This window comes from Prionailurus viverrinus, chromosome C2 (assembly GCF_022837055.1).
Source record: "Prionailurus viverrinus isolate Anna chromosome C2, UM_Priviv_1.0, whole genome shotgun sequence".
NCBI lineage: Eukaryota > Metazoa > Chordata > Mammalia > Carnivora > Felidae > Prionailurus > Prionailurus viverrinus.
The window spans coordinates 103628855-103912357 of NC_062569.1; the positions used below are offsets into that span (position 1 = coordinate 103628855).

General features: G+C 38.8%; 3 protein-coding genes and 2 pseudogenes across 7 annotated transcripts; 4 read left to right on the forward strand and 1 right to left on the reverse strand.

Moving 5' to 3' along the window:
* Window positions 1–10819: 10819 nt before the first annotated feature.
* CC2H3orf85 (chromosome C2 C3orf85 homolog) lies at window positions 10820–41768 on the reverse strand. Its single transcript, XM_047874017.1, has 3 exons — window positions 41582–41768; window positions 12333–12466; window positions 10820–10909 (listed from the first exon to the last, which is right to left on the reverse strand). The coding sequence occupies exons 1-3, from the start codon at window positions 41766–41768 to the stop codon at window positions 10820–10822; spliced, it is 411 nt and encodes a 136-aa protein (XP_047729973.1).
* Window positions 41709–206864, forward strand: MORC1 (MORC family CW-type zinc finger 1). 4 transcript variants are annotated; one of them, XM_047875488.1, is made up of 27 exons: window positions 41709–41831; window positions 45713–45766; window positions 48431–48465; window positions 55431–55499; window positions 59181–59271; window positions 60440–60548; window positions 64729–64888; window positions 67069–67174; window positions 83841–83966; window positions 101508–101587; window positions 102315–102385; window positions 104515–104579; window positions 107575–107718; window positions 110000–110154; window positions 129558–129686; window positions 132845–132950; window positions 138138–138276; window positions 162143–162208; window positions 163952–164197; window positions 166817–166921; window positions 181470–181539; window positions 183652–183718; window positions 187290–187436; window positions 195391–195478; window positions 197231–197284; window positions 203577–203771; window positions 206460–206864. In XM_047875488.1, exons 1-27 carry the CDS (start codon window positions 41767–41769, stop codon window positions 206595–206597), a joined length of 2880 nt encoding a protein of 959 aa, XP_047731444.1. In that variant the 5' UTR covers window positions 41709–41766; the 3' UTR covers window positions 206598–206864. The 4 variants fall into 4 exon arrangements, with proteins under 4 accessions (XP_047731444.1, XP_047731445.1, XP_047731443.1 ...); XM_047875489.1 differs by lacking the exon at window positions 181470–181539 and having other exon boundaries at window positions 183660–183718; XM_047875487.1 differs by lacking the exon at window positions 206460–206864 and having other exon boundaries at window positions 203577–203936.
* On the forward strand, window positions 112822–117713 carry LOC125175075 (ERI1 exoribonuclease 3-like; annotated as a pseudogene).
* Window positions 206865–210282: 3418 nt separating the features above from the next.
* On the forward strand, window positions 210283–242338 carry GUCA1C (guanylate cyclase activator 1C). 2 transcript variants are annotated; one of them, XM_047876458.1, is made up of 5 exons: window positions 210283–210486; window positions 229576–229725; window positions 233880–233972; window positions 234902–234917; window positions 235638–235654. In XM_047876458.1, exons 1-5 carry the CDS (start codon window positions 210283–210285, stop codon window positions 235652–235654), a joined length of 480 nt encoding a protein of 159 aa, XP_047732414.1. The 2 variants fall into 2 exon arrangements, with proteins under 2 accessions (XP_047732414.1, XP_047732413.1); XM_047876457.1 differs by lacking the exons at window positions 234902–234917; window positions 235638–235654 and adding an exon at window positions 242169–242338 and having other exon boundaries at window positions 233880–233967.
* Window positions 242339–256579: 14241 nt separating this feature from the next.
* Window positions 256580–256873, forward strand: LOC125175476 (60S ribosomal protein L37-like; annotated as a pseudogene).
* Window positions 256874–283503: the final 26630 nt, after the last annotated feature.

Consider the following 283503-nt stretch of genomic DNA (forward strand, 5'->3'; position numbering starts at 1 on the left):
CTTCTATTGTCTCCATTTCCAACATGAGGAAACTGAGGAACAGAAAAATACATAATATTAAGGTATTATTGGCAGAATTAAAAGTGGCAGAGCTAGTACTCAGTCTAGGGGTGGCTGGTTCCAGAGATGATGCTTGGATCCATTATACAACCTGCTTCCTAAAGTATCACACAAAGAGCACAATTCATTACCTACTTCTAAAAAGTTTGAGCTAGATAAGAAAGTTCAATCATTTTTGAAGAGATCCTTTGTAAAACAGCTTCTAATCCAGTAGCTGGTATTATCATTTTGTCACAATTGAAAATATTATCCCAAGACAGGCCTTTTTGTTTTGTTTTGTTTTGTTTTAAGGATGGCAAGTGGCTGGGATGGTTGATGTACTCTGAGAATTTGGAAGTGAAGGAGAAGAATGTGCAGGGAAACCGACCAGGAAACTGCAGTCTTTGAAATGAGCTCTGCTATATTCAAATTAAAGAAGGGAAAGGTTGGTTTGGTGTTTCCAGTCAGTCAGAATAGTGAGATGCCATGGCCCACAGGGTTCTCTATTCCCCAAGGATTCCTTCCTGACTGCAGAGGTGTGGTGGCACAAGTTAATAGCTTTTCTTTACTGAGGCCAGACAATAGACCTGGGTACTAATTATCACCATAGTTATGGGAAAAAATGGATTACAGATGTCATTATTGTCAGATGACCCAGGGATGGAATAGACAATAACTCTGACATCCTCATAGTCTTTGGAAAAAAATTCTCAGGAGTTTTGTAAATAAAGCTCTCTTTACATATAATCTCTACTTTCTACTACCTTAGTACTATTATTATGCTCGTTAGGTATAGTTGCCACAGAATTCTTTCAAGAATCACAAGGTCTGGAAAGAATGTTCAACGATCATCCCGAAAAAAACCCCAGAATTCAAAGCATGAGCTTTGGGGTCATAGAAATGAAGGGGTAATTACAGGATCTGCCAATGATGAATAGTATGGTCTTGGGTAAATGAGCTTCTGAGCTTCAGCTTTTCCATCTGCAAATTGGGGAAGACAAAAATCATCCTCCTGGGAATATTGTGAGGCTTAAATGAGACACTAAGGAAAGGGCATAGCCCAGTTCCTCACATTCAAAGACAGATGTTAAAAAGACATTACTTCCCATTTTCCTTCTGTGTACAGTGACCATGTCATTTATCATTCCAAATGAAATGTTTCTGAGAACAAAGAGAGTCTCAGGAACATCCTGGGCAATCCAGGTGCATGACCACCCTTTCTTCGTGTAAAATATTCTGGAAGGCAGGGGGGCATTGGTACTGACATAGTTTTGTAATGTCAGAGTAGTGCTTTTTTTCCTCTTTCGTTGGTAAAAAATTAATAGACTCTTTTTAGAATAGTTGTATATTTACAGAAAATTAAGGAGATCGTACATAGTTCCCATATACCACCCCCTACACACACAATTTCCCTATTAATATCTTGCAACAGTGTAGTATATTTGTTACAAGTACTGAGCCAATGGTGTTATGTTATTGTTCACTAAAGTACATGGTTTACGCTAAAGTTCACTCTGTTGAATAGTTCTATAGGTTTTGACAAATGCACAGTGTCATGTATGTATCTAATATTACAATATTATACAGAATGGTTCCAATGTCTAAAAATCTCCTGTGCATCACCTATTTATCCCATACTTTCCCCAAACCTCTGATCACTATGGATCTTTCCATGTCGTATAGTTAGAATTATGCAGCATGTAGTCCTTTCACACCCCATTCTTTAACTCAGCTATATGCACTTAAAATCTGTCCGTGTCTTTTCATGGCTTGCTAGCTCATATCTTCTTATTGCTGAATAATATTCTACTTTATGGATGTGTCACAGTTAGTTTATCCATTTACCCTTTAAAGATATCTTGGTTGCTTCCAGTTCGGGGATATTATGAATAGTGCTGCTGCAAACGTTCATATGCAGATTTTCATGTGGATGTAAGTTTTTAATTTGGGAAAATACTGAGGAGTGTGATTGCTGGACCACATAATAAGACTATGTGTAAACTTTGTAAGAAACTGCCAAACTGTCTTCCAATGTGGTTGTACCATTTTGTCTTCCCATCAGCAATGAATGAATCTGTTGTTCCACATCCTCGCCAGCATTCAATTGGAGCAGTCCTTTCAATCTTTTTGTTTCTCTCATTAATTCATATAGTCCTCAATGTACAACTAGCAATTCTTTAATTATAGAAATCATTTTGTGCTTAAGTAGTTGAATCCTCTTCCCTAACCCTGGCCCCCTAAAATGAATCAATCATGATTAATCTAAAGAGCCAGATTTAAACATCAACAATAAGGAAGGTCATGATTATTTTTGTTCAGATAAAGATTTGCATACAAATTTAGTGTTTTCTATTATTTAAGTAGTGTCTACACCCAACCTGGGGCTCAAACTCACAACCCCGAGATCAAGAGTTGCATGCTCTTATGACTGAGCCAGCCAGGTGCCCCAACAATATTTTTCCTTTAAACTGGAAAGTAATAGAATCCAAAATTATTAATATTTGAATTTTCACAGATGTTGTTAAATTTTCAAAATTAATCACTGGAGAAATGAGAGACGAAAGGAGAAAAGTGAGGAAAAGATTTTGCTACTTATCAAATACCATGGGTTTTTAAATTTATTTACTCATTTGATATCTTGCCTGTTTTGCTTTTCCCAGAGTAGCACTAGCCAATTGTGTTTTTCATATAAAAATCTTCAATTAGAAAAGTAGTCTGTACCTTCCCAAATCTAACACCTGTGTTTGTGCCTAATATGATTTGAACAGATAGTAGCATAAAGTAAGAATGGAGCACAAAATCAAATGCTAAAACCAAACACCTTGTCTCCTGACTTCACAAACCTATCAGAGTTTCCTGCTCTCATCTCTCTGTTCTGTTTTTGAAAATCTCATTACCCATGTCATCCACATTTGAAACTGTGATGTCATCTTTGACTCTCTTCTCTCTCCCTTACTACTTAGTTATAAACCATCTGTATATGGCAGTGTTGTTTTGTTTTGTTATACCATTGAGCAGTTGAGCAAATGAGAAAAAGACAGCTGGCACATCTTGCCAAATGTAACTTTGGATGACACTGCTAGACAGGAACATATAAAACTGAATCTTTTAGTTATTTTATTTTATTTTATTTTATTTTATTTTATTTTATTTTATTATAGTAGTGGGCTCTTATATAACCTGTTCTCTTTAAGATTTCAAGAAAACCTTAAGAAGGCAGCCCAATATGCTTCTCAAAACCTTGCCCACTTGCTATGGGAAAGAAGGAAATGATCTCTAATGGTCAACTATAATGCTCAATGGTTATAACACACATTACCTAGAAGAAGAGATGTATTTTCTACTAATGATTTTCTGTTAGCCCTTCGGCATCATTCATTTATCAGATTAATCAACGAAAACCTTGGAAGATAGGACAAAATTCCCTTCCCAGCCTCCCATTTGGCCTTCCTCCAAATAATCCTCTTTGACAATGACACCAGTGGCAGAGTATCTTTCTAAATGCAGAGCTAATGAAATTACTCCTCCATATAAAATCCTTCAATGGCTCTCATTACATGCAAGATGAAGTCTGAAAAGATTTTGGTGATTTGCCTCTGACTCATTTTTTCCAGCCTCTCATCCTTGGCCACTCCTTCAAGAGCAGTGTTGTCATTCTGTGGTGATTCTGCTCTGTCCTGCTTTTGCTATAAAGTCCACTCCCTGATTTTCACTTGATAATCTCCTTACTTATCTTCAGGACTTAAATTAGGCAGCATGTCCTTTCTAAAGCTTACACCAATTATCGAGGCTGAGTTTATTTATTCACTTAACAAGAATTCACTGAGTGCCTACACCATGCCAGCTACCACTCCAGGGTTTGGGGATGCTGCTGTGATCAAGGTAGATCAAATTCTTATTCTCAAGATCATACAATAGTATAGAGGAAGTGGGTGGAGGGGGATTTTCACATATTAAAGAAATACATGATAATAAATAAGTTACAGGTAAATAAATGAGAATTTCATGTAGTGGTATAAAAAATAACAAGAAAGAAAAAGGCAACGTAACAGATAGACTGATAGAGGTTTATGTATGGTAGGCAGAATAATGAGCCCCCAAAGATGTCCGTCTCCTAATCCTGGGTTATGGGTATCTTATCTTACATGGCAAAAAGGATTTTGCAGCTGTTACTAAGGTTAAGGACCCTGAGATGGGGAGAGAAGGTGGTTTCAATCAAATCATAAGTTCTTAAATGAGGAGAAGCTTTCCCAGCCCTGATCAGATAGGGAGAGAGAGAGAGAGAGAGAGAGAGAGAGAGAGAGATGGAAGGAAGGAAGGAAGGAAGGAAGGAGAAAGAAAGAAAGAAAGAAAGAAAGAAAGAAAGAAAGAAAGAAAAAGAAAGATGAAAGGAAGAGAGGAAGGAAGGAGAAAGAAAGAGAAAGAAAGAAAGAAAGAAAGAAAGAAAGAAAGAAAGAAAGAAAGAAAGAAAATGATGGAAGGGGCAGAAGATGCAACATTTCTGGGTTTGAAGATGAAGGAAAGGGACCATGACCACAGAATGAACTGTCCTAGTGCTGGAAAAGGCAAAGAAACAGATTCTGCCCAAGAAAATCCTGCGAGGACAGCAGCGCTGCTGACATCTTGCACCTGTAAGGCCAGGGCCAGCCTCTCACCAACAGGAATGTAAGATTATAAAGGCAAGTTGCTGAAGCCACTAAATTAAACTACATAAAACTAGTTAGTCAGGGATGCATTCTCTGAGGAGGAACTCCTGATCTGAGACCTGAATGATCACAAGAAGCCAATTCATGAACTTCACAGGAAGCGTAGTGCACTCAGAGGGAAGCAAAAGTCGCTGAGGTTGGAGTAAACTTGGCAAGCCTTACAACCATGTGAAGCCCACGATGACTGGCACATGTTAGTGAGAGGGAGAGCGGTCCAGGATGAGATCAGAGCTCCAGGCAGGTGCCAGGCCAGCCAGAACCTTTTGCTGTTTTAACTTCCATCATGGCCCTGCCATCATTAGAGCGTACGCATATGGAGACTCCTCATTTCCCTGTGAGTCCCTTGGCAGCCTGAAGAGCGGGGACTGATCCCGCTCATCTTGGGCCTCCTAGCACAAAGTAGTTGTAGTGCCTCAAACATACAAGCTCACAAATGTGTAGCTGCAGTATAGATGTTTGAGATTCTTTAGAAATGCAGAACAATAGTAAGATTAATCTGCTTGGAAATACCAACTACTGAGAGCTCCCTGAATTTTAATTTCTTGCTTGTCATCATTTGGATAACTGTTTTATGGCATATTAAGGGAAAATGATTTGTGGTAGTATGTTAATCAAAAAGCAGCAATTTAGATGATAAAACAAAATTGTTGTCTGGGATCCTTAGTGGGATTTTCTTTAACACTGCTATCATAATCAGGTTTATTTCTAGCTTAAAAAAAAAACACACACACACACACACACACACACAAAACAGTAGCCCTTGGGTGTTTATTGGGTGAAAATTTTTCCTAATAGTTAAAACTATTTTGAAAACCAAAGTGGAGATAATGTGCATTCTATTACCACAAGCAAGAGCTTGTGGAGGGCTTATGTGCTAGAGGCTTATCTCCTGCAAAAGCCCCACTCCACCTGACTGAGGATGTGTTTTTTTATCATTTCCATTTCACAGATAGGAAACTGAGCCAAAGGAGGGGAGTATGACCCCAGGCCTATGGCTCCAGAGGCTACATTCTTAAACACCAGGTTACATCCCTCCCTTCCCCAAGGAAGGGGTAGAGCCAGGAATTAAACATAAAGTCTCTCAGGAAAATGTTGGAGAGTCCGTGTACTGAAAGGTATTTCAAATTTCAACTCTGTAAGTCCTGTTAATTTTTTTCTGTCTGTAGTTACTGCCTGATTAAAGCTAATCAAAGAACCCCTTTTAAGACATACTTTTGATAGAGCAAAAGTGGGTAGGGCTATGAAGTCATACCTTTCCTGAAAAGGTTAAAAAAATAATTAGCTTGGTTTCTAACATTATGATCAGAAGAAGAAATGCAGCTGCTTTTGTCACTGATGGATAGGATATTTTGAATTTAGATAATTTCTTTCTTTTATTTTCTTTTTTTTTTTTTACATTTGAACTGTCTTTCAAGACAGTTCCAGTTTGTGATGTAATCTCCAAACATTTATCTTTTTGGTCTCTAATTTGAAGGAGTCTGCCAATGTCTCTGGTTCAGACTGGTAGTCTGTAGTTTTAACCAGTCAATGCTAAATTACTTTCAATAAAATTAATTCAGACTGTCACTATCATTGAAGATAACACTATGAGATATATATATGCTTTGTCTGGTTCAGTTTCCTGGATGTTTTAAGTCAATTCGAGGAAAACAAATGGAATAAGTAAAATCAACACATGAAAATAAATACCTTCATGTTTAATTTGTTCTGTATGTACAGTACTCCCTCCATTAGTTATTCTATTTAAATTACAATGAATTGGCACAGGAGGATGGCTATCTTCTGAGATTGGGTCTGATGTATTGGTGAAACTGAAGCCCAGAAATGAAAAATATTATTGAGTTCTTATTCGGTTCTCTTATCGATTCACTGGACAGCATGTGGATAAATTATATTGCATCTTATTTGTTTTTCCTGATACTGATAAAAGAAAGTATCTTAGTCTGTTCAGTCTGTAGGCTGGGAAGTCCAAAATCAAAGTTCCAGGAGATTTGATGTCTGGTGAGAGCCAGCTTTCTGGTTTATAGATGTCTTTTTGCTGTGTCCTCACATTGTGGAAGGGGCTAGAGAATTCTCCGGGTTTTTAATTTTTATCTCTAAAATGGGATCTGTAAGACCTGCCTTAGCTTGCTTCCCTTTGGACCTTAGAATGGAAACTTCAGAAGAATTGAGGGGGCGCCTGGGTGGCTCAGTTGGTTAAGCGGCCAACTTCAGCTCAGGTCATTATCTCGCGGTCCATGAGTTCGAACCCTGCGTTGGGCTCTTTGCTGATAGCTCAGAGCCTGGAGCCTGCTTTGGATTCTGTGTACACCCCTCTCTCTGCCCCTCCCCTACTCATGCTCTGTCTCCTATGTCTCTCAAAAATAAATACATGTTAAAAAAAATTTTTTTTAAAGAAGAACTGAGAGCCATCAGAGCATTTATGTTCTTACTGCTGCAGTGGAACCCATGAATACCCCAACTGCAGAGGATACATAGAGTCTCAGGAAGTGAGGAAAAGGGTTGTTTCCTTTGTTAAAGTTTATTTATATACTTTGAGAGACAGAGAGAGAGAGAGAGGGAAAACACATGTTGCATGTGAGTGGGGAGGGGCAGAGAGAGGGAGAGAGAGAATCCCAAGCAGGCTCTGCACCCTCAGCTCAGAGCCCAACTCAGAGCTTAAACTCATGAACCAGGAGATCATGACCTGATCAGAAATCAATAGTCAGACACTTAACTAATTGAGCCACTCAGGCACCTCAGAAAAGGGTAGTTTCTGATCCTTTCTATTTTTCATACTATTGTGCAATTCGTGTCTTTTGTTCTGGACTCTTAAAAATGTTGAATAAGACTTTTGTCTTCAAACAAGTAGATTTTACACAGGGTTTATAAATTAGATACAGACTTAAATCAGAGGACACCCTCCCCCACCACATACACACACAAATCACTTACCATTTTGAAAAAATTCAGTTAAATTGAGTCAGCCCCATAATTGGTCCCTCAATACAATCAATTTCTTTCAATGCTGAATTAAGAGTTCTTCTGATCGAAACTAATTTTGCATGTAGACACCAAAAATGTGGTACTTAGGTTTTCTTAAATCCTAAAAAAAAAACCCTAAATACTCTGAAAAACTGAATACTCACCACTTCCTGCTCAGCTGTGTAGAAGTTAACTGCTGGATTTCCAGAAACATTATTTTACATAGACCCGGTTGTTTTCATTGGTTTTCTGATATCCTATAAATTTCCGATAATTTCTCATGAAAATTATTTCTTGTAGAAGAAACCTCCTTTTCATGCTTGTTTGATCAGATAACAACCTACCTGGAGAACTGCCTTTTAGTGCTCCCTAAATCAAAATTAAGTTGGCAGCTGACTTACAATTTCACATTATTGATGGCCCACAATTCACCCAGCTTCTTCCTTGTATTATACTGAACAGAAGAAATGAATTGAAATCCTTTTCTTTTTTTACTCCATATGTTGCTTCCATCACAGCTGTGTGAGTGTGTGTGTGTGTGTGTGTGTGCACGTGTATACAATCTAAATAACTTCAAATGGGTTGTAATGGTTAACTTATGTGTCAACTTGATTGAGCTACTGTGCCCAATATGAGGTCAAACATTGTTCTGGATGTCTCTGTGATGTTGTTGTTGGATGAGATTAACATTTATTATTTTTTTTTTAATTTTTTTTTTTTTAAGTTTTTTTTTCAACGTTTATTTATTTTTGGGACAGAGAGAGACAGAGCATGAACGGGGGAGGGGAAGAGAGAGAGGGAGACACAGAATCGGAAACAGGCTCCAGGCTCTGAGCCATCAGCCCAGAGCCTGACGCGGGGCTCGAACTCACGGACCATGAGATCGTGACCTGGCTGAAGTCGGACGCTTAACCGACTGCGCCACCCAGGTGCCCCGAGATTAACATTTAAATTGGTGGACTTTACGTATATTGTCCTCCATGTTGTGAATGGGCCCTGTCCAATAAGTTGAAGGCCTAAATAGAATAAAGAACTAACCTTCCATGAACAAGAGGGAATTCCGCCAACAGATGGCCTTAGGATTCAAACTGTAAGATCAGCTCTTTCTTGGTGTTCTGGCCTGATGACCTTCAGCCTTGAGCTGCAACATTGGTTCTTCTCTGGTTTCCAACCAGTTAGCCTGCCCTGTGGGTTTTATTCTTGCCAGCCTCCATAATCACATGAGCCAATTCGTTAAAATAAATCTTTTTTTCTGTGAATACACATTTTATTGATTCTGATTCTCTGGAGAACCCTGATCAATACACAGATGTTCTCTAATTTTATATTAAATGATCAAAGAATGGAACTTTGTGGTAGCAAAAAATCTGTATTATTGTTGAAACTCTGAGATGTATTCATGTACAATCTCAACTTCATTTCTTACTGCAACCCCAAATGATATATCTTCTTTCTTTTGTCCATTCAGTTGTGTTTTGATTTAAAAATATATGTTTGTAGTGGGCCTGTGTGGTTCAGTTGGTTAAGCGACCAACTTCAGGTCAGGTCATGATCTCAGGGTTGGTGGGTTAGAGTCCCAAGTCAGGCTCTGTGCTGACAGCTCAGAGCCTGGAGCCTGGTTCAGATTCTGTGTCCCCCTCTCTCTTTCTGTCTGCACCTCCCCCACTCACTCTCTGTCTCTCTCTCTCTCTCCCCAAAATAAATAAAAAACATTAAAAATTAAAAAAATATGTTTATATATAGAAAATAGAAAGCAGTTAAATGGATAAATTATGCATAAGCTTCAAATTTCTCACTGAAAATGCCTCTAGGATATTGGATAGGAAATGGGAAATTCCAAGTGTTGGGCCAAAGTCTTCCTATTGTAGCTTCTTGACATTTGATTTTCCCGACATACCCGCTATTGAAAAAGTGCTGAGGACTACTGTAAGACCACATAAAACCCACTCTGGTCTTGAGGGGATGCTTCCATTTACCAAATGAAATCCCCCAGAGAACAACTGACCTAGGTATGTAGACAGAAATAGACTCTGGGAAACAAAATTTCCACTTATCTGTGATTTTGGGGAGTGGGGCAATCCAGGTGATTGGTTCTATCATGTCCTCACTACTTCTCAAAGTAGGGTACTGAAATGGTATTTTGTGGGTATATGGAAAACTATAGCATGAATGTAGTCCACTTTTCTTTAGAGTCAATTTTTCAGTTTTATTGAAAAGCAGTAGTAAGTATTTTTGGTCGGTAAGTTAAAAATGTTTCAAATTGAAATAAATATCAACATATTATGGACTTAAATGCAAAGCTTGCATAAATTTTGCAAAATTCCTAAGGAGGTTTGCACTTACAGGTGAACATTTCCAGTGGGTTCATCTGCCCCCAGATAAGAGTTAAGATTGTATTCTCTACTGCCCTCAGCAGCACACCTTTGATGGAAAAAGTTTCAAAAGCACGATCTTAAAATAGACTGGCTTTAGAAAGTGAAAAGTACTGAAAAGATAGGACCAACTCCATTTGAGAGATCCCTATTCCTTTTTTTTTTTTATAAAGCTGATTTATTTATTTAGAGAGAGAGAGAGCACATGCACATACACAGGAGCAGGAGGTGGGCAGAGAGAATCCCAAGCAGGCTCTGTGCTCTCAGTGCAGAGCCCAACACAAACCATGGGATCATGACCTGAGCCAAAATCAAGAGTTGGATGCTCAACCAACTGAGCCACCCAGGCACCCCTCCTCTTCCTTTAATTAAAAAGCAAATTAACTCTCTCAAAAAGGAAGCAAAAGAAAGTAAGCTATCAATAGTGAGTTTTAATGGCACTACTTTTTTGCTTTTGGTTTCCTTTTCCAGAAGAGCCCTTTTTTAATCAATGTTAGTACTATTGTCTTTATTTTAGTTCTCATCTTAAGATCTAGAATTTACTGAGAACTTCTAATTCTAGGTCTCTAGATGGATTTTTATATTTACTCCTTTCAACAGTTCCATGAGACAGACATATTAAGTAATCTTGTAAGTGGCAGAGATTTGCCTCCATGTCTCCAAAGCCCACAGTTTGGTCGCATTGCCATGTTGACTCCCATCGTTTTTTTCTCTCCTGGTTTAACCATCAAAGCACATTTACTGGGAAGTGGACATGTCAAAAGTGAAGGTATTCACATTCAGATAATATTGTGCTATTGTTTTCAAAGCAGTCCATGTTTCATGAGCCTGTAACAAAAGAAACTTTAAGTCATGATCTCTGAGTATGGAGAACACATGTTACATCAATTATTCAGGTAATCATACAGATAATCCTAAAAGACTGAGAGAAATAGAGTGGAAGAATAATACAAAAAAAGGTTTGGTGAACATACTTTTAGTGACCTATATTCTTCAATGCTTAAATGTTTTACAGTATTTCTGGGGCTACCGCATGAACCAGTGTGGCAGAGTCTTGTTACATTATAGTATCTGTCAGTTGATCACAGTGCTAGTCTACAATTATAGGCAGGAGTGTACTTGAAAATTTCAGTATTCCATAAAGAAGACACAGTCTACTCGCTTATGTAATATTTAATTTGCCAAATAAACAAATGTCTGGCTTTAATACCTCTAAATGATGCCTGTTGGAGAAAAACAGGCACAAAACTAGATGCATTATTCAAGCCGGTGGTTTTCATCAGCAAATGCTAACCAGAAATGAGCCATTCCTGGTAGACCAGTTAAAACTCAACTGTGCAGAGTAAGGATAGGACCAAGGCCCCAGAAAAACAAGGACATTCAAATTTTTTATGACTTTATACAACCCTTTAGCCTGGTAATAGAGCTTGATACACATGTAAAGAGAAAAAGAACAAACAAATGAAGGGATTAATTAATTTGTTATACATTTTTGTTTGCTGAATTGCTAAATTTTAAGAGAGAAATCATGAATAATTGAAATCCTCAGACAATTCAACAATTTCATTTGGCCTGGAGTTTCAATGTTTTTTTTGTTTTGTTTTGTTTTCCATCAAAAGAGTAAACATGGAATAAAACAGGCTAAAGCACGTTTCTTCTTTATTTCTCTTGGAGTGAGACTTCCAAATGAGTAAAAAGTGTATGGAAGGCAAGCAAATGAAGGAATGACATTAAATGCTTGGATGATTATTAAAGGTTTGGAAAATAAGCTGCTGAACAACTAAAAGGGAACTAAATGTGACTGCGGTCCATTTATCCGCCTACTCAAATATGCAATAATCTACTGAGATTTGACTGAGTAACAATCATTTTCATAGGTTCTGAGAAAAATGACCTTGATGGATAAGACATAACATGCACCTCACCTCTGTAGCCTAGGTAAGGGAGGTTGGGTGCACAAAGAAACAATTCCAGTGTGCCATTCACATGTGAACGGCACGCAATGGGGAGAAAAGAAAGAATGTTACCCAGGAAAGAAGGGAAAGTCTTCAGAAAGAAGGGGACTTTTGATTTTAGTCTTGAAGGAAGAGGTGAAGTTTACTAGACAAAAGCCATTTTATGGGAAGGAAGGAGCAGTTACAGCTCAGGGCAGATAGAAAAAATCAGGGCTGATGGTGTGTTAACGCCTGCTGATGCAATGCCTATTTAACAAGATAGATGGTGGGAAGCCATTTGCTTCTAATGCAAATACCTTATCAGCCAGCGTGTTTCCCCACATATTTGGATTGCCATCTGGGTCCCAGTAATCCTGCAAATATATGTGTCTTTTGAGATGTAGGAACTGGTTTGCGGGGTCCTCCAACAAAAATGGTGCTCCCAACGCTCCTGTAATTTAGAGTCCAAGAGCACAGCATCTTTTAGGGCAATAGTTTACATCTCACTGTTTATCCTCTTAAAGAGACATAGCTGTGGCCTTTGGGAGTTTGGGTGCCTGACAAGGAGATCCCGAAAAAGCTATGCTTCGTGGGAGATGACTGCTCCTCAGCCTTTTGCCATGACTGCACTATCATCACCCTGTGTCCTGAATATAGTACAGCATGAAAGCCAGTGCCATGTGATGAACGGAAAAGACTTTTAGAACCTTCTTTACATGCATGGGAGCCCATAGATCTGAATTCAAATTCCAGCTCTATCACTTTTTTAGACAAGTTTCTTTATTCTTCTAAGCTGTAGTTTTCTTGTATGTAAAGACATAGAATAATAACACAGTAACACAATAATATAGGATTGCCGTAAGGATTGGATATATTCATGACTGTAAACCACCTGGCTCAAGCCAGGCAGTCAACAATCTTTTATTCTTCCCTTCCAAGCCTTTTCTTTCAGTTTGAAGTAGACTGCTTCCAAATCTGGCACTGTGGTTTCAATTGTTAGTATTGATAGATCTATCACTGAATTGAAGAGGTTTGTATTTTAGATTGCTTTCCACTCCAGGATTAAGAGAAAAAAAAAGATGACTGTTTTTAAAATCCAGACTTTTTTATATCTTGAAATTTTAACACTCTATATTGTGTTTTTATTCCCAAATAAAACACAATTGTGTTCAGAGTTCTAATTTGAATCTGTATAAAGGAAGAGCACACTGCCCACCTATTTGTGGTAACAATACAATCTGTTCATTGCTTGTGATAAAGAGTCATTTATTATGAATGTTACATTAGGTACTCTATAGCTTCATCATTAACAGGATTCTACCTACCAGGATTACAGTGGACTATAAGATACAAAACCTCCCCACTGTAAGGGATGGGAAGGAAGGGTCCAAGATTCAAAATAAAACAAGGAAACATAGGATTTGATTGCACTAAGGGAGTTTAGGAGAAGGTGGTGTTATTAAGCTTTGGGGCTCTGGGGCACAAGCAGACATTTTCGTGATCAGGAAAATTGCTGAAACTCTTCCTTGAAGAAAAGATTAAATTTAGCAGGATGGGAGAAGGAGCAAGACTTTAAATTTTAAGCTAGAGGAATGATGTGAGCAAAAATGTGTGGCACTGGGAATCTGTAAAATGGATGTCTGAAGACAATGGTTAGAGGTGGCTAGGTTATTTGTGCATGACATGTGTGTGTATGCATCAATGTCATTTATATATGTATATACACACACACACACACACACACACACACATATATATATATATATATATACACACACACAAATAATGATAGTTGACATTTATTAAGCATTGTGCTAAGTACTTTACCTGAATTACCTTATTTAATACAACAAACCTAAGAAGTAGCACTATCAATCATTTCATTTTGCGGACAAGGAAACTACATCACAGAAAACTTAAATAATATATTCATGGCTAGTAGGAAGGGGAGATGGAATTCTCCCTTTAAAGCCACTGTACAATATTATGACTAAGAAACAGGAATTCTTGGGGCCAAAGGAAAGTAATAATAATGATAATGATAATAATAATAATAGTCTTATGCATTTATAGAAAAAAAGGAACCAATCATTACTTAAACATTCTGTATGATCTGCTTTTCCAAGCTTGACCTTAGCACTAAGCAGGGTTCTAGTTATTAGTTCTATTACCTCTAGATTAATTTGTTAACCCACTAAGCTCTTGTTCTAAATGCCTACCTATTGAAAATGATGTGGATATTATGCATAGATCAGGCTGTCTGTGGGTGCAAAACACTACTAGTGATGGAAAATAGAAAAATGACTCAGACACATTCTTTATCAATAGAAAGTTAGCAATTTATGTTATTCAGTAATTTAAAAAGAAAAGGTAAAAGTCAAATTTTTAGAAGATATTAGCAACAGACGATAGAAGTAATACTAGCCTGCTGGTAGGTAATCAAATTCAATACAATCAAACCAGCACGCCTGTGGAAGCCATCCTCCAAAATGTCCCCCAAAGATCACGGCCTCCTTGGTACTCATATCCTCTGTGGTCTTCTTTCTCTTAGTAGAGTGGCCCTGTGTAACCACAGGATAGTGCAGAAGTGACTGTGTGTGATTTCTATGGCTAGCACATAAAAGATGTTATAGTTTCTGCCTTGTCCCATTCTTGAATCACTTGCTCTAATGGAAGACAGCTGCCATGTTGTGAGGACACTCAAACAGCCCTGAAGAGAGACCCATGTGTCAAGGAATTGAAGCCTCCCACCAACAGCCATACAAACGGAGCACCTGGGAACCTGATGTTTTTGCTCCAGTCAAGCCTTCAGATCACAACAGTCCTCAGATCACAGTAGCCCTCACTGACATCTTTACTGTACCCTCACGAGAGATCCTGGGTCAGAATCACTGACTTAATCCATTCCCAAATTCCTGACCTTCAGAAAGTGTACAATAATAAATGTTTATTGTTTTAAGCTGCTATAGTTTGGGGAAAATAGTTATGTCATAGTAGACAACTAATACAGTGCTTTATAAGTGCCTACTGATGTCAAGATAACCTGCTAATCACCGGAGCTGAGACCCAGATGAAACAAGTGAGGCCACTAGGGCATAAAACAGAAGACGAAACTTGCTCTCAAGCTCACAGATTTTGTGCCATGAGATCTCCACTTGCCTCATCCTAGTCTCTGCTCTGATCATCATTGCAGAGAAAGATAAACAAAGAATAACTCTGCCCCTAAGGAATTCACATTATATTCAGAGCTCATAAGTAATTACAAGGAAACATATTGTGGCCAGACCAATTGAAGGGGGAATGATTAATTCTGATATTGGCATGGAGGCATCACAGAGAAATCGGTTTTGAGTTGGGCTTCAAAGGTTATGGAATGTTTCCACAGTTAGGAAGAAGGGAGTGGAAACAAAGCACATGTATTCCAGGCTGAAGAAGATTCGAGAGCCAAGGAACAGAGGAACAAAGAAGGCTCAGGTTCGGTGACCATCACTTTGCGAATGTGACTGCAGGGTAGGGTTGAGGTATAGATGTGGTCAAAATGAACATTGGAAAGATCAGCCGGGGCCTGATTTTGAGGGATAATTACTCTCATACCAAGGGGTTTGGACTTTATTCTTCAAACAATTAATTATTATTTCTGAACAAGAAAATGATAGGACCACGTTTGCTTAAAAAATTTTTGTTTGATTGTGATAAAATATGCTAACAGAAAAATTACCATTTTAACCATTTTTATTTGTACAATTCAGTGGCATCAACCACATTCACAATGTTCTAAAACCATCACCACTATCTCAAGAACTTTTTTATCCCTTCAAATAGAAACTCAGTATCCTTTAACAATTCTCATCACTCTCTCCTCCAGCCCCTGGCAACCATCATTAGCTTTCTGTCTCTATGAATTTGCTAATTGTAGGTACCTCATTGTAAGAGGAATCATGCACTATTTGTCCCTTTGTGTCTGATTTATCTCAGTTGAGTATCTTCAAGGTTTACATGTTGTAACATAGATCAGCATTTCATTCCTTTTTATTTTATTTTATTTATTTTAAGTTTTATTTATTTTGAGAGAGAGTGAGAGAGCATGGCTGAGCATGAGTGGGTGAGGGACAGAGAGAGAGGGAGAGAGAAAGAATCCCAAGCAGGATCTGCACTGTCAGCACAGAGCCCAATGTGGGGCTCAAATTCATGAACTGCGAGATCATGACCTGAGCCGAAATCGAGAGCCAGATACTTAACTGACTGAGTCACCCAGGTGCCCCAGTTACTCATTCCTTTTTAAGACTGAATAATATTTTGTATGTATATGCCAACATTTTGCTTATCCATTCACAGATACTTTTGGAAACTCCTTTGTCAGTGTGAAAGGCAGATGGTAAAAGGAAGAGAGAGTGAGAGGAACAGGTTGGGGCCTCTTCTAATGGCCCAGAGGAGAGATAAGTGGGACCTGAATCAGGTGACTGACACCATGGATGGGAAGACAGGACTGAGTGGAACAGAGCAGGGAACTCATTCGTTTGGGCTCACTAGTGAGGACTGCCCAGCATTGAAGTTCTAGTTTTAACTGAGATGTGTTCATAGACCACTTCTCAGATTTCTCTTCATTCTCTTTGAAGAAAAGGTGTTACAGTATTAGACATTTAATGTGTTATTCTGTTAAAAAAAAATGAGAGGGGGAGGTTTTCAAAATAGAGTATCTAGGCAAAGAAGATTCAATATCAATATCTAATAAATGTTTGTACATACATTAGGCTCAGGATATAATTTACAGCTAGATAAAGAAAATACAGTAACCACTTAAGATAGTGTTACTTGGAATCATCCAAAAGTAAAACCAATATCTGCACTATAATTGTCATGGTGTATTGTACAATTGCTAAGGGAAAAAAAATGTATTACATAAATCTTAGCAGAGAAGCATGGTTTAAAATATAAACCATAGCTATTTTAAGCTCTAATAATTCTGTCTTTTGAAAATCTTCTATCTTTTTGCTCATGGAAAATATTTCACTGATGCAATCTCCCCCTTATCCCCCACCCTCGCCCCTGAACATTCAAAGCACCTATTTCAGCATTATGTGCCCAACAGGCATCCAATAAATATTAATTGGCAGTGATAATAACATCACCCAGGAGAGAGACAGAAAGTAGTATTTATTATCCTACTTTACAAATGAGAAAATTGACACACGGAGATGAAATGACTCACTCAAGGTCACATAGTAAGTCATTGGCAGGGCTGGAAATAAAATGCAAGTTATACAGAAGGGCATGCTATTATCCTCTCTGCTTGAGAAATTTCTCCTCCCTTTTTCATTCTGCCTGATCAACCTTGAAAGTTAGTGAGAGCAAGATCAGAGTTTGTGTTTGTAAGCCTATATAATACTGCTGGGGTTTGAAAACTGAACCCTGAGTTTTATTACTTTGTTGGTTTTTAATTTTTTTTTAATGTAGGCAGTATCAGCCAGGTTAATGCCTTTTTTAAACTTTAACATCATAAGCTATAAAAAAAATCTTCCTTTTTTTTCTTCCCAACTCCCTACACACCCTCCTTCCTTTCATCCTGTATCATAGTAGTTTTAATAAGATCTGTCAAGCTTAGTTCTGCTATCTAAACATATCTTGAATATAGTCTGCAGAAAATTCTGTACAGTTCAAGTAAGGCAGCCACTTCAGAGTATGGAGATATTCGAGATCACAGTTCTTGCCACACAAGCCAAGAAGGATCAGAGATTGAGAGTCTTATCCTGGCCCTGCCAGTGATTTGTTGGGTCATTAGCTGGTTACTCCTGCCTTTCCATTTCCTGTTCTTTAAAAGGAGGCTGGATCAAGGGCACCTGATCCTTGACTCAGTTGGTTAGGCATCCGTCCAGCTCTCGATTTCGGCTCAGGTCATGATCTCATGGTTTGTGCTTTAGAAGCCCATGTGGGGCTCTGCGCTGACAGCGTGGAGACTGCTTAGGATTCTGTCTGTCTCTCTCGTTGCCCCTCCCCTGCTCGCATGTGTGCACACTTGCGCTCTCACTTTCTCTCTCTCAAAACTAAATAAATAAAAATTTAAAAAAAAAAAAGTAAAATGAGGCTAGATCATATGAAGCTAACTAAGGTCTCTTCTAGCTCTAGTATTTTTTTTTTTTTTTTAGCTCTAGTATTTTTAATTGGAATATATTCATAACAAATAGGTCATTAACTGAAAATTACTTTCTCTGCATGGTGTTAGGGCATCAAAAACATATAGAATATACTGAATGGGTACCGCTCCTACTACCATCAAGGAGTTCACCTGCTGAGAAATTCAGCACTGAGATAGATAGAAATAAGTGAAGGAGAAGTCAAAATAGTCCTAGCCAATAATTAAAAGAATACAAATAAAAATGTATTCACATTATGCACAGAGTAGGGTGCCCATCGTGGGCTGCGGAGCAGTATGTTGGTAATGAAAACTGTACAATTGGAAATGGAACGATTCCCTATTTTTTATCACCCAGGGAAGGTTGAAAAAGAGTCTTTAAATTTGATATTGGAGAAATAACTGAATAGTCTTTATACTGTGCACCTGACTGTGAAGATGATTCCTCGTACCTACGCAAGAAGAGGAACCTATACACGAAAAAAGACCAGAAAGCCTGATGTGAAATATAAGATACAGAATCAAAGGACAGAGTCTGATGGCGGAGTCCTATTTTCTTTCCTGTAGAAGAAACTCATTTAGAGTAACCTCAGCTCATCCTTCTCCCCTTTGTAGATAGACTCTGCCCCTCGGAAGGGGTGGTGCCCCATTTAACTGTCCAAAAGGCATAACTTGGCATGTTCAGCTAGCTCTTCCTTCTTTCTCTTGAGAGTTAGCTGCCCTCAGAGATCATACTTTCTCTTCTGGTTCTGCAACCTGCAACTAGATATGAAATTTACCAAATTCTGGGGTCCAGTCATCAGGTCCTTTATATCTTATACTATGTTATGTCTTCCAAATTAGCCACTCTCAGGATTAAAGGGAATTGATTGCCTTCCATGATCATCTTTGGTTTATCTCTCCTCTTGATCAAGTAAGCAGGCAAAGAAGGGAAGTGGGGAGTTCTATGTGTCAGAAGGTGGTACAGAGAACCCAACATGTCTGTTGTCTCTAAGCCTCACTAAGAAACAGAGAAAAAAAGAAACAAACAGGGGCACGTGGGTGGCTCAGTCGGTTGAGGGTCCGACTTCTGCTCAGGTCATGATCTCATGGTTTGTGAGTTTGAGCCCCGAGTCAAGCTCTGTCTGTGCTGACAGCTCGGAGCCTGGAGACCGTTTCAGATTCTGTGTCTCCCTCTCTCTCTGCCCCTCCCCTGCTCACACTCTGTGTCTCTCTCTCTCAAAAATAAATAAACATTAAAAAGAAAAGAAACAAACAAGCAAACAAATTAAAAAAAACCACCAAAAACAAAAACAGAATAGACCAGGGCCCTCCAACCAGCAGGAACTAACTCATCATCCCTGGAAAGCCAGGGCTGTGAATTCTGTGAATATTCATAAACAGTTACAATGAGGGAAGGAATTCTTTGTCTGTGAATAAACATGGTGGAATTTAGTGGGGGCAGAAGACACAACAATGTCTGACAAATCCACAGGATGGGACACAGCTAGCTATTTCCCTTAAGGGCTGGGTGATACTGCTATTTGAAGTGTTACATGATGCCTGGTGCTGGAGATGGAGAATAAGCACTACAGTCCTGGCACAAGTTCAAAAATGCTCAGGTACCGGATGCTGAAAGCAAAGCACTTAGCATTCAGTATAAGCAATTAAAGAATTACATTTATTATTTACTATTTTTATTGGATTGAGTCCTAGTCTCATCCCTTAAAATGTTTGCCTTAAAAAAAAAAAAAAAAAAAAAAAGAAAGAAATGCCCAGGCACATAAATTAAGTATCAAAATAAAGTATAAATAGTCACTTGGAATTAAGTACAAAAGAGGATCAGGAGAAAAGGATATACGGACATCTTGGCCATATGGTAAAATTTTCAAAGATCTAAGTGTAGGAGAAATTTTCTAATTTTGTGAATAATTAAAATACTCATGTTTAGGTTCATATATTTAAAGTTGAATATTAAAAAAATTGAATATTTAAAAAATAAAGTTGAATATTTTATTCTCTGTGTTAATAATTTTTGTTAGAAATTATGAAATAGTTATTTTTTGATTCCCACTGTAAATTTTGATCACTGATCGAAAAATTTATGATGGAAAAGAGAAGAGTTGTATTTCATGTAATAGACTGTCACTTTGCTACAATTCAGATAAAAGTTAATGAGAGAGAGAATGAGAGAGAAAACATTTTGGGTTTTGGAGGAAAAATATGAAGAAGAAAAAGAAGGAGAAGGGAGAAATCAAGAAAAGAAATGAAGGGAAATAGAGAGAAAATAAGGGAGGTTATAAAAATGAAAGGTTCAAGAGGTGAAAAGTCGTAGAAAAAAGGAACAGGACAAATAGGGAAGTAAAAAGACAGAGGGCAAAAGAGTCAATGGAAATTAGTTAGGAAAAAAAAAAGACACTGAACTTCAGGACTAGCTCTTTAATTCCATCATTTTACTAACCTGTTAAAGAAATGCTTTCATAAATGAACTTTTACCTTGGGAGCTTCGGCTTTACTGATGTTACAATTGCTAGTGTGTTGACTTTGTTGCAAACTAAATAGAAACTAGTATTACTTGAGTTTAAGCTCAGTCTGTTCTAACCTGCTCTGAACACATTAACATACACAAACATACATGCTCACATGCATGGCCATGTAATTCCTGGGCTCATGTTTTGGACCTGGCAGATCTTTTATTTGCTTTTAATTTTGTGGACAGAGAAATTTGTAACTCACAAAAGGCAGCATTTAATATGATTCAATAGTAACCCTTGTGGGTCATTGCCTGTGTGAATTGATGGGATTACCAACTCTAGGGCCCTGACAAATGGTGCCACATGGACAGGAAAATAGATGGTTTTTCTGTAACAACCAGAGTGCTCAAAGAATCCAGTCACAGGCAATGATATTTTTCTCTGAGTTATTTCCCAGTTTATTCTCACTACTCACTTTCTTGAGAGCATTGATCAACCTTAAGCCAAAGTGAGTAGATAAAATTAAGAGCAAATTCTTATAAAACACACTAAAACTATATACAGAAAATAGACTCCCAAGGAATGGGAGGGTAGGGAGGGCAGCTGGATGACTGAGAAGGGCCGTTCCTCATTCCTTCTACGATGGCACAAAGGAAGGCAAAAAACGGAGCCACTGGAGTGTGGGGGTGGGGGGGTGGGGGGGGAGGGGCTGACTGGGTCAAAGGGAAGAATGTGAGCTTAAAAGCTCTTATCAGAAAAACCCAACCCAACCCAACCCAACCAACCAAACAAAAACCTTCAAGACAAACTGCTGTTGGTTGCTAGCCATGGAGTAAAAATAGGACCTGGATGTCTGCTAGAGAAACAGGCTAAAGGCAGTTTGCTTCCACTGTCTAAAACCAGAAGACATACTTGCACTTCATGTGAGCTTATCACAGGTTGACAATACGGGCAGCAAGAACCTCCAGCTTGTTTCACATATGGGTCAACCTCCAGGACTGGCTTACTTACTCTGTGAAACACTTTCCACATATGCGTATTTTCCATATTTCTCCTTTGTGTGAAATGGGGCTGTTGGATTTTAACAAGTGCCCTCTTGAGGTGGAACATACTGAGTTAGGACTTCTCTTTACCCTCACTACAACTAGCCACAGCTGGAGAAAGCTTCCGGTTATATCTTAGTTGGCTCTATCTGTTCCCATAAAGTCATCCAGCTCCCTCACTCCAGGCCTGTTCTTGGAGAACCACTGGCCGCAATAGTGGATTTATTCCTCTTTTAGCAGGTGGGCTTGCTGTGTGCTCTGTTGCCTGTCCTGTAGCTGCATATCCCATATCTAGCAACAGGGCCAGAGGAGACAGTTTGTGTAGCAGAAAGAAGGGTTTTGTTCTCAGAAGACCTAAATGGAGGATTTGCGTGTGAATCCAGCATCACCATTGATGAACTGTGTAGTTTAGTCATTTAACTTCTCTAAGCCTAAATTCCCTTTGTAGAAGGAAAATCGTAACACTTATTTTCAGAGTGATTGTGAGAGTGGACTTAAGGTAACCTATGGAAGGCCCCTGCCACAGAATAAAGACTTCAGGCAGTAATATTAGTATTTGCTGCTTTTATTATAGGAGAAGGCAATTCTTGACCTAAATGCTGAAGAGAGGGTTTTTCTTTTGTTTTTTGATCAAATCATGACACTTGGACTTCTAATTCTCTGACCAGGGAACCAGTTCCAATGTGCATAAATTACTATTTTAAGAAAGTCAATAAAATGATTTGAGGACTATGCTCATGAATGTAATTACTTGGGGAAGCTTCTTCATCATTTTTAGCTTCTGCATTCCCATTTGGAAAATAGATAATGACATCTTTTCCCTTTTGACTTCAAATTAAGTTCTAGACAAAAGCAATTTGTTAGACAACTAATCTGTAACAGAGAAAACTTTTTTTTTTTTAAATAATAAACACACACTTTTTTAAGATGGTTGTTTTCTTATGAGTAGAGGGCTCCAAGGAAGTGCAGATGAATAAGCTGCATTCTTAAATGAAAGATGGGAGGAGAGAGGGAACAAGTGACTGAAGTTGATTCAAGCTACAATCTCCTACTTGAGAGCTGAATGATTTAGAAAATGTCAGTTAAACGAATCATTTGTGTAAGAAATGAATCTGGTCCCAAAGACTTATGTGTACCCAGCCTAGAGGTGGTAAAGTCTTCTTTTCTGAAATCTGAAGGGCTGAACCCAGCTCTGTCAACATTTCTCTCTCCTTGGTTTCCAATTCTCAACTTGTTATTTCATGAACTTTAGCCACATAATTTTATTTATTTATTTATGAAGTGAAATCAGTCAAACCAGTTGTCTTTCTAGGTAGACACATTCGTATCTCAGCTGGAGTTAAAGTGAATTCCAACTGGTTTCCTGAGAAAGTCTGTAAAAGTCATTTTGCAGGACCACTTTCCTTTTGCCAGATATTTTTGACCCTGCCTGTTCATAGGTGAATGTTGACTAGCAGTAGTGCTTTTAGCCTTGCTCTAATCCACCGTCACCCACTCTAAAGCCAACTGCATGGATCAGCAGTCAAAGCAAAGCAGTACACTGATGGATTGTAACTAGCCCATGACTTCAATTTGCAGTGTGCTCCCGAAACACTCACTTAAACTGAGCCAGCCTCACTTTCTTCATCTGGAGAAGTGGGCTGTAACCACTATGATTATACATGCCTTGATGATAATTGCCTAATAATAACTTGGCTAAAAATGTTTAAATCAGTTATTTAAACATGTCCCAAACATAAATATAACTCTGATGATTAAAACTCTTTATTAAAATTATTTATATGCTTAAGAATGAAAAGCTATTTATATACACATACATATATGTGCACATATATCTAGAATCATATTCTAAGTATGATTCTAAGTACACATATACTTAGAATCATATTCTAAGTATATCCTTTTATCTGTGTGTGTATATGTGTGTGTGTATGTGTGTGTGTGCCTCAAGAAAAATATGTAATTTCTTTTGTGGGTCTTAAGTTTATCATAAAAGTAGAAATTTATTCTTATTTAAGCATTTCACCAAAAGTATTTGTAAGTTGTAAAGATTTAACTGCGAAAATAATTTATACCTTTGTAGGTATTTTCAGTTTTGGTTACAAGAAAAACAAATGACCTCTCAGTTCCATTCAGATATCAGCCACTGAATTATTGGGTCAATTTGGCAGCAAATCATCTGACCTTCAGTGCCTTCCTTGATCTGTCTTTAAAACACCACTTCTCTGAGCTACAGCTTGCTCTAAAGGTTAATGAATTCACACTCTCACAGTACCTTGAGGTCTCCACATAATGGTACCATGTAAGTATTACAGTTTCTAAAAGCCATTTAAAATTTTTCTTTGTTCAAGGACACAAGAGCATTTCTTTGGAAGCAGCACTTAAAAGGACTTCTTAGCATTAGTGACATGCTAATATGTTAATACATAACTAGGAACAGAATGATCACACACAATTAACACTAACATGTTCAAAACCATGGCATGACATGATAGTTTGGTTTTCCCAATGCTCTAGAATTGATCTGTGGATAAAACATGTTTGTTCATTTCTTTAAAAAAAGTCGAAAGTGGTTATCTATCAGCATGATTTTGTAAAAGGCATGATAAATAAAAAAGAAATAGATTCTTACCTATAAGCAATGTTGAACACAGGGCTACTTGAAGCATCTTATATGCCATAATCCTGTTTTGGAAAGAAAAGATTTATTTATTTTAATTGAGACCCAGCAAAGTTCACACCGTCTACTTTCCAGGAGCGTGAAGCATTTGCTGCATACCTGGCAGCCCTGTGGAGCTGACACAAGTCAGAGAGGCCGTTGCCTAAGATGTGGCTTATTTATATGACTCCTGCCTTTTTACCCTTTGGACTTTTTGGACTGACTTTTTACAAGCTGTTCTTATATGAGCCACGTATTTATTTACTAATTTTATCATCTGTACAGACTAATGTAATAAGATGTTAAAAAAAAAAAGGTTGGAAAAACTGAATCACTCATACATTGCTGGTAGGAGCATAAAAGGGTACAGCCACTTTGGAAAACAATTTGGCAGTTGCTTATAAATCTGAGCATGCAATTACCACACAACCCAACAATTGTACTATTGGACATTTGTCTCTGAGAAATGAAAACTTATGCTCATACAAAAACCTGTATAAGAATGTTCCATAGCAGCTTTATTGTAATAGGAAAGAACTGGAAACAACCCAGGTATCCTTCAAGAGCTGAACATTAAACATATTGAAGTACGCTTATGAGTTACTACTTAGCAATAGCGATACTGTAAACGTTATTGATAGACACAACAGCCTAAAGGAATCTCAAGGGAATTATGATGAGTGGCCAGTCCCAAGTGGTCAAGTACTGCATGATTCCATGTATGTAACCTTGAAAAGATGAAATGGTAGAAATAAACACATTAGTAGTTGCAAGGGACTAGCTATGGAAGGGTGAGGTGGGTGTGGTTATAAAAGGGCAATATGAGAATCCTCTATAGTGATAGAACTGGTTTGTATTTTGACTGTGGTAGACATGTGAACATAAACATGTGCTAAAACTGCACAGAACTAAATACAGATATCTCATACACAGACACACCCATGAACACACTTAAAACTGGGGAAATCTGAACAGATCAATAGATTACAGCAACATTAATATCTTGGCTATGATATTGCACTGTAGTTTTGCAAGATGTTACCACTGGGGGAAACTGGGTGAGGGGACACAAGATCTTCTTACAAGTGCGTGCGGTTCTATCTCAAAACAAAACATTTATTTTTTTTTAAATTTTTTTGTGTTTTCAACGTTTATTTATTTTTGGGACAGAGAGAGACAGAGCATGAACGGGGGAGGGGCAGAGAGAGAGAGGGAGACACAGAATCGGAAACAGGCTCCAGGCTCTGAGCCATCAGCCCAGAGCCTGATGCGGGGCTCGAACACACGTACCACGAGATCATGACCTGGTTGAAGTCGGACGCTTAACCGACTGCACCACCCAGGCGCCCCGACAAAACAGAACATTTAAAGACAAAGGAATGTTTAACTGCATTATAAAATGTGTTTGTTTCCAACGAAAGTACACAACGAATAAAACCAGGACATTTCTTTACTTTTTATTTTTTTAGGCAATTACCCTTCTCTATGGCATGATTAATAGCTAATTAAATAAACTCATCATTATGCAATTTATTCTTTTTTTTATACAATTTATTCTTAAAAGCAAATCACGCATCTGTTAGCCAGTCTCATCAAAATTATGCAACCGGAAACAAGCAGATACAGAGACATAACAGTGGTAGAAAACAACTTTCTTGTCTATCTTTGAATTGTAAAGAGTGTTTAGAGACCTGGATCTACCTAGTGCAGTTATGCCTCTAATTGCTGATGGAAGCCTGGCAAAGACAGATGTTTGGGAATCGGCACAGTAAAATCTTGGCAGTCTATCCCATGTATCCATCTATGTGTCCAGCAGTTGCTCATTTCTGTGACTCTTCCTTGTCTTTTATTTGATGGAGAGGTATAAATGTGTAATTATGGGATGGACTAGAAAAATCTCAAAAAAATCAAAAGAAAATACTTTTTGTTATGAGAAGCACACACAATCAAAGGAGAAATTCGTCTTCCTCTCTTCTCTTCCCTTCATCATTCTTCAACTTTTGAACCTAAAGTCAGGCTTGCCTGGTGTGGGGCTGTAGGCACGGCTGTCTCCCATCTCTTTCACTCTTTCATTCTCTTCTCACAGAATAGCTCATTAGTTGGTGATTTGGGTTGTGATATAGAATGCAAATATGAAATAATAATAGTCATTCTGTGAATTAAAAAAATTTTTAATGTTTATTTTTGAGAGAGCGAGAGACAGAGTGTAAGCAGGGGAGGGGCAGAGATAGAGGGAGACACAGAATCTGAAGAAAGCTCCAGGCTCTGAGCTGTCAGCACAGAGCCTGATGTGGGGCTCAAAGCCATAGTCCACGAGATCATGACCTGAGCCAAAGTCAGACACTTAACCGACTGAGGCACCCAGGTGCCTCTCTGTGAATTTTCTATATGTTGTCTCATTTAATTCTCATGGCAACTCAATGGCGAAGATATTATTATCATTTTATAGATGAGTACGCTGAGGCTCAGAGAGATTTCATAACTTGTCCAAGGAGCGTGTCAAGGTGAAACTTTGTAGCAGCAGAAGAGCGACCGCTGTGCTGAGAGGCACAGCCAGTGAGATGAAACGGATTAGGTGAATGTGACCCCAATTTGGTCCACAGGTAAAGGTGGCCTTGGCAACTCAGTTCCGCAGGGGTGGTGTATGTATAATCCAAGATCCTTTATGGGCCAAAAATTGTTGTCCTTCCTGGTGAATGAAGCCTCCTCTGATCCCCCAAATCGAATCTGGCTTCTCTTTCTCACATCTGCATACCTTTGGCACTTAGGCCCTGTCTCCCTGTATTATGTATGGTTTCATATGTACATTTCAGTGTTCCCAAGTGTATTACAAGCTTTCTGAAGGCTGGTTCTGCATCTTACTCTTATTTGTATGCTTTCAATGCCTAGCAGCATGCTTACCATGTAACAACCCTCAATAAACACAATTAATCTCATGGAATCAGCTGATTCATATTAAACTGAACTACATAAAGTTGAATCAGTACTTTCCTGTACTGGTCTATCAGCATTACAGCCTTATCCTACTGGCTACAAAATCCAAGTATAATGTAGCAGCTTTGTTTTTATATTAGGGCTTGGGTTTTAAACAGTGTTTCCCAGAGCTTGTCTCTTCTTATGATCTCTAAGAGAAAAAAAGTTGGAGGCATGAAAATTGGCAATATTTAATTATAAAGACGTAGAAATGCTCTTTGAAATAAAATTGGAATATCTATCTTTGAAAAATACAAAGATCAAGTGGCATGGATTAATGAAACTCATCAAGGAAGTCTGTTTACAACTTTGATGCGTTGTACTTAGAAATTATTACTTTAATATAATATGATGGACCTTGGTAAGCTCCCATGGTCTCTTTCATATCAATGAAATATAAATGTTAAAAAAATGAGAGATCAGATCTAATATTATAAAAACAATTTACAGAAGAAAAAAGAAAAGAAAGAAAACTTTATTCTACCAAGAAGCAAGCTGAATTTAGTTACTGCTCTGTCATCCCAGCAATGCAATCAGACCCAATAAACTGCAAAGGTCTGGAAAATGCAATGCTCATTTAGAAAATTCTGATAAGAAGTGATGAAGGGCATGGTGCAGCCGGGCATGATTTAATGACATCACCAGCATCAGTAAAAGATGAGGAGTCAGCCAACATGTTGGAGGAGAGGATACTAGCCCTTATAAACATTGTACTAAACTTTCAACTGCATTCGACCTATTGAAAATAAGCTGGTGACAGTACTTATTTATTTATTTATTTATTTATTTAGAGGGCACACGCGCACACACATGCAAGCAGGAAGGGACAGAGAGAGAGGAAGAGAGAGAATCTGAAGCAGACTCCATGCCCAGTGTGAGTCTCACGACTGTGAGATCATTACCTGAGTCAAAATCAAGAGTGGGATGCTTAACTGAGCCACCCAGGTGCTGCAATATAGCACCTATTTTTATGCAGTTACTTGAGATTTTTGCAGAATTGCTATGTGGGAACAAAATGTGACCATAACATGCTGTAAAGGACTCAGTTTTCTACTGATTTGACCACAGATGGGTTTGTTGCCCTTGACAGCTTAAGATAGAGTGTAACATGCCATCATTATCAGGTCGAACCTCAATTTAAGAGTGCACTTTCCCTCCTAGGACTGATGGAATATCCCATCACCCCTGGGGTAGTGACTATTTAGGCAGAGAATGGCACAGCAACTACATTCCAAGAAGGAGTAAGGGTTTCCATAAAGTCTTGTGCTACATGCAGAAAGTAGCTCTTTAATGAAGCTCAACATGACTCAGTTGCTCTAAGGCAGAAACTACTTTTAAACTACTTCATAGAATATTGTTTTGCCTTGAAAGCTAGAGCTTTTGGTTTTATTATTATCTCAATTTGTGAATAAAATAAAGCCTTGCTGAGAGCACACAGAATATGGTCTCATCTCTCCTTATCCTGTCCCCTCCACTTAAGTACATTGTCCTCCCTCCCATCATGACTATTGAGCCCTTAGGGCTTCTGTCACCAGGTCGTGGGAGAATGTACTTATCATATGTTAACAGTAGGAGCTGGATTAACTTGGAGAAATTAGCTAAAATGTTGGAGAAACACATTCTGTTTTTGTATTCATTTTTAGTGTGACCATTGCAGGTTTAAAAACTTGCTACCACTTGAGACACCTTAGGTTTAATGTGGCTTGGAAATGTAGCTTGAAGACTTATATAATAGACTTCTTTTTTACTAGATGTAGTAAAACTGATCCTATCTGGTTTGAGGTGAAGGGGTCTTCCAGTTACATGGGTGCTTATTATCATCTTGAGATCTAGGTCATTTGTATTACCCAGGCTTCTCTTCTGCTCCCTCTTTCCCATTTATTTGCTAATTGAAACATCCACCAAGGAGTGGTATATAAAGACAGACCATGAGGGGTTTATAGACTTATCCTTCAGGTATTATTCATTCATTCAACAACTATTTTAGTGGGTACTTCATACGTTCTAGGCACTTTTCAAAATCTATTTTAAGCACATTTTCATAAACATTGTTCCCAGTACTAGAGTTACAAAGCTATATCAACCATTTTATTAATGTTTTTTTTTAATTTTTTAAAATTTATTTACTTTTGAGGGAAAGAGAGACGGAGTGTGAGCAGGGGAGGGACAGAGAGAGAAAGGGATACAGAGTCTGAAGCAGGCTCCAGGCTCTGAGCTGTCAGCTGTCATGGGGCTCGAAATCATGCACTGTGAGATCATGACCTGAGCTGAAGTCAGACGCTTAACCGACTGAGCCACTCAGGCGCCCCTCAACCATTGTTTCTTGTGTGGGAGAAGACAACTTCAGGGGAAGTTTCCAGTGAGATGAGTTGCAGTTTTCCATGAAGACAAATTTAATTGCGGGAGAAGAAAAATTCCAGGAAAGGAAAGAGCATGGCTAAAGATCATGAGGCTTGAGTGGAGAGGATGCATTAATCAGTCACATTTGAGGCTATCACAATGGCATTCGTGAATACTATACTGGCCTTCTCTAAAAATTCTCTGTATTATTGATGTTTAATAATTTCTATTGGTTATCACTGTAGACAAATCAGAGTAATTGAAAGATATGCCATTAATACAAATGTATACAGTCTAGCAGTTTAAAGATGTCAATCTGTTTTATGATATGGTGTTGGAATCACAGACTTCTTGATGAAGCTTTGAGGTAATGCATGCCAAGGTGTTTTCCTCATTATACACTGAATAATTGATAGTTGACAATATGTGACATTTATTGAACATCTGCAATTCACTAGCTAGTTTACAGAGCACAGAATCATCAAGGGACCCTGCCCAATCAGCTCACTATCAAAACTCAGTCTGTCACTTGCAAAGTCTTCCATGCTTCACTAAACTAAAAGCAAAGAAAGCATTTCTAGGGACTCGCCACAGAAGTGAGTGGGGCTGTATTTTCTCTACAGGTAGCTCTGTGGGCATTATTATTAGTTCCACAGGGAAGCAGTCTTTTCCCATGGTTCTGGTAATCTCAAAAGATAAATTTGATGACCTAGTATAGATTTGAAGTAGCCTGTTCTATCATGATCATGATGCTTTCATGATGCTTTTTCTGCTATAACCTACAGTTGAGCTCTCAGCAGTGTGACTTTCTCAGGCTCAAAATCTAAGTGCATGTGTTTTAGTCTGGTACATATAAAAACAACATTGGTGTAGCATTAAGAGATTTAAAGTATTGCTCGAAATTCTTGCTTCCTTGGGGAAAAAGGAGGGGACTTAAGATAAAGGAGAGGAATATGGAAAATAAAAATGAAATACCATGGGTATGTAGGGGGACTAGGGAGAGTAAACTGAGAATTTTGTGTTCTGGGTTGGATGTGGCAAGAGAGTCAAAAGAGGCTGGATAAGAATGGCAGAAATGGCATCCCATTAATTGTTTTTGGGTTGCTGTGTTAGTTTGCTAGGGCCGCCAGAGTAAACACCACAGATTGGGTGGCTTAAACAATAAAAATTTCCCACTGTCCTGGAGACTAGGAATCCAAGAGAGGGTGTTGGCAGTTTTGGTTTCCCGAGGCCTCTCTTTTGGGTTGTTTACTGCTGTCCTTCTGCTGCCTCTTCACAAGGACATCCCTCTGTGCATGCATACATTCCCCGTATCTCTGTATGTCCTAATTCCTCTTCTTATAAATACAGTAGTCAGCTCAGATGAGAGCACTAACAGCCGCATTTGAACTTAATTATCCCTTCAAAGACCATATCTTCAAATTCAGTCGCATTCTGAAGTATGGGTGTGTGTGTGTGTGTGTGTGTGTGTGTGTGAAGGGGAGGGCTGTTAAAGATTCAACATATGAATTTGGGAGGGACACAATTCAGCCACTAACAAGTAGCAAAGAGAAAAACCCTTCAAATGTGTGTAGTTCTGCTTCTTCTAATCCTTGTTTCTGCTTAAGGAATAGGAGTGTTTGGAAGGTCAGTAGAAGATATCCAAGGGAGGAAAAGAGGCTCCATGAGGATTTATCAGCTGGTGATGTCTTTCCTTGGGGAGACTGCCTTTCTCTCTTGGATGGAGGAAAGTTCTGAGCAAGATAAGGACCGCTCCTCTATATTCCCTCTCTCCATCTCCACTGAGCCAGTTTCCATCCTGGGAAATTCCAATATTGTTAAATGATTTGCATCTCTGGCTCATGTGTTGAGGCCAATGTAAAATGTTAGTTCTCCTTCCTACTGACAGTGACCAACAAATTGATGGATTCATTTTTTTTTTTTCTCTCATGGAAGGAAGATCTATCAGGGCAGGTATGTATGGGCAAGAGTGACTTGGCAGAAGGGAGCTTGACAGGAGGACTTATATACTGCAGCAACATTGGTTTCATTTTTAGGAGTCTATTCAGATAGAATTCACAAATTTCTCATGAGCCCCAAAACTAGATTATTTGGTTTATTCCAGGTTACATAGTAGACATTAAATGTATTATTATGGTCTTTTTTTCTTTGTTATCCATTTTCTCAAGGAAACCTGAGACTATTATCCTTTGAAACTAGAAAATCAAGCTTAGTGCATGTTTTCAAGGCTCTTGAAATTCTGATTATCCTCATATAGAGGGTTCCTATGAGGAATAGACATTTAACTTTTAATAGAGGTGTAATGGTTCCCGAATCTCAGCCTCTTTTGATGCCCCTGTCCTCTTTATGTTAGAGAAATGCTATATTCTCCACAATCACCATCAGACTTTCTGCTCAGGATGGATACTCTTTGGGTTATTCTAGATGAGCATTTATTTATTTATTTATTTATTTATATTTTTATTTTAATGTTTATTTATTTTTGAGAGAGGGACAGAGTGTAAGTGGGGGAGCGGCAGGACAGAGGAAGACACAGAATCCGAAGCAGGCTCCAGGCTCTGAGCTGTCAGCATAGAGCCCAACGCGGGACTTGAACTCGTGAACTGTGAGATCATGACCTGAGCCGAAGTCGGACACCCAACCAACTGAGCCACCCAGCGCCCCTCTAGATGAGAATTTAATGCTAGAAAGAAGAGAACTTTAGGTGGGGGCAAGAATGGAGGGGTAGTCCTAAAAAGGAAGATGAGAAAAAGAAGAGACTACAAACCCAGAAACAATAAGCAGCATTAGGATTCAGCCCAAGATAATTAAACAAAGATATTTCATGTTCTGATTGAGATATAGTTACAAAGATGAGACCATGATAGAGATTGGGGGTATGTTTCTGTACCAGGAGAAGGTGAAACACAAAAGAAACGGTAGATATATGACCAACTATATAGTATTCTATCATGCACCCAGTTCTCTTGAAAAATAGTTCTGAACTCCTAAATTGATAAAATAATGGGAAGAAAATTAGTAAATCCAGTCAGGTCTAATGAGCCTGGTTGCCTGAACTCCTTAGCATATGATGACATGCCCCTTTCTAGGGAAAAGTCCTGCTAGTGGGACGTTGATAATAATAATTATGAATATTAGTTATTCATCCCCTCTGGTATTTATGGGGAATTTTATTTAGGAGAGTTAGATAACAGGAGGAAAGGAGACGTCACTATGGAGTGGTGATATCCACTCTAAATACCACTGTTCAGTGGTGAGAGGCTACGTAGTTATGGGGGTCCCTTAAAAGATGGAGTGATTAGCTTTGTCAGGAAATGATGTTCTGAATAAGGCAACAACCAAATTTACCAATTCAGTGGCTACTGGTCACAGGGTAGAGAGTGCTTCTTCTAGGAATGGAGAGGGACAAGTGGGAGAATGAAGGAGGAAGAGATTGCCCTCAAAAGAAAGACTGAGAGAAATGTGTTACAGAGACTAATACAAAGTCAGGAGGCTACTGTGGAAAAGACTCAGGCTCTAAAAGAACAATTCACCTCCAACCTCCCTGTGCCACACCAAAACTGAATGATTTGGTTGAAAAAGGTATGGAATTTGGAAGCCTGAATGATGTGGATTCTCAATCCCCATATGCACATTTTACATCAAAGCCTGTTGGCATTTTTTGTTGATTAGTTGTTTTCCAACAGCATTATATATTATCACTCACCAGACCCAGGAGGATACTCCATCATTTACCACACCACCAGGATAAGGTCTAAGAGCAAGCCGTCTACTCTGGACACTGTTCAGTCCCCATCCAAGGTAGAAACATATAGCAAATGCCTCTGAGCCAGAAGAGCAGGATAACATCAGTGTTTCAACATGGAACCTTGCAAGTAGTTTCTTCTCCCTTCAGCTCACAGTAATTTTCCACCACACCCTATTATTTCTTCCAGCAGGATTCATGAAATGAAAGTCTTTATGCCTCATTGAAGAAATTTCAGGCTACGAATAAAAAGAAGGTGGAGCGTTGAGCCGATGGTGGAAGATCCCTGACATCACATCACAGGCTCATTTCTTTTACATGTTGGATTTTTTTATTCCTTTATTGTTATATTGCATTTATGGTGCAATGAAGATAATTCACACTCAGCAATAAAATGAAACCAAAAACTATTTTAAAACTGTTGTGTGGCTTTGGTTATAGACAAAACCGTGCCTGCTCTAAAACAATTTTTTTACAAGATTCTTGGAGCTTACCTCAAATAATAGACTTGTGGCAATTTGATATAGGAGGGGTATGGTAATAGTAAAAAAAAAAAAAAGAATATATATATAGGAAACCTGGGTGGCTCAGTGTGTTGAGTGTCCAACTTTGACTCAGATCATGATCTCATGGTTGGTGAGTTTGAGCCCCACATTGGGCTTGCTGATGTCAGCCTGTCAGCACAGAGCCCTCTTCAAATCCTCTGTTCCCCTCCTTCTGCTCCTCCCCTGCTTGTGTGTTCTCTCTCTCTCTCTCTCTCTCTATATATATATCTCCCAATATATATACATATATATGTAGTCAGCAAATTTTACATTAGAAACAAAAGTTTATTTGAGTGTCTAAAACATATCAGGCATCCTCTGAATGTTGTTGTGTTATGATATAAGGGAAAGACAATGCAATTATGTGCAAGAAAGATCCCTAGACTGAAAATTGAAAATTGTCGGAGAATATCTAGGACAATCTGTTCCATTTCAAAGGTCTGCAGTTTGAGTTAGCTAAGTAATTTTAAGAGGTTGTTTTTTTTCCCCCAGAGGAGGAAAAATGTGCTTACCTCTTTCTTTGAATTGCCAGTTATTCATTGCACGTCTGTAAGTACTAAGAGCAAAGGTCAAGGTACGAGCCTTCCTTACATGTGTGAGGTTTTTTCCACCTTTGAACTTTTAAAAAGGCTTTTATTACGGAGTGCCCCGAAGATCAAAGTGTCTTGTTTCATTACTTTGCATTCTAATAACGTGCTAAACTGGGCTATTTGCAATGGTTTTTAAAGGGGTTTTGTTGAAAGAAAATGGAACCAGCATGAGAGGAATCTGGATGCATTATCTTCCTTTCATTTTCTATGAATGAATCGCAGAAAATACAAATACAGAAAACTGTCTGGTCTTCTCAGGTCAAGGCTGGCGTATAATAATTTTCGGCAGCCTATTGAGTGGATATATAGCCTCAAATCAGAAATTAGATATTAGTATCTAAATGGAATTTTTGTACAGAAAGTTTTCTTTGCAGATTTTTGTTTTCTGGTCAGTCTTGACAATATTAACTTATATCCACAAAACGTACACTTCCCATTACGGTTACCTATGTGTGTATCTTTCTTTCCTGGTACCTCTAACTGGCTTCTTCTGTTCCCATGGGTTCCTCAGCCTCTGATTTCAGAGGCATGCAATACTCAATAAGTTCATTAATATTTTCCATAACACAAAACTATATTTTATTGGAAAATGACAACCTGTTGGTAGCTAACTCCACCGAAGACAGAAAAACCGTGTGTGCGTGTGTGTGTGTGTGTGTGTGTGTGTGTGTGTGTTTATTTTTTTTAGGGAAACCACATATTTATTTAAAGCATATTAACAGTTCTCTGCTAGGATATGCTAAATCTTTTTATTTTATTTTATTAGAAGTTTTTTTTAATGTTTATTTATTTTTGAGAGAGAGAGACAGAGAGAGACAGAGAGCAAGCAGGGGAGGGGCAGAGAGAGAGAGAAGGTGAGAGAGGATCCTAAGCAGGTTCTGTGCTGTCAGCCTGATGACCATGAGATCATGACCTGAGCTAAAATCATGAGTTGGAGGCTTAACCCACTGAGCCACTAAGGGCCCCTAATTCTACATCTTAACGTGACAACAATGAACTCACTGACTTCTGCCTTCCAGACTGGTCATTTTTTGTGACTTGCCCATACTATTAATGGCAATGTCATTTCTCCAGGACTTCAAGCTTAAACACATGGAGCAACTTTTGCTCTCTCTTTCTTTTCTACCTCCCTCAGACCCTTGAAGAACTAAATGCAGCCACCCACACTTGTATTTCCCCCCTGCTTTTACTATTACCTGTTGATTCCATTTAGAAATACCTACTCCCAAGTTTTCCTAATCAAGACTTTTTATGTGCACCTTTCTCTCCATTGGCACCACTCCAGTCCTCATCTCCATTGTCTCCTCTCCACTTTACTGCAAGTCTTCTGAAGATGACCTTTCCTGCCAAATAAGCCAGCAGATCATCCAGTGTATCTCTTTCCCCTTAACAGCAAGACTCCCCTGCTCAAGAATCTATTCCTCACTTTCTATTGCAATGCTATTCCAACTGCACTCCCTGCTTCTGGTCTTGAACCCCCCTAGTCTAGTATTCACATGCATCCAGAGTGATCTTTATGAAGCATGAATTTATTCATGGGATTCCATTTAAGACCTAACCCTGGCTTCCCACTCCTTATGGGATACATTCCAAATTCTTCAGCATAGCATTCAGGGATTTGCCTGCCTAAACTTGCACCCCCACCCCTCTGCCCCACTTTGCTTGCCACACTCTAGACACGATGAGCTACTTAACTGAATGTCCACGCAGGTTCAACTCAGCACTCCACCTAGAATGTCAGTCCTGACTCTGTCCACCTGGCAAATGTAGCCTCATCTTTCAAGTGCCATCGCTTCTTTGGGATCTTTCCTAACCCACCTCTCCGGAGCCTGACTTCTCTCAAAGCACTGTAGCACCTTAATGCACTGATTGGTGCTTTAAAGTCCATTAAGGTGGTAGAAACTGTATATTGTCTCTCGTTGTCTCCATGTGCCTTCTCTCCTCACTCTCTAGTTAGAGACGTTGGAAAACTAGACACCACACTGAGACACCTTAGCAGCCCAGGCTCTGGGTATGAAAAACGTTGCTTTCCTTTGCTTTGCTGCTACCGTGCAGGCCATGGGGTGTGAGTGCACAGAGGCGGTGGCCAACTCAGCATTCCTGCACATGGAAGCCGTCCTTGTGGTGATTGGGGGCAGTTGTGGTGGCAGTGCTGTCATAAGACTGATGCCCTCTCCTCCGCAGCTTCAGGGTGGGAGCCGGAATTCAATTGTCAGTGGCAGGCCCCTGATTTTGGCCCTTCTGTCTCTTCCAGAGGTTTTATATCTACTCATTTTCCCATGTTATATTCCTCTGGGTCTGACATACCTGGAATGGTCTCTGTTTCCTGCATTGAAACCTGATACTGTTGGCCTGTATTAAACTGTAACCCCTCGAAGGCAGAATATGCTTACATTCTTAGAACCCACCGCAGAGCTGGCTCTCACCAAACAGATGTCTGATGCACTGGGTGAGCTAATAATGGCCCGAAATCATGTGTCACACCAAACATTTAAACCTCAGGTAACACTCTTCTTTGGTGCTCTCCTTCCTTATCTGGCCAACCTCGTCGCTTCCTGAACTGTAGCCTGATGATTTCAGTTATTATATTCTGTACACCTACGTATGTCTTGCCCCTTTCCCGTCTCTGTGTTCTGATGGCTGTGTCTGTCTAGAGTGTCTTCCTTCCTATCAGCTCACATTTACCATCCCCGGCAGGAAAAGACTTATAAATCACAGCGCACAATGAACAATTCTCCGCTGATGCTCAATGATGGAAAGAAAGTATGTTTCTGGGGCTTTCTGGTATTATTTTTTGTCTCTATTGGTTAGGAACAGTTTTGGCTACTAAGTAAAAGGAAAACCAATTACAATTACTTAAATTAATAAAGATTAATGTTAAGTTTCGTTTCACCAGGAAATCTGAAGATGAATGACTGCTGGCTTTGGGACAGCTTTATGTATTCTCTTGACTTTTCTCTCAAGGAAGCAAATGACACCCCACATCCAGGCATTGTGCTTGTATTTAAGACAGAGATGAGGAAGACAGGAAATGGAGCCAGCCCTGCCTCTGCCTTTTATCAGGAGAGCAAAAGCCTTCCTAGAGCCACTAAGCCGACTTCTGCTTCTGTCTCAGTTATGAGGACTTGGTCAAATGGCCACCCCTTGCTACAGAAGAGTCTGGGAAAGCAAGTTTTCAGTTTTAAAAGTGGAAAGAGGTGGGGCGCCTGAGTGGCTCAGTCGGTTAAACGTCCAACTTCAGCTCAAGTCATGATCGCATGGGTTGTGAGTTCGAGCTTGGCGTCGGGCTGTGTGCTGATGGCTCAGACCGTGGAGCCTGCTTCGGATTCCATGTCTCCCTTTCTCTGACCCTCCCCCACTCATGCTCTGTCTCTGTCTCTCAAAAATGAATAAACGTTAAAAATAATTTTAAAATAAGGTGGAAAGAGGAAAGTTGGGGAAATGGCTAATGAGTTAGCCAACCCAAGATGACTACTATATTTGCTAACTCATATGTAACCATCATTATTTTGGGGGCAAGTTGTTGGTCTCATACCTTCAACAGTTTCCAGAGATGCTTACCACAGTGTCGCACACATGGAGTATAAAGACTGTCAGTTATATGGGTAACTGAAAATCAATGTAATTAAAACCCTACCATTGTCTAACATGGAGTTGACTGAGATGAAAATATACCAGCCAGGTTCAGAATTGCACAAAAGCAAGAAAATAAGTAAGTAGGGTGTGAGTTCCTTTCAGAGATATTTCACTATTATCCATAGAGGGTCACTGGCATCTTTCAACATTATTACCTCAATAGTATTTGCCTTCTGTATTTATTATAATATGTCAATGTCACTTCTTAATTATAATTCTTAGAAATTGCATACCATTGTGCATGGTTGGTAGGTATAAGCATCTTATTTTTATGTTTATAAATTGTCACGTTTGTGAAGAGTAATAAGATGTTGATTCATACAAAGTTATTTAAATGAAAGGGGGAGAGTGTAGTTTGAAAGATTTGAGCCATTGTTTGTGACTAGCAAATGAATGTTGTAATGCTGAAATGTCTACTTAGGAAGAGCTGAAGAGTCTCTTATCCCAAATAGACTCTTCTTAAATGAATTCTTTTTTAAAGTTTTTTTTTTTTTTTTTTTTTTTTTTTTTGAGAGAAAGGGAGAGAGAGAGAGAGAGCGCGCGCAAGGGAGAGGCAGAGAGAGGGAGAGAAAATTTCCAGCAGGCTCCACACTGTCAGTGCAGAACCCGATGTGGGTTTGAACTCATGAACTCTGAGATTATGACCTGAGCCAAAACCAAGAGTCAGATGCTCAACCAACTGAACAACCCAGGAGCCCCATTTGAAAAAATTTTTTTTAAACCTTTATTTTTGAGAGAGAGGGAGACAGAGCATGAGCACGGAAGGAACAGAAGGAGACACAGAATCCGAAGCAGGCTCTAGGCTGTGAGCTGTCAGTACAGAGCCCGATGCGGGGCTCCAACCCACAAACTGTGAGATCATGACCTGAGCCAAAGTCAGACGCTTAACCACTGAGCCACCCAGGTGCCCCACCCCATTAAAAAAAATGTATTTTGACTCCCCTTAAAATCAGGATCAATCATAAGATGAGTAGATGATGTTCTCATTTTTAAATGTCCCCTCCCTATTACTTCTCCAGTGTTTTTGTATCATAAACTACAGTAATGTTAAAATGAATCTTGAGGCAGGGTCCAGGGAGGTGGCTAAGACAAAGAATCCTGAAGGTATACTTTGAAAAGGAACAAGATTTACCTTTCAGACCAGAGCGTGGCCAAGTGGGGTTGACATGGGGAAGGGGAAAGACTTTTGGGGGTTGTGTGCGATGACTCTCGGGCCTCTGTTTTAGCGTAGCTAATGGAGCCTCCTGAGCGCCTGTTATCCAGGCCAACCAGTACCGTCTGGTGCTTTGAGGCTGGCCACTTAATGCAGGAGGGCTCCGCTCAGATTATTAGAAGACCTGCTTCTATGATAATCACGCTCTTCCCCCCTGTAGAAATTAGATATTACAGCATTTACTAATTACAGGCGAGTGGCCCTGGTGCCCTCCCAATGGTAGATTGCTTTGAGATGGCAGCCGGAAATTGAGGTAGTAAAATAAATCCAGAAGAGGCTTGTCAAGCTTTTCTTGCCCATAAAATCAAAATAAATATCATATTTCTGAAGTTCTATGGAAGGAAAAATTGGAAAGATAGCTCAAGTTGCTTAGTAAAGAGAATTTTTGCGATCAAAACACCACCACATCAGCCACTGTTAAAACAAAAATGCAATCAGGAAAATTACTTGAAATGTTTATGTTTACTTCCAGTTTTCAAATTAAAGTAGAGCATCATGTTCCTTTGGGTTGTCATTCAACTTCTCTCTTCCTCTCCTGATTCCTATAAATGTAGTAGCGGATAAACTACTTTTTTTTTTTAGAAGTAAAATGACTATCTCAAAACTGACAGTTTTTTTTTTTTCTGAGAGCCTCATTGCTTGCATGATGCCCAGAAATCACAAACACATCTAGTTCAAGTTTTTTATTCAGTAGACACTCATTTTTAATTTAAATTTTTTTTAAGTTTATTTGTTTATTTTGAGAGAGACAGAGACAATGTGAGTTGGGGAGGGGCAGAGAGACAGAGAGAATCCCAAGCTGGCCCCACACTGTCAGTGCAGAGCCTGATGCAGGGCTCTCACTCATGATCTGTGAGATCATGACCTGAGCTGAAACCCAGAGTTGGACACTCAACTGACTGAGCCACCCAAGCACCCGTCATTTTTTATTAAACAATTTTTTAATGTTTTTATTTTTATTTTTGAGAGACAGAGCATGAGCAAGAGGGAAGGGGCAGAGAGAGAGGGAGAACACAATCTGAAGCAGCCTCCAGGCTCCAAGCTGTCAGCACAGACCCTGACAAGGGGTTTGAACCCCCGAAACATGAGATGATGACTTGAGCCGAAGTTGGATGTGTAACTGACTGAGCCACCCAGGTGCCCTTTGGTGTCCTCATTTTTTTTTTTATGCTTATTTATTTTTGAGAGAGAGAGACAGAGCATGAACAGGGGAGGGGCAGAGAGAGAGGGAGACACAGAATACCAAGCAGGCTCCAGGCTCTGAGCTGTCAGCACAGAGCCCAATGTGGGGCTTGAACTCACAAACTGTGAGATCATGACCTGAGCTGAAGTCAGATTCTTAACAGACTGAGCCTGGGTGACCTCATTTCTGATTTTAAAACTATCATGTAAAATCTTTGCTGAGTGTTATTGAACTACCTTAGTCTGTAAGTCCTATAGCCCTAGGTTGAATGAGTTTGAACACTTTTTAGAGGTAACTAGGTCAACTAATTTCTCATCACCACCAGGACCTTTCCATACAGCCTCTTGGACAACTCCTGTTTCACCTTACGTTTTAGTGACTTGGCATTCAGTGCTTTGTGAGCGACAGCAGTTGCAAAGCTGGTGTTCACGGTCCTTCCTTACATTTACCCTCAACCTCCCTTTCCCCTGAACCTGTACCTGCCCAGTTCTGTCTTTTGGAACAGAACAGAATGTGTATTTCTTGAGCTGGGCCAGCACAGCAAATAGTTGACTGATGGCTGGCAGGTGAAAAAGTTTCTCCTGGAACACAAGCCTAACATTACAGTGAAGTCCAAATTCTGTTCTGACTGCCTTTAGTTCCTCCCTCCTTTTTCTTTCTGGCTGATCTCTTTTCTTCTTTCTCCTCTTCAATCGGAGAAAACATTATCAACCCAAGAAACACAGGAAGTCAGTGCTGGGCTTAGAACACAAAATGCCTTCATCTCTGGTGCTGTGTAATAAACTATGCAAGTGAAGGAAAACTACCTACTTTCCTTCCCTGTACTCCCGACCTCCTGACTCAGATTCTTCATGTTCTTTGTGTGTGTGTGTGTGTGCATGCAATCATTTCTGATCAAATTCTGATCCGAACCTTGGGCTCCATTTACCATATGGGGAATGATAGGAACAACTGTGCAAGAAGGTTAAATAAATCTCAGCGTGGAAAGAGGAGCCTAGCAAAGATGCCTCATGCTTAAAGTGTGGATCCAAGACCAGGAACAAAGACTTTTCTTGCCTGACAGGGCAGGATGAGCTTCGCCCTCCGACCAGCAGGGGGAGCGCGTGCTTGCAGAACTGGTGCTTGTCCGTGGCCTTGAGCGTGGGCGTTGGCGCGGACGAAGGCGTGGAGGAGGGCTTGAGCCAACAGCTGACCATCGGGGCTCCCTGTCTCCAAAGGCCGCGCGGGACGCGTTGGAGGACATGGGCGACAAGTATGCTACTCTCCAGCGGGCCCAGCTGCATCTGGATTTCATCCACGCCAACTCGTGAGTGCGCAGTGGAGCCTGAACAAGGGAGGGTCCCCATATAGTGAAGAAGAATTTGGTCCTTCTAGCGAAATACCCAATTTGAAAAAAAAAAAAAATGAACTTGGGTATTTGCTTTATGGAGATATTATTTATTTAAACTTGTTTGCATAAAAAATAAAAAGGTGGTAACGGTACATATTCTGAGCTAGACTAAAACTTTTTTTAATTTTTTAATTATTTTTTTATTTTGAGAGACAGCGAGTGCGTGCATGCACAGGGGAAGGGCAGAAAGAGAAAGAATACCAAGCAAGCTCCGTGCTGTCAGCATAGAGACCTGAGGCTGTATCTCACCAACTGTGAGATCATGACCTGAGTCGAAATCAGGAGTCCGGGGCTTAACCCACTGAGCCACCCAGGACCCCCTAGATTATAAATCTTTTTGTTGTTCTAAAATTAACACCAAGTGGTAACAAGGCCCAGCATTTAACCAAGTATTTAATTGTGGGTTAGCAGAACCACAATCCTACCAACCTGGCCTATCTCTTGTGAATTCTCTGCCCAGCACACTGACATTTTAAAGATTAAAGTTGCTCTCCAGAGAGGAATTTGTATTTATTGATTCCAGCCCCTGTGGCCTGAGTCCTTCCAAAAATGTAACCTCTCCCAGGATGGAATCCTCACATTCTAGTTATTGCTTAGAGCACCCTGCTTCTCTGTCGGGCCCAGATGCCTTTCTGGTACTCATCGGGTGTTATTTCACATACTCAGATTGCAAAGGCAGATGACAGAGGTTTTCTGTTCCATCCATCATTTCTAACCCAGCACAGTGTAGCAGTGACTGCTGTGTGATTCATAGTGGTAGGTCAGTTTTGGGGAATCTTACAGTAATTTTGGATTTACCAAAAGTACCATCTGATGCAAGTGATGTACCAGGTTTGAAACCACAGAAATGGAAGTGTAAAGAATGTCAGGCAAGGATAGCCTAGCTGCTTGGGACAAACATATAATTTAAAAAAAAAAAAAAAAAGTAAAACAGGAAAATTTTCGGCAGGTGTTTAGTTTTGTGTGTGTGTGTGTGTGTGTGTGTGTGTGTGTGTGTGTGTGTGTGTTTAAATCTCCCTGGAGAAGAATTGCAAGTTGGAAAGGATGGAACACCTAGTTAAAAGTTAACTGAAGCAGAAGACGAGTGACAAAATAGCAATTTTTAGTTTAAGAAAAATGCTGGAAGGACTGTGAATTTTATCTTGAGAAATTTCCTCAGCTTCAGTTTTGTGTAGTTACCCCAGCTGTTCCCCAGCCCCCTCCTCCCACAGTGGTTTCCCCTGGCCTGTATCCCATTATCAGCTGGTGGTCAGATAACTTAATAACAAAAGTGACAGCAGCAGGAAGCAACAATAACAAAATTAGATACAAATTGGCATCTCCTCAGCTTCTCCAGGTAGATTTTCCTTTGAGAATTCTCTCAGTAAAAACAGGATTGATTTTTAAAAAATTCTCTTTTGCTTCTCTCCCGTGGCCCATTCAACTTGAAGTCCTCTTCTCGCTTCACTAATTATGTCTCAGATCCATTCCTTCCTCTGGACTGTCATTCCTTTAGTTCCAAACAGCCACCATCTCCCCTGTGAGTTACTCCACATAGCCTCTAAATTGGGTTCTCTGCTTCCCATTCTTGCTCCCTGATGGTCCATTTACCTGAGAGCTCCCAGAGTGAGATTTTTTTTAAAGTTTATTTATTTATTTTAGAGAGAGAGAATCCCAAGCAGGCTCCATGCTCAGTGGGGAACCCGACATGGGGCTCAAACCCATGAACTGTGATATCATGACCTGAGCTGAAACCCAGAGTCAGATGCTTAACCAACTGAGCCACCCAAGCACCCCCACCCCCCAAAAGTGATATTTTTAAAAAGTAAACCAGCTATGTCATGCCACTCTTCTTAAAACATGACAGTGGTTTCCAGTTACATGTAGGCTAAGTACAAGCTCCTGACCATGGAGTGGGTAGCACGGCATGACCCCGCTGTCTTGTGTCTCAGCATGATCTCCCTTTTTTACCATAGCCAGAGCATACTGGCCTTGGCTCCTTTCTGCTTCAGTGTCTTTTTGCAACTGCTTCTCTTGCTGGAGTGTTTCCACTCTGTCTCTGCAAGGGACTGGCTTCTCCTCATCCTTCAGGGCTCAATTTAAATGTCTTCTACAAAGAGAGGCTCTCCTTGATCACCATGTCCTCTTCCCCATCACCCTTCCTTTATAACATCTAACCAAGATTTGCCATATCATCTTTGTGTGTTTGTTTACTTGTGTATTTTCTATATCCTCCCACTAGTTTGAGCCCCATGAGGGTGAAGACCATGTCTGACCACATTGGCATATGGCAGGCAGTCTGTAAAAATCTCTTCAGTGAAATAGTCCAGAAACTTCTACGGAATTTCTTTGTCAGAATGACTGCAGTTACTTTCCTGAAGTATTATTTATATGTTGCATTTTTGTGTATTGAACCCTGTGTTTTAAATTCACTAGAAAGGTTTGCGGTTCCAAATGCTGCTTTTGGAAAGCATATAACCTATACTTCTCATTTGCTCTGTTTTAGATTTTTATACACTGAATTTCTTTTGAGTGAAGGACATCTCTTTGCAGCAATAGTATTTACTAGTTTTTTTTTTTAATTATAAACTTGAAAGCTGACTCAAGTCAAGAGACCCCATATCAGCATGTATTTAAAGTTTAAAATTTCCAAAAAAGGGATATGTGCATGTGTGGGTGTGTGTATTTTAAGTTTATTTATTTATTTTGAGAGGGAGAGAGAGGGAAGGGCAGCGAGAAGAGAGAGAGAATCCTAAGCAGGCCTCGCACTGTCAGCACAGAGCCCGACTTGGGGCTTGAACTCATGAACCTAAGATCATGACCTGAGCTGAAGTCAAGAGTAGGATGCTTAACTGACTGAGCCACCCAGGCACTCCTATAGATATATTTTAAAATAAATTTTCAGCTAATGTCTTATGGCCTGAGGTATTTGGAATCACTGAGACACTGTAGATGATTTTTCTTCCTGTACAAATGAGCAGATGTGTTTTGATAAATGGGTCTCTCTTGTTTCTGCTACCTGTTTACTAAACATAAAAAGAAAATTGCAGACTGGATCTTCCCTTAATGCTGTGATAAAGTTGCTGATTGAAATATCCACATCAGGAAATGAAAAGCAAGTGTGGGACCCTGAAGGCAGCCTGATTTCACCCACAGATGAATATTCAGCCTTCAAAGCATAAATAGAGACACCTGTCTAATGTGTTTTGTTACCCAGGACTTGGCAGGAGGGGATATAGCAGAGTGACCACAGGTAATTCAGAGGAGAAAAGGGCCTACTGAAAAAATATACATAGATTATATATATCTATCTATTTATGTGTCTATCTATCTATCTATCTATCGACTAATGGGGCAAACAGGGGTCCCCTGCCAGTCTCTGTACATGCTGATGGAGTCTTAAGGCCTTTCAGTGTGCCAGGATTTTGATCAAGATTTTTCAGAAATAATTTTATCTTAAATAATACAATTTTAATGACAAGTTCTCAAAAAAAACCAAACAAACAAACCACACTTGAATATTGTTTATAAAGCAATTTTAAAACATGTAAATTTGCCATAAGTACAGAAAGCTGCTTGAAGTCTTTGTTTTATTAGGAACAGATGGGCTACTTTGTCAATTGTGTTCTTAGGCTCGGCTTTGTAATGGACCACATCTACTTCAGAATCTTGACCATGCTAAGAAAGTTGTTTCTGAAATAACTCCTTAATAGATTATCTGTCCTGAGCTGGAGGACATTTGTCTGCAAGTACCTCGAAGCTTTTAACACTGATTACAGAGTTGGTTTAACTTTTGGTTTTCCCTCTTTCTTCCTCAGCACCACGCACAGTTTCCTTTTTGGAGCGCTGGCTGAATTGCTGGACAATGCAAGGTAAGGCTCGTCCGTGAACTACCCCTATGTAGTAGGAGGTTATTGGCAAGGAAAAATTGACTTCAGACCCAAGGGAGTGAGAGAAATGTGATCAATAAGGCAATTCTCAGAGCAGCGTCTATAAACTTGCAGCCCTCTTAGCAAGTCTAGCCTGTCTTGTGTTTGTTTGCCTCATAGTGGGAGTTTGCACAGTAGTTCTAAGGAAAAGGAGGAAGAGAAGGGATTGTTTGTAAAGTTTAAGAAACAGGAGGTGCCACATAAAAAAATCTGGATCCCTTGCCTCCCCCCCCCCTTTTTTTTTTTAAGTAGCAGCCTCGAGGTTGCTCAGGGGTCTAAGGGGCTTGGCATGTGCTCTCTTGGGACCAGCCTGTGCCTTCATCCTTGCCATTCTCAGTGGTCCCCATGGCCAACCTGAAGTCCTTCTGCAGCAGACACTTGACTTTGCCGGGGCTGCTCAGATGCTAGAAATTAATATCAAATGAAGCTGTTTACTGGACTTAGTCAAGACGTTTAGTTTTCTCATGAAGAGGGTCTTTATAAAGTCCCTGTGTTATTCTAAGAAATTATTCTGTATTATTTAAGAGTTTGGTGGTTTCCTATGATTGTCAAAATGAAAACTAGAGGATATCAAAACAGTGTTGTGGACAGCAAGAAAAAATGTGAAGAGATGGTTTCGGGCCTCTTCCTTTTTTTTTTTCCCAGCAGTAAAAAATGGATCAAATATGTATTAATGTAGATACACATGTACACATATATTGAGACATATGTGTATGCTTTGACATGAATAATTCTTTTTTGTTTGTTTAACTTTTAAATTTTATTGAAATCTAAGTTAGATACCATTTCTTCCTGATACAACAGCTGATCAGAAAGTACCTGGGCTAAAGTACAAAGCTTATTATGAAATATCTTAATATGCTGTAGAGGTAAATGATTTTTCTGTGCCTTACCCCATGGCATTTCGCTGCGAAGAAACTGTTTCTTGGGGCGCCTGGGTGGCTCAGTTGGTGAGCATCTGACTCTTGATTTTGGCTCACGTCACGATCCCAGGTTTGTGGGATCCAGCCCCGCATAGGGCAGAGCCCTACTTTCTGCTGTGAGGGTGGAGCCTACTTGAGACCCTCTCTCCCTCTGCCCTTCCTCACCCTTTCAAGTTAAAAAAAATGAAAAAAAAAAGTGTTTCTTTGAAAACTTCCATTTCAGTGCAGTGGCATTTATGGAGGACCTATTGTGTATATGGTATTTTGTATAATGTACAGTTATGGAATGGAGATAATAACACTTTTGTGTCATGTGGCTGTGGTAAGGATTAGGTGAGAAGGCTTAAAAGTACTTCATTCAGTGCTTATTTGACACACAGAAAATGCTCAAGAAATGGCAGTGATAGTTCCAGAATTTCTATAAAGGAGGAGCTTAAAAGCAGCAATTGGCTAGAGGAAGGAGCTAAGGGCCCAACTTTGAAGGCTTTGAACAAGTCAGCCTAGCAATTCAGATGTATTTGGCGTAGTTTTGGGTTGGGACTGATGGAAGTGTTGGGAGAGACTCAGATTTTCCGATTAGAATCCCAGTGGCTGTTATTATTCTGAGCTTCCCTTCTCCCAACACATCCACTGCTGCATCAGCTAAGGCCACTTTCCTCATTGTCTTTCTCCTTTCTCTCACACCCCTCACAGTAAAACCAGGATCTTTTGGCTCTTGCTCTTTTTCTTTTACAATTTCCACTTAAAAAATAATTTAAAAAAATACACAAATAATATCTGTGAGTTGTAGAAAACTGGAAGAACAAGAAAAAAAAAAAAGGGAGTCGTCAGTAATCTTGTCACATGGTGGGGCAGAGGGCGTCCGCATCCTTCTTCAGATCGTAAATATTTTCCCCTTTGCAGGCCATATGTTCTCTGTTGAAACTACTCAACTCTGCCATTGTGGTGTGAAGGCAGCTATAAGCAATATATAAATGAATGGGCATGATAGTGTTCCAATAAAACTTTATTTATAAAAACAGTTGGTGGGCCACATTTGGCTGTTGGACCATAATTTGCCCCTCTGATCTAGAGAAAACCACCGGTTTGATTTTTTCCTTACAAATATGGATGTGTTTATCATATATGTTCTTTAAAAACATGTGATCATCAGCTCAGGTCTCGATCTCTGACTGAGTTCAAACCCCGCATTGGGGTCCATACTGAGCATGAAGCCTACTTAAAAAAACAAAAACATATGATCATACAGTACATATTACTTAGTATTTTGCTTTTTTCTTTTCATTTTTTGGGCACTAAAATATATCATGAAAGTCTTTCTGCAATTTATGGATTATTTTCCAACTAATTTTCTAAAAATAATATCCATTTTTGTTGAGCGTTTTGTGTAGTTACACCACTAAATTCCATCTCTTCTTTTAAAATTTCTGAGTTTCAGGTTTTGTAATATTCTCAAATTATGAATGATCATAGGTCTTGGTATATAAAGGTAGAGCAAAACATTTTAGTAATTGTTTTGAAGCAATTTAAGTGGATTTCTCTATTGTTTGGTACCTGACAATAGGTTACACCTCACATGAGGTGTAATTTTTTTAGTATATGTGCTGCCGAAGCGAGCACAAGGTGTAATTTTTTTAAAACATAATTTCATATTGAGGCAATGATATTTTTATATTGTTTCCAGAGATGCAGGGGCTGCAAGACTTGATGTGTTTTCAGGTAAGCATATTTGTTTTCTCCTCTCCCCCTTTTTTAATTCTAATGGAAAAGCCTGTAGTGATTTTGCTTTTATTTCATGAAATCAAAGCACATTTTATAGATTTTTAATGTAACTTAAGTGCTTTCTGAGTGCAGTGACCCTATGGGGAGCCAGGTTGAGAGCAGTATGCTCTGCGAGTAGAGCTGTTCACTTGTTAGGGGACCCATTTACAAAATTAGATCTTCCAGGGTTTTGTGAAAGCTTCAGAGTGATTTGGAGCCGTCAGTTCGTCTGCTGCAAGAAAACAGTTTTATTTTAAAAAGCACATTAACTTAATGGCTATTCGTAATTAAGTATACCTCATTCTCGACTTATCACAGTTTTAAAATGTATAAGTGAACGCAAAGTATGAATGTTTGAGGGCTGTGAAATTCAAACCAGGTGTGTTTTCTTCACTGACTTCATTTTTAGTCACCAAATGTTGATTGTCCTTGCTAGTTCATTTCATTAGAATACGATGCAAATGAGATCCTGTTCTGTATTTGAGACTACCCAGATAAATGTCTGTAGTGTTAAAACTGGTCTCCAACCCCGATTCTGCCAGCTCTCCTATAAATATTGGTTCTTGGTCACAGACGAGAGGATATGATCTGTGATGTCAATCTGTATCCATACTTAAAAAACAACTCAGGGTGCCTGGGTGGCTCAGTTGTTAAGCATCTGACTTTGGCTCAGGTCATGGTCTCATGGTTCGTGAGTTCAAGCCCCACATCAGGTGAGTGTATATAAGCCCTGCTTCGGGTAAAGCCCTGCTTCTGGCGAGTCCCACTTCTCTAGCTCTCTCACTGCCCCTGGTGGGATTCTCTCTGTCTCTCTCTGGCCCTTGCTCACTTGTGCCTTCTCTCTGAAACAAACAAAACAAAATAAAACAAACAAAAACCCAACTCAGTTCAATTCAGTTTTCTGAGTGTTTAAGATCCTGTGCTAGATGGGTGCTTCTGGTTCATGAAGGAGAGAGACACGGACACCTCGAGAGATCTGAGAAAACAGAATAAATGATTTTCTTCTTCCCTTTTACCCTCTAGGTTCTGAAAAGTTTGAGAAAGAAAACAAGAGAGTCGGTATCTGTTATTGATAAATGCTAGGTTCGCATATGGAGCTTAGTATGAGAAATCCAGCAGATTTGCTGATCAAACCTCAGAATCAGACACTTGACCAACCTGTGGAGTCAGGCTTCCCCTCAAAACTGGTCTGCCTGGGGCAAGCGGGACAGAGCTCATGCACTCTGCCAGCAGCTCACTCCCAAGAGGGAACAGGAGAGATCTGAACTGAGCCTCCCTAAGTGATTCTTCCTTAGATTACCGATCAAGAGAGTGAGCTTGATGCCCCAGGGAAGAAGTGAGTGGAGGGACAGAGAAGAGCCCCTTTACTAATATTAATGGCACTCCGTTCCACATAGAAGGAAACACCACTAGTAGAGAAAAAGTGGTCTTCCCTTTCATATCCAGTTATATTGTGTACCATAGAGTAAGTGTTTCTTGCCCAGGAGAGACTCAAAGTAGGGAGGGAATGCAGAGAAAATACCTCATATTTAAGAGCTAGGGCTAAAGTATGAATGTGGTTTTTTGTCAAGTAGTATAAAAAGAAAAGAATATTCTTGTCTGAGGAATTACTGTGAGAAAAATAATGGAGGTAGATCAGTTTAGAAATTCATTCATCTATTCAGTAGTAGTTTATTGAGTGTCTGTTATGGATGAATGAAATCAACAGTTATTCCAGGTGCTAAGGATAGAGCATTGAGCAAAATGTTTGATTAAATATGTGTTCTCAGGAACATGCCTTCTGATGGGGGCGGGATAGACAAGAAATGAACAAATAATATACCAGGCAATGAAAAGTGCTAAAAGGGGGGGGGGGAAGTGAGATAAGAGAACAGAGAGTGATAGACAGATTGTACTATTTTTCATGAGGCGAATAGGGATAGTTTCTCTAACCAGGTGCTATACCATCAAAGATCTGAATGAGGTGAGGGGCCAAGCTGTATAGATACTTGGAGAAAAAGCAGTCAGGGAACAACGAGTAGGCTAAGTTGACTGAAGCTAATTGTTAAAACCAAATAGATGAGTACCTTCAATACCATGCTAAGGTTATTTTCTATAGACAATGACCATTGAAAAATTTTGAACAATAACATTTGGCAGATTAGTCATGTGCTCTTTTCTCTTCAAAGAAAGCTACTCGAGCCATAGCATACAGGATGGTCTGTAGAAGTGTGAAAGGAGGGATAGCAGGGGTGTGGGGCTACACAAGGACCTACACAAGATTTCATGAGAATTTGAACAAGAGGAGAAGAGGACAAGATTTAAGCTGCATTTCATTCAGAGCACAGATATTACTGATGAAGGGTCGAAGGGTTGAGAAGAATTATCCAGAACCACAAAGTACAACAGATATAATTGGAATTCACACGTTATGTTCTTTTGGGTTTGTGGCAGGACACCAGTGGGGCACGACAGTTCTCATTTCTCCTACTGTCTCCAGCACTTGGCATTCTCTCTCTGTATCTCTCTCTCTCTCTCTCTCTCTCTCTCTCTCTCTCTCTCTCTCACACACACACACACACACACACAATCTTTGCCATTTGCATTGAAAATGGCACTTCTTTCTTTAGGTTGTATGTGTTTTGTGAAGAGCTGAACTTAGGATTTTTGGTTTTGAGTTATGTATTCATAGAAAAAGCATCTATTCATGTTTTAAAATTTTTTATTGCAGCAAGTTGCAATATGGTTATCAACTTACCAAACTTTATTTGTCTTACAAAAATAATAAACCAGGGTCAGGGCTTATGTAGCGATAGATAGAATTGATATGGGATAAAGAATTCATCTAAGCATTGGGCTAGGTTTCAGAGTATTTACTGAGGCTCCAAGTTACTTTCCAATCTTAAGTTTTCTTCAGGTAACTTGAGGGAGGGCTATAAAATTCAAACCAACATGTTTAGACATTGATATGTTATCTGTTCATGCGTATTGGTTCTAGTAAACTTGGCTTTGCATTCAATATGTGTGTGTGTATGCATATATATGTATATATATGTATGCATATATATATATATATATATATATATATTTGTATTTATATATTTAGTGCTGACCAAATGTCAGGCACTGGGTTAAGTGCTGGGTATACACAGTGCCTGCTTTTAAGGAACTGGCATCCTAATGTGGGGGTCTGTGGAAAATATGGTGTATATCTTCACTTTTATGGGTGGAGGGCCCTTAACTTTCACCATATTTCTGAGGCAACTGTGTTCCAAAAAAAGCTACTAATCTGAAAGAGAAATAGATACATAAGCAGGTATTTGTCCTTTGAATGGTAGGAAGCACACATTACAAACTAAATGTTCTTTATGGGCACCTGATGATGTGGGAGAATTAGGAAGGTGTCCTAGAAGGAACCTTATGTGAACGAAAGACCTAAAGGGGAAATAGGCCTTGGCCTGGTGAATCAGAGACTGAAAGGGACAAAGGGGCAGTATGTGCAGGGGCTTGAATATGGAGAGAACATAGAACACTGATGGAGTTGCAAAAATGTTTGAGATGCTCCAGATTAGTTAAAGAGAATATTTGTGTGGAAGTGGAAGGCTGCAGTATGGGTGAGGGGAGGGAGTGACAAGAGATGAACTCGGAGAGTGTATTAGTCAGGGTTCTTCAGAGAAACAGAACTGGTAGGAGATAGCTAAATAGAGAGACACTGTAAACAGACAGATGGACAGATATGATCTGCCTCCCTTCCCCCCTCTAGATATGTATGTGTATTTATATATAATTTTCTATACATCTGTATCTATCTACGTCTATACATATAGATAGAGAGTTCGTGGGGGGAGGGTGAGAGGGTGGGATTTTAAGGAATTGGCTCACATGATTGTGGGGGCTAGCACGTCTGAAATCTGTAGGGCAACTGGCAGGTTGGAAAGTCAGGTAGGGCTGATATTGCAGTCTCGAATCTTCCAGGTAGGCCAGCAGCCTGGAGACTCAAGTGCAATTTCTATGTTGCAGTCTTGACACAGAAAATCGCTTCTTTGGGAAACCTCTGTCTTTGCCTGAAGGCCTTCAGCTGATTGGATTAGGCTCACCCACACTGTGGAAGTTATTTGCTTTACTTGAAGTCAACAGATTGTAAATGTTAAGTCTATCCACAAATGTTTTCATAGCAACATCTAGACTAATGTTTGACCAAACAGCCGGGTACCAGGGCTTAACCAAGTTGACACATAAAATTAATTGTGAAATGCATGCTGGTCCACACTCTGCTTTCAGCAGGAGCAAGGAATTAGGCAGCTGTTGCTGTAATCCAGAAGAGAGATGATGGTTTCCTGAGCTAAGGCAGTGTTGTAGGGATAGAGAAAGTGGTCAAACTTGAGAGCTTGAGAGATGTTGAGAGGAGGTGGAATTGAGAAGACATATGGAGATCCTGAAGTTTTGACTCGGGCAGCTGAAGCCTAATGCAGAGTGATGCCATTTATTGAACAGAAACATCAGAAGAAGAAGTAAATCTGGCGGAGAACGTGTTGTGGTTTGTTTTGGAGATGCATATTTAACAGATAATAGAAATTAATCTGGAATCCTTAGTTTTAAGGATCAGAAATAAATGAGGCCAAGCTTCAGGGTGGAATGTAGGGGAATATTAAATTTTGAGGCTAGGATGGTCTGCAGCAGCTCATTGGGGTTTATAGAAAAAGTAAGCACTGCATATGTCTCTTGGGAATTTCAAGTCTTTCCCACCTATTCACCAGAGAATGCCCTTCTATCTGCAAGCTCCTTACATGAGACCTTTATCCCAAGAGCTGCAAAATCAGTTGTTGCATCTATGCAGAGCCTCTTGAGGCTTGGATCAGGGGGTTCCCGGTGCTGATAAACACTAGAATAATCAGGAGAATTTTTATTCCTGTGCCTCATCCAAGACCAGTTAATCCGGAGTATGTCTACATGATTAAAATGTTCAGCCACGTTGAGAACAACTACATTGTGCAAAGAATTTAACAAGAGTGGGTTTCCCCTTGTTGAATTGTGGAGAATGTCATCCTCAGTCAGGAAGGGTTGAACAGAGCAAATACCTAAAGTGGAGGAGGAATATTCTGATACAGAAGTTGAGGTCAGCACTCCCAATAGACCAGGCTGAGAGAGGAACTGGGAAAATGAGATGGGAGGGAAGATCCAGAGGGTTTATTGGAAGTGAATTAGCAGGATTGGGGGAGAGATTAGAAGTGGGTATGTGAGCCTAAAATTATGAACCTGGAAAGCTTAGGTATGTGTTTTAGATAGTTATTTATAGATTACCTTGAACATTATTTAATTTTTAAAATGTAGATTGACGGTGATCATTGAACACAAAGTTGACTTAACAGATGTGCTAAAACTGAATCATAGATATAGAGTTAGCAAATCAGTGGGTGCCTGAGGTTGGGGTAGGCGTGATGGGCATGGAAGGGAGCAAGAAGGGAAGGACTACAGAGTGACCTGAGGAAACATTTGAGGTGATAGGTATATTCCCTACCTTGATTGTGATGATGGTTTCATGGGTATGTACATATGCCAAAATACATCAATTTTACACTTTAAACATATGCAGTTTTTTTGTGTGTAAGCTATTTCTCAACAGAGTTATTAGAGAGAGACAGAGAGAGATGTGGTAGAACTTATATATCCAAATGTTGAAATTATTTTCAGAGCCAGATCATAAATTGAGCATTAAAATTAGTCTCATTAGGGGCGCCTGGGTGGCGCAGTCGGTTAAAGCGTCCGACTTCAGCCAGGTCACGATCTCGCGGTCCGTGAGTTCGAGCCCCGCGTCAGGCTCTGGGCTGATGGCTCAGAGCCTGGAGCCTGTTTCCGATTCTGTGTCTCCCTCTCTCTCTGCCCCTCCCCCGTTCATGCTCTGTCTCTCTTTGTCCCAAAAATAAAAATAAAAATAAAATAAAAATAAAACAGATATATCAATAAATATCAGTATAAAATATTACTTTAACACATGAAGCTAAGTAATATAATTTATAGCAAAAAGTTAAATGAGAGTGGGACTGTGTATAGAAAGGGACAGAGAGGGGGGCGCCTGGGTGGCGCAGTCGGTTAAGCGTCCGACTTCAGCTCAGGTCACGATCTCGCGGTCCGTGAGTTCGAGCCCCGCGTCAGGCTCTGGGCTGATGGCTCAGAGCCTGGAGCCTGTTTCTGATTCTGTGTCTCCCTCTCTCTCTGCCCCTCCCCCGTTCATGCTCTGTCTCCCCTCTGTCCCAAAAATAAATAAACGTTGAAAAAAAAATTAAAAAAAAAAAAAAAATTAAAAAAATTAGTCTCATTAGTTTTAGTTACCTTTATATTTTTTAAGGGAGATTATTTTGTTATCTTAATGATATCTCTTAATCATCAAAATTGATTCCAAATAATTTAGCTATTTTCAAAAATCAAATGCATTTTCAAGAGGCAAATATTTGCTGCCACTAAGAAGCACACACAAATGGTTCTTATGGGAATTAACTACTTAGAAGAGAGCCTGAGGAATTTAATAAAAATGGCCTAGATTGACTTTAGAATTAGTGCTTTGGTGGAAGGGCAAAAAGGTTGATCAGTTTGATAGAGGGATCCTGGGGTCACATCACCATCTACTTTTATTCCCTCCCGCAGGGAGGAAATGTCTGAAGTTTAAAGGGCCAGATTCCAAAGCAGGGCACGCCATGCTGTATACATAATTTATTAATGTGTAGGTGTTTTATGTTAGTTTAAAGCCTTTTTGTTGCATGATTATTTTCCCCTGCAGTTTCTTGTGAAACTCTAGCCAAGACACCTTTCTGAGTGCCACTATTGTGCCATAACTCTGTCACCCAGTGGCTGCATTTGAGGAGGACAAACAATTATGTAAGCAGCATGACTTTCTTATGAACAAATTAAGGCCAATATTTATTAGTAATAACTGCTTTCTCTTACAGTGGATAATGAAAAACTGCAGGGTGGATTCATGTTGTGCTTCCTGGATGATGGATGTGGTATGAGCCCTGGTAAGTTAATTATCTAGATACCTAACTGGCTGTTAGAGGAAACCATCTGAAAGCCCATAAAATAAATAAAAATAAATTGAGCTATCTATGCAAAAACAGGTATGGCGCTATTAGGAAAATAAATCTCAGACTTAACATATTGTTGAACTTTTTATTTCATTTATGTATTTATTTATCTAACAATTTTAATCTTTATTTTTGAGAGAGAGAGAGAGAGAGAGAGAGAGAGACAGAACACAAGCAGGGGTAGAACAGAAAGAGAGAGAGATACAGAATCTGAAGCAGGCTCCAGGCTCCAAGCTGTCAGCACAGAGCCCTACTCGAGGCTTGAACCCACGAACCGTGAGATCATGACTGAGCGGAAGTCAGATGCTTAACCGAATGAGCCACCCAGGCGCCCCTATTGTTGGACTTTTTAGATTTAATTATTACAGCTGACAGAGTAAATTGTAATCAATGTAATCATCTAAACCAAGACAAAAAGTGAATGTGGATAAATATTGCAAGAAAAATAAAAAAGAGAAGATACCGATTACTTAGAAAAAAAAAATTCTAGGAACAAATGGAAAAGAAAGGGTAACTGGATGGGTTCTGAGATTGTTTTAGCCTGCCTTTCAGGTAGTTCTTGCAAGAGTCCTGAGGCAGTTTCCAATGCCTTTAGGCTGTTTTCAATTTTCTGCTTAACCTTGAGGTGGAGGTTACCTCCCCTTGTTTTTCGTGGTTTGTTTTTTGCCTGCAGTTCAAGGGTTTAATAGCTTCAGTCTATTCTTATCATAATGAATACATTTATAATTCATTGCATGATTTTTTTCTTTTGTATCTTTGAGGCATTCAAAATGCAACACATAGTAGGTACACAATACCCGTTTGCTGTGGAATTGATACCCTCTGATAAGGGCTTTAAGTCATTTGGGATAGCTTGTCTGGGATTTCTTGTTTAACACTTTTCCATGTCCCATAAGGCAGGGTTTTTGACCACTAGGTTAAAAAAAATAGGGAGTTCAAACACTACGGAACAGTTCTGGTCAGTTCTACACCAGAGAAGAGGATATGTATCAGTGCTGCTAGTAGGAAACTGAGAATACAAAGTTATTTTCTTGGGGCATCTGGGTGGCTCAGTCGCTTAAGTGTCTGACTTTGGCTCAGGTCACTATCTTGCAGTCCGGGAGTTCGAGCCTCACATTGGGCTCTCAGAGCCTGGAGCCTGCTTTGGATTCTGCGTCTCCCTCTCTCTCTGCTCCTTCCCTGCTCCCGCTCCATCTCTCCCTCTCAAACATAAATAAACATAAAAAAAAAAAAAAAGTTGTTTTCTTGTTAGTCTCTGAAGTTCTCCCTTGGCACGAATAGTCAAAGATTATTAGCAAGTTCAGAAAATGCTCAAATATCTCACTCAGTTCTTGTTCTGACTTTGGATAACTTTGATTTTTCCAGGTGATTTTGATTAAAAGTATTGTTGTTTCCTTAGTGTTTAAATAAGAGAAAGATTTTGTGAGAAAATCATAATGAAAAAACAGTTTTGCTTTTCGCTTCTAGGCTGACTGTTACGTTCATTTACCTGAGTTCTTAAATAACAATATATGATCTAGTCTAAGAGTTACAGGATTTTTTTTTTTACTTCAATACCCAGGGTTTGTTGTCTCACTGCTTCAAAGAATGAAAGGTAGATACAAAATGAGCAGGAGGCATAAGATCAGAAAGTAAGAATAGTAGGAAAGCTCTGTTTACAGAGAGGGGACATTTGACAGTGAATACCCACGACAATAGGCAACGGTCTTTATTTTATAAGGTTCTAGTCACCTCCCCTCTTCCCTTCCCCCTTGTTCCTTCTCAAGTCCTACCTACTGATAACTCTAGGTGCTGGTTGTCCATTACTGATTGGCTCATTTCCATTGTATGAGGGCTGGTCTGTGGCCAAACCGTTCCTTGTGCGTCATAGTTTATGATCTACTTATTTTTAGTCAGATCTTTTGTCAAATTCCTGAGAAAACCAAGGGGGAGTAGGTGGTGTTTATTACATTCTTGAGAGGGACCTTACTCCTGAGAGGGTTTGCTGTGGTCAGACACTCCCAGCATTGTTCCAAAATGTGTGTTTTTCCCCACCCAGGGACCTCAGTCAGGTCCTAACCTTTCCCTCTTTGTGTATTTTATCCTACTTTCCCTATTATATAAGGCCCTTCATTAAAAAAAAAAGAAGCAGCTCCTTTTATATATGGCTGTGAGCAAAATGATCAAAACACAGGGAAGTGGCAAATACTCAGATTTTTAGAAGGAACTCAAACTTCAGTTGACGTATGCAGTAGTATTTTTAAAAGCCCACTAGTGTTGAGAGACCAATTCTTTGTTAACATTGATTGGAAATCAAATAGTAAGTTAGAAGGAAGAATTTATCTGATGACTGAAAATAGACTCTGTGGCCCAAACTGATCTGGATCAACCTTGATCCATGGAAGTAACTGCAGTAGCTTCCACCCCTTCACTTCTGGTCCTGCCCCATTAAGTCCATTCCTCACATAGCAATCCTGAGGGTATTTGTTATCTTTTAATATAAATCACATCATATAATTCCCTTGCTTAAAACCCATAGTGCTTTTTCGTTACTTTGGGGTAAAATTTATACTCCCCAATAAGGCTTCTGGTTTCTTGAATTATTTGACCTTTGTCTACCTCTTTGATCAATTCTCACGTCTCTGTCTCCCTTGTTTATAGCATTCCAACTACACCTGCTGGCTCTTCACTTGAATCTCATCTCAGATGTCACCTTAGGAAAGAGGCCTTCCCTGATCATTCCTTCTGAGGGCCACATTCCTTTTAATTCTCTATCACATTAACCTGGTTTTATTTTCTTTACCTAATACTCTCATAAATGGTCTTATTTATTTGCTTCTTTTAATCTGTTTCTCCTGCCATGACATAAAGTTATTGTGGACAGGGGTCATGTCATTGTTCTATACCTGTGCCCAGAACTCTGGCCCCACCATACATGGGAGTCTGTGAAGTGTGCTTTGAAAACCACAGAATATAGTCTCTGGTAACTCTGTACTATTACCCTTACAGTAACATTTATCAGCTGTTTAACCTTGAGCAGGTTATATAAACTCCTTGAAGTTCAGAGGATTCTTCTCTAGAATTCCAGAATGCCCTGGAGAGATCTGGAGAATAACTATGAGAGTCTGAAACAAGTAGCCCTTTTTCCTCAGGTAGTATCAGACCAGAAGCCATTCTGCCCTTCTTAGTCTTACCTGGGGCCAGGTAAGAGTCAAATTCGTGGAAAATTAGTAGTGGTACAAATAATTATAACACTTTTATTCGCACTTAACAGGTAGTGTGCATTGTATCAGGGTTTCACATGTAGATAATCTCATTTAATATATTTATCTTCATCAACAACTCTAACATAGGTATTAACAGTTCCCTTTTAGAGACGAGGAAGTTAAGACTAAGAGTTTAAGCTCTGTGTACCCAAAGTCATATGGCTAGGTCTGTCTGACCATCAACATATTGCACTTGAGATCCTGGGCAGGGATCATGGAGCCTGACAAGGATCCTTGTCTCTGGACTGACCCAAGAGATGTGGATTTGTTCTAATGTCTTGAGATATGTGTGACATCCTGACAACTGGACCTCTGGCCAGTGTCAATGATTCATAATTCCTAACCACTTAAATGTCTTTCTCAATTACAGAGGAGGCTTCAGATATCATTTACTTTGGAACATCTAAGAAACGGTCATCAACCTTGAAGTTTATTGGACAATATGGTAATGGTCTTAAAAGGTGAGAAATTGTTTTCATTTTTCAAAAAAAAAATTATTTATTTATTTTTGAGAGAGAGGGAGAGAGAGAGAGAGAGAGAGAGAAAGAGAAACAGCAAGGCAGGGAGCGGTAGAGAGAGGGAGACAGAGGATCCAAAGCAGGCTCTGTGCTGAGAGCAGAGATCCCAATGCGGGGCTAGAACTCATGAACCATGAGATCATGACCTGAGCCAAAGTTGGACATTTAACTGACTGAACCACCCAGGTGCCCCAGAAATTGTTTTCCTTTAGGGCATGTATTATTGATATCGGGAACAAACTTTAAAAAATATATATGTATGTATGTGTGTGTATACATATATATATATTTATATTTCATATTTATATAAATGTTATATATAAATAAAAATTAAAAAATACATATATAAACTTGAGAATCCTACTTTGTTTTGGGATTTCCATACCTATAACTGACTTGGATCTTTACAAGATTTTTATTTTTAAAGTTTATTTATTTATTTTGAGAGAAGGGGGTAGCAGAGAGAGGGAGAGACAGAATCTCAGGCAGGCTTCATGCTGTCAGCACAGAGCCTGATGCAGGCTCGAACTTACAAACCATGAGATCATGACCTGAGCCGAGATCAAGGCTTAGACCCTTAATGACTGAGCCACCCAGGCACCCCTACAACATTTTTAAATTTAATTCTCAGATAGGTGATGAATCGTCTTTTAGGTATTATTGAAGGACCAGCTCTGTACTTCAGAGTTTCACTTAATTTCTGTGTTCTTTTGTTCTCAGAGCATGTGTTAGTGTAGGTGAATATGTGTCCACAGCTTATTTTATTAACCAGTCTCAATGCAAGATGAGGACAAGAGAATATGAGGACAAGAAAATATGCCACCTGTGTGGCACCTGCCAGGGACAGATGATTCTTCTTTTCTTGAGTCCTGAACAGTACCTTATTTCTAGCAGTCATGTTTCAAGCAACGGTGTAGGGCTAGATTAGTTCAAATGCATCTGCTCTACTTTGAGAAAAAAGCATTTGTTCCCATTTGGTGATGGGTCAACAAAACAGTGGAGTTACTTCTATGAAAGAACAATTCATTACACTGCATAGTTTCATGCCCACCTATTTCTTCTTTTTCGTATATGAGATGTAAACCAGTATATTCTTGATTTTTTTATATAGTGGATCCATGAGGATTGGAAAAGACTTCATTCTTTTTACAAAGAAGGAAGAAACGATGACCTGTGTGTTTTTTTCTCAGACATTTTGTGAAAGAGAAGGTCTTAGTGAGGTAAGAATTTAGATTTTCTTTTGGTTCCCACGGTAACGGTGTTGTTTTCATTTGCCATCTCAGGAGGTGAAGGCTACAATGGTTCTTTTCTGATTATGATTTAGAAGTTAGGAACGTATTTGGGAAATGGATAGAGGGTGGCTCAACAATCTGGGGTCATCGGAAGCCTGTCCTATGGACTTTTCTTGAGTGGGTTTTTAACTCCTAGGCAGTTTTCAGAACTTAATTTTCATTATCCATGTACCTGAATCTCCCAGAGTAAGAGGCTCCTTTTGGCACAATGAGATTTTGGGAGCCTGCAAAACATTTCCACCACTTGTGCCATAAATGATCATTTTAAAATGAGTATTGGATTAAAAGACTTGGAATACAAAATCTAAAGAAATTGGGTGAAAAATAGACTTAAAACTGTAACCCTAGTGACTATAATTTCAACTCCATTTGATGACCTAGATATGCCTTATTAATTTGCAATGTCTGGGTTTTACTGTTCAGAATGTCAGTTGTAATTCCATACAGCAAATACAGGTTAAGGAACTGCCTGGCACAGATACCTTCCCTGTGGAAGGTAGGACACCAGCAGAAGATCATCTGATCATCAAAGTGATCACAAAATAAGATAGCCTTGTCACAAAATGTAGGCAGACACATGTGAATTGGATACATGACACAATGAGAATGTTTAAAAAGAAAGCTGGGGGCGCCTGGGTGGCTCAGTCGGTTAGGCAGCCGACTTCAGCTCAGGTCATGATCTCGTGGTCCGTGAGTTCAAGCCCCGCGTCAGGCTCTGTGCTGACAGCTCAGAGCCCGGAGCCTGTTTCAGATTCTGTGTCTCCCTCTCTCTGACCCTCCCCCGTTCATGCTCTGTCTCTCTCTGTCTCAAAAATAAAAAAATTAAAAAAAGTTAAAAAAAAAAAAAGAAAGCTGTTCAGTGAGTATGCATTTCTGCCATTAACAAAATTGTTAGAAACAATGGTATAGATAGAGAGCCTTGATTGGTCGGTGAGGGTTTTGTGGAGAGACTTCCACTTGCAGCTGGAAGGGCTGATACGTGGAGAGAAATGGGAGCAACTCTCAGACCTGGAGATGAGTACTGGGGTTTTGAAGGGCAGTGTGGAGATATGAGGAGCATGGCATGCCCACTGGCAGTGGTGGAGTGGGGCTGGATAAGGAACAGTCTATAGGCAATAGGGAGTAGTTGAGTGAGAGACTGGTAATGAGGAAAAGCAATGCTTTAAGCATTTATGTTGTACTTGATGTATGTAAAGGCATGGAAAATTGACCAAAGCTGAGGTTACAGCTTTCCTAAGATGGCCCATTTCCTTTTTTTAAAAACTAAAACCAGCAACCCTTTCCCGTTTCCAATACTACAGAGGCTGTCTCTTTCAAGAGTATGAGCAGAGTTTTTCAATATTTTCCTTAATATCTCTATATAAGAGATACTTGTATTACTTGTATTACTCATATTGTATTTGTATTACTTGTATTACTTGTACTTGTATTACTTGTATTACTACTTGTATTACTTGTATTACTTGTATTACTACTTGTATTACTTGTATTACTACTTCTTGGTTTGATGTAGGTATTATCTATTAACTGCTCATTACAAAAGGATTTATATATATTTTTTCCTCTGTTTATATCACACATACATACCATCCCAATTCTCCACCCTCAACGTAGCTCCATTGTAATTTTACTTATGCTAATGTTTGATATTTACGTTTTAAGACCAGAACCACTTTTCACAACTATAACCATGTCATGAACTATTTTTTCCTTTACCTGCATGATTTTTCATTTTTCCTGGAATTAATAATTGTCTGCTTAATGTTCTATGTTCTTAACACTGTCACTGAATATTCTCTTGGTTTTCTGTCTTTATCGCTATCTTAACCCCAGTCTCCTGTACTCTTCTTAGTCCCACCTACTGAAGACTCTGTTCTGGAGTCTTCTGATGCACTCCCCCTCACTCCTGCTCTCCACAGCTGGTGCTCTGCTTGCTCCCATCATCTGTCCTTGAGACCATATCCTGCATGAGTTTTCTTTTCTTTTTTTTTTTCTATTTATTTATTTTTGAGAGAGAGAGAGCGTGCGGGGTAGGGGCAGAGAGAGAGGAAGACACAGGATCTGAAGCAGGCTCCAGGCTCTGAGCTGTCAGCACAGAGCCCGACATGGAACTTGAACCCACAGACTGTGAGATCATGACCTGAGCCGAAGTCTGACACTTAACCAACGAGCCACCCAGGTGCCCTCCATGAGTTTTCTTAACAAGGGTACATGAAAGGTCAAGTATTTTGAGACCTTACATGCATGAAAATATTTTTATTCTATCTGAACATTCAGTGGTAATTTGGCTTGGTGTTATTTGTAGGTTGGAGTGAATTTTCCCTCAGGAATTTGAAAGCCTTGCTCCAATATCTTATTTCCAGCGTTATTATTGAGAAGTCCGAAGCCATTTAAATTTCTGAATCTTGTTTCTGACTCTTATCTCCCCTTGTACATTTTGAAGTCAGTAGAATCTTGTTTGTCTCCAATGTTCTGATTTAAGTATTTTGCTTTTTGGGCCAGTCTATTTGCATCCATTGTGCTGGTTGCTTGTTGGGCATTTTCAATCTAGAAACACGTGTTGTTCGGGGCGCCTGGGTGGCGCAGTCGGTTAAGCGTCCGACTTCAGCCAGGTCACGATCTCACGGTCTGTGAGTTCGAGCCCCGCGTCGGGCTCTGGGCTGATGGCTTAGAGCCTGGAGCCTGTTTCCGATTCTGTGTCTCCCTCTCTCTCTGCCCCTCCCCCGTTCATGCTCTGTCTCTCTCTGTCCCAAAAATAAATAAACGTTGAAAAAAAAATTAAAAAAAAAAAAAAAAGAAACACGTGTTGTTCAATTTGGGGATATTTTTCTGTAAAGTTAATGATTTTTCTTCCATTCGTATTCCCTTTCCTCTCCTTCTGCAACTTCTGTTGCATCTGAACTGGTTCTTTAATTTTCTTATCTTTTCTCTCCTGTTTTCTGTTGTTTATATTTTTGTTTTGTTTCCTGGGAGATTTCCTAACATTTATCTTCTAACCTTGTCATAGAAATTTTTTTCTGTAATCATATTCTTCATTACCAACAAATGTTTTAAATTCTCTTAATATTCCTTTTTAAAGATCTATAGTTTTGCTTCATGGATACAGTATTTTTCCTTTTAGCATTGTGAAGATATTAACAATGATTTATTTATTTTTTCCTCTGAAATGTTCATCTTCCTCATACAGTTTTTGTTTCCACTGAGTTGCTTTATTTGTGCTTATTTGGTCTGTATTTATCATATTGGAGTAGTACTCCATATTGGAGTACTACTTTAAAGAGTAGTCCAATAAAATGTGGATTGAAAGCTCTGTGAGAGTGGTCTAGCTGAGCTGTATGATTGCGAAACCCTCAATGTAATTTTCTAGATGTTTTTCCTTCTGGGCTAGTCCGATTTCTCCAGGAAAACTCCTACAGTCTTCTGCCTGAAGGCCTACCTGACATCTTTGGGGGACCCAAATGAGAGAGGAGGCCTGGGTTCTCAGCACTCAGTATGTGTACTTCGACCCCTCTGATCTCAGTAAGGTCCCCCTGATCATTGTGCCTGACATATCCTCTAATCCAGAAATAGCTTGTTCTACTCTTTCTAGAGAATAAGCATCCAGTCTCTGTGGAATTGGGAGAGCTAGTGGCAGATGGGGATCGGGATGCTACTTCTGGCTCTTCCCTCTGTATCTCACCTCCACAGTTAACTCATGCCATCAGTCTCTGAGCCTTTTACGGTGTTCTGAATTGTAAACAGGCTGTTTTTCTCTTCTGGCATGGGCCTCCGATCGGCTTTCCTGGATATGCTGTCATGTACTTTTCAACTTCTGAAGTGTCAGTACCGTTGTTCCCTCTGCCACCCTACCCATATTTCATTAGTGGGCCGAAGCAGACTCCATCTGTCCCCACATTCTACAATGGAGCATTTTAGAACACAACTCTGAGTGTACATAATTGTTATGTGTCTCTTCTTTATAAAACTAGAATACAAGGGGGAAATAAACTTTCAATTTCATGTTTTCCAATTTGGCTAGATGAGGAATGGACTGAATTAGGAACAGACGGAAGAATGATGGTTTGTATTTGTGTATTTCATAGTAAACTGATGTGTGTGTTTTTTACAGGTTGTGGTTCCAATACCTTCATGGTTAACAAGAACCAGAGAATCTGTTACAGATGATCCTCAAAAATTCTCAACAGAGTTGTCTATAATTTTTAAGTACTCTCCATTTAGAAATGAAGCTGAATTGATGCAGCAGTTTGATATGATCTACGGGAAATGTGGTAAGATCACCAAAATTCTGAAATCTTGATAGAAGTATTTGCTTTTACTGCCTTTTGAAAGATACTTTACATGTACTTTTGTATTTTTTCTATTTATAATACCATGCAGGATCTCTCATGGGCACAGTCATTCATTTTATCCATATGAATTTTGTCTTAAGTGAATCCAGACATGAATAGCTCTAAATGCCTGATGCTGGGAGAAAGATTTGTACTTGCCTGAGCTTGGGGAACTCTGGATGTGAAGAGGATGACATAGTGTGTGACCACAGGGAATACATAGTCCCTGCACCAGATAGCAGAGTTAGGAGATGCTTACCGCAGCGTCTAAGGTTAGAGGAGAGTTTTGTAAGAGAGTTAGCAGCTTAGAAACCAATGAGTCTAGGTTTCTGTGGCAGAGAGTTAGTAAAAGCTTCATGTTCCAGATGAACAGAGCTTTCTGTATTTCTGTATTTATGTGTCTACTAACATTTTCCAGTGCCACTCATTCTCCAAACTTCTACCTTTACTATCTAGAAACAAGAAGAATCTACTCTAGAGAAAGCTGTGTGCATTTTCCTTTCTGCAACTCCTTGATTTATGTAATGTATATAGTGAAATTCTGAGAGATTTGTTTCTGAGTTGGCTTGTATTGCCCTCAAAATTTCTTCCCGAATTTGTGGCATTTTGTTTAAAAATGGTATTTTTTGTCACTCTCTCCCTTTTGTCTAGAGGAAAACTAGTGGCAACTTAATAAATATTAATGTTATTAATGTATACGTGATACATTTTAAGGGGAGCTAATGTGATTTGTTGGTTGACTTTAAAAAAATTATTTAACTTCAAGTTCATTAGCATACCTTGTAGTATTAGTTTCAGGAATAGAACCCAGTGTTGGTCAACTTTTAATTTTGAAATATTCACGTAAATACTAATGAAAGGTATACTATTTCTTGAATATTTTTCTAAACACCTTATAAATATTAATGCATTTAATTCTCAAAACAACTCTATGCTTTAGGTGCCTCATGAACTCCATTGTGTAGATTGGAAAAATTAGATTCAAAGAGGTTAGGAAATTTATCTGAGGTCATTGCATTGGTAAATAAATGATTGATCCAGGATTTAGACACAGGCAATTTTCATCACCATGCTGTTTGTTCTCTCTTGTGTCTTAGTACTACCAGGAAAAGTGTAATTGGCTGTTTTTTTTAATTTCTCTGACAGTCTTGTTTGTCTTTATATCACAATCAACTTTGTAAAGAATTGGGATTTTTTTTGTTAACTATGCTTTAGAGCAGGGGTCAGAAAACTGTGGCCTGCAGGTCAAATCCAGCCCCATATGTGTTTTTATAAATAAAGTTTTATTGGAGCACAGCTAAATTCATTCATTTATGTATTCTCTGTGGCAGTTTTCATGCCGCAGTGGTGGACTTGAATTGTGAGTAGTTGTCACAGAGACCGTACAGCCTGCAAAGCCTGAAATGTTTATTATCTGGCCCTTTGCAGAAAAAGTTTGCCAATGCCTATTATAGCGTCTAAAAGCAATTCTTCATATTTGTACAAATTTTTAAAACTCATCTTTGTTTTTTTTTTCAACGTTTTTTTTTTTTTTTATTTATTTTTGGGACAGAGAGAGACAGAGCATGAACGGGGGAGGGGCAGAGAGAGAGGGAGACACAGAATCGGAAACAGGCTCCAGGCTCCGAGCCATCAGCCCAGAGCCTGACGCGGGGCTCGAACTCACGGACGGCGAGATCGTGACCTGGCTGAAGTCGGACGCTCAACCGACTGCGCCACCCAGGCGCCCCCTCATCTTTGTTTTTATGTGCAATGGTTTCAGTTCCACCAACGAGAGATTTACCTATAATACAAATTTAGCTCAGACTCCTCCAACTATTTTCATAATGCAAATTATGAAAAAAGTGCCAAAGTTTAAGAATCCACGTTGAGAGACTTACAATGAATTGAATAGGAATAAACACTTGCCCGTAGAAACTCAACACTGTGGAAGAAAGTGGAATGTGCTGTAAGACGTACATCTTGGAACTTATCCAAGCAAATATTCAGTATTATTTACTGAAGTATTGAAGGAAATTTGGTCTAGAGTAGGCTTAATTCCATAGATGAGATAATAGCACTATGACTCATATTTGGTGTTGTTACAATACTGACAAGGCAAATATCCTTTTTTCTACTAGGTACTTTGCTGGTTATTTATAACTTGAAGCTTTTGCTTAGCGGAGAGCCAGAGTTGGATGTTAAGACTGACAAGGAAGATATGCTGATGGCTGGGGCTCTTGAGGAGTGAGTAGTATGTGTGTTTGACAGAATGTCTCTCAATAATGGCAGTATCCTGGTCCTATGTCTGAGGCCACTGGGCCTTAGCACTGAGATAACTCATTTTACCCCAGTTACAGATGAAGAGAGTTAGGCTGGACCATTGATTCCCAAACCTGGCTCACCCTCTGAGTGACCCAGACAGCTTCTTAAGTATAGGATCTTGTCTTATCCCAGACGTTGCTGAGTCAGAATCTCCAGATATCAGGCATAGGAGTCAATATTTTTCACATGTTGCCCAGGTGATTTCGAGGTGGCAGCACATTTTGGAACCACTGGAATAACACCTTTAAGCTTCTCTAATTCTGAAACTCTTATTTTATGAATATTAAAACTGAAGAAAACAGAGTTCATTATTCGTTACATATCATGAAAAATGGGCATCAGTATGGTGTGGAGCAAAAAGAAATATAACCAACCGATAATTAATAATGGCCTTATGAACTTCACGCTTGCAGTTTGTAAGTAAATAAATTGACACATTCATTTTCCTTGGCTATTAGGAATCTATATGAAACAGAATAAGGAAGGATTGGGGAGCATGAATGAAAATTGTGGAGAAATAATGCAACAGTGACCAAACCTAAGTTTCTCCAAAGTAACTTTGTATTTGAAACTTATCAGCTTGAACATGCAGTTTCTTAGTGTCAGAACTCTAGAGTTACAAGGGATTTTGAAAGAGTTAAATTCAATCTGATTCATTTTAAATAGTGATGTTTGGTGCAAATATAATGAGAGCAGCAAATATGAAGCATATATGAAATCTTAAATTTTCTAGTAGCCACGTTAGGAAAGGTAAAAAGAAAGAGGTCAAATTAATTTTAATAATGTTTTATTTAATCTGGTATATATAAATTATAATTTTAATATGAAAAATATTAATGAGACATTTTATACTTTTTTTCCTGCTAAATCCTTGAAATCTAGTGTGTGTTTTGTACACATAGCATGTATCAATTTGGAGCAGTTTTCTAGCATGGCCAATAGCTACCATATTGGGCAGTGCAATTTTAGACTAAGATATTGAGACCCAAGGAAATACATAAACTTAATAAAGAACCTATTTTTGTTTTGTCTTTGAGGTGAAATTTGAAAACCCCTTCCCCAGTTAGAAAATTTAGTGTTTGATAATGCTTTTAGATGATCTTTTCTACTTAAAGTTTTTTTTATGTTTTATATTTTTCTTATTTCATTCTAAAATGTGTAATTCTTAATTTACACAGAAATGAAGGGTTTTTGTCTTGGAAAAAAAAATTCGGCTTCTTTATTGTTATACAAATGCTGGGAACCCTTTTGGCAGTATTAATACGCCAAGATCAGAAAGGAGGCCCAGAACTGTTACTGGCACGTCCATTACCATCTCCCCCTTTCCTGCTGACCCTACCTTTCTGCTTAACAGCTGCTTCCAGAACCAATATCTCATGCTACTTAAAAGCTTTGGGACTAAATTTTCAAGCAGTTATCTGTCAGAGTGCCTTGGCATTTCGACACTAGCGTCAGGAAACAAATAAAATTATTAGAGGAATAATTTGACAGCTAATTCTTTGGGAAAAAGTTCTTACTGTTTCCAGATGGTTTAATGAAGTCAGAAGCTTCTTAAGTCATTTAAGCAATTAATCACAAAATGAAAATGTGTCAGACCCAGGGTACGTACAGTTTAATTTAGGAACATTGACCACATTGGATTTGTTTGTTTGGTTGGTTTTTCAACATTTTTCGTAGTTTAATCACAAGAAAAGCTTTTTAAAGATAGGTGGGGGCATTTTGATGAGGCTGGGTTGTTGTAAAGAGGAGATGTCATTTCTGTACCAGGGGCGCTCTCTATTTCATGGTTTCTGATATGAGTTTCATGATAGTGCCAAGGAGGGACAGCAGTATCACCTCCGGGGGGGGGGGTAATTATGTATAGGTTTCCCCTCTGAAAAGCCAGTGGGCTCTGACATTAACCATTAACCCAGATCCTCTTTACTAAGGGACTAGGAAAACATGGACTCTTGTGGCTGAAAGAATACTCTGGTCAAAGATGGATCTTTTTCTGACTCTTCTTGCACTTACGACTTCTGTTATTTGAACTTCTAAACAAGTGCAGTTTACATAATCTTGGTTTTCAGAACAGGTGGTTTGTAATATAATAACTCCTTTGCCATTTTTCTTGTGGTTATTGTGTCCCCTTAAACCACTGAGCATGATTCTTCCTCTGTTCAAAACAAGTCTCAAACCTTGGAACTATGCAATTTCCACCTTTGGTCTTAGATGGTATGGTCCTGCTGATTCTGAAAATAATTTAATTTTCTACATAGAAATAGGAAAATTCAAGCTTTCAGGCTTTTTTTTTTTTGGTCTCGGAGAAGAGGTTTTTCTGATACTATTTTTTATTCCAATTTTGTTTATTGTAAAAATATATATAATATATAATACACACACACACACACACACACACACACACACGAGGGAAGGAGGGGCCGATAGAGAGGGAAGACAGAGGATCCAGAGCAGACTGTGTGATGACAGCAGAGAGCCCAATGTGGAGCTCAAATTCACGAATTGTGAGATTGTGACCTGAGCCAAAGTTGGGGGCTTACCCGACTGAGCTACCCAGGTGCCTTGGGTGTCTTTCCTTCCTTCCTTCCTTCCTTCCTTCCTTCCTTCCTTCCTTCCTTCCTTCCTTTTCTCTTTCTTTCTTTGTTTCTTTCCTTCTTTCTTTCCTTCTTTTTAATGTTTATTTATTTTTGAGAGAGAGAGAGACAGAGAATGAGCAGGGGAGACACAGAGAGGAGACACAGAATCTATAACAGGCTCTGGGCTCTGAGCTGTCAGCAGAGAGCCCGATGTGAGGCTCGAATTCGTGAATTGTGAGATCGTGAGCTGAGCCAAAGTTGGAGGCTTACCCAACTGAGCCACCCAGGCTGCCCAAAAGTGAAATGATATTTTAAAAAATTGTAAAGAAAATAATTTGTATATCATAATTTTTATTCAATTCTAGTGTTTTTAAGTGTAATTTCTCATTTTTCTTTTTCATTTATGATTTGCTTCTCAACTTACGTTATTATGTAGTCTGGGTAAGTCTCATAATAATTTCTTGATAAGTGGTTTTACAATAGTCCATTAAATTGATTCATCATAATTTACATAACAATTTCTGTATTTTTGGATAGTAACATTGGTCCCAGTGTTTCACATTATTTATGGATAATATTGAGGTAAACATTTTCATGCAGATGGATTTTTTTTTTTATTCTTTTGAATTGTTTTTTTAAGACAAACTCCCAGGAATGGAACTACTGAGTCAAAGTGTCTGAACTTTCATATAGTTCTTGTGAGTATTTGATATCAGGTTTTTTTTTAATTTTTTAATGTTTATTTATTTTTGAGGGACAGAGACAGAGTGCAGTTGGAGGAGGGGCAGAGAGAGAGGAAAACACAGAATCTCAGACAGGCTCCAGGCTCTGAGCTGTCAGCACAGAGTCCGACAGGAGGCTCGAACTCGGGAACGGCAAGATCATGACCTAGGCTGAAATCAGACACTTAATCGACTGAGCCAGCCAGGCGCCCTATTTGATATTCGTCTTAAACTTTGCAATCAATACCCTTTATTGGCTTTGCACTGAGGCTCTACAGAAGTATATCCAACCTTTAGCAGGGCCCTGTTTTAAGATGACAGTAATCTCATTAAAATTTAATTAGGAGTGATATTCAAGCACATGGGCAGTGGCATGTGCTTTGGCAACATGAGTCTAAAGACAGCCTGTTTTTACTTACATTAAAAGAGAATATGTAGACAGAAAAGTCATCTCAGAATTTCAGAATCAGATGAGGCAGAAGTTTGCATTTAATGTGTGATATATTAAATCAGAATTTGAATCTGTGAATGTGACATGTGGGGAGTGCCAGGGAATCACAGAGTTCCATACATAACGATATACAGAAAGTAGGTTATATCTGCAGGGAAAGAATCTGCCATGTTAAACTTAGGCAAAGTGCCCTAAAAGGGTAGAAGACAACATGAAAAATAGCTTTGTAAGAAATCAAAAGGAAGTTAAGAGTTTGCAACAAAGAGGCAGGGGAAGGGCTGAGAATACTGAATATTAATGAAAAGAGTAGTGAAGTAATAACAGAAAACAAGATGTTTCTTTAGGGCCAGCCTAGACAATGTTTGTTTGTTAATTCATGTTTTATGTTGTAATTTTGGGAACTCTGGACCAAGTCCTGCATCTCAAACTCTTGCAGATTTTTCCCCACTAAGTTTTTTTTTTTCTTCCCCCTTTGAGGTAGTCAAAACAAAATCAAGTCAATTTGTTCTCTTCTTCCGACTGGTGGCTGTTAGTAACCTTTAGCCACAATCACACAGATGATTAAAATCAGAGTGATTTCCAGAGGTCCTCTATTAAATGTTTATTTATTTATTAAAAACATTTTTTTTTACATTTTTATTTATTTTTGAGAGACAGAGCACAAGTGGGGGAGGGTCAGAGATAGAACAAGACACAGAATCCGAGGCAGGCTCCAGGCTCCGAGCTGTCAGCATAGAGCCCGATGTGGGGCTTGAATTCACGAACCGTGAGATCATGACCTGAGCCAAAGTCGGACGCCTAAACGACTGAGTCGCCCAGGTGCCCCTATTTATTTTGAGAGAGAGAGAGAGAGAGAGAGAGAGAGAGAGAGCTTGTGCAAGTAGGGGAGGAGCAGAGAGAGAGGGAGAGAGAGAATCCCAAGCAGGCTCCACGCTGTCAGCACAGATCAACACAGGGCTTGATCTTACGAACTGTGAGTTCATGACCCGAGCCAAAATCAGGAGTTGAACACTCAACTCACTGAGCCACCCAGGTGCCAGAGAACCTCTATTGACCAAATGCAGTAGGACTGACCAAATGGAAGATGGCAGGTGGTAGATGGCTCTGAGATGTCAGTGCCTGTAATGCCTCACAGGTGATTACTGTAAACTGGAATGTGCAAGATCCATAGGGTTGGGATTCTCCTTCGGCATTCCTTATCCAGAGAGTCTATCTTTGGCAGGTATGGAATTACTCCCTAATCTAGATGTTTTAAATTTCATTCATAGGACATAGAATTCTTTATGTGGACACCAGTATGGAATTACAATTTCAGAACTGAGGTTTTGAAATTTCATATAAGATATGCCACCAAAAAATCCTGGATCCAGGTGTTAGTTTTCTTTACTCTCTCCCGTGTCTCATTCTTCCACCTGGTGGTCCAGCACCTGGTCCAGGAACAGTAATCTTTGGGGCAGAGGTTGGGGTGAGCCTCCAGTGGTACATAAATATGAGTTTCTTGAAAACCTCTCAAAAGTGCATAGATACCTAAATCAGTGTAACAGTGCTTTCTCATTCTCTACCCCTGCCCCTCCAATCTCTCTTCTACTATAGAAATAACTCTGCAACTTGGGCTTATTGAAGTGTGTCATCTAGACTTTTCAGTTCTTGTCAGTTTATATTGAAGTCATACTTTTTTCTTCTTAGCTTTTTCTTTTGAAATAATTTAGACTTTCCAACAGGGTTGCAAAGATATTACAAAGAATTGTAGTATACCTTTCCCTCCGATTCCCTAGATGTTGATAATCTACCATACTTTATCATTCATCCTGCCCCTCTTCTTTTTACACACAGTAGGGACCCATGCATTCCTTTTAAGGGTAATAATCTATCACTATTAGTATTAACGTTGTGGCTAAAGTTGTCCTAGATTTGGCTAGTGGGAGCCTATTCAGGCTGACTCTTATGTTCTTTTGATGTATCACCATCAGTGTTGAATATTTTTGTACTTTTTGGCATCATAAGATATTCTAGGCTCATAATATACTTCTGCTGCTGTAGTAATGTGACAATAAGCCATTTTTCCAAGGAATCCTTTTTTCTTTTATTGGATACTCCTATACCTCACTTTTAAGCAACTTTTAAAAAAGTGACTGTAAAGTAATAAATAACTGTACATTGGTATAAAACGATATTTGCATGATATTATAGATTGGTATACATCATACTTAGATTGACGTCACTTTTTCACTATTTTAACTAATGCTAATCTTTATACTTATATTTTTGGGCACTTGCATGAGTATTTCTTTAGTATTGATTCTCAGAGATAATATTGCCAGATTAAGTGGTAGTAATTTTAAATTTAAATAGATAGTGGTAAATTGCTGTGCAAAAAGCTTAAACTATCTATGCACCCACCCAATGATCTGAATTTTATCAATGGCCCCATTTTCATCAAGATTTGGTATAAACTAACTTTTAAAATTTTGCCAGGTAGATTAAATATTTCTCTGAACTTTGTTTTCTCCTGATTATTGACAGTATGGGGTATATTTTAATGTTTTTTGGATGCTTACTTTGCTTCCATGATTTGCTTGTATCTTTTGTTTATATTTGTATATTTCTATTATGTAGTTTTAATGGTTTTTAGGAACTTTTATTTAGTTATTATTACTTTGGATGTTAAATACGAGGAACATTTTTTCTTCAATCTGGCACTTGTCTTTTTTTTAATTAAAATTTGTATTTAGGTAAACTCATAAGCAGTTATAAGAAATAATATAGAGAAAGCCTGTGTGCCCTTAACTCAGCTTCCCCTATGCTGGCATTTTGCTAAACTGTAGAACAATATCACAACCAGGATGCCGACACTGATGTAATCCATCTGGTGCAAATCTCCAGTGTATCAGTACAAGGTTCCTTCCAATTGCCTTTTATAACCACACACAACTCCTTCTCTCTCCCCACTTGACTTTTAACATTGTTAGTACTGTCCTTTGTCTTAGAGAAATTTTTGATATTTTGGGGTCAAATCTGTCAGTATTTTTCTTTATGAGTTTCTTTTGCATTTCTAACCTCAGATAGGTTTTCCTTAACCAAATATATCTTCTTATCATTTTAAAAATACTTATGGTTTATTTCTATAGCTTTTGAATCTATCTGGAATTTGTTTTTGCACATGATGTGAAGTGTGTGTGCAGAGGGGAGGATGGATTAATACTTTCTAATGTATGTAGCATTTTTAAAATCATTCAGCCTTTCCTACTTACTTGAAATGCATCATGAATATAAACTAAATTCTCATCATTTGTGGATCTCTTTCTAGATGACCTATTTCTTTTCATATATTTTTTCTGTTCTTGCTTCATTAGAACTTTTTAATTGCTATAGCCTTTATAATGTGTTTTGATATTTGGTAGGGCAAGTACTCTTTCACTGTCCTTTTTGAAAGTGTTATGATTGTTCTTGCACATGTTCTCCTCCATATGAATTTCAAAGTCAGCTTTTCAAGTTTTATTATAAAAAATTCTCTTGGGACTTTGATTAGTAGTCTATTGAATTTATAGCTTGATGGAGGGAGAACTGACATATTTATGTTTTGGTTCTTATTTCAGTCTTCTTGTATATAGTTGAGTGTAATTTTACATCATCATATATGCCACAGTAGTTAAGAATTTTGGTGGTTAGATTGTATGATTGTAGTTATATTTTTAAGTTTTTGAGGAACCACCATGCTGTTTTCCAGAGTGGCTGCACCAGTTTGCATTCCCACCAGCAGTGGAAAGTGTTCCCCCTTTTCCACATCCTTCCCAATATTTGTTGTTTCCTGAGTCGTTCATTTTAGCCATTCTGACAGGTGTGAGGTGGTATCTCATTGTGGTTTTGATTTGTATTTCCCTGATGATGCGCGATGTTGAACATCTTTTTGTGTGTCTGTTAGCCATCTGAATTACTTCTTTGGAAAAATGTCTGTTCATGTTTTCTGGCCATTTCTTCACTGGATTATTTGTTTTTTGGGTGTTGAGTTTGATAAATTCCTTATAGTATGATTTTGCTTATTAACCCTTTATCTGATCTGTCATTTTCAAATATCTTCCTCCATTCCGTTGGTCGCCTTTTAGTTTTGTTGATTGTTTCTTTTACTGTGCGGAAGCTTTTTATCTTGATGAGGTCCCAATAGTTCATTTTTTTTTTGTCTTAATGGAATTCTTTTATCTTTGATCATTAAGTGTGATATTTGTTCTAGTTATTTTTCCTTTTCATCAGTGCCTTTTGTCAAGCTTAGTAAGTCATTTTATTTCTAGTTTATTGAGTGATTTTTATTTATTTTTCACATTGGAAAATTGGTGTTAAGTTTCAGTCAATGGTTTTTTGACATCTGTTGAGATGATTTAGTTTTCTTTTTCTCTTCTAATCTGTTAAAGTAGTATACTATGGAAGTTTGTGATATTCAACTACCATTCTTCCATTCCTACAATAAACCCAGCTAGTTTATGATGTCTGTGGTCTTATCACTGTGTTTTTATTACTACTTTTATTACTTTTGAATTGTGCTATAACTGTTAATCCATTCAGATTTTTAAGTTCTTGGATCAAATTTGTCACTTATAATGTCTTATAAAAACATTCATTTTATTTAGATTTTCAGATTTGTTGATAAGGAATTTTACATAAAATATTCCTATAAAACTTCTGTTTCCCCCAACCTTGTGGTTGTGTCCACTTTTACTACTTTTGTTGCATGGTATGTCATCTCTTTTTCTTGGCCAGAGAGGCTTAGTTGTTTCAACTGTCTTTAAAAATAAAATAATTTCAGATTCTTATTTATTTTGTATTTCTCTATTTTCTCCTACTTTCTGTAACGTTGTTTTATTTTACTTGTCCTGCTTCCTTGAGGTGTATCTTTTATTTGTTTACTTTCAATCTCGTTTTCTAATCTAAACAACTAAGGCTTTTATGCATCCTCCCAGCACCACCCATGCATCGTGGCTCTATTCTACAGGTTTCAAAAGTAGAACTCTCATTATTGCTTATTTCTAAATAGTTTACAGATTCCATTTTGATTTCCTCTTTAGCTCAGGAATTACTTTCAAAAAGTATTTTAAAAATCTACAAGTACCTAAATTTTGTGTGTGTGTGTGTGTGGGGGGGTGAAATATCCTTTTATTACTGTTGTAATTTTATTATACAGTGATTGGAGAATGTAGTTTGCATCATATCGGCTCTTTGAAATTTGTTGAGATTTCTTGTGGCCTAATAATGTTTTAAACATTGGAAAAATTGTGACTCTCTGAAGAAGATTTTGTAACATCAAGCTTTTAATTAAATTATTTAAATCTTCCATTCTGCCTCGCCCTCTCCCTGCCCCCCAGCTTGATCCCCCAATTTCTGAGAGCAGTATGAATCTTACAGTGCCTATGGTTTTGTCTATGTTTCTTGTATTTCTTCTAATTTTTGCTATGTATGTTTCTGAGTCATTAGATTTATGGCATACACACATTTTGTTTAAGTGAACCTTTATTAATGTAAAATATCCCTCTGTGTTCCGGTGATACTTTCTAATAACTTTGTTTCTGTTTTTGTCTAACATTAACCTATGTTTGCTTTATTTTGGTTAACTTTTCTTACCACATAGTTTTTCACTGCTTTATTCTCAGCAGTGTTATTTAATTTTCAATTTGTCTCTTATAAATGGCATGTAACTAGATTTGTTATCATTCACTCTGAGTGCTTCTATCTTTTAATAGGAAATTTATCTAGTTTACACTTATTAGGACATCTGCTATAGCTGGACTTACTCTGCCTTCTCATTTTATGTTTTATATTTACTTCTTTGGTTGTCATTTGTTTGTGGTTAGGTTTGTTTGTTTAATTTGTTGCCATTTGCTTGTGCTTGGGTTTAATTTTGTTCTGCCTTATTTTTTTTCTCCCCCTTTGTGAGATTGGTTGAGTTGTTATTTTTTTGTCAAGAAGGAAGATTCATGTTTTCCCATTCAGATAGTCTGAAAATTATTTGTTCCATGCTATTCTTTCAGAGGGGACTGCCTTTATATTTTAAATAAATATATCAAACTTAGTTTTCTTATCAAAGTGTAGAGTTAAAAGTGTTATCTATCTTAACTCACAAGTAAGTCAAGGCTTTGGTATGCTTTATTTCTCTTCCTTACCAGTTCCACCTTTTTCTGATTATTTTATTTGGATTTATTTATAAAATTTTATAATATTATGTCATACCCTGCATAAATAATCATTTAGACTAAATTATAGGATTTATTATTTCTCTTTGCTTACCACACTATCTTCCATCCTGAATCTTCTTAATTTACTCATTAGTTCATTTGCTGGATTATTATTGCTCAAATAATTATTTCAAAGTCCATTGGATGTAAACTTTTGGAAGCTTTGTATCCTTAAAAGTATCTTTATTTTTCTTTTCTTCCTCAATGTTTGTCTAAATGAATAAAGAAACATTGATTCAAAAGTACTTTCCCTCAGAAATTATTGCTTATTCGATGTCTTGAATCCATGTTATTTATGAGAAGCCTAATGCAGATGTGATTACTGAATTTTTATAAATTGCTCATTTTCCCCACCTTGAATAGCTTTTAGGAATTCTTGTAACTTTAAATAAAATTCCACAATGTGTCTAGCTGTGGGTTTTGACTTTTTAAAATTCTTCATACTCAGGACTCTTGTACTGAGAATTCTTCGATGACATTTCTAACTTGCTTATTGTTGGTTCTGCCTTCAAGTAGATTCAGACCCAACCATTTATTACCTCCTCTACTGCTGTGATCCTGGTCAAAGCCATCATTGTGTTTCGCCATAGTTATTATGGAGGGTTTCCCACCAAGCCACAGGTCTCTCTCGGTTCAGTAAAAACTGTGCCACCCTCGCTGTTCTGTAGCAGCCAGAGCAGTCTTTTAAAAACTCTCTGTGTAAAATTCCCCAATGACTTCCCATTACACTCAGAGGAAAAGCGAAGGTCTTTATAATGTCCTGCAGCATCCTGCATGATAAAGTCCTCTGTTACTCTCTAACCTCCTTTCCTATCCCATCTTCTCTAGGTACACAGGCCTCCTTACTGTTCTTCCTTGGGCTTCCTTAGATTCATTTTACATTCCCTCATTCAGTAGATATTTACTGAGTGTCAGGACCTGTTTTAGAAGCTGGGTATATATCAAGGGAAAAACTACAAATATCTTTGCCCCAAATGGCTTGAATTCTGTTGAGAGAGCTTTCATTCTAGTGATAAGTTATCTATGGTCTCTGAAATTTAGTCTTGTCATGTATAAAATGGTGCTACATGGAACATGATCTGCTTAATATGAATGCTGTAGAAATAGAATAGTCACAGTACCTAGCACACAGAGGTTCTGAGTACATCTTAGTTCCCTCCATTCTGCTTTTCCCTACAATACTTCTTTCTAGCACCTACTATTGTAATGCCGTGGAAACTAACCTAGGGTCTGATAGCTAGCTAGCACCGAATTGAATGCCAATGTCTAGGTAATTTTCTCAGAATACATAGATACTTTTATTGGAAGGTACCAGCACCCTTCTTAGTGGGTTCCACTGTCCTCCATCCTTGAAGATCGTTGCGGATCTTTATCAGGGAAAGAGGGAGTTTTAGTTTTAGGAAATTTTGTAAAGTGCTTTTGTTGAAATCTCTTTCGGGTTCCAAATGGTGAAGACTTGGTCACTCCTGTAACTCATGTAAGCATTGTACCTATTCTGTTATGCATGTGATTTCCCTGGGCCATGTTGCTTTTGTGACTTGTCTTCTTAGCATTATAAATATGTTACATATTCAACTGTAAGAGAACTTGCAAGAAAGGACAGATTCTAGTTTTAAAAAAAAAGCATGTTGTAGAATTGGCTGTCATCATAGTGTCCTGTCATACCCCTGGAATCAATCATGGCTTAGGATCTCAGGCAGTTAGGAGAACCCATATGACAAAACAGCTCTGAGAGTGATGATATAATATGGAATAATGGAGTTGAAATTTTGTGCTAAGTAATATTTTGAAATTAGATGCCACGTTGCCAGTGTCTTCCTAAATTGACAGTCATTGGGCAGCATTTCATAATGTCTATAGTTTATGTCTTAACTGAGCTGGCTGGGAACACATCAAAAGTTACAGCTTCACATTGTAATGTATTGCTTGCCATACTGTGGTTATGACAGAAACATTTTCATTACATTGCATTAACTATAACTTTTATTTTAAATTACATCTTTCAGTTGACATTTCTCTTAGGTATAATCTACCCTAAGATTAAATTTGGCTAGCCCCTTCATAGTTCAGAATTTAAGCTAGTTAAAAATCTTTATGCACTTCTTTGTATTCAAGATAATATAGACCTTGTTAATTTCAACTTTAGGAACTCCTCAGAGATTTTAGCAATAAATTTAGAAAACAGTTTTTGTTATAATATGCAGTATTTTCATGAATAAAAATATGGCACTTCTGAGATATTCCAAAAGGGATCTAATTTAGTCTAGAGTCATTTTTCTCAACTGTGGACCTTACAAGGGCAGTTCAGTGGGAGTCTGTTGGTGCATAGCCGATGTGAATAAATGTAGAGGGTGTCCTGTGAGAGAGTGTTCTGCTCTTCTCTTTCAAGCAACCTTTCTTACATACTACCCTGTCCATTAGGTCTACCATGCAGAGGTTCTCAAAACTTGCAGGGTTAAAGAAATCACCTGGGTAGCTTTAAAAAATTTATATTCTGAGACTCCAGCCACAGAGAATCTGTATTGGTAGATTAAGGAGATATGATGCTGACCATGGGACCCCTATTTCTGGCCTTTCTCCTGTCCTTAACAGTTTGGTGACTACACCAATCCACCCATGATATGTCGTGTACAGAACAACACTTAAAGCAGAACATAGCTGTCATGTGGCACTGTGTGTGTGTGTGTGTGTGTGTATTGGGGAGCATTCTCTCTTTCTTTCTCTAGTTTATTATAGCCAGTTAAATAGAAATGAGAGAGAAAGAGAGATACAAAGATAGAGATATGGGCACTTCTGCCAGAGTTTCAGATGGAAAAGAAAGACATTTAGGAGTACACAAGAGAAGAGCACTTCTTGGAAAAAATATGTGAAGTAGTTCCTGATGGGGGGAGAATAACACTGTTTTTTTTCTTAGATCTTTTGAAGATAACTTTATTACTTAGTACATTTGGATTTCAGTTTCCCAATGGCCTTATTTATAAAGACTGAGAGCATCGTCATTGAAGATGATCAGTCATTAAAGAGTCTTTCTTGTAAAGGGAACCCCGTTGTTCATTCTACATTAAGCCAACAAAGTCCTGAATAATTATTATTTATTCAGCAAATATTAATGGGTGAGGGTGCTACCTTCATGGAGTTTGTAGCCTGATGGGGATGCAGATAAAGACAGAGATGCTACTAAGTGGGAAGTGCTGTGATGGGGAGGCACAGAAGAAGGAGGGGAGCCCCAGAAGTACATGATTCACCCAATCTTGGGGAGTGAGGGAAAGCTTCAAGAGGCCGTGAGATCTCAAGTTGCATCCTGAAGGGGGAAAAGGAGCTAACCAAAAATTGCCAAGGAATTGAATGTGCTAAGGCATAGGGATAAGAAAGCATGACCCATATCTAGAGAACCAATAGCATTCCTAAATGCCTAGACTAAAGCTGGCAAGAGATGGGGCTGGAGAGTTTAGTGGTCATCAGATCATGAAGGACCTCATACTGCATACAAAGTTCACAAGTTATACTGAGTAGCCCATTTCATATGTAGATTTTATATTTAGCCTTCTTCATCTTCTTTCTATCACAGACATCACAATAGCATAAGAAGTATTGTCATTCTGTTTGTTACAAATAAATAGGAACTTTCCAAAGTGGCATGTGTGTAGAAAAGGGTTAACATAGAAGTCTTCGTCCTTAGAAAGTCTAGCTGTCAAGGTTGGATCTTGGGAACTTGGCTGGTAAAGTTCTGGGAACTTGGCTGGTAAAGGCCCCTACACTGATAGAAAACTTTTCCTAACAATTAAGGTTGGTTTATTATGTCTAGTCTATGCCAATAATATGGTTATGCTAGAATTTTGATACATGCTGGCAGAGGGTGCTTATGTGACCACCCCCCATAAAACCCTTCAGTGCTGTCTCTGATGGCTTCCTTAGGCAGAAACATCACACATGTGTTGCTGCATTTTCATAGGTGGGGGAAGAATGCCCTCTGTTTGACCCTGATAGGGAGAAAACACAAGAAAGCTGCAGTTGGATTCCTCCGGACCCCACCTATCTTTCCCCATTATGATCCACTGTATACCCTTACTGCATCGCTGTGATAAAACTTAGCCATAAGTGCAATTCTGTGCTAAGTCCCATGAGCCCTTCTAGTGAATTTCCTAACAGAAAGGAGGTCTTAAGCATCACCAACACACCTGCTATGACTATTTACTTATAGATATTGATTGGATGAGTACAAAAAGTGAGTTATAAAATGCTGGAAGTACTAGTTTCCTTATTTTGTTTTTGTGTGCGTGTGTGTGTGTGTGTGTGCATATATATGTATATATATATATGTGTGTGTGTGTGTGTATATATATATAAGACCCATATATACCCATATATATCGTATATCTATATTTTTTAGAAATTCTTTTTTTTTTTTAATTTTTTTTTTCAACGTTTATTTATTTTTGGGACAGAGAGAGACAGAGCATGAACGGGGGAGGGGCAGTGAGAGAGTGAGACACAGAATCGGAAACAGGCTCCAGGCTCTGAGCCATCAGCCCAGAGCCTGACGCGGGGCTCGAACTCCTGGACCACGAGATAGTGACCTGGCTGAAGTCGGACGCTTAACCGACTGTGCCACCCAGGCGCCCCGAAATTCTTTCTTTTTTTTTTTTAACGTTTCTTTATTTTTGAGTGAGACAGAGACAGAGTGTAAGTGGGGGAGGGGCAGAGAGAAAGGGAGACAGAATCCAAGCAGGCTCCAGGCTCTGAGCAGTCTGTCAGCACAGATCCCGATGCGGGGCTTGAACTCACAAACTGCAAGATCATGACCTGAGCCGAAGTTGGACGCTCAACCAACTGAGCCACCTGGGTACCCCTGTATATATATATATTTTTTTTTAAACCCAAATTTGTCTAACCCAGTTTGATCTTTCATCATTTCTCAAATTATCAAACTTGGCTTTAAATTACTTCTGACATTTACTTTCAAATGACAGAGATGTGTTAGCTTTTAAGAGAGTCAAAGAAAGCTACTGGCTTTAAGGGCAATTTTTATTTTATTTTTTTATTAAAAAATATTTTTTTAATGTTTATTTTTTGAGGGAGAGAGACAGAGCATGAGCGGGGGAGGGGCAGAGACAGAGAGGGAGACTCAGAATCCAAAACAGGCTCCAGGCTCCAGGCTCCAGGCTCCGTGCTGTCAGCACAGAGCCCGATGCAGGGCTCGAACTCAGGAACGGTGAGATCATGATCTGAGCCGAAGTCGGACACTCAACCAACTGAGCCACCCAGGTGCCCCAAGGGCAATTTTTAATCAACAGATCCAGAAAGGATTTGAGTAAATGGCAGAAGTCCTTGGAAGACTTATAGTGTCTCCAGGTGACTTTTTTTTCCTTTTTCTTTTAACATGTGAGGATTTACTTGATTGTGCAGCATCTGATTATTGTGCTGCACCATAATGCAGACAGCCTCCCTGGTCGTATTAAAGATGCATTAGTATTTATGGAGTAATAGCCATGGACTAGGTACTTTTTATATAATTTATATTGGGAAATTTTACTCAAGTCTTACTTGAAAAGAATTTCCTTTTAAACAAAAGAAATCCTAAAAGAACTTATAACCAACCAGAAAATCCTTGGCTTTCTTTCGGGCTTCATGTTCATTTTGGTAAATTCCTTGGAGCTCTCTCCTTTCTTACTAACTGGCAGTGGTCTGTGACTCTGTTGAGCACTTCCCCTCAGACAGGATTTATGTTTCCTTTCCATCATCTTTGTCTCCCTCTAGGCATGATGGGCATAGGGCTCCCTGCTTTCTACTTGACCTAGTAGCCTTTTCTGGGACCCAGTAGGTAAAGAATGCTGCTTCCTAAGCATAGCTGGGTTTGTTTTTGATCTTTATTTCTTGTCTAATTGGAGAAGATTTACAGTTCGTAAATGGACTTTAATATAGAAGGTCCCTGGAGTTAGGATACAGCAACAGAGTGATTTCCCAGCAACGTGCAGTTTTACAAGGTTAGCTTTCTTCGTAAGCCTGTTTACATTGTGTCTGCTCCCATTTTACTGCCTTTCCGTCCTTTATTTTTCTTTCTCCTCTCTCCCTTACCACATCAGACTTCTCCCCTCAGCTGGCCATAAATACTTAATGCTTACTGCATTTGCAGAATGAAGTTTTATATTTCTTGTTTATAATTTTCCATGCAAATGAAGCATTTTTATTGTTTTTCTCCACTTATATTAACTTCATGGAAACGTTTCGTATTCCTGTGGGCCTAGATTCTTCTTGTTACATTTGAGCAGGGGGATTGTTTTGTTTGTTTGACTTGGTTATGTCCTTCCGATCCAACAGCTTTAATGGAAAGTGTATTTTCTATTGCTGATGTAAGTCTACTTAGAATCAGTTGCCAACAAAAAACTGGTTCTAATCGAAGGGTAGGTTATTTATGTAGCCCTTTATATTTAGAGGCCTGCCTAATGAGGTTATGTGAGCGTTGCAAGATTCGCTGGAGTGTGTTGTCATTAGGTTTAGAGGAAAAGTTCCTGAAGCTGCTGGTGGTAACCGTCATAACCTGTTAGTCTGATTTTTTTTCTTCTGAAAGACATGGCATTTTTGCATCCTTTATAGTGTGGTCTTTGGTATTTTCTATTCTAGTTTTCCAGAGAGATGGTCATTCAGAGCCTACACATCTGTTCTGTATTTTGAACCTTGGATGAGAATATTCATTCAGGCCAAAAGAGTTCAAACAAAACACCTATGTTATTGCCTCTACAGACCCAGGTAACTCACCTTCTTTAAATTATCTTCATAGTTTTTGTTTTCTAAAATCAATAGGCTCCTCCCCCAAATTGTTTAAGTGATTTGATAGTAAGAATTTTATAATTTGATAGTAAGATTTTACAATTTGATGGTAAGATTTTTACTATGGTAAATAAAATTCAGACTGCTTCTGAAAGGTTTACTGAGCAGTAATCACGTGTAACAAATATTTGGCCATAATAGCCACAAATTGCAGGGAACCCTCTTAAGTTAGATAACCACTCCAAGTAGGAATTTGTTTTTGACTTATTGCATCTTAGGTGCTTTGATTGTGATCGGTTCCATTATAAAAATCACAGTTCACTTATATTTCTGTTTACACAATTTGAACTACTAAATCATACACATATGTGTATGTATATCTTATGTATGGAATGAACACATTTATAAACACTGTGTGGTTCAGTTATATTTTAGTTGTTTTTTACATTTTAGGCATGAACTTTTTTTTTTTTTTAAATTTTTTTTTTTCAACGTTTATTTATTTTTGGGACAGAGAGAGACAGAGCATGAACGGGGGAGGGGCAGAGAGAGAGAGGGAGACACAGAATCGGAAACAGGCTCCAGGCTCTGAGCCATCAGCCCAGAGCCCGACGCGGGGCTCGAACTTACGGACCGCGAGATCGTGACCTGGCTGAAGTCGGACGCTTAACCGACTGCACCACCCAGGCGCCCGGAACTTTTTTTATTATACCACAATAAGTCTTGTTAATATGCATAAGCATACATAGTTATACATTTTTTTTAATGATAAAAACTTTTAAGATCTACTCTCTTAGCAACTTTCAACTATGCATAACAGTATTGTTAACTATGTGGTACATTACATCACCATGACTTAGTTATTTTGTAACCAGAAGTCTGTACCAGCATAAACTTTTTTGAAGCTGATATTTGCATATTTTAAATTTATCTTACCCAACTGTATATGCAGTCAGAAGAGTGTATATGTGTGTGTTGTTTCTGGGTGGTCATTCATTTACTCACCAAACATTTATCAGAGTCTCCTGTGAGTCCTGAGATTGTGTTAGGTACAAAATATAGAAAGATAAGATTAGTTCTGATTTTGAGGAGCTTAATATCTACTGGGAGAAACGTTTAATGTTTGAACACTGTCTCTCTCTATATATGCCTTTTTATATGCATTGTTTTTTTTAATTTTCACAGTGACCCTGTGGGTCATGTTTAATTATCACCATTTCAGAGATAAGGAAATGTCACAACTGAACAAGAGCTCAAATATTCTGGCTCCAAAGTCTTTACCAATTCAAATTCTGTGCTCTTTTCCCCTACACTACACTAACTCTTTATAGTAGACCTACATTTGTTATGTTGTCTTATTTTCATGGAAAAGCAGTGGCTGTCCTGGGGCCTTGCAGTCACTCATATCAATATGCCCTAAGTCTAGTTACCATCTGTCACCATACAAACTTATTACAATGACCATATTCCTTGTGGTATACACTACATGTTCATGACTTATTTATTTTATAACTGGAAGTTTGTACCTCTTAATACCCTTCACCTGTTTTGCCTGCCCCAGCCTGTCCCCTCTCTGGTAACCAAGGTTTTTGTTTCCTGTATCAGTGAGTCTGTTTCTGTTTTGTTCTGTTTGTTCATTCATGTTTTTAGATTTCACATGTAAGTGAAATTTTATAGCATTTGTCTTTCTTTGTCTGACTTATTTCATAAAAGCATAATACCCTATAGGTCCATCCATGATTTTACAAATGTCAAGATTTCATTCATTTTTATGACTAATATTCCATTTGTGTGTGTGTGTGTGTGTGTGTGTGTGTGTGTCCACGCACTCATGCGCGTAGGTTGCTTCCATATTGTGGCTATATTGTAGTAAATATTGCTACAATGAACACAGAATTGCATACATCTCTTTGAATTGGTGTTTTTGTTATCTTCGGATAAATACCCAGAAGTGGAATTTCTGGGCTGTATGGTAGTTCTTCTTTTAATTTTTTGAGGAACCCCCATACCATTTTCCACAGTGGCTGTACCAGTTTACATTCCCACCAATAGTGTACAAGTGTTCCTTTTTCTCCACATCTTTGCCAACACTTGTTATTTTTTGTCTTTTTGATGATAGCCAGTCTGACAGGTGTGAGGTGATATCTCATTGTGGGTGTTATTTTTGCATTTCGCTAATGAGTAGTGATATTGAGCATCTTTTCATGTGTTTCTTGGTCATCTGTATGTCTTCTTTGGAAAATTGTCTGTGGAAGTCCTTCACACATTTTTTTTTAAATTAGGTTGTTTGGGTTTTTTTGTCACTAAGTTGTGTAAGTTCTTTGTGTTTTGATATTACCTCCTTATTGATTGTTTGATTTGCAGATAGATTCTCCCATTCAGTAGGTGGCGTTTTCTTTTTTGGTGGTGTCTTTGTCTGTTTTTGGTATCAGAGTAATGCTGGCCTCACAAAATGGGTTTGGAAGCATTCCTTCCTTTCTAATTTTTTGGAATAATTTGAGAAGGATAAGTACTAACTGAATGTTTGTTAGAATTCACCCATGAAGCCATCTGGTCTTGGACTTCTGTTTTGTAGAGTTTTGAAATTATTGATTTAATTTCATTACTTATAATCTCACATTTTCTCTTCTTCGTGATTCAGTCTGGAAGGTTGTGGGTTTCTAGGAATTTAATTTTCCCAGGTTTTCCATTTTGCTGGCATATAATTATTTGTTGTAGTCTCTTCTAATTCTTAGGTATTTCTGTGATGTCAATTATAACTTTCCAATTTTCATTTCTGATTTTATATATTTGGGCCCTCTTTTTTTGATGTCTGGCTAGAGGTTTATTGATTTTGTTTATCTTTTTTTTTTTTTTTAGTGTTTTAATTTTTTTATTTTTTTTTATTTTTGAAACAGAGAGAGACAGATCATGAGCAGGGGAGAGGCAGAGAGAAAGGGAGACACAGATGCAGGCTCCAGGCTCTGAGCTGTCAGCACAGAGCCTGACACGGGGCTCGAACTCATGGGCTGTGAGATCATGACCTGAGCCAAAGTCGGATGCTTAACTGACTGAGCCACCCAGGTGCCCCTTGTTTATCTTTTCAAAGAAACTTTCCAGTTTAATCTTTTCTATTTAAAATCTCCATTTCAATCATTTCCTCTCTGATCTTCATTATTTCCTTCCTTCTACTAACTTAGGTTTCATTTGTTCTTCATTTTCTAGTCACTTTAGATATATAGTTGGATTATCTATTTGTGATACTTTTCTTTCTAGAGGTAGGCCTGTATTGCTGTGAAATTCCCTCTTAGATCTGCTTATGCTGCATTCCATAGATTTTGTTAAGTTGTCTTTTCATTTTTATTTGTCCTAAGGTATTTTAAAATTTCATCTTTGAGGGGCACCTGGGTGGCTCAGTTGGTTAAGCATCCAACTTCAGCTCAGGTCATGATCTCATGGTTTGTGGGCTCAAGCCCCTCATTGGGCTCTGTGCAGATAGCTCAGAGCCTGGAGCCTACTTCGGATTCTATGTCTCCCTGTCTCTCTGCCCCTCCCCTGCTCACATTCTGTCTCTGTCTCTCTCTCTCTCTCTCTAAAAAATAAATAAACCTTAAAAAAGTTGTCTTTGATATTTTTCTTCATTGACCCATGTTGTTTAGTCTCCATTTGTTTGTGTTTTTCTAGTTTTCTTTTTGTAATTAATTTCTGGTTGTATACCCTTGTGATCATAAAAGATGCTTGATATAATTTCAGTCTTCTTGAATTTATTGAGACCTGTTTTGTGGCCTAACATGTGATGGAGAATGTTCTACGTGCAGTTGAAAAGAATGTGTATTCTCCTGTTTGGGGATGAAATGTTATATGTATATTAAGTCTATCTGCTCTAATATATCATTTAAGGCCAGTGTTTACTTACTGATTTTCTGTATGAATGATCTATCCATTGATGTAAGTAGGGTATTAAAGTCTTCTACTATTATTGTATTACTGTCTATTTCTCCTTTTATCTATTAATATTTGCTTTTATGTATTTAGGTACAGGTATGTTGGCTGCATAAATATTTATGAATGTTATATCCTCTTGTTGGATTGATCCCTTTATTATAATGTAATGCCTTTTCTTGTGTTACAGTCTTTGTTTCAAAATTTATTTTTCTGACATGAGTACTGCTAGTCCAGCTTTCTTTTTGTTTCCATTTGCATGGTATATCTTTTACCATCCCTTCACTCAGTCTGTTTCTGTCTTTTGGTCTTAAGTGAGTCTTTTGTAGGCAGCATTTAGATGGTTTCTTGTTTGTTGTTTTGTTTCTTTTTTTATCTATTCAGTTACCCTGTGTCTTTTGGTTGGAGCATTTAGTCTATTTGCATTTAAAGTGATTGTTAATAGGCATGTACTTATTGTCATTTTATTGTTTTCTGTTTTTGGGTTTTGTTTTTTTTTTTAATTTGAAATCAAGTTAACATAGAGTATAGTATTGGTTTCAGGAGTACAATTCGCAATTCATCATACATATTCATACATATAACACCCAGTGCTCATCCCAACAAGTGCCCTCCTTAATGCTCATTCCCTTACCCATCTCCCCTCCAACAGCCCTCAGTTCTCTCTGGTTAAGAGTCTCTTATGGTTTGCCTGCCTCTGTTTTTATCATATTTTTCCCTCCCTTTCCTTCTGTTTATCTGTTTTGTCTCTTAAATTCTACATATGAGTGAAATCACATGATACTTGTCTTTCTCTGCCTGATTTATTTTGCTTAGCATAATGCACTCTAGTTTCATCCACATTGTTGCAAATGGCAAGATTTCATTCTATTTGATTGCCAAGTAATATTCCATTGTATGTATATATACCACATCTTCTTTATCTACTCATCAGTTGATGGACATTCGGGCTCTTTCCTTAATGTGGCTATTGTTGATAGTGCTGCTATAAACAGGGGTGCATGTGCCCCTTCAAATCAGCATTTTTGTGTCCTTTGGGTAAGTATCAAGTAGTGCAATTGCTGAGTTGTAGGATAGTTCTATTTTTAATTTTTTGAGGAACCTCCATTCTGTTTTCCAGACTGACTGCACCAATTTGCATTCCCACCAGCAGTGGAAAGTGTTCCCCCTTTTCCCATCCTTCCCAATATTTGTTGTTTCCTGAGTTGTTAATTTTAGCCATTCTGACAGGTGTGAGGTGGTATCTCATTGTAGTTATGATTTGTATTTCCCTGATGATGAGTGATATTGCATATCTTTTCATGTGTCTGTTAGCCTTCTGGATGCCGTCTTTGGAAAAATGTCTGTTCATATCCTCTGCCCATTTCTTCACTGGATTGTTTATTTTTTGGATGTTGAGTTTGGTAAGTTCTTTATAAATTTTGGATACTAACCTTTTATCCAGTATGTCATTTGTAAATATCTTCTCCCATTCCGTCAGTTGCCTTTGAGTTTTGTTGATTGTTTCCTTCGCTATGCAGAAGCTTTTTATCTTGATGAGGTCCCAGTAGTTCATTTTTGCTTTTGTTTCCTTGGTCTCTGGAGACATCTCTAGTAAGAAGTTGCTGCAGTTCTGGTTGCTTTTGTAATTCTTCTCTGTTTTTTCCTTCTTCTCTCATTCTTTTCCCCTGCGGTTTGATGGTTTTCTTTAGTGTTATGGTTCTTTTCTCTTTCTTCTCTTTGTATCTATGGTAGGTTTTGTTTTATGGTTACCTTAAGGCTTATATATCTTGGCTTATATATGTAGCAGTCTATTTCAAGCTAATGGTCACTTAAGTTTGGATGTATTCTAAAAGCGCTACATTTCTACACCCCTCCCCTCCATGTTTTGTTTAGTGGTTGATGCACTGCTTTTACTATTTATTTGCATTTACCAATGAGATTTTTTTCTTTCTTTCTTTTTTTTTTCCCAAAGAGATTTTTTTCTTATTGTATTTTCTTATTTCAAGTTATGGTCTTTACTTTTTTCACTTAACATTTCTTGTAGGCCAGTTTAGTGGTGATGAACTTTTTAAATTTTGCTTGCCTAAGAAACTCTTTATCTCTCCTTCAAGTCAGAATTATAACCTTGTCAGGTATAGTATTCTTGGTTGTAGGTTTTTTCCTTTCAGCACTTTAAATATATCCTGCCATCCCCTTCTGGCCTGCAAAGTTTCTGCTGAAAAATCACCTGATAGCCTTATGGGGTGTCCCTTGTATGTAGATAATTGTTTTTCTCTTGTGGCCTTTAATATTCTTTCTTTATCTTTAAATTTTTCCATTTTAGTTATATGTCTTATTATGAATCTCTTTGGGTTCATCTTGTTTGGGACTCTCTGTAATTAATGGACCCTGGATAAAGGCTTTCTTCCCCAGGTTAGGGATGTTTTCAGCCATTATTTATTCAAATAATATTCTGTCCCTTTCTCTTTTCCTTCTGGGACCCCAGTAATGTCAGTGTTAGTACGCTTGATATTGTCCCAGAGGTTTCTTAAATTGTAATAATTTTTTAAAACCCTTTTTTTGTTGTTGTTCTGATTGGGTAATTTCCACTATTTTTTCTCTCAGTTTGTTGATGCACTCTATATCACCTAATCAGCTGTTGACTTCCCTTAAGTATATTTTTTCATTTCAGTTATTATACTTTTCAGCTCTGATTGGTTCTTTGTTATATTTTCTAACTTTCTGTTGAAATTCTCACTGGGTTCCTCTAGTCTTCGAAGTTCAGTGAGCATCTATCTTTGTGATCATTACTTCGAACTCTTGATCAGGTAAGTTACTTATCTCTGTTTCACTAGAGTTTTTTTCCTGGGGTTTTATCTTGTTCTTTCACTTGGAATTTACTCCTTTGTCTCCTCATTTGTTTGACTTTCCGTGCTCATTTCTATGAATTACGTGGAACAGGTCTTGAAGTAGTGACCTTGTATAGGGGTGTGTCCTTTGAGTAGACTGCATGTTCCTGGTAGCTTTGGAAGGCCAGATAGATGGCGTATGGGCTGGGGTGTGCCATACCAGGGCTGCTTTGGCAGTGTGGTTGGATTAAGCACAGGCTGGGAAGGTCCTAGAGCATGCTATATTGGAGCCACCTTCTGAAGATGGTGTGGGACAGGGGCCCAGGACACACTGGTGAGGCTCTAGTAGGCTGGCTAGAGTGCCTGGACCCTGTTCTCATTTGTGCTATCAAGGTGGTGGGGGATGAATGGTACTCACTGGTATATTTGACCCTGGAGAGAGTTCTGGCAGTTTCCCACCCATTTAGCAGATTCTCTAGGTTAGTGAATGGATTTCCTTCACTTCAAATCTTGCTGCCCTTTAAACAGTTCTTTTTTCACTCTGCCCCATGGTGGGTGAGTCTGTGAATAGCCCTCCACCCCTGCCAGTGATATCCCTCTCTACTGTAGGTTACAGTTACCATTGTTACTGTTTCTCCCTTTCTCCTACCCTTCTCTATCGTTTATTGTGCAGAAGCTGTTCAGTCAGTGTCAGTTCTTCAGGAGGAATTGCTTTATATGTAGGTATACATTCAGTGCATCATGGGAGAAGATGGTCAGGTTCTTCCTACACTGTCATCTTAGACTGCCTTCCTGCTTTACTTTTGATTTCTGATTCTACTGAAGATCATATTTGAAAAGTGAAATATAACATGCCTGAGACTTTCTTTATAAATTTTCTGTTCATTTCCCAATTTGTATCAAAGTGATGCTTCCTTTTCATCAGTCTCATTCTTCTGGGAAGTACCAAGGGTCTCCTGGATCAATCAATATAGCTGATCTTTTCAAATTAAATTGCTTCCATCTTAGTGAGTTTGGGCAAAAAATGTTTTAAGCCAAAGGAAAATGTGGATTTGTCTCTATTTTCTCAGGGAATTCTAGTAAATGGAATTTCATCTATCTAAATTACTGGTATTAAGTGATGACTGTTTCCCATTCTAGCACGTTTTTATTCACCTTTCAAAGTGATATTCTTAGATATATGTTACCAGGAAGTAGATATAATATAAATGCTTATTTTGTTCCCTAAAAGGTAGTTAAGGAGGCTTGTACCTTTGCCAAGTTTCATATGAGGTTCTGATAAACTGTCAAATCTGATACTTGGTATTTACAGTATGGACTGATTTAATCCTTCATAGCTTTATCCTTTAGGATTACCCCTCTCTCTGTTTGCCATATTTACTTGCATATGATTTCCCTTAAAGGTTCTCTGGAGGCAAAATTTTTGTGTAAGAAAGTGTACAGTTCCTTCTATGTTATGTCATCCTTAGTGGGTTAGCCTTTTTCTTTCTTTCTTTCTTTCTTTCTTTCTTTCTTTCTTTCTTTCTTTCTTTCTGGAAAGGCATTATAGCTCTCATGGCTGCATCAGAACAAATTAAACGCTTGGAATGTCCCTATTTGACCAAAGTAGGGGCATGTAAAAGGTATTAAACAGTGATTAAATGCTTTGGCCTCTTGGTCACCCAGAGGTGACCTAAACTTCTAGAAATGAACACTGAAGTATTATTTATAAGAATACATGACTGTACTTTGTGGTTAGTCATTTTCTGTATTTTTGTAGCAAACAGAAAAAAGAATACTGTGGGTAAAATTATAGTTGCTTTAGCTAATTTTATCCCAAGGCCTCTAACGGGTTCAGAAGAGGACTAGATAGGAATTTTTGGTGTCATGTCATTGGTTTCCTTCCTTGGTCATATTCTGTTCATTACTTTTTATCAGTAACTTGTATATAAAACAAACATGTTTGAATTCATGTTTGACCCTGAATTAGGAGGAATCTCTCCCAGTAGGCATAACAGAAACAATATATGAAAGAGTTAAAGTCCAAAAGATAAATGTGGTGTAACTAATGTAACTAAACCTGAGTTTAGGTTTTAAAAATCTATCATGTAAGTATAGACTGGAAAGTGATTTACATGAAAAAAAAAAGCATAGATGTCTTAATTGATCACAAGCTTAGTATAAGCTGAGAGTGTGACAGAGTTGCTAAAATGTTTATGGAACTTAACAAGATGGTGATGGTACTGATAAACCATATCCTGCTTACACCGTGTCTAGAGATGATGTTTGGATGGGGATGCTTTAGGAGGGACATGGATTTACCAGGTTACAGAAAATGACCTGGTAGGGGGTCATTGATAGAATTGAGCATCATTGTATGTAGGAGAGAAAGGCCTTAATGAAAATGTGATAGCCTTGTCATGTGATAGCTGGGAATTCAGAGAGCAGAACTTGGATGGCTGAATAGAAGTAGAAGACAGAGCTAGCTCAGCATGGGAGTATTAGGCTGTTTTTGCAAGGAAGAGGCACACAGATTACCTTTTTCCTTTGGCGTTTGGTATAAGGATATTCAGAGAAGTCATGTAATTCACTGCTGACAGCTCAGAGCCTGGAGCCTGTTTCAGATTCTATGCTTCCCTCTCTCTCTGACCCTCCCCGCCATTCATGCTCTGTCTCTCTCTGTCTCAAAAATAAATAAACGTTTAAAAAAAATTTAAAGATCTTCATTCATCATTAAAACTTCTTTGCCATAGACCCCTAACACTGAAAGGAGCCCAAATGGTGTGGAATTGGAGTCAACCTGCTTTCTCATTGGAGCAGCAAGGCTCTTTGTAAGTTATTCAGGGACACTAAGTTTATGGTTTGCTATTGAATACTCTGCAATACTATGCTTGTGGGACAGTCTTTTAATTTTCTAGGAATGCTTTGTACCCTCTCATATCCCACCCACTTAAATAGACTAATAACACTTTAAAAGTATTTATTTTGTAAACTGTACATCTTATGTGTCCCTTTATGAATTTGTATAATCTGAATTATTTAATCTTTTGTTATACACTGGTAGTCGAAAACAAAATTTGGATCAGCCAAACCTAGATCTGAGTTTTGATTTTGTCATTTACTAGCTGTGGACCTTCGGCAGTACCTTAAGCCTGACACTTCACCACTGTACATTGAGAATTCCTCTGCCATTTAGGATTGTTGTGAGGATTAAAATAAAAATATGTTTTTTTTAATAGGGTTTTTAATGTTTTTATTTTATTTTTGAGAGAGAAAACAAGCACGGGAGGGGCAGAGAGAGAGGGAGACAGAGGATCTGAAGCAGGCTCTATGCTGACAGCAGAGAGCCCACTGTGGGACTCGAACTCACAAACTGAGATCATGACCTGAGCCAAAGGCAGACGATTAATGACTGAGTCACACAGATGCCCCCATGTTTTGTTTTAAACATGAAAATACTCAGCACACTTCTCGACATATTCGCAAATAAACATTATTTACATTATGTACATGTTACTGTACAACTGGATCATGTCAAGTGGATGGAATGACCACCCTATGCAAGGCAGTCTTGTAGGCATTTGGGATTCAGCGCAGCAACAACAGAAGGGTCCTTCCCTCATAAAGCTTATGTTCTAAGTGACTTCCTAATAAAAGTAACCATCTGTTGTTTCTCAGTTCCTATAGGTCAGAAATTGGAGAGTGGTTCTGTGGGGTGCTTTTATCTTGGGATCCGTCATGAAGTTGCCAAGAGATTTTGCCTGGGGTTGCTAGAGGCTTGGTAGGAGCTGGAGGCTACACTTCCAAGGTGGCTGACTTCACATGGTTGGCAGCTTGGTTCCTCTTTATAGGGACCACTGCACTGGGCATCTTGAGTGCTTTCATGGCACAGGAAATGGCTTCTACCAGAGGGAGCAATTCAGGAAAACAAAGTAGAAACTGCAGTCTTTTAGAACCTGGTCTCCAAAGTCACATGCCATCATTTCTGCCATGCTTTTTTGGTCACACAGGTCAGCCTGGATTTAGTGTGGGAGGGCACTGCACAAAGGCACAGATACCAGTGGGGAGTAACTCTGTCAGAGGACATCTTGGAGGGTGGGCACCACAGTAAGTCATGAAAGAATTTTATGGGAAGACATTTCCAGGAAGAGAGGAGAGTAAGTGTAACGACAGGCTAAAAGGGCGAACATGGCTCGAGCACAGTGATTAGGAAGAGGTGAGGTAGATGTGGGCAGATGCTGTAGGGTCTTGAGCAACGTGACAAGAAGTGGCTGTATTGAGAATATAAAGAGTTTTGAGAAAAGAGCATTACTTGATTTATGCTTTTAAAAGATTATTCTGGCTGCTGAGTGGGGAATTGATTTTATATGGGGCAAGAAAGGAGGAAGGGAGATGAGTTAGGATACCATTACTGTATTCCAGGTGAGAAATTACTGTGGCCTGGGCTGGAGTGGTGAGTATCATTCAGTTTATAGATCTAATATAAAGACAGAGCCACCAAGACTTCCTGATGGGTTGGATGTGGAGTGGAGAGGAACTTAGGAGCCATGAATGCCTTCTAAGTCTTTTGCCTGAGCAAAATCTTCAGAATGATAGGGAAGATACAGGGTAGAGGTTAGGAGTGATGGTCAATGGAGCTATTTCTACTCATTCTGGTTGTACTAAGTGTGAGTGGTCTACCTGACATCCAGGTCTAGCTATTGACATTATACTGGCCAGAAAATTTTTGATCATGCCTCATTACATGTTTTGATGAATAATTAAGGACTATAACTATTTTATAGTATGAATAAACCAGGTAAAGTCTCATAATTTAAAAAGAATAATTATGTTTGTGGATACTGCAACATGGTTATAGTTCATAATTGGGGGCTAATTTTATCTGCATAAGTAAGTTTGAAACTGTAGTTTTCTTGTAGTCTGTTTCTTTTTCCAAATTTTAAATTTAAAATACTATATATTAGCCAAAATGTTTTGTACAAATTGTACATGTCAGTATTAAATGCCAATGAAAGTTTAAATTTCTGAAGGTGGTTATGATCGAAATAGTCACTCAGAATGCTTTTTTTTTTTCAACGTTTATTTATTTTTGGGACAGAGAGAGACAGAGCATGAACGGGGGAGGGGCAGAGAGAGAGGGAGACACAGAATCGGAAACAGGCTCCAGGCTCCGAGCCATCAGCCCAGAGCCTGACGCGGGGCTCGAACTCCTGGACCGCGAGATCGTGACCTGGCCGAAGTCGGACGCCCAACCGACTGCGCCACCCAGGTGCCCCCAGAATGCTTTATTTATTTATAGCAATGCTCTATACTTCTGCAACATAAAACCTTAAAATTTACTCTGTTTTTTCATATTTTTATTTCTCTTGAGGGTGAGGAGTTCTATTTTGCTCTTAAAAATATAAAACTAGGGGCGCCCGGGTGGCTCAGTCGGTTAAGCGGCTGACTTCGGCCCAGGTCGTGATCTTGCGGTCTGTGAGTTTAAGCCCCACGTCGGGCTCTGTGCTGACAGCTCAGAGCCTGGAGCCTGTTTCAGATTCTGTGTCTCCCTGTCTCTGGCCCTCCTCCGTTCATGCTCTGTCTCTCTCTGTCTCAAAAATAAATAACGTTAAAAAAAATTTTTTTTAAATGTAAAACTAATAAAAATTCAAATAATACAGAGTTAAATATTGGAAAAAATCAAGTAACTAAAATCCCCCTTTACCACGTGTCATTCACTGTGTGCTCTAGCAATCCATAATATCCCTAAATGGGAACCTCTGCTAGAAGTTTAATAAATATTCTTCCAGATTGTCTTATGCACAGTGAATTCACATACATACATGTGTGCTCACACACACATTTATACTTTTTTAAAACATAAAATTTAGGGGTACCTGGGTGGCTCAGTTGGTTAAATTTCCAACTCTTGATTTCTGCTCAGGTCATGATCTCGCAGTTTGTGAGTTCAAGCCCTGTGTCTGGCTCTGCATTGACAGCATGGAGCCTGCTTGGGATTCTGTCTCTCTCTCTGCCCCTCCCCCACTGGCACTGTCTGTCTCTATCAAAATAAATAAATAAACTTTAAAGAAAAAACAAAATTTATACGCAACTTGCTCTTTTCACTTACAAATTATCTCTTGAAGATCTTTCTCTGTCATCATTAAATATTTTATACAGTACTTTATTTAACTGTTTATTGATATATATTCAAGATTTTTGGAGTTATTATTGTTACAGTGCTAAAGTTTTATTGTTACAGGACATGTTTGGTCATCATTTGACAGATGTATATTTATGCTAATATGCCATTATTTCTGTAGAACAGACACAGAAGTAAATTTCTGAGTCTGAAGATAGGTACACAACTAATTTTGATGGGCACACCATTAATTTACCCTCCGAGAAGTAGACCCAATTTATTTTCACGCCCTTTTGTCTGGTTCCATATCTACACTTGTTATTAATAGTATTTTCTGTTTTCATTTTTACCATTCTAAGGAGAAAAACTTTTATACTGTTTTAGTTTTCATTTTCCTCAATAGTTTTCTTTTTTCTTTTAGAAAGCTTTTATTTTTAAGTAGTTTCTACACCCAGCGTGGGGCTCGAACTTACAACCCCAAGACCAAGAGTTGCATGCTCTACCGACTGAGCCAGCCGGGCACCTCTCAATACTTTTCATTGACTTTATGTTTTCTCAGCTCCTTTAGAAGAAAATATTCAATAAATTGTTTTATGTAGAAAGTGAACATAAAACATTTGAATGCAGTCATTGGAAAAAACCAGAGAGGTAGAAAGTGAAATGTGTGAGGAAGAGTGAAGGCCTAAAATGTGGCAAAACAAGGTGGTATAGAGAGAAGGCAGAAACAGTGTGGAGGTGAAGGCTGTGGGCTAGGGTTGTGGGCAGAAGTGTAAAATAAAAGTAAAGTTTGGGAGACGGGTTTGGAAAAAATTCTAACCACTGTGAAACTGAAGGCCCAGTCCTGGAGGGAACACCATGCCCCTGCCATCAGTTGCAAGGAGGGAGGAGCTGACAGCCAGAGGGGCTCTCTTCCTTATCCTCCAAGGGATGCATTACTCTGGGTTTTAAAGGAATTTTTTTTTTAAGTTTATTTGTTTATTTTGAGAGAGAGACAGCATGAGTGGGGGAGGGACAGAGAGAGAGAGACAGACAGACAGAGAATCCCAAGCAGGCACCTTGCTGCCAGCACAGAGCTTGACGCAGGGGCTTGAACTCACGAAACCATGAGATCATGACCTTAGCCCAAACCAAGAGTTGGATGCTTGACCAACTGAGCCACCCAGGTGCCCCTTAAAGGCATTTTTATCTGTAGGAGTCTAGCAGTAGGAAAAATTAGAAGTGTCTGGCCGAGGTAGACTTCCAGTTAAGGATGAGGATTTGACTGAAAATTGTTTCCTTTATAGGAATGGGCAGGTTCATCACACTGAACTTGCCCAAGAATATATATTTCATTGTTAGCTTTTTGTAATTGTTATGTACAATTGTAAAATTTAAATTGTGAAAGTATGCAGATCATCTGAGATGTTTCAGATCATCTGGGACCAGGTTGTCTCAGTGACACAAACTGCAAACAGAGCACATGTTGTTTTGGTCTTTGTTGTTTAAAATTGAGCACTAATGCATAGTTGGCATTCTTTTGTGCCACTTTTACTTTCTAGGGTATAAGCATGAAGCATGGGGTCTGTGAAATGCTATAAAATACGACCTATAAAATAGTTTAATTCATATCATCTTTAAAGGATCACTTCATTGTTCAGCTTCTCCTTAATTTCACTTTAGTTTAAAAAAAGTGACTTCAAATGAATGATTCAAACCAGATTAAGTATGTGATTAATATGTGATTTTTTTTTTAATTTTTTTTTTCAACGTTTATTTATTTTTGGGACAGAGAGAGACAGAGCATGAACGGGGGAGGGGCAGAGAGAGAGGGAGACACAGAATGGGAAACAGGCTCCAGGCTCTGAGCCATCAGCCCAGAGCCTGACGCGGGGCTCGAACTCACGGACCGCGAGATCGTGACCTGGCTGAAGTCGGACGCTTAACCGACTGCGCCACCCAGGCGCCCCTAATATGTGATTTTTAAAAAACAAATGGCAATTCCAGTATATAGAGACCCAATAATTTTTTTGCTTTAAAACTTAGGTTTTGCTGTTGTCTAAATGTCTTAGAGACTGATTTGAAATACACCTATGTTATGACTTAATAATGTTCATTGTGAAAGAAAATCAAGGGAAAAAACTGAGAATTACCTTACTTTAGATTTAATGGGTGTTCCTTTCTTGTGACTAACTATAATTTCATTGGAAAATGAACATTAAAGTTAGCAATAAAGAGACAAAGTTATTATAACGAACTATTTGTGAAACCATAGAAGTAGATGAACATAGGATGACATTTATTTTTAAATAATTTTTTAATTATTAAGTTTTAAATAATTTTTAGTTATTTTGAATATTTTAAAAATAATTTTAAATAATTTTAAAGTTTATTTATTTTGAGAGAGAGCACAAGCAGGGAAGGGGCAGAGAGAGAGGGAGAGAGAGAAGAACCCCAAGCAAGCTCTGCACTGTCAGCACAGAGCCCGATGTGGGGCTCCATCTCACAACAGTAAGATCATGACCTGAGCTGAAATCAAGAGTCAGGCACTTAACTAACTAAGCCACCCAGATGGTTATAACAGTAAGTCTTTTCAGGGAGATAACTGGACAAGCTTGTATAAATCCTTCAGAGTCTTAACAAAAAATTATCTAGTTACTTATTTCTTCATTCCCAATGTATTTTCCCTCTAGAGCCTACATTGAGGGAGCAAGTACTTAATATAATATTAATAGATAATATTAGACAATAATAGTGTAGTAAACATTTATCCCAAACTAGCATTGACTAAATTCTTTAGCTCTGTCGATACCTTTAGTTCTCATGACAACCGTGTGAGATAGATACCCCTGTTACTATCCCCACTTATAGACAGGAAATGGAATCACAGAAAATGAAATAATGTGCCCAGTGCTACACTACTAAGGGACACAGATAGGACTTTAACTCAGACAGGATGGGATCCGGGTAGTCCAATTCTTTTTTTTTTTTCTTTTTAATGTTTATTTATTTATTTTGAGAGAGAGAGAGAGAGAGAGAGAGAGAGAGATCTAGCAGGGGAGGGCAGAGAGAGAGGGAGACAGAATCCCAAGGAGGCTCAGTGTGGAGCCCGATGTGGGGCTTGAACCCATGAACCATGAGATCATGACCTGAACCGAAATCAAGAGCCAGATGCTTAACTAACTGAGTCACCCAGACGCCCCCAGGTAGTCCAATTCTTAATGCTTAATCATGGTGTTCTGTCTTGAGTGTATTTGTACTGCATTTATGGAGATAATGGAAGAGAGTCTTAAAATTTAAACAGACTTCAGCTAACAGACATTTAAACTATGTGTGACCTGTTTGTGTAGTGATGAATTTGCATTACCGTACACATTATTTGAAAGTCAGAAGATATAAATGCAATTCTAGATCAAGTTATCATTCAAAAGCCATTGCTTATTAGCATAGATTCCAGGGATTGGTAAACATTTTCTATAAAGGGCCTGATAGTAAGTATGTGATCACATTCCGTCTCTTTTGTATATTCTTATTTTTCCTTTAAAAATAGAAAAATCATTCTTAGGTCTCAGGCTGTGCCAAAAGCAAGCTGCTGGCTCACTTTGGCCTATGGGCCATATTTTGCTTATCCCTGGTATCAACTCAGGGGCATATAGGTTTAGACTCTCCCTCTGCTTGAGAAAATGCCTGCCTGAGGATATTTTGGCTTTCAGGGATACCTGTAGTTCTCTACCCACCTCTTGCTGAACATTTGATGCCTTTCTAAACATAGAAGGTATCAGAGAATGGTGACCGCCTGAGTCCACAGGGGTATAAGGCAAAAGTTACAGAATGAGATGTACAGAGCTTTGAGCATTCTGAAATCCAATATTCTGGAATTTTTTTTTCTCAGGATGATGATTTAAGCCACTATGAAAAATCCTGACTTTAAGGAATCCTCTGTAACAGATATACATAGTTTCATCTGCATTCAGTGAACCTCTATTCCAGAGGGCTTTCCTCACCTCTACTTTGCTCTGACTGAGTTTATGGAGATAAATATATATTTATCTATCTATTTATTTGTTTATTCCTTTTCCTTGATTGTTCTAGAGCTCTCACTAAACAACAGGTTTTGAAAACAAGCTTCTTGAGCAATAAAGTGGAAAATATGTTTTGGTAGTTTGAAATGGTAATGTATGTTTCTGAGCATTTTAGTTAGAGATAGTTGTTTTGAGACTAGGAGAACTGGTTTATCCAGTGTCAGTGACCTGAGTAAGAGGGTTATGTATATTAGCTCGAAATTTTGGTAATGGAGCAGTTACATAGAAATTTTTCTTTTTAAGAAAATGATCCCGTTTTATATGTATAAATGAGTAAGAGGGTTATGTATATTAGCTCGAAATTTTGGTAATGGAGCAGTTACATAGAAATTTTTCTTTTTAAGAAAATGATCCCGTTTTATATGTATAAATGAACATTTGTATGGGCAGAAATTGTGTTATCTCTCTCCTGAAGTTCCCTTCCAAAAGCAAAATTGCCAAGTATTGAAAGGCAAGGAATTTCTTCCTAGGTATACAGTTTGCTGATTGACTAGTTGGATGCAACTTACTGTGTGAAGCTTTCTTCATAATTATGTATATCTGGAGTGTATATTCTTTCTAAAGAATATTCTTTAAGTATTATGTACCTTAAAATGATAACCTGACTTGATCAGTTCTTTTTTCTTTTCAGAAAGTATCTGTATGTCACGTCTTCTTTTAAAGGAGCATTTAAAAATGAAGTTGAAAAGGCAGAAGAAGCAGTAAAGATTGGTATATAATTATCTATGTCCTACATCTCATTGTTGTTCATTCACTCAGCCAACATTAATTGTACCTTTATTCTGAGATATATACTGTTATAGCGTTGTAGGAATGACCACAATTAATCGAACTCCTGCCTCTAAGGAGCTTCATAACACATTTTTCTGTCTCTGGCTTTGTTGAATTATGACATATTAATTAAAGGTATGTTATTATATTTTTACTTATTATTATTTAATTTCTATTATTCCAAATACACACTTGGAACTAGATTGATATATATTAGAAACTCTGGTTGGCATGATGCCGAGTTAGATCATTTTCAAGACTAGCCTTATACTCACTTTAAGAAGGAATGTTCTACACATTCATTCTGACCCCCCCCCCCCACAAAGAGGACAAAGCCATATTTTTCCAGCGATCCAAAAGCAAGGAGTAACTTTAATCTATATTTCACAGATTGTAGAGAGTTTTTAGTCAGCTGAACATTCAGTCATAACCCTTTAATTTGTAGGTATATAGTTATGCCCTGTCAATTATAATGTCTAAGAGGAAGCCCATTGTGGCTACCTGCACCGAGAATGTGTGAAAGCTGTGGAAAGAACATAGGATTTTCTGAGATTATTATTTGGAAGCCATTCCCACTGTTCCTGGTCATAATGTATATACACACTGCTCACTTAAAATTGATTAAAAGAACTTTCTGATGTTGTAATTATCTTGCTTCTGCTTCCAGCTGAACGTGTATTGAAACAAGCACAAATCACAGTAAACCAGCCTGACAGAACTTCTTTGTCTTCTGCCAAGGTATGACATATAGTCTTCCTAAATGGCCAAGTGTCATTTGCTTTTTCCTGTACACAGTTGTCTCTTATCATTTACTTCCTAAACTGATAAACACAGACAAGCTCCGAAGCTTAAGTTGATTTTAACCCAGGTAAACAGAGCGGAGGCATGCAGAGAAAGGAGAGGGTACTCAGCGGTGAGAGAAGGCTGAGTCTGAGCAAAGATGAGCAACGTGGGGTGAATTTGGAACAGTGGGGAAGAGCACTGCAGCTCATTTCTTTAAAATGAAAAGAAAAGTAATATGAGAAAGAGAGAAAATAATGAAAAACTAGCAGAAAAAAGCAGCCTATCAAGTTTCCTTGAAAATATCTTTTCAAATTATTGCTCCCTATGCACCTGAATAAATGGGAAACGCAAGGAGAAGACTAATAAGCCATCCTTTTTTCTGGTGCTAGGAATTATGTGCTATAATTATGAATATTAATAACTACTTCCAGCTTACAAAGCTTTTTTCTTATGAGTTGCTCCACATAGTTCATAAACATTTTCTATAATCCTTGCAATGCACCCATGAGTAAGATAGGTTATAAAGAACTATTATTATTAATTATAATGCATGGCAACCAAGAAGAAGAATATTGCTTCAGGACATGTAGGTTTGTTTTTACCAAAAATGCGGTGCAAAGCTTTCTACCAGGGTAAGTTATGAAGCAGCATTTTATTTACTTGCATATAAAAGGATAAATAGGTATATGGAGAAAAAAAATGCTTTACTTCACTTTTCCTTCATTCTCTTCTTCAGACTCAGTGTAGGAATCCTTTCCACGATTCGCCCTTAAACTTTCAAGGACCAGGGCTGAGTTTGATAAAGAGCTCTCTCATATCAACTGATCATGAATAGGGAATGAAATCAAAGAGTAGCACGTGATAATGTCCCAAAGCTACCTATGGCCTTCCCAAAATTCTCTTACTTTTTTCTTCTCACTTATTAGTTTAGAGTAAATGTAGACCTATCTTACTGTTATTGATTTTTAAAGAAAGGTTTAAGCTTTTTTTTATTTTGCCTCAAAGAAATCAATTTCCTTGGCTTTATGTATTTGAGAAACAAGAGAAGCAGATGCTTTTTAATGGGTCAGGACCTTTCTTTCTTCTTGCTTTAGGCTTACCTCTCATTGCCTCTTTGTGCTCTGAGTGCATTGACAGGAGGGGGGGAGGGGGTGTCTTTGACCATCTTGCTTTGTTGCTGGGCAAAGAGAGCAAAGCAGAATGACCTTGGCTTTTGACCTCTTAAATTCCTCTAGGCAGTTGAGTGGTTGAATTTGAAGTGAAATACTTACAAATCAGTTACCATTTGCTTTTACTTTAAAGTCAGTGAAAATAATGTTCAGTCAGTGGTATATTCACCAAATGAGATGCCCATCTTTCACCTCAGGTAGATGGAGCACATTAAAAATCTGTTATTATTTGTGAAATTATAATAATGCATTATTTCTTTTCTGCCTGGTTAGAGTTAGTGTACTAGAGATAGGGCAGTGAATGAGCCAGTATATCAAATTTAGAGAAGACAAGAAAGACAGGTGGGCATTGGTATTCAGGTACTCTGAAAGGGAGAAAGCCTAGGGATGGGATATCCTATAAAGGGAAAAGCTTGGGGAGTATCAAGGGTATCTGGAACTTGATAATAAAGAAGATGTTTTCGTATGGTGACTGACAAAAATTTTTAATAACTTTTCTTTTTCTAAAAGATGCCACAGTACTTGATCATGTGATTTAGCATTTTGTTGTTGTTTTGTTGTTCTCACAAGCAAAAGTCAGAGTCTAGGTACATGGAATGACTTTTCCAAGCTTTTGTGTAGTTTGTGTGAAAGCCAGTGTGACATTACAGGGAGAAATAGCTCTTTAAAAGACAGAGAACATTGGATTATGTGCAAAAAGGGAACCATGGGCCAAGAGTTGGTGTGTCCCCCTAGCTATTAGAATGGAATCATTTATCAAGTATTTATTGTCTACCATTATACAATTGCATTAGGCAATGTGACCTATCACTGTTACCCTTGTGAAACATTTGGGTAATGGGATAATAAATATCAGCTCAGCTTTCATTAATTTAATAGAATTATGTTCTCTCCTAACCAAATGTACTTCTCCAGGATGTATTACAGAAAGCTTTGGAAGATGTTGAAGCAAAGCATACGATTCTTAAAGTGAAACAGAGGTAAGATGTAAGATTTTCTGTTTGCCAGAATCCTCTGCACTTTGATAAAGCAAATTCTGATTTCTGAGGAGGCGGATTTGGTGGTTAATGTGATAACTTCTCTTTCTCAGCCTATGACATCTTATTATATTAAGCGTAATATGGTCAAAATCCCCCAACCGCAAAATCAATGAAGGTATTTATAAAATATATATTTGCAAGCATACATATGTTTACATAATATTAAAACTTCTGAATACAGGGTGAAAAATTAGCTCAGTGTCCTGTTGAAGAAGTGAACTCTGCCCAGAGGATCAGCTGACAACTTTACTTTTTTTTTGTCCTTTGGCAGACACAGCCCTCTGGAGGGTTGGTTCTGGTTTCTTCTCTCTTCTAGTACTTGCATAAAATTTAAAATGTTTAGAAAATGTTTCAAATACATGTACCACATATATAGTTAAGATACAAATAGCAACCCTAAATTACAACACCATTATTTACATTTGGAAGGTTGACTTGGTCTCCAGCTTGGGTGTTAAACAAGTTAAACTGAGAATAATCAGAGTTGTCTGGGTAAGGTCAGTCTTTGAAAACTGGGATAACTTTGAGAAACCAATTTTTAGGGAAGCATTACTAGTTTCCAGAATTATTGTTTGTGAACTATGAAGTGCTATATAACCATAACTTTCCTCAAACCTAAATTTGAAGTGTTAACTATGCACTTATCAAAATAAGTACTAAATAAATCCATAGAAATCTATATTAAAAAACAAGGTCCTCTGGGGCGCCTGGGTGGCTCAGTCGGTTGAGCGGCCGACTTCAGCTCAGGTCATGATCTCACAGCTGGTGAGTTCGAGGCCCGCATCGGGCTCTGTTCTGACAGCTCAGAGCCTGGAGCCTGCTTTCAATTCTGTGCCTCCCTCTCTGTCTCTCTGCTCCTCCCCCACTCATGCTCTGTCTCTCTGTCTCAAAAATAAATAAACATTAAAAACAAAATTAAAAAAAAAACAAGGTCCTCTATTTTTTTTAAGTTTTTATTTAAATTCTAGTTAGTTAACGTACAGTGTAACGTGAGTTTCAGGTGTACAATAGAGTGATTCAACAGCTCCATTCAACACCTGGTGCTCATCACAACAGGTGCACTCCTGAATCTATTTTACCCATTCCCTCACCCTCTTCACCCCTGGTAACCCTTAGTTTGTTCTCTATAGTTAAGAGTCTGTTTCTTCTTGGATGGTCTCTTTCTTTCTTTTTTTCATTGCTCATTTGTTTTGTTTCTTAAATGCCACATATGAATCAAAGAATATGCTATTTGTCTTTCTCTGAGTGACTTATTTCACTTAACATTATACTCTTGCTTCATCCATGTCATTGTAAATAACAATATTTCATTATATATATATATATAGAAGGAATATATATGTGTGTGTGTATATATATTTATATTTATATATATATATATATATATATATATATATATATATATATATGGAATACTTCTTTCTCCACTCATCAGTCCATTTGACTTAGGCTATTTCTATAGCAGAGCCTTCTTTAAAGTCTTGAGAAAGAAAATTCTGGTTGATGAATTGTTTGTAGTTACATTTGTATGTATGAAAGGTGATCGACCTATATTTTATTAATAATAATGCCAGCTAGTTGGTATGAACTTTTTTTTATAGCAAAATGCTTTTATTACACATTTGAAGAGAATCAGCATGCCATTTACTGTTGCAGAGTGATGCTGTCATATTCTGCAACATCCTGTTTTGGGGTCCCTTACATAGTCAGTATTCTTTTTGGTTGAAGAGTAAGGATTTAATATTGAGTACACATTTTTGAGAAAAAATGTGATTTGTATGTATTGAACCCAGCAAGTATGTGCTTTTAAAATGTATATGTTAATCCCAGTCAATAATTCCCTCATAAAGTCTAATGTGCCCTATATTATGTCCATGTAGAAGGGCTAATTAGGACTTTTTCTTTGTCCTTTAATGATAGATGTATTTAGCCAGTCCAGTAAGCATATTATGTCAGTTATAGTGGCACGTAGTTATAATTTGAAAAGAAAAGCTGTGTTTGTGGAATGAGACCTACAAGATGGGTGGAGGGGAAGAATTATATTTGGTACCATTCTTGGTAGGAAAGGAAAATAACATTGGTGAGGCACCTAATCTGTTCCAGGTTTATACTTGACATTATTTCTTCTAGTCCTCCTGACATCCCAAATGGCTAGGTAGGTATTCTTCCCATTTTTCAGATGAGACAGGAAGTTGAAGTGACTCATCCATAGTCACACGGCTGTTACAGAGATGAGTTTGTTTTTGAAGCCAAGCCTGTCTTTCCAGTTCTTATATTCAGGTGTTTTTCATAGCTCCAAGCAGCTTCCTGTTACTATGGTTGTTTCTATCATATCCTGCTATGTCTCAATTTCTGCTTTTACACTTTTAATAGAAAAGTCACATAAAACATAATATTGCAAGACAGACTAAGAAAAACAGGAGCTCATGTCTGTTGCCCTTGTAAACTTGGCTTTATTAACTTTGATTTTGGAGAAAGAGAAAGCTAAAGAGTATTTTTTGGCATAGTCCAATCTATATAGGATATTTAGAGGCTTGAGGACATGTTGAAAGTTAGAAATCACATCCAGGGTAAAACATACTGAAATTTTAAAATAGTCAAATCATCATTTTTTAAAAATGTTGCGTGTTCCTATTGGTCCACTTAACATTTCACAAATCTTTTGGCATTTTCTAGTTCTTGTAAATTTAAGTAGGCAAGGCTGTTTTTTAATCTAGGAATGCTTGTGTTTGACTGGTATGGCCATCATGTTTATGCAAAATATTTGGCTACATAAAGATATTGAGTGTACCCACTAGGTTTTGCAAAATACCTGGGTATTTTACATTTAGTTCCTTTGATGTTTACCTTCTCAGTTTAATTATTAGCAGTTTGTAAACTATATATTTCTATCTAATAAAAACCTTTTTTTAAACTTTTCTAAATATAATGCTAGAGAATTAAAAAAAGCAAGAACTCTCTGCCTGTTCTTTGGAGTGAACATAGAAAATCGAAGCCAAGCTGGGATGTTCATTTACAGTAATAACCGCCTGATCAAAATGCATGAGAAAGTGGGCCCACAGTTGAAACTGAAGTCCTTGTAAGTATATTTTTGTTTTCAGAGGCATAGGCAGGATGAGGGAGGTTGCGGTAAGATTGTGTCTTTGGAGTTAGATGAGTGATTAATCATAATGGGAGCAGGTGTCCTGTCCTCCGTTCACCCTTCCCATCAATGCGCAGGCATTAATATGCCTAATTTATAATATTGGCACAACTATATGCCTGCTTGAAGGAAAAGCACACTTGGGAAATTTTTCTAATACATTTCCTGAGAAACTTGATGTTTTACCATTTCTTGAACCATCTCCTCAGGTTAGGATTTTAATATTTTACCGATGTAAAAATAATACAAGCATAATAAGGAAATTTTAGGAAAGAAAAATCCATAGTCTTATAAAGCAACCCTGTTAACATTTTGTGCAACCTTTATGTATATGAGTTCTTGGCAGTTACCTGCTTGAGCGTGTATTACTAACCCTCTCTAACCTGTTTGGATTCCAGAGTAATACATTCTGGTGCTTTCCTGATGGTCCAAAACTCCATGTGCTGCTTTCATGAATTATGTAGACAGTCAGACAGGGTAATTGTGACCAGGAAAATGGATCAGGGGTCAAAAAGAATTCTTGTGATTAATAGAATGGCTCAGGGGACCATTTTTCATCTTATTTCTCACTCTCTAGGAATTAGCAGTTCATTCATTTGTTCATTCAACAAACACTTGAACTGCAGTGTCATGTGCTAGGCACTGTACTAAGCTCTGCACACAAGATGGTGAAGACCTGCTACCCTTTGGCAAAGAACTTATAGTCCAGTGAAAGGAACAAGTATATAAATACATATTTTTCATATTATGTGGCAACAGTAAGAATGATCTTTAAAAAAATTAGTTTATTCTCTTGCTTAAAACACCAATGGATATAGAATAGAACTGGATACTATGGTCTTCCAGTGATCTGGCCTCTGCCTGGCCCTGTGATGGCCCACCTGTACCCACCCTTTCACTGCATTCTCCTCGCACCAGCCAGCTTCCAGTGTATCACATATCCTAAGCTCACTCCTGTCTTATAGCCTTGGTTCTTGAACCTTCTGTCCTCAGATCTCCTTACTGCTGGTCTGAGTGTGTTACTTAGGCACTTAACTAAAGTCCCCTCCACAGGAAGGTCTTCCTGCACTGTCTAATAAAGTCAGCCGCTGCCATTGGCCCCTCCCCCTTGTTACTCTGCACAAGTTATAGCACCTGCTTTGTTTTCCTCCTACCACTTATCACCATCTGAAATGATCTGGTCACCCTTACTGCCTGTTACCCCTCAATAGAAGAGAAACTTTATAGACAGGGGCCTTATTTTTCTTATTCAGTACTGTATTCCCAGTTTCTGGAACAGGATGCATCCATCCTGAACCGGGATGGATGGATGGATGGATGGATGGATGGATGGACAGATAGATGGATGAATATGTGCTACAGGCAAGCATGAGGTGCAAAAAGAGCACTTGGGAAGAGTAGTAAACCAAACTGGGGGAAGTTGAGTCACACTTCGTGGAAGAAATGATGCCCAAATTTAGGCTTAGGGAATCAATAGTTAAGGGAGGGCAGGGTGGCAGGGGAAAGTAGTGAAACACATGGTAAGGTAGCAGCACTACATTAGGAAGGCTTGATTTGTGTGCCTTGCTAAGGGCAGTTGGGAGCCTTGGAAGAACTAGACAACTGGATGTTCTTTCCCAAAACAGGGAAACCAGGCAGAATATTCTGTCACTAAGCAGAAATATCCTGGTTATATATATCGTAAGTTGCTAAAAATCTGAAAAACACTGAATTTATTCATCAGACTAACAGGCAGATACCTGTCACTTTCTAGGATAATCTGGCCCTTATGTTCCCTTAGTAGAATTCATTGAACACCCCATGGACCTCTGCAATGACAGGGAAGAACCCAACCTGCCATGAAATGAGGATGGAGAAATTGACTCTGGCCAGATCATGAAGAGGGTTATGTCAGTTTATTTCAGCAAAGCATTGTTAGTGGTGTCTCATGCTAAAACGCCTCCTCTTGTACCTTTAGATTTGGAAAAAAAAGTCATGTTAATTTAGTAACAGTGCATTAGATTTTTTCTTTACTATGAGACCAAACACACCTACGATTACTACAGATTTATGTAACAAAATACAATTATGTCATAAGTTGTTAAACTTTGACATGGTCCAGACCCAGTGAATAAATTTTTGTGGAAAAAATTTTGATTTCAAAAGACCATGGCATATTTGCATTTTCTTTTTCCTTAGCTAAATTTTTCCGAATTTTTTAATGTATTTATTCTTCTAGACTTGGTGCAGGCGTGGTTGGAATTGTTAATATACCCTTGGAGATCATGGAGCCATCCCATAATAAGCAGGAATTTCTCAATGTCCAAGAGTATAATCATCTGCTGAGAGTCATGGGGCAATACTTGGTGCAGTACTGTAAGGACACCGGGATCAGTGAGTATTCAGTAGTCATAATAAGAGATGGTCAGTGGGGAATCAACTTGTGTAATTTCTTTAATTTGGAATGATTGCAGTGACCTAGACAACCAGTAGCCCAAAGCCCTGTAAAAGAGCTCTTTTTATTTATTAAAATAATAATAATAAAATAGGGCTCCTGGGTGGCTCAGTCGGTTAAGCGTCTGACTCATGGTTTTGGCTCATGTCTTGATCTCACTGTTCATGGGTTCAAACCCCTCATCAAGCTCTGAGCTGAGGGCACGGGGCCTACTTGGGATTGTCTATCCCTCTCTCTCTGCTCCTCTCCTGCTTGTGTGTGTGCGCACTCCCTCTCTCTCAAAATAAAGAAGCTTTAAAAAATATAATAATAATGGTATAATAATAAAAAATATGGGAAGTGAGAAGGAAGCTGGTCTCAGAATCTTTCCCAGAATATTACGTGAAAAATAAAGCAGCAGATCAAAAACTTGTGAGAGGAGGGCAATGAGCAGTATTAGAGCTGATCATGGAGGAAGGAAGCAGAAGTTTGCTTTGGGTAGGCCTCAGAGGCCATTCTAAGACTCTACTGTACAGGAGCACATTGTTCCTTACAGACCTGAGTAGCTCCCATAGCGCTGTTATTTCCTGCCACAGCATAATCACTGTTTACCCTGGATAATTGTGCATGTGTGTTAAACCTTGTTTTGTATAGCTAACAAGTCTTGAATATGTGAATTCAAAAAGAGCTCCATTAAACATCATTTAAATAAATACAATTGGATACTTAAGATAAACTTTGGTTGTCTGGGAAATTTGGCTTATTCAGACCACTTCAGTCTCCAGAGATACCTGAAAAATGAGATGGTATGCTGTGCATTAATGAAATAAACTTCCTTTAAGTTATGCAGACATAGGGCTTCGTTTATGGAAAAAAATAGACAGGCTACTGTGTATTTGTTCCATGATTTGCATGAAGTATGTATAATTCATGCATATCACAAATTATGTCTCTACCCTTGAGACAACTTAAAATCTTACTGCTCTCCTTGAGGTTATGATTTTAGAATATTTTCTTTTCTTTTGTACTCACTTCGCTTTGCCCTAAAGTTTTCTTACAGCAGTGAAATAGAAAAGACTACAGGAAGTCAGGGGAGAAACATAGGAGTGTGAATAAAGGTGTGGGCACAGATTTCCTGCCAAAGCTGGATTTTCTTGTCATGGTCTAAAACCTTCTCTGAGTGTGCAGCATCATCGTCATCTGAGAGCTTGTGAGAAATGCAGCATCTCCGACCTACTGGATGAAAATTCATGTGTTAGCAGTCATGGCCATGATTTGTAGGCACGTTAGAGTTGGAGAGGCACTGCTCTGAAGAGTGCAGGAACTACATGTCAGCACAGACGTACGTTGTCCACGTGTCTTTTTTTCTCAGAGCCATGTCTGAAGTTCTACTAAATGTAGGAATCAGTACCTTATTTGGTGGCTTATGCTTAAAGCTGTAGAAAACAGAAGGATATTCAGAGTGAGGTATAAATCCAGGATCTACTGTCTGGTCCTCAAATGCTATCTTGGAATAGAAAAAAATGTTAAGCATTTGAAAAGTGTGTAACTCCTCCAATTCTCCTCACATGCTCTCTGTAATCTCCCTTGCTCATCCTTGGACTAAGGAACGAAGCCCTCAGAAAGAGGCATGGGAATTCAAGGTGATAGGCATCATCTCCATCCAGCCCACACTTCCTCAGGACTGTCGTACTGAGTCCTGTTTCGGGGAGGGCTCTCTCGAAGCCCCTTTTCCTGCTGTGGGGGTGTCTTCCTAACAACTGTAATCTCAACTTCTGGGTGTCACTTGCCTGCTTCCCCCACCCCTTGTATAACTCCCCATCTTTATCTCAACCTCATTTTTCAGAAATGTCTCAGTGGATGTACTGAGATTCAAAATAAGTTATGTTTCTATTTTAATTATTATTAGTGAATACCAGGTTGTTTTCCCGATTCCATGGCTGTCTACAAATTGATTTAGGGCTGGGGCACTTTTACAAAAGACGTTCCTCTAGAAGGAAGTCAGGGAGTAGAGAAAGGATAGTGAGCATGTGTATTTATTCACTTATCTGACAATCTCATCCCCAAATTTCCTTACTGAACTGAACCAAGTAATCAAGGTCAGAATTGGTAGTCTCAGGAACTGTGCTGAGGAGATCGACCTTGTGTATTCATTCCCACAGGAATAACCAAAGTCATCTAATGCTTGAATAATACTCTAAAAGCCAGTATTAGAGGGCACACAAATTTGATGAAAAGTACTTGGGTAGATTTTTGCCCTATAAATAAAAGATACAGTCTTTGTGTTTGCTATAAATCTGGTCTGTTTCTATAGAAAACTGGGGCCTTGTAAAAATCAAATCAGCAGAAAGGGAAATGACTTTGTGTCATTTATCAAATCTGCATGTATGTTTGGCACAGATGGCACTGAGAACCTCGGAAATATTTTTCTGAGTCTGACCTCACCTCATTGTCTGCTACTGTGTTTTCTGAAGCGTTATGCATCCTTACAGTGAAATGGAAACGTTAACCATCAGCTGTTTGGAGTAGGGAAATAAAAAGAAGGAAAAGTTAGAGAGAAACAGCAAATGAAATTTGGGTTTGAACAGAAGCAATTACGTCAAAATTTATTACAAAACTTTGCCAGAATGGATCAGAATAGAGCTGATGTGCTAAGTGAAACCTGTGACATAATAAGCATCACCTTTCCTAGAAGAATTCAGACCATGAGGCCTCAGGTTGGCAAGGAGGCTAAAAATCATATAAGCCAGTCACCTCCCTGATGCTTTAATCCCTTCTACCTCACCCAGCCCTGCCCCAGGCAAGTGGACTGCCATTTTAAGCCTGAGTGGGGGTTTCCTCTGAAAGAAAAATGACTACTTCTTTTTTTTTTTTTTAATTTTTTTTTTCAACGTTTATTTATTTTTGGGACAGAGAGAGACAGAGCATGAATGGGGGAGGGGCAGAGAGAGAGGGAGACACAGAATCGGAAACAGGCTCCAGGCTCTGAGCCATCAGCCCAGAGCCCGACGCGGGGCTCGAACTCACGGACTGCGAGATCATGACCTGGCTGAAGTCGGACGCTTAACCGACTGCGCCACCCAGGCGCCCCGAAAATGACTACTTCTTGAGGCAGCCCGTGAATCTCTGCACAGCTGTATTAGAAAATATATTTTAATATCAGAGCCAAATCTCTTTCTCACGTGTTGTTTCATTCACTCATCTGTGGTAGACATGGAGTGTTCTAGGACTGACAAGCCAGACATGTTCCAGCCTCTCTGGGAATTTCCAGTCTAGCAAGGCTACCATGATTTGACACTTAGAAGAAGGATTGGTGCCCAACAGAGAAGAATAGGTGCTGCAGACACCATTGCTCGAGAGCCAGAGAAGGCCTGGAGGAAGTGATATTTCCCCAAGGATGAGAAGGAGTTAGCCAGGCCAACATCATTTTTCCCTCTTGGGGCCATGAAGGATAGACCTAAAACCTTTCTAAATGACAGCCTTTTGAAGACAAGCTTTCTGTCTCTCTTCAGTCTTGTTTTATCCTAACATTTCCAAGTTCTGTTGCTGTTCTTGACTTGATATGGTGTTAAATATATTCACCATTTTCACGTTATACTCTATAAAGTGTGCTTGCCACCTAGACACAAAAATTTCAGATGAAACCCAGCCTTGAATAAAATGAGATCATCATCCCTTTCTTTTAAGTCATAATTCTGTTGATGAACCTACTATGTTAACTCTCAGTAAGCACATTATTGACCCTCAGTGTCTTTATTGCCAATTAGAATTCCCAATAAAATTTTTAATATGTATTCTTATTAAGCCATACATACATCTCTTATATTTTTTCCCCAGTGTTTTTGGACCTCAGAGTAGAATCATGCATTTAGTCCTATTACATGCTGTCACCTTATTAAGCCCATCCTTTCAGGTTATCACTACCTTTTTTGGAATCTAATGTTGACTTCTAATTAATATGCTATTTTTCCAGATAAGTTTGGCCAGTATTTTCTCTATGATTTCTTTTAAATCCTGTTGCACAGGAAGGAGAGGAAAATCAAACACTTGGCCTTCTACTGATGACCTCCCCTGAGGTAGAAATGAGATACTGGATAAAGGCAATTAATCAATTAAAATTCTTCCTAATTAGGCTATCACCTAGGTCATATCAATTTCTTGGTTTGTGTATAATTCTGAAAATGAGAGATAATATTTGTTAGGTGAATAGTTTCTTTAGAAAACAATGCTTACACCTTAGTTTGGGTTGCTATAGCAAAAATCCTATAAACTGGTGGCTTATGAACAGCGTAAATATATTTCTCACAGTTCAGGAGGCTGGAAATCCCAAGATCAGGGTCCCAGGATGGTTGGATTCTGGCAAGAGCCCTCTTCCAATTTGCAAACTGCTGACTTCCCCTGGTATTCTCACATGGTGGGAAGAGAGTGAGCTAGCTCTTTGGCCTCCCGTAAGGACACTATCCCCATCATGAGGGATCCACTCACATGACCTAATCACCTCCCAAAGACCCCACTGCCAAGTACTATCACACTGGGATTAAATTTCAGCATATGAATTTAGTGGGGATGCAAGCATTCAGTCCATAACACTTTTGTAGGTAGATCTAGCTAGTTGCTCACAACAAATATTGTTTCTCTTATGCTGTACTTCAGTCTGTAAGATCTCAGAAAGGCACTACAAGAAAAATGAAATGCAACATTTCTGCTAGGGATACATGTTGAGTGAGGTCTATAAAAATATTGAAAGGTGAGACTATGAGAGAAGTTTGTTTGGAGATATAGATCCAGAAATAATTCATACCTCTTTTTTTATTCAGTTTTTGAAGTTACAGATTTTATGTATTCTATTTCATTTAAAAATATAATATTCTCAGTATCATATGTTATATTTTTAAATTTCTCATTTTGGTATTACAGACTGAATTGTTTCCTCAGAATTCATATGTTTTAGCCCTAACCCCCAGTATCTCAGAATGTGACTATATTTGGCGACAGAGCCTTTGAAGAGGTGATTGAGTTAAAAAAGAGGCCATTAGAGAGGACCCTAAACCAGTCTGACTGGTGTTCTTATAAGAAGAGGGAATTTGGACAGAGGGACTCCAGGGATGGGTGTGTGCAGAGAAAAGATGATGTGAGGACACAGCAAGAAGGTGACCATCTGCAAGCCAAGGAGAGAAGACTCACAAGAAAGCAAACTTTCCCACGTCTTGAAGTTGGACTTCTAGCCTTTACAACTATGAGAAAATAAGTTTCCATTGTTTAAGCCACCCAGTATGTTTTTGTTGTTGTTGTTGTTGCTGTGGCAGTCCTAGCAAACTAATATATACGGGAGATTATGAAATTGGACAGAATTAAAGAGAATATTATAATGAAACCCATAAATGCATGATCCACTCTCAACAGTTATCAATTCCTGGGCAGACAAGTTTCATTTATATTCCCACCTGCTCTTCAACAACTAGATTATGAAGAAAATTCCAGACATTATATAATTATATTAAATGGATTTATCATGTATTTTTGAAAGAACTCTATTTAAAAACATAACAATACAAAAACACTTAAAATTATCAATACTTCCTTTATAGCCTAAAATATCCAGTCTGTTGTTACATTTCTAAGTATCTGCTGTCATAATATAACTCATAGTCCCTCTTAACCATCCTCATATTTCTTTTTCTCTCTTGTTTTTCCTTGAAATTTATTTGTAAGAAAAACTGGGCTGGTTGTTTTGTAGTTTTCACATACAAATTTTGCTCGCTGCATTACTGGGTGTGGTTTAACAGCTTCTTTCATTCTGTTAATTTTTTTGCAAATTGGTAGAATCTAGCAGCTTGGCCAAATTTAGATGTGGTGTTTTTTGGTTTGGTTGGTTTTTGTCAAGATGCTTCATAGGTAGTAGCGTGTTCTACCATCAGGTTGCCTGGGTCTCTCTCTTTTTTAATGACATTAGCAGTTAATAATCAATGCTCAGATCCATTAGGAGTTCCAGAATCTTCTGTTCTATCATATTTTTATCACTTATTAGCTCTCATACTTCTGATACTTCTAAAACTTTTTTCATCTTCCACTTGGTCACCTAAGTTAGTTTGTAATTTTACTATTTGACAGGAACAACAGAAATCCGTACTTGATGAGAGAGAAAATTAAAATAATAAAAAATGATATAGACATTTGCCTGACTTGTATGGCATGAATATGTACTCTGTTTAAAATCCTTACTTCATGCCAGCTCTCAGCAAATAACAGGATGGTTCAGGAGTTCATTGGATTGATTTCTGTTTTAAAAAAACCACATTCTTAGATTTAATCCATTTACACTGCTTTCACCTGGTAATTGAAATTATCACCATTGACAGTACTTATGCTTCCTTTTCTTTCTGACTGCACTTATAGTATTATCATGATAATGACATTTTTTGCATCTACAATGAATTTTCATGCTAAAATATCTCAGAGGATCTCACCTATATTGCAAATAAAATACTAAAAAGTCTAGTACCATTCTTTTTCTGGAATTAAATACACTCTTATTCTTACAGTCTGATTTCCCCTGCCATACCAGAAGCAAGACCTCAGTCTGCTTATGTGTGCCTAGTAAAGAAGAGTAGGTTGCATCTTAATGACTGAATTTAAAACAATGCAGTAAGAATTAAACATAAGCTGTATTGGGGCGCCTGGGTGGCTCAGTCGGTTGAGCGTCCGACTTCAGCTCAGGTCATGATCTCACGGTCCGTGAGTTCGAGCCCCGCATCAGGCTCTGGGCTGATGGCTCAGAGCCTGGAGCCTGCTTCTGATTCTGTGTCTCCCTCTTTCTCTGCCCCTCCCCCGTTCATGCTCTGTCTTTCTCTGTCTCAAAATAACTAAATGTCAAAAAAAAAAATTAAAAACAAGCAAACAAACAAAAAAAACATAAGTTGTATTAACAAAAAAAAGTAGAACAATAAAAAGTAGATTGAATGGCCAGGGTCAGAGTATGTGGAGGGAATCATCAAATTCCTCATGCTGAAGCTAAATGGTCAGACCATGGAGTTTGACCAGGTCCAGCCTGTGGTCCATCCACAGTTTACTCCCTTCTGTACAGAGAGCTCCCAGGGATTATTCGAGCCATAGTGGGTGGTTAGCCCAGCCTGCAACAAGTGCTGGAGAGGGTGGGTGAGTGGATGGAGAAAGAAGGCCTTTTAGATCCAAACGTCAAATCAGTTTTGTCACCCGTGGAGGATGGGACTTGAAAGTCACGCTTCTGGGCCAGTGCCAGTACTTGAGCTTGCCAATGGCAGATTACTTCCAGCAGCAGGTTAATCTGAAAAAGGCTTACACCTTCACCATAGGCTGCTGGCCCAACGATGGACTTCTAGACATAAACAGACATAGACATACAGGCAGGGCCCATGGCAGCATTGATGACTGCAAGAACATTGCCAACATCATGGAGACACTTGCATATCAAGGGGTCATTGTCAATAGATATCAAACCCATTCTGTTTGGCTAAGGACAGGATGGGGCAGGACAGGGTAGATGCTTGGCCCAGCCCCCGATCCTTCTTTCCCTCACCAGAGAGGAAGAGGGAGAATGGCGTAGCTCTATGTCCAGAGTGGCCCCAGCCTGCCCTGTGGGCTTGTGGCTTGGTCACTTGGCCCCTTTGGAGTAGACACTTTGTGTCCCCTATCCTTTCCCCTCAACCTCAGTCCAGTATTAGCCCCTCCCATTTGGGCATGGGCTTGAGGGACCCAGGTACTTACTGCCTCCTCCCTGGTACACAGGCTTCTACTGGGGCCACCAAGGCCCCCCCGCTGTGCCTCCTCCCATCTGTAGTGCCTGGTGTGTGGTGCCCCTGGGCTCCAGGACAGATCAGGCCCTACCTTGTGTCTACCCCCATCCCCACTGTGAATGTGCCACTAAATAAAGTTGGGGAAACGAGAAAAAAGAAAAGTAAGTTTGAATCTTTAGATTTTTGAGAACGTTAAGTCAGTGGGCTTTGTATATGTCTGACTAAAGTGAGTCCTGGTAGAAAGATACACTTACTAACCCAGATATTGAGGAGAGTGAGCTGGCTGACTGGGCTATATTGCCCATAATGACACATAACTCTAGGAATATACTTTAGGTTAGGCTACTATGTCTAATGTTAATTTCCCCATCATAGAGGGGATTAAAAAAGCTGAGTATATCCAAAGAAAAGCATTGAAAATAGTTAAATAAAAATATAACTTAAAAAGAGAAAGTAAAAGTTATTTCTTCTTGAGGGAAGAAACAGAAGAAACCTAACTTTTCTCAGTCTTGTTTTTGAAGGCTTGTTGTCATAAGGCTTCTGACCCTCTTTCTTCTAGTACCCAGTGCACAGAATGGTATGTTTCTAAACTAGGAGCCAGAGAGTCCTAGGGGATTTTAGAGTATTATTTGGAATGTCTGAATTCCTGTCTACCAATATTTGTCTAAAATGGCATTATACCTCACACATCCATATGCTACAGGTTGTTTTTTTTTTTTATAAATTTTTAAAATATTAATTTATTTTGAGAGAGAGGGAGAGAGCATGAGCAGGGGAGGGGCAGAGAGAGGGAGACACAGAATCTGAAGCAGGCTCTAGGCTCTGAGCTGTCAGCACAGAGCATGACGCAGGGCTCGAACCCATGAACCATGAGATCATGACTTGAGCCCAATTTTGGATGCTTAACCAACTGAGCCACACAGGCACCCCTACAGTTTTTCAAACATGTATAGATGTAGTTGTGTGTAGTAAAATACAGAATCACACAGAAGTGTTATTGAATTCAGTTTTCTTTTTCATCGTGTATTTTCTCAGTTTGGGGGGTAGTGTTCTGAAATTATTTTGCAGCTTGAGGAGATCCTCATGGGAAAGCACTGATATGGAACGAGAGGAAATCATGCTGTGTTGCCAGGTGAAGGTAGTGAAGTTGACACTTCCAGGGAGTTGGACCAATTCCTCAGATTCCTGGAGCTTTGCCCTGGAACCTACTGTGCTCACAGTAGAGTGAAGTGGAAACATTCTGGCTGTAGCTGCCAGTTACTTCTGCCACTGACTGTCCCCATAAAGTAAGACTTACCCAGCCCACTTCACACCAGCCAGAAGACCTGAGAGAGAATGGGGCTGTAAGCACCTTCGCCACCACTGAAGACATCTTGCTTTGCTGTCCTTCAATTTAAATAGAGTACTTGGAAAACTGGATACGTAGCAGCTCTCATACGTGCCCCACAGATTCTCTAAGCCGTAATGGCAGTTCTTCCTTCTAAGTGGCCATTGGCTTCATGACCCTTCACAAGAGCGTACAGGTATCACTTCCAGCTGATTGGAGTTGGCCTTTTCGTTGAAACCAGTTTGCCATCCCTGAGAGATTCCATCAAGAATATAAATGATCAGCAGTTACACATGGATCAGCTTACAAAAGGTCTGATATCTAACTTAGCTAAGAATGAGGGGTAATGATGAACAGGACAGTTTCAGCAGAGCTGGAGGCATGATTTACAATATCCAGAGAATAGATATGTAATTTCTGTCTCAGGAGATCTTTAAAAATAGAATATAATCATCTGTTTAGTTGCAGAACTACCTGAAGTCAGAGACTTGATAAGCACCTTCATCTCATGATTTTCCTGGTGCTTTGATTTCATAACTGTTTTAGCCTTCCTTATTTTGATTGAAACCATCAAAGCTTTGCTTTGGTAGCTTATTACTGAATTTTATTACTTCTCCTCTTGGCTAATTGATTCCCTGGATGTCTTTGTGCATTCTATGAATAGCTACGAAACTGACATCTAGGAGGGTGTTACATTTCTTTTTAAGAGGCACAGTCTTTGTGAAACTGCTCTTTTAGTTACTGGTGTTTGGCAAATGTTTAGTAAGTTATTGCGGCAGTTCCCATTATTTTTCCTGAGTTTTAAAAGTCTCCTGAAAAATTAACCAGATTAATTTAAGCATTAGAAATCTTCTGAATAAAGGACCCCATACATAACTAGCAGTAAATTAAATTTTCAGTTTTTCTCAGATACTTGTTCTAGAAATTAGGACTTTAATTCTGTGTGCATTAATTCCTAATTATTTTACCAATTTAATAAGCTTGTTGATTATTCAAACAAAAATCTCAAGATATGTATTGTTTTATAATTTTGAATATCACCTGTATGCTTGCAGCCATTTCCTGTTCACAAAGTAAACTGAATTTTTTGATCGGAATACCTTGAGGATGTTCAAATGATATAATTTTGGAATTAATAAATTTTTAGTTTTCTTCATAGTACTCTTTATAGGTGGGTAGAAATATTTAAGATACATTTTTAAAAATCAAGTAATTTCCAAATTTTGAAATTCCAGCTCTTTTAATTGACTTCTGGATGAAAGGGCAATTAAATCCTCATTAAGATACATTAACAATAACGTCAGTTATTAAAACCACATATGTAACCAAATGCCCATAATTATATATCATACCACTAGTCAAGACTAACCTGGTTTAATGAATTGTTATTATTATAAATTTTATTATTTCTTGCCAGACTAGATAGATAAGGATTTTTTTTTCCAGCTTTATTGGGGTATAATTGACCAAAAAATTGTGGACACTTAAAATGTACAATATGATGATTTGATATACATATACATTATGAAATATTTACCATAATCATGTTAATTAATGCATCATTCCCTCACACAGTTGTCTTTTTTGTATGTGTGGAGTTAGATTGCTTAAGATCTACTCTCCTCACGAATTTCAAGTATACCCTTCAGTACTAACCACAGGCACCATGCCATACCTTGGATCCTCAGAACTTACTGATCTTGTTAGTGAAAGCTTGTGCCGTTTGACCAGCATCTCCCTATTTCCCCTACCCTACAGCCACTGACAACTACCATTCTACTTTCTGTTTCTATGAATTCAACTTTCTTTTTTTAGATTTCTATATATGAAAGATACCATATACTGTTTGTTTTTCTCTGGCTTATTTCACTTAGCATAATGACCTTCATGTTGCAAAATAATCATATTTTCATCTATCAATGGACATACAGGTTTCCATATTTCTTTAAAAAAATTTTTTTTAACATTTATTTATTTTTGAGACAGAGAGAGACAGAGCATGAACAGGGGAGGAGCAGAGAGAGAGGGAGACACAGAATCTGAAACAGGCTCCAGGCTCTGAGCTGTCAACACAGAGCCTGACGCGCGGCTCTAACTCACAGACCGTGAGATCATGACCTGAGCCGAAGTCGACGCTTAACCAACCAAGCCACCCAGGCGCCCCTAGGTTTCCATATTTCTATATCTTGGCTATGCTGCAGTGAACGTGATATTGAAGATCTCTTTAAGACACTGATTTCATTTCCTTCAGATATATGTCCAAAAGTGGGATTTCTGGGTTGGATAGTAGTTCTATTTTTAATATTTTGAGAAACCTCCATACTGTTTCCCATAATGGTTGTACCAATTTACATTCCCACCAGCAGTGCATGAGAGTTCCCTTTTCTCCACCTTCTCATCAACACTTGTATCTCTTCTTTTTTTTTTTTTTTTAAGTTAAGCTTTCCTTTTTTTAATATGAAATTTACTGTCAAATTGGTTTCCATACAACACCCAGTGCTCATCCCAACAGGCGCCCTCCTCAATTCCTATCACCCACTTTCCCTTCCCTCCCACCCCCCATCAACCTTCAGTTTATTCTCAGTTTTTAAGAGTCTCTTATGGTTGGGCTCCCTCCCTCTCTAACTTTTTGATAATAGCCATCCTACAAGGTATGAGATTATATATTGTGCTTTTGATTTGCATTTCCCTGATGATAAACACCTTTTCAAGTACCTTTGGCCATTTGTATATCTTTGTTGTAAAAGTGTATATTCAGGTCTTTTGCCCATTATATTATCAGAGTGTGGGTATGTATGTATGTGTTTATTGCTGTTGGATTGTATGAGTTCCTTGCATATTTTAGATATTAAAATAGATATTAGATATATTTATTAATATATCTATTAATATTAATATATTTATTAGATATATGGTTTGCAAATATTTTCCCCTTTCTGTATGTTGCCTTTCGTTTTGTTGATTGTTTTCTTTGCTGTATAGAAGCTTTTCTGTTTGATGTAGTCCCATTTGTTTTTTGTTTGATTTTTGTTTTCTTGTTATTTGTTTGCTTTTGTTACCTTTGCTTTTGGTGTTGTATCCAAAACAGACTAATCTCAAGAAGCTTTTTCCCTATGTTTTCTTTTAGGATTTTATGGTTTCAGGACTTCAAGTTAAGTCTTTAATGCATTTTGAGTTAATTTTTATATCTAGTGTCAGGCCCAGTTTCGTTTTTTTGCATGTGGATATCTAGTTTTTCCACTGCTTTATATTGAAGAGACTCTCCTTTCCCCATTGTGTGTTCTCAGTGCACTTGTCAAATATTAGTTGATCATATATGGGTGGGATTTATTTCTGGGCTTTCTGTTCTGTTCCATTGGTCTATGTGTCTTCCTCTATGCCATTACCATACTGTTTTAAATACACAGCTTTGTAATATGTTTTGAAATCAGGAAGGCTGAGGCATCCAGCTTTGTTCTTCTTTTTCAAGATAGTCTTGGTTATTTGAGGTCTTCTGTGGTTCCATACAGATTTGGAGATTGTTTCTTGTACTTCTTTTGTATTGATTCTGTAGATTGCTTTCAGTAGTGTGAACATTTAAAAAATATGAATTCATCCAACCCAACAACATGGGTTATTCTTCCTTTATTTGGTATCTTTTCAATTTCTTTCATCAGTGTCTTACAGTTGTCAGTGTATTGGACATTTACCTCCTTGGTTAAATTTAATCTTAAGTATTATTTTTTTTAAAAATATAATTTATTGTCAAGTTGGTTAACATACGGTATATACAGTGTGCTCTTGGTTTTGGGGTAGATTCCTGTGATTCATCGCTTACCTACAGCACCCAGTGCTCATCCCAACAAGTGCTCTCCTCAATGCCCATCACCTCTCAGATTGTTCTCTGTATTTAAGAGTCTCTTATGGTTTGCTTCCCTCTCTGTTTGAAGCTATTTTTTCCCCTTCCTTTCCCCCATGGTCTTCTGTTAAGTTTCTCAAGTTCCACATATGAGTGAAAACATATGATATCTGTCTTTCTCTGACTAACTTATTTCACTTAGCCTAAGTTCCATCCACATTGTTGCAAATGGCAGGATTTCATTCTTTCTCATTGCCAAGTAGTATTCCATTGTGTATATAAACTACATCTTCTTTATCCATTCATCAGTTGATAGACATTTGGGTTCTTTCCATAATTTGGCAATTGTTGAAAGCACTGCTATAAACATTGGGGTACATGTGCCCCTATGAATCAGCATTCCTGTATGCTTTGAATAAATTCCTAGTTGTGCTATTGCTGGGTCATAGTGTGGTTCTAATTTTAATTTTTTGAGGAACCTTCACACTGTTTTCCAGAGCAGCTGCACCAGTTTGCATTCCTACCAACAGTGCAGGAGGGTTCACATTTCTCCACATCCTCACCAACATCTGTTGTTTCCTGAGCTGTTAATTTTAGACACTTTAACTGGTGTGAGGTGGTATCTCACTGTGGTTTTTATTTGTATTTCCCTGATGATGAGTGACGTTGAGCATCTTTTTATGTGTCTGTTGGCCATCTGGATGTCTTCTTTGGAAAAGTGTCTATTCATGTCTTCTGCCCATTTCATCACTGTGTTATTTGTTTTTTGGGTGTCGAGTTTGGTAAGTTGTTTATAGATTTTGGATACTAACCCTTTATCCAATATTCGTTTGCAAATATCTTTTCCCATTCCATTAGTTGCCTTTTAGTTTTGTTGATTGTTCCTTTGTAGTGCAGATGCTTTTTATCTTGATGAGGTCCCAATAGTTCATTTTTGCTTTTATTTCCCTTGCCTTCAGAGATGTGTTGAACAAGAAATTGCTGTGGCTGAGGTCAAAGAGGTTGTTGCCTGCTTTCTCCTCTAGGGTTTTTATGATTTTGTGTCTCACATTTAGGTCTTTCATCCACTTTGATTTTATTTTTGTGTATGATGTAAGAAAGTGGTCTAGTTTCATTCTTCTGCATGTTGCTGTCCAGTTCTCCCAGTACCATTTGCTAAAGAGAGTGTTTTTTTTCCATTGGATACTCTTTCCTGCTTTGTCAAAGATTAGTTTGTCATACGTTTTTTGGGTCCAATTCTGGGCCTATGTGTCTGTTTTTGTGCCAATACCATACTGTCTTGATGATGATAGCTTTGTAGTAGAGGGTAAAGTCCAGGATTGTGATGCCTCCCACTTTGGTTTTCTTTTTCAACATCACTTTGCAAATGAGAAAGTTTTCTTAATTTCTCTTTCTTACCTCTTTCAGTTCATTGCTAGTGGCAGAAAAGCAACCAATTTTAGTATGTTGGTTTTGCATCCTTTGATTTACTGAATTTTTGTTTTGATGAGTTCTAACACTTTTTTGGGGGGAGTATTTAGATTTTCCATTTATACTATCATGTCATCTGCAAACCAGATTTTTTTTTTTTACTTATTCACTTCTGATTTGAATGCTGTTTATTTTTTTCATATCTAATTGCTCTGGCTAGGACTTCCAGTACAATGTTGATTAGAAGTGGTGAGGGTAGTCATCCTTGTCTTTTTCCTGATTGTGAAGAAAAGATTTTAACTTTTTGCTATTGAGTATGATACTATATTAGCTGTTGGCTCGACATAATGGTCTTCATTGTGTTGAGGTACATTCCTTCTAAACCTAATTTGTTGAGAGTTTTTATCATGAAAGGATATTGAATTCTGTCAATGTTCTTTTTTTTTTAATTGAAGCGTAGTAGACAACTTCGATTGCATACAAAAGCTCTACCCTGTTACTCCCTTTCCCGCAAACATTATTTGCTTTTTATTTCACAGTTCACATGTTTTAAATATTGTGTATCCATTAAGAAGTTATAGCTATAGTTATCTTTAATACTTTTGTCTAACTCTTATAATAGAGTTAAATGATTTATACACCATCATCATAGTATTAGAACATTCTGAATCTATATACATATTTTACCAGTGAGTTTTATATTTTCATGTTTTCAAGTTACTAAAATAGTGTCCTTTCATTTTAGCTTGAAAAATTCCCTGTAGCATTTCTTGTTACAGTAGGTCTACTGGTAATGAAATCCCTCAGCTTGTGTTTTGGAAATTCTAGGCATCTCCTTAATTTCTGAAGGACAGCTTTGCTGGGTAAATTATTCTTGGTTGGTAGGTCGTGGTGTTCTTGTCATTTTTTTCAGCACTTTTATTATATCATCCCACACTCTCTTGGGTTGCAAAGTTTCTCCTGAAAAATCCACTGATAGCCTGGTGGAAGTTCCCTTTTATGGGAGCAATTTTTTTCAGGGATATCTGCATAAATCTCTACAGACTGAATAATACATAAAAGAAAATAGAAACTGACGTGATAAGGGGCACCTGGGTGGCTCAGCCGGTTAAGCGTCTGGTTTCGGCTCAGGTCATGATCTTGCTATTTGTGAGTTTGAGCCCACATTGGGCTCTGTGCTGACAGTTCAGAGCCTGGGGCCTGCTTGGGATTCTGTGTCTCCTTCTTTCTCTGTCTCTCTCCTGCTCATGCTCTGTCTCTCTCTTTCTCAAAAAAAAAAAAAAAAAATTAATAAACATTAAAAAAATTAAAAAAAAAAGAAACTGACATTATAGGGTTCCTCGTACTGCCAATCTCTGGCTTACTTAATCCCATTGATGAAGCATCTGCCTAGTCTTCAGTGTCCAGTCCTTGGAAACTGGTTTTAATAACATGTTGTAAGTTGTACATGTTTGAGTAGTTTCTATCTGAAGAAAAGTTGAAGTTCTGTTGAGAGTTAGAAAAAGCCATTTCTGACCCTGAGTGAATAACTCTAGTTGTTTTCTTTGTCCTGATATCTACTCTACTACTGTGTCTTCTATCAGGCCTGGTCATGATGTTTGGGCTACTGAATGTTCTATGTTTTGCTTTGATCGCCAGTTATTCTTCAGTATTATTTAGTCCTATAAGTAAACATTAAGCTCTGTGTGTCTGCCTCTGAAAACAAGATCCTAACATAGCCACTGTCTTTAAGGATTTCACTCTCTAGAGGGAAAAATAGGCATAGAGTAAACTAAAATGTAATACGTAGGTGTTAAAGAGTGGTATGATCACATAAACAAATAAACATCATTTTTTTTTTTTTTAAAGGGGCACCTGGATGGCTCAGTCAGTTAAGTGTCCGACTCTTGATTGTGGCTCACGCTGTGATCTCATGGTTTGTGGGTTCAAGCCCTACATCGAGCTCCATGCTGATGGTGCAGAACCTGCTTGGGATTTTGTTTCCCTCTCTCTCTGCCCCTCCCCTGCTTGCTCACTCTCTCAAAATAAATACGTAAACATTTTTAAAAATTAAAAAAAAAAAAGGAGTGGTGTATCACAGAGTATCATCCTACCCTTGAGAGGTGTGTGCCGGTGTTTCTAACATCCTAGTAGCTTCACAAACCTTAGAATATTTATGTTGGGGTTCGTGGTTGATACTGGTTATAGAAGTGAGTTGGGCTGTGTTAACTGTGTTCAGTTAATGTTTCAGGGAGAGACATTATTTCACCTTCATTTTAAACCATAACAGCATATCAATAACATATTTTGTCAAGATTAGAAGCAACATTTTTTGAGGGCTTGTTACGTGCAGGATGCTGACCTCTGTGTTGAAGGCATGCAAAGTTATAAAGCAGAACTTCTCCTTTCAAAAGGTACAGCCTCCTTGGGGAAGCAATATTTAAAGAGAGGACAAATATAATGCAGCAGCAGCTTAAACTTCTGCAGAGTGCTGTAGGTTTAAAAAAAATTTTTTTTAAGTTTATTTATTTATTTTTTTGAGAGAGAGACAAAGTGTGAGCAGGGGAGGAGCGGAGAGAGAGGACGACACAGAATCCGAAGCAGGGTCCAGGCTCTGAGCTGTCAGCACAGAGCCTGACGCGGGGCCTGAACTCACGAATGGTGAGATCGTGACCTGAGCCAAAGTTGGACACTCAACTGACTGAGCCACCCAGGTGCCCAAGAGTGCTGTAGTTTTCAGCACACCTTCACGTTTATTCCTTATGATAACCCTGTAAAGCAAGTTATTGTAAACACTCACTTTATGATCAGAAAATTCAGTAGCTTCCCATAATTATACAACTAATGTGTGGCAGAGACAACACTTGAAGCCTCCTGACTTTAATCTAAACAGCAGCTCTTGCCTTGACATAGTAAGAACTGAGAAGTTCATGTGGAAATCAGAGAACAAGGTCTTACAAGCCCTGTGCAGACACCAAAGAACATTTCAGAATCTGGTGTGCAGTGAAGAAGTGGAGTCTGGGGGCTGGGGCAAGACTACCTGCTGAACAGTTAGCAGAAAGCCAAGAGTTTGAGTTGAGAAAAGCCTAAGAACCAGAGTCCAAAGGGAAATTTGACATGAGAGCTGTTAGCAGTTCCGTGAAGAGACAAGGGAGGAGACCTGGGAATTTGTGAGGACAGCTTTCAGCCTGGCCCAATTTCGTAGTTCCTTTGGAAGTCTGCATTCTTTCCTTGCTGCTCTTAATGGCACACAGCATTCTGGACCTAAATTTTAACAGGAACAGTAAGGGGTAAGGATGTTTATTTGTATTCTGCATAGATTATACAGTCCTGTGTTCAGGTTGTTGCATATATTTATTTCCAAGGTATGTATGTTAGACCCTCACTGTTTTGACCTTGTACATTGATGAAATGTTTTATATCTGCCACTTTTCAAGTGCTTAGTAGCCATGTGTGGTTAGTGGTTACCATATTGGACAGAATGGTAAGCACAGGTTCTTTTTTTTAAAAAGCATTTTTAAAGTAATGTATGCCATGTAAAAATATACAGAGAGTTCAGGGGGCGCCTGGGTGGCTCAGTCCAAATCTCGGTTTCGACTCAGGTCATAATCTCACTGTTTCATGGGTTTGAGCCCGGCATCAGGCTCTGTGCTGGTGGTGTGGAACCTGTCTGGGATTCTCTCTCTCCCTCTCTCTCTCTGCCTCTCCCCACTCACGCTTTCTCCATCTCTCTCAAAATATAAATAAACTTTTAAAAAATTAAAAAAACAACAAAGCATGCAGAAAGTTAAAAATGGAAAGTGAAAGTGTCTTCCTTGGCCTTCTCAACCTCTCAACCTCTCTCCGGTAGCATCTACTATTAAAACTTCCTGTTGTTTCTTTTAGGAATAGAAAGGTGTGCCCATCAAAATTGTGTATGTATAAGCTTTTAATAAATGACAAAAATTGATTATACTAGGTATTCTGTCTTATGTCTTTTTTTAAAAAAAATATATCATTAGCGTTCTATCCAAAAGGTCTTGAAACAGCTGTGCATTTAGCTCTAACTACCTGTTTTAAAGGTCGCCTTGTATCCCCTTGTTTGGAAATAGCATTTACCATTTCCTCTTTAGGCTTTTATGTTGTTTCCACTTTTTGTTGTTGTTCTTGCTATTCCAAACAGTGTTGTAATACATATTGTATGTTTATTTATTTTGTGTGTTTGTAGGGAAGAGTCCTACCAGTGCAGTTGCTGGATCAAAGGATAAGAACACAACCTCTTAAGAAGGGCTCCTAATGGTCCTCCTTGACAAGTGTTGTTTCTAAGCAAGGAGGGAGTATAGAATCTGGGCCAAGGCTAGGGCATAAAAGACTGTAAGGAAAAAGAACCAGAGCTAAAATAAAGATGAAGAAACTGTGGCTGTGAGGCCAGATGATAAATATCTATACCAATGGTCTTTTTTTTTTTTATGTTTATTCAGTTTTGAGAGAGTATAAACAAAGGAGGGGCAGAGAGAGTGGGGGACAGAAGATCCAAAGCAGGCTCTGTGCTGACAGCCGAGAGGCCAAAACAGGGCTTGAACTCATGAACTATGAGACTGTGACCTGAGCCGAAGTCGGATACTCAACCGACTAAGCCACCCAACCAATAGTCTTCAGGGTGGCCTTTAAGTTTAACAAGTACAGTTGCTTCTGGGAGTATTTAAGAAAAGAGCCTTAAATATCAATGTATTTTGTTGCAATAGTAGAGGTATGTATATGCTTTTATAACTGCTATTGTTTTTAATTTTGTTATAAAAATATTGTGCCATTATAACAAATATAATAATATGTTGATTGTATTTAGGTTGGGAAATGTGAGAAAGTACAAAGAAGACAAATTTCACTCATACTCAGAGAAAACTAATGTTAATACTTTTATTTCTTATTTCTGTCTGTACTAGTTTTTACATAGTTGAGATCGTACTGTATATACACGTGTTTGTATTCAACTTTGCTTATCAATCCTGATCTTGTTGATTTATTTTCTTTCATTAATTTTTGCCTTTTTTTTTTTAGGTAATAGAAATCTAACACGGTTTTGGAATGAATTTGGATACCAGAATAACAAGGATGTAGAGAAATCTTTAGATTCTATTCAGTATCAAAGGAGACAAGCCATGGCCATACCATTCATCATTCAGTGTGGTGAGTGTTGAATTCCATTCCAATCAGCAAACACTTAGTGAGTCAGTATGCAAGTCATTGTGTTAAAAATGGGGTGTGAGAAAGACAAACGTGGGTAGGATAGGGTTCTTGCTTTCAAAGGGGTTAGGGTCTAGGAGAGAGGTTAAGATACACATGAAACGAATTGTAATAAAAATAAAAATTAGGTAAGTGACATCAAAGAGGCATAAAATTATTTGAGGATTCCAAAAGGGAGGTGGAGGAAGTTGAGGCCAGGGTTTGTGATAGAGGTAGCTTGTGCTATGGTCTTTAAAGTAGAATTTTTTTTAACTTCTTCGATGTGGCCTCCTCTCTCCCTTTGGTTGTGGAGTTTGTTCTGCCAGTCATCAGGTCCGTCAGGTCTATTCCTGGGGCATTCAGGATGATTTGATAGTTATCTGGTTGTGTTCATGCGACAAGGTCAGCCTAGGCTCCTTCCGCTCCCCCACTGTCTTTCTCTACCTCTGTCTAAGGTAGAATTTTGACAGGCAGAGATGTAGTGGGACATGTGTGTTAATATCAAGTGGATACTTCAACTAAAATTTTTGTCATAGAATAATAGATACAGTCGTTCAAAAAATTTCAATACGTAGCACTGTGTTAACTAGTACTTAGAAGTTAGCTACTGAATGAATGATGAATTAATAATAAAAGCTAAGAGTAGGTTGAGTAAACTTTAATTAGAGTGACTTAAAGGCCAGAGTAAGAAGTGTTTACTCTGATAAGTAATGAAGAGTCTTTGGAAGTGTTTCAGTATAAGAACAACAGACATCACTGAAGCATTCAGCACTTAGTGCATGTCTCTGATACATCTTCCAGCCACTATACAGAGGGTTAGAGAACTAAAGACACTCTCTTCTATCTGCAAGGAGTCTGCCATCCAGTGGAGAAGGCAGCCAGGCAAACAAAGAAAGTGCACGCCGTGTGCACAATTTTGTAGTTGTTTACACAGTGTCGAGGGAACACTTCTCTGACCTCATCCCTGGGATGATCCAAAGAGGACCTGACTGTCGTTTGTAAGTTGTAGGAAGCTTGCTCTGGCAGCTCAGTGCAGGATGATTTGGAGGAGAGCTAGAGCAAAGGTTGAGGTCAGGTTATGCCATGGGCATAATCCAGGATCCAGGGGAGAAATTGTACATGTTTGAAGAATGGCACAGCCGTGGGATTTGAGAGGAACATACATGGCATGTATTTAGAAGGTATAATTGAGGAAATTGATGACTATATGCAACAGTCTATCGGATGGTATTAATAATAGCTGAAAATTTCTGTGTGTTTTTGATGTTTGCGGGGTACTGTCAGAATCCAGCCTCTAGTACCCAAGAGCTGTATGAAATTGGGCAAATTCCTTACCTTCTTTAAACCTTAGTGTTTAGACTCTTAAAATGGGGTTAGCATTTGTAGCTAAATCATACAGTTTGATGAAAATAATATGAATTAACACATGCAAAATTTACTAAGTGCTTAGGATGGCATATTAGGGTCCTCCAGAGAACCAGAACCGAAAGGAGAGGTGAATAGATGGATAGATATTAATTATAGGGAATTGATTCACATGATTAAGGAGACTAAAGAGTCCCGAGACCTGCAGTCAGCAAGCTGGAGACCCAAGAGAGCCATTGATTTAACTCCAGTTTGAGGCTGAAGGCCTGAGGGCCAGGAGACCCAGTAATATGGTTCGAGTCTGAATGTTGACAGCCTTGTTACCCAGGACGAGCCGATGTTTTAGTTTGAGTCGGAAGTCAGGAAAAAATTGATGTCTCAGCTCAATGTGAGGACAGTCAAGAAGAAAAAATTCCTTCTTTCTTAGAAGACAGTAACCCTTTTTGAGTTCTATTCAGGCCTTCAGGCCCACATTAGGAAGGGTAATCTTTTTAACTCAGTCTACCAATGCAAGAGTTGTTCTCATCCCAAACATCCTCACAGACACACTCGGAATAATGTATGACCAAATATCTGGGTATGCCACGGCCCAGTCAAATTGACACATAAAATTTAGCATCATAAATAGTGCCTCGCAATGTTGGCTCTTAAAATTGTTATGTCATTTAATCCTTAACAATTCTTTTAGGTAAGTGCTAATATTAATATCTTGTTACAGACAATGATACTGAAGCACAGAGAAGTAGTTCATCCAGAATCATGGAGGTAGCAAGTGGTAGAACTATTCCAGTTCCCTTTAAAAACAACTTTTTAATGTTTTTATTTATTTTTGAGAGAGAGACACAGAAACAGAGTGCAAGCTGTGGAGGGGCAGAGAGAGAGGGGCACAGAATCCAAAGTAGGCTCCAGGCTTCGAGTTGTCAGCAGAAAGCCCGACACAGACCTCAAACCCACGAACCGTGAGATCGTGACCTGAGCCGCAGTTGGAAGCTTAACCGACTGAGCCAGCCAGGCTCCTGAGCTATTCCAGTTCTTAACCACTGTGACTTGAACGCTGTGTGACTTGAACCAGTGTGCAAACTGTTTCCATCATAGGCGAACAGGGAAAATGTTTACCTAAGAGCCATTAGCTGTGTATGTGGATAGATTTCAGGATTAGCGTTAATCCTGGAAAGAGTGGAGTCCCTTGGTCCTAAAGGCATGAAGGAGTGAAAGGAAGAAATAGACAAATGAGGTCATAAACCGAACTGTAGGCTGGAGAGTAGAGTAAGAGCAGGAGACAAACACAGGAAAAGAAACTGTGTGAACTGTTCAGAGAACTTGATTTTCCTTGTTATGTTAGTCATGTGGTTGGAGATGGAAAGTGGTGTTGGCAGTAGAGAAATACTGAATCAGAGAAAATGGAAGAGTCAAGTCACTAGAAATGTTCCCCTGTTCAAGAAGACGTGGAGAGGAATCTATTAGTTAAGATTCTTTTGGCTGAAAGTAGCAGAAACCAACTGGAAAGAACTTAAGCAATAACAACAATGACAAAACAATAATAATAACAATAATTTATTGGTGGTGGTGCCCCAGTGTAGCTCATAGAATCCCAGACTAGTTGTGCTATCAAATATAAAAGGTATGTGATGATAGATTAACTTGCTTTGTTTCAAAAGATACCTCATACTTTTGGTATGTGCAATCAGCCATGTAACTGTGCTAGGTTCACTTCTGATTGTGGTCTTTCTTGTGTGTGATTTTGTTTTCATTCTCAGATCTTTGCCTTAAATGGAGAGTCTTGCCTTCTTCTATCAATTATCAGGAAAAAGAATTTTTTGATCTCTGGATTTGTGCAAATAATCCTAACATCTTGGAAAACAGGTAGTTTTTGATAGTTTTCTAAAATTCTTTATCCATTTTTAATTCCTAACATAATTATGTATGAGACTAGGAAATTCCAGCTATAGATGTCTTAGCTTAATAGCTATCATCCCTGTGTACTGTTTCTATCTCTCTGCCACCTATGGAGAGACACTTTGTTAATGTACTTTTCCATCAAGATAAGAGACCTGGATGTAACTATTTGCAAACTTTGGGGACGTGCAGCTGTGTGCAACGTGTGCAGCAGGAGACCATGACCCAGTGTTTGAGTTCTGCCTTCCAGTTCATTTTCACACAATGTATGGCTTTATCATAAAGGAGTCTTATCCAGAGGGTGTCTCCAGGGGCACTAGCCTGTTAGACCATGTGCTTTTTTCTGTTTAAGTCACATATTGATTTCATTGCTTTGTGCTCCTGGAGGAAGAAGTTCAGACTAAAACAGGAAAAAGACTGATTAAGTATTGATGAATGTTACTGTTATTACTGGCCTGTTAGACTTCTGTGACTTTCCTTGGGGAGAAAAGAGTGAGTACCCCCTTTTAATGAAGGCACCCCTAATTCAAACATTGCTTCTCCATAGAGTTTGTCCTAAGTTTTTGGCCTGCATAAGTGGATCAATATTGCAAATATAGACATTAGTGTAATAATTCCTGTTTGGTTATTTTTATCTAGCCTTAAAACAAACAAACAAACAAACAAACAAAAAACCAAGAGAGAGAAAATTTTAAAAAAATTTTAGAAACTGCTGCTAAAACCCCTTCCACCTGGAGTCCTCAGGTTAGCCATATTTAGAGACTAAGGAGAATGCCATTTGGATGTAAATTTTAAAAAATAAAAAAAAATGAAATTAAAGAAAAAAGAGGGAAAAAAAAAGGAAAATGCCAGAAGTGGTAAGGACTCTTAGATGGCCTGGGGGTTTTCAGTCTTATTTCTTGTTTTACAGGAGAACTTGCTTGTTTGTTTGTTTATTTTCCAAATAACATTTATCTCAGACCCCAAATCTATAAGATAAGTGCAAAACTTTCCTGATTGAAATGGAAGCTGGAAATCTGGGGGCCAAAGACATCCACTTATCATTTCTGTTCTGTACTCTCTGTACAAAGCTCTGGGGAGCTTAGAGCTTTGAGCTTTAGAGCTGCAGCGAGCATGATTAGACACTACTGATCTGGTCTCGTTCCTTCATTTTACAGAAGTGAAAGCTGAAACCCAGATGGGGGCTGAGAAACATGTTGCTAAAGCTACTGGCCAGGGTCTTCTGACTTGTCACCAGTTTCTAGCCCTAACTTGAAACTTAAATATCTCCCACATAGGAACCATGAGTTGGCTCAATTTCAGTATTTAGAATAGTTAATAGTATTGATCCCTCCCTGTGAGGTAAAAACTTTTCATGCATCATTAGGATAGTGTTTAGAGTTCTGACTCTGAGGCCAGGCTGCCTGGGATTGACGCCTGGCTCCATTAGCTGTGAAACCTTGAACAGGTAACAGAACCTCTCTTGAAATTGACTTTCTATCATTTAGGATGGGGTGTAACCATAGTACCTTTTGTATCTTCTCTGGGTCCAGCTGAGTCCCTTAGAAAGACAATTTACTAATTTTCTGGTTACTGGGGGCTTCTTAGTTATAAGAATTGAGGTCCCTCCCCACACGTCTAACATATATCTGTGACTTCTTAGCCCAGCCTTGGGCATTCTTGGACTCACAGAACTGGAATCTGTCCTCTACAGCTTTCTTTACCTCCAGCTTACCATTGTCCCTGGATTGGCACACTCTCACCCTCTTCTTGAAATGTGGTGATGCCATCAGAGAACATAGCAAAATTAGTTTCAAAGCTGCATTACAGTGCCCCTTGTGATGACAGGCAAGATAAATTTAGCCACATTGACAGAAAACTGATGGTCTCTCAAAGCCTAAAATGCAGAGAGTCATCTTATATTTATAATTTATGTCCTTGATTCTTGAAATATGCTGACATAATTTTGACCATGTGTATTTCATTTGCACTGAAAAGATTAGGACAAAAAATATGCTTAATGTGCCAGCAAGAGATTTAGGAGATATATAAAGAAAAACTCCTGATTATGAGGGCAATTACTAGAGAGTTGACACTTTATTGAAAGTCATTAATAGTTCCAATTCAATATGGTAGGATGGACCTATGTACTTTGAGAATACACCATGAAATAGCAACACCCTGTGCCATTCGATTTGGATAGAATCACATGAAATTGGTGTATTAAAGTGATGAGAAATGCAGTATAGTTTTTAGACAACATTTGATGAATGGAAGGCCAGAATAATGGCAAAAAGTGGCATCATCTGTATTTATAGAAAATATAGTGTTATGGTCAGCAGTTAATTGCCAATTGTCAGTAGGGTTAATAGCAATGAGCAGCATTTGAATGAACAATCTGTGTAACCAGAATTTAGGCAGGAAATATAATAACAGCTTTTTCTTACAAAGCAATTACATATATTAGCTCATTTCCCGTTTACCATAACTGTATGAACTTTCACCATTTCTCAGAGGAGGAGACAAAGAGAGGCCCTGTGACTTGTCCAGGATTCCTCTCCAGAGCTAAAATTTGAAACTAAAGCTGTAGGTGTAAACTTGTACTCTTTCTGCCTTATCACATCCAGTCTCCAAAGGCATCCTCTTTGTGTGTGTTTCAAATTTTTTTTATTTGAGTAACATTATACACAATGTTACGTTAGTTTCAAAGTGTGCAACACAGTGATTCAACATCTATATACCTTGCTCTATGTTCACCACAGGTGTAGCTACCATCCCTCACCACACAACACTGTTACAGTATCATTGACTATATTCCCTATGCTGTACCTTTTATGCCTGAGACTTATTGATTCCATCACTGGAAGCCTGTATCTCCCACTGCCCTTCACCCATTTTGTCCATGCCCCACCCCTTTCCCTCTGGCAACTGCCGGTTTGTTCTCTGTATCTATAGGTCTGATTCTGCTTTTTATGTATTCGTTTGTCTTGTTTTTTTTAGATTCTGAAGGCATCCTTTTATATTTCAGGAAGCCTAATGCCAGTTATATACTCTATAGTGACAAAACATACCATTTTACAAATGGTAGTATTCAGAGTTGACCCAGCAGGTAAAATGAAATCATTCCTTTTTGGGCCACCAGAGCCTGTTTTTCGTTTCCACTTTATTTTTATTTTTAATATGAAATTTATTGTCAAATTGGTTTCCATACAACACCCAGTGCTCATCCCAAAAGATGCCCTCTTCAGTGCCCATCACCTACCCTCCCCTCCCTCCCACCCCCATCAACCCTCAGTTTGTTCTCAGTTTTTAAGAGTCTCTTATGCTTTGGCTCTCTCCCTCTCTAACCTCTTTTTTTTTCTCTCTTTTCTTTTTTTTTTTTTCTTCTTCCGAGGGAGGCTAGACATTTTTTATCACAGTAGCTGAGAAATAGGTATCAGTATACTTCCATTCCATTCATGCTCTGTGTTTATCTGCATTTATAAATGGGGATCACCAACAGGGTAAGAATGATGCTTATCATTTGAACCAAAGAAGTCTGCATTGTGAGAACGATATTTAAAAATATTCATGGGTCGTGTTGCAAGTTAAAATTTAATTTGCTTCCCAAAATCTTTAACTAAAGATAATTGACAGGATTGTGTTTTATTAAAATACTTGAGGTTATTCTTTTCTGAATAAAAACTGCATGTTGCCACAGGGTTTTTGCTCAAAATAGAAACCTCTATAGGTACCACCCCACAGATGTCTTCAAATCAGCACTGCAGGTAGCTGTACATATAGTAGATACTTCCTGATTTGTTTAGTTGCCTCCTCTGTTTGAAACTCACAATAACAGCGAATACCATATGTGGGTGGAATTAAGTGCTTTTTCACAGTCCTGCTTGAATTTGACCACAGTTCCTCACTCCCTTCTCCTAAGGGGCAAGAAAAATATACCCTGAAGCCCTGAAAAACACAAATCATGGGTTTGATCTGCTCTGTTTCTCCAGCACTGTTTCAGCTGGGAGAAGGCCCTCCTAATCTTGGCCCCCTCCTCCCTGTCCCAGCTTCACAACACATTTATTTCATACAAACTTTGTCCCTTCCCCCTTATTTTTGGTTCGTATAAATAAGAGAAAAACCCTTGTGTAAAACAGGCTCTCAGAATTCACCTTGACATTTTGCCCCACTTCTGAACATGCCCAGTCATGCCCTGACTAAAAGCCATGCCCGGTGGGAGTTGAACTTCTTATCCTTGACAAGCCTTGCTATCAAGAGAAACAATATCATATATCAATTTTTTGATAGTTTGGCTAACTCAAGTCTACAGAACATAGCCATGTGACCAAGAGTAGGAAAATAACAAAACAAAACAAAACAAAACAAATGCCCCAAACCTCCCAAGCCATGTGTTTCAAAGGTGGTTAGTATTTTATGGAACCATAACGAGGGAGGCTCTTGTCCACAGTCTGCCTACTGTTCATTTACATACAGTTCTACTTGATTATATACTACGTGTGTTAACCAACTAGTGATTGGAAACAGCACAGCAGTAAGACTGGGCAGCACAGAGGCCCCTGCAAGTGTGTTTACCACAACAGCAGGGAGAGAAGGGAGGGAGCTGGGAGCACGCTGCAGCCAGGGTGTGGGGCTGATGGGTGATGAAGGGCTGTGCACGGCTCCGTAAGCCCCCAAGGCTGTGACTGAGTGCCTGCATGGCACCACAGTGGTCACAGTGCTTCACAGCCCTCCTGAGTTCTCAAACAAGGGATCCATGTGTTCCAGAGCAGAATTATTTGGTGTCATTAAGAGAGACATGGAGATTTCTCTCCAAAGTTTCTCGGGGAAAAAATGTTTGGCAATAATGAGATAAGCTTCAATTATCTGAGGACATCTTTGCAAAAGGCCTCATTTCATGATAATGCAGGATAAATGAAGCATTGGTAAAATAATGAAGGTTCTCCCATTCTTGTAAATATACCACCCTCCACATTTTCCCTTAAGCTCTTTTCCATGCAGGCTGGAGACGTAATGTCATGTATTGCCAAAAGTCATCAATACAGTGCTCTTCCTTTGTAGTCACGTTTTGGATATAAGGCGTAAGGAGTATCTGTTCATAGAAGTAAGTCATCTTTCACAGACAATAAACAGTTTGATATTTCCTCCTGATGTTGTTTCTTGTTGATCGTGAAGTTGTCATCAGGCAGAAAGCCTACCTTCCATCCCCCTGGGCACCATGAACAGAGCGTCACCATCAAAAAATGAGAAAGAGAAACAACTTCGAGAGGCAGTCCAAAGGTACCACAATCGACTGGCAGAACAGCAGCCACAGGTGAGCTGTTGTTAATTCTTTCCAAAATCTACCCAAACTCTTTGAGCTGTTGGTTTTATGTGTGCACATGAACTAAAGTGGTTGTTTCCTTCTTTTTTTGTCACCTGCTTTTCATTTTGGGGCTAAGGACTGTTTGGGAGGGAGCACAGTGCCCCAGGGGCTCAGAAAGGGAGGTGAGTTGTTAAAAAAAATACTACCTGTGACATTTAAGCCCATCTACACAGCAGTGCACGTGAGGAATAGGAAGATTTATTTCCACCTACAAATTCACATAGAGTCTGGTATAGGCGACATGGTCAAGACTGGGGCATAAGTCTGTATGTTTCCCAAGATTGTGCTCTTCCCTGAGAGTCGATTTTTGAGGTGAAGAATTGGTCTTTTAAAAAATATTAGCCTATTAATATAGAAACTCAATGTCACTTAATTGTTAAGAAAATTCAATAAATAAGACATTACTATCAGTAAATGTAAGTAACCATGACAATTTCAAGTGAAAGAAAAAGTGGCATGCAGAAATATTATTTTAATCTCTTAACTAATAAAGGAATTAGATCTGTTTACTTTATAGATTTAACACCCAAATTCAGCATTTTTAAATATAGCCTGTCAACCTCCTCAAATAGAACCTGAGGAGGTCAGCAGCATATGTCCAAATGTGTTGACCTCTCTGTAAATGTCAGGAAATAAAATACTTGAATAGAAAATTCTCTTATGGAGCAGGAAAAATGATCCTCAGGCTTAATACCTTATTATTATGTGTCTCCCTGTGCTTTTTAGAAGATAAACTTTCTTCTCCACCTCATTTCATCTTCTTACCTCTCCCACTTTGCTAGGTAGGGATCTGCTGTGCAGATCAGCCCAGCCACCACTTGGGATCACAACCAAAGAAACTTGACCCTTCCTGTTAGTCTGGAGTCTCTGGGTCTCTCAGGAAGACCTGACTGAGAGTCGCTTTGCAAACATATTCTCTTAAGCATTCCCTGTCCCCTGAAACTGGTGAAAATTTCTACAGTTCTTAGAGCCTCTAGTCGTGGGTTTGATAACACAGGTCGGAAGTAAAGGTATCATAGCCTGCAGTTATTTTAATCAACAAGTAGGTACAGTCAGATCTTTCCAATGTGAAATGTCTTCATTTGTTTTTCATTTCTTGTTTAGCACTCCTGTAGATTTGTGAAGACAGACAGCATATCCTGAATTGATTCTATATTGCAGTCTCTGGATACTTTTTTCTTTCCAATGGAGGTCAGAGCTGACCCTTGGATAGTAATAGTTGCCAGTTGCAAAGACTTAAATTACCCTTTTGTTTGTTTAGTATTGGCTGTTTTATTCATTACTAAGGTAGAGATTTTGATGGTAGCTGTTGGGGTAACATTTGGGCCATCCATTCTGCTTATTCTTTCTTTCTTGGTAGTTGAGTTTTTCATAACGAATTTGATCCAGGTTTATAGATTCAGTCTGTTTTAAATTTAAACAAAGAAGTTTAGCGGTACGTGCATAGAGACTTGCTGCCATCAGTTCAAAGGATGTAAGAATCCTCACCCTCCTCGTCCTCTTTTGTGAAAATAATCTTAACATATTCAACTCATTTTCAACACTCAGTGCCCTTAGCTGACCCTGTTTTGGAGCTAATCAAGGAAAGCTTTGTTTAAGGTTCACCAGCCTTAGGCAACCAGTTAATTTTGAGGTGATCATTGAGCGCACACTTGCCTTTGGGTCTGTCCCATGCTAGGCATTGTGGGAAATGCAGAGTAACTCTAATACCACAGCGTGAGCTCTGTGAGCTCAGGGATAACCTTGGTTTTGTTTACTGTAAATGTCTTACCGAAAACTGTTCCTGGCAAGTAGTAAGTACTCAATAAATAGTTGTTGAATCAATCATAGAACACACGTTCAGATAATAAACAGTTCTTTTGCAGACCGAGTCTAACAGCTGTTTGAAAATTAGTGACCAGGGGTGCCTGGGTGGCTCAGTTGGTTAAGTATCCAACTCTTAGTTTCAGCTTAGGTCTTGATCTCAACAGTTCATTAGTTCAAGTCCCACAATGCGCTCTGTGCTGGTAGCACAGAGCCTGCTTGGGGTTCTCTCTCTCTCTCTCTCTCTCTCTCTCTCTCAAAATAAACAAACTTAAAAAAAAAAAGAAAATTAGTAACCATTGTAACATAATACTAGTTCAGTACTTGTCTGATCATAACTGAAACTATGATAGAGGTTTATTACAGGGAGAGAGTGGGGGCAGCTTCAGTCAAAAAAAGGTTCGAAGAAGGAATGGCAGGGACACCTGGGTGGCTCAGTCGGTTGAGTGTCTGACTTTGGCTCAGGTCATGATCTCAAGGTTCGTGAGTTCAAGCCCCGCATCGGGCTCTGTGCGGGCAGCTTGGAGCCTGGAGCCTGCTTCAGATTCTGTGTCTCCCTCTCTCTCTCTGCCCCTCCCCAGCTTGCACTCTGTCTCTTCCTCTCTCAAAAATAAATAAACATTAAAAAAAATTAAAAAAAAAAAAGAAAAAAAGAAGGAATGGCAATTAACTTGTGTCTTGAAGTTTATTTAGGGTGAAGAGAGGGAAATGACCGGGCAGGCATTCTAGGTGAGAAAAACATTATAAATGAAGACTTGGAGATTAGCACTGACTTGTTCCTTCATGGTGCCAATCCTCTAAATTACATGCTAAACTTATGTATTTTAAAAAATAGACTCAGCATCTGTGTGACATGTCTCTCTTTTAAAAACTGTGTAACTCATTATAAAATATGGTAATTGCTGAACAGAAGACCTCTGGAAGGTGACCTCAATTCCCCTTTCACAAAAATAACCCATGAAAGTATTCAAAAAACTGTATTTTGGTGATAGCTGCCAGATGCCAGAAACAAGACTCAAAACTGCCCAGTAGTCATTGTGAATTACTCTCTTCCTGACCACCTTTCAGATGAAGTTCTGTTAGAATATAAACATGGGCAAGGGTGCCCAGAAAAATAGGGCCTTAGTGCCATTCAGGTGAAGTGCAGACATGATTCAGGTGTGGGGTAGATATCACTGGAAAATCAGGAACTGGTTAGTGTATGACTATGATTCACTATGTCTACTGGTGGTGCCCATTCATTCAATATCAGGAAGTAATAAGATACATGCCGTGTAATTATGGTTTGCCCGCCTCTTGTTCTCCTTCCCTACCTCCCATTACTAGTGCCTACTTATGCGCTGACCAGACTGGGAAGCAAATATAAAAATGACCTAAATCTGCACATCCCATTTCGTGTTCTCTTGTATTTCATCTTTCATGGCTGAAGGCATCCTGATCTGGAAAATGAAAAGTTCACTAGGTAAATCAAAGACCTTTCTGGACCTTAGATTCTGTGGTTCTGGGTTTTGTATCACTGACAACCAGGAGTGGTAAAATAATTGTAGGAGAGAGAGTATGAGGGTACTGGAGCTACAGGCTCATGTCCACCTCTTACACACCCTACCGGTATGATGAGTGACTAACCTCTAGGAGTACCGCCTACCTGAGCTAGAGGATACTCACAGTGGGACAGAAAACTGTTCTGGTAAAAGAGGTGTCTCAATGGTTAGATCTTGTCCTCTAGGAGAAAATGAAGTAGCTAAATCCAAAGATACCGTTTCCACAGATGGTATGTTATGTAATCCCTGCAACATAGCAGTCATATCAGTTGTAGCAAAAGAGGGAAGTAAAGTTCAAAGGCGTTCAATAATTTGAATCAATTGCACATTTTTAAATGATGAAGTTGGAGTTTGTTTCCTTTTTGTCTAATTTCAGCACGGATCTGCTCACACTCTCATAAGGTTGAATACAGACAGAAAGGACATAAGAACATTTACAAAGGCAACAGACCGCTACGTTGCAAAATATCTGTTTAGGAAAATACCTAATGAACTATGTGTACACAGTTCATAAGCTGCGTCGGCACCCCAAAACCCTCTTTATAAATTGTGCTTCTGAAACAGCCCATTCCACTCTTTCTCCTTTCTGAATAGATGAATGAATAATCTGTTCCTAACTCCATGTTTCAACTTCATTCCACATTACCCGCTGTTTCTATACCAAGTGACAAGTGCCACCTGCTGGCCAAACGATAAAGCATTTTCATTTTCATTGTGTCACTTGATGGCTCTGCTACTATGTGGTGTGTTATCTGGATAATTGTTATTCTGTTTGTCAGTAAACCTAGACAATAATTGTTGAAGCCATAGAGTAGAGTTACAAAATCAGTTTCTCTGCATTTGAGAAACTTTCCAGTCCTCAAGTGTGCCCCTTTATGAGCTTTAAGTCACAGGTTAGATTTGCATCTACATCCCGTTGTATCATAAGGACGATTGCATCATAATCATGCACGTGGAATATAGCTTTCGGTACATCTCATTCAGGGTTTTTTGGTACCACCTTAAATCCACTTAATGCCTTCAGTTATTAGAACACAGATCATAACTTGATTCCCTGAGTCAAGCCTACTCTGCATTTACCCCTTTGTACATAAATAATGTTAATGAGTCTGTATTTATATCATATGTGTTTTTGTGGTGTGTGCTGTATCACTTGCGCATCCTGTCTTTCTCCCTGAGTATTTTCTGACTAATATTAATTTCTTATCCTACACTCCAGGCTCTCTCTAATCTGACTCTCTTTGCCTTCCTGGCAGTACAGTTGACCCTTGAGCGACATGGATTTGAACTGCACGGGTCCACTTGTGCAGATTTTTTTTTTTTTTTTTTTGATAAATACAGTAGAGCACAGTAAGTGTATTTTCTCTTCCTTATTTAATTAATAACATTTTCTTTTCTTTAGTATACTTATTGTAAGAGTACAGTATTTAATACATCTAACCTACAAAGCATGTGTTAATTTGACTGTTATCAGCAAGGCTTCCAGTCAACAATATGCTATTAGTGGTTAAGTTTTAGGGGAGTCAAAAGGTAGTTGAAGATTCTCAGCTCTGTAGGGGTTGGTGGCCCAACCCCTGTGTTGTTCAGAGGTCATCTGTAGTTTCTTCCCCTCTATGGGAATTGCCCTGAGCTAGCCTTTGTCCTTAGGTGTATTCTCCATTTCCATGCTGCTCTGAGTGCCTATGATCCTTCCATTTGGTCTGGAGTGGCCTTTGTCTCTTTTTTAGCTCTTCAAGATCTAAAAATATCATTCTCTGTATGAAGTCTTTTCTCATTCTCTCCCTATAAAAATGTCTTCTTTCCAGTTCTCTTTGTCCTTAATGGGTCTTTCTTAGAACATGTTTTACTTTCTACTTGGTACAATAGTTATTTGTGTATCTGTTCTGTCTCCTATATTAGACTATAAACTTTTAGAAAGAAGGGACCATTTTTATTCATCCTTGCGTTCCCCAAAATACCTAGGCCTGGACCTTTCACGTAATAAGTATTTACCAAACAATGAATGAAAGATTAAAGGAATAATCTGATTTATGCATAACTCTTCACAAATAGGTACAAAAATAATTAGTTTTCATTTGGTTGAGTTGGTCCACTCTACAAAAGTTAGACTTAACACTTTCTGTGTACATTTTGGAGACCAAAATGTTCTTACACTTGGTCAAAATAAGGTGTGGCATTTGGATGGGAATACAGAGACTGTATTTGGATTTAATTTGTCATGTTCATGGTCTTTGCATCAAGTGAAGAGCCTGTGTAAAATGTCATGCCTGTTAAAAAGGAATTCCAGCAACAGCATTCTGTTCTTTTGTGGTGCTCACGTGGACACAAAAAAATGAAATAGTATAATCTGACAGTTCCCACATTGGTTGTTTTAGCAGTAAATGTGGAGCAAGAAAGGCTTCCTGAACTTTTAGCTGTGTTTTTCCAAATTGAAATGGCATATCTGAACACAACTTTGTAATGAAGAGTATGAATGCATTTTCCCATTTAGAATTTAATCTTTTAAATGTGTCATTATTGTGTAGGATGCTGAGATTTCAAATCTCTATAACCATGGAGACAGATGCCTTAGAAAATATATTTATTCATCAAGAGTACTTTTCAGTCTTCTTACATAAACTGCCATGATCTAAAATTTATGATACCTAAAGACCCTTGTCTAACAAGAAGCTATTATATTCACTGTAGTTGAAATATTTTACTTTATTACTCTTGCTACAAAGATCTCATTTCTCTGTGGTGATGTGTTGTTTTTCCGAAAGGGATAATGCATAATATATTCACACTTGTGGGCCCTGTGTTCACAGCATAGCAAACGAGACGTTAAGTGAATTGTTTATGTTGAACTAGTTTAGAAGTTCCTTGAGGGTAGATATCACATGTTCTTTCTCTTGTATACCTCCCACCACCACACCTGGCTCAGTATTGGGTAAAATAGATGTCCAACAAAAGATGTTCACCTTCTTAACTTGAATTGCTTGTCCAAATTATATTTCATTTCATTTCATTTCATTTCATTTCATTTCATTTCATTTCATTTCATCTTTATTTTATTTTTTTGTATTGTATTTTATTTTATTTTATAGAGAAAGAACACAAGCAGAGGAGAGGGGCAGAGGGAGAGAGAGAATCTTAAGCTTCACTGAGCATTGAGCCTGACACGGTGCTTGATCCCATGACCCTGGGATCATGACCTGAGCCGAAATCAAGAGTCTGACACTCAACTGACTGAGTCACCCGGACACCCTGTCCAAATTATTTTCTAACTCGTCTTTTCCTGAGGAGCTGATGTCACACTACATGACAGAACAACACTGTGGTTTACTAAGCAATCTGGGACAGCGCCAGTAGTTAGATGCACATCAGAACAGCCAGAGCAGAACCCCTTCGGGGAGCAGTGTCATCTGAGGAGCCCAGGACAGTCCCTCTTCCTGACTTCATAAATCACCCTATTATGCCCTGAAGATTGGGACCGAGAAATACCATTTATTGTCGGCTCCTGGGTTTCACAAACATGACCCAGTGCAGCTGCTGAGGACCAATAGGAATGTGAGTCCAAAGGGAACTTCTTGCTCTGAGAAGGACAGAAGTAGCTTTGACTACTGACGAGGGCAGGCAGTCTTGCCACATTACATCCCACACTCTGCATGTCAGTCATTCCTGTTCACATCTACAGAGATGGAGAGAGTAGACGTTCAGGTGTGTCGTGTGAAATGATTTTCACTGGAGGGAATATTAATTTGGATTTTAGTGCAAGTATACCTATTAGATCTCTGCCCTATAAAACTTTCTCGGGCACCTGAACTGCATGTACAACCAGTTCTCAATTAGTGTGCATGCTCTTTAGGGATAATCAGAGGCTGCCTGGCACCCTGGAAGCACTGCGGGGGCTGTTTCCTCACTGCTCAGAGTAAGGTACAGATATTTGGCTTCCTTCCAAAGCAGGCTACTCACTGGTCCCTTCTAAAGGAACCCGGTATCTCTGAGTCTGTACCCCTGAGCACCAACACTCCTGAATCTTTCCCTCTCAGCTTGAATCCCATTTCTCATCTTGTTAGTCCTAATCTCCCCTCTTACTCGGGACCCAGCTTCACATTTTCAGTTCAGTTTAAGGAACTGTATTCCACAATTGTTCTGATTTTGAAGTCTGACCCCACATCTTATGCCTCTTGATTTATCGTCGTTAAGCCTTTTCTACCTGATTGTATTCTTGGTTTGAGTCTGGTTCCTTCCTCTGGCCTAACTCCTGTAGGCTTGAGTGAAGTTCAGATGTAATCTCTATTTTCTACCTTGTCCTTAACCAGCAAGTGCTTTAACCCTGCCCTTCTTCAGTCAGTCTTGCTTGCCCAGACCCAGTCTTCTTTTTTCTTTTTTAATTTTTTTAACGTTTATTTATTTATTTTTTGAGACAGAGAGAGACAGGGCATGAACGGGGGAGGGTCAGAGAGAGAGGGGGACACAGAATCCGAAACAGGCTCCAGGCTCTGAGTGGTCAGCACAGAGCCCGACGCGGGGCTTGAACTCACAGACCTGCGAGATCATGACCTGAGCCGAAGTCAGACGCTTAACCGACTGAGCCACCCAGGCGCCCCAGACCCAGCCTTCTTACACAGGGTGGTGTCTTGACACACCTGGGGGCTCTAATCCAGATCCAGAGAATTAATTGTTATTTGCTATGACCTTTCCTTTCTGATGGTCTAGAATCATCCTTTCTTTACTCAGAGAATCCTCAAGGAGGTCTTCTAGCCAAGACCATTGGTAATTATTCCTGGCATTTGAAAATAACTATTACTTAAAATGTTTCTGAACACAGGCAGATCTAGTTTTTTTGGACCTTGAGGTTTGTATAGTTTTGTGCCCCCCCCCCCCCAGTCAAATAAATCACAAAATTTATAAATATGAAGTTGGGGGCAGAGCCTTGGAAAGGGTCTGTGTTGAAGAGGGGTCCTGAAGCCAAAGCCTCATTTGCTTCATGGTTTATCTGCCACTTGTTTCTGCATATACTGTGCCATTTGATTGCCACAGGGTTTTTGTAGTAAAAGATCATTGCATATTTTTTGGGTTTCCAATTCCCTTCTCCTCTTCAATTTCTTCCCCAAGATTTCCGTAATCATATATATTTTGGTGAATTCTAAAACTACTCTGAATGATTAACTGCACACGTTAAATAGATGAGGAGTTTAAAGGAGAAGGATGAATGGAAGGATTGAATGACAATAGTGCTTATAATGTGCCACTGTTAGAGGTGCTGTAAGTGTACTGACTCACTTAAACCCTATGACACGCCTATGCTTTTATAATTCCTCATTCATAGAAGAGAAAACTGAGGTGCAGAGAAGGAACTTGCCAAGTGGAGTTAGGAAGCCAGAGAATCTGACACAGTCAAGCTCCAGACCCCTTACTGTTAATCAGGCATGTGCCTTTCTTGGCTTAAGTCACATAAACAAGACAGGAATAGGAGATTGATTCTTATTTCAAAGCTGTTTGAACCACTCTGATATCTTGCTTTCAGTTTGGATTGATAGCTCTTCAGCATGGGAGAAATTGAGAAATTAATAGCTAACAGCAATCATAATTTTTCTTTTTGAGGAACTCTGTCTCTATTAGGCAGATTTGGAGGGCAGTGATCTCTCTAGAAGACAGTATAGAGGGAAGATGTTTAGGGGCTCTTTATTTTATTTTATTTATTTTAATTTTTTTTTATGTTTTATTTATTTTTGAGATAGAGCATGAACAGCGGAGGGTCAGAGAGAGAGGGAGACACAGAACCTGAAGCAGGCTCCAGGCTCTGAGCTGTCAGCACAGAGCCCGACGCGGGGCTCGAACTCACAGACTGTGAGATCATGACCTGAGCCGAAGTCAGACGCTTAACCGAGTGAGCCACCCAGGCGCCCCTTTAGGGGCTCTTTAAAGACGGTGGAGGCAGCTGAATGTGGTAGGCAGCACTGGCCTGGTGTCAGGATCTTTAACTGCAGGTCCCAGCTCTTTTTTATAAGCAGCAGACCTCAGGTCTGCCTGAAGTCTCTAGTCCTTGATCTTAGTATCCCCTAGCTCAGTAAAAAGAAGGGGATTAAGCTGGATGTTCACAAAGACCCATCCGATTTTAGAGCGTGTGAATATTGCCATCTTTGTTTGCAAGCTGTTAAGTTTTAGATATCTATATTTATTAATTTTATTCTGAATGCAAACATGAGGTTTCTGGAGCAAAGAAAATTATTATTTAATTATAGCAAATAATTGTGCTGATTCCCATTTGCCCTAATTTGTATCCCTGAGGCAATGGATGAGATGAGTCAGATGACATGTTGTCCTACATATACCAGAATTTGTACTACTGGTAAAGAACTCTGAAAGGGGGGTTGGGGGAGGGTGAATCTGGAAGTTTATATAGGAGAGAAACAGCCATCTGTCTATTCCCCTCCATATGCATGTAACCCTTTGCTCTTTGGGAGGGATCCTGAATTCTTACTCTTCCCTTTGAAATATAAATAAGTCTTTCTAGGGCAAGATAAGACTAGCTTCTCCAGCCTTTACAACCCAGGCAATGTCCACACCGTCTCAAATTCCATTCCTCCCTCAAAATGTAAACACATACCTCCAAGGAGGTAAATCTCTTTGGAGATGCTCTCTCACTAATAATTAGCATAAATTAATTTCCTAGGTTTGTTCTTCTATCCCAGGTCTCAAGTTTTAGTAAAATTCTATCAGAAAGCCCTGATGGTATGGATACATAAAAGTATTTTCTCTGTAGCATCACAAAGCACAGATAACCATTATAAGGGAGATTCCTCAGCCTTCCAGGTCTGTGAGTCTGTGATGACTGGGCCATCTGAATGACAATGTCACATGTTTGAAAAATATGGATTCCCTGGGATCTGCCAGACTGACTGAACAAGATTCTTGCGGACTTAAGCCTTGGAATCTGCATTTCTACTTAGCTCCCCAGATGGTTCTTAGATACCACAGACATTCCCGGGTTGAGGATTCCCTCAGCTTTTCTGCTTTTCTGACACTTCATCTTATGCAGCTTTTGCTGATTCAGTCTATGATTTTCAGGGCTTTCCAAACATGTAAAGAAATTTAAGAGTCTTTCTGGGAGAGTTTATAAGTGTCATATAAAAATAAATAACATATTAGCAAGATTCCTAGGCTGATCATGATTCTTTGAAGTCTGGAGATGATGGTGATGATTTAAAAAAATGCTGTTGTTAGTAAACAGCTACTCCTTAAGTAAATGAGACAGAATTTATTTATTTATTTATTTATTTATTTATTTATTATTTTTTTTTTCACCGTTTATTTATTTTTTTTGGTACAGAGAGAGACAGAGCATGAACGGGGGAGGGGCAGAGAGAGAGGGAGACACAGAATCGGAAACAGGCTCCAGGCTCTGAGCCATCAGCCCAGAGCCCGATGCGGGGCTCGAACTCACGGACCGTGAGATCGTGACCTGGCTGAAGTCGGACGCTTAACCAACTGCGCCACCCAGGCGCCCCAATGAGACAGAATTTAAAGCAGATTACCAGCTATATAGATTTCCGTTCTATGAAATATGCAATTAAAGATGTAAAAATGGGTTTTTAAAATAAAAAAGCATATAAATGATTTTAAAAACTATATTTAAAGAATTATAGGTCAATTCCATAAGTAATCTTCATCCATCTATTAGTAGAAATGCATCTATCAGTAGAAATACCTGTCACTAATTAAGGAGGGAAAACTTTTGGAGGAACTAGTAACATTTTTCATTAAGGTCAATTTCATTTAACACACTTAACATGTGCCAATTTATTTTAGTTCACTAATTATATGTTATCCCTGTCTCCACAGAAGATATTTTGATAGATAAAACTGAAATACCCTACTTTTTGTCTTAATGCTTTAGAAAACTTTTTTCTAATCTTACTTTTTAGTGTTTTGTTTTGGTCTTTTGCCTTTAATTCTGCTGAATTATTAAATTAAGTGTGCAAGTATTACCTCTGTATTTATTATGATCCGGGCACTGCACTAAATCCACATTTTTAAAAATATTTTCTTTGTTTTTCAGTGTAGTTTTAGGTTTACTATAAAGTTGAGAGGAAGATACAGAGATTTCCCATACACCCCATGCCCCCACACGTTATTCATAGCCTTCCCCATTATTCATATCCCCCACCAGAGTGGTACATTTGTTATAATTGGTGAACCTACTTTGACATGTCATAATTACCCAAAGTCCATAGATCCTTAAGGTTCACTATTAGTGTACAATCTATGGGTTTGAACAAATGGATGATGACATATACCTGTCATTATAGTATCATGCAGAATATACTTATTGCCCTAAAAATACTTACTCTGTGCTTTGTTTATCTCTTTCCACTCAACCCCTGGCAACCCGTGATCTCTTTACTGTCTCCATAGTTTTGTGTTTTCCAGGATGTTGTGTAGGAGGAGTCATAAATCGTATGTAGACTTTTTAGATTGGCTTCTTTCACGTCGTAATATGCACTTAAGTTTCCTTATATCTTTTCATGGCTTTATAGCTCATTTCTTCCTATCACTGCATGATATTTCATTGCTGGATACACCAGTTTATCCGTTCACCTACCAAAGTAGATCCTAGTTACTTCCAAGGTTGGGAAATTTTAAATAAAGCCGCTATAAACATCCATGTGGAAGTTTTGTTTGGATGTAGATTTTCAACTCTTTTGGGCAGACACCAAGAAGCGCTATTGCTGGATCGTCTATTTAGCTTTCTAAGAAACTGCCAAGCTGTCTTCCAGAGTGGCTGTGCCATTTTGTTTTCCTACCAACAGTGAACGATGGCTCCTGTTGCTCCACATCTTCACCAGCATTTGGTGTTCAATGTTTTAGATTTTGGCCACTCTAACAGATGTGCAGCGGTGTCGTTTTGATTTACATTTCCCTGATGACCTGTGATGTGGAGCATATTTTAATATACTTAGTTTCCATCTGTGTGTCTTTGGTGAACTCTCAAGATTTTTGGCTTATGTTTAAATTGGATTGTTTTCTTATTGACTGAATTTTAAGAGATTTGCTTTTTGCATATTTTGGATAACCATTGTTTATGAGATGTTTCTTGTGTAAATATTTTCTCCAAGTATGTGGTGTATCTTCTCATTGTCTTGATCCATTGGTTTTTATTTAAAGGCCACTGCTCAGATAAATGAGGTAAGTTTCAGAGAGGAAGCCAGGTAGGTTGAGGGGTCAGAAAGGAAAGAAGTGGGAGCCATGAGTAATAAGCTACTCTTAAAAGAAACTTTGTATTGAAGGGGCAGAGAAAGGGTTGTAGCTAGAGGGTTAGGGGGGTAGGGTTGAGGTAAATTTGTAGTTAGGAGAAGTTTGACAATGTTTCTGGACTAAGAAGGGAGCCAGTGAGACTCATAGCACACCTGAGGCCTGACTGATACAGAAAGATTTCAGCAAAGACAGGAAGGATTACTTGGACGCAGTTAGAGAGTTTAAGTTAGGGTAAGAGGAGAGACATTTTTTCCCTCTGAGATTGTGGGAGAGAATGTCAGGGGGTTCATACACACCTAATACCTAGTTTTGTTTTTTTCTAAAGAAGAGTCAGGGCCATCTGCTGATGGTGAAAGAGGCAAGCTTTGTGTACAGAGCATGATGAAGATTTGAAACAACCTTTGTCAAGGGGCACAGAAGCTAACCAAGGATGAATAAAACAATAAGTCCAGAGAGGATGAGAACCAGGCCTTTTTTTTATGGTGTGTTTTCAGCAGTAATGCAAACTTTACAGCCTGAAATTGCTGAGCACACGGGGAAAATGATCAATGATCTGATTGATTTAAGGCTGGGGTTTATTGTGTTGGGTGTGGCCAAGCATAGCTGAAGTGATGAACTGTTTTTCTCAGGCAGAATGGGGAATGGAAAGGAAGCCAAGAGGGGGTGTGGCAGATTGAGAGAAAAGAGAAGAACTGAAGGAATAAAAGTTTCAGTAGCTATGAAGAACATTAATAATCCTGAGAGAAATAGGAGAACTGTAAATTATAAGGAAGCAAAAGGATTTCAGAGCTGGATAGTGTTTAAGGGACAGAAAGATCGGTGTAAGTTCACTTAATTTGAGCAGTTCCTGGAATTCCACGGTGAAGTATGTGATGAAATTGAGGAGAAAGATAAAACAGGACTCGTAAGAGAATTGGACCCAACATATTAAGGATATGGTGTACCTTTACTGTAGACACAGTGAAATGACTCATTGACTGTAGTGAAACTTTCTGGGTATAGAGCCATGCAGGGAAAGGAAGATCTTCAGTGTGGCTGTCTTTGAATGCCTCTTCCCCTAACTACTACTGTGTTCTTCCAATTATGAGTGAATTTTGCCTTCATCTGGAGGCATTACTACTGGCATCTGGAGGTCATTTCAGTGTCTGGTATTGGCTTCTGTATCGCCTTAAAATATTTTATTTGACTAGCATTATTGATGTGTTTCTGTTCAAAGTGTAGTTGAGACATTTTAATTTTTGCTGTGTTTTTCTGTAATGTCTAAAGTTCTGTGGAAACACAACTCTGAAATTAATATAGAAGAGGAAAGTTTATGGAATTTGTAAAAGTTTTTGTTTACTCACAATTTTAGTTTAGTGATGTGATTAGTAGAGGTTGAAAGTCATTACAATAAAATTATATAGCAAAAAAGTGACGATCTTTAAGCCAGTACCCAAAATGATACAAACCTAAATAATTGAACTGTATCATACATATAGTGTCACTAGGCTAGGCTCGATCCATTTTGCGGTATCAGGAACAAAACTCATCCTCGGGCGATGCAAGCATTGGAAGAGAGTGTATACGGGCATTTAATGCAAAGCATCTCAAAGAGGCGATAGTATCCAACAAGAGTGAGAAGTAGTCGTATTATGCATGTAGAATAAGCTTGTGGCAGTGTTTCAACTGTGTGGAATAGATGAGCTATGGGCTCCGGGGGCATCTCTTTATCTTTTCAATCATCAACATTTTATTGAGTACCTGTAAAGTGCTAAACATTGTTAGGTATTGCACATAAAACATGTGTTTGGAAGTTTCCAATCTATCGAGAGAGACATGCATGTTAGCATACAACTAAGTGTGATCCATACCATGATAAAGGGAGGTAGAAGTGTTATAATCGGAGACTTCTGCTATAAATGTGGCTATACAGACTTAGCATTTTCCGATTCTACTTCTGGAAGCCTTCTAAGAGCAACAAGGAAAACAGAAAACAAAAATGTGAACTCAAATTTCAGTCATACTAGAAGACATATATACTAAAGTATTGCTCGGGGCTGCTCGAAGCTGCCAAGATACTATAGGAAATCCACAGGAGGCAGGGGAAAGAAGTGGAAGAAACAGCCTAGCAGTAGCACATCTAAAGAATTAATACAAATACTCTTAGTGAAAAAGGATACTTCTGGAGATGGAAAAGCTCTAGCCATCATCTACTTTAGCCAGGAGGCAACAAGAACCCTACTGGACTTACTCTGATTCATAGAAGTAGATGTGAAATGCACATGAAAGTACTCAAAAGCTGTATTTGCAGAAGCCGTGGGTATGTGTATGTGTGGAGATGAGAAGAAAAGAAGTTTGGCTTGGGGTGGAGGGCAAACTTGCCTAGAATCTTGTCCTCCCTTTCTATAGAATACTCGGGGAAAGACCTAGTCCTGGAAATCCTAACTCATATGTTTAAGAAATGAGCTAGTATAGCAGCTAAACAAGATGTCATACAAAAAGAAAAAAAAAAGATTCCAGTAAAATATGAACAAGACAAAATATAAATATATAACATAAAAATAAGAATCCATAAGAAAAAAAGGAAAACCCAGTAAAATATAAATGATATGACAAAAAAGAAGCAACTACATCCACTTCTGATAAAAACTCACATCAAATCAGGAGCGGAAGAAAACTGTCTCAATGTGATAAAGGGAAATCTACAAAAAAGACCTGACAGGTAGAATTGTGCTTAGTAGTGAAAAACTAAATTGTTTTCTCCTATGATCAGGAATTAAGCAAGGAGGTTTGCTCTCACCACAGTTCAGCATTAGATAGGAAGTTCTAGGCAGTGCAAGAAAGTAAGAAAAAGGTGCAACAATGTGGTTGGAACTAGAGTATATTATGCTAAGCGAAATAAGTCAGTCAGAGAAAAACAGATGTCATATAATTTCACTCATGTGTGGAATTTGAGAAACTTAACAGATGAACACAGGGGAAGAGAAGGAAAAATAAGACAGAAACAGAGAGGGAGGCAAACCATAAGAGGCTCCTAAATACAGAGAACAAGCTGAGGGTTGATGGGGGTGGTGGTTGGGAGAGAGGGGTAAATGGTAACAGGTGGGCATCAAGGAGGGCACTTATTGGGATGAGCACTGGGTGTCATATGTAAGAGATGAATCACTGGGTTCTACTCCTGAAGGTAAGACTATACTGTATGTTAACTAACTTGAGATAATAATTAAAAAACCTAAGAAAAAAGAAAGTAAGAAAAAGAAACAAAAGGCATTCAGATTGCAGATGAAGAGGCAAACTGTTTTTCTTTTTAGTTGTGACAGTTTATGTACGAAGTCAGATGGTATCTATAAAAAAAGTTACTAAAACTAGTGAAGGGAGCTTAGCAAGGTTGCAGGGCACAAAATTAGTATATAAAAATCAACTATTTCTACATACTAGCAGCAAGAAATTGAAAATTAAAATAAAAAACAATACTATGTACAGTAACATTAAAATATATGAACTACTATATGAAGGAGAGTCAATAAAAATTTAAAAAATATGTGAAATACTTAGGGAGAGATTTAACAAAAAAATATGCAAGGCCTGTACACTGGAAACTACAAAACATTGCTGAAAAAATTACATGAGACAAATAAATGGAGAGATAACCTATGTTCATGGGTTTGTAGATCCAATATTGTTAAGATGTCAGTTCTCCCCAACTGGTCTATAGACTTAACCCAACCTCAGTCAAAATTTATGCAAGATTTGTTTTTGGTAGAAATTGCAAATGTTCCCAAATCATGTGGAATGACAACAGTAATCAAAATAGCATTGAAATAGAACAGTTGGTGGACTGACATTACCTAATTTCAAGACTTATAAACCTGCAGTAATCATGACAGTGTGGTATTGATGTGAAAGGAGACAAATAGAGCAGTAGAATGAGAATCCAAAAATAGACTCACACATATATGTTCAGTTGTTTTTCAGTAAAGGGACTAATACGTTTCAGTGGGAGAAAGAGCAACCTTTTAACAAATGATACCAAAACACTTGGATAGCCCTATGTCCCCCAAATAATGGACCTTGACTCTTACCTCAGTACTAAAATTATCTTGAAATGGGCCATAAGCTTAAATGTAAAAGCTTACATTTAAAACCACCCAAAAGACAAATTATGGTCTGTCCAATCAGTGGAATACTACTCATCAGTAGAAAGGAATGAACCACTCATCCACACAACAACACATAGTAATTTCAAAATAGTTCTTCCCAGTGAAAGAACCAGAAAAAAATGCATAATTTATGATTCCCCTTAATCATTCTAGAAAATGAAGGTAATCTATATTGAGAGAAAGCAGATCAGTGGTTGCCCATGGATTGGATGGGGGTAGGAAGGGGTGTAGAGAGGGCCAAAAGGAGCACAAGGAAACTTTTGGGCATGATAAGTATGTTCATTTTCTTGATGATTATGATGACTTTATACATATGTCAAATCTTATCACATTGTACACTTGAGTTATGTGCAATGAATTATATGTCAAATTATATCTCAATATAGCTGGAAATGTAAAAAAAGTTGACACAGATCAGAAGGAAATTTTACACACACATTTAGAAACAAGTTTTTACTTAGTAAAAAAAAATTTTTTTTAAAGTTATTTTTATGAAGGAAGACTTCAAAGAAGAAATATAAGTATTTAGGAAGAGATGTTAAAATACGAAGAAACAGTACAATTAAAAAATGATTTGGTAGAACTCAAGGAAGAAATAGGAAAAATAAATCATACAATTGGAAAGAATTACAAAGGCAGATTATCACTCTAATAAACACAGTGGGAATATAAAATTTTTAATGTTTATTTTTGAGAGAGAGAGAGAGAGAGAGAGAGTGTGCACAAGTGGGGGAGGGGCAGAGAGAGAGGGAGACAGAATCCAAATCAGGCTCCGGGCTCTGAGCTGACAGCACAGAGCTTGACGCAGGGCCTGAACCCATGAACCGTGAGATCATGACCTGACCCGAAGTTGGATGCTTAACCGACTGAGCCACCCAGGTGCCCCAACACAGTGGAAATATAGAGTGGGGGTCAGCACGCTATTACCCATTAACCAGATCTAGCCCACTACCTATTCATGTATGGCCCTTAGACTGAAAATAATTTTTATGTTATTGGATGATTGAAAAAAGAAGAACATGCAACAGAGACCGTAGTGGTCTACAAAGTCTAAAATATTTACTATCTAGCCCTTTACAGAAAAAGTTTGCTATCCCCTGGTATAGAGGATAAATGTGAAAAAGCAAATAAAATGAATAGAAATTAGGAAGGGCTTACTTATAGTTACAAAGAAAATGATAATAGAAGTAGAAAAAGGAGATTCAGTATTAGCATAATTGGAATACCCAGGAAAAAAGTAAGGGAAAGACACACTTATAAACATATAAGTCAGGAAAACTTTTAATTCAAACAAAACCAAAAATCATGAAGCTACATATCTGAAACAGTACACTGCATGGTAGGGTAAACTATCCCAGAATAGTCAACAATAAGACATATCCTAGAAAAGTTACTCAACTGTATAGTAAAAGATAATATGTTTTGATGAATAGGCATAAAGATCAAATCACTTACAGAGACAAAAAAGTTCAGACTGGCTTCAAATTTTCTACAAAAATAAAAAGCTCAAGTGATAGGAAGTAAAAACTGTAAGATTCTCAAGGAAAGGAGGTGTAAACCAAGAATTTTATATTCAGCACACCATTCTTCAAATAAAAAGCCTACAAACAAAAAGTTTTGAAAAAAAGAATCCCTTTTTGAGAAAAACAAGTAAAGATCAAATTTCAACCAGCCAAGAGACATCTGAAAATTCTATACCAAAAAACCTGAATATAATCATTTACTGTATTTAATTATAGGCTATAGGCTATAAATATAGTTAAACTGTAGTCTCAAACATATGTGACATTAGGTATCAAACTGAATGTAAATGCCCTGGCAATGTAGAAATTCAACTAACAAAACAAAAGAAGCCAAAGATGAAAGGTGAATGGTGATTTGTTCACCATAGAAGATTTGTCTGTCATAGAAGACCAAGAAGTATCACTGAAATTTAAGCATACTTTTCCGTACTGATGTAAATACTGAGAAAGAGAATGTCAGTAAATATCAGACAGCAGAAGAAAAGAGAGGAGACGAAATAAACAAATTTTATCTTCGTCCAGAGTAGGAAACTTGTAGATACTGTCTCAAGATGGAAAGAACTAAGAATAAGAGTTTTATAAAATTATCATTGTTCAGACATCAGACAACACAAAGAAATAAAAGGCATCCAAATCGACCAGGAGGAGGTCAAACTCTCACTCTTCTCAGATGACATGATACTCCATATGGAGAACCCAAAAGATTCCACCAAAAAAACCTGCCAGAACTGATTCATGAATTCGGCAAAGTTGCAGGATATAAAATCAATGCACAGAAATCATTTGCATTCCTATACACCAACAATGAAGCAACAGAGAAATCAAGAAATCGGTCCCATTTACAATTGCATAAAAACCCCTAAAATACCTAGGAATAAATCTAACCAAAGAGGTGAAAAATGTATACACTGAAAACTTAGAAAGCTTATGAAAGAAATTGAAGAAGACAAAAAAAAAAAAAAAGGAAAAAAAATTCCATGCTCCTGGATAGGAAAAACAAATATTGTTAAAATGTCTATACTACCCAAAGCAATCTACATAGTCAATGCAATCCCTATCAAAATAACACCAGCATTCTTCACAGAGCTAGAACAAACAATCCTAAAATTTGTATAGAACCAGAAAAGACCCCAAATAGCCAAAGCAATCTTGAAAAAGAAAACCAAAGCAGGAGGCGTCACAATCCCGGACTTCAAGCTGTATTACAAAGTTGTAATCATCAAGATAGTATGGTACTGGCACAAAAACAGACAGATCAATGGAACCTAATAGAGAACCCAGAAATGGACCCACAAATGTGTGGCCAACTAATTTTTGACAAAGCAGGAAAGAATATCCAGTGGAATAAAGACAGTCTCTTCAGCAAGTGGTGCTGGGAAAACTGGACAGTGACATGCAGATAAATGAACCTGGACCATTTTCTTATGCCATACACAAAAATAAACTCAAAATGGATGAAAGACCTAAATGTAAGACAGGAAGCCATCAAAATCCTCAAGGAGAAAGTAGGCAAAAACCTCTTTGATCTTGGCTACAGCAACTTCTTACTCAACACATCTCTGTAGGCAAAGGAAACAAAAGCAAAAATGAACTATTGGGACCTCCTCAAAATAAAAATCTTCTTCACAGCAAAGGAAACAATCAGCAAAATTAAAAGGCAACCAATGGAATGGGAGAAGATATGCAAACGACATAACAGATAAAGGGTTAGTATCCAAAATCTATAAAGAACTTATCAAAGTCAACATCCAAAAAACAAATAATCTATTGAAGGAATGGGCAAAAGACATGAATAGACACTTCTCCAAAGAAGACATCCAGATGGCCAACCAACCCATGAAAAAATGGTCAACATCACTCATCATCAGGGAAATACAAATCAAAGCCACAATGAGATACCACCTCACATCTATCAGAATAACTAACATTAACACCTCAGGCAACAATAGATGTTGGAGAGGCTGAGGAGAAAGAGGATCTCTTTTGCACTGCTGGTGGGAATGCAAACTGGGGGTGCAGCCACTCTGGAAAACAGTATGGAGGTTCCTCAAAAAATTAAAAATAAAACTACCCTACAACCCAGCAATTACACTACCAGGTGTTTATCCAAGGGATACAGGTATGCTGTTTCAAAGGGACACATGCACCCCATGTTTATAGGAGCACTATGTACAGTAGCCAAAGTATGGAAAGAGCCAAAATGTCCATCAATGGATGAATGGATAAGGAAGATGTGGGGTGTGTGTGTGTGTGTGTGTGTGTATACACACACACACAATGGATATATGTATACACACACACACACACACACACACACACACACACACACTGGAGTATTACTCAGCAATCAGAAAGAATGAAATCTTGCCATTTGCAACTACATGGATGGAACTAGAGGGTATTATACTACCTCTAGTGAAATCAGCCAGAGAAAGACAAATATCATATGACTTCACTCATATGAGGACTTTAAGAGACAAAACAGATGAACACAAGGGAAGGGAAGCAAAAAGAATAAAAAAACAGGGAGGGAGACAAAACATAAGATACTCTTAAATATGGAGAACAAACAAAGGGTTACTGGAGGGGTTGTGGGAGGGGGAATGGGCTAAATGGGGAAGGGGCATTAAAGAATCTACTCCTGAAATCTACTGTTGCACTATATGCTAACTAACTTGGATGTAAATTGAAAAAATAAAATAAAATAAAAATTAAAAAAAATTATCATTTTTGGTAGCCACTAGGCAAAAAACAAAAACAAAAACAAACAAACAAAAACCCCACAACCTGCATTATATCAGGTAAAACAAAGAAAATGGACTGTATCATTAAAAACTTAAGACAAATTATAAAAACAAAATAAAATAATATGACGACTAATACCAACCACATATATGGTATCAACAAATATGAATGGCCTAAACCTTATGTTAATAAAGGGCAAGGAACTTTAGGTTACATCACAAAGCAAAGTTCAATCCTGTGCTATACACAAGACATTCATCTAAAATGACAATTCAGAAAAATTGAAAATGGTATTTCAAACAAATGTACAAGTATAGTGGCCCAGCTTAATATCAGTTTGGAAATCAAGGGGGAAAAACATTAAATGTCCAAGGAAGGGCATTTAATTAAACTAAAGTCTTCAATATGCAATAAAGATGTATCAATTACAAATCTCTCATATCAGCTAATGTAGTGTTTAGTTCCATAAAGCAAAAACCTACAAATGGTACATGGAAAAAGAGTCAATCGTGCTAGTAATAGGAAACTTTAATTTTCTCTCAGCCTAGAAATACAAAACAATCCAACATCTATAATAGTAAGGTATATATAATTGATATATACTCTGTACTCTCAAAATAGAGACTGTACTTTTTATCAGTGCTCTTGAAATAGTCACAAGGATGACTGTATGCTGAGCCACCAAAAAGCCTTGTGGAGACAATGTAACAGTGTTTATCAAAGTTACAAATGCATGTACCTTTTGATCCAGAAATTGGACTTTTAGAAACTGATTACATATACATACACAAATATGAATTAACTATTTACAAAATTACCTATTTTACACATCATTACAACATACTTTGTAGAGTACAATATTAAGAAGACTTAAATGTTTATTAAACGGTCTGGTTAAATAATTTTTTATGCAATTTATTGGGATACAATACATCTGTAATAGGAAATGAAGAAGCTTTTTAAGTACTAATGGAGAAAGATCTCTAGGATGTATCCTTAAGTGAAAAAGCAAGATGCAGACTGTATGTATAATATACTACCATTTTTGCATACCTCAAATCTGTGGGGAAAACTTATATATGCTTCCGTATGAGGTATAAACAGATGTCTGGAAAGATAAACAGAAAAGTAACAGCAGTGGAATGTGAACTGGACAAATGAAGAATGGAGTAATCAGGAGATTTTTAAAAAATACGTACTTTTAAAAATGTATATTGCTTCATGTGAATATATTTTCTACATAAACATCTAAAAAGAAATAATGCCACGGGGGCATAGAAAATAAAGCGATTAATTCTCCCTGGGTGGATGAGGGGGAAGTGAACTAGAAGCAAGAAAAACAGGATTATAGAAAATTGTTCAATCAAGAGATGATAAAAAGCTTTAAACAATATGGTGACTTGAGGCTAGTGTAAAATTAAAAAAAAAAAAAGATTTAAGGGAAGAAATCCATAGGACTTTATCACTGATTAGGTGGAGAGGGTTGAGGGTGATGATTAACCAAAGATAACCTAGCTTGGGTAACTGGGTGTTTGGTGATGTCACTGGTGAAAAGAGGGAATGTATTAGGAAGTACTGGTTGAAAGTGGGTGCAGATATAAAAGGAAATAATGAATTCAGCTTTGGAAGAGTTGTCTTGAAGGGTACCAGCAGTTTATAGAATGTTCCAAGAGGCATCCGGATCTCAAGACAGAGGAAAAGGCACCATTTCAAACTAAACCATCCACATCAGAAAATTTTTCAGCAGAGAGCAGAGCCAACCCTCAATCATCCAGGACTCCCAATTTCAGGGGAAATTGGAAGAGGAAAGTAAATTTTATGTCCTAGAGAATCTGGCCACTGAGCTGGTTATCACATTGGTGTTTGTGGCTCAGTAAACATTAATGGCTGTACTACACAAAGGAAGTCCAGACAGACCCCCTAACCAGGGTCTATTCTGAAGGGGAGTGAACCTGAGCATGGGGTACAGGGCCTGTATTTACTCTATCTTTTCTCTGTGTATTTAGTCAACATCTCATCCTTTTAACGTGCCCATCATGACATCAAAATACTAGCTTAAAAGGTACTTATTTTTCAGGGAGAGCAGATGCTTCCTCTCTCTCTAGCTGTGCCTATGAGTACAATGCAGCATCCAGTTATTAGGGACACAGTTAAGGCCGGTCTACCCTCAGAAGTCCCTTCAGGCTCAGGCCTCGAGCTCTGAACTAAACAGAGCTATTGCTGAGGGTCAGGATTTAGTCCAGATGCTGGGACCTGCAAACAGGGAATAAAGAGTCTCCAGAGAAAGGGTACAGGGGCTGTGGAGACATGTTTGATACAGTGGTACCCTGAAATTGCTCATGAGACATCTGATCTGTAATGCTTTGACAAGTCATTGCCTTCTCTTATGTTATCCAGTCATCCCTAATCAGAACATTGCTGCAGTAGATCTACTCTGAAAGGGACCCCTTAGTAATTATCAGTGAGGGTATGCAATCTTTTTGTTTTAATTTTTATTTTTTAATGTTTATTTATTTTTGAGAGAGAGAGAGAGAGAGAGAGAGAGCATGAGTGGGAGAGGGGCAGAGAGACAGGGAGACATAGAATCTGAAGCAGGATCCAGGCTCTGAGCTGTCAGCACAGAGCCTGATGCGGGACTCGAACTTACAAACTGTGAGATCATGACCTGAGCCAAAGTCACTTAACCGACTGAGCCACCCAGTCACCCTGAGGGTACACAATCTTGAAATGTCTTTAAGAAATGAAGAATATTTAATTATTATAATATTCATATTGAAAGTTACTTTTACTTACATTCATCTAATGATTTTTTTCATAAAAGCCTCAGTTTATACCAACAAGAAGAATCATGGAGTTCACTACTACCTGCCGAACTTCAGCATCTAAGGTGAGTAATTAAAGTAGGATTTAGCCATTTGTGTCATGTTTCCCATTTGAAGGGTAAGACTTCATCAAGGGCTAAATGTCATCATGGTTCGGTTAGTGAAGCACTAATACATATTTTTAATTGCCATTTTTTTTATTAGAGTGATACATGTTTATTAGGAAGAACTTAGAAGATAAAGTATAAATAAAAAAATTTAAATACCCATTGTCCTACTGTCTGGAGATGATGACCATTTTAAATGTTTTAATATATTTCCCATATTTTCTATGGTTTTATATATACATATATACATATATACATATACATGTATATGTATATATGTAATCATATACATAGATTGCTTTAATTTATGGCTATATATCAGCCTAAAAATATGTTATTAATTCCTACATTGTTCCTTGTGTTTCCTAAATGTCATATTACATTATATCCTTCAAATGTCTGTTATTATCTAAAATTTAGAGTTTAGAGGGAATATTTTTTAAACTTTAGGGCTTTCCGGTTATACCAATTACACACAAGCACGCACATGCATGCACACATGCAAAACTCTACACTTTTATTTATTCATTTTTTATTTTTTATTTTTTATTTATTTTTTTTAAGTAGGTTCCATGACCTTGAGATCAAAGAGTCAGATGCTTTATCAACTGAGCCAGCCAGCTGCCCCAGAAGTACATTATTTTAGACCAGGTTTAGGGCTGACATTTTAATTTTAATTTTAATTTTAATTTTAATTTTAATTTAATGTATTTTAATTTTAATTTAATTTTATTTTTTGAATTTTCCAATCTTTTATTTTTTTTAATATAATTTATTGTCAAGTTAGCTAACATACAGTGTATACAGTGTGCTCTTGGCTTTGGGGGTAGATTCCCATGGTTCATTGCTTATATACAACACCCAGTGCTCATCCCAACAAGTGCCCTCCTCAATGCCCATCACCCATTTTCCCCTCCTCCCTACCCACCCCCCTGCCCCATCAACCCTCAGTTCTCTGTGTTTAAGAGTCTCTTATGGCTTGCCTCCCTCTCTGTTTGAAAGTATTTTTTTCCCTTCCCTTCCCCCATGGTCTTCTGTTAAGTTTCTCAAATTCCACATATGAGTGAAAACATATGATATCTGCCTTTCTCTGACTGACTTATTTCACTTAGCATAATACCCTCCAGTTCCATCCACATTGCTACAAATGGCAGGATTTCATTATTTCTCACTGCCAAGTAGTATTCCATTATATATATAAACCATATCTTCTTTATTCATCAGTGGATAGACATTTGGGCTCTTTCCATAATTTGGCTATTGTTGAAAGCGCTGCTATAAACATTGTGGTACACGTGCCCTTATGTAGTTATCCATATTTCTTAACAGGCAGGTAAGATGAATACAGGATTGATAGACCCCATCCAGCCTTTAAGATAAATAGATTACTGATGTATACGCACCAGGGAACCAAAGGCAAGTAAGTCGCTGTGGGGAGGAAGTCAGGAAGCATACCACATTTTCAGTTTGTACTTTTCTGCCATCTTTAGAATCAAAAGATTTCTGGACTCAGCCCAGCTCTGCTGAATCAAATTCTGAATGAGCTAAAACAGTGCTAAAGTCTGTTTTCTACATTTCTGCTTTTTAAAGTGTTTATTAGTAATAAGTATCACCTCATTTCATAAGGTTTTGAGGGAGATGACAATTAATTATAAATAAGAGGGCTACCAAATAATGAAAACATGTTCTTTGTTATTCAAGGAAAATACAAAAACTGAGAAAGTCAGGCCTTGGGGCCAGGACTTGAAGCAGGAGTCTCTTGCATCCTTTGAGCTTTCTGTCAGCCACAGAGGCCAGAAAAAAAACACAGAAGAGACAGACTCTGAGGTGGAGTACATTGCAGAAGCTAACATTATGAAGAAGTCTATGCAGAAGAAAGCAAAACCTCAACAGCAGAGACATCCAGCAGCCCTGCCAGAAAACGTCAGACTAGCCAAGAGATCCCAGGTGTTTGTTTTTCTTTTCTTAGTCACAAAATGTATAGTAATTCACTTATTCTAGAAATAGCATTGGGTAAAAGTTTTGCTTCATTTCACATTTTTAAAGCTCTCTAATTATAGCATATACATTATCATCTGACTTTCCAGGTCAGGGTCCCAATTTCTATTTTTTCTTCTCTATTCTCTTTTGGAGGAAAAGTCAGGTGGCAAATATCAGCACATCAGCACAGTGTGTGGAGAGTTCAACCAACTGAAGGACCCCAGAAACTGCCTGGATGGGAAAAGGATTTAAAATCTGTGTTTAAGAGAGACTATGCATATAGGATAAGCCTGTAACCTTGAGGATTTTGCATTCAATGCCTTTATAGCAAAAATGCTTAGCTTTATTTCATAATCGGTAGTTACCCCTCTAGTTGAGATTCTGAAAAATAGGATGTAATGTCGATAATACAATTAAGTGTTGAGGCCGATTTTAACAAATGAACCACCACGTAATTCCCAAGTGAGTTTGCTTCTTTTAAAAGACTCACTACACTTTTATTCTTAGAATGTTACTCTAGCTTAATTCCATTTTGAGAACTTGCTCTTAGGTTCGGCTTATAATAATAAGAATACCTCCAACTGAGTGGGCATTTACCTGTGCCAGATTCAGTGCTAAGCGGTTACAGGCAATATCTCACTACCGGTTAAAATCTTTTGTTAGCCGAAATTCATTGCCTAGGTTATCTGCCTTCTTCATCAAATTTGATTTCTAATGCCTTTTTAGTCTTCCCTAAAATTAAATTTACCCTTAAAGAGTAGAGATGGGCCACCAGAGAAAATATTCAAATAAATTGCCATAGACACTGGAAGCAATAAACTGATTTGATCAGCAAATATCCACCGAACTTCACCCTGTGTAAAGATACTGTGTTAAGCACTGTAGGAGACAAGATATTTTCAGCATGGTTCTTCCAAAAGGAATTATTCGGAATAATCGTTGTGCTGCAAAAATATCTCACACATTCTTTTGTAAAATCTTTGGCAAATGGTGTATAGACTCTTAGAAAATCTTTAGTGACAGAAACTTACTACCTCCCAAGGTAGCCTTTCTCATTCCATTTTTGGGTAGCTCATTCTCTTAAAATATTTGAAGTCTAGATTAAGAATTGAAGAAGATAGATGAGGAGACTGTGGAATTCTCTATAAACATTTGAAAAATGAATTTAACTGAATTTTAAAGTGCAGTTGAAACAACTTTCAATCAGTTGAGGGTTATTTCCAATAAACTTCTAACATCCTGTCCAGTAAATACACTGAGCATTACCACTACCAGAGGAAGTGCAGGGAGTGTAATTAATTTTAACATTAGCCTAAGTAAATGGAATTAGGAAGGCAGATATGCTCCATGTAAATCTTGTAATGTTTCCCAAAAGCTTGATAACAATGGCTCTCGCATTAGCTAATGTTTTAGCTTAAATGTACCACAGTTCAGCTTTATTAACAGAGGTAATTAATTAATTGTTCTTCCTAGAGAATTGTTTTTATCACAGTCTTGTATTTCTCAGAAGTTTCCCCTTCCTTTATGCTAAACAACTTTGTCCCCCATTTCCTGAAAGCAAGGGTCCCAATAAAAATAATACTCTTGTTTCCTACATCTGCATCTTTTAATTCCTTTTAATTTTCTCTCAGTGTCCTTTGTTAATTCACTGAGCAAACATATACTAAGCATTTATGCTGGGCCAGGTGCTTAGGACTCAGAGACTGACACAGTTCTTGCTCTCGAGAAGCTGAGAGTCTACCTTTAGCCATGCCAATCAAAGGAGACCTTTCCCTGTATCATAAATGTTTCATATCAGCTGTTTTCCCACCTTTTTAAGTATGAGGGTATCTTTTCAAGAAATTACCGCAGACATCTCACATAATACTAGACATGCCTAGGATCTGTTGGTTAAGAACTATATAAAGGGGCACCTGGGTGGTTCAGTTGATTGAGTGTGTAACTTTGGCTCAGGTCATGATCTTGTAGTTCGTGAGTCTGAGCCCTGCATAGGGCTCGCGGCTGTCAGTGAGGAGCCTGCTTCACATCCTCTGTCCCCCTTTCTCTATGCCCTTCCCCTGCTCTCTCACTTGCCCTCCCTCTGTCTCTCTCACTCTCAAATAAAATAAAATAAAATAAAATAAAATAAAATAAAATAAGAACTACATAAGAGAAAGCCATCATAGATATTTTGAAATGAATGATATCTTATGTCCCCCCAGCAACATCTACATAAATTTTAAGAACAATGTGTCTATCCATATGAGACATTATTTATTCAGTGTATGGGCAATAATTCAGGGAGATTGTTTGCAAACTACTACAAGCCCTTTGATTCACTGTTGATCCCCATAGTCTACAGCACTCATTTCATGCTTAATCTGCCTGATGATAGTTTTACTTTATTGTATATTGTCATTTAACTTTTGTAAGTACTTACTTAAATCATATACTTCTTGAGGGCAAATATCAGATATTGAATGTCCTATTTATCCTACAGAAGTTTGCTTCTGTGCAGAAGTTAACAGAAACTGAATAAAGGTGATTTAATGTGTACCAGTGATTGCTGCTAACTCTCATGTATTTTTTGTTGATATCCTGCCATAGGTCTCTTCTAGGGAGATGAATAGGAAGCAGAGCGAAAATCTTGTGCCAGAATGTAAGGCTTTGACCGAAGTTGAAACCAGCGACAGCGATCCAGATATAATCCTGGTGAGATAAATTTTACGGACTAAGTGACACCTTGATATTTATTCCCATTCATGAAGGTTAGAGGAATCCAAGAAGCATGTTATATTAGTACCTCAAAGTAGCTGGAACATTTATTTGAATAACCTAGTTTTTAGGTGAAGAAACAAGACTCAGAAAAGTTAGTTACAAACCCAAGGCTACCTGAACTCGTGAAAATGTAACTGGGATCGTACCTCCAGACCATTAGTCCATGATGCTTTTCGTTTTAGTTGTCAAGGTGAAAAAGCTTTAGTAGTGTATAAATTCATATAAATTATATACATAACTTGAAGGTCATCCTGAAACCTGCATGCCCAAATCCAAAGCATATGACCCTTTCTGTAATTCATATTATAGATCCTCGCCAGAAAGTATAATTCTAAACTGACTTACACTAGGCCACTGGGAAAAGCCCTAGAAAAGTCTGTTCAAGAAATGCAGATATATTTCTGTTTATTCCCCTAGATTATGTATCCCTGATTCTAACTTCAGTCATCATCATCAAAGAGCTATGGATCTGACTATACTGTAGATCCCAGCAGAGTTGCTTTGCCTTACTGAGCCAAGAATGAAAGAAAGCCTTTGGTATTTAGGAAGAATTGACCCAAGGACTGGCCTTTTGAGGAATACTTCATCTGTGAAGCTATGTTAAAGACATCCCTTTTGTTACCTAGTGTTCTTTGTACTATAATTTAAAAGTTCATTTAGACATTAGAATTTAACGTCAGGAAGAAATCCATTCAGTGCTTCCTTTTATCAGAATATGAATTTTATTACTCACTATAGTTCTCTTTTTACCTTGATCACCAAGAAGCTTATAGCTAAACTTTAAGAATAACTGTAGTCACCTAGATATTTGCTATTTGTTGACATGATAGTATAAGAGAGAGTATTTAGAAAGGGGCCTGGCCTCATCATATCTGTCTTTAGGTAAGATATCTCAAAATGCTATTTGGAATTGTGGATTAAGTTTTATTTGCCAGTGAGCCAATAAGGAACATGGGTTTTCGGACTTCAGCCTAATTTCTGTGCCCATCAGCAGAAAATCATTGTCAGAAAGTACATGGTATAACAATAATGGAGGTTTTATTTTAAAAAATTTTCATTACAGAAAATTTCAGACATACTACAGTCAGCTCCTGTGTGCCCATTTCCCAGCTCTGCAGTGACCCACTCATGGCCAGTCTTGTCTCATCCACATCCCTTACCTACCCCCTTACTCTCAGGCATCACATCACTTCATCAATAAACTATCATTGTTTGAAGAAGCCATCTGAAGGATGTTATTTGTGAAAGGGTGCAGGAAAAACCTTTATATCGACAAAAAGGAACAACTAAATCCAGGTTCCGAAGAAAGGGAACACCAAAGTACAGTAGAACCTAGGTTTGTGAACATAATTTGTTTGGGAAACATTCTTGTAATCCAAAACACCTGCATATCAAAACATATTTCCCCACAAGAAATAATGGAAACTCAGTTGATTCATTCCACACTTCAAAAATACTCATATAAAAATGATTACAATATTGTAATATAATACAAAATAATAAAGAAAATACAAAATATAAAGAAAAGTAAACAACCTGCACTTACCTTTGAAAATTTTTGTGGCTGGTGTGAGGGAGACGAGAGAGGAGGGTTATTGTGTAGGACAGCTTTCACTATCACTGACGGAATCACTGCTGTCTATTGGCTCAATGGAATCTTTTTCTTTTCCTGCAACTTTAACAAGGAACTTATCCAATGACACTTGCTTTTGCCTCCTTTTGATGATTTTGTGGAAATGTGACATTGCATTGTCATTAAATAGATTCATCACTTGCACTGCTACAGCCTTTTTCAGGTAGTGCTCTTCTATAAAATTTTGCACTGTTTCCCACATTTTACACATTTCCCTAATCTCACTGGAAAAGATGCAGACGTAGACTTCTTATAAAATCTTTCAATTTCAGCCACTTGCACCTCATTTGTACTTCTCAATGATTTCCTTCTTAACTTCCACTGTAATCATCTCCTTCTTACCGCCTTTCTTTTCAACCTATTGATGCATGGGGGACCATTGTATACCCTTGCACGATGCTGACTACAGTACAGTATAATAAACTCGTGTCATATACTGTATTTAATGTAACTGGCAATAAGGCAGCAGAGGAAAGGGTCTATATCTTCAGGCAGCCTGACCTAGATTGAAGCAGAGCATTCCTAAGCTTACTCTTGTATGGAAAAGCAAAGGACTGTCCATAGGTGCTTTGAAGTGACAAAAAATACATGAGTGCCAGTTGTGGGCACCTTCCAACGTTCTGAAAAATCACTGATTTCTGCCAAACACTGTGGCCTGAGACTGAGAATCCGAGCATGGGAGATGATCACCCATGATCCTATGAGAGAGAGAGAAAGAGAGAGAGAGAAGAACCATTGGCTCAGTTGTGATCATGTGATGTTCAGTGTCACGTGCTACTCATGTTGCAAGACATTGCTCATTTATCAAGTTAAAATTAATTACAAATGTTTGCTCATCTTGCAGAACACTTTCAGACCAAGTTACTAGAAATCCAAGGTTTTACTCTGTTTTCAAAAGGAAAAGGGTCAAAATTTAATCAGCAGCCAGAAAGGAAGAGAAAGCTCAACTAGTGTTGTAAATAACACCACGTCTTTGAAGCAAACCATGATGTAGCTGCACCTGTGAGCAGTACTAGTAGTCAAAGCCTGCTTTCCAGAATCTGGTTGGCATGTTTTCCACATGGCCATTGCTTTGTCACCTCCCTAGGCTTTGCATATAGCTTTTAGCAAGTACTTTTTCATAAATTAGGTCTGACATTTATATTAAAATTGTTGTTGTCTTTTCATGTAATATTTCTCAAGTTTTGTGTTACGTGTGTGTGTGTGTGTGTGTGTGTGTGTGTGTGTGTTAGGATTTGTTTGTGCCCCATTGATTTTAGCAGGAAGTCTGTTCCCAAACTCAGTGTGTCTAATTAATTTGGATAAATATGCATTATCCACAGATGCACATTAATTTCTCTGTTTGGCTGTAGTTGCAGGAATTTCAGTAGGACATAATTACTTCTGAATATTTGTCTGTCTGTACTTTCTTAAACTCAGAAATTAAAAAATGGTTCTTCTTCACCCCTGGGCTTATACCCAGTTATCTTCTACTTGTAGTGTTATATGTGTATGTGTATATGTGCACGTGCTTTAATTCTGACTCTGTACCTGTCTCATTTAAAGAAGGAAGGCACTGAGGGCTAACAGTGCTGCAAAAGGTTATCACTTAGAGAAGAACAATTCGATACCATACACAATACTTCGCACCCCCTCACAATCAGGTGGTTTTATTATTTTGGTGAAGTTACTGGGGCCCTGGGCCTTATTTTCAAGTGTAATAGGCTCAGAAATATATGCTCTGTACATCAAATAGGGTCCATCTCACAGGGATGATTCTTCATTATCCAAACTCATGAGACTGTTGTATAAGAGCATAATGGCAGTTGGGTCATTTGTAAGATAAACACAGCCTCTGTCCACTTGGAAGGCACATGCTGACTTACACCATGCATTCTCACCCTTTATGCCAATCTGCATGGGCTGGCCAATTACAGGCTGACAGTTACTGGTGAGTTATGTGCCTGAATATTTAAAAGGCTTCCAGCTAAGACAGGCTGCCATATCCACCTCCCTTAAAATGCATGACAGGGCCGATGTTACCAACGTGACTAACGCTAAGAGGGCGCTAGCCCAGCACCCAGGCCCTGTGTCTACCTGTGCTCCTAGGAATGTATCTTCACAATGTATGGAGAACAGGTCCATGCTGATAAGCACATTCTTTCTTTTGTTGTGTCTGTCAGTCTGCCTTTTGAATGGATTTTTTTCATATTAACGTACTTCCTTTTTCTCTCTTCCAAATTTTGGGCTCACCTCACTCTGGCTGTCCTCCTGACAGTTGTGCAACTTTGAAATGGTGAGAATGTTGATGGCTTTTCAGATCTCTGTCGAATCTGACATTGCTGGTTACTGCGGCCATGGTATCCCTCGTCTTCCCGAGACCTCTCATCTGTGGCACTCAGCCTTACCACTGTTTCACCCTTTTACCTGACTTCTTCCTCCACTCCCTCTGCCTCATTCTTGATGGAATGCTCCTCATATTCCTTTCTCTTCAAGGCCTATGGTCTATTGAAGCTGTTTTTTAGGAAAACATATTCTTTTGTTTTCTTTTCTCACTGAGATAATCCTCATTTTCTAGTCATTTTTAATGTTTGTCTCTGTGTTCCACACTGTGTCTCACATTTAACATGCTCCCAAATCATTCGTGTGGCACTTTGGGTTTCATTTTCCTTATCTCCAGTTGCTTTTCTGATCATGTAGTTCACTGGTGTTGCCTCTGTAGCCTTTTTTTTTCCACATTGATATTAATTTATACTTGGCCTGTTAGCCAGTGCAGTCCATGTGTTTTCAAAGTCCATGCAATGAGAGTGTTCTTGGTAAGACCTTGCACATCATCTGGCACTGTGGAAGTCTCCAACTGGGATTCAGTTAAAACTCTAGGCATTTTCTAGAGATTAAAAAAGTGTCATGAAAATAACGAGGGGTTTTTTAAGAACATTTCAGACCTCTCCAAAATGTCCTAGGTAGCCTCCCCATTGGACCTTTGGGGATGATATGTGTTGGGCTATCTGTTTGCACCGCAGCAAATTTCTTTTGTTATTTTTCATGAGCTCGTCAGCTCAGCTGCAGTTCCCTCCACCATTTCAGGGTAGCAAATGTGATCCAGATTTATTATCTCTGACCCTGTAAGACTGTATTCTTCTGAAATTATGCTGTGTGTGTGCCTGGATATGTTAGTTTTAGTGGGATTAGCCTTTCCTCTTTCTCTGTGGCCATGATGAAATTGAGGCCCCGTGCTTCACATATATCATCTCATCCAATTCTCTTTTTAACCTGAGGGGTAAGTTCTCTTTTCATCCCCATCTTAGAGGTGGGAAAAATAAACTTGCTCAGAGTTACACTGCTGGGAAGTGATCACCTTGAGCCCCAGCTGTTCAGCTTGAACTCTCAGTTTCTTCACTGCATGTCCTTATGACTTCTCCACTTGTCATCCATATACTGTCCCCCATGTCCGTTCACCCAGCCCATTCCACACAGGTTGGTTGGAGTACACAAATACACTTTACTCAGGGGTGAGGATTTCTAGGTACAAATAAATACTGCATTGATTAATATCCAGTATTTGGGCTTATATGGGTTTCCTAAGTTCCATAGATGGGCCTTCTCCAGCCAAAAGTCTTGAATTCATTTCAAAAAATCAATCCATCCTCCTTGCCCACGTTAAGCTAACTTCCCTTTAGCACATTTCCCCCCCTTATATACCCTAAATCTGACCTATCCAGTAAAGATCTTTTCTGCTTAAGACCTGACTCTAATTTTTCCTGTCAACCCAGAGTCACATAGTAATCATCAGGATCATCATCACAGGGATGATTCCTGGAAAGGAGAATCTTCTCCTTGTCCAGGGCTATCACTTGTAGTAATGTGGTTGTGGTCCTAACTTGGCCATCAACCCCTTCCATGAGCTGGCATTGCCTGATCTTTGGCCTCCAGAGAATTCTATTATTTTTCATCTTCCATGCTCAAAATACATCCCTGCCCTCTCTTTTGATGAATACTGGATATTCTGAACTCCTTCTGTCTCAGGCATTTTGAATCCTATGTGTAAAGTTCAAAATACCTCCCAGTTAACCCCAGATGGGAGGAAGAAGAAATTCTTTTAGGTCACCTCTTATAATGCACTAGCCTCTGTCAGGGGAATCAATGTCTGAGCGAAGGTTACCACAGTTTTGCTTTACCAGAACATTGCCCTGCAGTACTGTTGTAATTAAAAGTTTGTCCAAGTTCAATTAAAAACTCTGGTGCCTTGCTATGTGATATATTGGCAGTTCAACTTTACTCCAGGCAAAATTTTGGCATCTGAACTCCATACCACCCCAGTGCCCTTCAAAATGAAGCCATCTGATCAGCTGTCACTACCCTATGCTTAGCAGAAGCAGTAAAAATAAAAGCAAAGCAGTGGGACTAGATTACCAAGCATCCTAGCAAGGAGGTCACCGTCTCAAGTTATCATACCAGATGAGATGTAAGAAGGGACAGTACAGACTAGGTGTCCTAGGGTGTCTGTTCTGAAAGGTGACTGGGAAAATTAGGCTGCCAAACTCTAGCAGATTGTCAGGAAAGGAAATGATCAGATTGAAGAAAGTTTCAAAATTCAGTAACACCAGGGGAATAAAATTACAAATGCCAACAGTAAGTTAGAGAAGTTGAGTGGGAATAATTTTCTGACACTCAGGTCAGAGTGATAAAAGTACCAACTTTTTGTTGCACGTGTCTATGCTTTTATTCATCTTGGTGGAGTATGTGTTCCAAATTGACATTATGCATATTTTCTGACTCTAATATGAAGCAGCATTTACTGCCTTCCTGAATACTGGTATTTGCTGTTTTTCCAAATTTTATAATAATCATTTTTTTGTGTGTCTGCTCTGAATATCAGTAGCAAAGCTAGGTTGCTCAGACAGTGAAAGAACATTTGTTGTGGTTATTTCAGGTTAGGTTAGACCTGCCTATTTTTATTTTATTTTATTTTATTTTATTTTATTTTATTTTACTTTATTCTATAAGTTTATTTTGAAAGAGGAGAGGGGGTGCCAGTGGGGGAGGAGCAGAGAGAGAGACGGAGAGAGAGAATCCCAAGCAGGCTCCACACTGTCAGCACAGAGCCTGACACGGGGCTCTATCCCATAAAATGTGAGATCATGACCTGAGCTGCAATCAAGAGTTCGACACTTAACCAACTGAGCCACGTAGGTGCCCCCTACACCTGCCTATTTAATAACCAGGAATGATACCACCATTTTGGTCGGATTGACTTGAGTCTTTTTGTCCTCTGTGTCCATTTCAGTCATTTTTGGCTTGCACTTGTCCTCAAGCACAGATTGGCAGATGGATTCATTTCGTTTTCTGCAGACACTTTAGAAAACTTAGTGGCCAGATTGTCGTTGACAGATGTATTTCAAGAGTTTGGCAGTGAATCCTCTGTATTTGCTATGAAAGAAGTAACCTCTATTGTCTAGCCCAGAATGTGGCACTCTCTGGGGCTAAAGAAAGATATATGAATAAAGGAATGAGTGGGTGGAAGCACCTTTCTGTCTCAGAACTAAGTCCTTTACCAATTACACCTGGTTAGCATTTGGGGGCATCTTTCAAAAGAGGCTGATTCCAGCCCAGGAAAGTCATCAACCAGGTGTGAATCCCTAGGGCCACTGACAGGGGCTCCGTGGTATGTCACAAAATCTGGGGGACACCTGGAATAGCTGATGAGTTTCCAGTGTCTATGTCTATTCTCTGTGGCAGCCAAACAAGACCAAACCACGGCACCCCAAAAATAACAGCTAACAGCGCTCTGTTTGGTCAGCAGTGCTATATGACAATGAGGTGAAAAGATGACTCAGCCGCAAAGCAAGTAGAGAAAGAAGAAAAACAACCTGCATAGCCAGTCCCTAAATCAGCTGCATTCACCCTAAATATGTATCATTTTTCCAACTCCTAACAGAAATTGTTTTTTAATGGGAAACTGCTCGGGTATCGCAAAAACATGATTTCAGATGATCGAAGTTGCCTTACCTTCAAAAGCAGGCCATTTCTTAGTTTTCCTGGTTGATGATGTTACCATTGCTTCTATACGAACTTGTAGAATGCTGTGATTGTTGGTAACAGCATCAGAAATTTCACAGGCGGAGCCAGCTCCTTTATGAGATACAAACCAGAGCTGCCCTGAGGGCTTCAGAGGAAAAATGGTCTATGCTCACTCTCCACAGCATAATTCATCAACTCGCCAGCAGACTTGCAACAGACACAGAGTCAGTATATGATACAGCCCGAGCTGGACCTAAAGGAAAATCTCTTGAGCAACTTATGAATCTGAATATTCAAGTGCCAGTGACTGCCAACAACCATGAACGTTAAGACAAATGTATTGAACAGTACTATGTTAGAGATTTTGAGAGACACGCATGAAAAATATATGATCCTTGCTCTAAAGGAGCAGGAAAATTGGAAGATAATTTTACAAAACCACGTGTTAGCATTATTTCACGGAAAGTTGACAGGCTCTGTGCTCTGACAGACCCAGGTTCAAATTCAAACTTACCTGCCACTTGTCAGTTGTATCAACTTATGGTCTTCTGTTTTCTTGTCTATAAAATGGAAATAATAATATTATCTACTTTCAAGGTTTTTATGAGAATTAATGTGATGATTTGTGCACAGAATGGAAATAGTGAAAAAATAGTGAATGAAATAATGAAAAACATTTTTAAAAACCATTTTATGAAGAGGGCAAATTCAAGCCTTAATTGGTTGGGCCAGGAGATGGGAGTAAAGAATGAAAATTGAGAGAGTGAAATCACTTTGTGGAAGCAAAGGGAGAGCTAGAGGGGGTGTGCGTGAGGGGTTGAGGGAGGGAAGATGGTAATCCCAAAGCTGAAAACCTGGTGTTGTGGAATTGGAATTGGAGAGGCTGGAGGGGAAAGTGTGGGGAGAGAGGTGAGAAGGCAGGCAACAGTTGAGGCAGTAGATATATAGGTGCTTCATGGTGATTTGAAATTGATTTTGCCGTGTATCACCGTTGCCTCCATTTCTGAACAGAGTCTTCAGTAGAGTCTATATGTTTATTAATGTTCATAGAGATGGGTTTGTTTTTGGGAGATGGACCCAGGTTCTGCTATGATGTATCATGCAAGAATCAAGGCTGCTACGGGATCCCAGTCTTGTATGGGTTACATAGATAAGATGCTTGGCTACTAATAATAATAGAAACTGTAATTATGATTCATAGTTTCTCAGAGAAAGGAAGAAATCAGTATGGGCTGGAGTAAATAAAAAGGAAAGAGAAGGACTTGCATTTGTCTTGAAAGGTGGGAAGCATTTACAAGAGGGAAAGAGGGAAAGGCACACCAGATAGAACTGCATGGGCAAAGGTGGCCAAGGTGTGGAGGCAAAAGTGTATGTGGTGCTTCTAGAAAATTCTGAGGACAGCCGTCTGGTTATAGCAGAGGGAGTTTGTTAAGAAGTACTGACATTATGTTCTGATAACTTAGAATAACATTGAGAAGGGCTTTGAAAGCCAGGTAAAGAGTTTGCACTTGAGGTAGTAACCAGTCAGGATCTGTGGGCACATTTTGAGAAGGAACATTTAACCATGGAGATTTCATTTAGAAAAATTGATTCGGGGGTGCCCAGCTGGCTGGCTCAGTGAAGCGTCCAAACTCTTGGTTTCGGCTTGGGTCATGATCTCATGGTTTGTGAGTACGAGCCCCACATCAGGCTCTGTGCTGATAGCATGGAGTCTGCCTGGGATTCTCTGTCTCCTTCTCTCTCTGCCCCTCCCATGTATGCTTTCTTTCTCTCTCTCTCTCTCTCTCAAAAATAAGTAAACTTTTTTTTAAAATTAAAAAAAAAAATGAACTGGGTTGTGATAAAGCTGCTGTACTCTACTAGGCAAAGGAGAAACTAAAGACCAAAGAATCAAGTCTCATCTGCTGCCTAAAGATTGTAGTATAAGGATGACAAGGAAAATGGAACCATTTGGAAGGAAAATGAGCAGAAATTGGAGAGGAGCATGGGAGACTAAACAGTGACAGAAGTTTTGAGATGGCAGCCTGGAACAACATGTTATTACAAATAGGAAGAGAAGAGCTGACCAGGGGATCTGAGTGGGCAAATGTGGGACTAAAGATTTGAAGTTTCAGCAAAATGTTTAGGTGCAGGCACCCTGAAGTCAGTTGGAAATAATTGGAGCAAAGATGAAAAGTTAGGGTTGATGATGCTGATCAGGCCATTGTTTGCATAAGGGTGAAAGTTTAATCCCCTGAAATTTTAACAGGTTCATTGAAGGATTAAGTGTAGACAGAAAAATTCATATCCTAGGAGATTTGGGCCACCGAAGGCTATAGAAATCAAGGGAAGAAGGAATTGCAAGGGACTTCTTATGCTTCCCCATCTTAGTGAATGGCCTCACCATTCATAGTTACTCAGGCCACAGCCTGGGAGGTATCCTGAATTCTCTCCTTCTTTCACACAGGGGTGCTCACCCTCTCAGCCAATTGTGCCTAATCAGCCTTTGAATGGACCCCCTGTGCTTTCCTCCTCTATAGCCACCACCCTGACTGATTCACCAACATCTCTGTCAGGGCCACAGCAATGGCCCTGTCAATGATTTCACTGCTTCTGTTGGCCTCCACTGTCTAAAAATCCGACTGTTTCATTTAAAAGATAGGTCAGATCACGTCATTCTCCTCCTCCGAACCCTCCAGTGGCTTCTGCTCACACTGAGAACAGAATTCAGTGTTCTTGCTGTGCCCTCCGAGGCCCTAGATGACCTAGCCTGACCTCCTTTGCATTCTCATCCTTACCACTTGTCCCTTCATTCATTCCACTGTCGCCACCCTGACCTTCCTTGACCGCCAACACCTTAAGCTCATTTTTGCTTCCCTGACTTTTCCTTGGCTGTTTGCAATGCCTGGACTCCACTTCCCCCAGCAACACGCATGTACTGTCAAGACTTTCTTTGATTCTGTGAGTATACTGAGTGTCAGTTACTCTCCTAGACATTGGGGATACAGCAGGAAGATAATGGGCCATGCTCCCCATCCTCGTGGCGCTTCCATTCTAGTGGGGGCAGTCAGACCACAGACAAGACAAAGAAGTAAACTGTGTGGCAGGGTAGATAATGGTAAGTGCTAAGGAGAACAGTAACACAGAGGAAAGGGTAGGAAGTGTCAGTGTTGGGCGTGGCGAGGGTGAGTACACTTTTACACAGAGTTGGCATGAAAGGCCCGACTGAAGGAAGTTTGAGGAAAAACTAGAAAAAAGTTGGAGGCACAAGCAAATCAACAGCAAACAAACCGAAGACATTGAGAGAAGAGGGTACCTGGCATGTGTATGGAAAAGTGGTAGAGGGGAGAGGTGGAGGATGCAGGGTGAGAACACCAGGGTCCAGAAAGGCAGCGGGGCTCAGGTGTGGTGTACCTGGGCTCTTGTCTTTCTCTTGCCCGTGTTTCTTTTCTTCACAGAACTTAACATAGCTGTCTTTTTATTTACTTAATATCTCTTTTTTCCCTCACTAGAAAATAGTCCATAAGGCAGGACTTTGTAATCTTTATCATAACAGTGTTTGACCCATACTGGGAACTCAATTTTTTTTTTTTAACGTTTATTTTTATTTTTGGGACAGAGAGAGAGCATGAATGGGGGAGGGGCAGAGAAAGAGGGAGACACAGAATCAGAAACAGGCTCCAGGCGGGGCTCGAACTCCCGGACCGCGAGATCGTGACCTGGCTGAAGTCGGATGCTTAACCGACTACGCCACCCAGGCGCCCCAGAACTCAATTTTATTGAATATATTTATGGATGAAAGAGAGGAGCCTAGAACATAATGTTTACTATGGAAGAGTGAAAACAGAAAGGGCCTTTGAATTTATTTTTAGATTTTTTTTTTAATGTTTATTCTTGAGAGAGACAGAGCATGAGCAGGGGAGGGGCAGTGAGAGGGGGAGACACAGAATCAGAAGCAGGCTCCAGGTTCTGAGCTGTCAGCACAGAGCCCGATGCAGGGCTCGAACCCACAAGCCATGGCCTGAGCTGAAGTTGGATGCTTAACCAACTGAGCCACACAGGAGCCCAGAAAGGGCCTTTGAGTTTGGCAGGAAGGCGTTACTGGTCTGGTAGCGTTTTGGGGTCCTTGATAATAGTAAATGCTTGTGGTAGACATGGGAGGAGCAAAGAAATAGAAGGAAAGAAAGCAGAAAAAGGGATACCAACCAGTTCTTAAACATCCTTAACAGCTGAATTAGATAAATGTTACACAGCTGGCTGTGGTATGGTTTTTTTTTTCCCCTCTAACTTATTTATGATTTATTTATCCCCTTAAATAGATACTTCACAAAATTGAACATGTGGTATTATGCTGATCCCCTGCATCCTTTGGAGAAATGACAAATCCCACTCTGCTCTTTGTTACCATAATTTTAATTAAGGGATCTAAAACCCCATGTTAAGACTTGACTATAATCTCATTTACTATGTGGAAGGTGTTATCAGTTTCATGACTGAGGTAAAATCTTAGGAAAGAGATATCCCCAAACTGCAGAGTATGAAACACAGTTAAGCCTAAGAGACTGGAGAACACTTCTTTAATGAAATGATGTATATGAAAGAGCTTTGTAAGTAGTATCAAAATATACAAATAGTGTCATTGAAAAGACAACTGCCTGTCTTATTGTCTCAACTTGAAAAAATTCAGACCTTCAAAGCCACAAGTACATTGTAATAGAAGACAGCATCCTATGAACTCGGATATTTACACAGTGTATTTGAAAGGAAATACTGTAGGTGTGAATTATTTATCCAAAATCTTTCAAGCATCTGTATGCCAAAGAATAAAGAAAATACGAGAAAGGAAAAGAAAAGAAGAAAACCTCTCCTGCAGTACAGATGGGAAAGCTTTGGGTGCCATTTTTGGAAGGAGGGGACATATCTGATGCTCTCACAGAAACAGCCGCTACAAGGCAGGGCTCAAAGCAGGGAACTAAACAATAAAATGCAAAAGCAATTAATTTCACGAGGCTGTGCTGATAACACCACCAACAAAAGTTCCTTACTGGGAGTGCTGTTAGTTTTGTTAATCTTGGTTGCTTCCGTCTTGTCTGATTTTTATCACAAGGAAGAGGTACCAAAGAAAATGAACACATTCCAAGCAGGATTATCATGGATTACAATAAAGTGATTATATAACTAGAGGCATCACATCGTTCCTCTTGTCAGCTTATTTTATGGTTGCTGTTATGCTGCTTATAAACTGGTCAAAAATGTTTAGTTCAAAGTTAGAGGCACTTAAAAAAGCATGTAGATTTCCTGTATATATCAGCACATTAAAAGAAAACCTTAAGTTTTATGATACATCAGAGATAAATAAGATGTACATTTTAAGGTCATTTTGCAAAATCAACTTTAGAAAATATGTGCGCTTTATTTACTTCTGGGGCACAAATTTTCTTACGGTATAAGTACAAAACTATTCTGAAATGGACAAAAGCATCTTAGAATCAGTTTTGTTTATTTGCCCTTACCTAACAAGGCTTTTCTTTTGATGGACTTGAGTGAAATAGAAACAGCAATGATGGACAGCCTCAAAGGCCTTCTGTTGCTAGGCTACATGTGTGCCCATTTAACCTGCTTCCTGATGGAGCACAGTTTACAGAGTGCCGTGTAAAATATATGCCTGTGTTTCCTGGGAGGAGAGAAAAGGTGGGAGATAGCCTCTCCCTCCCACGTCTGTTTGGCAGGGGGAGGGGGATTGAAAGGCGCAGGACACAGACACGGTGGGCAAGCTCCAGAAAGCCAACAGCTCTGTGCCTTCCACGAGGTCATGGACGTGGGGACACAGTTGTGTCTCAGCACCTGTTCGGTGGTCTTCAGATCAAGGAGCTTTTGCCTTACCCCTGCCTTCTCCATTTTTCTCTTCCACTGCCTGTTTCCCCATCTTCTCACAGATTTGCAAAATACACAAAGGGAACGTTCTGGGTCCATTTTCCTGAAGGGCATAAACTAACTCTCTCTCTTTCTGATCTAAAGAAGTACATTTGCCAAAATGTAAGTTTGTCTTGTGTGAGCCTTGCAAAATGGGTCTTCAGGATTCCCAAAGCAATGGCGGACACGGCTTCTGGATGGCACACTGTTCCCCTCAGCTCTCACAACTCCCACTTCCCCCACAACCCAGACAGCAAACACCCACACCCACCCACCCCCACACACACACCCTCACTCTCAAGTGCCACCCACTTTACTGGCTTCAACACATTAAGGCTCCACAACCCCTTTTAGGAAGATTTCTAGGAATTCGGTCAAATGATCAGGCGACCCTTCTGTCAACACCCAAGTGTAATCCCCATCCCCATCCATGTCTTCTTCCCCATCATACTTTGGGGTCTCAGGTCCCAGGCCCCAACCTCCCCAAGGTTTTCATTGCACTGATTGTACTGATGTACATTTCATTGAGTGACACTGATTGGCCTCATGCTCTGTGTCTGCTCCGTACGGACCACAAGCGTGATAAGCCTCCTCAAAACAGCAGAGGCTCCATCATTGCTCCTGGTGAATCAAATATTTGGCTTGTTTGTTGGAGTCATTGTTACATTCACGTAAGATATGGATTTTTAAAAATATATGTACAGATATTGATAGAAGTATCAAAACCCCTATATAGAAATGGTAGAATTATGTATGACAGTTTTGATGTAACCATTCTTGACATGCACACCAATATAATTTTCTACAGCTCACATGATTGTCTCCCTTCACAACATGCACGTAAACTGTACTCCTGGCCTCTCTCTCTGATGTGGGCACTGGTACTCAAGGTCATTTTGCACCCTGTGATATATCTGGTATTTTTGTGCAGCTTTAAGTAAACAGCTTGTTTTTCAGGTTTTAGATAAAAGTGGCACTGATCTTTCATTGAAACAAGAAAAAAAGGAAGTTTCTCTTATGAAAAAAGGTAAAAAAAAAGAATTCAGTTTACATCTATTACATCTATTAGCTGTCATGTTTGAGTTGTTTTCATATGACTTATGTGGCATGTCACAAGTTTGGCAACAGTTTGGATTTTAAAAAGTAACAATTGGTTGTTCCAGAAGTGGGAAGAGGGGTGGGAAGAGAGTAAGCTGCCAATCTCATGTGATTTGAAGGGCCAAGGGACACTTTGTTCCTAAGAAGGGGGCTCCCAGCACTGCCACACAGCCTGACATCCCTCACAGTAGACTCCTATCACCCTCTGCATTGAATTCTGTCTAGAAATTTGGAAAGAGTTGATATGAGCTCTTTAATTTTCAGACTGTATTTTGAAAATTATAATGACATTCCTCCTCCTTCAGTTATTTAGTCCTTTTCCTGCTTTTCGTGATTCCCTTGAGATCACTAAGGCTAGTTCAACACCCACATTCGTTGGTTCCTTTACACCCATGGGATGTGCCTTCTCTCAGGTGAGAGGCTTGAACTGTTTTTAAACTTAGAGTTGCCTTCTTATAATATTCAATCCAAAACAATGTCCCAGGATAGAGAAGCTGGAAGCATCCTGGACTCAAAGTTTTGTTTTCTTAGTGTCTGCGTACTACTATGGCTAACTCTTTTATTATATTGTTGTCATTGCACCATTCTCTGTTTTATATTAATATTATACCATTGGGCCTAAGCAGCAAGTCTGTCATTTTCTTTGTCCTCTTCTTATTCTGAAATCAGTTTTAAAGCCGTTCTTAGTCTCTCTAGTAAATCTCAGCCCATTTTGGTTCTTGTTCCCAGTCCTTGTTGTATCGGGGTCCTTGCCATCATTGTGTGTTCACTTTTGGTGGTAAGCTCTCCCTTCCTTCATACTTTGTTGCTTCGGTAACCTAATCAGTCACTCACTCACATCTTTATGTTTGAACCCATTAGTGAGATCCCTAAGAAATCACACCTTGTTTTTTCTGTTTCATCTTAATTAGGATAATTTGCAATCCCATAATCAGGATTTCTTTTGTAAGGCTCTCTTGATTTTAAAGCCAGTGTTTTATAGAAATTTCAAACTATTCACATGATTTCAAGTATGTGCCTGTTGAATTTCCAAATAGTAATGGAAAAATTGTTAATACAATTTTGATCCTAAAATTAATATTTAATTTCAAATGCTCGTCCTGGGTTTGGAAAGAACAAGTTGTGAAATATTTTCAAATGACTGTAATTATAGATTAGTTGGCTGTTGGGCTAAAAAAAAAAAATTCACTTTTTATTATGCAAGCCAGTGAGTAAAATCAATGGTGCCTGCAATGTGCTTAGAAAACCTCTTTTATTTAAAGGAGTCAGGCAGACCCTGAGCCATTCACCTACCATCTAAAACTTTCTTTGTTGCTGTGCTGTTCCACTTGGTGATGGCCCTAAACTTGCTGGCAAGGGTTCACTTGGTGGAACAAGATATTTGGACAGTTATCACAATGAATTCTAGAGACAGGTGGAAGAAGGATATATTGACTTATTGCTTATACTGCCCCCCCATCTTAAAACCAATCCAAGGGGTCAAAGCATTTCTGCTCTTCTGTGGACTGTAGATGAATCACCACCCTCCCTGAACCTACAATTCTGAGGTTCTCTCAGTGAGAAGATCTACGAGATGACTCCTGAGTCTCTTCCTGCTTTAAAGTTTGACTCTCTATTAGAGACACGTTTCTGGTTAGGATCTGTTAGGATGTTTCTGAACCTGAACCTAAAGTGGAATAGAATGGGATCCTAGGGGGAAGATAGGAGGTGGTCTGGGCAGAGGCTGGTGAGAGAAGGGAATCCTGACGGCCCCCAGCAGTCCCCCCTATGCACATCAATAGCAGATAATAAGCATCATGAAAAAGAGCTTGCAAAAAACAAGTTACAGAGGTTCTTGGATTAGTATATACACTATATACACTTTATTAAGAGGTTTTTATAAGTTGCATTAAGAACACACTGTGCAGTTTTACGAGAGGATGTTTGACATACAAAGCCAGATTATCCACAAGTAGTTAATAAACCACCAAGACTTCTTTCAGTTCACTGTATTGTGTCATCATCAAAATGCAATTGTCTTCATTTTGTCTGTCTTTTGAAGAAAAACAGGAGCTGTGTAGCGATACTCCAGAAATGAAGAGAAACTCTTCATTACCTAATCGGGAAAGGTGAGTGTACTGCAATTATACAAATTCCAAGTGAGTGCAATTACACTGTTGCAAAGTAATTATCAATGTTTAAATACAAGAAGAAAGAAAATAATAGCAACAAGCAAAGGCAATTAAGAATGGAACCTCATTTTACAAAGGAGACAAGAAAGAATAGAATACGGCTGGGTTTCTTACCTTTTTCCCAAACCTTTTCATTTTCTTTTGTGAGGATTGGGGATAATGAAATGGAACAGGCTTAACTTCCTACTCACAGCAGGCAGCTAATTCAAATCACTGTAATATAGCCAAAGAACTGAAAGTGTCACATGTGTATAAGGTGTGAACATGAAATTATGAACTTGATTTTTTTTTTGCGTGTGGCTCATTATCTTGTTGTTATATGTGTATGTAATTATAATAATCATTGCTTGCTAGAATTTTCTTACGTGAGACTTTTGTCACTTTTAAGATAAAATCAACTGAGTATTTTGGATGCCCAATAAAATAAAAAGAATGTTTTCAAGGAAGCAATCTCTTACCCTCACTTAGACAAACTTCTCACAGGTGCTTTCCAGGCATGTAGACCCTGGGCTCTTTTTGCATAGGAGCACATTGGATTAAGTACCAGAAAAAAGCAGAGAGGAGTTTTATTTTCCGCACTTGCTGACAAGAGGCATCCCTCAAATACTCAATTCCCCTCACTTCTCTGCTCTACTCAAAAGCCTGTCACAGCCCCATCACTTGCAAGATAAGTGACAAACTCCTTAGCAAGGCACAAGTCCCCTTCAGTCCTGCCCCTCCCTGTAGCCCTTACTTTGCTTCCCAGAGTTTCTGAATTGCTTTTAGTTCAGCTTTATCACACTTCCATCTCTTTGTCCGTATTGCTTCCTTTGCCCACTGCAAGCTGTACACAAGCCTTTAGTCTTTCCTTCAAGTTCTGGTTCAAGTATTCTCTCCTCTGGGGACCCCAACTCTCGCAGGCAAACTCAGGATTTCAGACAGCCACTGTTGCAAGGGTCAGATTGTCATAATCCGTTCCACTTCAGTAATTACCTGTTAAATATCAGCCACATTCTGACACACAACGGTGAGCAACGGCATTGTCAAGACCAGTGGAATTGTCTGTCTGAATGTCTGTCTTCCCATCAGGCCCGGGGCCATATATTTTCTTCTTCTTAACTGCAAGTGTCTGAGTCTCCATCCAAGCATCTCCACGCTCCATCGAAAATAGCTCGCCCCACTCCTGACAAGGTGCACTATCAGATCGTAGCATCCTGCTCGGGTGTTTTCAGGGCACTTATTCCTATTGTAAAGTGTCTTATTGAATCATCTATTTATTTTAATATTTTACATTCTACTTGATGATTTGGTATATTTTTCACTAGGACCTAACTCACTCCATAAGAGCAGGGCTGACTTGCTCACCTCTGTGTCATTGGTTTCCAGAATAGCAACTGACTCAAAAGATGATACATTTGTTGATTGAATAAATGGTCCAGCTTTTCCCCCATGATGTTGCTAGGCCACTTTATGGATAGTGGTTTAACCTAGAGTTATTTATTAAAATTTGAGTTAAATTTTAAAATCTATCCAAAAAACTAAAGCACATTGTGTGTGTGTGTGTGTGTGTGTGTGTGTGTGTGTGATATGTTACTTTTAGCTTTGTATGAGGTTGTGTGTTTTGAATCATCTTGGAATTATATCTACGGCATGAAGGTTAGAACTATGGTCTAATTAATACCATAGACAGTCTTTTCTTTTTAAGTTTATTTGTTTTGAGAGAGACAGAGACAGCGCAAGTGGGGGAGGGGCAGAGAGAGAGAGACAGAGAATCCCAAGCAGGCCCCAGGCTGCCAGTGCAGAGGCCGCTCACAGTGAGATCATTAGCTGAGCTGAAACCAAGAGTCAGACGCTTAACCTACTGAACCACCCAGGTGTCCCTAAAACAATCTTAGTGGAAGAATCTTATCAAACTCATTAATAGTGGTAGTGATGATAAGGAAGATCATAATAACAATAATAATTAGGTGCTAAGCACTTTTGACTGAGCACTTACTAAGAGTAGGCATTGGGCTAAATTCTTTTCTTTAAGGTTTTTTAAAGTTTATTTACTTAGAGGAAGTGGGGGAAGGTCAGAGAGGGACAGAGAGAGAATCCCAAGTAGGCTTTGCACCATCAACACAGAGCCCAATGCGGGGCTTGAACTCACAAGCTGTGAGATCATGACCTGAGCTGAAGTTGGACGTTTAACCAACCGGGCCACCCAGGCGCCCTGGCATTGAGCTAACTTCCGGGGTAACCCTCAGCACAGTTCTGTGAGGTAGGCACACAGACTGCTTAGAAGACTACTTTAGGGGTGCCTGGGTGGCTCAGTCAGTTAAGCTTCCAACTTTAGCTCAGGTCATGATCTCTCAGTTCATGAGTTGGAGCCCCGTGTCGGTCTCTGTGCTGATAGCTCAGAGCTTGGAGCCTGCTTCAGATTCTGTGTCTCCTCTGTGCCTCCCCTGCTCGTGCTCTGTCACTCTCTCAAAAATAAATAAAAATTTACAAAAATTTTTTTAAAAGACTAATAAAATTTCAGCATAAAGGAATCTATAGTCAATGGGCTTCCAATATTGTGCAAGTATTCTTTAATAGACAAGCATTAGTTACAATGTTCTTAATCTTAAGTGAAATATCAGCTGAAGTTAGTGAATTAATGCCAAAAGTCTGTTGACAGTAGAAACACATTCCATTTGATTAAACTGTTATCCAATTTTTAAATGGCCCATACGGTATAAATATATAAAACTTTTTAGAGCTGTGGTCTTAACGTTAGCATTGAAAGGATTACAATCTCCTCCTTGCTTGACAAGCAGAACCCTCCTTGATTGGACCCCTTCCTGCCTACATAGCTTTGTCTTCCAACTTGCATGTTTTCCCAGACCTCTTAAACTTTTTTTGTTACCACAATACTGAAAGCTTTGGGTCTCATTAACACAATACACTGCACAAGAAACCCTCCAGTGGTAGTGCCTACTTTGCTTAGAATAAACTCCAGTTCCACCCCATGGCCTCAAGCGCCAGCCCCCGCCTCTCCCCCTTTCTTCTTCTTCCCCTGCATGCCACCCCTGCAGCCTGGCCCTTAACTCTTCCAGCAGTCCTACCTCATTTCTGCCAGGGATCATTACACATCACCTGGAACACTCTTCTTCTTCCAGATCTTGACTAAGTTATTCTTTCAACGGACTTTGCCCCTTTTTGTTTTATTTCTGTATGTACCTTTCCCCAGGCTAAAATAGAACTTTAGTTTAAGATCCCCTTTCAGCCAGTGAGACAAATGGTATGTGACTACTGTTGCTAAGAATACATTACTGTCAATTCTGTTTAATTGTGGCTCCCCAAAAACCTTGGAACAAGATTTGTCAGGAATAAATAGTAATTTTTCTAATTTAGAATTCGTAAATGGTAGTTTTTAGCATATTTATGGCCTTGCCCTCATTTGTGGTGTATTAACATTCCATTTGTCACATATTAATGTTTCTGAATTTATGAGTACCTAATGTGATGCCTACTTTGAAATTATAAGCCTCAGCTTGTTTTTGCGTAGTGCACCGATGGAAGATGTAAGTCCACGTTCTGGAGACAGTGCCAGCTTTTCCGTGTATAGTGGTTGTGGAGTTACTTCTTCACTGACAAAGTCTTCTCAAAGCACATATGTCAAAGAAACAGTAAGAAAACTGACGTCCAAGTTAAGGTAAACATATTTGCTAACATATTTCCATATGCTTTGTTGAACTTTCTAAGCAGTGACAACTCCTGATCTTCTTTTTTTCCCCCTACTGAGCCTTAAAGTTGTTACGATTCAATAGAATGACTTTATGACTTGTCCCCTAACTACACTGATACAGATGCACCATGGGTTAAATGTCTCTTGAAATAGAACTATAGTCACTAACTGCCTGTTATTACATGGTCTGGCAATATAGTGGATGTTCTGTCCTGGATGTTATGAATTTCTTCCTTCCTCCGTCCCTTCCTTCCTCTTTCTTTTATTTTTTAGTTGTTTGGTTTTTGCCTGACAAAGACCCTCATGACATTTGTATGGCCTTCTACAAATTCTCCTATTGTAGCTTTAGATACTAAACTTACCAAGGGAAATTGAGTTTTACTTTTTGGTTCAGTGTAGAAAGTTAACATTTGTGGGCAGGTTAAATGAGGAATTTAGATGTCTGGATCTCAGTTCCCAAAGAACGGAGAAAGAGAGGGGATAAAGTCCAGGATTCGGAATTTTTCCAAATAGGGACCAAGGATAGGAGGGGGCCAAAGAAGTTAGTATACAGAAGAGTGCTCTAAAATAGGTGACATAGGGAGAGGGAGGGGCAGGAGAAGTAACACCTCTAAATTAATGGAGCCAATTGGTTTGGTTGGGGTTCACAGACTGTGAGTGGCCTGTGTTGTAAAGTGAGAGGCTTTTAGCCCAGGAGAACACACCAGAGGACCTGGCCGGAATAGTATTTTCCGTTAAGACAGTTACTTTGACTTCCGGATCAGTGATGACTGCAAAAGCTTCCTGAAGAAGATAGCTGGTGAAGAATGAAATTAGAGAGTTGGCAAAAAGAAATGTTGAGGTGGGGCATATACGTACGCTTTCTGCTCAGGTCCAGGCTATGGTCTTATGTGTGAAAATAGACTGCAAACCACTGCAATACTCGAACTCAGTTCTGCAGTTGTCCTGGGCTTTGTGGAAATTTCTATGGCAACATCCAGGGCTGTGGGGGCTCTGCATATGTGAGCATATATGAGCATATATGTTCCCTTGGGAACATATTACTAGTATCCCTCCTGTCCCAGGAGAAAGGAGGAAGCACTCTTGGTTCTATGTAGGTGGATCTGCTTGGACTTTGCATCAGGACACATCTTCACTAATGATACTAGGGATCCAGAGGCAAGTTGTTGACCAAGAAATGAAGCCAGAGTGCTACATTTCTGAACACTTAAGTTTTGACCATTAAATCTGCCGTAGTACCTGAGTTGGCAAGCTCTAGCCTGGGAAAGAGGAGGAAGCAGGCCAGACCTCAGTATTGTACAGGTATCATGAGGTTGAAAAAGGCCACTTGTCAAATGATCTGGGTGGATGTCAGTCTCATACTGCCATGGTCTACAGTATAGTCCCTAAAGAATGGGATTCTCCAACCAGTTCTTTTCAGTATTTGTCTGGAAGTAATATGTAAGATCCTCAGTTTTGAAGTTAGATAGCCATAAATTTGAATCTTGGTTTATTCCTTACTGGTTCCAAGATTCATGCATGTCAGTTGAGCACTACAATGCATCACATGCAATAAATTATATATGTGGGGCGCCTGGGTGGCTCAGTCGGTTAAGGGTCCGACTTCGACTCAAGTCATGATCTCACAGTTTGTGGGTTCGAGCCCCGCGTTGGGCTCTGTGCTGACAGCTCAGAGCCTGGAGCCTGCTTCAGAGTCTGTGTCTCCCTCTCTCTCTGCCTTCCCCCCCACTCGTGCTCTCTCTCTCTTAAAAATAAATAAACTTTAAAAAATATTAAAAAAAAATAAGTTATATATGTGAATGTGCCTGTATATATCAATAAAATGTGTGCATATTACTAACAATGACCACATGTCTCATGATTAGGACATTGCTTCGTGTGAACCAGGCCTTCTTGATAATAATAGCTATTGTGTTTGAGCTGTTAGTATATTTTAGGCATTCACTCAAGTGTCTTGTATATGTTAGCTCCTTACTGCCACCACCTTAGGAGGTTGATATTATTTCTAACTTTTTAAAGAATGTATGATGAAACTGAAGCTTGGAAAAACAAACACACTTAAAGTCTCAGTTACACAGCTGCTAGGACAGGGCTGGGTTTCAGCCTAGGTTCCTTGATTTGGAGTCTCATGCTCTTCTTAACCCCCGTATTCACACACATACACACATATATATAACTGTACATATATATGCACTTACGTACATATACATACAGAAACATACACATGTATGTAAGTGTGTGTGTGCATACATGTACACACACATTTTGTAACACACACACATCCTTTGCTACTCTTCACACTAAGACCTGGAGAGCTGTCTGGTTGTGTTGCAGTAGAGCTTGGATACTCTGCTATATATCATCATTTTCCTTATTTTTTCCTTGGCTAATTTTTGTTATGCATTTAATTGTATCATTACTATTAATTTTAATGTTATATGTGATCTAAAAGGAGGTAATGTGATTGAAGGTACTGAGACTTCAAAGTACATTCACTTCTATAGTTAGGCATCACTGGAAAATAAAAATTTCCCAGAAACCATCTTCCTGATGAACACATAGAATCTTTGGTGCTTGAAATCGTCATACTATTACCAACCAAAGACTCTGAAAGCCAAACATAGTAATAAATCAGCTCTTTTCTGTCCCAGCTTGAGTTTTTTTGTGGTGATTGTTTTACAGAAGTATTAAGTGGAAAAAGAATTGTACAGAACACAAAGCTTAACTGGAACAAAATGAGCTCCTCATTGATCAGTCTCCTCTTTTGCCTTTAGCGGTGTGTTTTCTCACATTTCACTGGTGAAAACAGATTTCTTGTCTTCTTTGTTATGTTCCCCCCTCCCCCCTGTGCTGTGCTATCCTGTATTTGGTCCACATGTTATTCCTTGTGTTAACTAGACTTCAAATTTCTCAAGGTGTGAAGATTGTGGCTAGCTGCGTAGAATGTGGAGGGTACCGCGTTTCACCGGATTTGCCTTGCTTGTCCCATTATAAGGACAGTCATTAGAATCCTTTCCCTCTACTTGGTTCACTTTGTACATGACTCCATCCTTATCGCTTTCCACACTGCCAAAGTGGAGTCTGGCCACTTCTGTTTAGTTCATGTTAATGGAATAAAATTAATAAAAATAGTAGTTTTCAGTGTTCATTTTCACTACCTGATAATACTCAGCTTAGCGTTTTCCTGTCTTATATTACTTTTTTTTATGTGTATTAGTTTATTTAATCCCCAAATAGAATAACATCTTTGAAAATAGATTGGATTTTCCACATTGTGTCTGACATGTATTAGTAGATATTCAAAGAATACTTTTAATGAAATTGAAAGGGACTAATGTAAAATGCAGTGAAGAGAATTGTTGGATATTAAAATATTTTCAGATGATGGGGTGTGACTGAGTTGTGTTAAGTCAGAGGTAGATGAGATCCAGACTGTTAAATTGTATCAGTTGGTCCTAAATATTAGAGTACTATCAAATCTCAAGTCACTCTCAATAATAATGGTGATATAATAATAATACATATTTACTATGTGCTTCCTGTGTTCTGGGCACTGTCCTATAAGCTTTGCATATGTTAACTCACTTAAACCTTTCAACAGCCCTGTAAACAGAGACTTTCATTATCCCCTTTTTACAGATGAGAAAATTGAGGCTTGTAGAGGTTTACTACTTTGCCCAGCTTTACATAATTCTTGGATAGTAGAGCAGGAATTTGAATCCTGGTGGTCTGCTCTCATAGTCCTTGCTTTTAACTGCTAACCTTATAACACCTTGTTTCAGTTTATTGTTGTGTATGTAAACTTGACAATCAGGCGGACTTCATTTATTTCAACTCCACAAAAGCCTATGTAAGCTTACATTTTAAAAGTATCAAAAATTAAATTTTAAAAAGGAAGTCATGGGGCGCCTGGGTGGCTCAGTTGGTTAAGTGTCCCACTCTTGATTTCAGCTCAGGTCATGATCTTGCGATTTGTGAGATCTGAGATCAGCGTGGAGCCTACTTGGGATTCTCTTTCTTCTTCTCTCTGCCCTTCCCCCTGCTGACAAGCATGCATGCACTCGCTCTCAAAATAAATAAACTTAAAAAAAATAACGTATGGCACTTGTTACAGGTTGCTCCCAGTTACTGATGCAAAAGAAAGCCCACAAAAGTAAATAACACTAGCAATTGGGGTCTGTCGGAAACTGTGATCTAATTCCTGGGTTTAGAAAGTAAAGCTGTGCCATTTCTATTCATCCTCATCTTTCTCTTTCACTGGGATGGAGAAGAGAGTTTCAAACCACCTCAAGTAAGAGGCTTGCTCTTTTTCTATGAATTAGGTTACTTTTTTAGAAAGAGCATCTGGATGAGCAGGTGCCTCTGTGTTTCCCTGCTCATGTCCAGAGAGAATGGAGCTGTATTAATGCAAGTAAGAGACTTTTCTGAAGAAAAAAAGCTGTTCTGTTGAGAAGGGAATATGACTGTGGAGTGAAAAGGAAATGGCCCTTAGCTGCAGCTTTGCACAGCTTGGCCATCGCAGATGGAAGCGGTGCTGACCCATTGTTGGAGCCCAGCTAGTTGAACTCTTTAAAAACTTCCAATTCAAGCTTGCAGATACAGATATGGATTTGATAGGAATTCAGTGAGATGGGCATCATAGCCAAGGACCTCCTATGGTCCTGGATGCAAGTAACAGTTCTAGAAGATCTTTAGGATATTTGCTTCTTAAATTCTTGAGAAGAGAGACAGAGTTAAACAAAGACATTTTCCTGATTTTATTGTCAAGCCTGGGGGTAGAATTGTGAGTAAATGCTCCAAGGGAAGAAGGGCTGTTTCTGGTGGGACAAGAGTCCTGTTGAAAAGGCAGGACATGACCCATGAATCTCCCAGAATGCACAGTGTCTACCTGATTAAGTGGATACTAGTGAACAGACACCAATTTATTCCTAGAGTTTTGTGCTGTCATATGTCCTTGAAGGACCTTTCATGGATTAGAGAATCACTATGACCGTCCTAAAGGACACCTGAAGTTTGTGAGTGGAGAGAGGTTTGATAAGATACAAAAGAAGATATCATCAAGGAAAATCACTGAAGAAAGGGACTCAAGACAATAAATGAAGGAATTTTTTAAGAGTTCGTAACTGCATTCAGACTCCTCTTCTGTGATTTTTAGTATCTTACAGTTTTCTAACAGCATATGGCAGTTTTTTGCCGAATTTATCCTTCAGAAAAAGGAAAAGGTCTGTGTGTTTGTGCTTGGAGACTGCAGGACCTGTATACTTTGTCCTCTGTCTCATCAGTTTTGTGGGACAGAATCCCCAAGGGAAAAGCTAATTATCAGCAGCTCTGTGGAGGAGAGAGTAAAAGGCAGAAACCAGAGGTCCTAGAAGGTTAGAGACAAAGGAAAGTGCAGGGGACCTACTAGCGCCTGTGGTGGGGGTGGGTCCATAATAATCAGGAAACCATAGTGGCTCGAGGTAAGAATAATTCCTCAATCAAAGAGTTTCCATGAAGATTACATGAGGTTATATATACTATAAAACATATAGTAGCACTTAACAGCTTTCTAGCGCTTTATAAAGAGTGGTTGAATGTGGCCAGGGGGTTCAATATTGCCAGAAAATACTTGTCCCCAGCACGTAGTGCAGTTGGCCTAGAATACTTCCTTCACATTCCGCTGCCCTCCTGCCCCACAGCCAGCTAACTCCTCCTCCTCCTTTAGGGCTCCCCATGATGGTGTGGGCCCCTGTCACAGTGCCCATGGTGGTGTATTCGCTTTCCCATCCCAGCATTTCTTGCTGTCTGTACCACCCACCAGCCTGACTTCCGTGTATTAAGAATGTGTGGGTTCCCAGCATGGGGGCGCAATGCCAGGCTCTGTCAGGTGCTACTGGGAAAAAGCTATGTTGTAGTGGGGTTCAGGGACTACCTATGGGGTTAATGACCTTGAGTGTCTTGAGAAAATACTTCACGGCAAAAGCTGTAGAACTTTCAAGCAAAGTTGTGTTTTATTTTAAAAAAAATGTCTGTCTATCTTTAGAAATAATAGTATGTATTTGTGAGAAATTATTTAGACTATAGATGATGTTTGCTGTGAGTTCTGATGTAGAAATTCCACAGGTTGAGAATAATTCAGAACTAATCCAGAACTTTGGTCTCCCCAACCTGCCCCTTCAATGCTCTCTCAGTCCCAACCACATGCCGCCAGCACGTAATATTTGTTTCTCTGGAGGTACCTCCTTAGAAGATTGCTGATTTGCTCTAAATCTAAACCCAAAAAAATGTATAACCACATGAGAAGGACTGTTGCTCAGGAGAGGCTTGAACCCTGTGTTGGAGAAATGGGAGGCTGGATTTAGGGAGAGAGAGGAGTGGCTTGTGTAAAAGACCTCACCCCTTCTGCCCCACCAAACTAGCCATAAAAGTGACCACAAGTCCCCTTTCCTCGGGACTCTAGTTACAGCTTTTCTTTCCATGCCGTCTGATTTCTGCTCCTCTCACATACCTGGAATCATTCTGAGGGGAGTGTGTGTTTGTGTGTTACATTTGATGTTGTGCCATGCTGAGGATTTTTAATGTTTTGGATTGAATCTCTTTAAAACTATAAATGAGTATTAAAACCAATAATACACTTAAAACACTAGGAATGTAAATTATGTAGGAAACAGCTATTTTACCTTTTGTGTGCCATATTATTTTACAGTTGAAAAGTTTTGTAAATCCCTTGGGTAATTTACCTGAGGTTCTTAGAACCCTTCAACATAAAAACACTCTTATACACCTTTAAGATATAGTAGCTATAAATTTCTAGATTTCATATTCTCCCAGGAATGAAATATGTGTCATCTAGGTGATTAATCCTAAAAAACCTGTCACACTACAAGGGCGGGGTGCTACTGCCTCTTGGCAAAATGAAGCACCTGTCAGAACAATGGCCAATCACTGGAAAGATCAGGGTTCACATAGGATTCCTAAGAGTATCCGCATATCTGTGGATCCCTGGATAAAAGGAATTACTCTGGAGAGTTAAGTTCTTTGTTTTTCTTAGGGAAAAAAAAGTCACTAGACAATGTCTTTCCTCCAGGTATTTTGTAATGCTGTTTTCTTAGAACTTGAGTTCTCTAGAGAACACTCAAGTAGGTGCAGGGCGTTCCTGGGCTGCTTGATTATGGATGGGCATTGTGAGATCATGCTTGTTTTCTGCCTTTCTCTCTCTCTCATTCTCTCTCTCTCTCTCTCTCTCCCCCCCTCCCTCTTTCCCCCCTCCTTTCCTTCCTTTCTTCCTTCCTTTCTCTTTCCTTCCTTCTTTTTCTTTCCTTCTACTTTTTCTCTTTCTTACTTTTTCAGTAATTTTTAATTTTTAAAAAAAATTTTAAAGGTTTGTTTATTTTTGAGAAAGAGAGAGCAAGAAAGCAGGGGAAGGGCAGGGGGTGGGTCAGAGGATCCAAAGAGGGCTCCATGCTGAGCGGGTCTCAAAGTCAGGAACTGTGAGATCATGACCTGCGCTGAAGTCCTATGCTCAACCGACTGAGCCACCCAGGTGCCCCTCTACCTTTCTTTTTTAAATTAACTTTTAATTTTAAGATAAGTGTAGGTTTACATGCAGTTGTGAGAAATAATACAGAGAGATCCCTTGTGCCCTTTACCTAGTTTCTCTCAGTGGTAACACTATCACAGAATCTTGGCATTGGCACAAATACAGAACAGTTCATCACCATGAGGATTCCTCCTGTTGCCCTTGTATAGGCACACCCACCTCCCTTTCCCCAGTCTGTGCTTTTTGAGGAAGACTTTGATGACAGTGGTAAAACCATTTGGTGGGCACGAATGTTCATCTTTGCCGAGATGTTTAACACCCAGGAGATACCCAGTTGTGACAGGTGAGTGCTGCATCACTCTTCCTGGTATATCACCATCTCTGCTGTGCTCCTATTCCTAGGGAGATTCTTCTGTACTTTTTTTCTGAGCATTGGCTACCATCAGAATTTGGCTACACATCTGTGGAGGAACTCATGGCAAGTTTTGAGGTAAACTGGCTTTATTGGAACTTTGAGGGAGTGACAGAATAGCCTAAACTTAATCTTCATTGAAGACACATTGTGTCTTCACCTAGAATGGCTTATGTGAACGAGGATGGGGATCTTTATACCAAATGGATGACTCCGAATGAAAACTGCATTTAAAACCAGGGTGCCGAGGTTCAGATAAACTTTGGGAAGGTCTTATAGACTGAGAACAGAGAAAGTTGCAGAAATGAAAAGAAATGACATGGTTTCTACCTTCCCTCCATGACACCAAAACTAGTTTCTATCCCTTGGATACCTTTCCTCAGCCACCTTTTATTAAGGGCTGAGTGAGGATTGGGTAGGTCAGTCATGTCAGGTGTCCAGAGCACTAGTCTTATTAGAATCAGTCACACATCAGAAGGGAAGATGAAGAAAATCTGTATTTACCAAATCTCCTTTGAGGGACAGTGCCATATTATGATTAGAAGGAAAACTTTGTTCTGCTGCCTGAGCTCACAATAGTTTGTCCCCAGGCTGCTAAGTCACTGCAGGCTGTGGTGACGCTGAGTGAGGTGTGCAGGCCTGAGGCCGCCAGAAGCTGCTCATTGGAGTGGAGAGGGACCTTGGGGTACAGGAGGGTGGGGGATGGCTTCTCCACCTTCATGCTCAGCATTGCTTGTGGAAGGGATGGATGTACATAGAATGGCTATTAGTGAAAAGAACACCAAATGATTAATTTGACAGAGGGGCCACATGCCTTAATCTAATCCTGGGGAAAAACCCTTACTTTTCTAATCTGTAATTATTGTTTCTGCTTCCTCGCCTTCTGTCTCCTCACTTCATCCTTGCCCCTACTACTTCACTGGACTGTCTTGTGAGGCCACCAGTGACCAAATGCAATAGTCACTTCTTATCTGACCTCTTGGAGACCTTCAACCCAGTTGACTACTTTTTCCTTCTTCCTTTATTTAAAAAATTTTTTTAATGTTTATTTTTTTTGAGAGAGACAGAGCGTGAGTGGGGGAGAGGCAGAGAGGGAGACACAGAATCTGAAGCAGCTCTGAGCTGTCAGCACAGAGCCTGACACGGGGCTCGAACTCACGAACCGTGAGATCATGACCTGAGCTGAAGCTGGAAGCTCAATTGACTGAGCCACCCAGGCGCCCCTACTTTTTCCTTCTGGAAGCACTTTCTCTGCGTAACTTCCATGACAACACACTTCTCGTTTTCTTGCTTTTCTCCCTCCCGTCTTTTCTGCTGGCAACTCAACTCCTTCTCTGGTTTCTAAATGTTGGCACAGCTGAGGGCCCATTTCTGGGCCACTATCTTCTGTCTGTGAAGTCCTGTTTCTAGGTGACCTCAACGAGTCTGTGACTTTGAGTATTGCCCCATATGCCAGTGACTCCCCAGTCTATTTCTGTGGTATTCCCATTCAAGAAACCCATACTCCAACTGCCTTCTTGACATCCATCTTGAGTACTTAGTATTTGTCATTTACTTTTCCTTCACTTTCTTTTTTTTTCTATTGCAATTTTTTAACCATGTTGTTTGTTAATTATGTAAACTGCCTTAATCTTTTTTTTGGAATAAGGTGAGGTATACTTTAGTTAATTAATTTAATTAGACCCAGCCTTAAAAGACCCACAGTACCAGTGTTGGCCAGTTCTAGGCTTTGATGCTTTTTAGTACTAGATACTTGCATGTTATAACTCTGTTGTAGACAGCTCATCCTCTGAAAGTTAATATCCTGTTCTGTTATCATTTACAAAACAGCTGGAGCAGTGCCCAGAGCAGACAAACAAAAAGCTGAGAATGGGCTTCAGCCAGGTAAGCTTTTTTTCAAGGTAGTCATTTATATTCTAAATGATCCCATATTCCAAAGGAGAAATAATATACATTTCCAAATGTTAGATTTGGAAGGAAATCAAATTTGCATTCTCTTATCAAGAATAAGATTAATGTGGAGCATATCAGATGTCACAAAGCAACATCTTTTTGAATTTTAAAATGCAAACGTTTCCACAGCATAAAACTTATGAACTTAGAGTAGGTCTATATTTTAAACAGAAAACATGATGACATCCTGTGTCTTTAAGAAATAGATGAAATCCTCGAGACACTGGACTAAACCAGAAATCATTTGTAGATTAAAGTTTTTAATTATTTTAGACTTTTAGACAACTTGCTATCTCTGGGGTTTTTTTGTTTTGTTTTGTTTTTTGGTATCCTATTGACAGTTTTTTAAGTTTATGGTTTTTCCATTATAAAAGTAGTTATAAAAGCAATTAATCCTAGTACAAGTACTTATGCTTATAGCCATCTTCTGGAAAACTGTCATAATCGCATGCGAACCTATAAAGACCAGGAGGTGCACGGCTCCCCCTGCAATTGTACGAAGTGCACAGAATGGAGGCATCGCCTCACCTCTTTCGTAGGGAATGAAGTAGATTTGGATTTTCTTGTTTTATAAATGAAATCGAATTGTGAAGTAAGTTCCTAAAGACATGTAACCAGACAAACTTGCAATGAAAATTAGAACCTAAGCCAGATTCCTTCTTAGAAAGGCTGTATCACAAAGCATTTGAAGTGTAGATGGGCCTAAATGTAACACTCTTGTGGACATATTTGCCTCTGATGTCTCTGACTGAGTGCCTACTGGACTGTGATTAAACAGCTGGAAATGAAGGTTCCCATTATTGTTCAACTGAAGAGTGAGGTTATTTTCTGAATAATGTTCGTTTAAAAGGAGTAACTGAACGCTTTTCAGCCTCAAGACATACTTGTCAGCATTTCCTAACTAGATTACAAGACAGTTTTCACTCAAAATATTTCTGATCCTGTTCGAGCACTAGTATTATTTTCATCAGTGAAGGTAAAAACTTCAGTTGATCAAGAGACAGTAGAGCCAGGCACTGAACTAGTCCTTTAATAGCCATTCCCTCATCTAACTCTCTCAACACTGGGAGGTCGGTGCCACTGTCTTAATGTTAGTAATGAGAAACTAGAGGGTCAGAAAGACAACATTCCAATATCATGATGCAAATAAGTAGCAGATTCAGGAACCCAGATTCATCCCACCCAAAGCTCACTCTCTGCATCACTTTCTTCCATCTTCTTACCCAGACTTCATCCTGTGACAGAGTTTGCACGTGTTACTTGTAATAGGCGTACCACAGTGTCTCAGCCTTTTGGTATAAAAGAATTATTGTTTACTTACTAGAGAGCTTGACATTGCATGACGAGACACATATGGGGGAGCTGCTGACAATGAAAAGGGGAGGGTGTGGTGGGCAGGTTGTTTAGTGTCCCATCAGGAACTGTCCCAACCGTAAACCTGTGGCAGCCAGCTTGAAGAGTTACCAGTAAGGCTCCTGGATCTTCCACAGATCTTAATTTGCTGGTTAGGAAATTCTGATTTAAATACTTCACACCGTGAAACTTAGAAATTTGCTAAGAATTAGGGTGTCACACATCTTAATTTATCCAGGCTTATGTAAGTCCTTTACATACATAATGTATGTAATACAAAATGGCATTTTTCCAATGTCTATAGGATCAGTAATAGAGCCAGGTCGTTGTTGGGTTTTGGAGGCCACACTGAATAAGTATTTATACACGGGAACAGTGTTAGCAGAGCTGATGAGTAGAATTCTCTTCGTGTTTAGGGCAAGTGGAATTCAAAGGATCAAAGGAAGCTAAACAGTCAGGACCCCATGACTTCCTGTTGAAACAGAGATGTTGCAAGCAAAATATAGCACAGTTGGAATCATGACTTCTCCAATATGAAACTGCTTGGTCATGAGGATTTTATTAATAATTGGTAGTTTTAGGTGGACGGTTATAAAAATTATTAAAATCATGTTTTGAAATCGATGTAGAGGACAGATCTATGCAACTTGGCTTACGCTGCATATTTTTAGTAAAGATAGCTTCAACAAAGCACAGGAGGACCCTTGATAAGTCACAAATGTCTTTGGTCACCATGGCCTGGTTTCCATAACTGCTAATAGTAAGAGATTGTTTATGACCACACAGGTGGTCGTATGTGACCTGACCTGAGCCACCATCTTTTATTCTTTCCTCTTACAAACCATCTGCCCCATACAAAATGGAATTGCTCCATTCCACTAGACTGGCTGCCCCTTAGCCTTTCCCTGTGCTGTCCCCCATGACATACTTGTCTACTCTCCCAGTCCACAGTTGGCCTCTTGAAATCCTGTCCACCCTATGTGGAGTCTGGTCAATGCTACCTTCCACTTCAAGCCTTCCTCAGTCTGTCCATGTGACTTTCTGTATTCTGAGAGAAACTTAAAACCATTTTAGCATTAGTTAAATTTTCTGCCTTGTATTGTAGTTGTTTCTTGTATTTTATTTTCTCCTTTAGTAGATTATAGAATCCTTGAAGTTACAATTCTCTCTTATCAAATTCTATATCCTGTTGCATTCACTCAGTACTTTTGAATGCATCTAGACCTATTACCATTTGTGCACTGAGTCAAAGTTGATTGTTTCTGCTGTAGTGCCTGACCACATAAAGGCTCACATGCATATACTTATATGTAGAGTACAAAATCTGTAGATCTTGTAGGACTGCCTTAACTTCTTAGGATTCTGGGGCTCCAGAGCTGCTAGAACTCAGACTTTTTAAATTCAAGGCAGAAAATTAAACTCTCAGTTGCATATCCTTTCTTTCAAATCCTAATTCTGTTCTGAATTAAAGGAGTTCGAAAAGAATTCCATTTTTGATCCTCCTCAAATACCTCTATGAGAGTAGGTTTAGCCAGCAGAACTAAGCTTCTCATCTTGTTACAATTCTCTACTTATCTTAATTAAAATGTTAATGCAACCAGAAGTCCTTTTACATTGACTTTGAAAGTTCTCAAAATTGCTACCTTTTATAGAAACCTTCTAGAGATGTTAGCCTGAGAAAAGCAGAAGACTGAATCAGAAAACTGGTTGGTAGTGTTTGAAGGAAATATAGTTTGCTTGGTTACAAAATTGTGAACTTTGAGAGACAAAATATGACTTTGAATGTAGTGTGCTATATAAACATTCCTTATGTCATGCTGTATTTAACAGTGTTGTCTGGGGGTGCCTGGGTGGCTCAGTTTGTTAAGCCTCCGACTTCAGCTCAGATCTTGATCTCATAGCTCATGAGTTCGAGTCCCATGTGGGGCTCTGTGCTGACAACTTAGAGCCTGGAACCTGCTTTGGATTCTGTGTCTCCCTCTCTCTCTGCCCCTCCCCGCTCATGCTGTGTCTGTCTCTCTCTCAAAAATAAACATTAAAAAAAAACCAAAAGTGTTCTTATGAACTTTTTATTTTTTAAGTAATTATAGATACATAGGAAATTATAAAATAATAGAGAGATGTCATATACCTTTCAATTTTTTCCTAATGCTTAGGTCTTATGGAATTATATAATTGTGGTAGAATATCAAAACTACAAAATTTACGTTAGTGAAATATGTGTCTCATTTTATCATATGTGTAAGCTTGTGTAACCACCACCAAAATCAGGATCCAGAACTCCCACCACCACACATCTCCGTGTGCCATCCTTTATAGTCACACTGCGCACAGATAAGCACCTCAACTCCAGGCAACCACTCATCTGTTTTCCATCTCTGTAATTTTGTCATTTCACTAATGCTGTAGAAATGGAATTGTATAGCACGTGTCACTTTCTGATTGGCTTTATTCACTTGGCATAATGCCCTTCACATCGAACGTTATCAATAGTATGTTCCTTTTCATTGCTGATAAGCAATACTGTTGTTTTCAGATTTCTTTTTAATTTTATCCTATTATTATAATTATTATTATTATTACTGCTGTTGCTTTTATTAAAAAGTATTCCCTGGCCATTTTTCAGAATGGCAAATACTGTGAAGTTCTAGAATTTTGAACACTAAGAGCCCTGAGTGACTGGTAACATCTGAACTATCTGTGACCCTGTCCTTCTTACTCTGGCTGATTTGAATTATTTACCCTACTCTACCTTCAGGCCATGGGAGATGTCACTCCCTGGGTTGGACTAAAACCTCCACAAAAAAGCATCTATGAAGCTTTCTGGAGGAGGTGGTTGTTGCCTTGTAAATCATCACCTTCCTGTAGGTTGAATTGAGGATGTTCAAAAGTAGGTTCCCTTCCAAGATCTCAGAATGTAGCCTGGGTTTCAGGACAGGATTGGTCTGCATGCTTAAAATTCTCTTGCTGTGAATGTTGTACATCTGCTCTCCTAACTCCCCACTATTTAGTGACGTGTGGAAGGCATGGGAAACACAGAAGTGAATAAAACCAATTTTTTTTTTTTACATCAAGGTTACATTCTTGAGTAAAGACAGGTAATGAACAGAGCATAATGTAGCATCACATAATGATAGATACTAAACATGGAAATAAATAAACATGTGATATGCCATACAATAATTTTACAGGGCCTGGGGGTAGACAGTGACAGTGCATGTTGGGGAAGGGACAGCCTATTTCAGATGCCGTGGGCAAGGAATACCTCAGCCAGCGCAGACCTTAAGGGCAAAGAATGAGTGTTATGTAGGTTAGAGCTGAACAAATGGAAAGAGAAAGCAGGAAAGGGGAAGGGCCTGAGGCAGGAATGAGGTTGGTATATTCCTGGAAGAATGAGGCCTGGAACTCAGTAAGGTAAGAATAGGTAGAGCCAGGTCAAGGATTTCAGCATCTTGTTAATTCTTGGTGCCCTCACTCAAGTGTCCAGGCAGTTTAAGACTCTAAAATGGGTCCCTGTTCCCAAATACTCTTGATTAATAGCAAATGCAAAGCATAAATAATTGGAGGGTAAGTTATTGATATTAATGCATGTCAAGCACTTTAATTCAGGACTTCAGTGATCTTTAATTTAATAGAGAATCTGTACCCTCCTCTCAACTCTAATAATATCTGTGCCTCACTAGCAGCACAGTGTATCTTTTCCCATAAGACACATTTTTTGCACACTTGTGTTGTCTCATTCTATAGACTGGAAGCTTCTTGAAGGCAAAGGCTGGACCTTATATATCTTTATGTCACCTATAACAAAATTCCATGCCTTGAATTTAGGAGATGGTTAGTGAATTTTAAGTGGAATTCAAAATATTTAGGGGGGTATGGTTTGTTTGTTTAAAGGATTTTATAGAAAAGGGAGAAATACATGAGGGCAATGAGTGTTTAAAGATGCTGATGTGGACAGTGTCTGGGAAGGGCCTGCAGGTATTAGTGAGTGAGGGGGAGAGGGGAAGGGCAAGGGTAGACCCAGAAGACAAATGAAGCTACCTTACAGTTATTCTGGTATCCCAGTCATATCAGAACACAGAACACTCCTTATTACAGAAACATTGAAATGTGTATCGAACCAGGATTTGCTCTGTATCTCTTTTCTCAGAATATCCCCTGGCCCTCTCCAAGTGTTGATACAAGCAATTAATGTCATTTTGAAATTGGAGCATTTGGCCTCTCCATTACTTTTCTACCCTGTGAGTGTCTCAGTCACAGCATGAACCCTTGGAAAGCATCCAAGACTCTCAAATTAGCAAGGGTCATATGCGTAAGTATATGACCATATTCTGCTTCCAGATAAGGGACACGAAGAGAGTGACAGAACAGGTATTCCTCTTACTGTAGCTTCTGTGCTTTTCAGATGTTACAGACTTGAGTTATAAATAACACGACATCATCTGCCAGGAAAACCCCGAGTAGCCAGCCATTCTGTCATTGCCTGTGAGCTACTGCTGCTGTGGAGAGAGGGTCATAGGCACCACCAACTGCCCCCTTTGTGCCTTGCACAATCTGGTAGCACTGGGTCCGCCATTACTGGGTTCTTTTTCCATTCCCAAGCAAGGATCTCCAAGCTCACCTTGGTGTGCTTTTCTCATCCTTATAGTTACTGGAGTATTACACATACTGTCTCTCTTCCTCTTCCGTCGGATTGCAGGTTCCTTAAGGGTATCACCATGTCTTAAATTTCGAGCACCTGTAGTGCACAGGTATAGAGTTGACACTTGGTACGTGTGTGCAGAATTGGAATATGAAATCGCTTGCTGATACGAGGAGGGAAAGTAATACTTTAAAAATATACTAAAACTGTTTTTGAAAACATTCCTAGATCCAGCATGTTTACATGGTCCAATATGAAAGAGAACTAAAGAGAAAAATACAGTCCATTATCTACGAAGCAAATACAAGAGGAGTGGTTAATGAAATATCTCTGGGACAATGTGAAGCAAAAAGAAAACTTACTGAAGACAAACTGAATAATCTTCGGGTAAAACTGGCAATATTGTTGCAGAAACTTCAGCTGGTAGGTAATGCAATTTTGAGTAGTAGGAATATACCTTGTGGAAAGAGCATTCAGCCGGCTTCCTCCTCTGACATTGTCATCCACTTACTGGCTTTGGACGAGTCATTTAACCCAGCCCTTACTCTCTGTGTAAGGATATTGAAATTGTACATAAATGAATTTTGAAAGTATACATGGGGTCTGCTATTTTTTATCTAACAAAAATTAGAACCTTTGCTTGTGCTGTTGGTATAGTTGGTCACCCCATCTCCTCAATATATATTTTCATTAGGAATTTTTTTCTCATTTTATTAAACAACAAAATGTTATAATTCTCATCCCGGTACATAAATAAAAATAGAGTCTTCTAATCTTTGAGGAGAGGTTAGAGAGTTCAGGGAACACTGTAGGGGTATGCTGTGCATCTTGTTTGGATATATGAACACATAATGAACAGAGCTGCTATGATGGGTTGAGCTAACGAGGAAAAGCCCATCTTATTTCTACAGCATATAGAAATGCTGGATAGAACACATAAAATAAAAAGTATGTAGCCGTGGTTGAAAAGTCTTTCTGCAGCTGCTAGAAATAAATTGAGAAATCAACAGAGAGTCTAAGAAGCATGTGGAATTTTGTATTCAGACGCAGGTCCTGAGTCTGGGACAGGCGACAGGGCCCTCCTAGGCCACGTAAGGAGCTGAATGCCCCGAGAGAGCCCTGACTGAGGAGTGGAGGGTTACTTCGTCCAGGAAGGGGGTGGGGGAGAGACCAGGAAACTGACACTCATCAGTATGGTATACGTGATGAGCCTGGGCTTTGAAGCCAGGCTGCCTGGGTTTCAGTCGGCTGTGAACATTTCAAGGTGAATCTGTTCCTCTCTCACAAAATATATGTCCTTTGGGTTATTTGGGATTTCTCTTATATTAAATACAAAATGAAACTCAGAAAATCTTTTTTGCTTAAGTTGAGTATATAGCCAAAAAAGATACCACCCTCCCTCTACCTTGGGTGGTCTAGGCAACAGCTGAAATATTTCCGTGTTAAAATAAAAAAGGACGCTTAATGCTGTTTCCACATATGGTAATTTTATCTGTGCTTCTATCCACGGTACTACCAAAGTCATTATTTGAGTTCATTTATTGCCAGAAGAGTGGGATTCGAGTGCAGCTCCTTTTGGTTCTTTTCGCTGCAAAAGGCGGCAGAAGTTTTTATGTGTGAAACGTCTGGTATGGAGCCCGCCACCATGGGACGGTTTCAGGATGATTGTTATTTTACTATAAAACACTAGAGACACCAAAGAAATTCTATATAATAAAAGCGCGATACTACTATCAAAAAAAGTTCATAAAAATTATTGGTTTTCATAATAGCAAATCTATGTGTAGCTAGGGAAAAAAATGAAAGAATAATGATTAACTCTTCCTTCTATGCCAAACCCCTAGGCTACCGCGCAGCAGCCAGAGTAATTGTATGAATTTAATTGGCTCGATTCACAAAGTTTGGTAAGGAGGGGAAGGGCTTTAGCCTGCAGAGTGAGCATATGACATGCTTCATCTAGTATCATTGGAGAGGTACTCAAAGGGCTCCTGCCCAAATATATTTTACTCTCATCCCTGACTTGAAATTTCTATTTTCACGGCCTCTGAATGCCAGAGCCACCTCACTGGCACAGAGTGAAGACAAGAGAGAAGATAGATGGACATCCATCCAAAGTGGATGGACAGAGCAGGTACTTGAAGAGGCTGGGGACAGAACCAACCTGAAGTCCTAGAAGGAAGTATGCTTTGCCAGGCAGAGAGCAAAGGATTAGATGGACTGAGGGCCGTCAGTGTCAGAAGGGTGACACAGGGCATCCCTCAGGGCCAGTGAATATCTGAAAATCTAGGGGAACATGAATATCATGTATGCTTGTCTGTAGGGACAGGACCCCAGTCACAAAGCTGGGCCTCAGTACTCGTCAGAGGCCTAAGGCAGAGGGAACCATGCAGAAGTAGGTTAATAGAACCAGGTGAGGGATGGAGAAGCTGGGATGGTGTGCCACACACTCACTGGGAACAGTCATAAAACTGGAAATGTCTCTGAAAGGTCCTTTCTAAGAATTCTCTTATCCAACCAGCTCAGCTGGAGAGCAGGTTGAACCCATGGGTGCTCTTGAGGGAGGGAGATTTAAGTCAGTACAGAGGCAGCATTTGTCTGGCTGTTCATGGATTAAGCAGCCCAGGGAAGGAGAGTGTGAAATTACCCAGACAGAGAAGTGGGGGAAGAACAGAAAGGAGACCCATGAGGGCACAAGCCGGGGGCTGGGGGGAAGGGTGGTGGAGGGGAAGAGGAGCGACAGAGAAGTCAGAATTCACCTACTCATCTGTTCAGATTCATGAACTTTTAAAACGGGAGATGAGAGCCTATAACAGAGGAAGATGAGGTGGAAGCAGGGTGGCTTTAGGAATATGACAAGCAATTAAATAGAAGGAAAGCCGGTTGAATTTACCTCCACTAAAGAAGCAAAAAATGATTCAAGTTCCTAACCACTTGTGCGCATAAAATGAGATGAGATGCAAAAACATTTTAAGAGATTAAAAGCATTATTCCAGTGTGATGTGGGTTTCTTGCTACATGAATCGCAGGGAAGGCTGCTCAGAGGCCACCCAGATTACAAGCATAATCCCTGTAGCGTCTTCGCCTGCCATGATTGTTGATTCTCTTTTCCAGGGCGGTCCAGCAGGAGACCTGGAGCAGATTGACAGTTATTTAGAAGCTTTGCTTAAAGAAGATAATCCCCTTTTTCAGAACGCTTTGAATAAAGTGACTACAGATACAGGACACAGTCTCCCTTTAGAAAAACACTGAAAGTACTTCTCAAAATTAAATGTGAGAAAAGATATGCCCTTTTAAAAAATGCCAGTAAGAAAAAGGAAGATTCTTTTCAAACAGTATTTCCCTTTGTACTCATTATTGTATGGTTTGCCCTGTTTAACTGTAAGAAAATTGTGTGCTTTAGAAATGGAGACTGATTTACAATTTACGTATTTGCAGCCCTGTTCCCTAACTCTTCCTGTTATTTCAGAAACTATTTCTAGAGTTCTCCCATTCCCATGTGAGCTAGTAAGAAAGATGGAAATGTCAGTTAGGCTAAATTTTGTTTTCACTTAAATGACTTTGTTTTTGTTTTGTTTTAAACATTTTGTTTCACTTAAATGACTACAAAAACTAGAAAACAGTGGTTTTCAAAATCAGTGTACAAAGGACTACAGTTAAACTTAAAACTTGTGTTGAAAAGGAAAGACCACATGCCCTGTCTCCACTACAGCCATTACTCAGTAATGCAGAAAATATAAATCCTCAGAAACTTTAATATATTGTTTATATGATAATTCTATTGTTGAGTTGGAGTAAAAGTGCAAATCTTCTAACTATAATGTGAACATATATTATACATGTGTAAATTGTGTTTTTACATTTTCCTGATTATTTTTTTAAATTTAGATATGTGTACAACTTTGGACAAAAGCAATAAAACATTTAATATTTGTGGAATTGTATAATTTTAATTTTATGTACATACACATAATGCAAAATTCAGACCATGTGAGATGGAATATGGTGGAAGGTCTTTGCTCCATCCTTGTCTTTTTTTTTTTTTTTTAAGTTTATTTTTTTGAGAGAGAGAGAGAAGAGGGAGAGAGTGTGAGTGGGAGAGGGGCAGAGAGAGAGAGAGAGAGGGAGAGAGAGAGAATCCCAAGCAGGCTCCTTGCTGTTCTCCCTGTTTGACATGGGCCTCATACCCGTGAACTGCGAGATCATGACCTGACCCGAAATCAAGAGTCAGACTCTCAACTGACAGAGCCCCCCAGCCCTCTGGTTTTGTAGTCCTATTTAGAGAAGACATTCAAATGCTGAAAGTAGAAAGAAATTTTTCCTTGTTATAGTGGTTTTAGTCATTATATTATTAAATATTTGATTTATCTAGAATTTATTTTGGTGAAAGGAGTTAAGTTAAAAATCCAACTGTATGTGTTTCCAGATAGATACAGTATTGTCCTCAAACTGTTAATTGAAAAATCAGTCTCTTCCCCATTGATCTGCACTGCCACCTTTACTGCATGTCAAATTCCTATTTGTATTTGGGCCAAGTTCTGTAAAAAATGTCTATTATTTTTCATTGATTGTTCCATCTTTTCTCACATTGGACCCAAGTTATTTTGGTAGGGATAGTCAATAATTTTATATTTGAGAATTTTCTTTTGTATCTTTGCATGTTTAATTCTTATCCAGACTTAGAATTAGCTTTTTTAGTCAACACCCACCCCTCCCCTCGAACTTTATTTGCATTTTGTTTGGCGTATGGTGGTATGATAGATTAAGGTAGAATTGCCTTTTTCAAATATCAAGTCTTTCTACCCCAAACCAAAATATGCCTTTTTGTATGTTCAAGTCTTTATTGGTATCCTGTATTAGCATTTAAAATTTTTCTTCAAATATGTCCAGCAAATTCTAGTTAAATTTATTGTAATTTAGATTTATTCTTTGACCTTTTATAAATGAAGACTTTTCCCCATTATCTTATAACTAGTTAATGTTTTATGTAGCAGGATTCCTGATTTTGGGATATCAATATTGTATCCAATATAACAATTCTTATACTATTTGTAATAGTTTTAAACGTTTTTTTCTGTATCAGCAAGTAATCATTATGCAGATTTTTTGAAAAGCATAATTTACATGAAGAAACACAGTTTCCAGATCTCAGGTCCTTGTATTCTTGATTTATCCAAAATTTTCCTTCCACAGGGGATTTTCTTGGCCCCTTGAAAACTTTCATTACCTTCCTCTTGCATCATCGATAGCCATTCTTTTCTTTTTTTAACTAAAAATTGGTGATTAATAACTGTTAATGGTGATAAGAAGTCAATGCCTCTGAGCATCCTGGCAAACCGTTAGAGACTGCACAGGGACTTCCTCAGAGACTGGCTTTGGAAGATTGTAGCAGGACCCTCCTCCTATTTCCTACCAGGACCGAGTCCTATTATCTCATCTTTCTTTTTACTCTGCCTAAGAAATCTCACCTACTCTAATGGTTTCAAGTAATACTTATAAGTGAAGGTGTTCCAAATTTCGAGAACCTTACTGAACACATGTTATTTAACTGTAATTATGGCTTCAAATTTTTTTCTTCTTAAAGTCTACCTTGGTATGTGTGAAACAAAATTAATCATATATACCCTAGCTACCCCCATTTCCTGTCAAGGCCCCAAAGGCTCCAGTTCTTGGGGAACCTGGGGTTTTGAATAGGTAATAAGTTAGGACTAAGGAATAGTAACTTAAGAGAGAAACCGGACTTAGGAACTGAGTCAATATGAGAATTGGGGGGAAAATGGAGTGAGTTTAGGAGGGGATAACCATGCTTGGGACCAAATGACCCTAGGTGGAAAGAATGTAATTCTGTTACTTCTATGTATGGTTGGCAGCAAGATGGCTTGAGGATCACACAGGGCAGTTCCTTTCCATTACTGGACCATGGATACGGTTCTTATGCTCATTTGCTCAGTTTTCAATTCCTGTGCAACTGGGGCTTGACTCAGACAAGATTAGCTTGGGAACTGGAGTGGGACAAAGTTAGCAGGCACAGGGCCTGGGCAGAAGCAGATTTGAAAGAAAATACAGAAACAGAAAAAAAAGAAAAAGATGAGGTGCCTGGGTGGCTCAGTCTGTTGAGCATCCGACTCTTGATTTCGGCTCAGGTCATGATCTCACAGTCCATGAGATAGAGCCCTGCATGGGACTCTGTGCTGCCAGCGTGGAGCCTACTTGGGATTCTCTCTCTCCCTCTCTCTTTGCCCCTCCCTGGCTGTGTGAGCATGCCTGAATACACGCTGTCTCAAAGTAAAGAAGAGAAAAACAATGCCAAGACACAGCTCAACATGTCCCTTTATCTGCAGACTGCCTATAACATCAACATTTTTACTGCTGATAATATGGTTATCTCTACCCATTTCCCTCTTCTCTACAGAGACTTCCTTTAAATTTAGCAATACTCAGTGTATAATTTTTCCACGGTTTTAATAGTTTTTACATCTAAATTTATTTTCACAATATTTAGGTATGAAAAAGCAAATATCCTTGTTACTGTTTTACAGATGGGAACAGTGAGACTATAGAAACTAAGTAATGTTACAGTCCCAGCCTTCCTGAATGCAACTCAGAGTTCCTTCCATTAGACCCCCCTCCTCAATGTAGGCATAATTGATGGCTAACAATATGGCAAGGACAATGCCTCTGCCCTTCACAGAAAACTGTGTCTCTGAATGGCAGCACAATCCCATCAGTTAGCGATAAATGACCTAGTCTTAAAACTGTACAGATGAGTTAATCTCACTGGCTTTCTATTCTTATTTAGCCTATAGCTGTAAGAGGGTTAGACTAGCTTTCTAAAGGCATATGTTAGCCTCCAGTTCTAGTGAAGAAGTGAGGAACTAAATTGGGAGAGACCACACGTGAAAACAACCTGAGAAAAAGCTGCAGACTGTGAATCACGATGGGAAATAATGAATCCATAGCTGGTGGTCAGAAAGCAGTTCCTGCTAAAGAGACCTATGTGTGGTACAAAAAATTTATGAGGGAATATCCATCCGGCCTGCAAACACTGCATGAATTCAAGACACTCTTGGGTCTGCAAGGTCTGAATCAAAAAGCCAATCAACATGTTGATCAAGTCTATAATACCTTTGACATGAACAAGGTAAGTCCTTTACTTTTTATTTGGCAATGGTTCTGCATTTTCCCCTCTGTAAAAATATGAAATAGCCTGAGGTAAAACGTGTGCATCTCACTGAACAGAGAGGTCTTCAGAGAACCCACAGCTTGTAGGTAAGTGAGTCATTAAACACATTTAGCACTGACGGCATGAAAGTAATTGGGAACTAGCCTCTCCACCCTTGGAAATGTTCTGCATGTAGCGAGTTATTTTAAAACCAAATTAAATCTCGGCGTGGAATTCTAATGCTATCGTTTAAACAAATCTAATAAGTGCAGATTGATTTACAAAGACTGTTTTCAAAGCATTTAATGCGTTGGTGACATTTTATAGAAAAGCAAATTACAGGAATCTGCTTTAAAAAGTGTGATTGCATCTAGATTGGCAGGTAAAATCAATACAAATTTGCCAACATGTTGTTTGTACTCAGAAGTTGGAATGCTGGAATAGTTTTTCATATCTGACCAATTTAGTTGGAGGAAAAACAAAACAATTTACAGTTTTAAATTCAGATAAATTTTAGTTTCTAAAGATTGTCACTGAACTATTGTCTTGAATTTACTCACTCCTAAGGAGTTGCAGCATATTTAATTTTCAAGTCCTGAAAAAATACAAAGATGAGGAGAAAAAAAATGGGGAGCAAAAAAAAAAATAAGACAAAAAAGTAACAATCTGACCAACCAGGCCAGAATTCTTCCTGCCTACTTTTCCTTGTGCATTTCGGTTGTTTTTTACCTGTATATTTCAAAATGGGCTGATGCCATCTAGAATAAAAGGGAAAGGGAAATACCACTCACTGAAAAACAGATGACTTTAGAAGGCTGTGTGTGAGAATAGATGAGGCAGAAGTGGTAATTAAAACAATTGACTGTCCTTTGGGATGTATGGATTCTAGAGCAGCCCTTTGAGCCCTTTTCCAAATAAAAACAAACCAAAACAATAGATAACTTAAAAGGAGGTACCAGCCAAGAACTAGGGAAAACTGAACGTGTGCAAAATTAACAGCTATTTTAATTCTTGTAATAATGTTGGGAGCAGATTTCTTTCAGGACATTGTCTTTTAGGACATGTTCTTTGTTATCAAGTGTGAGTGAAACACTGCCTGCTTAGTATGACGGTGTTTTCCTCCTCATAAATTTGACTTAGTGTGGATGCAAACTGTTCTGCCCCCAAGGAGTTTACAAATCAGTGGGAAAATGAGGCAGATTCTGCTTTTGTTCTTGACGTTGAAACATGTTCTAGATATGCTATAAGCTGAATTTTTGTGCTCCCCCAACCTTAAAACCTCTTATTATTTTAACAGCATATATGGGATTAATTGGAAATAGAAAATTGCAATTTTGGATAAGCAGGCTATGGCAAAGCCATAGGCAAGTATGTAGAGCAGAGGAGAGGAACACTCTAGTACAGAGGAAAGGGTGAAATCAGGAAGACTTTTATAAACAAAAAGTCGGTTGGAGTAAACTGGGAGTTTGAGGTATAGTGGCTTTTTATTGTCTCAGTTGTTTGTGACAATATCTCATTGGCTGTGTTGTTGCCAGGGTCAAGGGGTGGGGCCCTTTTTCCTCCTGCTGGGGTGGTAAAGAAGTAGAATCAGCAAGCAAGCAAGATGCAGTCTCTTCCTGTTGGGTCAGCAATTGACAAGGAGTGGTAGGGTGTGTGAGCTCCCCCTGCTAGCCTCCCGACTCCATTCTAAATGAGGTTTCCTTTTTCTCTGTCACAAACTTAAATTATGGTGAAATCTAAACCACTCCCCACCCACATTATAGTATTTGGAGGTGGGGTCTTTGGGAGGTAATTAGGTCATGAGGGCAGAGCCTTCATGATTGGGATTAGTGGGATTACAAAGAGACAGACCCCAGAGGGTTTCCTCCTTCATGTGAGGACACAGTGAGAAGGCTGATTGTCGATGAACCCAGTAGGTGGGCTCTCACCAGACACAGAATCTGCTTGAGCCTTGATCTTGAATTCCCTCACTTAAAGAACTGTGAGAAATAAATTTCCGATTGTTTTAAACCACCCAGTCTATGGTATTTTTGTTATAAGAGCCTGAAGTGACCAGGACAGGGCACAGTGTGCATGTTGGCATGTTGTCTCTCTGTCTCTGCCTACGTATGAATCTCGCAGCCCTCGCTGCCTTTCTCTCTGCCGTTGTATGTTTCGCTCTTTGTGTGGCTGCTGCCGTCCCACTGTGCCTGCTGCCTGCTGTAAGCAACCCATTTCACAGTGGAAGTCTTTTACTCTAGATTGCAGCTTCTCAGACTCTGACAGAACTCCCGAGAGGTTAGAAGATGAGCTATTAGCAGCGTTTTTTTTTTAGTTATTCTTCAAAGTAACTGGTGACATATCCCATGCCAGAGATTTTGTTGTTAACCCAATGTTTGTGGAAGCACTGCATGTCAGCGGTTCACATGCAAGAACAGGAACATGTGACAAGGAGCGCTGGGCAGAAACCAGAAGTGGTGTCAAAACGAAGCCTGCTGCCGAGGCAGCTGGGGCAGACAGTGTTCAGATAAGCAATCTGGGCGTGTGTGCCATTGGAGTGTCCTCTCGGGGCCAGTCGTGGGACGGCCAAGCCCATCTCAGGAGCTTCATTTAAATGACTTGGAAGGTCTGCTGGTATTCATGATTTATCATCGAGATTTTATGTTTGCTTAGGAAGCAAGCAAATCTAGGCAGGGATGACTATGCCACACAAGGTGTGGGGATCTTGATATAAAATCAGGTTGTAAAATGAGAAGAGTAAGGATGGTTCTTTATCAAGTGACAGTAAGAAATGATATGCAATTAATGCACAGGAAAACAAAAAAGCCATATATTTAATTAGATCAATAAAACTATCAGCTGCCCAGCACCGTGGAGGATTTGCTCTTTCTTGGAGCTCCGCTGCAGTGTTAGCTATTCTGGATGGAAATCATTCCAGAGTGCATTTCATACTTTCCTGCCTCCTCAAAGTACCGGTAAAACCTTTTTTGATATCAGAGTCATTGTTATGAACATTGGTTGTTACGTTTTTGGAATACCACGAAGCAGCCATGCCTATTGAAGTTGCTGGGGCTAAGTTTCCTGTTGTTACAAATCCTGAAAATAATGTGCTTTTGTCATTTTTGCTTTTTATTGTTTTTCTCTTTTCCCTGCTGTCAAACACACCTTTCCCAGCTTTCTGATTGTTCTAATAATAATGAGCTTCCAATCTCTTTTTACTCTGCCATTTCTCACCTGGCTTTGGCTTGTACTCAAGTTCACTAAACATACTGGAATAGTGCTTAAAGTGGAAATAGATCCTAAAGTTTAGACTGTAAAGTTTATAACAATTCCTTTGGCTAATCACACACCCTTGTAAGCATCTCCTTGTCGCTCGGTAACAATAGTGTTTGAGATGTGTCTGATGCTGTTTTAGGCACAGCACATAGAGTAACGCATTCAACATCACAGAATTAATAGATCCTGCTTTAAGGTAACAGCCATAAATTTGGTACCTCAGACCTTCCCAGAAGGTAATTGACCAGGGCCCCAGTGCACACCTTTGAAATCCTTCACCGCAGGCACAGAGTCCGTGCTTGGGTTTAGGTTATCACCAATGTTGGAGTGCAGCAGGAATAATAAAGCCAACCCATTCTTAAGATGCAGGATTCCTTTGTCAGCAGGCTTTGACTCAAGGATTCCCTGGTGGCTTTGTCAAGCTGTAGGTTTCAAGAGTGCCTAGGACACTTCTGTCCAAACTTCTTTTACACCCTTCTTTAGCTGGGTCAGATTAGCTCACTCAGCCTTTCCTGACATCTTTCCTGCTTACTTCCACACACCATTTCTCCAAATAAAATCTTTAAATTGGGATTAATAGGTCTAATATCCAATGAATAAGAGTCACAGAAAAAGAGCTCAGAGAGAATGTAGGGTTATAACAAAACAAACCAGAAAAATTTTCCAGACCTATTAGACACATGTTTCACAAGGGCCCAGTACAATAAATAGAGATTGACTGACAGCATATGCATAGATTTTTTTGTTTTGTTTTTTTTTAAGAGAGAAAATGCATGGGGGAGAGGTGCAAAGCAAGAGAGACAGAATCTCAAGCAGGCTTCATGTGGTGCCTGATGCGGGGCTTGATCCCACAACCTGGGGATCATGACCTAAGCCAAAATCAAGAGGGGTATCTCAACCAACTGAGCCACTCAGGCACCCTGAGAAAAAATATTAAAAAAAAATTTTTTTTATGTTTAATACAGACAGAGAGACAGAGTGTAAGTGGGGGAGGGGCAGAGAGAAAGGGAGACACAGAATCTGAAGCAGGCTCCAGTCTGCCAGCACAGAGCCCGACAGGGGTCTCAAACTTGTGAACCATGAGATCATGACCTGAGCCAAAGTCGGACACTTAACCAACTGAGCCACCTAGGTGCCCTCTGAGAAAATTTTTAAACAGGGATAAAGAGACGATCCTAAAATCTAAAAAGAAAAAAAAATGAAAGTCAAAATAACATTGAACTTCCTAACACCTACACTAGAGACTTAAGAGTAAATGGAGAAACGCCTCCAAAATTCTGAGGGTGAAAAAAATCAAGCCAAATCAAATGTAAGGAGAGAATAAAAACAGGCAGTGACTAAAAAAATTCCTTCACATTTATTTTTTCTAAGGAAGCTACTGGAGCAGGTACTTCAGCAAAAAAGAAGGAGTGTATCAACAAAGAGAGAGTGAATCCAATATAGGAAAACAGATATGGACAGTCTTGGGTCATGGAGATGAAAACTCCAAATCAACAGCTATACAGAAACCTCAGTGTACTGCTAATCCAGATTGTAAAGGGAGAAGGGGGACTCTGGGAGAAAGACCTGAAAAAATGACACCGATAGATTATTGTGCTTGAGGATTTCAAAAACAATATAAATTTACTAATTTATATTTAACCAATCTGACGGTCCCTTTAAAAAAATTAACAAGGTGAAATACAAAGAAAATTATTGAAATTTAAATGAAATAACTTTAATTTTTTTTATTATGGAAACTTCACACATATACAAAAGCAGAGAGAATAATCTAGTGATACTCTCATAGACCAATCATCCATCTTCAACAATTATTAAAATTTAGTCACTTTCATCTCATCTGTCCTCCTACATTTTTATTTTTTATTTTTTTAAATTTAGACTTTCTGGAAAAAGTTTTTCATTCCAGTTACCAGACAGTGGTATACTAGTTTCAGGTGTACAATATAGTGATTCAACAGTTTCATACACCATCCGGTGCTCATCACAACAAGTGCACTCCTTAGTCCCCATCACCTGTTTCATCCATCCCCCTACTCACTCCCCTCTGGTAACAGTTTGTTCTCTATAGTTAAGAGTTTGTCTTTTGGTTTCTCTTTTTTTTCCTTTGTTTGTTTTGTTTCTTAAATTCCACATATAAGTGAAATCATATGGTATTTGTCTTTGACTGACTTATTTCACTTAGCATTGTTCTCTAGCTTCATCCATGTTGTTGCAACTGACAAGATTTCATTTTTTTTTTATGACTGGATAATGTTCCACTGTGTATGTGAATTTGTATATGTATATATACACACATAAAACACATCTTTATCCATTCATCAATCAGTGGACACTTGGGCTGCTTCCATATCTTAGCTATTATAAATAATGCTACCATAAACATAGAGGTGCATGTACCCTTTAAGCACACCTTTTTATTGTTTCTTGATTTGAGTTTGGATCCAAACAAGGTCCATACATGGAAATTGGTGGTTATGACTCTTAAATCTGTTTTTTCTGTAATAGATCCCTAGTCACCTCCTTCCTCCCACCTCCCCCCCCATTTATGCCATTGATTTGTTGGGGAAGGTGAGTTATTAGTTCTGTAGAATATTCTGCATTCTGGATTTAGTTGATTTGTTGGGGAAGGTGAGTTATTAGTTCTGTAGAATATTCTGCATTCTGGATTTAGTTGATTGCTTTCTTATCTTCAAATTACCAGTAAATTGGTATTTAGCTGTGGAAGCTTAAATAGATTCAGATTGATTTGCTTGGCAAAAATACTTCATAAGCACATAATTATTGGTTGTTTCACTTTTCATGGATTGCCCATTAGGTTCAGGAGGTGTCAGCCTGACAATGATGAGGTAATTATTAACTCCATATAAAATACTGAAGTCAGTAATTTTGGTGCATCAATGGGTTATACGGGGAACAAAATTTACTAGTCATTAAAATTAAACTCTCAACTTTTAGATTAACCCACAGTTGTGAGAGTATGGACGAAGAACTATGGTTGCTCAGAAATGTTTAACGACTAGTTCTTCCATGGGAGAAAAGCCCTGGTAACATGTTGATTTCCATGGTGTAAATACTCCCACCATGGTCAATTTCGAGCTACCAACCATTTAATAGTTGGCCTGCAAAATTCCTGAAAATTTGACAATCTGCTCACACCAGCAGATACAGTAGGTTCCAGCACACTACGTGGATATACATGAGGGTCATAGAACTGAATGCCTGTCATTTGCTATAACGGGAAATAAATAGGTAATGTCTAGAATTGATAAATCTCAGCATAAGTAGAATAAGCATCATTACAAGCATGTAAACAAAGGCTAGGAAAAATAACCAGAAAGTCCAAAGTTTTCAATTATAGTTTAGTTTCGTTTTAGTTTAGTTTAATTTTGAGTTTAATGTCAATTATGGATTAGCAATAAAAACCGATTAAAAAGCCTAATGATAAAAAAGCAGATTTATAAAAACACAAAAGGTATTAGCACGTCTTTGTAGGTGAGGTGAGTGAAAGAAACTACACTCCTCAAAATTAAGGTCTGTCTCTGCACAAGGGACAACATAGATTCCTTCCTTTCTACGACTATGAATTGTCCATTCCATTATGGAAACCCTATGGACTCCAAAGATGAGGGTCCAGCCTGGCCCAAACATGGTAGTGAGTAGCCTTGTCTAAAACAAAGTCTCCATGAAAAAGTACAACACGGTGTAAGCATGTGATTCTTGTGGTCTGTGTTAAACCCACACAGGGTGGATGGCGGAACTTGAAGGTAGGTGGGGGCTCCAAGCACTGGCTGTGCTGCCGCCACTTTAATAGTTTCCTAACCATTTGTGCTCTTGATTTGCTGGGGAAAGTGCAACACTGCTGAGGCAGAAGCTGATTGCGAGGCTGGTCATTAGAGCTGGGTCTGGGGCAGACCCATTTTCACAGAACCACAGTGAAGATGATGATGTCACCGGCTACTGGGTCCTGAAAGGCAGTGAATGTGGACAGGGGCCGCACTATTCTCACCTTAGCGTCGTGTCCTTCACCTGGAGATTGATGCAAAATGCCCAGTTCCCTGGAAACAGCTTCCTGTTGGAGGCATGAACCTGCACTCTGGTCTCTATGCACACAGACAAAACCGAACGAGTGCTCAATTCCAGGCAGAGTCTGGCAAGGAAAGAAGCCACCCGGCACTGCTCTTCTGCCTTTGCGCTCCAGCCACACTGCTTTCTTCACACTAGATGTGCAGTTTGCTCTTCCCCTGTCCTTTCTCTTTTTAAGTACAAGTGCTGCATGAATTCATCTCGTGAAAACACACTGCAGAAACATGAAGAATAAAAACGAATGAATCATCCCCTTCAAATCCTGCATGCGTCCCCAGACCAGCCACCTATCTTAGTGGCATAAAGCAGATGTTACAAGTATTTACTGAGTGATTAAATAAAATAACAGAAGGGACGACTTGAGTATCCTCACTTTTATATATGCCCTTTTTTCCCTTTCCATTCCTCTCTCCTTCCCTCCTTTTCCCCCCATATTTATACCAAGGATGGCCACTGTGTCTTCCACAGTGTAACTTAGTTCCCAGTTAGATTAATTATCTCAAGGGAAATTTTAAATTTATTTTTTATCCGTATAACTGTTAAGAATTTCAGCTCACACACTCAAGCATTCAAGAAATGTAACTTTAGTTTTCCATGATGAAGTTAATTTATATTTTGCGTCCCCATTTTACCAAGGAGTGTTCTCTCTCTACTTTCCGGGGTTGCATGTAAAGCCCACGGGTGCATCTAAATCTCCAGGTATCAATACAGGGCAGAGGAGCAGCTAAACACACTGGTATTTGCTGAGACCACATCTCTCATCATCTCCTGCCCGCCTCTCGAGGCTGCTGTCTGCATGGCGGGGCCTCCTGGGTCAGGTTCTCTCAGGTTCCTTGTACTCCTAGGCATGGAAGCCTCTTAGACTGTATGAACAGATGCTCCTTGCAACCTTTCCTCCCAAGCCCAGTGAGTGAACCACGGGTGCTTCTGTTCTTACATCTGTCACCCAGACCTGCAGCCATTCTTGGCCCTCATAGAGCCTCTTTAGTTTGGGTAGACTTAGGAGAAACTAGAGAAACTGGCTGTAATTATGTATTCTTCCAAATCATTTGTTTATGGCATAAATTTTATGCTCTGAATCCTAAACAGCTTAAATTATTGAAACTCAAGAGCAAGAATGAACTCTGGATTTCTGCTTTTATGCTACAGTGACTTATCTCTTAGGCAATGGAAATCTCCCTGAATGTGGGAGGGCTAGACGATAGAAGAGATTAGCAGGAGCAGAGTCACATCCTTAATACGCTATATTATTATCTCACAGCATTTGCAAATATTTACTGAGCACCTGGAGGCATGGTGGAAGGAAGGTAGGCACAAATATGAATAGGAATTGGTCCCGTCCTCAGAGGAGTCTATAATCTACTGGGATGGCAAATGTATCCTCAAATAATAAAAGGTAGTAAATAAAGAATCAAAGACTGAGAGACAGGAAAGCATACTATTTAGTTTCAGGGTTCTAGATGGTTCTCCAGATTACAAGGCTGCTTCTAAACCCTGCCCAGTGATTTGCGGATGGTCCAGCATCTTTCTAGATGGGCAGGCTGGATAGAAGGTCTGGGGAACTCTTCAATGCTATCCCGGCAGGACAGTCAATGGTAGAAAAATCTAGAAAAATCACACTCAAATTTTGGAGAGGTGTGGGGATGGGGGTGAGTAGGTAGGTGGTAGACATGACGTTCTGTGCCCCTAAAGAGCTTACAGTCTAGTTGAGGATAAAAAATTATGACTAAATGCCCAAAGAGTAAAATAGAGCAGTATAATAAACTATAGCAGGGCTGTGCTGTTCAAGGTACATTTACTGGGATCTGAAGATGAAATGAAAACTAAACTACAGAGTTAGGAAAGGCTTTTTGGAGAAGTTGAGGCACTTTGGGACCTCGAAAGAGGTAAAGAACTTGAATTATTACTAATAAATGCTAACACTTAACTGAATATTTCTGTACTAGTCATGGTTAAAGCACTTCATATTTATTAGAATCCTCACAACAATAATATGTAAGCATGTACTATTTTTAACAGTCCCAGTTTACTGATGAGGAGACTGAGGCACAGAGAGGTTTAGTAACTTGCCTGAAACTACCAGCAGACTTGGAATGCTGGCAGTCTGATTCCAAGGGCTACACCCTAAATTTCAATGGTATTCCACCTTTGGAATTGAGAATTTCAATAAAAGGAACAGCTCAATTAAAGTATGAGGTAGGAGAGAGAAGCGTATGTGAGGACCTAATTAAGGCAGAGGGCTACTGCTAGAGCATAACCGGGGACCACACAGGTGCCTCACTCTTTGCTGTACACAGATAGCCTGTTGTTGTGACTTTCTGTACTCTTGCATCACAGCTGAGAAATGAGACACTCTGAGCACTGAGATGCCAGGGTTGACTTGCCTGGAGAATCTCCAAGCAAAAAGTCAGCCCTCAGCCCCTCTAGCTCCTATTCCACATTCTTACTCTGTAATAGGTGTGAAGGTGGGGTGCCTGGATGGCTCCGTCCCTTAAGCCTCTGACTTTGGCTCAGCTCATGATCTTGCGGTTCGTGAGTTTCAGCCCTGTGTTGGGCTCTGTGCAGACAGCTCAGAGTCTAGAGTCTGCTTTAGATTCTGTGCCTCCCTCCCTCTCTGCCTCTCCCCTGCTTGTGTGCCCTCGCATGCACTCTCTCTCAAAAGTAAACATTAAAAATAATTTTAAAAAATAGGTGTAAAGGTAGATATAGGCACCCTGGGCCACATCTAGGCATCCAGATGTTATCCAGAGCGCCACTCTGACATCAAAATGCTCTGCCCCTTGTAAGACTCCGAAGTCTGTGAGATAAAATGATTTCTCTGAACTCGTGGGTTTATAACTCAAACCACAAATGGAGTGATGGTTTAAGCCAGAAAAACTGTTGTCAGCATGAGGACACATTTAATCACTAGGATAAAACAAAATACCAGAATAAGTTTTCAGGTTACTTAAAGTCACGACCTCAGAAAATCCTGGGAATCAAGAGGAAAGGGATGTAAATGATTTCTTAGAAACAGGGTGATTAAACCGTTACAGAAAGAAAAGTGAGGGTAAATAGCAAGCTGTGGGATCTAATAGATGATTATTACAATATATGTGATGGTTTACCTGTAAATATGTTCACAAATCAAATCTTTGCTTCAATGTATTAGAAGTCCTTGCTATAAATGTTTATTAATTTTGAGAGAGCTAGAGTGAGAGTAGGAGGCGGGCAGAAAGAGAAAGAAAGAGAGAATCCCAAACAGACTCTGTGCTGTCAGTGCAGAGCCAGACTCGGGGCTCGAACTCATGAACCATGAGATCATGGCCTGGGCTAAAATCAGGAGTCAGATGCTTAACCGACTGAGCCACCCAGCTGCCCGTCCTTGCTAATTTTAATGAGCCTTTCTACAAATTTCTGTAAGATGAGTCACAGGCCACCACAGGCAGTGGAAGCCCTTGCAGGAGAGGTAGGGTTGCGGGACTCCAGTCTCAACTCTGACCCTTACTGTTGTGTGTCATCTTGGACCAAGCTCATAACCTCCCTGTGTCAGGGTCGTCAGTTCTAAAACTCAGACAAGACCTATCCTGCCTACACTCTCACTGAGCTCATGTGAAATAACGTCGGAGAAAATGTTGAAGAAATGAAGACTGTAGCCCACAGAGGAATGGTATGTTTATCTGTTAAATGCAGGTATCTCTGATGTCAGCCCCTGCAGGTCTGATAACAGTGAAGAGTAGCTCAACTTTGCATCAAGCTCAAATTCGATTTCCTAATGAAAGGGGGTACCTAAAGGTGCAGAGGTTGCCTGCCCACCATTTCTCTTCTTTAATTGATCCAAGTGCTGTGGACGATCATTTGCGCTGTTTGGGGCCACATTGGCCCCTTCTAATGATTGCCAGTCACAGAATGAAATTAATTAAATGAGAATCACCTTAGGGTTTCAACTGTCTTTTAAATCCAGGACACCTGCATGGGAGCCCTAGCTCTACTGGAAATTCAGAAGTGACCTTTGGTTATTTGGTTCCTTAGCTTCTCTTTGTGTGAGAACCCTTGAAAATTAGAGCAGGCAACCTGGCTTTTAACGTGTGTAATACTTGCTGCTGTTTGTTAACCCCCAGGCTGCCCTGCAGCCTCTAACACTGTATCAGGTTGTCTGGCCCGCAGGGGGACCGCTATTACTGCCGCTCTTCGTAAGACACATTTACTGGAAACAAATGATCATCTATTATTAGATTGTAAATCATGAGGCTGCAATCTCTTAAGGGGAAAGACCAAGGCTACTACTTCAGAACTACCAACATAGACACTCTCAGGAAGCATTTGTTGCTGATAATAAAACACCTCATACTTGTTTAGCACTTTGTAATTTACGAAGTATTTTCATATATAACATCAGTCATCAGCATTTTGGCTGAGCTTCTCACAGAATTTTACCTGTTAAAGACAACCAGCTGTACCTGCTGAGATGCATTTAAACTTAAGCTGTTGTAACTCATGCATTTGAACAGAATCTGTTGGAATTGTAGTTCTCAAATCTGGCTACATATTAGAAGCACCTGGGGGTATTATTAAAATGACCAGTGGTTGGGGCTCCACCCAAGTCCCACTGAATCAAAACAATGTTGTGTTAGTTTTAAACTGCCAGGTGGTTTGAATGTGCGGCCAGACATGAGCACCACTGTTCTACCAGAAAGATCACGGTCAAAATGTTAGAAAGCTGGGGTCTAAGCCCATTTCTGCTACCAAAGAGCTTTGTAACATGGATACTTATTAAAAAGAAAGTATTGTGTGGACTCTGGGTCCAAAACTATTGATTCAGAAGCAGTTCCTCTGTTCTTCTAGTTACAACCATAATAGAGAAACACAGCCTTGATGCAAGTAATATAGGTATATATATTCTACTGTCTGTGCTACCACTTTCTATATCCTCTGTTTACCTCTTCTAGTCAGCAAAGAACAAGGATGGAGTGTCTTCCATGAGAAAGGAAACACTCTTAGGACACAAGCTGACTGAATTAGGGTAAGGCTGGATTTATCTGTGGCATTGCACTTGCTTCGGCAGCACATATACTAAAATTGGATTTATCTGTGGCATTATTGCTTAGGGTGACAGGTGTTTTTAAGAGGAAAGCCATATTGGCTACCTGAAGAAGTTCCTTGCAAAAGGCTACCATTGCTATAGTCACTGCTGGGTCTTCCGTAGTTAGCTCATTCAGAAGTGATCAAACTCAGACAATTGTCTTGCCTTCCCCCAAGGCACCTGAGACTGGCTTCTAATTCACAGTCGTCCAAATATCACTGAGCTGGCTGCATGCTAGGGGCAGATGTTTGGGGCTTCCTGATTGATATCCAGGAAACCTATTAATAATTGTGAGCTTGTCGGGTAAGTATTGTGAGAAGCCCTTTGTCCCAGAGCCCTTGAAGTTTGCACAGTCATGGTCAAGGACAACTGCATGTGATGTGCATACAGATCATGTTATAGAACCAGCCTACAAGCCAGCAGTGTATTTCTCATCTTAAAGAGGTGAGTCTCTTTTGAGGACATTCCAGCAATCCCGTAGCTGATAGAGACTATGTTTGCTGTTATGTCAGTGTTTGTAGGTGAAAATGGGCTAGGTCATAAATGCTGAATACAACATTTCTCTTACAGATTTCAAAAATTCATGAAAGTACTTTAAAAGCATTCGTATGTATTTGACATAATAGAGGTGGCCCTTATATTGCCTAGGGCAATATAGGCAGTTCCTAAGATGCAAACTGAATATCAGTGACAATGATTGATCAATCACGGGATGTGCTGATACTAACTCTCTGGGTTTCCTTACTGTGATCATCTGAGTAACCACTTCCAGGCAGAAGTTTCAATTCATATGTTGCTGCTGACTTGCCACAGCTGGCAAAATGTCACTGGAAGGTGTCACATGTAAAAGAATGAAAACATCTAAATGCCTTCAGGTTAGGGGCTGTGACAATTCAGGAGTTCTTCACAGATCGTGATTCTGTGAAAAGTAGAATGTTAATGCTGTCAGAGGAAATAGTTTTCATTTGGGACCATGGTTTGAAGGATTTTTGTTTGACTTGGATCATTTGTTTTCCTGAATAAGAGGGTGCACTAGGGTACAAATGGGGTCTGATACCTAGTTGTTGTAATAACAGTTTATATTTCTGCGATCTTGGTGTTACTTGAACCCAGGATGCTGTGCTTATTGGTTAATGCCGTTTGGGACCTTGTTTGGGTTAAATGAGCTCAGATGTGCGAAGCACAATGCCTGGCCCTGTGTGTCTAGCAAGTATTACATCAACATCAATAGTTGCCATTTTCATTTTGATTATAATTATAATTATTATTACTAGTTCAGTCCATTTCTTATTTGCAAAATGACTGTTTTTAGAACTGAAATTCTACAATTTGAATCAACGAGATGAAGCCAAGTTCCCCTAAGGACATTACCCAGTTTATAAATTTGTGGCTCCATCCCTGGGACAAAACTCCAAAGCAGATGTCTCTGAAGTATATTGAGATGACATTTCAATATCTGTTTCTTGGGGTCTCTCAGGCACACAGAGTGATGGCAGGACCACACTGTCCTAGCAGATGACATCTACAGTGATATTTTTACCTGGGTATTTTACAAAGTGGGGAGAATGGAGGGATTGGTCGGGGCTGCAATGCAGGTGTAAGGCCCCAAAGAGGGGAAGTGCTGAGCCAAAGCATGGACCAGATGCACAGCAAAGGAATGCTATAGAGTCCTAGTCAAGAGCAGAGGTGAAGACAGAACAAGGTTGGCTAACGCAGGACCGGTATGTAGGCTTTAGATCCTGGAGGCGCAGCTGGGCAAATTTCCTGGGGAAACAGGCAGTGAGAGCCATGGTCTATGGGGTGGTGGAGGTTAAACCCTTGCGCGGGGAGAGGGGCTAAGGATTCCAAAATGATACAAGAATTGTTCATCAAAAATGTCAAGGAGCAGGAGAGGCAACAGGAGAATGAACACCTTTTGTCCCTCTGAGCCAGATGGCTATGCAAGCGAGGCGAGGAAAGCCTGGGAGTGGTGGCCCCAGGAGCTCTCTGGGCTCACAGTCTCCCGGAGACTAAGCAGCTCAGACCACACAGGCCAGCTGCCCCTTGGGCAGTACCATGTATGAAGGGAGCACAGGTGCCAAGGTGCTGCATTTTCAGTCATTCAGGTCACCTTACGTTATACGACCCTATTACCGAATAGTTCACACCTGTGAATCAGGAACAACACACTGTGCTGAATGTGTACCATCTGTATGGATACCTCTTCCAGAAGGAGAATTCAGTTGTAATGCATTTGAGGGCAATAAATACTGGGTGATACAAAGAACAAAAGCCTTAGAGGAAGGCTGACTGAATTTAAATCCTGGATCCACCTACAACCTAACTTTGTTATTTAAGTAGTTTATTTAGCATGTCTGAAAATCCGCTTTCTCCTCTGGAAAGTAGGAATAGTAGGGCTACCTGTCAGGTTGCTATTAGAATTAGAGAGGATGCTTGGAAAGTGACTAGCACAGTGCTTGGAACATTGTATATATATAGTAGATTTTATAGCTTTTATACTTAGTAATAAATAAGAAAATAATTTTTTCATATGCATGTAAGTTTTATAATTTAACTTTCTATCTGCATTTCAAATTGATCATATCCTGAAAGCAACTGTGACTTACGGCAGGTTGTGAATATTGCTGGAGACCATGTATTCCACTGGTGGATTTTCTGTTGGACGGAACACTATAGATTTTGTTTTCCTTATTTTTTTTTATTATATTAGACTTCTAGTTTCATCTCTTTGATGGTACAAAGAAAACAAGCCTTATATAATGTTTAAATATTTTTATACTTTATTTATAGATGTAAAAGGTATGCCTTATAGTTTCCTACATTTTTAGAGACTATAAGAAAGCTTGAATTTGAAGTCTCCATATATTTTTTTTCTCTTTCTTGTTTTAACCCACCTCTACAAAATGATTTGTAACCTATCAACGGACCAAACTCCCTTTGGAGACTGAGAAACAGTCATGCTTCCGTATCTTGGCCCCATTTAACTCTTCCGTGTAATCCACTCCATCCTAAGAACATAGTGTATACGTCTATAAATGTGTTGGAATTAAAATTATTTTTGTAGACATCCTCCCAAACTCTCCTTTTCTGAGGTTCCTGAAAATGGCTTTGTGTGTGCCCAATTTCTTCCCCACCCTCAACCTTGAAGGAGGATCCAGCCGTCACCAAACTAATGTTTTAGGATTTGGGATACAGAGTTAGGAGACAAGGTGGTGGAGTGAAGGGCTGGTGCGTTCTCATGGTCAGGCTGCTGTGAAGGAGGGGGGCAGTGGGGAATTGCTGAAGGTTGAGCATCAGGGGCTATGTGCGGGGAGCACAAGGGAGAGGAAGAGGGTGTTGGAAGAAATCCATAAATTTCTTGCAACTTGTATTTTTTCCAGAAATCAAAGTAAAGACTTGCTGTTATTTTCAATTAATTTTTTTTTTTTTTAATTTTTTTCAACGTTAATTTATTTGTGGGACAGAGAGAGACAGAGCACGAACGGGGGAGGGGCAGAGAGAGGGAGACACAGAATCGGAAACTGGCTCCAGGCTCCGAGCCATCAGCCCAGAGCCCGACGCGGGGCTCGAACTCCCGGACCGCGAGATCATGACCTGGCTGAAGTCGGACGCTTAACCGACTGCGCCACCCAGGCGCCCCTTTCAATTAATTTTTGATTGCTGGACTGTATTTGTAGGCCTGTGTCATTATTCTGAGACTGAACCATGTGGGTCATATTTTTTCTCATTAGTCTTAATAAGGTTACAGAAACTCAAGTGAGAAGAAGTCATAATTAAAGCAGCCACTTGGGCAGATACCTAGATGAAAACATTGCCTACGAAGGAAGACATCTATAAGAAAAACAGCTTAGATCCATATTTCCCAAATCTTAGGATACATGAGACTCACCTGGGGAGCATTTTAAATGCAGACTCTTGGACACCATCCCAAGTAGTTTTGATGCTGTTGTTTGGGGTTGGGTTCTAGGAATCTGCATATTTCATTGTCCTTATGTGATTCTGATGCAGGGAGTTTATGAACCCTACTCAGGCACAAGGTCAATCAGTGTCAAACATTTCCAGACAGTTCTGTGTGCCACGAGGGCTCCAGTAGCTCAAATACAGAAATATGAACTTAACAATGTTCCTTTGGATCATGTCAAAGAAAAGTCTTTGGGCATTCTCTTTTGCATTTTTCCTGGTCACATTTACAGGAACATCTCACCTCTGTGGCTCTTATCCCCCTCTCCCGTGTTTAAAATCTATAGGTTAACTGAAGGCAATAATTACTTTATCTACCAATTTACAGAATAAGCATTACTTAAAACCCTCCCCAACACTAACACAAGCCATTAAATCACATTCACCGGAGTTGTCTCACCAATGCGAATTTCTACAAAATCTTACCAGAAAAATAATTGGAAAGAAGAGTTGGCTGTGGTTCGTTAAGAATTTGACTATATGATGGAATGCTGGTTCGGAAAGAGTGGTTCGTTAAGAATTTGACTATATAACGGAATGCTGAAGTGAGAACAGAAGATGTATTGCTTGCAGGAGATTTTGGAAAAGGCTGCACTTGTCTAAGTAGAAAGGCTTCCTTACCCATCCTCACCTTTGGCAGTCGATTAAACAGATTGTCCATTTTAAAGCCTTACAATGAAAATATTTATGCTCACCTCCTGATAGAGTTTGTTCAGAGCTTCCAGGACCAGGATTGGAAGGAGTTAGGGTCACCTGCCCACTGTGCCTAATCAGAAAACACCAAATGTTCTAAAGGCAGCATTGCTCAGTCTAATCTGTTGCCATTCATCACGCAAGTGATGCCAAAAACTATGATCCTGAAGCAGGACTCAAAAAGTGAAACAAACCATCATGGAATATAAGGTTTTTATGGAAACACTGAAAGATCAACTTTATATTTATAGCAAGCCAGCTCAGTCTTCTCAGGGATGATGTTTCTGTAACTTTTTGGCAAACACACATAAGAACTACCCAGGGAAGTATTGATTGGTCAGTCCTAGAGACACAGGAGGAAGACCTGGGAGCCAATGTGCCCCTGGTTGAATACTGACCACCCAACTCATATTCTCCATCCCTGCCTGTCTTGACACTGAAAAATAATGGTCATGTCCTGCCAAATCTGAAGATATCTTGTCCTCTTAAATAAATTTCAACTCTATGATAACATAATTCCCTTGTCTCAGCCATGACTATGTTAGGGGTTAATATGGTGAAGCGGTAACAGCAGTAGGAAAGGCAGATAGAGAAAAGGCAAAACCACCTATGTTTTGTATCCTTGAGCACATTTCCTTGAGGAGATCCATTCAACCAGACTCCAGACTGTTAGCAGAAGTCTTGTTGCTTGTAAGAAGTATTAAAGTTATTGATGGGGTGAAGTTACCTAAGTTGTAAAATGTAAAAATCTATTACCCACATGAAGTAAAATTTTTAAATATTTTTATTGTATTTTTCTGACTATATAGGTAAAACATCAACAGGGTAGAAAAAAAATTTTCAATAATACATTTTGAAGACAATGCTATAGTCATTAGCACATTGGCTTTCAGTATTTGAGGTGCTGTAGTAGTCTTTAAAAAACCAAGCCAACCAACCAACCAGCCAACCAACCAACAAAAAGCCTTTAATCAGGCAAGAAGGCTTTGTTTCAGATCCAGAACTACGGGTGAGTTTTCAATTGCTTTTCTTATATACTAGATACAAAAGCTTGCTCCTCGAAGCAAACACATACCATTTTATAGTCTGCTAAGTCTCATGCTCTTTCTTCTAAGGGGAAGGAGTACTTTATGTCACATCCTGTTTTGTAAATAGGACTCTACAATCCAAAATTCCAAGGAGAATGCAGCTGACAGCATGTTTCCTTGGGCTGAATATACTACTTTTGGCATCTGAATTCCCAGGGGAAGATAGCAGAGAGTGGGTCACGCACCTCCCTAGAGCTGGTCACTTTTCTTAAGATAGTTGAGCATTTGGCTGAGCAAGGTTTGAAGGGTATGATTCTTAAGAATGACAAGGACTATTTCTGTATCAATTGAGAGTGTTTTACCAATTTAAAACAGGCTGAAGGGAACTGCCTAAGCTTGAAAGCCTTAAACAGTCTTTTCTAAGATCGACTAATATGGCAAAACCTTTACAGAGAAGAGGCTCGTACATTTTGATTCATACTGAAAACGACTTACTTAAAAGGAATCCTGGAATTCAGCATTCCAAAAAAATCAACCGGGCTCTCTAAAAAGGAGTACAGAATTTATCTAGCTGGTTTTTCCCCTTATATTAGAAATTGGTACCTGGTCTTCTCTCTAAGTGGGGGACAAAACCTGAAGATACTCAGGAGAAGACAGCTACTGTAGGATGTCCAATGGTGAGGACACAGCCTTCCGTCAGGGTCAGGCCAGAATCTTGTTTCTTTTTTGGCATAAGAAGTAGATATTTTCTCTAAAAACACACTTGCCTATATATTTAAACTTGTTTCTATACACATTTCCCATGCTTTTCTTTGTTTATTTGTTTGTTTTGTTAATGAAATGCCAGGGAAAAGTTCTATGGTGAAATCTTCTGGGTTATATTAATTTGTGCTAATGGTCCTGCTCGTGAACCATGATTTCTCAAATAAAAGACAATTGTTTCTCTTAAATGTTTACGTCCCTTTCTGTCCTTGCTTTCTATAGGATGGATTTATCGACTTTTTAGAGTTTATTGCTGCTATAAATCTTGTTGTACGAGGAAAAATGGAGCAGAAATTAAAATGGTATTTTAAGCTGTATGATGCTGATGGAAACGGTTCTATTGACAAAAAGGAACTACTGAATATCTTCATGGTAAGTGAAGTGGTGAAGTAATCTTAGGACATTGTATAGTTAATGTAATTTTCCTTCCTGTGGAGCTGGCGACAACTATCTATGTGGTTGGTGAATTTTGGGATATACATTTGGAACTGCTGGAGCCATGTAAGTTTCACTATGCTATCGATTACTGAGTGTGCACCTGCAAACCAGCATTATCTTGTCGGTGTTCAAATTCACATATTTTAGCAGAGTATTGAGATGAAAAATGAATAAACATGATGTTCTAAAACAACTTGTCTTTTTGTCTGCCTCGGTGCAGAAAGTTGTGCGAGGAGCAGCTGAAATACCGGACGGTTATATAGCAAAAGCCAAGGGCTAAGAACAAAGGTACCTGAGGACTAATCTTTCTGAGGGCTGGACTAAAGTATTTCTAAAAAGTACCTCAAGGATCTCAGGCCCTTTCCAGCTGTAAAGTTCAATGAGTCCCTTTATAAATCTCACCCCCTTCCACCAAGGAAGTGGAAATACTTATTATCATGGGATGACATGAAATGGATTCTAGAGTATTAGATGATTAAGAAGGACACTGTACCTAAATGAGAATGTGAAGTAAAATACACATTATGAATGCAATATACGGAATTTGTAACACAGAGTCAGAATTGGAATCAGAGGTCTTAGAAGTGATCTGGTCCAAATTATTTCATTTATAGATGAAGGAGTTAAGTTACTGTGTTATAATACATAGTATAAATATTATCAAAAATGCAAAAAAAAAATAAGTAGGTAGAACTACAATTATAATCAAACACCTCAATAAATGGACAAAGCTGTTAATACTTAAAACTGTTTAGCAAATGTAGAGTCAATGAACATATGGAAAGAATTCAAGAGTATGATAATACTAACATTGCTTTCACTTTAATCTCACAGATAATTCACAAAAAAGTACTAAGATACACTTTGTAACTGAACTTTGTAAGCATGAAAATTCAGAAATTCTGCATATATATGACATGTTACAACACAAAATTAGCAATCTAAAATATTCCCTAGAGAATGCCCAACCCCATGTAAATTTTAAAACATCCTCTTAAACATACTCAAATTTATTTTAATAACATTAAATATATAATATAGCATACAAATATTGGGGGAATATCCAAACAGTATTCAAAGCAAGGGTTCGTATCCTGGGATCTATGGATCTATGGCCTTTGGAAATCCTTGAAGACTATGACATTAAGGGCAACGTTTTTCCTGTATGTTATCAACTTTTGAGGGGAGGGAAAGGGTCATTGGATTCTCAAAAGAATTAGGAGGAACAATAGTATATGAATGTTTTTGTCCAAATCTTATGGAAATTTTTGCACAGATTTTTATTAGTTAAAATGTACAACTTATGTTAGTGAGTAAAGAAAAGAGGAATATTAAGCAGAGAACTGAGGTTTTCTTTGAAGTGTTTAGAAAGAGAACAAAAAGAAAAGAGGGAAACATAAAAGCACAGAGCAGAAATTCATTTAATAATTGACACTATTTGTCTCCAATTAAATTAATAAAGATTAACAACAATAAGGTGGAATTCTGGCAAGGGCACTCTAAGAAGAGTGCCCTTACACATTGTGGAGGGGGTATAAATGGAGATAACATTCCTGGAGATTTGATAATCTGCATCAAGAGGCTAAACGTGTAGCTCCATTTTAGAGCCAACATTTTTGGTCAGGAAAACAATCATTAACGTCATCAAAGATAAAGGTTCTATGATTTACATCACAGAGTCACGTAAAATACTAAAAATGAATGACCTAAAAGAGAAAACATTTTAAATAAATTGATGCAATGGAATAGGTACTTATACAAAATGATTGGCCTATATGGTGGCAAGTGAAAACAATCCAGTAAAGAATACATACTGTTTAATGTAAATTCTCTTGACACATGATAACAGGATGTTAAAATAAAATACAGCCCAGCCATCAAAAGATCCAAAGGAAGTACTAGATTATAGGCAAAACTTACAAAGGAAGTAGTTACATCTTAATTTCACTTCAAAGGCATAAAATGGTCAGGAGGATGTTTAAGAAGGGCTATTAGAGAGGATTTTCTTGGGTAAAGCCCTCAGGTCAATAGCATGGGGATTTAAGGAAACCACTGACGTTTGGGGAGCACAGTGTTCCAATATTTGAGTCTGAGAAATCTAATGAAGCAGACCATGGCAGCAGAGTAGAGGGGTAAAGTTGAGGAAGAATCTTATGCTCAGAATATGTGGGGGCGAAGGTTTTTTCATGGATCAGACATGGGGAGGAAGCTGAAAGAGTTGCCTTGGATCTTGTCCAGCGGAGCCACTTGGAGAAGTGAGGGCATCTCAGAAGAGGAGGGAGCTGGAGGTAGAAGCAGAGAGTGAGTCACAACCAGGAACACGTTGCACCCCTCCCCCAGGGGACACCTGGCTATGTTTGGAGACGTTTTGGTTGTCAGCTGGGGAGTGGAGGAGTGCGTGTGTGGTGCTACTGCTACCTATTGTTTAGTGACCAGGACTGCTGTGAAACGTTCTACAATGCACAGCACAATCCTGAACAGGAAAGAATTGTCTACTCTGAAATAGCGGTTGGGCAGACCTAGAGCTTGTAGAAGGAGCCTTGAGGGGTCAGCTGGAATCAAAATGCATGATCCACGTCTAGGGATGTGTACGAGAGTGTCAGTAATAAAAGGGAGGCATGGTCTCAAAGAGGGGATTTTAAACATCTGTCATCCAGAGAGCTCTGACACTAAATAACTGGGAGTGAGGGTGCCTGCCAAGTCAGACTGTCCTGTTCCCCCTTCTCTCCTACCTCCTCCCCTCCCACTCAGAGAGTGGTCAGAAATGGGCTGAGCAAAATGGAGGAGAAAGTGCAGATATGCTAAATGAGGGAAGAAAGAAGGAAACAAACCACGCCTCCCTGCCCATCCCCCCCACCATGCTTCTCCTGTACGAAGAAGAGGGAAAACACAGGGCACATGTATCCCTCCAGGCTTCATCACCCTTCCAGTCAATCCTTCAGTCTCACTTCTATTTCCCAGAGATGGGTCACAGACAAATCCTAGATATTTCATAATCTTTTATTATGACTTCTACATGTGGTCTCATATCCCTTCTGCTGTGGGAGTACTGGATGCCTAGACAAACTTTTAGGCTTTTGGGACCTCTGCCAAGACACTGAGAAACCCTAAAAATATTTATCTAATTGGATGCTATATGTATGTAACCATTATTCTAAGCATTACCCTCTATCTAATTGTGAGACCTCACTAGCTGAGGCCAGGAGTGGTGTTGTACTGCTGTTTGCTGGGACTAATCCCAAATTAAGCATTGATAATGCTTGCAAAGCAGCAGAAGAGATGGTCCTATTTCAGACCAGGCCCTCAATTAAAATATGATGCCAGTGGTTCTTCTAAAGATCCCTTTATGTTCAATCAAGGTAGTTATGTTCAAATTCCCAGATAACTTTTTCTTTCTCTATCTCTCTTCCATTTTATTATGAATTTCCACATCAAATATTGGTTGCTTAATTTAATCACCTGGCAGTGGGGGAGAGGGAAAGAGTGGTTAAATTTTCCCTCTAGGGAAGCTGGAAATGTCATTTTCCCTGGGTTCCCTGACAGCCTTTATGATGAAAAGGTGCTGGCAGGGTGTGAGAGAAATTCAGTGTCCTTCCAAGGCATACAGATCTGTCTTCCCAGTCAATCATTCTAGAAAAGGGCAAAAAGGACCAGAGGTGCCAGTGTCAGAAGCTGGAGGAGAAGCCTTAGATGCTTACAGAATATCTTTTTATGTTCTTCTATAAGATTAATGATGATTGGTCTGAAGTTGAGAACATTGTTTTCTGCGTCCAGAATTCTTATGACAGTGGCCACTTCAATGTTTTTCCCTATAAGCTTTTTGTATCCTTTGCTACCTAATATGTTGAATAGATCCCTTTGTGCTGTATAATATCAAACTTCAGTTTGTATTCAGTTAATTAAATTTCTAAGCCTCATTACCCAGAACTGACATATAATATTTTTATTTATTTTTACCAACTAGAACAGGTTGGACAACAAATATGACATGAACATATCCCAAAATTGTGTCATATTGGGGTAGAAATGTCACAAAATGTATTTGCTTCCAGCAAAGTTGAGCTCAGTGATTTAATTTCTTTTTGCAGGCTGTGCAAGCCCTCAATGGCCAACAAACCCTGAGTCCTGAAGAATTTACCAACCTGGTGTTTCATAAGATCGATAAAAACAATGATGGTAAGGCTATTTTACTCTCCTCGGGCTCACTTTTTTTTTTTTACAAAGTAGGAGGTGGTGGGGTGAGTTGGAATGCCATTTAGGCAAAAGCATGAACCTTTCAAGAAAACCCTAGCTGGGCTTCATAATTTGCCCAGTCCAGTGTTCTCCAGTCAGTACAATTCATTGATTAAATGTCTATTGACTACGTATAATCAGTTCATGGTGCTTGACATTTTGGGATATATGAACAAGAGTAAAGGGAGAAACAAGGAAAGAAAAGTGGGAGAATATGATATGAAGGACTCTGCTGTTTACTCTGGGATATGTTCTAGTAATTATTCCTTTCTACTGGAGGTGTTTCATCAACTTGCAAACAAACCCACGTTTCCCATACTACAAAAATCATTTCTTCGATTGTGTGATTTTCTTCTATCAGATTTTTTCCTTTCCTGTGATGACACATTTCTGGGAAGAGTTGTGTGTACATGCCTTCATTTCTGTTCTTTGTACCTTTTCTACATTTCCACTGTTTCTGCTCATTTCTCCATCTGCTATTGCTACCCTAAAATCTGGGTTACTCTTCAGCTCCGAGAAGGTGCACTTCTTCTTCAGAGGCTGAGTGAAATGGAAGACACAGGCATTCCAGGAGAAGGGGGAGTGCTTACACCAAATGGCATTGATCTCGGTAAACTGGTAGGGGAGCATATTGATCGGAGATTGAGGCGGCATAGCTAAGGGTGTTCCTTGAAAACAGAGAGTTTGACATGGTGGACAATATGATGTTCCTAAGTGATTTAAGGGGGAAAAGGAGGATAGATATGAGGCACTGGGACTCTAGCCATGGTTGTCATCAATCCAAAGGAATTTTTTCCACAGGACCAACATGCCCGCCATGGGTCACTTCCTATAATGGACACGAGAGGGCAGTAGACACCCATGTTGTGTGTGGCAGTTTGCACTGGTCTACTGTGTCTGGCAGGATGCGGTGGTGAGTAGGCTGGAAGGGAGTTTAAATGAAATCGCCATTATGAATGAGCCCAACAACTGGACGAGAGTATAATTCTCAGAAAAATACTTTGGAAATGTATCAGTAGCATCAATCTCCCTCATAAGGACCCAGTCCTAGTCTGCCTCACCTCAATTTCAAGTCAGTATGCTCATTTTCTAGTTTACCAAGATCAGAGCCATTTGGTTGTAGCTACTCATATTTGGGTCTATAAAGATGAAGGATAAAATAAGTCAGTTCATGTGAAAGCTTGTAAAAAACAGATTCAGACTAACCAGAGTTGACAAGGAAACTAAGTGAAGGTAGAAAAGGACCAGAGAAATGGAGAGTGGAAGATCTTAAGAGGCCAGTGAAAACCTTATGTGGAATATGCAACTGAACATCCTGATCACCAAACAGGAAAAATGCTGTAGGTTTGTTCTGTTTTAATTTTTAATCTCAGAGGTGAGGGGGTATAGTAGGGGTTGGCATAGAGATGATAAACCATTTCAGCCTGGGGCCGAAATTGTTGACCGAAGGACGAGGGTCCTGGAAGGAGATAGGACACTGTGAATGTTTAAGACTTAGTAATACAATGAATTTCAAAAGGGCAGGTCATGAATGTTGAAAATATGTCTGAATCCTGCTTCTAGTGGTGGAAGCCACGGAATAGGAAAGGTGACCTCTCCTGGAGAAGTATGAGGGTTGTGGTATCCTTAAGAAGGGTCTTGGTTTCTTATTAGTTTGAGGGAACAAATAGCGTGTTCCAGAAAACAAGAAAATGATTCAGGACTCTTTATTTATTACCTAAGCAGTTTCTTAAAAAACAAAGTATAAGTTATCAGTAAAATGGGGGATGTTATGGCAAGAGCCCAGAAAAAGAAAGATGGAGGTGAAGGATGCAAATCTGGAAGAGTGGAGGTGTTTTCTTGGGCAATAACTGAGGTTATCTGCAGTCGGGGAAATGGACTCTTTGACCTAGAAGAATATATCAAAAGAGAGATAATACATTATGGTTTCTGGAATAGCTTATGGAACTAATCACACAAATCATTTCCTCTGATAACAACTTGTCTTTAAGGGGAAAAAACATATATCATTGCCTTTTACAATGAAGATATTAAATAAACAGGCTACATTTTGGAAGAACAATGAACCACTGTTTCTTGGCAAATGCATATACAGGACTGAAACTGATAAAATTTTCTTTCATATGCAAATTATTGGAGGTTGTTGCATCATCTCATCAAGAGACAGCTGGGTCATTCCCTATGTCAAGAAAAGGAGGCTAAAATTGTACTGTTGGAGAAAGACAGCTCAGAGCACCAGAAGGCAAGGAAGAGAATGTAATGAAGACATAGAAGGTTGATATTTGCAGAAGCGTAAAAGGATTTTGCCAGTATTTGACAGAGGAAAATAAAGTGTTTTATTCACACATAAAAGGAGAGTAAGCACCACAGGGGAGATTATCTATTCTTGTTTGTACAAACCTAAGCATATATACCTCAAATAAGAGTTTTTAAAATTGTTTATTGTCATCGTTATCAAAACATCATTGTTGGTAGAAGTAAAGAAGGTCAATCAAGTATATCAGAATAATGTTGACTATGTGCCGACATATATTTTCTTTAATTTTTCAAAAGGAAAAGCAAGTACGCTATTGTTATCTGATAATCCAGTGAATGTTGAAACTGAAGATCACACCACACCAAGATACAAGCAAAAAAACCTTCAAGAACATGTATGAAAATCCCAGTTTGACTGCAAATTGATTACAAAAGAATAACTGACACCAAATCTATTGGGACAGAAAAACACACAACAGCTATGAAGTATTCTATACATCATTATCATCAAGGTAGTTAGCAAATCGGAGGCAGAAGATTAATCAAAATAGAGGCATAGGATAAATACCAAGAAAATAAAAAGATGAGAATCTACAAACTCCATGAGGGCAAGAACTATTTCTGTTTTATGTACTTTGGTAGGTCTTGCATGCTCATACTTCCTGGCACACAGTAGGTGCTCTATGAATAGTTGTGAAATGAATGAATGTCTGGTAAGAAGATGTCATGCAAAAAGCACAGGAAGAAATAAAGAAGAAACAAACACAGCATGCATTGCTATCTTCCTACAGGAAGAGAGTTGTCTAGACTATTTTGGAAATTAACATACATGTGCATATGCGTTGCTACTTCAAAAAATATAAATGCAATTGACTAAGAGAAGTTAATTACCAATGGAAAGTGAAACTGGGGGCCAGAAAGAGGTTACAGGGGATTGTTTCATTTCATTGAACTTTTTGTATTGTTTAAATTTATATCATGAGCATGTATTATTATAATAATTCAACAAGCTGTTTTTATTTTTATATTACAAATAAAAGCATCAGGAAGGAAAACTTGAAAAGAATCACAAAGACAGAAAATTGAAGCTCAACATTCAATATTATTGAAGAATGAACAGGCAGGACAGCAAGACTAAGTCAGAATAAATGATTAAGCATGGAATTCTGCACCCTTTCCTGCAGGAAGAATGGCAATCCGCATTCTACCATGTGCTGCTTAGGAGTCGTTCTTGACATGATTTAGGAAGATTTATAGATGCTGTTCACAACATTAAGTGCAGAAAGTGTACCAGGCAAGTTTAACATAGCGCCAAATAGCACAGGGGCAGGAGAGACTTTAAGGCGTTCGTAATAATCAACCATGAAAGTGAAAAGAGAACAAGGCCAAAGAGGAAACGAAAGAGGTGATTATTGGGTTGATACTTGAGGTAACAGAAAACAGGAAGACATCTTATTGAGCAATTAACCAGAAGGACCAATGTTTTCGACTGGCACATTGTGGAAAGCCATGAGAGACACAGCGACTCAAACTGGAAACGGAACTACCGGGAGGTAAGAGGGAATCAGGTTTTCTCATAGAAAAGAAGAAACTGCTGCTCTTAACTCTGCTATAAAATGCTGCTAAATGCCTCTAGTGCCACCTTGCTAATGAATACAAAACTGTGTCGTTTAATGTCTTCACTGGCATCCGCCCTTGAAAATCTGGCTATTCTCATCTCCTGAGACTCCCATTCCCATCTTGGCTAATTTCCCAGCCCCACCACGATTTTTCGTCAAGTTCTAATTTAAAAGAGTTGAAAAAAGAAAAGTCTTTTACATGGGCTGGTTTCTTTCAATATCAGCTGACTTCTTTAGAGCAAAAATGCTAACGTGTGCATGCATTGTAAATTTCGGCTTTCTTTGGGGGTGGGGATAGGAGGTCATTTTTTGTTTTGTTATGAAAGATAATATAAGACATTCATGCAAATAAATACAGGACCCAGGAATATCAATAAGATAACCACTCTGCAAAAACAAGACTAAGGAAAATATTCATCATCAATGAAGCTGCTGAAATTGGTAGTGAGTGATGGAAGAGCATTGACCTTCAGGGTCCCCAGGAGGAGAAAATGTGTCCCCCAACTCAACAAACTACTAAATAACGTAATGTAGACATATATTATAAGTATATGTATACTTCAACATGCAAAAATAAAATTGTGTACTTTCTGAATTATGCCCTATAAATATTGAAATGTATTTTTAAATATAAAACAAAATAATAAAAACTCAAAAAATTGTTTTAGATCCTTGTATCTGAGTCCTGTGATCTCCAGCTCAGTCACCTCTTACTGGCTTTGCCTCTCTGCTGGTAGATTTTTTGAAGGGAAGCTTCAAAACAAAATAATATATAAAACAAAATAATATATAAATATTACATATAATATATTAATTATAATATAATATATTATATTATATTATAATTATATTATAATTATATTATATTATATATAATATATAATATATTATATATTATATATTATAATATAATAAAATATATAATATATAATATAATAAATAATATATAAATATATAAAACAAAATAATAAAAACTCAAAAAATTGTTTTAGATCCATATATCTGAGTCCTGTGATCTCCAGCTCAGTCACCTCTTACTGGCTTTGCCTCTCTGCTGGTAGACTTTTTGAAGGGAAGCTTCTGGACCGGCATAGGCAATCCTTTCTAGAGAGATTCAGAAACCATCCTTTTATTTTCTTTGGGCATAAATCCTCAGGCAAATTAAAGAGGATTGGGAAGCAATGTTTAAGAACATCAGATAAAGAAAAGCAGTTTGTCAGCATGTTTTCTGAACCCCTCCCACATTCCAGCAGCTCAGTCACCAGTGGTGTGGTGGAGGAATTGGCAGTTGTAGCTGGGGCTTAATAAATATCTGATGAAAAATGAATGAATGCTAATTACTGGGGGGAAAGGGTGAGGAAAACTTCAAAGTACTTTAGATAGAAATAGTAAACATAAGTTGCTATAGGTAGAAGTTGGCTTCATTTCCAAAAGAAATTTTTTATGGTAAGTGGTTAGGTAACGTGAGAAAAATGAATATGCAGAGGTCACACATGTTTTGAGAAAAGTAGAAAAAGCATCACGGAAGAGTTCCATCTTCTAAGTTGCTAAGAGAGTAGAACTTAAAAGTTCTCATCACAGGAAAAAAAATATAAAGTGCAACTGTGTGAGGTGATGGATGTTTAAACTCAAGGCGAGGATTTCATAATATTATATGTATCAAGTCATTATGTTGTATGCTCTAAACTGACACAATGTTATATATCAATTATATCTCAATTAAAAGAGTTTTTTAAGAAACTCCATCTTTTATTTCTTTTCCACACCAGTAAGTAATCTGAGTTGCTTTTCACCTGACATGATGTCTATACCCTCCACACCCTCAGACATGACTCTTTCCACCAGCAGTGGTGACAATGGACAAATGTTATAACTGAGCGATCAAAACCCACTTCACTTGGGGAGCCTGGGTGGCTCAGTGGGTTAAGTGTCTGCCTCTTGATTTTGGCTCAGGTCATGATCTCCTGGTTTCCCTGGGATCAAGTCCTGCTTTGGGCTCTGCATGGAGCTCTGACAGCATGGAGCTTGCTTGGGATTCTGTCTTTCCTCTCTCTCTGCCCCCTCCCCTCCTCTCAAAATAAATGAACATTAAAAAAACAAAAACAAAAACAAAAGCACTTCACTACCCCATCCCCACTCTCACTTCTCTTGCTTCTGCTAAGCCCCTAGAAATTGAAAAAAAAAAATTGCACTGGTAATTTAGCAGCTGTGATTTCTCTTTGCCAAAATCGGGGTTGTTTTGTTGTTGTTATTTATGGTTCCCATGACTCACCGCTCTGCACCCATGTGACCCTCCCCAGCCACACACTACGACTCCTTATTTTCAGTTTTCTCTACTTAACTTTGGTTTATTCCATGACTATACTTTACCTGTGAGACATAGATGACTCCCTTCCTACCCTGTGGGTTTTGTAGAAACTTCTTTGGCATAAGGAAAACATAAGGAACAAAGATTCAGTTTCCCTGTAGAAGACGTGTTTTAGAATTTTGCCATTGAGACCAAAAGGTATCTTATGAGAATGTGATAATTCATCCTTATTTATATTTGATTCACTATTGTGGTATTTTGGATATTTGACTTTGTCCACTAAAAAGTACAGGTACAGTATAACATCTAACTTCAGTTCCCGTTGCCTTTCTGCCTCAGGTACCCATTCTCTATTTACCAAATGTTCTTGATTTATCTTTGGCTGGCCTTCTACCTAGCCACAAACCTGATTTGATAGAATATCTTTGAGATCAAGAACTACATCTCTACCCCTCAACTTTATTTTTTATTTATTTATTTTTTTAATTATTTTTTTTAACATTTATTTATTTTTGAGACAGAGAGAGACAGAGCATGAACGGGGAAGGGGCAGAGAGAGAGGAAGACACAGAATCGGAAGCAGGTTCCAGGCTCCGAGCCATCAGCCCAGAGCCCGACGTGGGGCTCGAACTCACGGACCGCGAGATCGTGACCTGAGCTGAAGTCGGACACTCAACCGACTGTGCCACCCAGGCGCCCCTCTACCCCTCAACTTTAATGCACTCATGTGTAGTCAAATCCCAGCAGACTTGAAGCCTAGGGTGGATGGTGGTCTGCTGAGGCCAAAGGAAAGACCCAAAGACACAATATTATATGTCAATTATATCTCAATTAAAAAAATTTTTTTAAAGAAATTCCATCTTTTCTCTCTTCCACACTAGTAACCTATATTGCTTTATTGGGGGAGCTGACATACAGGGAGGCCAGGAGCAGCCAACTGGACAGAGCAGCTGCTGCTGGCATCTTTGTGCAGCAAGTTTTATATCCTAGCAACTCAACCCAGGAACTATGAGAAGCCCTTCTCCTTTCATGGACAGCACTTCCAAGGAAATCAAGGTCTGCCACCCAGACACTCTTTGTTATAAGGGAGACACTCCAGGTTGGCCAGCCTCAGAGACCCTGACCTTGAACACCAAACAACACTTTTCACTGCACGTTCTGCTTGATGGGAATGCAGAGGGAGGACAGGATCTCTATATTTCAAGATAGTGATTAACAGGGGCATGAGGGTTATGCTTGCATAAATTAGCTATCCAGCGTGTAACATTAAATTTATAATTATAGTCCAAATGAGTCAACAGAGAACCCCTCCCATCTCCCCCAAAATGTTGAAAAGTTGTCTTGTAGGATGAGGGTAGGGGCAAAACAGGGTGGCCAGGGCACACAGTTCTATGGTGATGGTTTGATAACACTGGACTGACCAGCATGAGACTTTGGCTTATGCCGAAGTGATGAAATTAGGAACCAAAAATCTGAAAAGAAACCTGCTGACCAATAATTGTATGTGGAATGAATAAATGTTTACCCTTCCTCACAGCTGTGGACGGTCCCTGCAATTATTTCCTCCGAGAGAAGAATGTTGAAAACAGCCTTGCACACAGTCATTTCCTCCTGAACTTAGAAATCTGCAGTATCCATACTCCTATCACTTGGTCATATCTTCATGATTAAAGGTCAAATAATCAATACCGTGTAGAGACATACGCATGTATGTGAACATAGGTGCATTGCTGATGATTCTCAACTTAAAATAAAAATAGATTGTATTTGTCATCTTGATTTTCAATGGCAATCCTACCATTGAATGCTTTGCTATATAAGGATATTCGAAGACTTTAGAGTCTGGTCAAGGTGAAAGGATATCAGAAGAATATCAATAAAAATATCAGGGAATATATTGTATATACCAGTGATTGGTATGGACAAAGCCTCTTGTTAATTGTTCATTTATTATTTTCTAGGAGAACTGACTTTAGAAGAATTTATCAATGGCACGGAAGAAGATCAGGATCTTCTGGAGATTGTTTCCAAGAGCTTTGATTTTTCCAGTGTACTGAAAATAATCTATAATGGGAATCAGCCAGACACAGAAGGGAAGTTTCCTTCAAACCTTGTGACAAGGCTGATCTAGGGAAGGTGGGAATAAAGTGGCTGGGAGAATGCCTTTTCTGACTTTCAGTGGAGGCAAAACTTCCAGTGGAGAAGAAATGAAATTCTCCCATGTACATGCTATTGATTTCATTATATTTGAATATATATTCAATTATATATTATAATTGGTATCAGCCTGTGAATATATCACTTAAGTCCCTTGGAGATGTCCATAAAGATTGTAGACGAAGAATTGTTGCTTTTCTGTTTATACATTAGTACTCTCTCTGAAGGTTAGAACATGATGATTAGACTGAAGGATGGTCTCCATATCAGTTCAAAATAGAACTTGTGTACATTTCCTTCCACACCTAAATTAATCCGCCTCTTGAAACAGAACTGGATTATTTGGGCAGTGTCCCCATAGTTTAACATTCTTCTTAGACTTTTGGCAAATGTGTTTGCTGCCTCTTGGCTCCTGTTGGATTTGTGTATTATAAATGACCAAGTTCTGGTCTATGGAGAAACTTTTCTTCTGCCTTTTTTTCTTATTCCTTACCCTGAATCCTATCTTGAATCCGTAATAATGCTCTGTTCCAAAAGAAAAGTCTTAAGCTATGTAGCAAAAGGAGAAAATTTCAGACTGGGCAATGAGAACGTTTCCACTGATTTGCTATAAATCTGGGTCCAGTTGTGCATGAAAATGCAATGCATCATCTGTAATTATTATGCCAGTTGGGGGTTTGATCAGAACAGCAGACAGCCAGGCTATGCAACAACAAGCACTTGACATTTTAAACGGTCCTGACATTATAGCTCTGACATTTCATTTTTTATATCCTTTCCAAAAAATGAAATGATGAATGAGATTTCTTGATGGATTAGAACTTTTTAAGTTTTGGGTTCTATATCACAGGCCCACTGGTACATCTGTCGGTGCAAGACTTTCTCATGGAACCACAGTGGAGGCTGAAGACCAGATGTGAGCGGTCTTTTTTTCAAGACCTTCTTAATGATGCTTTCGTATTCAGATTTGAGTTAAAAACACACATCTAAAACAAGGACAGACTTGGATGTCCCTGTCTCAATGTTACAGATGTGGATAAAAGTATCAATAGGGGTATAGATGAGACAGTAGAGATGAAAAAGAAATGGAGGTAGAGAAGTTATAGATGAATGTATAGACGAACAGGTAGATGAAGATAGTATAGATGGACATAGAAATATTCTGTGGTTTTCGAAAAGATTTTGAAGAGATTCACAAAGAAGTGCACACTATAATATAAAATATGTTGAAATAAAATTATTGTCGATAAAGTAAGAAGAATTAGCCATAATGACACAAAGTTCTACTCATGTGCCAAAAGTGGGGTAGCCGTTGGACTCTGAGCTTCCTGGCAATAGAAGTGAAAAGGGAAGCATCATTACAGTCTTGCCCCAGCAACAGTCCTACCCTAACAGTGGCAATTGATTGCATTTCCCCTTATCTTCCTTCCCCCTACCTAGTGTCCTTTCCACAGAAAACTGGGCCCCAGCTTTCCCTTCCAACCTTCTATGTTCTAATGACTCCAGCCTCTTCCCTTTATTCTTCCAACCTAGAAGGGGGGCTGCTTCCTGTCATTTCTGTGTTACTACTTCACTTTTTCAGTCCTCCAGTGTCTTTTCCACTAATCCCTTATATTCATGCTGTTAAAATAATCAGTGTGATTTCTGTTTCCCTGACTGGATGGATCTTGCCTGGTTCTGCACCTTGACTGACTGAAGGGTCAGTGTTCATTCAGGTGGACAACCCACCCCCTCCTTTCTTTGCAGGCACTGATACTTGCTCTAGAACTGTGCTGCGTGGGCTTATTTAATCCTAAAAGGCAGCGATTGGGGCTGTTATCCCCACTTCATGTCTGGCAGCTGAGACTCAAAGAAGGGGTTTAGCTTGCCCAGAGTTACTGCCTGGTAGTGTCCCTCTAGCGCCACCAATGGGCTGAACTTAACAGGGAAACGGCCAGCAATGTAATGAGTAGGACACCAGCCTAGCATACAGAGTGAAATATGGAAGAATGAAGTTGGAGCCAAGCGTGTATAGCTTAATTATCAGCACATTTGTGATAGGTGGTGTGAGAGCCAAGTAGACACTTTAAGAACTCCTCACCAGCCACAGGTCCCATACTCAGGGCATCCAAGCTCTGCTCTGTCACAGGTCCCACCTTGTACTTTATGCTTTGAACCCTGTGATCCTCATCTGGCTTCCCCAGACTCCAGTCACCCTGTTACCTCTTACCTGGATCCTCCTCCACCTGTCACCCCCTTTGGAATCATGACTGGTCTGTCTAGTTTACCCAGGTTAGGTTTCAGTGTTTCCCTGGATGCTGCCTCTCAGATTTTGAATCTCTGTTCCATGCACTTTACCCGATGCTCATGCTATGTCCTCCCAAGTGGACCCCAGGGCTTAGGTGGAGAGATGACAGTGGTACCCCCTTCCCTTTCCAAGGCATAGCTTTATCTGTAAGAAGGGCAGGCAGGCCCACATAGCACACCTTTGTCAGCTTCTTAGGAAAAAGGGTTAGTGGGTACAGAGAATGTGAAGATAGTTGCTTGTCATACGAAAACAGATGATAAAATAGTATCTACTTTATAGTTTTGCTGAGGGCTATGCTAAGAAGGGGAAAGCCTGAAATTCAGGTACAAAGGAATTTAGGTTAATTCAAGGTTAAGTGAGATAGGAAAAAAGAAAAGAGCTCAAAAAAACAGAACCACTTCCTTTCCTTCAAGTCTCCATCTCTCAAGGTCAGTCTCCCCAAAGTCATATTCCTTCTCCATGCTTTCCTCTGCAGCTTATCGTCATGATCCTGGTCCAGGAAATAGTCCTAATCTACATACGAAGTCATGTTATTTTAACGAACTGAATATTTTAAACTAAATTTCTTCTTCCTTCAGATGATAAGCTTTAAGCAGAGCCTACTGCCCCATGATTTTTTTTTAATTGTGCAGATACTTTTTTTTTTTTTGTATTTAATTAGAATTCCATGTGTTTCTCCCCCGTGATTTTACAGTAAAATTTCAAGTAAGGGATTTTATGACAAGTAGGGCCTAGTGTGTGAAGAACCTCAACAACTTTAGTTAATGTCTGAGACTCTCACTCCCATTTACCAAAGGGCAGTGGTCCAATCAGAATTATAACCATCTACTGCTCCTACAATGCCTTGATGCTTTGAAGGAAAGGCACTATTTTAAAAAGAGACAAAGATGGAAGGTATTAAAATATTTGATCTTAACCTTATGAAAAAGATTCCTCCCCCCCCCCCCTTAAAAAGAGACTAAAATCATATTACATCTCTCTGTAGATTTGAAGATACATCAGGAAGATGGCCTGCTTCTTTGGTCCAAAATCTTGAGACAAAAAAGGAAGAGAAAGTCGAAAAGAGATGAATGGCAGCTGGTCCAAGATAAGAACAAGCTCTAGTGTGATTTCTCTCCCTTCTCCTCATGTCAGTGGCTGGTGACCAGCTGCTGCTTCAATTAAGCCTTGGCTGTTTCTGGCAGGGACACAGAATATTCCACCTAGAGAAATGTCTGCTGACACAGAACTGCATGTAGATCACAAGGGTAGGTAGTGGGGGCAGGAGAATGGTTTAAGTGGGGCAAATACTTCTTTCATTTTTCTTTCCAAAATGGGTTGGCCCAAAGGTAATGGGGAAATAAATGAGAAAAATGTTTTGTTTAAAATTAAATATATGACTGAGAGGGAAATGAAGAGGCCTAAAGGAAGGGTTCGTGCATTAAAGAAACAACAGGAGTGCTGGAGATAGCCAGCCCGCTCTGCCTACCCCCCACCCCCATTTATATTAGAATAACCTTTAAACATGAAAATGGAATACAGAAGAGTCCTGACATTTAAAACCAAGCTAGGGCCTTATTCTGGCTGAAGAAATGTAAAATCATTAGAACTGTGTGGACAGGGAATAGCTTTTTTAATACTTAGAGTTTGTTTCTGGGGACAGCTGTAGGTAAGCAAAATTGGACATTCAAATTAAACCTGGGAATACCAAGTTTTATCAGCAGGCTGACTGACACTGAGAAAAATATTCAGGGAGGCAGAATTGCTTGATGGAGAGACCATGAACTGAGACCACATGTGGATTCCTGGGACCTCCAACAAGCCATGTACCTCTCTAGGTCTTGGCCTCCACAGCTCTCCAAGGAGGGGACCAATCTCTGAGGTCCCTTCCACCTCTGTTTTTTTAATGGTTCCACAAAACCTTCACAATGTGGGGAATAACACCTCAGTACCTCAAACAAGATTATTAGCTAGTTAGAAACAAAGGAAAAAATTGTTTGTATTGCTTGTATTTGATACAAATTGAATGAAGCTCAGATTTTTTTTTCTACTCATGGCCAGTGAGTTTCAGGTTGCTACCTATAGGCTCTATGTTGTCTCCTGTTGTTACTTGTTGTCCCTACCCCTTATTCTGAGTGGTTCTACCTTATTCTAGGTAGGCTAGTGATAGGCTGCCTACCTAGAAGTCATCTGAAAGTCTTTTTCAAAATAAAAAAAAAATGTATATTCCTGATGCCCCTGGTGATTCTAATGCATGACCCAGTATGAAAACCATAGCTGTTGTCATCTCCTCTGTGAGAGATCCCTCTCTGTGATCACTCTGAAAGGCCAGTGTCCATCTATATCCTTTCTCCTAGCATTGACATTTTGAGTTCCTTACAGTTACACGGTCAGGCATGATTCATTTGTAAGATATAGCAAAAAGATCACAGACTTGCATGCCTGCACGCTAATTTAAATCCTGCCTCCAACACTCACTCACGGTGCTACCCTTGATAAATCATTTACTCGAGTAAGTCTGAGTTTCCACACGACATGACATGAGATAACACACGTGAGCACCCGTCACAGTGCCTGGCATGTTACATACTTAGTACATGTTTGTTCCTCTAACCTTTAAAATTCTTAAAGGTTTAGATACATGGAGTTAAGGTTACTCCTTAGGGCCTAGTTTCCATTCTGACATAGAGGAAGGCTACATTCTTATCCCAGACACTTCACTCTCTCGGTGCTCAAGTCACGTTTAGTTGGCCCTTCTAATGAGGTCTGAGAAAACAATCATCTAAACTATTATCTCTGAATGGATGAAATCGTTAAAGTGCCCACAGGGAATGGACTCTCAAACTGTCAGTTTTACAGACCTTTAAGATTTTCTCCATGCTCTTAACATGACAATGAGCCCTTATCCATTTTCAGGCAAAAATCCTATAATTAGACTGTACCCTTGGTCTCTGCTCCAGCACATATGTTCATTCTTTCTGCTCAGAATCTTTCCATTTCTATAACGTTTACACTTTTAATGAGCATTTTAAGAAATACAATGTAAAAACTATAATATAATATAGATAATATAAGTCATTAATGTAATCTAGAGATTATGGTCATCATTTAATATATAGTATTTAGATCAATATATATGAGACTATCAAGTAAAAATATATCCAAGGGCACCTGGGTGGCTCAGTTGGTTGAACACCCAACTGCAGCTCAAGTCATGATTTCCCGGTTCACGGATTTGGGCCCCACATTGGGCTTACTACTGTCAGCTGGGAGCCGGCTTTGGATTTTCTGTCCCCCCTCTCTCTGCCCTTCCTCCGCTTGTGCATGTGCTCTCTCTCTCAAAAATAAGTAAACCTTAAATTGTGTGTGTGTGTATATATATATATATATATATATACACAATTTAAGGTTTACTTATTTTATAAGTATATAAATATATTTATATATATATGTATATATATTTTATACACACACACACACACACACACACATCCAGAACTTGACTTCCTTCTCTACCAAATTACCACCCCCACACCACCAGGCTGCTCTAGGTTCCATTGTCTCTCACCTGGATGATTACAACAACCTCCTCACTAGTCTCCCTGCCTCCACGCTTGTCCCTCTGCAATCTGTTCTCTGTAGAGCAGCCAGAGGGATCCAACTAACGCATGAGCAGCCAGAGGGATCCAACTAACGCATGAGGGCATCATGTCATTCCAAACCCCATGTGGAGTGGTCTTCAGATTCTTACATAATCTGTCCGCTCCTCTCCCTTTATCTTTCTCACTTCATCTGCTGCCACGTTCTTGCTGTTCTGACTGCCTGGGATCTGTTGCTCAATTGTCACCTTCTCAGTGAGGTCTTCCCCACCACCTATTTAACATTGCAAATGTCCCTTCCCTCCACCCCCACACTCCCTAGGCTCCTTTTCTGCTTAAATTTATCCCATCCTGCTATCATCTCCTAACCTGCTATGTTATTGCTTATTTGTGTATGCTTTGCCTCTCTCCATTAGAACACAAATTCCACAGGGCAAAGATTTTTGGCTGCTTGGTTTATTGACATATCTCCAGCACGTAAGACAGAGCTTGGAACACAGCAAGAACTCAACAAATATTTGCTGAATGAACAGAATTACAAAACTTGCCAATGATTATACATCTCAATAGTAATGGAGCCAACAGAGCTCTTCTTACTCTTTTGCAAGTCTTTCTTCCAGCCCATGTATCCCTTCATTATGTCATAAAAGTCATAATGGGAAAATCTTTTTTTTTTATTATCCTTCAAATTAGTTTCCACAGGAACTCATATAATCCAACTGATGCTGCCATTTACAAAATGCTTTTGAAATTGGCTTTTAAGCAGTTTCTTGATCACACGAGAAAATCATAATGTTATCATCATATTATCATCACAGCTGGCTGATGGTTTTGTTTTTTGGTTTGTCCATTTTTTTAACCTAAATGATATTTGTTTATCTATACCGTGGTTACTTGACTTGACTACAAATGGTTTCTGGTTCTTTTCAGAATTCAAAATATATTCTCAAAGAGTAGAATGATATGCCATCACTGAGAGCAAAATGGTTCTCAATATACGAATAAATACTTAAAAACCTAAAAACAAATAATAAAAACGAACTAACAAAAAAAACCCCTAAACTATTGTATCAAAACTTAAAGGCAAACAATAAGTTGAATTTATTTGTACAAGTATGCCAAAGGACTAACACTCTAAAATATAAAAGTTCGGATGAATTTACAAGAAAAACACTAAGACTCCAAAGATGGGGAAGTGATCAGGATAGAAAATTTGCAAAGGTTCAAGTAAAACTGATTACTGATTAACAAACACCAGAAAGAATTTTCAGTCACAGCTAACAGGAAAAAAAAAAGAAAGAAAAAAAAAAACCCCACAAATTAAAACAAAACCGAGAAACAATTCCGTATATCAAATTTAAATTTTCTTTCAAAACTCAGTCATAAGATGGTAATATTAGGGGAAGTGGAATTACAGATACAAGACAATTCTTTTATTTTTGTAACTTTTCTGCACATTTAAAATTAGTTTAAAAGATTAAAAAAAAAGAATAGATGATTTGTTGTGTTTAATTGCTCTGTTTGTTTCTGCATGGATTCCATATTCCCGTCATTATTACAGCATTACAATAGTCTTGATAATTGGTATCTGCCTTCTTTGCAATTGTCTCAGCTATTCCTGACCCTCGACATTCCCATACAAAATGTAAAAACAGCTTGTTAATTTCTGCAAAATCACTGCTTGGATTTTCCACTAGAATTACAATGAATTTATAGGCCAGTTTGGGGGAGAATTAACCATGAAAAATAGGGTCTGTACCAATAACATATTGTGTATATATCTTCCTCTGTTAATGCTCCCCCAGCAACTCTCCCAGGTCCCATATATCAGGCAAAGCTGGGCCTGATCAGAGCTTGGATCCCTCCAGATTTACTGTCTTGTCTGATGGGCATGCACACTATTTTCCCACTTGGAGTATTCCCTTCTGATAAAATTTTAATCTGGTGTGGAAAATAAAGCTTATCTTCCTGTCTTCTAAACCAAGTCCCATTTTAGCAGGTGTGTGTATCATGGTTTAGAGTAAATTGATGACTCTGCTTATACCAGTTTAGGAGTAGAGGATGTGGGTTAATACCAATGTAGTACATAGCAGAAACCTAGCTCAAAATAGCTTAAGCTGAAAAGGCAATCTACTCTTCACATAAACATGCAGGCAGCTAAATACAGGGCTCAAAGGATGTTATCAGCTCTCTGGATCTCTTATCTCTGCTTGTCTCTGTACATCCCCCATACATTCCCTGAGGCTGGGATAGATGGCCACAAATTAATCTCTGCTAAGTTATTCTTCCGATTCTCCATTCCAAAGAAAGAGGGTCTTTCTCTCCCCCCACCCCTTCTCCCCCTAGCACCCATATATCAAATCTAAGGGAAGATTGACTTTCTTCCTTGGGTCATTTCCTGAATCAGTCACTGTGGCCAGGTGGATGGCAGGGCTTGGCTAACCCTTTTTCAATTGGTGTATATTAAGGGACAGGCAGTGTGGGGTTGGTGGGGGGACCATCGTCAGTGTCATCTGAGTCTTGAGAATGGGTTCCCTACAGTGTGATTACTGGATCATAGGGTAGTTCTATTTTTAATTTTTTGAGGAACCGCCATATGGTCTTCCACAGTGGCTGCACCAGTTTGCATTACCACCTATAGTACACAAGTATTCCTTTTTCTCTACATCCTAGACAACACGTTGTTTCTTGAGTTTTTTATTTTAGCCATTCTGACAGGTATAAGGTGGTATCTCACCGTGGTTGTGATTTGCATTTCCCGAATTATGGGTGATGTTGAACATCTTTTCATGTGTCTGTTGGCTAGATATTTACCCAGAGAATATGAAAACACTAATTTGAAGGGATACACTCACCCCTATGTTTATTGCATCATTGTTTACAATGGTCAAATTATGGAAGCAGCCCAAGTGTCTATCAATAGATGAATGGATAAAGAAGATGTGGTATAGGTGTGTGTGTGTGTGTGTGTGTGTGTGTATATTATTCAGCCATAAGAAAGAATGAAAACTTGCCATTTGTAATAACATGGATGGATCTAGAAAGTATAATGTTAAGCAAAATTATGCCACTTGGAGAAAGACAGTTACCATGTCATTTAACTCATATGTGGACTTTAAGAAACAAAAGAAATGAACAAAGTAAAAAAGAGAGAGAGAGAGAGAGACAAACCTAGAAACAGATCCTTCCCTATAGAGAAAAAACAGATGGTTACCAGAGGTGAGGTGGGTGGGGGATGGATGAATAGGTGAAGGGAATTAAGAGTACACTTATTGTGAGCACTGAATAATATATGGAGTTGTTGAATCACTATATTGTACATCTAAAACTAATATAACACTGTATGTTCACTACACTGAAAAAAAAAAAAAAGAATGGGTTCCACTTAGCAGAGAGGAGTTCTGTTTCCAGTAGGGAAGAAAAGCTGGATAGACAAGAATCATATGTCACTGAAGTTACAAAAGTACTGGGCCTTATTTCATCCACCTGTAGCAGTGTCCAACTGTTTGTCCTTTAGACAACCACTTAGGACACTTAGGTGTCCTTTAGACACCTAAGTGACAAAGTAAGATAAAACACCTTTTGGGGCACCAGGGTGGCTCAGTCGGTTAAGCATCTGACTTCAGCTCAGGTCATGAGCTCATGGCTTGTGGGTTTGAGCCCCGCATCAGGCTTTGTGCTGACAGCTGAGTCTGGAGCCTGTTTCGGATTCTGTGTCTCCATCTGTCTCCTCCCCTTCCCTGCTCATGCTCTCTGTCTCTCTCATAGAAATAAATAAACATTAAAAAATTTTTTAAAAAGATAAAACACCTTTTATTTAGTATTATAGAAACAGTTTGCAGGATTTATGCAAACTTTAAGCACTGTCTGAAAAATAAGAAAAGTTTAAATATAGTCTAAAAACACTGTAGAAATTCTTTGCTATTTAGGATTTTAATCTATAAGTGTTTAGGACCACTTCCATTGCAGATGTGATCCCCATAAGACTTCAGCACGCACTTTCCCATTGCTGGCTGAAGAATGTACTCCTAGTGGGTTACCAATAACCACTGCTTTAGGCACTGGGCAGACCCTCAATTTCCTTTCATCACTTTGGTAACCACAACCAGGTTGCAAATTAGAATCTCCTGGGAAGCTGTTTAAAATTCCCACGCCCAGGCTCCAACCAAGGCCAGGTGAATTAAAATCTCTGGGACTGGGACACAGGCTTCAGTATTTTTAAAGCTCTCCAGGTGATTCCAATGTGCAGCCAAGGTTAGCTGATTCAGGGGATGGACGGGCTGCATGCTGACTCCTACACAGGCCTTGCTTCACCACTGGGGTCTTGAAACAGAAAGAACTAAGATTTAATCATGACCTTACAGAAAACGGACAAGAAGGTAGCTCTGCCTGTGTTGGTTGTAGGGCATGAATTCCAAAGAAGTTCATGGACTAGATTGAATTATTTATGGTATTCATGGTATATTTTAAAAATAGAAAAAAATTATAAAAATCTAGGTTTTTATCTTCTCTTGAAAGGTTGGAACATTGGGGAAATATTAGGCAACATTCGGTCAGCTGCTGTTGAATAGCAGCTGCCCCCTCTAGGCAAGAAATGCAATTTTTGGTTTGTCCTGGTTTTCACCACTCGGTGAATATGTGCAGTTTCACTAATCGAAACAATCTGTCTAGCCTTTCTGGGCATTTGAGTTTACAGCCACTTCTAGGTGCTAAACATCCCTGCAACCTGGGCAAAAATAAGCCTCTTTCGAATATAGCCTAATTCATTAAATTGGGTCTCCATTGGGATAAAGGCTTTTGCAGTAAAAAAAAAAAAAAAAAAAAAGTATTAACAACTCATTAACAAATTGACAAGGTGTTTACTATCCTGAGCTTTTCCCCTGCACAGAAATCTTTCAAGTGACTGTCAGAATAGGTCAGAGAAATGCTAGGTTCCATATAGATACAGAGATATGTTGATGCATATATACTTGTAGATGTAGATACAGATACATCGCCCCTTTAAGAAGTCTTCCCATGACTATCAAAGGGCCATAAAAGGGGCACACACAGATTTCAGGGTTTCTCTTCTCCACCAAGGAAAAATTAATACCTTGAAGGCAAATTGATTCAATTCACTGTAATTCTGCAACAACAAGTAATGGCACTTGTATAGGACATTCCAATTACAAAAAAACCTCTACACTTATCATCTATTTGATTATCATAGAAGCTATGTGAAGAAGACTATATTATGACTTGTGATAGAATGACTTATAAAAAATAAATATTTAGCCATTCAGATGACCCAAATATATTTCTCAGATATATTTGGTCTTCATTCACAGTTCCTGAAAATGCTTCAGAGCCACAAAGGTGAAATGGAGGTCTTTCTATTAATAAAGGCAACTTTTAGATCCCACACAAGGGGGTGGGGAGCTCATTGCCAGGGGCATTAACCATATGATTAAACCATATGATTTTAGTCCCTCCCCCCACACACATCCGGGAGGGGAGGGGCTGGAGATTGAATCAGCCAATAGCCAGTGCCTTAGTCAATCATGACTATTTAAGGAAGCCTCCATAAAAAAACAAGAAGGCAACGTTTAGGCCCTTTTAAGGAGACCTTCATGCTTGAGGAACCATAATTCTCCCACGTGCCACCAAGCTGGGCCCGAAATTCCACAAGGACAGAGCTTCCTTTGTTCACATGCTTACCCTGTGTATCTCTTCATCTGGCAGTTGAAACTGGTAAATGTAAGTTTTTCCCCGAGTTCTGGAGTGATTGTTGAAATCTCCCACCTGTTGTCAGTCAAGTAAAAAGCTGGGGTGGCTTGCAACTGGGATCTAAATGGGGGCGGGGTGGCCTTGTAGGAGGAAACCTGTGGAATCTGATGCTATCTTTAGCTAGATAACATCAGAATTGAGTTGAATTTTAAAATGCATCTATATGAAGGAGGAATGCTGAGAAAAGGGAAACTAAGCATAAGAACGATACTTTGGTATAAACTTGGAATAATAGTTATAACACATTTTTTTTTTCAAGTTCCTGCCCTTCTTTGGACACTAATCCCTGAAATTAAAATTGTTCTCTCTGTCCATTTAGTTATTTGTAGGTTTATGGTTCTGCCATCTTCTAAGTTAGTCTTACCTATTGTTCTTGTATTCTCAGTCCATTTGGTGAAAAACTTACTACCAGGTAGAGTGAGGGTTCCATTTTATTTGGCTTCCTCAAATAGCTCCAGCATCCCACATTCCACAACATGATTAAAGGCAATATGGTGTAGTAGAAATTACCTTGATTTGAAGTCAAAAGACTTCAGTTTTATTCCTAGCCCTGCCCCCTACCACGTGGCCTCAAAAGGGCAAAGTAAATAACAAATATGAAATTAGCAAAACCGATGAATGCAACTTTCTGTGGCCCCCTGGACATGCCTATACTCCCGAAATACCAACCTCACCAAGTATCCTCCTATTTTAGCTTTTGCATCTTATTCCCATACTTCTTTCCCTAGCCCTTAACTGTAAGAGAATAAATATTAAGTACAGTAGAAGTATGCATTAGGGACCAACCAGGTGTGGACAAAGAGGTGTGTATACCCGTTTTGGTGATGTGTTTTAGTTGAAACAGCCAGGCTCTGAGGCAGGACACTACTTGCCAATGTGCGGTGACTTCAAGTGACTACAGGTGATTTTTACAAGGAGTGCATTTAGGCTGTTCTGCTCCAGTGAGCAGTTCATCAGACTTGAGCTGCCTGTGAGAATTGGGCTATGACTTGGTGGAAACTTTGTATAAAATCAACAACATCCTTGCTGAATCCTGACACCTAGATGATATTTACCAGGAGAATTCTTAAGTTGATTGGGCTGTATGTTTTTGTTGTCACTTCTACAGGTTTATATTTTGAATTTCTTTTGCTTCCAGTTAAGTGACTTAAGTAATTTTTCCTCTCCCAAGGGGAAGAGATTTTTTTTAATATTTATTTTTGGGAGAGCACAAGGAGGGGAGGGGCAGAGAGAGGGGGACAGAGGATCTGAAGCAGCCTCCACGCTGACAGCAGTGAGCCCAATGTGGGGCTTGACCTCATGAACCTTGAGATCATGACCTGAAGTGAAGATGGACACTCAACCGACTGAGCCACCCAGTTGCCCCAAGAGATTCTTGTTTTAGATGTGAAAGTTCTGAGTTAGTACTTCCTGTCTCATATTGACTGGTATCACAAAAAGTGAACCTACATAGAGGGCCACTACTACATGTTGCTGCAAACTCTAGGGAGTGCGTACACGTGTATATAAAATGTGTGTACATATATATGACTCTTGGTCCACACTGTCAGGTGTGTAGGGAGTGTAACGTCATTTTTCTGTAACTGAACTTGAATTCCATTTGAGATTGCCATTCTTCTGGTCATAGAAATGTAATCTCAATTTATGAGCTCTTTTCCATCCTCTTTTTCACCTGTCTAGAAACTTAATGGGTGCCAATGTAGAAGAGGACAGAATCCGGTGTGTATTGTCATATATCAACTTTACTTTTGTAGTGATCAGGGATAATCACCAAAATACATTAAAAATATCTAAAAATCAAAATGGCACAGGCACAAACAATCAAAATGGATGTCTACAGTAATTAGTACAAGTGAACAGTCCATGCTGTTGACCTTGTCCTTCTGGTCTTCAACTGTTGGTTCACTCAAGTCACAGCTATGTCTTTTTATCCCTATAGAAAGGCATCTTCAAGTTTCTGTGCCACATCCAAGTGCTTCCTAGGAGCATTAAATATATTATACTATTTTCATCCCACTTTTGCCCACGGAAACTATGTTTTCTCTACTGCTCCTTAGGACATGGGGGAAAGTATGAACTTTGTATCTTCCTGGATTCTACTCCAGAGCTGGATGTGGGGTGGGGATTGATGTCAGAGGGTTGCACTCCTCTTGATTTCCACTTATTATAAAGGTTTAAATTGTGTTTGGACCAGGTTAGGGTAGGGATCAGGTACCTGAAATGGTCAGAAAAATAGATAATTTTCAGAAATTTTAGCTTTCAGCTTTATTATTTTATATTTTCTCCTCACCAAAGATCTAAAGAATATTTAATAGGGGGCACTGTAGCCTGGCTTTTCGTATGCATTCCCAAATATTCCCCGAATTTTGTTTAGGACAAAATTTTTATGGTCTGAGTCCTTCAAGCATCTTTGTCTTGGTTTTTGACAATCAGGGGTCATTTTTCTACTCCTGTTTTGTCATTTTGTACCCACTGAGACAACACATGTTGCCCATTAAAAAGGAGAATGTTCACAGCATAATGAAGAGTATCAGGAATAGGTGCCTTGTCTTCTCGCCTCTTTGGTCTCAGCCACAGAAACAAGATGACAAAGCGGACATCATCATTTGGAAAGTGTCACAATAAGACACACACATTGTGCTTCTGCTGTGACTCTAAGGCCCACCACCTTCAGAAGCAGGCCTGTGGAAAATGTGGCTGTCCTATCCAGTGGAAGAGAAAGTGTAACCAAAGCACCAAGGCTAAAAGACGAAGTAGCACTGTGACTGGTTGAATGAGGCATCTAAAAGTTGTACACTGCAGATTCAGGCCTGGACTCCATGAAGGAACAACACATCAACCCACGATGGCAGCAGTTGAGGCATCGAGTTCATCTTAAGGATTTCAGCGATTAGTCACACAATAAATGTTCTGGTTAAGATCGATAGATAGGGGCGCCTGGGTGGCTCAGTCGGTTAAGCGGCCGACTTCGCTCAGGTCATGATCTCGCAGTCCGTGAGTTTGAGCCCCGCGTCGGGCTCTGTGCTGACAGCTCAGAGCCTGGAGCCTGTTTCGGATTCTGTGTCTCCCTCTCTCTGACCCTCCCCCATTCATGCTCTGTTTCTCTCTGTCTCAAAAATAAACGTTAAAAAAAATTTAAAAAAAAAGATCGATAGATTTATATCTATATCTATATATCGAGAATGGCAAACATACTGGCTACTGTGTATTTAACTATCCACCATATATGCTTCAGACATCTGATCTGTCCGTCAAGTCTATACATGGACATCTCAAGCACAAGAACAGTCTTTCTTCTTGAAAGCCCACCCAGTCTTTGGATCACAGTATTAGGAAATTATTTGTTATAATGGTCTGAAATTTGTCTCTATGTAACTTACCTAAGAATATTAAAGAGAATGGAAAACAACCAGTCACTTCTGTATTATCACTTCTCTCCAGGCCTTGCTTCAGATATTGTGTTTTGTTCACCACCTTATATCCCAAAGGCAAGAGCACACACCAGTATGTGGAATGGAAAGTTGGTTTTTTGGAAACACAGTGTTTTGTGTAGCTGTTCTGCCATCCAAATTCCTGCTAAAATTCCTGATTAGCAGTCTGGGCAACTAGCTTTTGATCAGTATGCTTTATCTTCCAGGGAAAAGATTTCAAGCCCAGTGGCACATGTTGGAGAGAGGTAATACATTGGTCATTGGGATTGGAAACCCTCCCCAGGTCATTAACATAAGGCTCTGTGAGCTGTATGTTGTCCTGCTCTGTCTAAGGCTCAAGCCTCTTTCACACTGTACTTCCCCTGTGCTTTCACCATATTGGACACTTTCTGTCTTTTCAATTTCTCTTCACCCACCATGCTTCCTTGGGACATAGGCCTTTGCTCTGCTGAATGCACTCCTAGAAAAGATTTTTCTTCTCCTATATACCCAGTATTACCCTTCAGATTTTAGCTCAAATGATATTATTTAGCTCAAATGATTTTAAAATCCTTCAGATTTTAGCTCAAATGATATGTCCTTATGATATGTCCTTGGGAAACTTCCCCAAGTTCTTTAATGAAATCCTTTGTTTGTTTGTTTTCTTTTTAGAGTCACTGATTTATACTTCTTTGTATGATTATTTACTTCCTTTATTCTCTCCCTATTTTTTTTAAAGTTTATTTATGTATTTTGAGAGTGGGAGAGGGAGGAGGGGCAGAGAGAGAGAGGGAGAGAGAGAGTCCCAAGCAGGCTCTACACTGTCAGCACAGAGCCTGATGCCAGGCTTGAACTCACAAACTGTGAGATCATGACCTGAGCCAAAATCAAGGGTTGGACGCTTAATCAATTGAGCCACCCAAGCACCCCTACTCTCTCCTTATGGTCTATCATCCAGCTGGAACATGGTAGTCACTGCACAGATAGTTTTTGAATGAATGAATGAATGAATGAATGAATGAATGAAAAGTCCATACCTGTATGTAAAGTTAGACCTGGGCCCATGTACTGGGTATGTCTTTCTCTACTCTCTCCTGCCTCTTTTCATCTCCATGTTTCCTTTTCCTCTTTAATTGCAGTGCCTGCTTCTAGAAAGCACTGGAATCAAATAAATGGTTAAATGTGTGTATTTTTTCCTTAAGGTCAGTTACAGGCTGTGGTGATGATGATTCTATGACATCGCCCAGACCTTGTCTGATGAGCAACAGGAATCTATGGAGCAATGCTGTTTCCCAGGGTTTGAATCAATGGTTGGGGCAGAGGCATTACAGAAAAAAAGATGGGGTGGGGTGGAAAAGAAAGAAATCCAGTGACAATTTTTCTCCAAATGTCATTTATATTGCCTTGCAATATTTACAATATATCTTGTCATTAATTCCACCAATTAAGGGAGGAAATGGCAGGATGTTCTCAAAAAGTTTATAATAACAAACTCTGCTCTTGTTCATACTTCAGATTAGATGTCATTTAAAATCCCTTAATTTACAACTTCCCTTCAGATACAGCCCACTAGATTACATAAAAACCTCGCTGAAATACATCTTCGTTTTTCATGGAAATCAGATACGGTAATTTGAACATCGAAGGTAGGCTTAAACCGATTCTTGATTGTATTTTTATAAGTGGTGATATTTTCTCAGTATAATTTTGTTTTTACCACACACTTAGAAACCCTACTAAGAACTAATATCCAGGAAATATTTTTTCTGATCAGTTGCCTCTTTAGAAAGGTATGATTCGATACTCACCTGGCACAATTTTAAATGCTAATCTTGTTATATTGGTCACAAAAATGAAACAAAAGAAAACAAATTTAAGCTTGAAAAATGATGGCAATTTGAATATGAACTGTTTGCTATAATTAAAGGTGATAAAGGTAAGAAGTAAGAAACGTTTACAGGAAGATGACTTTAAGTTTAAAACACAGGTTTATTTAAAAACAAAAATGAGGCAGAGACTTATGATGCAGACATGTTGTTTATGATAGCCCAATCTGTATTACCAAGAACCCACATACAAGTATGGATATGGAAAACTGTCTGCAAATAATTCAATTACACAAAGCAAATTGAAAAGGCATAAAATCACCATCTGAAGAATTGGGCACTTTAATCTTTTTCCGGTACTGTTTATTTGGAGGAAAGTCTGTTTTGATGGGTTTCTATTTTTGTTAAGCAAAAAAAATATGAAACATAAAGAAGCAACGGCATTTTGTTCAGTGATAATTCGAGAAGGACACTGTTGAAAGCAAAACACTTTGACTTTGAAATATTGTTTCCATTATGTGGGTTTTTCCTGAAGTAATCTGTAAAGACAGTTTGTGATCCAATCATGAATTCTAAGGACCTAAATGCACTGTTCCTCTTAAAAAAAAAAAAAATCTGTCCTCTAGTTCATTATGAGGTGAGTTAGGACAGGTGATCAAGGTTAAGACCAGAAGTAGGAGAGTGGGCTTTTAGAGGCAAGGACAGTGGAAAGATGGGAGGAAACACCGATAATCAAGACAGTTGCATAAGAAATACAATTCCTGGGAGCTCCTGAGTGGCTCAATTGGTTAAGCAGCTGACTTTGGCTCAGGTCATGATCTTGCAGTTCATGGGTTCGAGCCCCGCATTGGGGTCTGTGCTGACGGCTCAGAGCCTGGAGCCTGCTTCAGATTCTGTGTCTCCCTCTGTGTCTCCTGCCACTTCCACACTCCTGCTCTCTCTCTCTCAAAATTAAAAAAAAAAAATTAAAAAAGTAATGAAAAAGAAATGTAATTCCTACATTAAAAAGTAAATTGCTATTGTTTCTTCCTGTTGTTTGCTCCCACCTTTCCTGTTTTGAAAAAAAAAAAAAAGTGAAGCTTTACATTAGCAGTGAATATCTAACATAATTAACATATCACAGTTCAGTGACCTCTCTGTAAAATAATTGGTGTTCACACAAATGAAAATAAGTAACTCTCTGCACTGCCCTCTGTTCTGAATAAAGTTAGGAAATGTATCATTTTTTCTGTTTAGGTCAAGACTGCCCATTAAAACACGTACTCTCTGCTTGATTTCTATTTTTGAAAATTATTTAGTATTTTCGACTATATTTTTTAAGGAAGAAACACGTTTCCACAAAGCTGGCCTGGTCACAGCTAGAGTATCTTATATACTGACTGAATGAATAGCAATTTAAAATGCTAAGGTCATATCAAGTGAGAAAAACAGAATGTGTGACTTATTTGGGATCGTGAAACATTAAAATGCAAGTACTATTGTAGAAGATCAATTATTTTCTCTGTGATTGGTTGGGCTGACCTTTTGACTGAAGAAGTCCTAAGGAAAACCAGACTAATGGCCTCGTAGCCTCAAAGAAAAGGAAATCTCTAACCAAATCTAAATTACATGGGCACAAAATTATTTTGCACGATTGCATTATTTCCAACGGAGTAGATATGACTTTTTTTCCTTCGTTTCATTTTTTTAAAACCAGTTCTAGCAGGAATGGGCATCAGACATTACCCCAGGGAGAGCTGGATACCCTTTACACTTATGAAATGAAACAAAATGAGAAAGATGAATCCACCTTTCTCTAACCACAGTCCCCCCATACCCATTCCCTACTGTCCAGAGAATTCTCTGGACAGAAAGATGAGTCGATGAGGCTCTGTGTCGTTGGAAAAGTGGAACTAATAAAGTGGGCAGAGACAGAAAGAGTCATCCATTAATTTGTTTTTTAATTCATTAAGTATCTATTGTTGACCTATTATCTGTCAGACTCAGAGACATACAGTAAGGTGTCAAAGTTAGTAAGACAGACATGGACCATGCCCTCTTGGGGTTTACAAGCCAGTGGGAGTTATTAAGCAAATAAATTACAAGTATATAACTATAACTCTTAACAAAGAATATGAAAGAGAGGAAGGCCAGTTCAGCGCAGGGTTTTATTAACAATGGTAATTTAGTTACTTGTTTGGTGGACATGAAGAATATTGGCCATTTTCAGAATATATTTTTGAGATCTTGGAAAACGAATATGTCATTGTCTTTCTTGTTTATCTAAAGGCCATGTGGTTGGATTGGTGCAAAAGGAAGTGGAATTCTGTAAGTTTGACACTGTCTGGAACAAAATAAAATTTTTTAGAAAGAAAATATTTACATTTTATTTTTACTTGATTACAAGTACTTATGTTGGCCACAGTACAACTTTTCAAACCTTGCAATCAAATTGAATACCACCCACCACCACTTCATTTCTCTTTCAATATTGATATTCACATAGTATTTGCTTTTTTTTATTAATTAAACCATTTTATTTTAAGATCATGATAGATTCACATGCAACTGTACGAAAAATAGAGGTCTTGGGTACCCTTTAGCCAGTTTCCCTAATGGTAACATCTTACAAACCTATAATACAATGTTACAGCCAGGACACTGACATTGATACAGTTATGCTACAGCATATTTATGCCACCATAGGCTCTCTCATCATGCGCATTTAAGCCCCACCCACTTTTCACCTGCTTCCACCTATTCTTAAGCCTTGGCAACGACTAACCTGTTTTTCATTCCTATAATTTTGCCATTGCAAGAATGTTATGTAAATGGAATCATTCAATATGTAACCTTTGGGAACTGGCTTTTTAAACTCAGCAGAATTCTCTGGAGATTCATTTAGGTTGCTGTGTGCATCAGTAGTTGGTTCCTTTTTAAATTTTCTTTTTTTTTAACGTTTATTTATTTTTGAGACAGAGAGAGACAGAGCGTGAACAGGGGAGGGGCAGAGAGAGAGGGAGACACAGAATCCGAAACAGGCTCCAGGCTCTGAGCTGTCAGCACAGAGCCCGACGCGGGGCTCGAACCCACAGACCGTGAGATCATGACCTGAGCCGAAGTCGGACGCTTAACCGACTGAGCCACCCAGGCGCCCCAGTTGGTTCCTTTTTACTGCAGAGTAGTATTCCATAGTAGTAAGGATACACCCCGGTTTGTTTGCCTATTCACTCATTGAAGGGCATCTGGGTTATTCCCAGTCTGGGGTGTTTATTAATAAAGATGCTAGCTATAAACATTCCTGTATAAGTCTGGGATAAATGCCCAGGAGCGATTGATGGGTTATATGGTAACTACACGTTTAGCTTTTAAAGAACTTAAAAAACTATTTTACAGAGTAGCTGTACCAGTTTACATTGCCAACAGCCATGTGTAAGCAATCCAGTTTTTCCACATCCTCATCAGCATTTGGTGTTGACGCTATTTTTTTTTATTTTAGCCATTCTGATAGGTATGTAGCGATATCTCATTATGGTTTTAATTTGCATTTCTCTAATGACTAATGATTGGATATCTTTTCATGTGCTTACTTGCTACTTGTAGATCTTGTTTGTGAAATGTCTTTAGTCCATTTTCCAACTGAATTTTAACAGTTGACTTCTGAGAATTCTTTTTATTTTTTGTCAGGTATGTGTTTTGTAAATATTTTCTCCCTGTCTGTAGTTTATTTTTCCCCATCTTATCAGGAGCTTTCAAAAACCTACATTTTTAATTTGCTGAAATCTAAGTTATCAATTTTTCCTTTATTAATGGTGCTTTTGGTGTCATCTAAGAACTCTTTGACTAACCTTAGATCCCAAAGATTTTCTGCTTTTTTCCTAAATGTTTTATAATTTTATATGTTACATTTAAGTCTGTGATCTATTTGGAGTTAATTTTTTATAGTGGCTATAAGACTTAGGTCAAGGTTTGTTTGTTTGTTTGCCTCTGCATGTTTATTTGCTCCAGCACCTTTAGTTGAAAAGAATAACTTTCCTTTTAGTTGCTTTTGCAACTTTGTCAAAAATCAGCCAGGCATATTTGTGTGAATCTATTTCCAGGCTCCCCATTCTGCTCCACTGCTATGTGCCCATCACACAACAGTAACCACACAACTTTAATTACTTTAGCTATGTAAGTTACAAAATTGGCAGCCTGATTACATTTTATTCATCTCTTTTCAAAATTATTTTCGTTATGTGTTTCCACATAAATTTTAGAATAATTGTGTTTATATCTAAAAAAGATGTTTCAGGGATCTGGATTCCCCTCATGACTATGCATGCAAAACCTCAGTAAAAAATTAGCAAATAGAATTCAGCAATATATTAGAGGAATTAGAAGTCATGACCAAGTGTGGTTTATTCCAAGCATATACAAAGTGAGTCCAATATTAAAAAAAATTAATGTCCAATGTAATCCACCATATTAACAGACAAAAGAAAAGTCATATGATCATATCAATCAATTCAGAGAAGGCATTTGACAAAATTCAGTATACATTCATGGTACGTATGTCTTTGGGTTTACCCTGTTTGGAGTTCAACCAGCTTCTTGAATGTGTAGGTTTCTTTCTTTTACCAAATTTGGGAAGTTTCTGGGCATTATTTTTTCCAAGTATTTTTTCAGTCCCAGCCTTTTCCTCCTCTCCTTTGGAGACGCCAATGACATTAATGTTGTATCTTCTGTTATGATACCACAGATCTCTGAGGATCTGTTCAGTATTTTTTTTCAGTCTATTCTTCTCTCTTATTTTCAATATGGGTAATTTCTATTGTTCAGCCTTCCAATTTGTTGATTATTTTTCCTGTCCTCTCTATTCTGCTGTTGAGCCCATCCACTGGGATTTCATTTTGAGGTTTGTATTTTTTCAGTCATAAAATTTCCCTTTGATTCTTCATATCTTTTATTTCTTTGCTGAGGCTTTCTGTTTTTTCATTTGCCTTAAGCATGTTCATAATTGCTCACTGAAGCTTTTTTTAATCATGATTGCTTTAAAATCGTTTTCAGATCATTGTAACATCTCTGTCATCTCAGTGTTGGCATCTATTGTTTGTCTTACTTCATTCAGTTGAAATCATCCTGGCTCTTGGTGTGATGGTGATTTTTTAACGAAACCTGGATATTTTTGTATTATGTTGTGAGACTCTGGATCTCATTTCAACCTTCTGAAGATTAGCTGTTTTTCTCTCTCCATGCTCTGGCGGATTGGGGGCATTGTCTGGTTACCACTAGCTGGAGGTAGAAGTCTAGGTTCTAACTTGGCCTTCATTAACACCTGAGAGTGGGTGGAGAGCCCTTGTCGCTGCTGGGTTAGGTGAGAGTTTGGCTCCCCTTGGGGTCTCCACTGAAAGTAGGGTGAGATTAGTCTCATTATTCAGGGTGATACTGAATGTCTTAAGTCTCTGACAGGCCTCTTCAGAAACCCAGCCACCTCCAGGTGGTGAGGGGAAGGAATGCCCCATGATGGCTGGGTGAGAAATGGAAGTCCAGGTTCCCCATGTAATCTTCACTGACACAATGGGTTGGGGGGGTGGTGTACATCATTATCATCTGGGATGGTAGGGAGACAAAAACACCCTACTTGGCTTTTTTTTTTTAATTTTCTTCTTTTTCAACGTTTATTTATTTTTGGGACAGAGAGAGACAGAGCATGAACGGGGGAGGGGCAGAGAGAGAGGGAGACACAGAATCGGAAACAGGCTCCAGGCTCTGAGCCATCAGCCCAGAGCCTGACGCGGGGCTCGAACTCCTGGACCGCGAGATCGTGACCTGGCTGAAGTTGGACGCTTAACCGACTGTGCCACCCAGGCGCCCCTAATTGGCTTTTTTTTGATACCACTTTGATGGGGATTTGAGGATATCTCTTATAGCCTCATGAGTATACAAGTATAGACCTCTCACTCAGCGTTTGATTGCATGAGTGGAGATGGGCCACAGTTTTCTCTATGGTTACACTGGAGTTGAGCAGTTAGTGTCTAAAAATTTTCTCTGCCCCAAGGGTGCCCCTTTCCTGCTCTTTTGGCTGAAGAAAGCAGATGTGTGTGTGTGTGTGTGTGTGTGTGTGTGTGTGTGTGTGTGTGTGTGTTTGCTGATATTTACAGGTTGCTGGCTTCTTCAGTTCCCAGTATGGGATATATTAGGTAAAAAGAAAACCCAGAAGACTCACTACTTGGTTGTTTCTTGGGACTCTCAGTCCCTAGCAGGCCTGCTTCTTCTCTTCACCTTTCAAAGATTCTTATGTTTGTTTTATGTATAAGGCCCAGAGGTTAACTGTACTTAGTGGAGGAATAAGGAAAAGTATGTCTATTCCATCTTCCTGGAAGCATAAGTCAATAAATTGTTTTGATTAGTACATTTTTATTTAACAAATTCTCTCTTATTGAATTCCATAAATAAGAGACTAAATAACTCAGAAAGGAACATGGGCACACTCAAAATATATACCCAGAATCCAAACACTTCTCATCTTCATCGCTGCTACCATTATGGCTCAAACTATCACCATCTCCCATATGAATTATTGCAATAATATTATAATTGCTTCTCCCCTTGGTCCCCCACAATTTATATTAATTACAGTATCCAGAGAAGCTCTATTAAAACTATAGGTTAATTACTGTGCTCAAAATCTTTCAAGGGCTCTGTATCACTAGAACCAAAATCCATACAGTGGCCTACGAAACCTTATACATTCTACATCCCCTTTACCTCTTTGACTCATTTTCTCCTATTCTCCCCTCACTCACTCTGGTGGAGCCATGGTGGCCTCTGTGCTGTTCTCACCTAGTCTCACCTAGTCTCATCTAGGCATATTCTCATCTCAGGACTATTCCCATCTTGGGACTATTGCAGTTGCTGTTTCTTTCATCTGGAACATTTTGTTCCCATTTTGTTATCCCAAGATAACCTCATGGATAGCTTTTACACCTCCTGTAAATCTTTTCTCAAATGTTACCTCCTCAGGTCTTCCCTTATTACCATATTTAAAACTGCAACTGTGGGGAAAAGACAGTTTCTTCGATAAATGGTACTGGAAAAACTGGACAGCTACATGTCAAAGAATGAAATTGGACCACTTTGTAACATCATATGCAAAGATAAACTGAAAATGGATTAAAGACCTAAATGTGAGACTGAAACCATAAAAACCCTTGAGGAGAGCAGAGGCAGTAATTTCTTGGACATCAGCCATAGCAGCACTTTTTTTTTAGATGTGTCTCCTGAGGCAAAGGAAACAAAAGCAAAAGTAAACTGTTGGGACTACATCAAGATAAAAAGCTTTGCACAGCAAAGGAAACCACCAACAGAACAAAAAGCCTACTGAATGGGAGAAGATATTTGAAAATGACATATCCAATGAATAGTTAATATCCAAAATATATAAATAACCTACACAACTCAATACCAAAAACCAATCCAATTAAAAAATGGTCAGAGGATGTGAATAGACATTTTTCCAATGAAGGCATACAGGTGGTCAATGGACACATGGCAAGATTCTCAACATCACTAATCAACAGAGAAATGCAAATAAAAACCACAATGAGATATCACCTTACACAAGTTAGAGTAGCTAAAATAAAAATTACAAGAAATAACATGTTGGTGAGGATATGGAGAAGAGGAATCCTCATGCACTGCTGGTGGGAATATAAATTGGTACAGCTACTGTGGAAAACAGTATGGAGGTTCCTCAAAAAATTAAAAATAGAATTGCCACATGATCCAATAATTCCACTACTGGGTCTTTACCCAAAGAGAATGAAAACATTAATTCTAATAGGTATAGAACCTCTATATATATTGCAGCATTATTTATAATGGTCAAGTTATAGAAACAACCTAAGTGTTCATCAGTAGATGAACGGATAAGGAAATGTGGCATATAAATGATGGAATATAATATAGCCATAAAAGGGGTGAGATCATTCCAACATGGATGGAACTAGAGGGTATTATGCTAAGTGAAATAAGTAAGGCTGAGAAAGGCAAATATCATACGATTTCATTCATAAATGGAATCTTATAACAACAACAACACACCAAATGAAGAAACAAACAAAAAGCAGAATCAGACCTATAAATACAGAGAACAAACTGATGGTTGCCAGAGGGGAGGAGGGGTTGGGCAAAATAGGTGAAGGGGAGTGGGGGATACAGGCTTTCAATTATGAGATGAATAAGTCACGGGAATTAAAAGCACAGCATAAGGAATACAGTCAATGACATTATAATAGTGATATAATGGGATAGGTAGTAGCTATACTTGTGAACATAGCATAATGTTTAAATTTGTTGAATCACTTAGTTTTACACCTGAAATTAATGTAACATTGCATGTCAACCATACTCAAAAAAAGATAATAAAAGTGCAACTATCTGTCACTTCCTTAACCCCACATGCCATCGTCTCCTGCTTTATTTTCTCTATAGCGATTTTCTTTCTGTTATACTATTACAATTTACTCATTTATTTTGTTTATTTTTTGCCTGTCTTTATTAAAATATAAGCCCCATGTGGGACATGGCGTCTCGTTTGCTATTTCTTTTCTATATCATGAACAGTGCCTGGCATATACTAAGTACTCAATAAATATTTGTTGAATGAATAACTGACATATATATCTGGACTTTATTGAGACAGAAACAGCTTCATGACACAGCAATAGCTTGGATGGTCTGACTGTCAGCAGCTCTGGTGATACAAGATAAATTCTAGTCCATGTTCCTTCAGGTGCATTTATACACCCATCTCTGTTCTGTTGTGTCACTGTATTTCTTTAATATTCTCTGCCCTTCTGCTTCTTTCTGCCTTTCTCATTCTAGACTCCCTACCAATTACATGGTTTTCTCAACATTTCTTTAAAAATAACAAGATCGAATCTGATTGCTCCATTGAATTGTTATCCTGTCTTGGCAAAATCACATTATAATGGATCACATTATAGGCCAACAGTTGTGGAGTACCTTTAGGTCAGCCATGGGTCACAGGGAACAGCGTATGATTACCTCTGCTGGATAAATCGCCCAGGGCAGCTTTCTCAAAAGCAACAAGTGGAGATGAGATACCACCTCACACCTGTCAGAGTGGCTAAAATTAACAACTCAGGAAACAACAGATGTTGTGAGGATGCAGAGAAAGGGGAACCGTCTTACACTGTTGGTGGGACTGCAAACTGGTGCAGCCACTCTGGAAAACAGTATGGAGTTTCCTCAAAAGGTTAAAAACAGAACTACCCTACAACCCAGCAATTGCACTTCTAGGTATTTATCCAAAGGATACAGGAGTGCTGATTCAAAGGAGCACATGCATCTTAATGTTTATAGTGGCACTATAAACAATAATCAAATTATGGAAAGAGCCCAACTGTCCAGAGACTGGTGAATGAATGAAGAAGAAGTATACACACACACACACACACACACACACACACACACACACAATGGAATATTACCCAGACATTAAGAATGAAATCTTGCCATTTGCAGCAACATGGATGGAATTAGAGTGTATTATGCTAAGTGAAATAAGTCAGTTCAAGAAAGACAAATACCATATGATTTCACTCATATGTGGAATTTAAGAAACAAAACAGGTGAACCTAGGGGAAGGGAAGGAAAAATAAAATAAGATAAAAAACAGAGAAGGAGGCTAACCATAAGAGACTCTTAACTATGGAGAACAATCTGAGGGTTGCTGGAGGGGAGGTGGGCCGGGGGATGGGCTAAATGGGTGATGGGAATTAAAGGAGGGCACTTGTGATCAGCACTGGGTGTTACATGTAAGTGATGAATCATTAAGTTCTACTCTTCAAGCCAATAAAAATAAATAAAAACAACAAACACAAACAAGCAAAAAAGCAGCAAATGGATCAGGTAGAGGCCCAGAGATTAGATTCTTCTCTAATATGCTAGGCAACTCTGTAGATTTGCAAAATTTTTATAGATTTAAAAATAAAATCCTCCCATTGTTTTTTTGACTGTTATATCCGTATACGAGCTACTCAGCCTACACCTTAGAAAAATGGAAACAAAATCATGACTCACCATTTATCAAAGGTATCCCTGGCATTTTTGACTTTCTGTCCAGTAGGGGACTGAGCTCCTTGAAGAACTTAAGAATCTATGCAATAAATATCAAATAGTTTGATTTAAGTCAACTTTTATTTTTGAATTGAAATTGAATTTCAACACAGACAGACTGAGATGCTTTCCTTTTAGGTTTATACATTGTCAGAAAAAAAGACAAAAAAAATACACCTTTGCTTTGCAGCATATCCTGGAGAGGACCCACGAAATCCTTGCAAGTTCATGGGTGCTATGGCTCACATATTATGGCCCTTCGAAAAGTACAAAAACAAAGAGAAACATCAGAACCACCTCATGCCCAGCATGACAGGTAAGGAATGGCAGTTTGGAATCGGTGTGGATTTAGATTTTTTGTGAGAATTCTTTTCTGGCCCTACTCGGGAAAAATCTGTTTCTAACATACAGGGCATAATTAGGCTTACTGTATAATCTCTCACTTTTTATATGACATGATAAATACGTTATAAAGAAACTGTTCTGTGACAAGCAGCTTTCAAAACACAACAACAAAAAGATGAAAAAAATAATATTAAGCAGATTTTCTTCCCTAGAAAATTCCTATCACACCTAACAGCCGTTTGTTATTATGTTGTTTGGTGGGTTTTTCTTCCCCCATATCTAGAGATGAAAGGAAAAAGCTATTATGGATAAACTGTGATACAATTACTAAAACCCAAAGAACCAGTGGAATGCCTTTATATAAGTACATTTACTTTTGGAGAAATGGGACCAATTTCAAATTTCAGCAGAAGCCTTTGTTTTCACTTTTCATCAGAATCTTGTCCTTTTCCTTATTGAACACAAGGTATCGATTATTAAACAAACGTTTATTCACTTTTCACTGAACACCACCAAAAGCAGAGCCGAACAGTTTGCCTTTTGTTGGTGACACGAAAGCAGGTGCTGTTATGCAAAATGCACATACAGATAGATCAGCCTTTTCTGCTCTACCTTATGGAACATTCCTTTATAATTGAGTATGCTTTTAATTCCCCTGATTAGAGTGCAACATTACCCAAATTGAAAGGAGGGAGATTAAATAGTAGCATGTCTGAGCTAGATGAATTATCTGCAGATGAGAATAGAATGACAAGTGATTACCATTCTTTTTTATATCTTTATTTGCCCAATTATCTTTATTTCTTTAATTATCCTGGATAGAAAATGAGGCCAATAAAAATTTCAAGACAGAAATTTGTATCATTTTAGTGTAGCTTATACTGATAAACAGCAGCCAAATAAAATAATCAGGCCACAACAATATCAACACTGAGAAAGTCAGGTTTATTATATTGCTTTGTTACTATTTAGCATGCTGTCAGAGCCATCTGAGGGATGGTGAATCTGGGGCAATCGTTAAACAAAAGCCTTAACAGAGTTCGTGCTCCATACTTTTGCCTCTCCTCCTTCCTTCTGGCTCTGATAATACCTCAAGGCTATAAATTCCTGAGAAATGAAACACCAAGTTGCCCAGAAGACAGACAGAAGAATGGAACTCTTCCCACTTCTGCTAATGAAGCATCTGAGGCTTAGAAGTAATTCAGCCACGCCCCATGGACGGTACTGCATTGAACTGGAGCTTCTTGAGGGCAGAGAATGTGAGATTCACTCTTAGTGACCCTAGTGTCTAGAATTGTGCCTATCACATTGCAGGCAAGTGCTTCAGTTTGGGCTAAAGCGAATACATAGGAACAAATTCTCTTTCTCATTCCATATTATAATACACAGCCCTCTCTTTTGACAGCTTTCCTCCATCAAGAAAGGCTTACTTAATGTCAACTCTCTAGTATAAAATCGCACTGCTGGAAAATAGGGAACTGCTGGCTAATAGTTGTAAGAAAGTGCATGGTGTGATTTATTTCTACGAGAAGCCCTATTCATTTGGGTTAATATTTCTGAGTAGATCAGATGGTCTTAATATGGGTCTTTGCAGGCAGTGGTAATAACTACATGATCTTGGATAAAATATGAACCTCTTTCACTCTAAGTTTTTTATTGGCATAGTCCATAGGAGGGCTGGTTTTGAAATAAAATAATGTAAAATCAATCAATTATTGAAGACGTTAATGTGCCGTTGTAGTATGGAAGGTATGGATGTGTTCTACAACACTCTGGGACAAGAAAAGGTGTATTGCTTTATTCGTGTAAATCAAATTAATCCTGGCTCTATGCCTTTGCTTGTCAAGGCTGTGTGAAATTCAATTCTGACTCTGTTTTTGGAGGATCCTCCGCCTCCCTAGAGGGAGTCTTTCATATTCATATTCCTGCAAATATAAGTGAATGCAAATGTATGTATGTTCGTATTTCTTCGCCCTGACTTTCTTACACAAAAAGGGGTGTACGTTATGCATTCTTACACACAGTGCTTTTTAAAAATTTCTAACATATGTCCTGAGATGTTTCCACGTCAATGTACAGAACATGTCCTTGTGTCTCTCTGGAACCTTCATGGTGTTCCATTTAGTGGTAGTACCTGAGTTCATTTAACAAGATTCCTATTGTTTTCAAACTTTCGCTATTACAAATAATGCTGCAATCAATATATATGCTGTGTGGAAATATCATTTTGTATGTACCAACATATCCACAGAATAAACCCTAAAATATCAGAGTACTGTGCCAAAGAGCAAAGGAATTTGTAATTTTTGAAAGCATTGCCAAATTCCCTCCGGTGTATACCAAATCACACTCTTTAGCAGCAACGTGGAAGAATGCCTGCTTTCAACAGGAAGATTGTAAACTATTGAGTCAATTTCTTTAACAGTTACATGAAATCTTTTACTTTTCTGTTTTTTCTTTGTTTTTAAATTTTTTTAATGTTTATTTATTTTTGAGAGAGAGAGAGAGACAGAGCACAAGTGGGGGAGGGGCAGGTAAATTGCTGCAGCTAAGAGGTTTTTTTCCTGCTTTCTCCTCTAGGGTTTTGATGGTTTCCTGTCTCAGATTCAGGTCCTTTATCCATTTTGAGTTTATTTTTGTGAATGGTGTGAGAAAGTGGTCTAGTTTCATTCTTCTGCATGTTGCTGTCTAGTTCTCCCAGCACCATTTGCTAAAGAGACTGTCTTTTTTCCATTGGATATTCTTTCCTGCTTTGTCAAAGATTAGTTGGCCATACTTTTGTGGATCCAATTCTGGAGTCTATTCTATTCCATTGGTCTATGTGTCTGTTTTTGTGCCAATACTGTGCTGTCTTGATGATTACATCTTTATAGTAGAGGCTAAAGTCTGGGATTGTGGTGCCTCCCACTTTGGTCTTCTTCTTCAATATTACTTTGGCTATTTGGGGTCTTTTGTGGTTCCATACGAATTTTAGGATTGCTTGTTCTAGCTTCGAGAAGAATACTGGGGCAATTTTGATTGGGATTGGATTGAATGTGTAGATTGCTTTGGGTAGTATTGACATTTTAACAATATTTATTCTTCCAATCCATGAGCACGGAATGTTTTTCCATTTCTTTATATGTTTTTCAATTTCCTTCATAAGCTTTCTATAGTTTTCAGCATACAGATCTTTCACATCTTTGGTTAGGTTTATTCCTAGGTATTTTATGATTCTTGGTGCAATTGTGAATGGGATCAGTTTCCTATTTGTCTTTCTGTTGCTTCATTATTGGAGTATAAGAATGCAACTGATTTCTGTACATTGATTTTGTATCCTGCGACTTTGCTGAATTCATGTATCAGTTCTAGCAGACTTTTGGTGGAGTCTATCGGGTTTTCCACGTGTAATATCATGTCATCTGCAAAAAGTGAAAGTTTGACTTCATCTTCCAGACTCATTCTATGAAGCCAGCATTACTTTGATTCCCAAACCAGACAGAGACTACAGGCCAATATCCCTGATGAATATGGATGCAAAAATTCTCAAATCGAATTCAACAGCCTATAAAAAGAATTATTCACCACGATCAAGTGGGATTCATTCCTGGGTTGCAGGGCTGGTTCAACATTCGCAAATCAATCAATGTGATACATCACATTAATAAAAGAAAAGATAAGAACCGTATGATCCTGTCAATCGATGCAGAAAAAGCATCTGACAAAATTCAGCAGCCTTTCTTAATAAAAACTCTCGAGAAAGTCGGGATAGAAGGAACATACTTAAACATCATAAAAGCCATTTGTGAAAAGCCCACAGCTAATATCATCCTCAATGGGGAAAAACTGAGAGCTTTCCCCCTCAGATCAGGAGCACGACAGGGATGTCCAGTCTCACCACTGTTGTTTAACGTAGTGTTGGAAGTTCTAGCATCAGCAATCAGACAACAAAAGGAAATCAAAGGCTTCTCTCTATTCTTAATCTATCCAGCTGGAAAAGGCTTCTCAACCTTGACATTTTGGGTCAGATGACTCCTTGCTTTGGGGCTTGTCCTGTGCACTGTAGGATGGTTGGTAGCGTCTCTGGCCTCCACCCACTATGTGCCAGTGACACTGCCCAACCCAGGTTGTATTTCCAATCACAGTAAGTCTGCACGCTTTGTCAAATGTCCCCTGGGAAAGAAAGATTGGGGAGATGGGAGCAAAACTCTTAGATGCAAACCACTGATCTAGAAGTTTTGCAGTATTGAGCCTTTTTGAGAATGAACTTTTGTTTTGTTAATTCTATTTTTCCTTTTGGCTGCTCTACTTACCTTTGTGTGTTTTCATTCTGTTTAGACTTATTGATGTTTACTTTCCAACTTTTTATGATTAGTATTGAACCCTTTAGTTTTCATCCTATCTTTCCCCTAACATAAGCATTCTAGGCTCTACATTTACCTACAACCCACGAGTAAGCAGAATTATAGTATGGTTTTAGCTTTCAGTTTTGACTTTAATGATTTCCTCTTGTATCCATGGGTTGTTTAAAAATATGTTTTTATAATTTCCAAATTTATGGATTTTTAAACTTATTTTTTAATAATTAATTTCTAACTCCGTTTAATTGTCAAGGAATATGTCTGTGTAATTCTGATGCTTTGGAGTATATTGAGATTTACTTATGGCTTAGAATGTGGTCAATAATTTCCAAAAATGTTCCAAGTGTTGTTGAAAATGACATCCAGTTGCTGAATATAGTCTTCTGTACAAGTCCTTTATCCCCGTTCTTCTCAAACTTTTCTGATCATGTCTTATTGGGGCAAATGAATGAGATTGGTTGAGGACAGATGAGACATATCTGTGAGGGTGAGGGTCACTGCCAGCTATCCCAAGTACAGAGGCAATTAAGGTCTGGTCTGACTTGTAACCCTTTCACACTATAACAGTTTGCCACAGCACAGCAGCTTATAAGTTTTGCATTAGGTCAATGTCAAGTATATTTTCCAAATCTTCCAAATCCTTACTGATTCTTTTGTCTATTAATCTATAATTACAGAGAAAGTTTTGTGTAAGTCTATTATTTTTATACTTTCTCCTCGTAGTTCTGTAAATTTTTGCTTTATATATGGTATTAGGTACATACAAATCAGAATTCTTACATATTTCTAGTAAATGTCAGCTACATTAATTACAGTGACCCTTTTAATCTAGTATTGCTTTCTGTTTTCATGTCCATTTGACTAACATTGATATAACTATGCCAACTTTCTTGTACGTTATTTGCTTATTGTATTTTTTCATCTTCTTATTTTCAATTTTTGTATCCTTATGTTTTAGATATATTACTGGTAGGCAGCACGGAGGTGGATTATTCCTCCATTTTCATAGTATTTGTGAAATGTTGTTCCTGATAAGTTAGTAGACTCAGTATCTTGTTAAAACAAGAAAAATTGCAGTCATATGCTGTAACTTCTATCAAGCCAGTGAGTCTTTTCTGATATGACATGATGATCTTCCAAGTATTTATGTTGTTTAGAAACACTGAGTTATCAGTTGTAATAATATTACCAGGTCAAGCAAGATAACCAATCAGAATTGCAAGTTTCTTTTGGTATTGTTACGGGGCCTGGCAACAATCTCTAGAGTCTTCAGAGTGTTACAGAACCTTTTCTGATACTTCCAAGGACAAATTTATATTAATAGAAAGAACAGTACAAGTTGGTAACAGTATGAATATTCACACAAGTCTCCTTATTACAAAGGAAACAAGATTGATATTCTTGTGAATGTTCTCAATTTAATACCTTATCAAATCAGACTATTTGAACATGTTTTATGATGCAGAAAGCTCTTTCTCTCTGTAGCTTAAGGAGAGGAGATATCTCTTTGTCTCTTTTAGACTTTTTTTGTTCATTGTAAAGACTTCTACTCTTTTTAAGGTGAGGCTCTGTTAACTTCATTACTTACTCAGCATAGAAAGAAAAAAACCAGGCCCAAGATCTCAGTTTTATTTGTAGAAGTGGAATAAAGGATAAATAGGATTTTATTTATTAACAGTGAAAGAAGGTGCATATAACATTATCCCCCCACATTCTGATTTTGCAAATGAGGAATGTGTTATTCTTCACTGAACGTAGTGAATGCAAGAATGGCAGAGTGGACAGACAATGGTATTTTCTTCTTAAGGTAATCAAAGTTTAAAACGTAGAGAGCAGTGGGCACTGCAGCACTCTTGGTGAGAAAGGCAAGTTTCATTGCCCACCAAAGTCCCCTACAACAAGAGACTGCAGACCGGTCTCTTGGTTAGGATCTAACTGTCCCACTTCTCCATTCCTTTCCTCCAACCTGTAGCAGAGGTGAACGTGGCAGGCTACTTAATTTATATCTCGGCTGGAACCTTATCTCCCAGGGCCTGCTAGGTTGAATGAATTAGGTCAGACTAAAATCAACTGCCTAATTGAAAATATGGCAAGAGATGTTGTCCTTAACAATTTGATAGTGAGATTTAGAGAGTGAATGAAGTATAAATAACCAAGGGATTCATTGTTAGTTTCTTAAAAATAGGTTTTTTAATATTCACTTAAGATATCTCTAAGTCTTGCTGAATATTTTCTTTTAAGTGATCTCCTAAAGGCACCATTTTATTCTTTTGGTTGTGTTTCCTCTGAATTTGTGAATATAATAATTATAACCATGCAAATTTAGTTTCCAAAGTCATATATAAAGTATTATAAATTTTAATGGAGGGGAATAAGTTTATGCATTCATAAGGAATTTCATTATTCACCTTCCTGAAAACTAGCTTTTACAAAACCTCTAAGAATATTCTGAGTGGTGGGCAGTAGATTTAGTCTGTAAGAAAATACTGTGGATCTCATTCTGCCAACCCCACCTCACCCCAAATGGCACCATCTTAACATTCCTTATTACCCTTTGGAAAAAGGTTAACTAAAAAAATGAAACCAAGGTATTTGTAAGAAAATTAGTTAAATTAGCTCCATGCACAAGTAACAGAAAACACAAATAACAATGGCTTAAATCAAACAGAAACTTCTCTCTCACGTGGTAGAAGCCGGAGATCCTTGGTCCAGGGTTGGAGTGTGTTTCACGTGTGAGGGAGTTAGGTTCTTCTTATCTTGTTTCTCTGCCATCCTCAGCCCATGGCTTCTTTCCTGTGATCTAATATGGCTGCGTAAATTCAGCCTCCATATCTTTCTTCCAGCTAGAGGAAATGAGGTCCAAAGAAGGCCACATGGAGCTACAGGGGGAACATTGTTCCTGCAGCTATATATTCAGTGTCAATTGCATGAGACAAAGTTAAACAGGTAAGGAAGACTTTATTCGAGACTATAAGAGTAGAGAAGGGAAACTGAACTTTACTGAACCAAAAATGTGGAGAGATTTGAAAAGCTGGGTGGAGGTAATCTTAGGCCACTTATGTTTACTAATTGACCTTACCCAGAGGTAAAAGTAGACCTGTCTTTATGACAGGAGGTAGTTTTACAAATTGGAGCAAGGTAACCACTGAAATTAGGCCTCTACTCTCCCATGGATACTGGGAATTCGTGGCCCTATCTTCCTTTAATGTTCACATTGCAAAGAGATGGTTCCTAGGTCCTTGAGAAAGAAAGACATTGGGTCATCAAACGCCCAAGAGGCTTTTAAAGAACTTGCATACATTTCAAAGGAGGCAGAGGAATAATCTGCAATTATAAGTGTTTTAAAGGAAATACTCTAAGAAAAGGGGGTTCAGGGGCCTATAGTGAGGAAGAAATCTGGCTAAAGTTTGTCAAGCCAAGCACATTTAAGATGCCCTGGTGACCCAGTAAACTCAAGATTCTGTACTAAGGATGAATGGGAGAATGGACATTGGAGGACAACTCGCAATCTGCACCAGTTGGCTTAGTAATTTTTTCTCTTTCAGTTTTTTGAAGAAAGACTACAAAAACACAATCATATTTAATTCAATAATTAATCTTATTTGTGGAATTTCATGTGCTATTATGATTTGTATGGTAAAGATTTTGTGGGTGTGGGAGACCCTTTCAGTGTTCTAAAAATTCTTTCTGTAAAGTTGACTTGGATTTGTAGTAAAACATTTGTTAAGTGACCTCCTCTTACATGAGCCACTCTCTCTTCCTTCTATCGACAGACTGACTTTTGACCACAGCATGAAAAATGCTCAGACCAGTAGATACTCTCTTATAACCTGCTGAATTTCTTCCAGCCTCAGCATGGTATGCTTTCCAGGAGTCAGTGGTGTTCCTCTCTAAAGTTGATTGGCCTAGCTATGCTTGTTATTGTAATTACATGAGATAATTAATTGTTACAAATTCTAATGAAATATGGAGGTGGATAGAGCATTTTCTATGATAATTAAGGTCAGGCTTTGTAAAGAATCAGTAAACATGATGGCTTAAAAATCACAGTCAATTTAGATGGTAGCAATACTTATAAAAGTCTTGGAAGAAAGACCAAAAATCTGGAGACATTCTGCACCTAGATTTCATCACAAATGTTTTCAAGTTTTATTCTGCTTTAAGGAAACTTAAGCTGGGGTGATAGAGAGTGTTGAACAGTCAGTGAGATTTATACAAAAAAGATGGCATGAAATTCCCATCACAGACATACTCAAGCAAAAGCTTTGGCCCTATGTCAAAAGGCTAACCAAGAAAGCTTATTACATTTGAAGTTAAAATGTTTATGGTACATTTTCATTATTCAGTACTTGGATCAATTTTAAAAATTAATCTACTAATTACTGTTTCAATCAATCGGTATGAAAACAGAACGAAATAAAAGCCCTACTAACTGTCATGTTTTATGATGGATACTGACATGTTAAGAGAAGTTGTCCATTGCGTCAGAGGTGACCAAGGATATTACGGATTGAAACACTTACTCCCACTGGGTGTTATATGTAAGTAATGAATCACTAAATTTTACTCCTGAATCATTATTATACTATATGTTAACTAACTTGGATTTAAATAAAATTTAAAAAAATAATAGATTAAATAAATAAATAAGAAACACTCCATTTGCTTTTCATTTTGGATTCAACAACAAAGAATTCTCTAATTTTAAATGAGATAACTTTAACCCCCCACAGATAAAATTAGACAAAATTGAGCACAAATTAGGTTTTAGCCTTAACGCTGATTTTTTTTTAAGTTCTAAGTTTAGTCTTTTATGAGGTATGAGCGTGACCTTTGTATCCAATATCATCGAAGCAATGACTTCTATCTTTTAAGTCATTTAAAAGCAAGTGACATTAATAAAAATACTTTCCTGGAAAACCACTTTAATGTGAACATTTTGTGGTAGATGTCTTAGTGTTTATTGAGAGCAACAGACTGTCATTTAAGTTGACTTCTATTTGGATTCATCCTGAACTAGAGAGGCTCGTTGTGCGTGAAAGCTACTGTAAATTGTCATTATTTTTCAACATTTTAAAGAAATATTTTTTTTTAATTTGTCTTAGTAATAGTTTTGATTTTAAGTTATAGAAACCCAGTCACGGTCTTTTTATTTTAAATAATGGACACCTAGTCTATTTGAAGTAGAGATTATTATGACCAAATAGGTAGAGCATAAGGCCAACCCCAAAATAGGGCTCAAAATACTTAGAACCAACTGAAGAGATCACTAAGAGATCACTACTCTACAGAGCCAGCTTTGGACTTAGACTATCTGTTCAAATCTTGAATCTACAATTTATTTGTGTAGTATTAGTAAGTTAATCTTCATCAATCTCGGTTTTCCCATATGTAGCATTGAGATTTTAATAACATCAATCTTTTAGGGTTGTATGTGATTAAATTAAGTGCACTTATTAGCCCAGTGTATTTCACTTAGCAAATTTTTAATAAATATTAGTTGCTGTTATGAAGGTTATCTGGTTAGTCTGATTAGTTATGAAGTCTTACACTTCACTCTTTAGCAATTATCATCTTGTGCTTACTCTTGGTTTCTGTCCTCTGTAATTATGCCCCATTTCTACCTTATGGCACCCTTATGGCTCTGCCTTCTGTGATCACTGTTCAATCTGTTGCATACTGATTGTTTCAGAAGATGAGTTAGCTGTCTTAATTCAGTTATCTGCCTTTGATCCAGGCAGCCATGATTTCGTAGGTAGTGGAAGGTAGTTTAGGGTGTTTTCCCACAGAACAGGTTAAAGGAACAACAAGCAGCATGAAGAGAGTACCTCTCTTGGCTTTGTATTCTTTCTTGTTCCCTTCTCTAAATTTTGATTTTTCCTGGTTTTAGTGTCTTAATATAAATTGTCTGTTCTGTTAATCAAGTGAAGACAAAACCTCAAAGGAGATTTAGAGCATATTTTAAAACTATTCACCCTACCTTTACTTTGTCAGAAATAAACCCTTTAATACCAAAGGGAAATGAGTTATTGCTCTTTTTCTTGAGATTCGAATTAAACTTGTTCAAGCTTTAACATTCTCAGTGAAAATCTCAAGAGTTTGGAATTCATCTGTTTTCTAGTCACAAATTTTCTCTTTATTTCCATCTGTACATCTTTTTTTTTTTAGTTGAAATGTGAAAGCTTATAATGAGACTCCCCTGGGATATAAGCCCTGAGAACTGCCACAGGTAAAACATATATGTTCCCTTAATAATTGCATAATGATCAGTAATTCATAACTTACTAATTAACATTTAAAAGACTACAGGTTAGGTTATAGAATACACTAAATCCCACTAAAAATATATTGTAGAATTACACTCAAGTGATATGAGGTACTTGGAGTTTTGCTTCTGGTCAAGATGAAATTACATCTTGATATTCCATGTAGATATTCCATGTAGATATTCCATTAATCGCCAGAACTTAGAAGATGAAGCTTCATGTCAAGAGAAGCCAAGAAGTGGCAATACTGGAGGTGAGAGAACTGTACACAGGGTTCTGAAAATATGCAGAGTCCCCTTTGAGTATTCAGCTGAATATGGATTAGTGCATGCATGTAAGGAAGCTACCAAAAGCCTGGGGGAAAGACCCACCTAAAAAATATTAGAGAAAACAGTGCCCAGGGCTCAAAAGAGACTGGGCAGAGTACCTATTTTCAATAGCCAGAGTTGAACACCTCAAAATTCCTGAGGGCCAGAGTAGCTTTTAATCTAAGTTAAAGTTAGTCTACTACTGAGGCAAGACCCTGCTCTGGTCCTATCTAACAAAGTTAGTTAGTTAGTTTAAAGTTTGTTTATTTATTTTGAGTTAGAGAAAGAAAGCAGGGGAAAGGTAGAGCGAGAAGGAGAGAGAATCTCAAGCATGCTTTCCACTGTCAGCACAGAGCCCAACGTGGAACTCTACCTCACGAGCTGTGAGATCACGACCTTAGCGGAAATCAATAGTCAGATGCTTAACCAACTGAGCCACCCAGATGCCCCCTGTCTAACAAAGTTCAAAAGCAAGACTCTAAAGGATCAGATTGTATCCAAGTAACATGACCACTTTCCAGAACAAAGCTCAAGAGTATATATGGGATTATAAAATATGAATCTCCAAACAGAATAAAATTCAGAATATCTTCTCCCAGTAAAAAATCACTACAAATTTTTAAAAGTAGGAAAATACCATCCATAATGAGGAAAATCAGTCAGTTGAAACTCAGAATGACAGAGATGATAGAATTAGTAGATAACATTAAAACAGTTGTTATAGCTGCATTCAATACATCCAAGAAGTGAGAAGAAAGGTTAATCATGTTTGATAGAGATGTGAAAAATGAGAAAAAAAAAACACCTCAAACTGAATTTACAGAGATAAAAACTAAATTGTCTGAGAATAAAAAACATCTATCTTAGATTACTGGCAGACAAACATTTTGGAAACAAAGATTAATGACTTTGAAGACATAGCAAAAGAAACTATCCAAAATGAAACTCAGAGAAAAGACTGAAATAAACATATCAGTGAAATGTGGGATAATTTGCAAGTGATTGAAAATGGGTGGGTGAGAGGGCACAGAAACTTGAAAATGGGTGGGTGAGAGGGCACAGAAAAAGTATTTAAAGAAATATTAGTCATTTTTGTCCACATTGGTAAAAACTATAATTACACAGATTCAAGATGCTAAGCAGTCTCCTGCTACAAGACACATAAAAACAAACAAAAACTACTCAAAGGAGTATTGTTTAAAACTAGTGATAAAGAAAATCTTAAAACAATCAGAGAAAATTAACAAATAACACAGGGACCAAGACAAATATGACACTAGATTATTTCTTTGGAAACAATGTAACTGAGAAAATAGTAAAGCAGTATCTTTAAATTACTGAGAGAAATATATAGCCAACTAAACCTTAAAATTTTTTACCCAGAGAAAATAGCTCTCAAAAATGAAGGCAAAAAGAGACTTTTTCTGATACATAAAAGCTGGAGGAATTCATCACCAGCAGACCTGTTCTAAAAAAAACAAAAAAAGTTTAAGAAAGTCCTTTTAGCTCAAGAATGATGGTATTAGATAGAAGCCTGGCTCTACAAAAGTATTGAAGTGTTCTGGAAATATTAACTACAGAGATAAACATGAAGACGCTTATTATTGCTACCTAAATCTCTGAAAATAAGAATTGACTTTATTAAAGGACATAGCGAGGAGAATTCCTTATTAAAGGAAAAATTAATAACAATGTATAAAATAAATAAAACCCAGAGCACAAAAGCCAGAAAGGCAGAAATGGAAGTACACTGTTTTAAGGTTCTTATACTATACCAAAGTAGTAGTATATCATTTAAGTGTAGACTGTGATAGGTTAAAGATGTTTATTATAAACTCTAAGCAACCACTAAAATAACACAGCACACTTATAACTACTAATCCAACAATAAAGATAAAAAAGAGTCATAAAATATACAAATGTATAGTTGGCTCTTGAACAACATGGGTTTGAACTACATGGTTTGTTTATATGCAGATTTTTAAAAAAATATAAATACAGTATAGTCCTGTAAATGTATTTTCTTTTACTTGTGATTTTCTTAATAATATTTTCTTTTTAATACGTACTTTGTCATAAGAATACAGTATATAATACATATAACATACAAAGTAATGTGTTAACTGTTTAGGTTTATTGGTAAGGCTTTTGGTCAACAGGAGGCTATTAGTAGTTAAGTTTTTGGAAGGGGGCCAAAATTATATGTGGGGTATTTTTTACTATTGAGGAGGTCGTATTCCTAACCCCTGTATTGTTTAAATGTCAACTGTAATATAGAAGAAGTCACAAAAAGAGGAAAAAGATGAATGAAGAATAGATGAGACAAATAGAAAACAGATAATCAAGACTGTTGCTTTGAACCTAACCATACCAATAATTGCATTAAATGAGAATGGTCTAAATACCCCAATTAAATGGCAGAGATTTTCAGATTGGATTAAAAAAGCAAATAAACTACATGCTGCCTATAAAAATGAATTTTAAATATAGAGGACATAGAAAGCTTGAAAAGCTCTATCAACCAAATTAGTCTAATTGGCATTTAGAGAACATTCTATCCAACAAAAATAGACTATGCACTCTTTTCAAGTGCATATCATCATTTACCAAGATAGACTATATTCTGAAAATTAAAGAAAAGCTCAATAAACTTAAAAGGATTCAAGTCATATGTTTTCTTACTATGATGGAGTTAAATTAGAAATCAATAAGAAAGAGATCTGGAAACTCTTCAAATACTTGGAAACTAAATAACACACTTCTAAATAACCTATGGATCACAGAAGAAATCAAAGGGAAAGTAGAAATATTTGAAATAAATAAAAATAAAAACAATATATCAAAATTTATGGGAAATTTATGAAACTAAATGCCTATTCTAGACAAGAAGAAAGTCTCATTACTGAGCT

Excerpts from the sequence above, each read along its gene's own strand:
- GUCA1C (XM_047876457.1), top strand. The coding sequence starts at position 210,283 with ATGGGAAATAATGAATCCATAGCTGGTGGTCAGAAAGCAGTTCCTGCT. Across the intron at positions 229,726-233,879 it reads AACTACTGAATATCTTCATG|GCTGTGCAAGCCCTCAATGG; the intron begins GTAAGTGAAGTG and ends TTCTTTTTGCAG. Across the intron at positions 233,968-242,168 it reads GATCGATAAAAACAATGATG|GAGAACTGACTTTAGAAGAA; the intron begins GTAAGGCTATTT and ends ATTATTTTCTAG.
- CC2H3orf85 (XM_047874017.1), bottom strand. The coding sequence starts at position 41,768 with ATGTCCTCCAACGCGTCCCGCGCGGCCTTTGGAGACAGGGAGCCCCGA. Across the intron at positions 12,467-41,581 it reads AGCTCATCCTGCCCTGTCAG|GAGCGTTGGGAGCACCATTT; the intron begins GCAAGAAAAGTC and ends TCTAAATTACAG. Across the intron at positions 10,910-12,332 it reads GAAACACGCTGGCTGATAAG|GCTCATGAAACATGGACTGC; the intron begins GTATTTGCATTA and ends CTTTTGTTACAG.
- MORC1 (XM_047875487.1), top strand. The coding sequence starts at position 41,767 with ATGGGCGACAAGTATGCTACTCTCCAGCGGGCCCAGCTGCATCTGGAT. Across the intron at positions 55,500-59,180 it reads TGGATGTGGTATGAGCCCTG|AGGAGGCTTCAGATATCATT; the intron begins GTAAGTTAATTA and ends TCTCAATTACAG. Across the intron at positions 107,719-109,999 it reads CAGTTGAAACTGAAGTCCTT|ACTTGGTGCAGGCGTGGTTG; the intron begins GTAAGTATATTT and ends TTATTCTTCTAG.